Source organism: Bolinopsis microptera, chromosome 12 (assembly GCF_026151205.1).
Source record: "Bolinopsis microptera isolate Bmic1 chromosome 12, MBARI_Bmic_1.0, whole genome shotgun sequence".
Classification (NCBI taxonomy): Eukaryota; Metazoa; Ctenophora; class Tentaculata; order Lobata; family Bolinopsidae; genus Bolinopsis; species Bolinopsis microptera.
This window is the reverse complement of record NC_087083.1, coordinates 5,574,857-5,814,824: the sequence shown is the minus strand read 5'-3', so window position 1 is coordinate 5,814,824 and position 239,968 is coordinate 5,574,857. Positions and strand designations below refer to the sequence as shown.

Here is a 239,968-nt window from a genome sequence, read left to right as displayed (position 1 = left end):
AAAATGAACTGATAGCGAGTGGAGCATCGTCAAAGGGTCACTTCTGGGATCTCAGCGAAACCTTGATGTCAAAAATAAATACATGTGAGCATGATTCATATGCACATTTCATGTCTAATAACCCATTGATTGCTAAATACCGAGGAATCAATGTTTCCTGATTGTTAAATTCAGAACTACATGTTAACGTCCTAAAAATAATTAATCATTAAATGTTCCGGATAGGAACATTTTTCTTTTTGATAATATTGTGCGAACTGCAATAGCGTAGAGTGCAGTTGGGTTTCAAGTTTTTGTCGAGATGGCCATGTGGCCATAATCCTATTATTATTATTAGAGCCAATTAAATTCCATTTTCAACAAATGAATCAATGGATTGAAGTGAAAAATAATACGCGTGTTTGTTGAGCAAGTCAATTTTCGGCAATTAAAACCTGCCAACCAAAATTCGAATAGGAACGAGGTAATTTCCATAATGTAAATGTTTGTGATGTCACGTCCCGACTGTACAACTAACGCTAGTACTGGTTGTTCATGATAGCTACTTCATACTAGCACGTATAATAGCTTAACCCCTGCTGACGATCAAAATTTTTGTAAGATAATGTACCAGTCAACCAGTTGACCGGAAGAGCAGAATGGTTGGCCAGAATTAAAACAGAACAACTAACGCCACCCGTTTTCGAAACAATGAGAGCTTTGTATTACACAACATCCTCCTCGCTGGAAAAATAGGCACAGTTCACCTTTATGTTTTATAATCACACAAATTCTGTCTATAAAATATTCATAAATCTAGTTAAGCAATGAAATCATTAAATGGAAATAAAATATTATCATGTATATTGTAGGTATACATCTCAATAGTCAATATTGAAAATAATTGTGAATTCGTTCACTCATTTTCACTTTTTCAGACAGCGAAGTCAAGAAGTACATTCCTAATGGTAGTACAGTACAGTACAGTAGCGTACACAGTACAGTACAGTAGCGTACACAGTACAGTACAGTAGCGTATACAGTACAGTACAGTAGCGTACACAGTATAGTACAGTAGCGTACACAGTACAGTACAGTACAGTACAGTACAGTACAGTACAGTACAGTACAGTACAGTACAGTACAGTACAGTACAGTACAGTACAGTACAGTACAGTACAGTACAGTACAGTACAGTACAGTACAGTACAGTACAGTACAGTACAGTACAGTACAGTACAGTACAGTACAGTACAGTACAGTCAGTGTAGTCTGGTTATCGTAAACTCATCTTAACACAAGTAAAATGTCTGGTTCTGGATGTTTTCTCACGTCTATGTTGAATGGACTACCCTTGATATGTTGGTCCTCCAACTTGATGTTGATAGTGTACTTTCCGGCTGCTTCAGGGTTGTAAGTACAGTTTACTGTCCGTCTCCCTCCTTTCCATGTTTTTACTCGGAATTTGTTTTTTGGTCCATTCACTCGCACAGTTAGTGAACCCTGTAAGGCATCTTTAGTGAAAACTTTGAAGTCGCCCTGATCACCCACAAAACAGTCCATCAAGCCCGGACCCTCTGCCCATATCGCTTCCGGCAGTTCACTTGTAACGGAGGGTATGTCGACGTTCAGTGGCTCAACTGCAACAGCTGGTGCTTCCATTTCCACAGATCGTCTTTCAACTTCAACAGCTGGTCTTTTGAGTTCACTTACTGGACGTTCCCTGACTTTTATCTTGAATGGACTGCCTATGATATGTTCATCCTCCCACTTGATATTGATGGTGTACTTTCCCGCTACTTCTGGGTTGTATCTACAGGTAACTGTCTCTTTCGCTTCCTTCCATTCAGTTACTTGAGATTTGGCTTTGGATCCCTTTACTTCCACACTCAGTGTACCGTGTCCAGCATGTTTGTTTAATATTTGAAAGTCGCCCTGATCACCCTCAAAACAATCCATCAATCCCGGACCCTCTGCCCATACATCTTGCGTCTTTCCAATTTTACCATTTGGGGACTTGTTTTTGAAAGCTTTAAATATTTGACGTTTCAACATGGTTACCTGGAATTTGTTGGTTGTTTTGACTTTAACTCCTACTTCAGAGCCAGTCGGCGATTCGATTGGTGCCTCTATTTTGACAGCTGGTGATTCTGCATACATGACTAATTTTTCGACTGCTGCCTTTTCGGCTGGTGTTTCAATTTCAGTATTTGTCGTGTGAACTTGGACAATTGGTGTTTTCATTTGGACAGCTGGTTTTTCGATTTCGAAAACTGGCGCTTCGATTTCGACAACTGGTGCTTCAATCTCTACAGCCGGAGACTCAATTTCGACAAGTGGTGCTTCAATCTTTACAGCTTGTGATTCGATGTCGACAACAGGTCCTTCAATCTCTACAGTTGGTGATTCGATTTTGACAACTGGTGCTTCAATCTCTACAGCTGGTGGTTCAATTTTGACAACAGGGCCTTCAATCTCTACAGTTGGTGATTCAATTTCGACAACTGGTGCTACAATATCTACAGCTTGTGATTCGATTTCGACACCAGGTGTTTCAATATCTACAGCTTGTGATTCAATTTCGACAACTGGTGCTTCAATATCCAGTGATTCGATTTCGACAACTGGTGCTTCAATCTTTACAGTTGGTGATTCGATTTCGACAACAGGTGCTTCAATTTCTACAGGTGGTGTTTCAATTTCGACAACAGGTCCTTCAATCTTTACAGTTGATGTTTTGATTTCGACAACTGGTGCTTCAATCTCTAAAGCTGGTGCTTCAATCTCTACAGCTGGTGATTCAATTTCGAAAACTGGTACTTCAACCTCTACAGCTTGTGATTCAATTTCGACAACTGGTACTTCAATCTCTACAGTTGGTGATTCAATTTCGACAACAGGTTCTTCAATCTCTTCAGCTGGTGATTCGATTTCGACAACTGGTACTTCGATCTCTACAGTTGGTGTTTCAATTTCGACAACAGGTTCTTCAATCTCTACAGCTGGTGATTCGATTTCGACAACTGGTACTTCGATCTCTACAGTTGGTGATTCGGTTTCGACAACTGGTGCTTCAATCTCTACAGTTGATGTTTCGATTTCGACAACTGGTGCTTCAATCTCTAAAGCTGGTGCTTCAATCTCTACAGCTGGTGATTCAATTTCGACAACTTGTGCTTCAATCTTTACAGTTGGTGATTCGATTTCGACAACTGGTACTTCAATCTCTACAGTTGGTGATTCAATTTCGACAACAGGTTCTTCAATCTCTACAGCTGGTGATTCGATTTCGACAACTGGTACTTCGATCTCTACAGTTGGTGTTTCAATTTCGACAACTTGTGCTTCAATCTTTACAGTTGGTGATTCGATTTCGACAACTGGTGCTTCAATCTCTACAGCTGGTGATTCGAGTTCGACAACTTGTGCTTCAATCTCTACAGTTGGTGATTCGATTTCGACAACTGGTGCTCCAATCTCTACAGATGGTGATTCGATTTCGACAACTGGTACTTTGATCTCTACAGTTGGTGTTTCAATTTCGACAACAGGTCCTTCAATCTTTACAGTTGGTGATTCGATTTCGACAACTGGTGCTTCAATCTCTACAGCTGGTGATTCGAGTTCGATAACTGGTACTTCGATCTCTACAGTTGGTGATTCAATTTCGACAACAGGTCCTTCAATCTCTACAGCTGGTGATTCGATTTCGACAACTGGTACTTCAATGTCTACAGCTTGTGATTCAATTTCGACAACTGATGCTTCAATCTCTACAGCTGGTGTTTCAATTTCGACAACTGGTCCTTCAATCTCTACAGTTGGTGTATCAATTTCGACAACTGGTGCTTCAATCTCTACAGTTGGTGTTTCAATTTCGACAACTGGTCCTTCAATCTCTACAGTTAGTGTTCCAATTTCGACAACTGGTACTTCAATCTCTACAGCTGGTGTTCCAATTTGGACAACAGGTCCTTCAATCTCTACAGCTGGTGATTTGATATCGACAACTGGTGCTTCAATTTCTACAGTTGGTGATTCGATTTCGACAATAGCTGGGGCTTCAATTTCATCAGCTGGTGATAACGCTTCGTTATCGACAAATGCTGCTAGTGCTTCTATTTCCAAAGGTGTTATGTCCACTTCAACAGCTGGAGGTTCAATTTCATCGGCTAGTGATTTGATTTCGACAGTTAATGCTTCCACAAATGATATATCAACTTTGACAATTGGTGTTTCGTTTTCGACAGCTGGTGTTTCGATTTCGACATCTGGTTCTTCGATTGCCAAGGCCGTTATTCCCACTTCAACAACAGCTGGTCTTTCGACTGTTTCAATTTCAGCATCTGGTGTGTCAATTTGGCCACATGGTGTTACCATTTCGACGGATGGTGATTCGATTTCGACATCTGGTTCTTCGATTGCCAAGGCCGTTATTTCCACTTCAACAACAGCTGGTCTTTCGACTGTTTCAATTTTAGCATCTGGTGTGTCAATTTGGCCACATGGTGTTACCATTTCGACGGATGGTGATTCGATTTCGACAGCTAACGCTTCGATTTCCAAAGTTGTTTCTTCTTCGATAGTTGTTGCTTCGATTTTAACATTTGGTGTTTCCACTTCCTCAATCGGCGTTCCGAATTCGATTGCTGGTGCTATCATTTCAACCTGGTTAGCTGTTGGTTTGGTTTCATCGTCACCAGTTGGCACAACAGATTCAGTTTCAAAATTTCGTTTTAACGTTTTAACATTTGGCGTTTCAACCTGGTCTTGAGAGATCTGAATCCCGCCTGCTGGTTTGTCTTCATCAGTAATAGGTGCTGCCATACACATCAGTTGTTGAAAAGCCTCTTTAAAAATACTTGAGACATCTGAAATATACGATGGGTTTAAAACATATCAGGCGCAAATTGAAAACTAGCACACGTTTGTTAATTATAGTTGAACTCCGATTGTATCAATATTTAATCCTTAAAAGAATCATAATTCAGAGTTACCTCTTTTATATAATTATTTAATTTATGGACCTCATACCTGTTTCTGGTTCTGACGATAGTAGGGAGGCCTCCAAGCTCACTTTATTTTCTTCATCCTCGCTCATTTCTCCTGACTCTGAGATGCATGGTGTTTTAATCAAAATTGTTATTGTAGCTTATATAAAAGTAGAAATGAGTTGGAATAAAATCAAAACTTACATTTCAAGAATTCACTGTGCCTTGCGTAGCACAAATGTAGAGATTGTTCAAAATATAAAACCAAAATCCTAGCTCTCACAAGTTCCCGATATAACGAGGAATAATGACCATACAATTTTTAGAATGGCATAGTGGCCTTTGTTTTCATGATCGCTGGTATAAGGTAGGGAAGTTAGCATCGGGTTTGCTTTCCACAAAGGAATCCTCTCCTTGCAATGCTCATGAAAAAGCATGGTTTTGTCATTGGTCTGGGTACCTGCTTTGACTCCTTTCTTTGTTTTATACCGAAAATCTTATATAAACGGTCTTTAACATTTGCTGACAGATTATAAGCTACCATGAATTCACTGCCACCCAAATTTATTGTCTACCAAATTGTTGGGAACTAAGGTATACCCTGACTATAAATTTGCACTAGGTACCTGAGTAGTAAATACGGGAATATATTTAATTTCTATTTTTGACGGCCCTTGCTATGTGTTGGTTCAGCCGAATTAATTATTATGTAATCAAGTTTATTTTTCTCGTTAGTTGTCAATGTCATCCGGCCAAACATTAAGCAACTTATATTGCAGTACCATTTATCAATTAGTATATCAAAATATGTCATTGTAATTTTGCATGGCTGAAATGTAACGCTTGATTTATATATATAATGATTAATTGAATTTTCAAATAAAAAAAATTTGATTGATAGTTTAAAACTATTTTCACTATATTGCAAACTTGGACAAAATTTTGTCTATTACACTAAGTGGAGACTCTCACTTCGTCCCCAGCAATCAAATATGATCGACCCACTCATAAGAGCGAAAAAAGATAACTAATATTTAATTTTTGTGTAATCGCTTTAGTAAAAGAGAAACCAACCGTCCTCATCCGTGTCAGGGTCAGAATCTTCATCCTCCGAGGAAAAACTGTAACACTGCCCCATGTGCGACTCTTTAAAGTTTCATTCTTGAAAGTAAGGTAAAATTATACATTCAGAATACTTGAAACAGAATAGCTCTGCTCAATAACTGAATAACTATACTTAATTTTTGATGCAAACAAAGAACAGTTATCACAACCAAAAAACAAATGTACATTGTACAAACACTACTATACCATGACAAAAAGGTTCGTCAATAAAGTATTAAACACTATAATGCGCACAGAGAGCGGGGACTAGCTACTATATAACTTATGATGTATTTAAAAGAATCATAATGTATATTTATCAGCACAAAAGTAAAAATGGATTGAGAAATATTTACATAGTTTTGTAAGCTGAACGTTGTAATTATAATAATGTCCGACCGATAGTAAAACAATCAATGATTAAAGTTTGATGAGGCGAAGGTTTGTATTAAACTAGAGACTCTAGTTTAATACACACCTCCTACTCTAGTAGAGTACAAACTAATGACGTAACCTTTCATTTAGAGATGTATGCTCCAGGCGCCAAGCTAACCAGCTTTTGGTATTTGATTGTCGGGGCCACAAGCAGGCTAGATTGAAACTAACTCTTCCCAGTTCCGTGTAGTGTATGTTGATGATGAGGTTGGAATGTGAATGGCATGACAGCAATCCAGACTCGGAGAAGTAGCAACTTAAATAAACCTCATAAAATGGTAAATTTCTGAGGTGCTAATTACTTAATTAGTAGGTAGGAGTGGAACTGGTTTTGTGAATGAGTTAATGAAAACAAATACAAATATTTAAATTTATATGATGTAGCATATCATTCACCAGTCACCACCAAACAAAGGCAACACATAAAATGAAGTGCGGTGGGTGCGGAATCGCACTATTGACCTTATACCGCACCTTTTCGAACAATCGGCCGTTATTCGTTTAATCAAATTTGTGCACTTCGCATCGTTGTAAAAAACGAAATTAAAAGAGAGTAAATCTTGGCAAACGAATAACTGATCGCCAAGCTATAGATCGCAATCCTTCAAGAAATTAAATTGAGTCACTTATTAGTCGCATTGGCAGTTGACACCTCACAGCAAGTAGACCAAAGTAGCTCTTGCCTGTGAAAGGTGCATCAACTACCCGCTGAAGCAGTGGGTTGGGAGTCCTACTGGGATCATTTGTCCGTAAAATATTTTACATTTTAGTTGCATTTGTCACGATTAGATGTATTATGGCTATCATAATTAAAGTTAGATAACATTATAGTCTGTAGGCATAGACTCAGTATAACACACTTTCTTCATGTTAGCAAATCATTTGGTGACCGTATTATACTCTACACAAAGAATTACAAAAAAAATTAGCTCACGAAAAATTCCATCATGTTTATCAATATGACAGTTTTTGGGAGTTCCAAATAATTTCTGATTATTCTGATTTCTTGCGACAAATGATACTGCACTGTTATTTATCAATATGTGTTTAAATAATTTAATAGGGTTTTTGTTTACAGGATATATTTATAGACTCCGTGATTTGGAAATTTGGTTTCAGTTTATCATGTACTTTGACTTTTATTCCGTTTTATTTCATTCACTACTTTCCTAGAGTATTTCGGCCAACTACTTAGCTATCATTGCTCAATAATCGGTTTGGTATCGACCTCACATACTTTTCATTCGCGACTTTCAAGCAGAATAAAGCAATCAGTGAATTTCTTAAAATTACAACACTGATTTTATGTTTTGAGTTTCGATAATATAATGAACACATAATTTTTTGTTACTATGTGCACAAAATTAGGAAATTTTCATTTTGGAAGTGCGGGGTCGAGATCTGATATCGACCGAAAATTACTAAAATAATCTAGCTGAAGAACTCTGAATGCTTAATGAATACCCTTGCAGGTACCACCCGTATTCACACTCAGTATTGAGTTTAATCATTTTCCAATACGAGATTGGGGACGGGTTCTATAATACACAAACAAACAAACAAATAATTTAATAATCGGTACCTAGCGTATAGCAATGAAATTAAAATAAACAATTTACAAATAATAATACGTCTCACTACTGGGCAACACTGGGCAACGCTTATGATACAACCAAATTGCAGAGCCACACTTCTCTCCTTTTCTGTGTTTGATATCGGGACACACTTCCCGATCGTTTGATACAACTGAGTGTAGACTGTCATAAGTTAGGAACGCCCACTATCTCGCCACGTAGACCACGTATAGTTATGCTAGTTAGTTTACTAAGACCAGTTTACAACACACATAACCCCGGCATGCGCAGGGATTATATTTCAATTTTTCCCGCGACGCGCGGGAAAAATTGATAATAATTTCGAGTGCGAAGCACGAGGAATTATTATGAAAATAACCCCGACGTGCTTTAGCACGAGGGGTTATTTTAATATAACTTAAGCTTGCCGGTGTTATGTGTTATAAACCCCTCCGGGTTAGTGCTAGGACCAACAAATTTTATATTTTACTCTTAATTCTTGTTATTGGAGGTAATCATCATGATTATTCGTAATGGAATTGAAGAAGTAATAGCCGTATATTGAAATTCATTAGAATTAGTCAGATAGAAGTATATAAAATTAGATAAATAGAATTTATAGAACCAATAAGGTAATCGATTTAATTCACAAAATCTGGATTCTGTAGTCCGAAAAAGGCTACTTTCATTAGCAAACAAGTTAATAGTAAAACTCAAAATAAACAATTATTTGAATTTAGGATTGTCCAAGATCTCGGTTCATCGATATGTAAAATTAAAACCAAAAAGGTAGCAGATTTAATACATCAAATCCGGAGTCTGTTATCAGAAAAAGGCTACTTTTAATAGCAAACAAGTAATTAGCAGGAGGAAACAAGTTTGCATGCTGGGTTTTGGAATATCTCGACGATTGGGTAGTCGGAATCCAAACACCTTCAGTCTGCACGGTGGGGATGCGAGAATGGTTGAAATTTCTTCTGCTGATAGCTCTTGTTCGAATCTGAAATTCAAAAAAATTAATTGAGCTCAATCATACTCATAGTATAAAGTTAAACTTAAGCATTGTAAATAATTGACATTTTAAGGTTGAAATTAACTAGCTGAAATTTCAAAAACTTAGTTAAACTGGGTTAATTATAATATTTTTATTTTTACCGTGTGTACTGGTTCAGGGCAGAGATGGAAGAGTGACCGGTTCTTTTCCTCATCTTTTCGGGGTGAACGTTATTCTTTGCCATCCTGTGTATTGAGGAGGGTCTGATAGATCGCAGAGAGAGGTTCCTGCCTTTGTGATCTATTTTAGCTTCTTCCATCGCTCTTTCGAATAGTTCTTTTGGGTAATTCTTCCCCACTACTCTCCGGTTACAGAACCACACTTTAGCTTCCTGTAAGTTCTTACATTTTTTCAAAGTTAAACAATGTTGAAGGAGTTGCAGTTTCGACTCAGGATCGGACACTTTGGGGTGAGATTTACTCAGAAACACTTGATAAACAAAGGAAAACGATCTCGAGTATGACTCGTTGATTGGATCATGAAAATGCTGCACCTGTTTCCGTTCTTTGTTAATGCTCTTCAAACCCGGTTGTTTATTCTTTGACCTGCGTTCTCTGTACCAAACTTCACACCTGTCTTTAAGCTTTGTGATCGTGATATCACCGGATTTAAGTTGTTTCAACTCATCTCCACCACGGAGCGTGAATATTTTGCACAACAGAAACATTACTGTGGTTAGCAGCTGAATGGGTGTGCTGATCCCGAATACTCCACTATCCCACAATCTTTCTTCCTCGGCCTCTGTGATGTAACCAGCCTTATTAGTTGGAGAACTGACATCAGACGCCTGTTTTTCTTTTAGCCACCCATCATACACTCGCCTGAACCGCTCGTACCGTTTGGTCACAAAAAGGTCTTGGTCGACGGACCTTTCCTTGAGCTTCCTATTCAAGGCAGTTATAACGGAATGCATTGAGCGGTATTTCAATTTCTCCCCCACGTCGCAAAGAAAGCGCTCCATTATGTAATTCAATCTGTCGTAGTCAACATCTTCAAAGGATAGATAGGGAAAGCTCGTGGTTTCCAGCCAGGTATCAAATTTGTTTTCTGCCCAATTGTTCACTTTGATGGTTGAAGCTGGTGTACGGTTTTGGAGAAGTTCCTCCACTCTAACATCAAACAAGGGGTTATCCTCCTCTGAGGCTGAACTAAGATCCATGCGCAATAACGGTCAAACGAAACTAATGAACAGGTTTTGGAACTGGTCCAAGATATTCAATAACAAGGAGCGTGCTGGAACTTTGCCAACTCCGGGCACGTGCCAAGCTGATCTATATTTCTTACTTTAGGTTATAGGTCACGTGTTATTTTTGACGAATGCGCGTCGCACTGGGAGGTCACGTGATACGTGTCATCAGGACACGTGACATTAATTATGCGCCGAACAGATATTCTCGTGGGAAGATTAAAACTAGCCTTATTCATGAAACACAAATTAATATCTGTTAAATAAATGAACCGGGTCGAACCAAATAGCGGGGCGGGATTATAGAAATTATGCCGGGGTTATTCATTCAGCGGGTAAAAACTAACAGCGGGAGCCGGGATTATCAAAATCTATTTAGCGGGAGCCGGGATTATCAGAATCTTATTCTATCCCGGAGGGGTTTATAACATCTGAAGGCCAGGGTGGCATGTAACACTTGTTTCCCAATGCCGTACAGTCTCTCAAGTCTGGTAATCGTAAAGTCATCCATGTCAGTATCAACATCTGTTGTTCTGATCTTGAATTTTACGTTTCAGATCATGATTCGACAGCAGGCATTTCAAATTTAATAGATTTAGCTGGACGTTCCCTGACTTTTATGCTAAATGGACTGCCCATTATGTGTTCCTTCTCCCACTTTATTACGATAATGTACTTTCCAGCTACTTCTGGGTTGTATCTACAAGAAATGGTCCGTTTCGCTCCCTCCCATTCACTAACTTGAGATTTGGCTTTTGGTGTTTTTACTTGCACACTAAGTGTACCGTGTCCAGCATGTTTTTTAAATATTTGGAAGTAGGTTAGATCACCCACCAAACAGTCCATTAAGCCCGGACCTTCTGCTCGTATCTTTTTCAGCGTTTCACGTTTCTCTTTTACAGTTGGTAACTTGACTTCAACCGCTTCAATTGCTAGTACTTGGACTTCAACAGTAGGTGTTTCGATTTTGATTGCTGGACGTTTTCTGATTTGTATTTTAAATGGACTGCCCATAATGTGCTCATCCTCCCACTTGATTTTTATAATGTACTTTCCAGCTACTTCTGAGTTGTAGCAACAGGTTACAGTCCGTTTGGCTCCCCTCCATTCACTAACTTTTACTCCCTTCCACTTTCTCAGTCGAGGTATGGCTAAGGGTTTCTTCAATTGCACACTTAGTGTACCTTGTCCGGCATCTCCGGTGAAGATTTGAAAGTAACTCTGATCACCGACAAAGCAGTCCATCAAGCCCGGACCCTCTGCCCATACTGGCCACGGCGTTTCAATTTCAAGAGCTGGCCACCGTCTTTCTATGTCCATAGCTATCGTTTCAACTTCGACAACCGGAGCTTCAGTTTTGGCAATTGGTGCTTCTTCTTCAATAACTGATCTTTCGTCAATTTCAACATCTGATACTTCATCTTCAACATTTGCTGTTTCGTATTCCATGGCTGCTGTTTCAACTTCAACAGCCGGTGCTTCGATTTCGACAGCTGGTGTTTCGATTTCAATTGCTGAACGTTTAATTCTGACTTGTATCGTGAATGGACTGCCTATTATATGTTCGTCATCCCACTTGATTTTGATAATGTACTTTCCAGCTACTTCTGGGTTGTATCTACAGGTAACGGTCTCTTTCACTCCCTTCCACTTTCTTACTCGAGCTTTGGTTTTAGGTTTCTTCAATTGCACACTAAGTGTACCTTGTCCGGCATCTCCGGTGAAGACTTTAAAGAAGCCCTGATCACCGACAAAGCAGTCCATCAAGCCCGGACCCTCTGCCCATATTGGCCACGGCGTTTCGATTTCGACATCTGATGCTAATTCTTCTTCAATAACTGATCCTTCTTTAATTTCAACATCTGATGTTAGAACTTCAACATCTGGTGATTCGCATTCCATGGCTACTGTTTCCAGTACAGCTTCTTCAATAACTGATCTTTCTTCAATTTCATCATCTGATGTTTCAACTTCAAAATCTGCTGTTTCGCATCCCATGGCTCCTGTTTCCAATTTGACTGCTGGTGCTTCGATTTCGACAGAAAGAGTTTCGGTTTGAACAGCTGGTGTTTCCACTTCGATAACTGATGTTTTAATATCGACACCTCGTGTTTCAGTTAAAGGTGTTTCATTATCAGTCAATGGAGCTCCGGTACATTTCAGCTCTTGATAAGTCTCTTGTAAATATTTCCTCGCTTGTTCTAAAAAGTCTTGTTCATCTGTCGAGTCATCTTCAACTGCTGCTTCGTTTGACATATCTCCGCCTTCAATCATTTTTCTTGTAAGTGAAATAAAGTCAAATACTTAACAAAAGTACCAAAGAGTTGAATTATTTTATTATTGAATGAAATTGAAAGCAATGTTGAAGCTTTGAAACAATTTATCAGAAAAGTCGAAATATTTATTCCTTTTTAGCTATTTGCTTTGAATAAGCTTCCCAGAAAATGATCCTGGAGGGGGTTTGCTTAAAACATATAAGTGATGCGAAAACTTTATTAAGCTTTCAAACTACTTTTGTGAATCGTCTTCAGAAAATGATGTATTACTCTGCACAAATAACAAATTTTAAATTTAATTTCTTCTTCTGTAGTTGCGATCGACAAATGAAACGCCAAATTTATTTAAACGAAATATTTCGGATGTTCGGCATCTTCTTCAGTCTGACATTACAAACAAATTTAATTCGTACTAGATGAAAAACAAAAATTGACATAAATTCAGTGGCGTAACGTTGCCTGTTGGTGCCCCCATCCCCCCTCTCTAAAAAAGTGTGTTTCTAGAGCAAAACGCGCAGTTTTGCTAGTACCGTAGTCAAGTTTTTCCAAATTGTCCCACATTCAAACGACGATTTGATGCCTCCCCCCCCCCCCCCCACACAGCGGGGTCGGTGAGAACCTTCGTTACGCCACTGCATAGATTTAAACTAAAATCTTTTTAAAAAACGAACGAAATTGAATGTTACAAACACAACAATTCACTTAATTCACTGATCATAAAATCATAAACACTAGTTAAAACGGCAAAAAGCGGGCTATGGAAGGCTAATGTTCTTAAAATTGGAATTTGTTGGTATTTCAGGAATTTATGTAAACATTGTGTAAACATTGTGTGCTTTCCCTCCAGTCTCCTCACAACAATAGCGGTTACCAATTAACATACTGTTTGTTAATGTTAAGTCCTGGTCCACATAGTTTCTATTGAGTTTCTCGAACAAAGTGGTAAACAAAGCATTTTAAAGCTTTGTGAGCAAGTGCTGCTATAACGTTAAGGAGGAAAACTATTTTGAAATGGAATCGCTAAACAAAATGATCAATTAATCAATATCTGATCTCTGTGGGAGTCAGATTATAAGTGTTTCTATTGGTTATTACCTAAAACTAAAAGCCAGTTACATAATACAATATTTCATAATCGAAATCAATTTAAAATCATAAACATAATTAACATGGACATTTATTTATCGTTATTTTATACGTATTAATTTTAAAATAGCCAAACGTTGTTGTTGTTAATTTGAGATTTTATTTTCATATTTAAAAAACGTCAAAAACAGAAACATTAATTTAAACTGATCAGAGCTCGTTGCAAGGTTATTAAGTTATTAATTCACTAACCCGGGCGGATATTGAAGTTAAACCAAAATGAATCAACTACTAATATGTTTCATTATAAATTAATATCCCATGCCAATTCAAAATGAGACGTTGTGCAAAATTGCGAAATGTGCTATGTGTGGACACGGGTAATGTAAAATTGTGCTTCCACGGCTATTGTTTCAAATTCAACATTTGTTCTTTCAACCTGGTCAGCTGGTGACTCAATTTCGACAACTGGCGTTTCTATTTCCAAAGTCTTTGTTTCCACTTCGACAGCTGGTCTTTTCTGTTCAAAAATATGTGGTGTTTGATTTCCAACAATTGGTGTGTCAGATTGGATTTCAACTAATTTTGGTGTTTTAACCTCAACAATCGGAGTTTCTTTTTCCAATGCCGTTATTTCCACTTCGACAGCTGATCTTTCGAATTCAACACTTGGTGCTTCAACTTCAACAGTTTCATGTTCGTCAGCGGTCATATAAACTTTTGCTGGTCGAAACAATCGTAAGAATCGTGCAAAAGTCTTAATTTTAACAGCTTGTGGCTCCACTTCAAGTTTAAGTTCTGCTTCAACATTTGGCGATTCTATTTCGACGGCTGACCTTTCATATTCAATTGCTGGCATTTCGATTGCAACGATTGGCGTTTCTATTTGCAAAGTCCTTATTTCCAATTCGACAGCTGGTTTTCCAAGATCAATATTTGTTGTTTCGATTTCGACATAATATGGTAATTCGAGTTTGACGGCTGGCGTTTCATAATCAATTGTTGGCGTTTCAATTTTAACAACTGTCGTTTCTATTTCCAAAGTCTTAATTTCCACTTCAACAACTGGTCTTCCGAATTCAACATCTGGTATTTCAACTTCAGCAATTGGTGTATTAACTTGGACATTTGGTTTTTCCACTTCAACAGCTGCTGTTTCAAATTCGATAACTGGCCTTTCTTTTTTCAATGCCGTTATTTCCACTTCGACAGCTGATCTGAACAGTTCAACATTTCTTTTTTCAACTTCAACAGTTTCATGTTCGTGAGCTGGCTTATCAACTTTTGCTGGTCGAAACAATCGTAAAAATCGTGTGAAAGGTTTTATTTTAACAGCTTGTGGTTCCTCCTCGGTGAGTTCGAGTTCAACTGCAACATCTGATAAGTCGATTTCGACAGCTGGTGTTTCAACTTCTTCAGCTGGCCTTTCGATTTCCATGGTTGGTGTTTCTGATTCGACAACCGGTGCTTCGATTTCGTTATCTAGTACCTCGTTTTGGACATTTAGTGCTTCAGCTTCGACTTCTGGTGTTTCATCTTTGACAGTTGGCATTTCAATTTCGACATTTGGTGTTTCATCTTCGTCAGCTGGTCTTTCGATTTCCATAGTTGGTGTTTCTGATTCGACAACCGGTGCTTCGATTTCGTTATCTTGTCCCTCGTTTCGGACATTTAGTGCTTCAGCTTCTACTTCTGGTGTTTCATCTTTGTCACTGTCAGCTGGCATTTCAATTTTGGCGGCTGGTCGGAACAATCGAAAAAATAGTCCCGGTTTCTTTCTTTTGAGAGCTGTTTTTTTGGTCCCGGAAGCGGGTGGCTCCACTTCGACGGCTGATGTTTCGAGTTCAACATCAGGAAATTCGATTTTGATGGCTGGAATTTCAGTCTGGTCAACTGGTACTTCATCGATTTCAATATATGGAACTGTTTCGTCCTCGTCAGCTAAACTTTCGATTTCTAACGTCCAATCAAAAATTTCGATTGGACGATCAACTTTGATTTTGAATGGACTGCCTTTTATGTGTTCCTTCTCCCACTTGATGTTGATTATGTACTTTCCAGCTACTTCTGGGTTGTATATACAGGTAACGATCCGTTTCGCTCCCTTCCATTCACTAACTTGAGATTTGGCTTTTGGTGCTTTTATTTGGACACTAAGTGTACCGTGTCCAGCATGTTTTTTAAATATTTGGAAGTAGGTTAGATCACCCACAAAACAGTCCATTAAGCCCGGACCTTCTGCTCGTATCTTTTTCAGCGTTTCACGTTTCTCTTTTGCAGTTGGTGACTTGATTTCGACCGCTTCTTCTCCAATATTCACCACTTCCGCTACAACTTCAGATATAATGTCTTCAACTTCTAGTGGTTCTTCTTCGACCTCTGTAGTGTCGTCTTCCAGGGCTAGAATTTCAATTCCAGCCGCTACTGTTTCAATTCCAGCAGCTACTGTTTCACTGAAACTTTCAATTCCTGCTTCTGCAGTTTTAACCAGGTCAAACAACCAGCTGACACCCGCTGTTTCAACTACCACTACTGGATCTTCGATTTCCGTGGCTTTAGTTTCCAATTCAACAGCTGTTGCTTCGGTTTCAACAGCTGTTGCTTCTATTTCAACATTTGATGTTTCAACTTCAACATCTGGCGTTGTGAATTTCATGGCTGGTGTTTCCGATTCGACTGCTGGTGCTTCGATTTCGACATCTGATGCTTCTTCTTCAATAACTGATCTTTCTTCATCTGGTGTCGGAGTATTAGTCATTGGAGCTCCGATACAATTCAGCTCTTGATAAGTCTCTAGAAAAAACTTCCTCGTTTGTTCTAGAAACTCTTCCTCGACTGTCGATTTGTGGCCATATTCTGCCCCTGCGTCTAAAATCATCAATAATTCTGCATCCATCTTTTATTCTTCTGAGTAAAATAATATTAGATAGTTTGTTGAAGTACCAATTAAAAGCACGTAAATTATTCTTATACGTATCTATCACAAGTAGAAAAGGTTAATGGGCACGTGCCACGTACCTGGTACCTATCATCAATTATTATCAATTATGGTCAAACCGGTTTAGAGTTAGGGACCGGAAACGGTAAGATATCAATAAATTTTCCTGTTAGCCAGATTTTTCCCGACTGGAAACGCGCATTTAGAGGATGTCAAAACTTACAGGAAGTGAATATAAAATCTTATTTTGGCAGCCCACAGAAATTATTATTTCTTTTTTTTTTCTTCAAGAAAGTGTCCTGTACTAGTTTCATATGAAATTTACAACATCGAAAACATTATCAAAAAAAGATGAAACAAAATGGCTATTGTTCTTTAATTTTAAAGTTGGGATCTGCTGGAATTTCAGGAATTTATGTTAAAATTGTGTAAGACTGCTCTCCCTCCAGTCTCCTTTGATTTGGCATCAATAACATAAAAACTGTTCCTTTATTTGCCACCGTAATTTTACGGCCTATGTTGTATAATGCCATTATACAACATAGGCCGTAAAATTACGGTGGCCAATAAAGGAACAGTTTTTATGTTATTAATGTTCAAAAAAGAGTAACGATTGAACTTCTCAAAACAAAAACGAATCTCTGTGGGAGCCAGATTACAATAATTGTAATAGTTTTCAGGCATTTAAGCTTGTACACACTTAGAATTAGCCAATACAAATTTCAATGAAACAGTAGCAGCTGAAATTGAAATGCTAGCCCTGGATTGAGACAAAGAAAAAACTTAAGTCGTCATCAGCGGACTCATACCATCCCGACCCTGTCCTGGAATATGCTAGAAATCCCGAAAACAACTCCAGGAGATTTTAACAAAATGTTAACCAATTTGTTACACGCGCATGGTACTTACACAATTACACACTTACACAGCTACACTCGTTTACTATGACCTTGTTACCACACCATCGTGGTAACATGTTTTACCATGGTAACACTAGGTGTTGACTTTGTAACAGGTAACATGTGTTACCATGGTAACAGGTGTTGACTTGGTAACAGGTGTTGACTTGGTAACAGGTGTTGAATTGGTAACAAGTGTTGACTTGGTAACATGACGTGTTGCTATTGTTTGGAACGCATATGATAGTACCGCACCTGAGTGAGAAGCGAAACTCATACTCATGTGAGATATATTGTTATCTAACATAATTAATTATTATTATCGCAATTGTATCATTACATGTCTAGATGTCTAGTTAGATGTTTATCATGTGTGCTGTGTAGCAGGAAAACCTCAGGTCTCTTAGTATAGCCCCCGACTCCTAGTCTTGCTATTGGTTGGCGAAGGACATTCTCGACCAATAGGCATAGCAGCATGACAGTCAGGTGCATGTATAATCCGTCTCACGTGGTCAAATGTATACATTGAATGTTCCTACAGTTCAAGCCAAAAATCAAACTTGCTTAACCATCAGATGACTCATACCAGTGCAAAACCGTACAAATGCTCTGAATGTTTTACAATACTGTATGGAAATCAAACTTTTTTAACCATCAGAGGACGAATACCGGCGAAAACCCAAATCAGCGGAACGATATTGAAGAGAAATTTCATTTTTTATATGAAAGCGGTCAGGCTTCGAATTACTTCCAAAACGGTATCGTTGGAGGACCCATTTTTGTTAAGCCTTTACCTTTTGTGAAGCCTCTCAACCAGCATATCACGAGTCTCACCCTGCAGCTCCTCTCACCTTCTCACCTGGTGAATCTGTCTTCACATCTGCTCTGTTTCACCCTGCAGCTCCTCTCACCTTCTCGCCTGGCGAATCTGTCTTCACATCTGCTTTGTCTCACTCTGCAGCTCCTCTCGCCTTCTCACCTGGTGAATCTGTCTTCACATCTGCTTTGTCTCACCCTGCAGCTCCTCTCACCTTCTCGCCTGGCGAATCTGTCTTCACATCTGCTCTGTCTCACCCTGCAGCTCCTCTCGCCTTCTCACCTGGTGAATCTGTCTTCACATCTGCTTTGTCTCACCCTGCAGCTCCTTTCACCTTCTCACCTGGTCAATCTGTCTTCACACCAGCTGCTCGCACTGTTTCACTTGCTTACTCTACAACGTTCTATTTCCCCTTTCATATTTCCTGCCAGTACAGCGACTATAGAGCGTAAATAACTAGAGTAAATTGCTATCGAAATGTATGTTATATCCTATGATGGAAAGTGGATGAAATTTCTGGTTCAAATCAAGTATCAATTATATTATTAGCATAATTATTAGCATTATTAGCATTAGCAGAAACCCGTATAACCCTAAAGTGGTATTTTTTAGGTATTTTAGGTTGGTTTGGCAGGGATTGCTTCTGGACAACAGTAACCAGTATGTCCTCCGATCATTCCTGGTTCAAATCTTTCTGTAGATTGCATTCCAAGAGTGAGTTGTTGGTGATGGCGGTCTATCCTTTGGTTGGCGGGGTATCGGGAACCATCTCCAAAAATCATGCAGGTGATACCTTGAAGGGTCCTAGCAGCAGTTAGGCTTCACTTGTCGTGGAAGGAGGTTCCATAGTGTCAAGATATAACAATATTTATTTATTTCGATTGCGCAAGACTATTAGTTCGATTTAAAAATTAAATCCTGTATTACAGGATTTAGTAGTCGCTACAACAAGACCTGGAGTGACAACTGGCAGCTGGCCGAAAGACCCTGCCCAGTTTAACCCTGATGAACAGCTGAACGTTGGGCCCTTAAAACGTCGTTGAAAGCTACATCTGGGGTCGTAAGTCCCAGACATCAGAAGAAGTCAGAGAGTGTAGAAGATTCTGCGTCTGAAAAGACTAGAGAATTGAGGTAAATATAGTTGGTTTGGTCTCAAACATGGACATGGATTTGCTCTGCAAGGAGGGAAAGCCTTGACGACGGCTAGGAAAGACTAGTTGACGACTGCCAAAGGCAGATGACGGCATGGAAAGACTGCTGACGGCCTGGAAAGACTGCTGACCACAGGGGAAAGACCCGAAGCTGATAGCCTTAGTAGGGCGATTAGCCGGAATACACGGCAGAGCTGTGTATAACAATCAACACTCCAGCAAACAATAAGAAAAATGCCCACATGATCACTGGACGGGGTGGGAGAATAAATGATCTGACCTCAGGGGAACAGACCCGACAACCTGGTAATGAAACCTCTGAGGCTGAACCACCTAAGGATAAACCTCAAGTATGTGAGTGGTGTGGGAAGGGGTTCAAACAAGTCGCCAAACACCAGTGGAGATGCAAACTGAGACCGCAAGACGAGCTTCGTGCTGCTGAGAATACAGAAACGGAAGTGGATGTTGGACCAGCTGAGGGAGATCGCTACTGTAAGTCGGAGCTGAAGTCAAGCCCGGAATCAAACCACAGTGCTACAATGACAGAAGCCTGCTCAGCTAGTTTCTCTGCGAAAGACAAACCCCCAGAACAGATAGAACTGAAGGATACTCTAAAGTTATCCTTACCACAGGCAAACAAGATGAATGAATGGAAAGGAATTGATGAAGACCTTAGCATTGCCATCGGGAACATAGTGAAGGGTAAAGACCCAGAGAAAGAGCTAAAGACTATGGAACTTACTATCTACGAGTACTTGGCTGACAGATATGGACAGGAAGAACGGAAACCATACCTTGACAAGCCCAATAAGGAAGGACCAGTCACCAAGACCCTCAGGAAAAAGAAGAAGGATACAGCACGCGAGTATAGAGAGGCTGTGAGAGAGGGCGGAGTCACTTCTGGTGGTGCCAAAGCAGTAAGAGCGCAGTACTGGAGACTAGTGAGAATCCACAACAAGTCTAGGCGTGAACAGTTGAAGAAGAGGAAAAAGAAAGAAAAGAAGAAGGAGACCCAACGCTTCAGGAGGAACCCCTATGACTACAGTAAAAGACTCCTTGATGAGAAGATCTCGGGAGAGCCTACCTTCGGCAAGGAAGAAGCTGACAGATACTACCCCAAGGAATACATGGACCGAGATAGATGTTATGTCTTCGAAAAGATGGCAGGAATACCAGATGCCAAAAACCCAGTGTACCCCTTTGTGTGCACAGTACCTTCTTACGAAGAGTTTGAAAAGAAGATCAAACACGACGCAATGGATCTTCACCAGGGCCCAACGGAGTGCCATACATAGTTTACAAAAGGTGTGCCAGGCTGAGAGAACTATTGTATGCGTGTATTAGTAAACTCTGGTTATCAAACAGTGTCCCCCTGCAGTGGAAAATTGGAGAAAGCATCCTACTTCCCAAGACCACGGACCTTAGTGACCCTGGCAAGTTTAGGAACATCACTATGACTAACACCAGCGGGAAAGTGGCAATGGGTATGCTAGCTGATAAAATGCTCGACTACATGACCACCAATAAGTACATCGATACCTCTGTGCAAAAAGGCTTCCTGCGCAAGATGCCAGGATGCATAGAACACACACAAGCGCTCATGGAGGAACTGCGGGATGCAAAGAGTAAGAGAAGACAGGTGTATGCAGTATGGGTGGATCTTATGAATGCTTATGGGAGAGTACCCCATGAGCTGATAGTGTTTGCGCTTCGGCACTACAAGTTCCCGGAAGAAGTGGTCCAATATATTGTCAAGTACTACGACGAACTGGTAGTACGGGTGAAGACGAAGAAGTGGAAGAGTGAGTGGTTCTACTACCTAATCGGGTTGTTTCAAGGGGACCCGCTTTCTGTCGTGCTTTTCTTAATAGCATTCAACCTACTCTTGGATTTACTTCAGGTCGACAGAACACTGGGATACAAGCCGTCGTTCAGCTCTGAGCCAACTACAAACAGAGCTTTTGCAGATGATCTCACCCTGCTGTCTGACAGACTCGACAAAATGAAGAGGCTGGTCGGGCAAATGGAGGAATTCTTAGCATGGACAAGGACGATGAGAGCTAAACCCAGCAAGTGTATTGCTCTCGGAATGAAGGTAGTGGACAATACCTACAGATCGTTTGACCCTGAGATCATCATTGCAAACGAGAAAGTAGCGTACCTTGGTGACACACCGATAAAGTTCCTTGGTCACTGGATTTACGTCAACCTGGGCCAAGATGAGACGAGAGAGCTAATCACCACTCAACTTTCAGGCCAGCTGGAAAAAGTAGACATGGCGGAGCTCTCTGGACCAAGCAAGTGCTGGATCTACAACCACATGCTAACTAGCAAAGTACAGTGGAATATTATGATATACAACCTCCCAGTATCATTCATCCAGACACTAGAGGCTCTTTGTACCAGATACTTGAAGAAATGGCTTGGAGTTACTACTTCCATATCGAATAGTGTGCTGTACAGATCAAAAGACCACTTTGGACTATCGTTAAAGTAGATCTCCAACCTGTACAAATGTCTACAGGTGTCCAAGGCCTATATGCTGAAGACATCAGTTGACCCCAAAGTGAGGGAGGTTTTCGAGTACAGAGAAAACACCAACAGAGACAAGAAGAGATGGGACTACACCAAGGAGCTGACTAATAGGGAGAGAGACCTCTACTTCAAAGAACTGATTGGCTACGTGCAGACCAGGGAAGGAGCCGGTATTGGATTCGGTGATCAGAGGAGGAAGAAGAACAAAAAGGAGCAACTGGTGGAGATACTTAAGTCTCTGAAAGAAGAGGAGCTCCTTCAAACTCTATACGATAAGAGAGTCCAAGGAAAGTTTCTAACCTGGGAGAACACCATGCAGCTAGACACTGGCTGGCAAAGCCTGCTGTATACCTTGAGCCCCGAGCTGACAAAGTTCCACCTAAATGCCATCCACGACGTTGCAAGTACACCTAGCAACCTCCAGCTTTGGAACTACAGCTCCACGAACAACTGTCCCCTTTGTGGGCGTCAGCAGTGCAACCTAAAGCACATTCTAACGTGTTGCCCAGTGTCGCTTAAACAAGGAAGATACAATTGGAGACATGATCAGGTGCTCAGGGTAATCGTGCAACCAATTGCAGAGAAGCTGAGGGAGATAAACAGTGCTACCCCAAAGACAGAAGTAAAGAGAGAGTGGAGGAAGTTCGTATCCGGAAAAGGAACCTACAGGAAACCCGAAGTACGGCTTACAGAAGAACCCCATCTTCTAGAGGAAGGTAACGACTGGAAACTAGTGTTTGATGAGGACGAAAGGACAAGACAATTCCCCCAACATATCGTCAACACAGCTCTCAGACCTGATGTGGTAATATACTCTAACACACTCAGGAAAGTCATCCTGATAGAGCTGACCTGTGGAAACGAGGAGAACTTTGAGGACCAGAGATCCCGGAAAGAGAAGAGATACGAAGAGCTAATGGTGGAGATCGAGACCGCAGGCTGGGAAGGATATCTCCTTACAGTAGAAGTTGGATGTCGTGGATTCTACCACCACACATTACCCCGAATTTTCAACTTCCTTAACATCACCCGGGCAAAGAAGAAGAGGGCACTTAACACAACAGCGGTGGTGTCCCTGAAAGGTTCCTACACTATCTGGCTTAGTCGCTACAACAAGACCTGGAGTGACAACTGGCAGCTGGCCGAAAGACCCTGCCCAGTTTAACCCTGATGAACAGCTGAACGTTGGGCCCTTAAAACGTCGTTGAAAGCTACATCTGGGGTCGTAAGTCCCAGACATCAGAAGAAGTCAGAGAGTGTAGAAGATTCTGCGTCTGAAAAGACTAGAGAATTGAGGTAAATATAGTTGGTTTGGTCTCACTATAAGTAACTCGACATTTTCCCAACACGACACTATATTTCTTTAAATAATCCCAAATTGGAAATCTGATTATCGACGATTTTTGTGTGAATCATTACTTGGTATGCTCTCATTTCCATAAATTCTTAAATTGGACAGAGGGAAGAATTTCCATTTGGGCTGCTCAGTGCTCAGTGTTGATTTCACATTTGGGGAGTGAAATAATTCGCGGTTAAATTATTGATCCAGGTGTTTCCGTTATAAACCCCTCCGGGATAGAATAAGATTCTGATAATCCCGGCTCCCGCTAAATAGATTCTCATAATCCCGGCTCACGCTGTTAGTTTTTTCCCGCTGAATAAATAACCCCGGCACAGCTTTTATAATCCCGCCCCGCTAATTTGGCTCAACAAGATTTGTTTTGTTTTGAGATTCCATGAGAATTTCAACCGCGCACTGTCACGTGTTTTGATGACGTGCATCACGTGACTAACTACTGCGACGCGCATTGGTAAAAAATGTCACGTGACCTATGGCTTAACGTAAGAACTATAAATACACTCGATCTACTTATCGGTCTAATTGCAGGCGCTGGCAAAACTCCAGCACACTGCTTACATTACTTAAACCCTTACATTAATTGGACCAGTTCCAAAACTTGTCTCGACGGTTACATTTGATTTTGTCCGGTTCGGTTAATTTTGTCGTGTTTGATATAAGCCATGTATTATAGTCGTCTACTTTGATGAACTTCATGACACGATATCATTATTAGCTTTTATTGCTTGCCAGGCTTAACTCGACGCCCCTTATCGATATTCATATTCATTCAACGTTCTGACTGAGGAATAATGTTTAGATATAACCCCAATTTCAAAAGTCATAGTACCTTAGTTGTATTTATTTGGTAGTCCCCAATTCCATTTCATATTTTCCATAATGATCTCATATAGCTAGAATTAAGAGTAAAATGTCAAATTTGTTGGTCCTAGCACTAACCCGGAGGGGTTTATAACACATAACACCGGCACGCTTAAGTTATATTAAAATAACCCCTCGTGCTAAAGCACGTCGGGGTTATTTTCATAATAATCCCTCGTGCTTCACACTCGAAATTATTATAAATTTTTCCCGCGCGTCGCGGGAAAAATTGAAATATAATCCCTGCGCATGCCGGGGTTATGTGTGTTATAATAGTTAAACTGAGCCAAGACGACAGAAAGAAAAAATGTGTTTTTAGTCTTGACTCTTGAGGGACGTTAATTTCGAAACTTGTGATAAAAATAAAATCATAATCCCAAATTTTGCCAACTCTAACTGCAAGTGTTTCACTTTTTAATTATTTTCGAATAAAAATATGAGATTTTGTTTCTAAATACAATTATTATTAACAATAACATTTTGAGTTTCTAAAAAAAGAAGATAGTAAGAGATTTTAAATGATTTGACAATTTTCACCACAAACAACCAAGATTGCGTTAACAATAAAAGCTTCATGCAATAAATAATATAATATTTAGTAATATTACTAAAATTTAATCTAGACATTACTTTAAAGATTATTGTTATTTTTAGCCTCATATTTCACTAATCACAAAAATTCCGTCCATAATTCATTCACTAATTTGGTATTGCGTAGAGAAATAAATCATTATTCAAACTAATTGTGTGTTCGCTTAATTGTTTTTTACGACCACAATCGTGAGTCGTCACTAATCAGATAAGAACAAAAGAGGGTTTTATATCGAAATTTTTTATATTTGACACTTTCTCACTGCATGTCTCAGGTCTGGTCTATTGTCAGACATTATATCAACTTCTCCATTTCAACATCTGGCGTTTCAAACTAGTGAACTGAAATTTAAATTTCTGCAGCTGGTACTTCAGCTTTAACAATTGGTGATTCCAATTCGATTTCTGGTGCTTCGATTTCAACAGCTGGTGATCCATCTTTGTCAGCTGACACTTCAATTTTAGCGGCTGGTCGAAACAATCGTGAAAATCGTCCCGATTTATTTTTTTTAAGGGATGTTCTTTTGTTTCCAGAAGATGGTGGTTCCACTTCGACGACTGGGGTTTCGAGTTCAACAACCTGCTCAGCTGAAATTACGATTTCTGCAGCTGGTGCTTCAGCTTCAACAATTGCAGATTCCAATTCGATTGCTGGTGCTTCGAGTTCAACGGTTGGTGTTTCAAGTTTGTCAGCTGGTTTGTTAGTTTTAGCAGCTGGTCGAAACAATTTTGACATTCTTGCAGAAGCTTTTCTTTTGAGAGATGTTTTCTTGATTCCGGAGACTGTTGGCTCTACTTCGACGGCTGGGGTTTCTAGTTCAACATCTGAAATGGCGACTTCAACCTTTGCAGTTTTAATCTGGTCAGCTGAAATTTCAATTTCTGCAGCTGGTCCATTAGCTTCAACAGTTGGTGATTCCAATTCGATTACTGGTGAATCGATTTCGAGAGCTGGTGTTTCAAGTTCGTCAGCTGGCAATTCAATTTTGGCGGCTGGTCGAAATAATCGTGAAAATCGTCCCGATTTCTTTCTTTTGAGAGATGTTTTCTTGATTCCGGAGACTGTTGGCTCTACTTCGACGGCTGGGGTTTCTAGTTCAACATTTGAAATGGCGACTTCAACCTTTGCAGTTTTAATCTGGTCAGCTGAAATTTCAATTTCTGCAGCTGGTCCATTAGCTTCAACAGTTGGTGATCCAATTACTGGTGAATCGATTTCCAAAGCTGGTGTTTCAACTTCGTCAGCTGGCAGTTCAATTTTGGCGGCTGGTCGAAACAATCGTGAGAATCTTCCTGATTTCTTTCTTTTGATAGGTGTCGTTTCGATTTCAGGAGCTGAAGACTCCACTTCGACTGTAACATTTGGTGTTTCGAGTTCAACATCTGGTGATTCAATTTCAACATCCGGCGTCTCGATCTTCTCAGCTGAAATGTCCATTTTTGGTTCTTCGATTTGTCCATCTACAGAAGCTTCAACTTCAAAAGTTGGAGATTCCAATTCAATTTCAGGGGCTTCCACTTCAACAGCTGGTGTTCCATCTTCGTCAGCTGGCAGCTCAATTTTGGCAGCTGGTCGAAACAATCGTGAAATTCGTGCAGAGGCCTTTCTTTTAAGAGACGTTTTTTTGATCCCGGACGCTGGAGGTTCCACTTCAACGGGTGGTGTTTTGAGTTCACCATCGAGTGTATCGATTTCGACAGCTGGCGTTTTGAATTCAATTGCTGGTTTTTCGATTTCAACATCTTGGGTTTCAATCTGGTCCGTTGGAATTTCGATTTCTTCAGGTGATGTATCAGCTTCAACTGTTGGCGATTGGAATTCCATTGCTGGAGCTTCGATTTCGGCAACTGTTGTTCCGCTGTCTATTGCTGGGTGTTTTCTGACTTTTATGTTGAATGGACTGCCCATGATGTGTTCGTCCTTCCACTTGATGTTGATGGTGTACTTTCCAGCTACTTCTGGGCTGTATCTACAGGTGACGGTCCGTTTCGGTCCCTTCCATATATTTACTTGAGATTTGGCATTGGGTCCCTTAATTCTCACACTTAGTGTGCCGCGTCCAGCTTGTTCTTTGAAGACTTGGAAGTCAACCAGATCACCCACAAAACAGTCCATCAAGCCCGGACCCTCTGCCCATGGCCATACTGGCCACGGCGTTTCGATTAGAGATTCGATTTCAACATCTGATGTTTTAACTTGGTCAGCGGAAATGTCGCTTTCTACAGCTGGTTCTTCAGCCTCAACAGTTGGCGATCCGAATTCTATTGCTGGTGCTTCAATTTCAACAGTTGTTGTTTCGATTTCTGGACGATTTCTAACTTGTAACGTGAATGGACTGCCCTTGATATGGTGATAGTCCCACTTGATTATGATAATGTACTTTCCAGCTACTTCTGGGTTGTATCTACAGTTTACAGTCCGTTTTCCTCCCTTCCATTTACCTACTTGAGATTTGGCTTTGGGTCTCTTCACCCGTACACTAAGTGTCCCGCGTATAGCATTTCTGTTGAAGACTTGAAAGTCGCCCTGATCACCAACAAAACAGTCTATCAACCCCGGACCCTCTGCTCTTATCGCTTCGGTTTCAGCATATGGTGTTTCAGCCTGGTCAGATGGACTTTCGATTTGTATGACTGACTCTTCGAATTCGACTACTGGTGCTTCTATTTCGACAGCTGGTGCTTCGATTTCGAGAGCTGGTTCTTCTATTTCGACAACTGGTGCTTCCGCTTCAATAAAAGCATTTTCTTCGATTTCGACAGCTGGTGCTTCGATTTCAAGAGCTGGTTCTTCTATTTCGACAGCTGGTGCTTCCGCTTCAATAAAAGCATTTTCTTCGATTTCGCCAGCTGGTTCTTCAATTTCGACATCTGGTTCTTCGAAATCCAGTAGCTCTTGGAAGAACGTTCTAACCTGTGGAAGAAACTCTTTATTTGCTGATATTTCGACTTCTGCTTCCGTTTCAATGACTTCATTTTCTTCGGTTTTTTGTTTTTCAACTTCTAGTTCTACAGCTGGTGCGTCGATTTCAAAAGCTGGTGTTTCAACTTCTAGTTCTACAGCTGGTGATTCGATTTCGATTTCTGGTGTTTCAACTTCCAAAGCTGGTGCTTCGATTTCAAAAGCTGGTGTTTCGACTTCTACAGAGGGTGCTTCGATTTCGATGGCTGGTGTTTCAATTTTCATAGCTGGAGCTTCAATTTCGAAAGCTGGTGCTTCTACTTCCACAGCTGGTCCTTCGAATCCAATGGAAGGTGTTTCCAATTCGACTACCGGTGCCTCTATTTGAAAAGCTGGTGCTTCGATTTCGACACCTGGTCCTTCGATTTCGACAGCTAGTGCTACGATTTCGACTTCTGGGGCTTCGATTTCAAAAGCTGGTTCCTCGATTTCGACACCTGGTTCTTCGATTTCGACAGCTGGTGCTTCGATTTCGACTTCTGGGGCTTCGATTTCAACAGAAATAACTTTGATCGGAATAGGTAATGTTTTCAATTGGACATCTTCGTCTTCCACTTCGATAACTGAATTTTCAAATTCGTAAGATGGTGTTTCTCCTTCCTCTGATGATATTTCCACATCGATAACTGAATTTTCAAATTCGTGAGTCGGTGTTTCAGCTTTCCCTGATGACACTTCCACTTTGATAACCGAATTTTCAAATTTTTCAAAAGCTGTAGGCGATTCCATACCAGACGAGTCCGTATCACTCATCAGTAATCCGATACAGTTCAGTTCATCATAAGCCTCAATAAAATACTTCGATGCCTGTTCTAAGAACTCCTCCTCGTCACTACTACTACTACTACTACTACTACTGCTACTACTACTGCTACTTCCATCTTCTGATGATTGTATCAGTGATTCAAAAGCCTCTTGAATTCCCGCCATAAATTCTTCCAGAGCTGAGATTTCTTCTTCATAATCATTCGATTTATAGCTGTCTTCATCTTTAGATGCTTGTGCTTTAACATCCACCGTCACTTCTGCGTCTTCAGTGTAAGTTTGACGCCCCATATTTGACAGTTTATAGTTTCATTCTTCTGGGCGAAATTGAATCAAATAAAAGTATAATTACCAAAAAGCACGTAAGTAAAAGTACCAAAACGCACATACATTCTTTTGTGTGTGTGTTACCTGTTAACAGGTATAATAGGCCAACTAGAGGGCGTGTGTGGTGAATTGCTATTTAAGTATCTAGTGCTACTGATGCTGATATTAGTACCACTACTACAATATACAGTACAATATACACTGCTACAATATACAACAATGTTGAGCGTTATTCGCGGATTTCAAATAAAAGCTCACAAAAATAAAAAGAATTTTGTTTGAAAGTTTTTCAAGAAAATCATATCTTAAACTGCATTTTTCACATATAAAATTTACTACATTGAAAACGATATCACGCCACTGCCACTGAGAGGATTAATCTTCAAGAAAGGGTACTGTTAATGGGGGCCTATTGTTCTTATAGCTGGAATCTGTTGTCAGGAATTCTTGTAAAAGTTGTGTTACATTTCTTTCTCTCTCTGCAATTCCTCAAGTCTCCTCTGATCTGTAATTGTTTGTTCAGGAGAAGAAGTAACAATAGCGATTACCAATTAACATACAGTTTGTTAATGTTGACTCATGGTCCACATAGTTTCTATTGAGTTTCTCAAACAAAGTATTTGAAGCTCTGTCAGAAAGTTAATGAGGTCTGTGTGAAGGGAAAGTGTTGTTTTAAATGAGGTTTTTCGCTCGAGTGAGGGAGTCAATTAACAGAAATCCATGGATCACACTATCAATTTATGGTCACTGATATGTTCAACCTAATATATCCAATCCTTAAAATAGTAAGTAGCCTTTATACTTTTATAGACTACTGTTTACTGTAGGTTACCCGTGTGTTACCCGTTTGTTATCCGTGCAAAAACTTAAAGTGTCCGTTATGTCGTTAAAATTACCGACTCAACAGCACCCCTAACCACCGGTAAATTGTTTGACCTCTTTATTATCTAAGGACGTCTCCAGGAGGCTGAACAACATTATCCTGTTTCATGATGACTTCGAAAGGACGGATTATTTGAAATGTGATCCATGGTTGCTTGTTGACTTTGAATATTATTTATATTATGTACAGTTTATATTAACATCTTGATAATATCAAACTTTATTATCATAATAATTGTTGAAAATCTGTCATGAAAAGTTATGAAATAAGTTGAAAGCTGATTTAAATTAGAATATTCATCTTATCTACCCAATCGCAGTTCTCTCGTCGAACTTTAGTACAACCTGTTCAGGTAGCGTACTGAGATTCGACAGCCTTGTCGATCTTCAGTGCGTGTCGAACTATAGTCCAAGTAGCGCACCAAAGTTCGAAAAAGTCGAACTTTAGGGTTTGTCGAACTTCCGTACGTGTCGAACTTCCGTATGTGTACCGTTAAGAGCAGCCTGTTGGAGACTGCATTATTGATTAAGGGGATCATCATGAATAATAATTGATACTTTGATAAAGAATTGTTATAGCTGACAGACCCTGTAATGGGCAAATCAGAACATTCTGTGTATAAACTCAAAGTATCCATTATCATTTTGTAATTATGTATATTACCCCTATTCCTAACCACTGATAAATTGACCAGACCTCTTTAAGGACGTCTTCAAGCAGTTATAACTATAAGCAGCCTGTATCATTAATTATGGGTAGAATCATGAATAGTAATTGACACTTACAATCGTTGATAAATTGCGAACCATCCCTCACAGTACGTCACCTTCAAGCCTTCTGGGTTGCTCTTAGTGGGTAAACATGGTTATCGCTTATACCTTGCAGCACATAATAATCGTAACCTTTTATAACTTTGAGTCCTACATTAAGTTCCATAATTGCCGAGTGCCGTCTCATCCATCTAGTAGTAATTTACTCAGTTATACACCTTCCTGTTCACACAGACGCACAAACAAAGATTCTCGGCTTCCTCCTTTAATCACATAATCCTTTCGGCTGTTAGAGGCTTATTGCGCCGCAATCCTTTAAAAACAATGATATACACCTTCCTGTTCACACAGACGCACAAATAAAGATTCTCGGCTTCCTCCTTTAATCACATAATCCTTTCGGCTGTTAGAGGCTTATTACGCCGAAAACACTAAACTAGGTCCAACTCCAAAGAAATGGAATAAAAATAGAACAACAGTGCAGCAAGACTCTTTTATCATTTCTACTGTCTCGTAGCACGCTATCACATGAGAATGCAATTAATTTCGCTAACGAGAAAAAAATTGCTTGATATAGATAACTTCGTCATTTAAAATCCTTTTAGCGTTATCTTTTTTTAAATCATATTCCGCATTTAATGACCTATCGAAAATGTCAACTGTTGCTTTAGAGTATAGGCTATAGATCCTAACTAAACTATCCAACAGTTTTGTTTTGCATGCTCTCGAACAGCTAAGGTAACATTGAACAACCGAATGATTCCACCTACAAAATTGAGGGATCGCCGCCTTTCTCCGCGCACGCGTGCCAAAGTGAAGAAAAAGCTTCTCAACAACTTCATCCATCCGTGCAATGCTATGATGGTCGTGATTATTCTTCTCAATGATGTCGACATGTGTCAAGGTAAGAATCTAGGCCTAATAATTAAGGTATAATTTCTTAATGATTGATAACAATCAGAAATTTTATAAGATGGTTATAATTATCACACTTAGTTCTAATCTCTGAATTTTCTGGGTGCAGCTGTGTTACCTTAATTACGATCAATGGATGACATAGAAAAACCTTTAAAGATTTCTAATTGTAATGTTTAGCATTTGTAGGTTTAATTTACTGTTTGTTTATGTTTCTGTTTACTGGAACGTTTTGTCCCACGATAATTAAATCGGAAAATGTTCATCAGTACATATACCTACTGTATTTTAATTGTCCCCTTCGTTGTCTCTTACTGCATTTTAGTGTGGGACAATTTTGAAAAACTTAACTGAGGTACTAGCAAAACTGAGCGTTTTGTTCTAGAAACACACTTTTTCAGAGATTTTACTAGCTAAGCGTATCGTCTAAAATCACCTAATTTGTTCAATTTTAGGGAGGGGCGCCAAAAGGGGAAGGAGCGCCAACATGGGGGCGAATTTTCGGCGGGTGGGGGGGGGGGGCAACAGGTAACGTTACACCACTGCGTAAGAGAAGCGAGCAATAGACTTTCAACCTAATCACCTTCTACAACATTCATAAGACTCATCGATAAAACCCGAGTAAAGACGAAAGGCTGTGATCAGGGCTTTACTAAAGCAACTCTGCTGCTCCCTCTCATCTCTGTTAATCAAAACGTGCCCTGATCCCTGATCACAGCCTTTCGTCTTTACCCGGGTTTTATCGATGAGTCTTTAGAGTGTAAGAGTGTGTAACACTCAGTGTGTTGCTTTAGATTATAATAGCTCTGTGTAACACGGAGTTCAACATAATTCAACATACGTATTGCATATAAACTATAAAGTGCATTTAATATAATGCAATAATATAATGGTATACCGTATAGGTATATTTTATCGTGCGTGGATTAAATGCGGCGAAATTCTTGTTTTTTCAAAACTCTGATTACAGGAGAAAAGATGTGGAGAGATGACATTAAATGCGGACCTGATAACCCTCTCCCTGACGGAACTCCAGCTCAGTGCAATCCTGACCAACCAGAAGGTTCTTCTTGCTGTAATCCAGGGGGATGGTGCGGGAATACAGCAGGACATTGCTCATGTGACACCTGCATTGACTACAGCAGTGAGTAATTTTAATCGTATTGACAACCAACCTTTTTGACTTCCAAAAAAGAAAATATTCTCAATTTTGTTCGATAATCATAATATAAGGATATGAATGATCGGGAAAAAATGGATAGAAACTGGCTAGTTCATCATTGATAGTCGATAGATGATGAACCTAAGGCTAAATCCTTTGCACGATGTACTGCAAGCTACTTTATAGTTAGTGCAGTAGATGTTTTCTTCTCAGAATTGTAAGCGAATGTCGCCCCAGTTCAAATACAAAATGGTGCAAAAGTTAGGTCCGTGCGCAAATGTTACAATTTCGCGACATTTGCTTACAATTCTTAGAAATAAATCGGGGCGACTTTTGCTTACGATTCTGAGAAATAAACCGGAGCGACATTTTTACAATTTTGCTAGAACACCTCCTCAATTAGTGCAACTTAAATTAATTTAAGCGCAAATTAAGATACACTTCTGAAGGCACCTAAAAAGTTTTACCAGGTGTAAGCTGGATTTCAATATAAATAATTGTCAATTTTCAGATCGTATTGTTATAAAGAGCATTGAAATGACAACCGAAGACGCTAGCTATCCGGTCACCAACCTCTACGATGGAAACTACGATAGTTTTGCACAGGGGATAGGTCATCCTAATGGATTCAGCATAACGATCTTCCTACCTTTCACAACCAGAATATCCGCTATCAGACTGATCAATAGGTTGGACTGCTGTAAAGAAAGAATTGTGGGATTTTATGTTTTCATTGTGAATAAGGACGGACCAAAGATTAGCGTTGGAAAAATAGTGGAAGAAAAATCATACTACGAATTTTTCAAAGAAGGAGATGGTGATAAGATTGAGATAAGAAAAGAGGGGTATGTAGGAGAGGTCAATCTGGCAGAGGTTGAAGTGTACGGTGTCTACCGACCAGGTAAAACCCGCTGATTTTCACTATGAACCACCTCTTTATAAAGAACTTTGCAACTGTTATACCACAGACAATCCATTTCGTGACAGTGACATCCTAACCCTACTAGTGGATGTTACAGTGACATCCTAACCCTACTAGTGGATGTTTCACGAATATTTATCTTCTTACCCTACCGGAGTTTTCCATTTTTCAAAATATTACGATAAAATTTGAGAGCATATGCCCACTTAATAAACAGACAAAAAAGTGCCCCTCCCCAACTCAATACCATTTCTGTCAATATAAGCCCTAATATAAATTTCCCTTCACAACAGATGTCGCAATAAAGAGCATTGAAATGACAACCGAAAACCCTAGCTATCCAAGCACCAACCTCTACGATGGAAAGTACAATACTTTTACAGAGGGAAAAGGTCATCCTAATGGATTCAGCATAACGATCTTCCTACCTTTCACAACCAGAATATCCGCTATCAGACTGATCAATAGGTTGGACTGCTGTAAAGAAAGAATTGTGGGATTTTATGTTTTCATTGTGAATAAGGACGGACCAAAGATTAGCGTTGGAAAAATAGTGGAAGAAAAACCATGCTACGAATTTTTCAAAGAAGGAGTTGGTGATAAGATTGAAATAAGAAAAGAGGGGTATGTAGGAGAGGTCAATCTGGCAGAGGTTGAAGTGTATGGTGTCTACCGACCAGGTAAAAACCGCTGATTTTCACTATGAACCACCTCTTTATAAAGAACTTTTCTATCCTTACCTAGTACCTACTTTTTTCTACCATATTCAAAATATTACGATAAAGTTTGAGAGTATGTGCCTACTTAATAAACAAACAAAAAAGTCCCCTCCTTCCTCCCTGCCACACCCCCAAATCAATATCCCTTCGTTTATAAACTCTAATATAAGCGACCCTTAACGACAGATATGATACAAAGAAAACTCCATTTACGGACGTGAGGAGAGTTAGGACTCCTCCATAATTACATTAAATACATTCCTTCTGTAACGTCCTCAATAAATCTATTTAATTGTAGTTGTGAAATTAGTTTAAAACTTGATAGAATGAGTTGCCGTTTCACTGAATAGCTAATGAGCTAATAGAACTACTTTTTGTGAGACCTGCGTGATGGAGAGAACGCAATAGTGACCTATTTTGAAGGCCACGTTAAAATAATTTCAGCTGTTGTGAAGTGACGTGAAAAGGTGTTTTACTTTTTCTTTTCAAACAATAATACAATATTTTTATCTAAATGCAATAAACAATAAACTTTCTCAAAAATAAGAAGACGATAAACAATTAAGGTAAATAATCTGACATTAAGAGAAATTTCACCTAATTTCACCACTCACTTTCACTAAGATTGCAATCATTACGAAAAACCTTTGGAGTAATAAAGTGTAAATCGCATAAAATAATTAAGCATCAAGAAAAACGGAAGAAATTATAAACGAACTAAAAATACCAGTCTGTTTATCAATATTTGTACTTGTTATTTTCACCCTCAAGGTCCACTATTCACAAACATTTAATGTAAATAACGTATTCACAAAATCTGGTTTCCCGCGAAGCAATTAAATTAAGATCAAGTATCATACAAATTATTCAATAAGTTCAGTCCTAAAATCCTAATGCTCTAATGGCACAATTATGTACTGTAACAGCTGTAAAGACTAATCGTAAGCCTGGTCAGCCAAAATTTTGATTTCTACAGCTAGTGCCTCGATTTCGATAGCTGGAGCTTCGATTTCTGCAGAGGGTGCTTCAATTTCTACAACTGGTGTTTCAACTTCAACAACTGGTGCTTCGAGTTCAATAGCTGCTGCTTTGATTTCGAAAGCTGGTGTTTCAACTTCTACAGCTGGTGCCTCGATTTCGATAGCTGGTGTTTCAACTTCCACAGCTGGAGTTGCAATTTTGAAAGCTGGTGTTTCAACTTCAGCAGCTGGTGCTTCGATTTCGATAGCTGGTGTTTCAATCTCAACAGCTGGTGCATCGATTTCTATAGCTGGTGTTTCAACTTCAACAGCTGGTGCTTCGAGTTCGATAGCTACTGCTTCGATATCTAAAGCTGGTGTTTGAACTTCTGCAGCTGGTGCTTCGATTTCTATAGCTGTTGTTTCAATCTCAACAGCTAGTGCCCCGATTTCGATAGCTGGTGTTTCAACTTCCACAGCTGGTGCTTCGATTTCTACAGCTGGTGTTTCAATTTCCATAGCTGCTGCTTCAATTTCGATGACTGTTGTTTCAATCTCAACAGCTGGTGCCACGATTTCGATAGCTGGTGCTTCGATCTCAACAGCTGGTGCATCGATTTCGAATGCTGGTGTTTCAACTTCAACAGCTGGTGCCTCTATTTCGATTGCCGGTGTTTCAACTTCAGCAGCTGGTGCTTCGAGTTCGATAGCTGCTGCTTTGATATCGAAAGCTGGCGTTTCAACTTCTACAGCTGGTGCTTCGATTTCGATAGCTGGTGTTTCAATCTCAACAGCTAGTGCCCCGATTTCGATAGCTGGTGTTTCAACTTCCACAGCTGGTGCTTCGATTTCTACAGCTGGTGTTTCAATTTCCATAGCTGCTGCTTTGATTTCTATGACTGGTGTTTCAATCTCAACAGCTGGTGCCTCGATTTCGATAGCTGGCGTTTCAACTTCTACAGCTGGTGCCTCGATTTCGATAGCTGGCGTTTCAACTTTTACAGCTGGTGCTTCGATTTCTACATCTAGCGTTTCAATGTCTACAGAAGGTGCTTCGATTTCGATGGCTGGTGTTTCAATCTCAACCACTGGTGCCTCGATTTCGATAGCTGGTGTTTCAACTTCTACAGATAGTGCTTCGATTTCGATGGCTGGTGTTTCAATCTCAACAGCTGCTGCTTCGATTTCGATAGCTGATGTTTCAACTTCCACAGCAGGTGTTTCGATTTCGATAGCTGGTGTTTCAATCTCAACAGCTGTTGCTTCGATTTCGATGGCTGGTGTTTCAATCTCAACAGCTGGTGCCTCGATTTCGATAGCTGGCGTTTCAACTTCTACAGCTAGTGCCTCGATTTCGATAGCTGGCGTTTCAACTTCTACAGCTGGTGCTTCGATTTCTACATCTGGTGTTTCAACGTCTACAGAAGGTGCTTCGATTTCGAGGGCTGGTGTTTCAATCTCAACCGCTGGTGCCTCGATTTCGATAGCTGGTGTTTCAACTTCTACAGCTAGTGCTTCGATTTCGATGGCTGGTGTTTCAATCTGAACCGCTGGTGCCTCGATTTCGATAGCTGGTGTTTTAACTTCTACAGCTAGTGCTTCGATTTCGATAGCTGGTGTTTCAATTTCCTCAGCTGCTGCTTCGATTTCGATAGCTGGTGTTTCAACTTCCACAGCTGGTGCCTCGATTTCTACAGCTTGTGTTTCAATCTCAACAGCTGGTCCTTCGATTTCGATAGCTGATTTTTCAATTTCAAAAGCTGGTATTTCAACTTCCACAACTGCTGCTTCGAGTTCGATAGCTGGTGTTTCAACTTCAAAAGCTGGTGTTTCAACTTCCAAAGCTGGTGCTTCGATTTCAAAAGCTGGTGTTTCAACTTCTACAGAGGGTGCTTCGATTTCGATGGCTGGTGTTTCAACTTTCACAGCTGAAGCTTCAATTTCGAAAGCTGGTGTTTCAACTTCTACAGAGGGTGCTTCAACTTCCACAGCTGGTGCCTCGATTTCCACAGCTGGTGCCTCAATTTCGACAGCTGGCGTTTCAACTTCCACAGCTGGTGTTTCAACTTCCACAGCTGGTGTTTCAACTTCAACAGCTGGTGTTTCGATTTCGTTTGCTGAACGTTTCCTGACTTTTATCTTGAATGGACTGCCTATGATATGTTCTTCTTCCCACTTGATATTGATGTCGTACTTTCCCGCTACTTTTGGACTGTATTTGCAGGTAATGGTCTGTTTCGCTTCCTTCCACTTAATTACTTGAGGTCTGGCTCTGGGTCCCTTCACTCGCACACTTATTGTACCTTGTCCAGGTTGTCTGTTAAAGATCTTTAAGTCACCTGGATCACCCACAAAACAGTCCATTAAGCCCGAACCTTCTGCCCATATCAAGTTTTGTGTTTCGGTGGTTTTTATTGATAAACGTTTCCTGACTTTTACCTTAAATGGACTGCCTACGATATGTTCTTCCTCCCACTTGATGTTAATAGTGTACTTTCCAGCTACTTCTGGGTTGTATCTATAGGTTACTGTCCGTTTTGCTCCTCTCCACTTTATTACTTGATATTTACCTCTGGGTCCATTCACTTGCACAGTTAATGTACCATGTCCTGCATCTTTGGTGATAACTTCGAAGTCGCCCTTATCTCCCACAAAACAGTCTATCAAGCCCGGACCCTTTGCCGTTATCGCCTCCAACGTTTCGATTTCGGCAGCTGGTGTTTCAACTTCCACAGCTGGTTTTTCAGTTTCCATAGTTGCTCTTTCTGATTCAACAACTGATCCATCGATTTCGACAGCCGGTTTTTCTAATTCAATTGCTGGTGCTTCGATTTCAAGTACTGGTGTTTCTGTTTTGATTGCTGGACCTTTTCTGGCTTTTATCCTGAATGGACTACCCTTGATATGTTCTTCCTCCCACTTGATGTTGATAGTGTACTTTCCGGCCGCCTCTGGGTTGTATCTATAAGTTACGGTTTGTTTAGCTCCCTTCCACTTACTTACTTGATATTTACCCCTGGGTCCCTTCACTTCCACACTTAGAATACCGTGTCCTGCATTTTGCGTGAAAACTTTGAAGTCACCCTTATCTCCCACAAAACAGTTTATCAAGCCTGGACCTTTTGCCCATATCGCTTCTTGCATTTCGTTTTCGGCAGCTGGTGTTTCAATTCCAACAACTGATGTTTCAACTTCTTCAGCCGGTGTTTCAACTTCCTCAGCTGGTCTTTCTGATTCGACAACCGGGGCTTCGATCGCAATATCAGGTGTTTCAACTTGCTCAGCTGGTGTTTCAACTTCTTCAGCCGGTGTTTCAACTTCATCAGCTGGTCTTTCTGATTCGACAACCGAGGCTTCGATCGCAATATCAGGTGTTTCAACTTCCTCAGCTGGTGTTTCAACTTTCTCAGCCGGTGTTTCAACTTCCTCAGCTGGTGTTTCTGATTCGACAACCGAGGCTTCGATCGCAATATCAGGTGTTTCAACTTCCTCAGCTGGTGTTTCAACTTCTTCAGTCGGTGTTTCAACTTCCTCAGCTGGTCTTTCTGATTCGACAACCGAGGCTTCGATCGCAATATCAGGTGTTTCAACTTCCTCAGTCGGTGTTTCAACTTCTTCAGCCGGTGTTTTAACTTCCTCAGCTGGTGTTTCAACTTCCTCAGCTGGTGTTTCAACTTCCTCAGCTGGTCTTTCTGATTCGACAACCGGGGCTTCAATTGCAACATCTGGTGCTTCGATTTCGATTTCTGGACGTTTATTGACTTGTATTATGAATGGACTGCCCTTGATATGTTCGTGCTTCCACTTAATTTGGATAGTGTATTCTCCAGCTATTTTTGGGTTATAATCACAGGAAATCACCCGTTTCGCGCCCTTCCACTTCCCGGAGTCGGATTTGGCATTGGGTCTTTTAACTCGCATACTCAGTGTACCTTTTCCAGCATCTTCGTTGAAGACTTGGAAGTAGCCTCGATCACCCACAAAGCAGCCCATCAATCCCGGACCCTCTGCCCAAATCGCTTTCGCCGTTTCACTTTCAACTTTTGCAACCTGATCAGCTGGAATCTCTATCTCTAAAGCTGGTGCTTCGACTTCAACAGCTGATGTTTCAACTTCTTCTGCTGATCTTTCGAATTCGACAAACGGTGCTCCGATTTCGGAATCTGGTGTTAAAACTTCATCATCTGGCGATTTAACCTGACCAGCTGGAATCTCTATCTCTAAAGCTGGTGCTTCGATTTCGACAGCTGGTGTTTCAACTTCTTCAGCTTGTCTTTCAAATTCGACAAACGGTGCTCCGATTTCGGAATCTGGTGTTAAAACTTCATCATCTGGCGATTCAACCTGGTCAGCTGGAATCTCTATCTCTAAAGCTGGTGCTTCGATTTCGACAGCTGGTGTTTCAACTTCTTCAGCTGATCTTTCGAATTCGACAAACGGTGCTCCGATTTCGGAATCTGATGTTAAAACTTCATCATCTGGCGATTCAACCTGGTCAGCTGGAATCTCTATCTCTAAAGCTGGTGCTTCGATTTCGACAGCTGATGTTTCAACTTCTTCAGCTGATCTTTCGAATTCGACAAACGGTGCTCCGATTTCGGAATCTGGTGTTAAAACTTCATCATCTGGCGATTCAACCTGGTCAGCTGGAATCTCTATCTCTAAAGCTGGTGCTTCGATTTCGACAGCTGATGTTTCAACTTCTTCAGCTGATCTTTCAAATTCGACAAACGGTGCTCCGATTTCGGAATCTGATGTTAAAACTTCATCATCTGGCGATTCAACCTGGTCAGCTGGAATTTCTATCTCTAAAGCTGGTGCTTCGATTTCGACAGCTGGTGTTTCAACTTCTTCAGCTTGTCTTTCAAATTCGACAAACGGTGCTCCGATTTCGGAATCTGATGTTAAAACTTCATCATCTGGCGATTCAACCTGACCAGCTGGAATCTCTATCTCTAAAGCTGGTGCTTCGATTTCGACAGCTGGTGTTTCAACTTCTTCAGCTGATCTTTCGAATTCGACAAACGGTGCTCCGATTTCGGAATCTGATGTTAAAACTTCATCATCTGGCGATTCAACCTGGTCAGCTGGAATCTCTATCTCTAAAGCTGGTGCTTCGATTTCGACAGCTGGTGTTTCAACTTCTTCAGCTGATCTTTCGAATTCGACAAACGGTGCTCCGATTTCGGAATCTGATGTTAAAACTTCATCATCTGGCGATTCAACCTGGTCAGCTGGAATCTCTATCTCTAAAGCTGGTGCTTCGATTTCGACAGCTGATGTTTCAACTTCTTCAGCTGATCTTTCGAATTCGACAAACGGTGCTCCGATTTCGGAATCTGGTGTTAAAACTTCATCATCTGGCGATTCAACCTGGTCAGCTGGAATCTCTATCTCTAAAGCTGGTGCTTCGATTTCGACAGCTGATGTTTCAACTTCTTCAGCTGATCTTTCGAATTCGACAAACGGTGCTCCGATTTCGGAATCTGGTGTTAAAACTTCATAATCTGGCGATCCAACCTGACATATTGGAATCTTTATCTCTAAAGCTCGTGCTTCGATTTCGATAGCTGGTGTTTCAACTTCTTCTGTTGGTCTTTCGATTTCCATGGTCGGTGTTTCTGATTCGACAACCGGTGCTTCGATTTTCATATCTGGTGCTTCGTTTTGGACATTTTGTGCCTCAACTTCGACAGTTAGTGTTTTGAATTCTACTGGTCTCCTCATATTTATAAATGCCTCTTGGTCTTGATAGAAATTCTTTGCCTGTTCTAGAAACTGTTCACAAGCTTGTTTTCCTGTTTCAACAGCTGGTGTTTTCATTTCGACTAACATCAGGTCTTGATATGCCTCTTCAAAAAAATTTCTTGCCTGTTTTAAAAACTCTTCGACAGCTGGAACTGCAATTTCAACATTTGGTTCAGCTAACATCAGCTGCTTGTTAGCTTTTTCAAAAAACTTCTTCGCCTGTTCTAAAAACTCTTCATCTTCCATTTCTGGTTTTTCAACTTGTATTTCTGGTTCTCCGATATCCAACATCATTTCTTTGACTTCAGCTTTGAGCGTCTCTACTTTAGACTTCATATCTGTCAGCTGGCTTTTCAATTTTGGAGGTTGGTCAACACAATCGTAGATATCCTCACGGAGTGATTTGTTTGGTTGTTTCGATTTTACCATCTGGTGTTTCGATATCAACATTAGGTGCTTTAACCTGATCAACTGGAATTTCAGTTTCAACAATTTTAGTGTCTCGACTTTAGCCTCAGAAGTTGCGTCTTCCAGAGCTTTTGTTTCATTTTCTGTTGCTTTGTCTACTCCAAAATTAGCTGGTGTTTTGTCTTGTAATTTGGCAGATGATTCTTCAAATTCCATGCAAAGCTTGTCTATGGCTGCTACTTTCTCACTGTTGATATCCGTGGCTGCATGCAATACAAAGTCCACAATTTCAACGTGTATGTCATCTACTGTTTTGACAAAATTCTCTTCGGCAGCCTGGAGTTGTTCCCTGAGGACATCATCAGCTGAAATGTATCGTTTAAATCGGGCACAAATTGAAAACTAGCACAGGTTTTTATCAAATTCTGACTGAACTTCGATCTAATCAATATTTTAATTGAAATCTTAACAACCCCTATTTTATATCTCAAGGGTACCTCTATAATTATATCAATATTTACTTTATAGACCTCATACCTGTCGGGGTTTCTGGTTCATGAGTTTCAAAGGTATGGTTAAGTTCCACTGATGGCAGAGACGCCTCCAGGCTCACTTCTACTTCCATATCCGCACTCATTTCCACTGACTCGAGCTCTGGAATGGGCAATATTTCGGTTAATACTTTAATACATATTATGTAGTTTGCTCCAAAATTTGAGGGCTTAAATTGTCAAGCAGATTAACACTATTACTATCGTCAGCTTATAAATGGGGATGAATAACTCTAAGTCGGCAGATTGTACAGACAAGCAAATTTATCTTTTAGATCAGTGTAACTGTAATCCCTGCTGTGAAGGAACTAACCTTCTACATCAGTATCGGCTTCAGAGACGTCCTCTAATGTTGTGAACGAATTATTGTAACCTCGCCGCCTCATATGTGACGTTTTAAAGTTTCATTCCTCTAGTTAAAAGTGGAATAAAATTAACAGTTTTGTAAAATTACCACGAGCACGTACATTATTTTTAATTCTTTATGTCGTAATCACAAAGTGAATAAAGGGGCAGTGTACAGTGTATCAACCACAGGGTTTTAAAACACATATCAACGGCATATCAATCCCAACCCAGAAGGCCGGTTCGACTTACCAAATGGAAGCAATGTTTGAACTTTGAGCAATGTTTGAGCAATGTTTGAGCAATGTTTGAGCTTCGGAAAAATTATTTGAAATTAATCTTCCATTTGTAACGCAGTTGTTTCAAAAACTGCTTAATATTAGCTGTTGGAAAGTTGATCGCAAAACTGGTATTCTAAGTGACTTTCTAATTTTAGTAGCTCGCAGAAAAAGGATTTGCTTTGAAAGGTTTTTAAAAAAGGTGTTACTATGCACTGAGCACTCTGCCCATATACAATTTGCAATATCGGAAACGTTATCAAGAAATGCTAACTGGCGAGGGGGATTGATCCTCCAGTTGTAAGAAACATTAACAATGGAAGTCCATTGTTCTTAAAGTTGGAATTTGTTGTTATGTCAGGAATTTTTGTTAAAACTGTGTTAGAGAACTGTGTGAGAGTGCTTTGCCTTAATTCCTCAAGTCTCCTCTGATCTGCAATTATTTAACCTAGGGGCATTTAGAAACAATAACGGCTACCGATTACCATACAGTTTGTTAATGTTGACTAATGGTCCACAGCGTATCAATTAAGCTTCTTAAAAACAAAAGAGAACAATAGAACTGTTACATTTGAACGCTTTTCCAGTATATACGAAGTTAAGAGCTGTTATAAGTAGGCTCTAATTCGTTGAACCACTCCAAGGACTTTGTAGTTTCTATCTCAATCATCTGAAATCTATGGATCACAATATTAATTAATCGGCGCCTATTGGGAGAGGTGATCTGTTCAATAATAATGATAATTAAATCTGGAGGAATGTTATCTGATACACGCAGTGTGTTGGAATGAAGTGTAACATTACATTTTACCTTAATTGTTAACAATTCTATTGTTACAACTTCTAACTTTCTAAGGGTGTAATTTTTGAATTTTAAATCTGGAATTGTCCCTAAATGGGAGTTGAGACCCTGTTACTGGTCACATACATGAATGTGAACCAATATTGATACAAAGTTACCCGTACATTATGGTCGACCAAATAATTTAATTAGCTGAAAAAATCAATCGAAAATGTCTCGCATGTTTTAAACTTGTTGACAACTTGAACACTGAACAAAATACGTTTTCTTTTTAAGGATAACAGAGCTGGACACTGTATACAGCTGTAGCAGATATATATTTTAAGATCAAGGTACTGGAACCAGTATATCCGGAGACAATTTTGATGCAATGAAAATTTTGAATATGTCCTACTAGTAGGCCATATTCGAATTTTAGTTTTCCGCGACCCAAATTTCACTGTTTTGATGATTTTTTTTCCTAGAATAGTAGAATGACCATCTTACAGCTTAACACTTTACGGGGTCCTGGTCACTGAGGATAGCACAAGATTGAGGTACTCAAAGTTCTATTCCCAAAGAAAATAATCAAAATACAAGAAACGATTGTGGCGCCGACATTAAAGTTTGAGGTCAAAATCAAAATTTTACATTTAAACGCTAAAACGATTAATATTTAAGCAATTCAAATTTGTACCAAAACGCACGCCGAGTTGAACTTGTTGACGGTCTTGAAACAAATATTTTAAGAGTATAACAGATTACGCGTTAATACTCTAGATTTTTGAGCGATATTTTGATCGACTTTGTACTTTTGTAGTAATTACGTTGTTTTGATCAGTGCGAGCTACATTTTAATTGGCTGTATCTGTACTGTGACCACGGGCATTTTATATCTTACTTATTAGTCAGTGTAATAAGCGCCAAGCGCGAGCACAGAATTTTTTTGTCCGAATATCGTTTGTATGCTTTTTAAAGTGTGCGGGGGATACGGAAGCATCGAAAACCACCGGGTAGCAATTTTCACTCGCTTAATTTGACACTGATATTATTTTTTTTTGTTTTTGACTGTCAATGTGTAAAAACGTTTTCTTACCATCATCCGATGAGTTTTTTGGTAAAATTTTGATACCAATATTTATCTCATCAATATGTTATGATGTGATATGAGTCCTACACCTTCATATTATGAATTCCTGCATTGGTATGCGAGTTATTTCAAAATGAAAATTCCAGTGATCCGCGCTACGAAGAGTTCACGTTCAGATTTAAGTGTTACCGCATCAACTTTTTACATACAACTAATAAATTTGGCGCGCGCGCCAGCGCTAATTCGTCCAAAAAGCATATGGTTCTTATTCTCAGCAAACAACAAAATGGCGAACCTTTTCTTTTTGCAGTACGGCCACGATCCTTTCGGTCAGATTTTCTTGCAACATATTCGAAAAGCTCTCTTGTTATTTTCGCAACTCTTATGAGATCCAATACTATTTGCACCATGATTTGGTGAGTGACGACTGCCCTTCAGTAATTTCTTATTCTGACAGAGCGATATCTTTCGGAACGTTGTGGCATGAGCGCGTTTAATAACGGTTAAATGCCTAAATTATACATGAGCTGGTGCTCGGTGATTTTCTGAAATGGGCACTCGGTGCAATATAAGTTTATATCCAAATTTAATTCTAATTCTAATATCCAAGTCCGGTATTTCACCAGAATTTTATTATCAGACTTTAAGGACTTTAAGCTACAGGTTTCATGCTTATTTTTTCAGCTACTAGCTTAATTATCTACTTAAACCATGCTAAACTATAGTGAGGCCGGTGAGTAAAAGTTCAGAGCCATAAGTTGAGGTCTAACATTGTATCCAGTATGTATATTATACATACTGGATAAAATCTTAGATATACTACATCCGTAAAATAAGCAATTATTTATAGCTTGTATGTAAAATAAAAAGAATGCCTTCCTAGCAGTAACAGCAGCACAGAAGTCAAACTGAAGTTTAAGTTACATGTCTAATGGAAGAGGGAATTTCTCTGCTATTTTTGTGTTTTCAAAAATAAACGGCGCATTTGATTGCATTTGATTGAACTTAATTTCAGTTAAAACAATATGTACAGTCATTAACAGTCATATATGAAGCTCAAATCGAATATGAAGCTATATAATCAGACCCTAAATCGAATCGAATCGAGAGATGCTTTTACAGTTTAAAATTTAAAAGTTGAAATGTCTATTTTACTAGCAGTCAATATAATATTTGTTTCATACAACAAGACTTGCTGAATAGCGAGGTTGCGGCTGCTTTTTTTAATCATTCCATATATTTAAGTTTTATTCAACGGTGAAAAATGTACAGTCTTTAAGTCCTCTTCATTTTTACGCCTCAAAACTGGTTTCTTTCTCATAAACAATTTTATCACATCATCAGATAAGAAATATTTTAAAAACCATTACTCATAATATTATATACTATGATTCGAATAAATTTATAACAAAAATACAGCAGATTTCCTTCTCAGTTAGATATCAGCAATAAAGTTTTTAAGTTAAAATACGTTCCCTAATCCTTTCACAAGACCTTGCGAGTTATGATATTAAGAATAATTCAGGTTAATGCCGGACTTATTAATATTCAAATAACTTATTAATATTCAAATAAAATGGGTAGGCATTTTTTGTCCTGTGAAATGTGACCTCGAAGGACGTATTTAAGATTTTTAATCCGTTCAGTACATAAAATTACGGTAGTTCGGGAGGTATCCACTTTAACTACATAAATTACCTTGGTATGTGCAAGCTTTTAAAATGTTAAGGAAAAGTGACCTTTATTCCCTTTATCCAGTGCAGTTATCCTGGATTATCATAACTGGCAACATGATGTACAATTACTATCCGTTTATTTGCTTATGTAATGGAACAAATCTAATAAATCAAAAACGATGTTTAAGATATATAATCATGTAAGATGTATGATCCGTTGAAATGGAGTTGGTCCTCCCCAAATTGGTGCCATGTCGTCTGCTGTTTTTTATACTGTCGTCTGCTCACTCTTAAATGAGTTAGGCAAATATAGAATAGAGCTGCGAGACCGATTAAAACTTTAAACTAATTACAACACTAAAAATCTATTACATTTATTGAGAATTATGTAATGTAACGTGATGGAAATATTTTAAACGGCCATATCCTGTTCAAACCCAGGATGCACGACATGAAGAATTCGTTGTAACTTTGTTTGAAAAGCATTAATAGAATATAACGGCCCGTTGCCGATAAGCGCAGATAACTGATATATCAGCAAGTGATTGCAGTAAGATAAATTCGGATTTCCGACAGATTTATTAATAATAATAATAATAGGATTATGGCCACATGGCCATCTCGACAAAACTTGAAACCCAACTGCACTCTACGCTATTGCAGTTCGCACAATATTATCAAAAAGAAAAATGTTCCTATCCGGAACATTTAATGATTAATTATTTTTAGGACGTTAACATGTAGTTCTGAATTTAACAATCAAGAAACATTGATTCCTCGGTATTTAGCAATCAATGGGTTATTAGACATGAAATGTGCATATGAATCATGCTCACATGTATTTATTTTTGACATCAAGGTTTCGCTGAGATCCCAGAAGTGACCCTTTGACGATGCTCCACTCGCTATCAGTTCATTTTTATAACATTGAAGTCGAGCTTTGAATGCATCTACTGAACTGGCTTCTTTAACCGAACTTGGTACTTTGTTCCAGTAATTGGCAACACGGTTACTGAGGACCTGATTTCCTCTTTTATCTTTTAGGATCTTGGTACCGCTACGTGATATCCTGAAAAGATCTTGTCCATAGTCCACTTTACCCGTCGTTATTTTTAAGGTTTCAATAAGATCACCCCTCATACGGCGCTCCAGTAGTGTTGTTAACTGGAGGATTCTCAGTCTCTCATCGTATGGTAGGATACCAATCCCGTCGATTATTCGTGTAAATTCTCTCTGAACATCTTTTATCTTCTTAATAGTCCTCCAGTTTCCTTGCTCTGCTGGTAGATTCCACACTTGCACAGCGTATTCGTTGTGAGGTCGAACTAGAGTTCTGTAGACATTTAGCATAACAAATTTGTTACGGCAGATCAAACTTCGTTTGATCCAGCCTATAACAGACTTTGCTTTTTTCACGGACTTATCTATATGATCACTCCAGTCCAGGTTTCTGGTAGTTAGAACTCCAAGATCCTTTTCTGCCTTCACTTGGGGGAGGCATTCCCCATTCATGAAGTACTCGTGCATTGGATTGTTACGCCCAATATGTAGTACCTTACACTTGCCATCCTTCACATTGAATCTTAGGAACCATTCCTTCTCCCACGCATTGAGTTTCAGTATATCATCTTGTGCAACACTGTGCTTAGCTGTGCTCGTTACTAGCTTAAGATCGTCAGCAAAGAGTGATACGAAGCTCTCAATTCCATCAGGGAGATCATTTATGAAGAGCAGGAAGAGCAGGGGGCCCAGCACGGTTCCTTGAGGGACCCCAGATGTTACAGCAAACACTCTAGAAAATGATGATCCAACCCTGACGCGAAATGTTCTTCCTGTTAGAAAGTCTTCCACGACTGCAAGGGTGTTGCCAGATATTCCAAAGGATTGTAATTTTCTCAGCAATCGTTTGTGTGGTACAGAATCGAAAGCCTTCTGAAAATCGAGATACAGTATATCAGCTGACCCGTCCTTCTCTAGTATCTCACTGACAATGTCCATACATTCCAGTAGGTTCGAGACGCAGGATCTTTTTGGTAGGAAACCGTGTTGTTCATTCACAATCATGGGGGATACGTGAGTTAGAATATGGTTCCTTAAAAACCTCTCAAAGATCTTGGAAAGAACGCATGTTAGGCTAATAGGGCGATAATTGCTGGCTTGGGATTTATCCCCCTTTTTATGCAATGCAGTGACATTTGCCTGCTTCCAGATTTCGGGAATCTTTCCCTCGTTGTAGCATTTTTGGAACAGTGCTGTGACTGAATCAGCAAACTGTTTGTTTTCGGCTAGTGTTTTCAAAAGCTTGGGGTGTATATCATCAGGTCCAACGGACTTCCAGATGTTAACTTTACGAAGTTGATCTTGAACTTCACTTGTATTGAATTTCAGGTCAGGAATCGTCTCCTTTGCGCTGTCTCCGGGTAGTGGGTCAGGTATTGAGGCCTGATCCTCCTTTACAAACGTGCTCTCAAAGAAAATCCCAAGTTGGTTAGCCATATCATGTGCTGAGTGGAGTTCATCCCCACTAGCATCTCTGATTCCAGATATTGCAGCCCTAATCTTGCGCTTGGAGTTCATATAGCTGTAGAAAGCTTTTGGATTTATTTTTAGCTGGGCTGCTGCTTTATTCTCATAGCATATCATGAGCTGCTGTTGCTTCTTCTCGTAAGCACTCTGCTGATGTAGTGCATGATTCAGGTTTTTTGATGTCGGGTCGTTTTCAAAAATAGACCACAGTTTTTCTTTTAGCTTCCGTGCCTTGATTAGACATGGTTTGTCCCAGACCGATCGTGATTTTATTGCACCCGCACGATTTATCCTCAATTTGACGACTGGAACAGCTTCAGCAATGGTGTTGGCATTGGCCTGAATCAGATTCCAGTGCTCTTCAATAGTCAAGTCATGATTGGCACTCCATTGCAGCGGCCCTGCTGTATCAATGATTAGATCTTTGTTTGCTTTTGACCAATTCTTCTTCTGTTGAGTCACATACTCATCATGGTTAGCAATTGACCACTTACTGATAATTCCCACATGGTCTGATTTTCCCAGCGGTGCAGTTATTTGAACTTCCTGAAATATGGCGGGGTCTGAAGTCATAACATTGTCAAGAGTTGACGATTGCACTGTTGTTAAAACCTTCCTTCTGCGAGTTTTAACATCGTCTCCGATAACCCAACTGAGATCATGTTTTGCGAAAAAATCAAGATAGCACTGTTGAATCAGGAATTTTTGATTAATTGAATTATTCGGACATTTAACTACACCTAAATCCCACACAACATCAGGAAGATTGAAATCTCCCATCATGATTAGTTCGGTATTAGGGGCTAGATTTTCAATCGCTACGGACAGATTAGATAACATTGATTGACACTTATCGATTGTTAATGAAGGGGATCGGTATATAACAAATAATGCAATATCAATACAATCAGAATTTAGCATGACACATATGCAATCAGGTACATTTATTGTTACATTGTGAGATTGGATAGAATCATGCACATATATACAAGAACCACCACCTTTCCCCGTTAATCGATCTACTCTATACAGCCTAAAGTTCGCTAATGCTACCTCTGCATCATACACATCTGCACTGAACATTGTTTCTGTAATTCCCAAAACCTTGCAGTCGCTGGATTCGGCTACAATTTGCAGTTCACTGATTTTATTCTTCAAGTCATTTGCATTTGAATAAAAAACTTTCAGAAAATGACTAGCATTGTTTCTTAGTTTAGAGTTATAACTAGAGACAGCTAATAGGTCGCAACGTTGCCGGAGTTTTCCGATTCCGTACCACCTGTCAATAGTCCCTTGGAACCACTGTCCTTCGTCCGCTCCCGTCTTTTTTGCCGCGCCTCGTAGTTCGCCCTTCTTTCAGCCTGGGATAAGTCTGGATTTATCCAGTAGTCCTCACCATCCTTGAGAACCTTGCAGCCATTTCCGTACTTGTGCTTGCTACGGGCAAGATCTGGTGTCGCAAGCACAACAACAAGGGGTCGTGGCTTTGTTCTTTCCTTATTAGAGCCAGACCCGAGAGGGGGACCAGCTCTGTAGCAGCGTTCTATCTGGTCGGTTGTGACATCTAGAACCGTGGCAGCTATCAGCTTATCGGCTGCGATCCTGTCCTTTATCTCTGTTAGTGAGCTCTCGGGAACAGTAGTGATCACGACGTTCCTGATACGCTTCTCTTTGTCGAACACATCAGCTTCCTGTCGAGCTGTGGTCTGAGATACAATCTCAGACTGGCTTTCCTTAAGCGCAGAGGCTAAACTGTTCTCGAAACATTTCTTCGTCTCGCGGCCAATGATACTTTCTGTATTCTTCACAACGTCAGCAAATGTTTTTGTCATTTTGTCTGTTTTGACTATCGTGGAGACAGTTTCGGTCATAATCTCTTTCAGGTGTTCTTTAACGACCTGCTTCACTTCTTTCTTCATATCTATACCTGATACATCAAGATCTTGCTTCCAGTTTTCCAAAACAGTCTTGACTTCACCAACAACGTCACTATAGGTCCCAATTAGCGTATCTGCTCGGGCATTCAAGCTCTTGTTTTCCGTTTGCAACTCTCTGATTATGAGCTGCAAATCTTTGATCTCAGCCGATACTCGCACATTCTCCTTTACAATGTAAGTGTATGATGTAGCACCCTTATCAGTGATAACAGGCAGAATGCTTGACTTCATGAGGTTGAAAATCTTCAGCTTTGAATTATCAAACGCCTTTTGACTGTCTTCCTTCGATCTGTTGCTTTTATTTATAGTCGGGAAACTATCCAATATATCGGAAATTTCAGTGTAGGCCGTTTGAGCCTTGGCTATATGGTCGGGCATCAAGTTACAAGTACAAGGGGTGCAGTACTGTTAGTGTTAAAACGAAGAGAGAGAAATTTGACGCAAAACAAAAACAGATTTTCAGAACTATTGAATGTGGAAAAGGCCGTTACATCTCAAAATGCGAATAAATATAAAACCTAACCTTACACGTCCTAGATACTGATTTTGAAGATATTGATATGTATGGTTATCGTTTCGGTTGCAAAAACTGTCTGTGCTGGCTGTACTTTTTGTGGGAGAGCTGTCTAAGAGCTCTTGCAGTCTTGCAGTTCTTTCATCGTTTCTTCCTCGTCAATAAGATCAATGATATCTCGTTTGGGTTTTGAGTACGGTGTGGTACTTCTTTCTCCAGTTCTAACAAGTATTGGAGTTGAACTTGTGCTTCTTAATCTTCTTATCCTGATTGAATTAAAATAATCATTGTTAGTTTATGAGATATAAGCCAATTCTTTCCAAGAACTAAATGCTTGTTAACATACAGTTTTAATACTTTCAACACTACTATATAACAAATAATTTGAGATCATGAATACGATGTTGTAACATTGAAACGTTGAGTAAATTCCTTTCCTGGTAAGAGCATTTTACCTTGTCGCATCAAACGGGATCAATACAATTTTACACAAGAATACATTAAAATACAGAGTTAAAGCGAGATTGGGAAGGTAATAAATTTAAATTTCTCTAAAGGATGGCGTCCACTTTAATTCAATGTTTTTAGAACTACTTTATTACACAGCATATTTCCAAAACAATTAACTTCTAGGTAAATGCAACAAAACATTATGATCTGAGTATTAAATTACCTTTTCATCTTGAGCTTTGTCAACTCAATCCGACCCTGGCATCTATTCACCTTCATAAATCTTCTTTTTCTCCAATAATAAATTGACATCAAGTCTTGAAAATTATTCGAGAAGAATCTCGAATAATTAAGTTGCAGCGTGCCACATGGCTATCTAAACTGCAAACCCTACCCATTGCTGAGCAAGGCCTTTATCTTCTCCGATGAGCGGGATCATCAATCTGTAGTAATCCCGATAACACTCGACCTCTGCCTGATCCAGAGGATGTCACCATTTTACCTTCACACAGACATCGAACACTGTAAGAAGATGACGATTAGACTTCGTTATAGAATCAGTACCTGAAAATATTTCATATGAGATTTAAACCGATTGCCTTCGTTTTACGTTTGGTCAGATTGATCCAAGAGAGGACAGTTGATATTAACATTGTCAAAAAAAAATGATGTGACGAAGTCAACCTTTCTTGTGCCTATTTTGAAGAACTATACCTCTATTAGAATTCAATATTCTTTTAAAAATAAGTGGTAGATTATTGTCCAGCACATCAAACCTCAAGTTTAACAATGCTACCTTAAATTTTGCTTAGTCACAAAAAATGTGACAGAATTACCATTTTGTGCCTCAACAATATAAATTTAATGCAGAAAACTGGTATGGGCTACTATATTTCTTGTATTAATCAATTCCAACAATAATAAGGATGTGGATGTGAACGAAAAATTAACAAACTTTCACAACAAATTATGTGACGAAATTAACAATGCATGCCCTATTTTGTAGTTCACCATACCTCTATTAGAATTCAATTTAACTTTATCATCATACAAATTTGGACAAACTAATTATCTTCCAGCAAGGAGTAAACAGAGTTATAATATTTTTGGTGACATAATTAATCTATTTTTTACCATGTATTCAGTATTGCGATGTTTCAATTGTGGCACTGTAAACGTATTACAACCACATAATAATTTATGTGACTGGTGCGTGGTTGTAATAGTGTTAATTAATTAAGCATTAACAGGGGACTGTAAACTAAATAAACTCGTTCCAGATTTCATCTGGACCGACCTAGGCAAGGTAGGCAGGTAAACTAAATATTTATTTTCAAAATCTTTCTTTTTCTTTTCAGTAAATTATATTAATATTATAAATCAAAACCTTATAATATTGTTATCATCTTAACAGTTACTGTTGTAACTTAAGATTTTAAATTTATATTCCTCGTATTCCTTGTATTCCTTGTATTCCAGTACGTAATATAGGGTGTTTAAGCCATGGTATTTCAATATTTGCTCAATTTTGGTTTTAAAATCTTCAGACTTTATACTGTTGCATTTAAGAAAATATATGAGGAATGTTTAGGACACCCTGACAAGGAATGCTGAGTAGTGCAGTAGGATTACTTGATGATCTGGAAGTACTGGGAATTATGATAATATCATACAGTCGCACAAATAAGTTTACTTTGTCACAATACTCAATTGATGATATCTGTGAAACTTGAGCAAATATTGAAATACCAGCTTTAACACCCTATATTACGTACTGGAATACAAGGAATACAAGGAATACAAGGAATATAAATTTAAAATTGTAAGTTACAACAGTAACTGTTAAGATAATAACAATATCATAAGACTTTGTTTTATAATATTAATATAATTATCTAAAACATTATTTGCCTTATGATGAGTTATAATACTTTTGTTCACTTTTACACATTTGCTCACATCACTCACAGTCAGCCGCTCTGACATGGTTAACCACCTTACTTGTGTTGTCGGGATATAAATACCACATTTCAATATATATATTTTCTTAAATGCAACAGCATAAAGTCTGAAGATTTTAATACCATGTTCTACGACACTCAATGTGATGATCCGTAAAATAGGATATGGACTAATAACTCAACAATCTAAAGCATGTTGACTTTAAAACCATGCTCTACCCCACTTAATGTGATAATTTTGAACAATTTCATGTCCAAGATGAACAGTTAGTATGAAGTGCGTCAATTGCTACTCGCAAGAGCGTAAGAATAGTTTTTGGGCTATTATAGCTCAATAACCTGATGTCTGAGATTTTTAAATAACATTCTACCTACTCAATGTGATAATTTAGAACACTTCAATGCCCAAGTTTAGCTCCTTACTCTAATCAGAAACTGAGTTATTTTGATTGTAAGTGCTGTTATTGTTACTCACGAGAGCTCAAAAGGGTGTGGTCATATAACAGTAGTAACTGATTAACCTGAAGTCTGAGGAGTTAATTACGCTCTACTTAATATGATGATTTTATGCCCAAATTTAGCTCTTTTATACTCCAAAGTCCAATCAGAAACCGAGTTAATTTGATTTTAGCTGTTGTAATTGCTACTCGCGAGAGCGTAAAAATATGTCTTGGGCTAATAACTCAACAGCCTGATGCCCAAAATTAGCTCCTTACTCCAAACAGAAACCGAGTTATATCAGAAGTGGAGATGAGTGTGTGTGTTTAGATATTCAGAAAGTCTGCCAAAGCCAGATTTGTTTCTGGTGGATCCCTTGAACCGTTCCAGGTCTCCAACCCCGGCCAGAAGTTGTTTCGAATTTTCTCATTCCATCGAAGCCAAATTATTTTCTGATGGTTCCCTTTATCTATTCTGAGACAAGGTGAGAATCTCAACTCAGTGTTTTCAAAACACTGAGTGGAGATTCTCACTTCGTCAACAATATCATCAAAACAAAGGATTGACCCACTCATAAGAGCGAAGAAAGATTATCAAAACAACAAATACATTGGAAATAATGTACTTACTTGACAGAGTCAGAGGAAGCATTTCTCCCGATTCATTTGCTCATTCTGATGTGCCAAAAACATTCATTATGAAAAGTAACGAAGTGAGAATTAATTAAAGTGAGAATAAGAAATGAATTAGAATTAGAATTAAATTTACACAGCAATACGATAAGAATAAAAATAATTTAAAGAAGCTTCAAACTGCTGTGCAGGACATTCAAGTCAGTCAAAAACTGTTAGAAGAATACCCTTCTAGTATAGGGACATAAAATCAAAACATATAATATGTTATAAGCTATAAGTTAATGAATATGGTACAGTGAGATTTAACATTAAACTTTGGGTATGAAGGTAACCATTAAATTCAAAATGATACGAAAATTACATAGATACCCACTTGGCACTTTTATATTTGCTGTCAGAATTATGTATAGAGAAGTATATAACCATAGAGTGAAAAATGGCAACCGGTCAGACGTGGTAAACGGATAAAGTAAGAGAGACATACGTCATACAGTTCTATACTTCTTTAATTAAGTTAAAATGAGGTAGGCAGTCATAGACTTGCGGCTTAATTTGGTCAGTAAAACACAGGGGACCCTGCTACTTAACAAAAACTCCGAAACACAGAATAAAATCAAAGATCAAGTGAATAACAATATACTTCTAAGTTCTAGGATATTCTATGTGCTGTACTTACTTACTTTACTTGCTTTAAAATGTCTTTGAATGAATTCTTTGCAAAAATGATATTTGTGCCCAGCTTTAATTTAACCAAGCAGTTGAACTTTAAGATAGGTCATAACCTGAGCGATAAATTTGGAAACTTAAGTGATCTGTAATTGCCAATTTACATTAGCAAGGCCCTATCATGTAATTACAGTGTATAATCAAGCACAGAAAATATTCCACTTTAAACTGTTTGATAAAACAAAAGAAACTTCAAGTAGATAATTGCAGTAAAATAGTGGACAATCCTTGGTTTCGAGAGTTTCAAACAAAATTAAAACGTTTATGAAATCAACCAGAAAATAACAGTGAAAAAGCGAATAATATGCGCATAGCGCTCGATTTCTATCGTCAATTCGATTTTTTCATGCGTTTTACGAGTGCGCGGCGTAAAAATCGCGATCTTGATGAACGCTGAGCTAACATTGCTACCCGGTGGATAAAAATTATTTACATCTTGACTAAAACATTGGTATAAAATTTTGTAGAATCGGAGAAAAAAAATTCTGTGCTCGCGCTTGGCGCTTATTACACTGACTATGAGGTAATTACGTTGTGTTGAGAAAAGACAATTTTTTTTTGAGAAAAGACAATTTTATTATTTATCACCAATTCAATAGTTGTCATACGTTGTATGACCCGTCGCGCACGAGTGCGCGGCTCCCCCTGTATCGTCAGGACGATAAAAGTAAAACCTAGTGAAACGACCGTGAGGGTCACGACGTGATACAATTCAATACATAATCAATAAATATATTTCCGAATAAATTTGATTTAAAATTAAATGATACAAGTATGCTAGCAGCTAGCGCGCTTGTATTTGATCAATATACACGCTGTTAAAATGGGTCTTACCACATCGCCACTCACATTAGCACAGTTGGTGAACGGACCCAGGCGCCGCGTTAAGCTTTTATGAGCCATGGTTGACTGCTGAGAGTGGCGACGGGTCTGTTCAGTGCGAGCTACATTTTAATCGGCTGTATCTTCAGTTGTGACGGATATTTTTTGATGCGATAAAAACTGACTGCCAAAGAAATAAAAAACTACTATACTAGCTTCATCCCTTTTTTACCACGGGCTTAATCTATGATCTTACTTATAATTCAGAGAATTTGTTTGTTTGCACGACCACCCACGTGCAAATTAGATGAGAATAAGAAGTTACATAGTAACCATATAAGTAACGGTGTTGGAACGCGCACGTGCACGTACAATGATTGTTTTAACGACATTTTGATGATCAGTTTTGTGGTAATTACTTTGTGTTGAAAGTGTTTTAACATTTAAATTTAAATCGACTGTATCTTCGGTTGGGATGGATGTTTTTTTCATGGATAAAAACTTACTTTCAAAAAAAGCTTTTTATAGTTTCCTCCCTATGACCACGGGTTTTTTAGTATATTATAATTTGAAAGATTATGTTTAATTTTCGTTAGTACGACCGCCCACGTACAAATTAAATAAAAATAGGGGGTTGAACGCGCGTTGTCAGTTGTGCACGTGCACGTGCAAACTGCAAAGATTTGTGAGCGAAATTTTTATCGGTTATTGAGGTAACAACGTAATTACGTTGTGTTCAGTGCGAGCTACATTTTACTATTTTAATCGGCTGTATCTGCAGTTGTGACGGATATTTTTTGATGCGATAAAAGCTGACTACCAAATAATAATATTACTTTCCTCTCAGTGACCACGGGCTCGCCCAAAAAAAGAAAATTCTTAAGTGAAAAGGCCCTTTGGGTATGAAATTGCTCTGAATCGGTGTATTTTTGGACGCTGATCCCGAATCACCCGCCATGACGTAGGGACAGGGTAAAAATGCTTCCCTGGAGAGTTTTAGTAGGAGCGATTTAGTAGGAGCAAAATGGGCTCTTACTAATTCGCTCCTACTAATTCTATTCTATTCGCTCAAAAAACCGTTTTGGTCACGTGACAGGCTAGTGAAACATGAATTCGATTGTTTAGGGCTCAGGTTAGGGTTAGGGTTGTGGTACGGGTTATGGATAGCTTCGGGGTTATGGTTAGGGTTAGGGTTGGGATTAGGGTTTATGTAAAACCGTTTTGTACGGCTGCAAAACCATAAAAACCAAAGTCAGGTGAAATTTTTGGGCGAGCGAATTAGTAAGAGCCGTCACATTTACTAAGCCTGCTGTGGGCATTAGGACATTTAATGTTATTGCAGTCCTCCCATGCACACTGCATGCAAAAACTTTAAATCATCATAACTCAACAAGCTTAGCTCGAGCTCCGTTCTAGCACAACTGTATTTTAAAGTGGATTGTGGATCTATGTACATTATATTTATACTATTGTGGCTGATGATTTGTACTGCCAAACCTAGGTAAGTAGGTAGCAGACAATTGACATTTTTGCCCGTTAAGCCTACTATTTAGCCGCTGATGTTTTGATTTCAACTGCTTCATGCGATGCTTCAATATGTTTTTACTGTGTAAAGAGCTTGTTTTTCAAATGCAGAAGTTTCACTTTTTGTTTCTTTTTAAACAATCATACAATATTTGTATCTAAATGTAATTCACAATAAAATTTATAGCTTCTAAAAATAAAAAGAAAGTTTTAAAAAGTCAATTAGAAGATGCCCGTTAGTTTCACTTTCATGTTTAACTGATCACAAACATTCTGTACATAATTTATTCACAAATATGATATAGTATTATAGAGCAACGAAATTGATATCAAATACCATTAAATTAATTCACAATGTACAGTTCAAACGGTACTACTGTACCGTACAGCCATGAATATAGTCTGGATATCTTAAACTCATCTCACTATGTCTGATCTGTTGTCAAGACGTTGTCAAGACGTTGTCAAGACATTATCAAGACGTTGTCAAGACATTGTCAAGACGTTGTCAAGACGTTATCAAGACAATGTCAAGACATTGTCAAGACGTTGTCAAGACGTTATCAAGACGTTGTCAAGACGTTGTCAAGACGTTGTCAAGACGTTGTCAAGACATTGTCAAGACGTTGTCAAGACGTTGTCAAGACGTTGTCAAGACGTTGTCAAGACGTTGTCAAGACGTTGTCAAGACGTTGTCAAGACGTTGTCAAGACGTTGTCAAGACGTTGTCAAGACGTTGTCAAGACGTTGTCAAGACGTTGTCAAGACGTTGTCAAGACGTTGTCAAGACGTTGTCAAGACGTTGTCAAGACGTTGTCAAGACGTTGTCAAGACGTTGTCAAGACGTTGTCAAGACGTTGTCAAGACGTTGTCAAGACGTTGTCAAGACGTTGTCAAGACGTTGTCAAGACGTTGTCTGACTTTTAACTTAAATTAGCTACTCAGCATTATAAGTCTCTAAAACTTGTTTCGAGTTCAACATCTGGACCTTCAATTTCAATTTCTACAGCTAATTCTTCGATTTCAACAGTTGTGTGTTCCATCTTCGTCAGCTGGAATTTAAATTTTGACAACTGCTCAAAACAATCGTGAAAATCGTCCTGATTTCTTTCTTTTGATAGGAGTTGTTTCGATTTCAGGAGCTGAAGACTCCACTTCGACAGTAGGTGTTTCGAGTTCAACATCTGGTGTTTCGATCTCAACATCTGGTGTTTGAATCTTCTTAGCTGAAATTTCGATTTCTACAGCTGGTGCTTCTATTTGGCCATCTACAGAAGCTTTAGCTTCAGAACTTGGAGAGTCCAATTCTATTTCTGGGGCTTCTATTCCAACAGCTGGTGTTCATCTTCGTCAGCTGGCAGCTCAATTTTGGCGGCTGGTCGAAACAATCGTGAAAATCGTCCCGATTTCTTTCTTTTGATAGGAGTTGTTTTGATTTCAGGACCTGAAGACTCCACTACGACAGTAGGTGTTTCGATTTCAACATCTGGTGTTTCAATCTTATTAGCTGAAATTTCGATTTCTACAGCTGGTGCTTCTATTTGGCCATCTACAGAAGCTTTAGCTTCAGAACTTGGAGAGTCCAATTCTATTTCTGGGGCTTCCATTCCAACCGCTGGTGATCCATCTTCGTCAGCTGGCAGCTCAATTTTGGCGGCTGGTCGAAACAATCGTGAAAATCGTCCCGATTTCTTTCTTTTGATAGGAGTTGTTTTGATTTCAGGACCTGAAGACTCCACTACGACAGTAGGTGTTTCGATTTCAACATCTGGTGTTTCGATTTCAACATCTGGTGTTTCAATCTTATTAGCTGGAATTTCGATTTCTACAGCTGGTGCTTCTATTTGACCATCTACAGAAGCTTTAACTTCAGAACTTGGAGAGTCCAATTCTATTTCTGGGGCTTCCATTCCAACAACTGATGTCCCATCTTCGTCAGCTGGCAGCTCAATTTTGGCGGCTGGTCGAAACAATCGTGAAAATCGTCCCGATTTCTTTCTTTTGATAGGAGTTGTTTTGATTTCAGGACCTGAAGACTCCACTACGACAGTAGGTGTTTCGATTTCAACATCTGGTGTTTCAATCTTATTAGCTGAAATTTCGATTTCTACAGCTGGTGCTTCTATTTGGCCATCTACAGAAGCTTTAGCTTCAGAACTTGGAGAGTCCAATTCTATTTCTGGGGCTTCCATTCCAACCGCTGGTGATCCATCTTCGTCAGCTGGCAGCTCAATTTTGGCGGCTGGTCGAAACAATCGTGAAAATCGTCCCGATTTCTTTCTTTTGATAGGAGTTGTTTCGATTTCAGGACCTGAAGACTCCACTACGACAGTAGGTGTTTCGATTTCAACATCTGGTGTTTCGATTTCAACATCTGGTGTTTCAATCTTATTAGCTGAAATTTCGATTTCTACAGCTGGTGCTTCTATTTGGCCATCTACAGAAGCTTTAGCTTCAGAACTTGGAGAGTTCAATTCTATTTCTGAAGCTTCCATTCCAACAGCTGGTGTTTCATCTTCGTCAGCTGGCAGCTCAATTTTGGTGGCTGGTTGAAACAATCGTGAAAATCGTCCCGATTTTTTTCTTTTGATAGGAGTTGTTTCGATTTCAGGAGCTGAAGACTCCACTTCGACAGTAGGTGTTTCAAGTTCAACATCTGGTGATTCGATTTCAACATCTGGTGATTCGATTTCAACATCTGGTGTTTCAATCTTCTCAGCTGAAATTTCGAGTTCAACATCTGGTGTTTCGAGTTCAACATCTGGTGTTTCAATCTTATTAGCTTGAATTTCGATTTCTACAGCTGGTGCTTCTATTTGACCATCTACAGAAGCTTTAACTTCAGCACTTGGAGAGTCCAATTCTATTTCTGGGGCTTCCATTCCAACAACTGATGTCCCATCTTCGTCAGCTGACAGCTCAATTTTGGCGGCTGGTCGAAACAATCGTGAAAATCGTCCCGATTTCTTTCTTTTGATAGGAGTTGTTTTGATTTCAGGAGCTGAAGACTCCACTTCGACGGTAGGTGTTTCGAGTTCAACATCTGGTGATTCGATTTCAACATCTGGTGATTCGATTTCAACATCTGGTGTTTCAATCTTATTAGCTGGAATTTCGATTTCTACAGCTGGTGCTTCTATTTGACCATCTACAGAAGCTTTAACTTCAGAACTTGGAGAGTCCAATTCTATTTCTGGGGCTTCCATTCCAACAACTGATGTCCCATCTTCGTCAGCTGACAGCTCAATTTTGGCGGTTGGTTGAAACAATCGTGAAAATCGTCCAGATTTTTTTCTTTTGGTAAGAGTTGATTCGATTTCAGGACCTGAAGACTCCACTACGACGGTAGGTGTTTCGAGTTCAACATCTGGTGTTTCAATCTTATTAGCTGGAATTTCGATTTCTACAGCTGGTGCTTCTATTTGGCCATCTACTGAAGGTTTAACTTCAGAACTTGGAGAGTCCAATTCTATTTCTGGGGCTTCCATTCCAACCGCTGGTGATCCATCTTCGTCAGCTGGCAGCTCAATTTTGGCAGCTGGTCGAAACAATCGTGAAAATCGTCCCGATTTCTTTCTTTTGATAGGAGTTGTTTTGATTTCAGGAGCTGAAGACTCCACTTCGACGGTAGTTGTTTCAAGTTCAACATCTGGTGATTCGATTTCAACATCTGGTGTTTCGAGTTCAACATCTGGTGTTTCAATCTTATTAGCTGGAATTTCGATTTCTACAGCTGGTGCTTCTATTTGGCCATCTACTGAACGTTTAACTTCAGAACTTGGAGAGTCCAATTCTATTTCTGGGGCTTCCATTCCAACAGCTGGTGTTTCATCTTCGTCAGCTGGCAGCTCAATTTTGGCGGCTGGTTGAAACAATCGTGAAAATCGTCCCGATTTTTTTCTTTTGATAGGAGTTGATTCGATTTCAGGAGCTGAAGACTCCACTTCGACAGTAGGTGTTTCGAGTTCAACATCTGGTGTTTCGATTGCAACATCTGGTGTTTCAATCTTCTCAGCTGAAATTTCGATTTCTACAGCTGGTGCTTCTATTTGGTTATCTACAGAAGCTTTAGCTTCAGAACTTGGAGAGTCCAATTCTATTTCTGGGGCTTCTATTCCAACAGCTGGTGTTTCATCTTCGTCAGCTGGCAGCTCAATTTTGGTGGCTGGTCGAAACAATCGTGAAAATCGTCCTGATTTCTTTCTTTTGATAGGAGTTGTTTCGATTTCAGGAGCTGAAGACTCCACTTCGACGGTAGGTGTTTCGATTTCAACATCTGGTGTTTCAATCTTCTCAGCTGAAATTTCGATTTCTACAGCTGGTGCTTCTATTTGGCCATCTACTGAAGCTTCAACTTCAAAAGTTGGAGATTCAAATTCGTTTGCAGGGGCTTCCACTTTAAGAGACATTGATTCCTGTTCATCAACTGGTTTTTCAATTTTGGCAGCTGGTCGAAATAATTTTGAAATCTGTTTAGAAGCCTTTCTTTTGAGTGATGTTTTCTTGATTTCGGGAGCTGGTGGTTCCACTTCAAAGACTGACGTTTCGAGATCAACATCTGGTGTATCGATTTCAACGTCTGGTGTATCGATTTCAACGTCTGGTGTATCGATTTCAAGGTCTGGTGTATCGTCCTGTTTTGCTGAAATTTGTATTTTTACAGATGGTACTTCATCTTCAACAGTTAGTGACTCCAATTCAATTGATGGTGCATCCAATTCAAGAGACATTGATTCATGTTCATCAACTGGTTTTTCAATTTTGGCGGTTGGTCGAAACAGTCTTGAAATTCGTTTAGAAGCCCTTCTTTTGAGAGACGTTTTCTTGATTTCGGGAGCTAGAGACTCCACTTCGACGGTAGGTGTTTCGATTTCAACATCTGGTGTTTCAATTATAACATCTGGCGTTTCAACTTGCTCCGCTGAAACATTGTCTACGGCTGGTGCCTCGATTTGGCCATCTACAGAAGCTTTAACTTCAAAAGTTTGAGAGTCCAATTCGATTTTTGGTGCATCCATTTCAAAAGACAGTGGTTTTTCAATTTTGACGGCTGGTCGAAATAATTTTGAAATCCGTTTAGAAGCCCTTCTTTTGAGAGATGTTTTCTTGATTTCGGGAGCTGGAGGTTCCACTTCAACGATTGGTGCTTCGAAATCAAAATCTGGTGTTTCGATTTCAACATCTGTCAATTCAACCTGGTCAGCTGAAATTTTCATTTCCGCAGCTGTTACTTCATCTTCTTCAACATTTGGTGATTCCAATTCATTTGCTGGTGTATCTACTTCAAAAGATAGTGATTCATGTTCATCAGCTGGCATTTCAATTTTGGCAGCTGGTCGAAACAATCTTGAAATCCGTTTAGAAGCCCTTCTTTTGAAGGATTTTATCTTGATTCCGGGAGCAAGAGGTTCCACTTTGACGACTGGTGCTTCGAAATCAACATCTGGTGTATCGATTTCAACATTTGGCAATTCAACCTGGTCAGCTGAAATTTCGATTTTGACTGCTGTTGCTTCGTCGATTTGGCCAACTGCATGTGCTTCAACTTCAATAGTTGGTGATTCCAATTCGATTCCTAATGTTTCAATTTCAACAGGTGTTTCATCTTTGTCAGCTAGCTTTTCAATTTTGGTCGTTGGTTTAAACAATTTTGAAATCCGTTTAGAAGCCCTTCTTTTAAAAGATTTTCTCTCGATTCCGGGAGCTAGAGGTTCCACTTCAACAACTGCAGGCGTTTCGATATTAACATTTGGCAATTCAACCTGGTCAGCTGAAATTTCGATTTTTACTGCTGTTGTTTCGTCGATTTGGCCAACAGCGTGTGCTTCAACTTCAACAGTAATTGGTGATTCCAATTCAATTGCTGGTTCATCCATTTCAAGAGACATTGATTCATGTTCATCAGCTGGCATCTCAACTTTGGCGGCTGGTCGAAACAATTTCGATAATCGTTTAGATGCCCTTCTTTTGAGAGACGTTCTTTTGATTTCAGGAGCTGAAGGTTCCACTTCGACGACTGGTGTTTCGAGATCAACATTTGGTGTATCGATGTCAACGTCTGGAGTTTCAACCTGGTTTGTTGAAATTTCGATTTCTACTGCTAGTGCTTCGTCGATTTGGCCAGCTGCAGCTGCTTCAACTTCAACAGTTGGTGATTCCAATTCAATTGCTGGTTCATTCATTTCAAGAGACATTGATTCATGTTCATCAGCTGGCATCTCAACTTTGGCGGCTGGTCGAAACAATTTCGATAATCGTTTAGATGCCCTTCTTTTAAGAGACGTTCTTTCGATTTCAGGACCTGAAGGTTCCACTTCAATGACCGATGTTTCGAGATCAACATTTGGTGTATCGATGTCAATGTCTGGAGTTTCAACCTGGTTTGTTGAAATTTCGATTTCTACTGCTGGTGCTTCATCGATTTGACCAATTGCAGCTGCTTCTACTTCAACAGTTGGTGATTCCAATTCAATTGCTGGTTCATTCATTTCAAGAGACATTGATTCATGTTCATCAGCTGGCATCTCAATTTTGGCGGCTGGTCGAAATAATTTCGATAATCGTTTAGATGCCCTTCTTTTGAGAGACGTTCTCTTGATTTCGGGAGCTGAAGGTTCCACTTCGACGATCGATGTTTCGAGATCAACATCTGGTGTATCGATGTCAACGTCTGGAGTTTCAACCTGGTTTGTTGAAATTTTGATTTCTACAGCTGATGCGTCGTCGATTTGGCCAATTGCAGCTGTTTCAACTATAACGGTTGGTGATTTCAATTCAATTGCTGGTTCATCCATTTCAAAAGACATTGATTCATGTTCATCAGCTGGCATCTCAATTTTGGCGGCTGGTCGAAACAATTTCGATAATTTTTTAGAAGCCGTCCTTTTGAGAGACGTCCTTTTGATTTCAGGAGCTGATGGCTCCACTTCGACGACTGGTATTTCGAGATCAACATCTGATGTATCGATTTGGCCAGATGCAGCTTCGGATTCAATGATTGGTATTTCAATTTCTACAGTTGGTCCTTCGATTTGACCAGATGCAGCTTCGGCTTCAATAGTTGGTGATTCCAATTCGATTGCTGGTTCATCCATTTCAAGAGACAGTGATTCATGTTCATTAGCTGGCATCTCAATTTTGGCGGCTGGTCGAAACAATTTCGATAATTTTTTAGAAGCCTTTCTTTTGAGAGACGTCCTTTTGATTTCAGGAGCTGATGGCTCCACTTCGACGACTGGTATTTCGAGATCAACATCTGATGTATCGATTTGGCCAGATGCAGCTTCGGATTTAATAGTTGGTGATTCCAATTCGATTGCTGGTTCATCCATTTCAAGAGACAGTGATTCATCTTTGTCAGCTGGCATCTCAACTTTGGCGGCTGGTCGAAACAATTTCGATAATCGTTTAGAGGCCCTTCTTTTGAGGGACGACGTTCTTTTGATTTCAGGAGCTGGTTGTTCTACCTCAACGATTGGTGTTTGAACTTCCATATCTGGTGTATCTATTTCAACCTGAACAGCTGGATATTCGATGTCAACAGCTGGCGTTTCGAAGTCAATTGCTGGTGCTTCGAATTCAACAGCTTGTGTTTCTTTTTGGTTCACTGGACATTTCCTGACTTTTATTTTGAATGGACTGCCCTTGATGTGCTCGTCCTCCCACTTGATGTTGATAGTGTATTTTCCAGCTACTTCTGGGTTGTATCTACAGGTAACTGTCTCCTTCGCTTCCTTCCATTCAGTTACTTGAGATTTGGCTTTGGATCCCTTCACTTCCACACTCAGTATACCGTGTCCAGCATGTTTGTTAAATATTTGAAAGTCACCCTGATCACCCTCAAAACAGTCCATCAATCCCGGACCCTCTGCCCAAATCGCTTTCGCCGTTTCAATTTTAACTGTTGCAGTTGACCTGACCACATTTTCTTCAATTTCCACAGCTGGTGCTTCGATTTCTACAGCTGGTGTTTCAACTTCCACAGTTGGTTCTTCGATTTTGATAGCTGGTGTTTCAATTTCCACAGCTGGTGCTTCGATTTCTACAGCTGGTGTTTCAACTTCCACAGTTGGTTCTTCGATTTTGATAGCTGGTGTTTCAACTTCTACAGAGGGTGCTTCAATTTCGATGGCTGGTGTTTCAATCTCAACAGCTAGTGCTTCGATTTCGATAGCTGGTGTTTCAATCTCAACAGCTGGTGCTTCGATTTCGAAAGCTGGTGTTTCAATCTCAACAGCTGGTGCTTCGATTTCGATAGCTGGTGTTTCAACTTCCACAGCTGGTGCTTCGATTTCTACAGCTGGTGTTTTAACTTCTACAGAGGGTGCTTCGATTTCGATTGCAGGTGCTTCAAATTCGACAAAAGGTGCTTCGATTTCGTAATCTGGTGTTAAAACGTCAACATTTTGTGTTTCAACCAGATCAGCTGGAATCTCGACTTCTACAGATGGTGCTTTGATTTCAACTACTGGTGTTTCAGTTTCTTCAACCGGGTTTTCGATTTCAATGGCAGGTGACTCCAATTCGACAACTGGCTCTCTGATTTCGGCTTCGATTGGTAGCTTTTCAATTTCAAATACTGGTGCTGTAGCATTTAACAAAATGTCTTCGATTTCGAACTTTAGTGTTTCGACTTTAGACTTCATGTCCGTCAGATGGGATGATAATTTTGTTGGCTGGTCGACATCATCGATAGCTGGTATTTTCATACCACCAGCTGGTCTTTCGAATTCAGCAAACGATGTTTCGATTTCGAAATCTGGTGTTAAATCTTCAATATTTGATGTTTCAACCTGGTCAGCTGGAATCTCTATCTCTAAAGCTAGTGCTCCGATTTCGACAGCTGGTGTTTCAAATTCTTCAGCTTGTCTTTCAAATTCAGCAAACGATGCTTCAATTTTGGAATCTGGTGTTGAATCTTCAACATTTGATGTTTCAACCTGGTCAACTGGAATCTCTATCTCTAAATCTGGTGCTTCGATTTCGACAGCTGGTGTTTCAAATTCTTCAGCTTGTCTTTCAAATTCGACAAACGGTGCTTCGATTTCCAAACCTGGTGTTAAATCTTCAACATTTGGTGGTTCAACCTGATCAGCTGGAATCTCTATCTCTAAAGCTGGTGCTTTGATTTCAACAGTTGGTGTTTCAAATTCTTCAGCTTGTCTTTCGAATTCGACAAACGGTGCTTCGATTTCCAAACCTGGTGTTAAATCTTCAACATTTGATGTTTCAACCTGGTCAGCTGGAATCTCTATCTCTAAAGCTGGTGCTTCGATTTCGACAGCTGGTGTTTCAAATTCTTCAGATTGTCTTTCAAATTCGACAAACGGTGCTTCGATTTCCAAATCTGGTGTTAAATCTTCAACATTTGGTGGTTCAACCTGATCAGCTGGAATCTCTATCTCTAAAGCTGGTGCTTCGATTTCAACAGTTGGTGTTTCAAATTCTTCAGCTTGTCTTTCGAATTCGACACACCGTGCTTCGATTTCCAGATTTGGTGTTGTATCTTTAACATTTGATGTTTCAACCTGATCAGCTGGAATCTCTATCTCTAAAGCTGTTGCTTTGATTTCGACATCTGGTATTTTGATTTGAATATCTGGCGTTTCTTTATCCAAAGTCTTTGTTTCCACCTCAGCCTCTGGTCTTTCAGGTTCAAAATCTGGAATTTCGATTTCAAAATCAGCTGTTTTTAATTCGATTGCTGGTGTTTCGATTTCAACATTTGGTGTTTCGATATAAATCGCTGGGGCTTCAAAATCGATTGCTGGTTCTTCGATTTCATTACTTGATGATTCTAATTCGATTGTTGGTTCTTCTATTTCAACATTTGGTGTTTCGATATCAATCGTTGGTGTTTCAAAATCGATTGCTGGTTCTTCGATTTCAACACTTGGTGATTCTAATTCGATTGCTGGTTCTTCGATTTCAACATCTGGTGTTTCGATATCGATTGCTGGATTTTCAAAATCGATTGCTAGTTCTTCGATTTCAACACATGATGATTCTAATTCGATGGCTCGTTCTTTGGTTTCAACATTTGGTGTTTCGATTTCAATAGTTGGTCTTTCGATATTAATAATTGGTGTTTCGAAATCTAATCCTGGTGTTTCTATTCCAAATTCTGGCGTTGCAACTAGGTCAGCTGCAATTTCCATTTCAAAGGTTGGTTCTTTAAATTCGTCGAACGTCATTGCCTTGTAAGCTTCTTCAAAGAAAATCCTGGACTGTTCTAAAAGTTCTTCAAAAACTGGAATTTCGATTTCTGCAGCTGGTGTTCCAAATTCGATTCCTGATGTTCTGAGGTCATCATCTGGTGTTTCTATTTCGAATTCTGGCATTTGAACCTGGTCAGTTGCAATTTCGATTTTATCGGTTCGTGCTTTCATTTCGTCTTCCTTCATTTCCTCATAGGCTTTATCAAAGAAAATCTTGGACTGTTCTAAGAATTCTTCGAAAGCTGGAATTTCGATTTCTACAGCGGGTGTTTCAATTTCAATTGACATCAACTCTTGGTAGGCCTCTCCAAAAAATACTTTTGCCTGTTCTAAGAACTCATCAACATCTGGAAGTTCGATTCCAACATCTGGTGTTTTCATTTCGACTAACATCAGTTCATCATAAGCCTCTTCAAAAAACTTCCTTGCTTTTTCTAAAAACTCTTCATCTTCCTTTGCTGGTTTTTCACTACAATCGTAGATATCATTAAAAATTGGTTTGTCTGACAGTTTGTTTGATTTTAATGACTGTCGTTTGGAAGTCAAGTTCTGGTGCTTCGATTTCACTGTCTGATGTTTCGCTTTCAACATTAAATGTTTCAATCTGATCAGCTGAAATTTAAGTTTCAGCACTTTCAGTGTCTCGAATTTAACTTCTGAAATGGCTTCCTCCAAAGCCTTCACTCCAACATCAGCTGGTGTTTCGTTTTGGAATTTGGAAGATGATGCTTCAAACTTGACCCGCATGTTGTCTATCATAGCCTGAATGTCTATAGATGTTGTACCTCTACCTAACAGTTCTAAATCATTAGCTAATAACTGCTGAGCTGGTGGATGGCTTTCTCAACAGAGGAATTCCGCAATAAATCTTCAAAATGTTCGCTTATCATGTTGATGTCGGTGGCTGCAGGCACCACAAAGTTTGATATCTCCAGGTTTACCTCCTCGATTGTTTTAGCAAAATGTTCTTTGGCTGTTTGGAGCTGGTCTCTGAGTACGTCTACCATTTCAGCTGAAATATAACATGCGTTCAAATTATGTAAGGAAAAAAATTGAAAACTAGTCTGTATTAAATTCTGTTTGAAATCCGATTATTCAATATCCCAACATGAATAGAAATTCAGAGGTATCACGTTAATTTAAGTATTTACTTTATCATTATTTTATTTATCAACGTCATACCTGCAAGAGACGTCTTCAAGCTCAGATTTAATTTCACATTCTTACTCATTTGTGCTGCTGACTCAGGCTCTGAAATGAAAGATGGATAACTCGCATGAAAAAAAATATCCTCGGGGCTAATTTGCCATTTGCTTCCAGTCCCTGGCATAGTTCAATTAACATAGAGCAATGTCAATTTACTCTAGAAGAACTTATTCTAGTAGAGCAAAGAAGAATATTGAAGAAGGCAAAGCTTAAACTCTTAAAGTCATGAAGATATGTCACCTGAGGTTATGATGGATGACGGGTACAGATGAAGTAACACTCGAATGAGTTACAGTATACCATCTGCAAAGCTACAGGTCTGAACTATAATACGTGGCTATTTTATAAGACCCAACGTTTGTGTACTGACCCCCCCCCCCCCCCCCCCCCCTCTGTTAAGAGAACTCTAATTAGAGCTCTGAGTAAGATGCTGCTAAACAGAATTTAGCTTAGTCTTGTACAATATAAGTGCAATCGTAATGCCAATGGCTTTAGACTAGGGTGCTCTACAACCTTACAACATCAAACATTTTTGCCTTACAAAAGCTCAAAGGCACTTTAAAAGCCTAGAAACTCAAAGAAATCAAGACCACAATGGTGTTTATTGATTGTGAAACACTGCCTGACTGTGTATAGAGTTCGCCAGACTCTACAAGTATTTTCTATACTATTGTATCCTGAATATCCATTCCCCAGTCACCTACTTGAGATGATAGAAGAGTCATTAAATGCGTCACGAGGATAATGACAAAATTATTCTCCAAATTGCGGCATAATTATAGAAAGAGTCAAATCCAGGGTCAATAAAAAAGAGGCCATAGTAAGAAGTTCAGCTAGACGGCACGTAACGCGTAATACATTACGGTATGGAGTCCTCGTTTTAGTTAGACGGAACGTGCTGCGGATAGATCACAGAACGCAGTACGTATGAGTCATACTATGTAACTATCACGTAGTTAGTATCACTGAAACTGATCCGGCCTTTTGTTCTAGCTAGAAGTAGCCGGCACTTACTGCAGATAGCCCGCAGGACGAGATGGAGTTTTTCATCTTAGCTAGAAGGCATGTAACGCGTTACACGTATAGTAACACTTTACGTAACGCGTTACACGTATAGTAACGTATAGTAACGCGTTACACGTATAGTAACGCGTTACACGTATAGTAACGCGTTACGTGATCTTATTCTTAAAGTTAAACATTGATGAACTGGTCAATACATGTTGAGTTCTTCCGGAATGTAAAATTTTAGATGCAACACAAGTTTGGTTAATAAACTAATAAACCAGCACTTACATAATATATAACACTTGTCTATAAAACACTTTGATCAAGGAAGGAGGAAACAAAACAAGCACACTGAACAAAACTTACGTTCCAAGAACAAATAAACAATTATCCTCACACTAATCATAGCTGGCTCTTTCAATGACGAGCAATGGAGAAATGTATTCCGTGTAAAATTTTTCCATATGTTTTTTACGTTTTGAATTTTTAACACTTGTTTTTAGATCATGAATACGATGTAGTTACATTGAAACGTCGAGTAAACTCCTTTCCCTAATAAGAGCATTTTTACTTGTCGCAACAACCGGGATAAAGATAATTTTACACGGAATACATTACAACAATGCGACTCATAAATAATACTCTAATCCGGATTTTACAATGGAGAAATCATTGGATCTCATTGATGCTGGACTTGTCAATGACGAGTCGTGAAGAAATCTTATCCAATGTTTCGATCACGTAACTCGTTACATTTCGTTTAGCTATGATCTCTTCACGTGACACGGTCTGAGGTGCTAACTAGACGGCACGTACTGCAGTACGAGATGGAGTATTTGGTCCTAACAAGAGATGGTTTAATATTATAATAAAGTGATAAGATTACGTTGCCCTCATCACTGTTGCATATTATTAGGGGCAAAACTACTCCTGGGTATACTGGAAAAGCAGCACTATAATGTATGGTGAGCCAAAGATTAGTTTGTTCAGTACTCAGTAGTAGTAGTACTGTAGTAGTACTGAAACCAACTGGTAAAGTTGAAAGAAGGAAAGTAGGATGAGATTAGCGAATAGCGGGCCACTGTCCAGCGCCATCAACACATAGCATGTTACTATGGAAGCCCAATCGTGGAATAAGAAATAAGGAAGACAAAGGAGTAGCCATGACTCATGTGGACGGCTTTGTAACTGTTACCGGACAAAATGACACTGGGGAAATCAAAGAAAATTCACTTTGGTAAAGGATTTTATAGGGTTTTTTGGAAACAACTAATGCAACTCTACCATTAGTTACTGAGAGCCTGCTCTTACTACATAATGTGTATAATTATACACTGTACATATGTTTTATGGAGACAACTAACAACTGAGAGCCTGTTCTTACTACACAATCAAAGTAAAACAAAATGTGTATATAACTGTATATACTGTATATAACCTTACTTTATATACCCTAGCTCTATATATATATATATACTAAGTCTGTAGGTTGTACCTGACAAGCAAAGATGTGAACCTATTTACGTTAATGTATAACTATATTCTGTGTAAAAAGTACCAACCGTCATTATTAATGCTGTCTAGCGACGACGATGAATTACTGTAACTTCGCCCCCTCATCTGTAAAGTTTCATTCCTTTTAGTTTTCTTTAGTTTCTTCCTCTAAGTGAGATACTAAGTTTAAAGTCACATTTTTGTAAAAATACCAAATAATGTGTAAATTCCATTTAATCACAAGTTGGAAAATGTAAAAGTTTGAGATGCCGAACCGAACACGGCTGCATATTAATCACGTTTATTTCTTCCGATATATAGAATATTGCAAATGTGAAACATCGTGATGTCTGATTATTGAACCGAAGGGATAATGATCTGAAACCGCTGCAAAACAAACAAACAAAAAACAGAAACAAAGTTAAACAGCGTCAGATAAAGAAATAAACAGGAAAGAGCAAAAACAGGGTGAGAAAAATAGGAGGAAGACATGACCTCATACCACGAGTGCATCTTAAACTACTATAAGTACTCTAGTACTATGAGTCATAGTACTAGTCGTTTATGATGCGTTTTCAACAAGCCATTTTGAAGAAAAGTGATGTATAACATACAGGTGATGAAAGTCAGCGTATTACGGGTTGTAACTGGCGGTATCCTTGTATTGTAATTAGTATGATATCATGTTCCAGGTTTAAGCCATTAAATAATGGAGGGATTTGATTATTACGCCATGTTCATTGTTCATGATTGCGTTCCGATCTTGCCAGATTAGAGTGGGTTAATGTGGAGGAATAATGTAAGCAGCACGCTATCGTATAGACTATAATAGATAATGGATTACTAGAGAAACCCATTTAATTGTTTCGTAGTGAAATTAATTACACCATCTGTCAGTACAATATAATATATAACACACAGTACAATGAATATAACACACAAAACGCCAGCACATACACGGGTTGTATTTCAGCTTAAAGTGCGTAGCACGAGGGGTTTTGTGTTAAAAACTCCTCCCGGGATACTGCTGGGAGTAATTCATTCTGCAATTCACCTTTCATTCTTTGGGTTCAGTATGGACAGTGAAATTGGAGAAGTAAGAGAATATTCGAGCTTTTTCTGCATTTAGAATTTTTAAAAGTCCTTCTTGGCTGGCTACACCTGTTTAAAGCACTTCCATCCCATTGCATAATACTAAATAAATGTAATAGATTCGCAAAATTCTCTGTGAGTCGCGATTACGATTATGCTACTGAGAATAAGTTTCAAGCAGCCAACGAATTCTCAACAGATGATCTGGATATAATGATTTACAGGATCAAGTTACAGATGCATTTAAATAGATGCTGTACAAATGAAAGCGGATTTCCTTCAATTGACTGTCGATGAACTATATGCAGACTTGTTAGGAACACGAATGCGGAAATGAAACATAACGATAGCGGATGGTGCTGCAGTTTTCTGAAAAAAAGTGCTTAAAAGCCTAAAGACCACTAAAATCCAAGGTTTTCAAACGCTTTTGGCATATTTAAGACAAATTTTGGCATTTTAAGCGGTTTCTTTAAAAAATGATATAGGAGAACTGACCGCAGACGGCAGATATTTCTAAACTCTGCAATGTCAATGAAAATTTCAATTATCTCGTGAACATTTTTAACCGAATGAAAGCTGATGATGAAATCCGAAAATGAAGAAGGGAAATTAGATATCGATGAAAATGACTCTAAAGATTATTCAGAATCAAAAAGGGCACCGGACAGCGGGACAGCCAGAATTAGAAAGCACACCAAAACAGGAAAAAAGCGTGTTGGCAAAAAGTCTACTCGGTGTGGTGAGTATGGTGAGACAAATAAGCCTTGTGACCTGGGATAAACAATAAACATGTGCCTAGAAATAGACCTACAAACATATATAAGCCTTGTGACCACGTGACCACGAGCCTTGTGACCTGGGATAAACACGTGACCTTGGATAAACACGTGACCAGAACTAGAACTGATGGGCGTTATGAATTGCCGTGACTATGAGGGATTTTTCATCCACTTTATAATAGGGAAGAGTGTAGATACTGATAGTTACAGAACACCACTGGTGACTGGAAATCCTTCTGGTGTTGAAAGTTGTAACTGATTGCTACTGCTATAATATATTGAGTAGCTGCACGTAATGTAGCGGCTCTTTAGTTTATGTCAATACGCTTTGTTATAAAGCGGGTGACACTGGTTACAAAAAGTAATAGGGCAATCAATATAAATATTGCCGGGATATTTGATGCCAGTATACCTCAATATTATTAGTTATGGACCGTTCCAGACTGGACAATATCAGGAGTTGGAGCACTATTAAAACAAGTGTGAAACAAGGTCGGTTAAAAGATGTTTACTATTTCCTTGTACACTGGTCACTGATAATACTGAAGAAGCTGAAGAAGTTGTTGCAAAATACAACGAGAAGTTCAAAGTCAATGTGGCGTTTGGATTTATTCTCAAGGACAGGACTATAACAGATGAACTAAAGTTCTTTCATCCATTAAACAACACCATGCTGTTCACACTCCCTCGGTTATTGGTAACTCTGTCAGATTACAGACAATTTGTTAGTTTGTTAGGATACTGAGCAACAAGATGCTTTTCAGTATGCTCGACTACACAGACGAACAACAAAATTGACAGTGGGAATAATTGTATGCGTTAGATTTTATATTTACAGACTTAATTTTATTAAACTAAGACCGTAATTCAATTCTGTCAAGGGTTATTTTGTTTTTGTTCTATGTGTATCGTGTAGATAATGTTTAGCTAATAGTTAATACTATCCTTAGTAAATATATTTATTCGTTTCCTTTTTATTTTCCAAAGAATTACGAATCATTAGTTTTACTTCCTTAATAACGTCAACAAGTTATATTATTATTATATTGACAGATGGTGTAAATTAATCACTATACAAATTTAAATGAGTTACTCTAGTGATATAATATAATCTAGGTAATTATAGGCATACGATAGCGTGCTGTTAGTGGCACATTATTACTTCACGTTGACCCACTATAATCTGATAAGATCGGGACATGATAAGGCGTGAACAAAAAACATGACATAATAATCAAGTACCCTCCAATATAGCTTCAACATGAAAGTAATATTACACTAATTACAAGGATTCTGCTACGTAACACTAGCTACGTAACTATGTAAACTATGTAAAATGTTGACTTAACCTGTACAGGATTTATCTTCAAAATATCTATCGAAATATACCACTGCTCAGTTCTCCCTCATATTTCTCGCACAGAAGGCAGGAGCCAACAGAACAGGATCCCAAAAACTAAACAACCAGGGTCGGATTCTACGAATGATGACAAAGTCAAACTGAACACATGAAACAAGAAGCCGGCAGCCAAGAGCGTAGTTCAAATATCCTAGCAAAACTTGGAAGGGTTTGTTTAAAACATATAGGTGATACAAAATGTTTATCAAGCAGGAGCTTTCGAAATACATTTGAGATCCTAGCAAGAGCCTGGATCACAATTCTGGTCAATAAAATAAAGCTGTGAGTAACAAGTAGCAACCCGATATATACTGATGAAAAGCACAGGGTGGGAAGCACAGGGTGGGAAGCACAGGGTGGGAAGCACAGGGTGGGAAGCACAGGGTGGGAAGCACAGGGTGGGAAGCACAGGGTGGGAAGCACAGGGTGGGAAGCACAGGGTGGGAAGCACAGGGTGGGAAGCACAGGGTGGGAAGCACAGGGTGGGCAGCACAGGGTGGGCAGCACAGGGTGGGCAGCACAGGGTGGGCAGCACAGGGTGGGCAGCACAGGGTGGGCAGCACAGGGTGGGCAGCACAGGGTGGGCAGCACAGGGTGGGCAGCACAGGGTGGGAAGCACAGGGTGGGAAGCACAGGGTGGGAAGCACAGGGTGGGAAGCACAGGGTGGGAAGCACAGGGTGGGAAGCACAGGGTGGGAAGCACAGGGTGGGAAGCACAGGGTGGGCAGCACAGGGTGGGCAGCACAGGGTGGGCAGCACAGGGTGGGCAGCACAGGGTGGGCAGCACAGGGTGGGCAGCACAGGGTGGGAAGCACAGGGTGGGCAGCACAGGGTGGGAAGCACAGGGTGGGAAGTACAGGGTGGGAAGCACAGGGTGGGCAGCACAGGGTGGGAAGCACAGGGTGGGAAGGGGTGGGAAGCACAGGGTGGGAAGCACAGGGGTGAGCATAAACTCATACCACTTGACTAAAGAACAAAGCTTTAGGCTACCAGGTTATTTATAAACCTGACCAATGTACATTGTACTATTGTATACCTCATCAAGTAATAATCGTGTTATAATGCCAACTTGAAGTCCTGTGAGAAATTGGAGTAGATCCAACATCAAAGAAACAATTACAGGCTGAATTACTGAATTAATACGAGCTATACAGACTAATAACCAACTGAGCAGTAACCTGATTTATAGATGGCTCGAAAAACTTATTGGTCTAACGGTGATATAACTATTTTAAGAGTGTTCAGATTTTCAAAGGAATTTTGGGTTTTACTAACTTTTTACAATTTTTAGGGCTTATGTCACTGAAGATGACGCCTTGCAACATGTTTGACGATAGCCTGTAAATTGATAGTTTTATCTCAGTATTTAGAACAAACCATCTAGCTTGATTGATTCAAATGGAGAAAAAAATCCTCTAACGGTGATATTATATATTATGTTGATATTGATAAGAGCATTTTTACTTCATACAAACTTTAACCAGATGGCCGGTTCAAGCTAAGGACAAAAAGAATTTAAAGAATTTGCATTAAAATTAATTGTTAAAAATGAGTTTATACACTGAACTCGTTCAATATGAAATTTACAACATCGGAAATATTATCAAGAACTGTTAAAGTATTAACCAGTGGTGAAGGGATTGAGCCTCAAGATACTACGGTCTATGAGAGTCTATTGTTCTTAAAGTTGACATCTGTTGCTATTAAAGGAATTTTTCAGACCATTGTTTGTCCACAGTGTAAGTTTTGAGGACAACTATTTGTGTAAGCTCTCTTTCAATTCCTCAAGTCTCCTCTTATCTGCAATTATTCAACAAGGGCAAATAAAGACAATGGCGATCGCCAGTAAATCTACAGTTTGTTAATGTTCACTCATAGTCCACACTCCATAGGTTACCTATCCATTAAAACTTTAAAATTCTCAAACAAAAATATTATACATTATAATCACGTGACTTATTGCTGACCACAAGCACATACAAACTATCATCGGATCAAGGTTTGTCACAGTGAACCGAATACAAAAAATTGTCCACCAGCAACATTTATTGTTTTAGGTAAACTAGCAGAAACCCTTACTGGGCCGCGCTCAGCCTGTCATTCCGCCAAATCTTTATTGTTTATGAACATAATCGCCTGGGGTCCCCAGGTTACAGAAACCCGTGTAACCCTAAAGTGGTGTCAAGAGACAGCAATATTTATTTACTTACCTTATCGGACCTTATTTGGACGGACATTACATGAACGGACATAATTATGAACGGACATTAATATGAACGCTTGAAGGCATTCAAAACCATCAAAAATCCGAATTTTTTCAATTTTTGACGTTTTTTAAATTTCAGCAAATGCAAATGATTTTTAAATCCATTTTTTATACAGTAAGTAAGAAAAGCAGTCATTAAGCAGTAAAAATGTTAAAATATGTGTACATGATCAGTGTCTAATATCACATATCATCTTCATCAAATGAGTTTTCGTGCATGAAATAGTCCATGCTTAAACAAGCATCAGTGATTTCTAGCTTTATGGAAACCTTTTTTATCAAACTACCCAGGTCCTGCATTTCAGTGTTAACTTTTACAAGCCATTCGGCGTGAAGTGGTTTTATCTTAGACAACTTTAGGTTAACCTTAACAGTTAACATCACGTGGAGCTTTCCTAGCACTGTTTCATTACCTCCCCTTATATTAGTAATATGAACTATAACAACGTCGGACAATGTCCTTGGCAACACGATTTACCGTAATATCTAGAGGCTGGAACAAGTTTGTAATGTTGGCGGGGACTAGCTCATGAACTATGTTGTTAAGTGCCATAATTTCGTTGACTTTTTCCGCCAAGTGACCCTTGAAAACATCATATACTAGTAGAGTTTTCTGTGCCTCCGGCAGACCAAGGAGAACCTTTCCGTCGTTAACTTACGGCCCAATAAAGTTCTCATAGTTGTCATATTTTGGACAAAAAGTTCGAAATGGAAAAATTTTGAAAAAATTTCAACGGACTTTAACTTGGACGGACCTTATTTGAACGGACATTAAGATGAACGCTAGGGCCTCCAGCGTTCAAGTAATGTCCGTCCAAATAAGGTCCGATAAGGTATTTAGTGATTTTGACACCACTTGGGGCCCAAATTGCAGGACCTAAAATTATTATTTCTGGGCCGATTTTTAATTTCTTCATACCGGTCAAAAGGTTATAAAAGCATTCGACCCTGTCAAAAAAGTTTTAATGGCGTATTTTGTATCTATCAAGTCTTTCGCGGAAAGTTTTGTTAAAGTTGATGACGTGGTGTCAGTAAAATGGCAACAGATATATATAGTCTCGCTTTATATATAGTAAGATATGATTGCAAATCCAATTTGAAATCCCTACTTGTGTCTCTACATTGAAAACTGAACTAATAGCGATATTTTGCGAAAGATATCTGCAGAGATATTTATTATTTAAGTATTTACGAGTTGGCGCAAAAGTGAAACAATCGAAATTCCACAATTACTGTAAACTGTTGACAGTTCACAGTTCAAATGCAGGTGAACAAAAAATGTTTCCACGAAGTAAGAATGAAAATTGAAGAGTTGAAGTAGATGTAAGGGTATATATTGGACATTTGCATATCTAGCCGTGATAGAGAAAACACTAAAAATAAATGAAATTGTTAACGAATATAAATTAAGCCAAATTTTTAAATGTAAAACAAAAACGTTCACACATTATTCTGGACTGTTTTCGTTATTTTTGTCCGTCTGTCCGTCTGTCCTTCTGTCCACCTGTACGTCTGTCCGTCTGTCCGTCTGTCCGTCTGTCCGTCTAACTATTTTGATATCTGTTAAGCAAATACATAATTTTACGTAAGGGATCAAATGAAAATCAAATCCTATGTTTAGCATGCTCGAATCAGCATCCAAAAAAATCGATAAATTAATAAAATTGGATTTTAGGGTAGTGGCCCTAAGTTGTAAACATACAACCACGCCAAAATTGACTGATAATCGTTAAAATCACTAAAAATTGCTATCACAAAATAATTTGTTTGTCCGAATTTATGAGCTGATCATTCCCAAAAATTCAAAAGCTAGACTAACTAAGCCGATAAAGTATATTTTTAGTAGTACTAAAGAATACTAAAGTACTAAAAGTACCCTCGAATGAAAAAGCAGCTAATACTTTGACTGATGATCCCACTTCCATCCTGGTAGCCGGTGTATTTTTTGATACTTTATGTTTTCAACAGCAAATACTGCCGCCGTTGTAAACTTTAACTGATTTGACTGCTAGTATTCTCATATCCAAAATGCGTGTTATGACGACAGTTGTCAAAAATTAAGAAAGACACAAGAAAAAATAAACGCATTATGTTTATCAAAATTACTATTATAACTATACACATTCATTAATTTAGAGTAAATTAGTAAATCTTCAGGTTTTACTAGTCACAAACATCAAGCTAGTCCATAAAAAGTTCCCAAATCCAGTATAGCATAAGCATTTATCAAACACATACTATTCTTCATATTTGTTTTCAAAACTTTAATTAAACCGCGACTATGTATTTATTTAAACCTTCAACCGATGCTTTTCATGAAAACTCCCATAAAAGGGGCAATTAAGAAATGTTCACAGAATCCTGCAAGACCACCAATCATTACCATATATTTTTCCAAATCAGCACGAAACATTACGAGTACAACTGTTAATATCACAACTAATGGTAATAATAGTATAAGCACGAATAAGATCCCTACTCCTTTTGCAGCTGTCTTTATTTCCAAAGCCTTTGTGTCCGTTTCGACAGTTGTCGCTTCAAATTCGATTGTTGGTGTTTCAATTTCAACGTCTGATGTTTCAATTTCAACATCTGATGTTTCAATTTCAACGTCTGATGTTTCAATTTCAACGTCTGATGTTTCAATTTCAACATCTGATGCTTCGATTTCAAAATCTGTTGTTTCGATTTCAAAAGCTGGTGTTTCGATTTCAAAAGCTGGTGTATCGATTTCAACATCTGGTGTTTCAATTCCAACATCTGATATTGCAATTTCAATATCTGATGTTTCGATTTCGACTTCTGGCGTCTCGATTTCAACATTTGGAGTTTCAATTCCAAGATCTGGTGTTTCGATTTTAACATTTGATGTTTTGATTACAACATCTGGTGTTTCGATTTCAAAATCTGGTGTTTCGATTTCAAAATCTGGTGTTTCGATTTCAACATTTGGTGTTTCAACCTGGTCACCTGGTGTTTCGATGTCAACATCTGATGTTTCGAATCCAACATATGATGGTTCGATTTCAAAAGCTGGTGTTTCAATTTCAACATCTGGCGTTTCGATTTCAACATCTGGTGTATCGATTTCAACATTTGGCGTTTCAACGTGGACAGCTGGTGTTTCGATGTCAACATCTGGTGTTTCGATTTCAATATTTGGTGTATCGATTTCAACATCTGGCGTTTCAACGTGGACAGCTGGTGTTTCGATGTCAACATCTGGTGTTTCGATTTCAACATCTGGTGTATCGATTTCAACATCTGGCGTTTCAATTTCAACATCTGGTGTATCGATTTCAACATCTGGCATTTCAACGTAGACAGCTGGTGTTTCGATTTCAACATCTGGCGTTTCAACGTGGACAGCTGGTGTTTCGATGTCAACATCTGGTGTTTCGATTTCAACATTTGGTATTTCAACCTGGACAGCTGGAGTTTCGATTGCAACATCTGGTGTTACGATTTCTTCATCTGGTGTTTCGATTTCAACATCTGGCGTTTCAATTTCAACATCTGGTGTATCGATTTCTACATCTGGCGTTTCAACGTGGACAGCTGGTGTTTCGATTTCAACATCAGGTGTTTCGATTTCAACATCTGGTGTTTCGATTTCAATAGCTGGACGTTTTGTGGCTTTTATCTTGAATGGACTGCCTTTGATATGTCTATTCTCCCACTTGATTTTAATCGTGTACTTTCCAGCTATTTTACGGTTAAATTTGCCGCTAACAGCCCGTTTGGCTCCCTTCCACTTAACTACACGAGAGTTTTCTTTAGGTCCCATCACCCTTACACTAAGTGTACCTTGTCCTGCATCTCTGGTGAAGACTTGGAAGTAGCCTTTATCTCCCACAAAACAGTCCACCAAGCCCGGTCCCTCTGCCCATATCGATTCAGGCGTTTCACGTTTGGGAGCAGATCGAAACAATTGTAAAAATCGAAATGAAGTCTTCCTTTTGACAGCTGTTTTTGCTGGCTCCATTTCGACGGCTGGTGTTTCGAATTTAACAGTTGGTGTTTTGATTTCTGCATTTAGTGTTTCAACCTGGTCAACTGGAATTTCGGTTTCAAGTGTCTCGACTTTGACTTTTGAAGATACGTCTTCAGGAGCTTGTACTTCATTTTCTGGTGCATCTGATGTTTCGTCTTGATACTGGACTGATGATGTTTCAAAATCCATGCTATATAGACTTGATAGTTCTATTTCATTGGATATTCTTTGCTCAGCACGTAAAAACTCTTCCTCAGAAGAAATGCTTCGGATTGAATCTCCTTTGAAACCTTCGTTTTCCCTGTTAATGTCTGTGGCTGCAGAGTCCGACATTTTCACATTTACCCCCTCGATTGCTTCAGCAGAATTCTCTTCAGTTGTCTGGAATGGTGTCCGGGAGACATCTGCCACTTCAACTGAAATATACCAGGGTTTAAACATATCAGGCGCAAATTGAAAACTAGCACAAGTACATGTATGTATCTAACAAGAATCCTAACAAGAATTATAACTCAGAGTAACCTGTTTTATATCAGTATTTACTTTATACTTATAGACCTCATACCTGTCAGGGTTTCTGGTTCATGACTCTCAAAGGTGTGGTTAAGTTCCACTGATGGCAGAGACGCCTCCAAGCTCACTTCTACTTCCATATCCGCACTCATTTCCACTGACTTGGGCTCTGAAATGGGCGATATTTCAGTTCAGAATTATTTGTGCCTATATGTTGGGTTTCATTTGTCAAGCAGAATCATACTACTGAATTTGCAGATTGAACCTGAAAGCAAATATTTGAAGCAAATATGTGAATCTATTTTACGTTCGTGTAATCCCTTGCAAATTTTTTTTAAACAAAAACCAACCGTCATCACCAGTACCGGCTTCAGAAACGTCAGTTAAAGTCATGTAGGACTTTTTACAGTTTCATTCTTCTAAGGGAAATAAAATCAAATGTGTTGAGGAATACCTAAAAGCACGTTCACTAGTTCTAACTCTATAACTCTGTATAAGTGTCAATCATAAATTGAAATTATTAAGGGGTAACGAATAGACCACCGGTCAAGGATGCGAAATGCCGAACCGGAAACAGCAGCATATCGATCATACTGTGGTTCGCCCAATTTTGCTAAATTTTCGCAGTTCATTAAAATAATTGCTCAAATGATTTTCAAGAAAATCATGTCTCAATCTGCAATAGAATTTACAACATCAAAAACATTATCAAGAAATACTAACTAAAGCTAGAAGATACGGTCTATCATGGAAGTCGATTGTTCTTAAAGTTGACAACTGTAGATATTTCAAGAATTTGACAGATCATTGTTTGTCCATTAGCTGTAAGTTTTAAGCACATCCATTTGTGTAAGAATGTTCTCCTTCAATTCCTCAAGTCTCCTCTTTGCTGCAAATAATCAACTAAGGCAATTCATGGTCCACACTCCACATAGTATCAAAACTGACCTTCTCAAACGAAGGGGGCAACAAAGCAGTGGCATTTACAGATGATATTTGCTAAGTTATCATGTAAAATCTACACATAACATTAACTCAAGCCCATTTTTTGATAAATCAACTGAAATCAATTGATCAGGTCATCAATTAATCGTAACTGTTGGGTGACGTGATCTCATCTCTGTGGGATCCAGATTAGAAGGCCGAAAGGTTTTTAATTTCCCTCTGTCCCTCTGTCCCTCTGTCCCTCTGTCCCTCTGTCCCTCTGTCCCTCTGTCCCTCTGTCCCTCTGTCCCTCTGTCCCTCTGTCCCTCTGTCCCTCTGTCCCTCTGTCCCTCTGTCCCTCTGTCCCTCTGTCCCTCTGTCCCTCTGTCCCTCTGTCCCTCTGTCCCTCTGTCCCTCTGTCCCTCTGTCCCTCTGTCCCTCTGTCCCTCTGTCCCTCTGTCCCTCTGTCCCTCTGTCCCTCTGTCCCTCTGTCCCTCTGTCCCTCTGTCCCTCTGTCCCTCTGTCCCTCTGTCCCTCTGTCCCTCTGTCCCTCTGTCCCTCTGTCCCTCTGTCCCTCTGTCCCTCTGTCCCTCTGTCCCTCTGTCCCTCTGTCCCTCTGTCCCTCTGTCCCTCTGTCCCTCTGTCCCTCTGTCCCTCTGTCCCTCTGTCCCTCTGTCCCTCTGTCCCTCTGTCCCTCTGTCCCTCTGTCCCTCTGTCCCTCTGTCCCTCTGTCCCTCTGTCCCTCTGTCCCTCTGTCCCTCTGTCCCTCTGTCCCTCTGTCCCTCTGTCCCTCTGTCCCTCTGTCCCTCTGTCCCTCTGTCCCTCTGTCCCTCTGTCCCTCTGTCCCTCTGTCCCTCTGTCCCTCTGTCCCTCTGTCCCTCTGTCCCTCTGTCCCTCTGTCCCTCTGTCCCTCTGTCCCTCTGTCCCTCTGTCCCTCTGTCCCTCTGTCCCTCTGTCCCTCTGTCCCTCTGTCCCTCTGTCCCTCTGTCCCTCTGTCCCTCTGTCCCTCTGTCCCTCTGTCCCTCTGTCCCTCTGTCCCTCTGTCCCTCTGTCCCTCTGTCCCTCTGTCCCTCTGTCCCTCTGTCCCTCTGTCCCTCTGTCCCTCTGTCCCTCTGTCCCTCTGTCCCTCTGTCCCTCTGTCCCTCTGTCCCTCTGTCCCTCTGTCCCTCTGTCCCTCTGTCCCTCTGTCCCTCTGTCCCTCTGTCCCTCTGTCCCTCTGTCCCTCTGTCCCTCTGTCCCTCTGTCCCTCTGTCCCTCTGTCCCTCTGTCCCTCTGTCCCTCTGTCCCTCTGTCCCTCTGTCCCTCTGTCCCTCTGTCCCTCTGTCCCTCTGTCCCTCTGTCCCTCTGTCCCTCTGTCCCTCTGTCCCTCTGTCCCTCTGTCCCTCTGTCCCTCTGTCCCTCTGTCCCTCTGTCCCTCTGTCCCTCTGTCCCTCTGTCCCTCTGTCCCTCTGTCCCTCTGTCCCTCTGTCCCTCTGTCCCTCTGTCCCTCTGTCCCTCTGTCCCTCTGTCCCTCTGTCCCTCTGTCCCTCTGTCCCTCTGTCCCTCTGTCCCTCTGTCCCTCTGTCCCTCTGTCCATCTGTCCATCTGTCCCTCTGTCCCTTGTCCCCCTTTGTTTGAGAAGCTCAGTTTTGATACTGTCAACGAAGCAGTGGCATTTACAGATGATATTTGCTAAGTTATCATGTAAAATCTACACATAACATTAACTCAAGCCCATTTTTTGATAAATCAACTGAAATCAATTGATCAGGTCATCAATTAATCGTAACTGTTGGGTGACGTGATCTCATCTCTGTGGGATCCAGATTAGAAGGCCGAAAGGTTTTTAATTTCCCTCTGTCCCTCTGTCCCTCTGTCCCTCTGTCCCTCTGTCCCTCTGTCCCTCTGTCCCTCTGTCCCTCTGTCCCTCTGTCCCTCTGTCCCTCTGTTCCTCTGTCCCTCTGTCCATCTGTCCCTCTGTCCCTCTTTCCCTCTGTCCCTCTGTCCCTCTGTCCCTCTGTCCCTCTGTCCCTCTGTCCCTCTGTCCCTCTGTCCCTCTGTCCCTCTGTCCCTCTGTCCCTCTGTCCCTCTGTCCCTCTGTTCCTCTGTCCATCTGTCCCTCTGTCCCTCTGTCCCTCTGTCCCTCTGTCCCTCTGTCCCTCTGTCCCTCTTTCCCTCTGTCCCTCTGTCCCTCTGTCCCTCTGTCCCTCTGTCCCTCTGTCCCTCTGTCCCTCTGTCCCTCTGTCCCTCTGTCCCTCTGTCCCTCTGTCCCTCTGTCCCTCTGTCCCTCTGTCCCTCTGTCCCTCTGTCCCTCTGTCCCTCTGTCCCTCTGTCCCTCTGTCCCTCTGTCCCTCTGTCCCTCTGTCCCTCTGTCCCTCTGTCCCTCTGTCCCTCTGTCCCTCTGTCCCTCTGTCCCTCTGTCCCTCTGTCCCTCTGTCCCTCTGTCCCTCTGTCCCTCTGTCCCTCTGTCCCTCTGTCCCTCTGTCCCTCTGTCCCTCTGTCCCTCTGTCCCTCTGTCCCTCTGTTCCTCTGTCCATCTGTCCCTCTGTCCCTCTGTCCCTCTGTCCCTCTGTCCCTCTGTCCCTCTGTCCCTCTTTCCCTCTGTCCCTCTGTCCCTCTGTCCCTCTGTCCCTCTGTCCCTTGTCCCTCTGTCCCTCTGTCCCTCTGTCCCTCTGTCCCTCTGTCCCTCTGTCCCTCTGTCCCTCTGTCCCTCCGTTTTGTCGTCCCCCTTTGTTTGAGAAGCTTAGTTTTGATACTGTCTGGAGTGTGGACCACGAATGCACATTAACCGCCATTGTTTTTACATCCCCTAGTTGATTATTTGCAGATATTAGAAGAGACTTGAGGAATTGAAGGAGAACATTCTTACACAAAGGGACAGAGGAGGGGCGAAGCAACTCTTTGACACGTAACAGTCATTAACCAATCAGCATAAACCTATAAACTATTGACTAATCAAACTTCAGAATCACAGTCACCACTTATTTTGTGAAGCTAAAGATCATATTTACTGATTGGCAAGAACTCACTGTACTCATTTTTCACTTTTCTTTGTTGAAATTTAGTGATCTAGATCGATTGGTTTTAGTAGGCACTTTTCTCTCCGTTTTTATCTATTTCTAACCAGACTGCGTTCCGTTACGACTAGACATCTGCATACGAATTAAGTATACTACACATTACAAAATAAAACCATTATGTTATTGTTAATCAATATAACTTTAAATTTTTCACTGATTACAAACATTGTGTCCACACTATATAAGTTACAAATCCGGTATAACATAGGTGATTCGAATTCAACAGCAGTTGCTTCAACTTCCAATGTTGATTTTCGACTTCAATAACTGATTTTCGATTTCAACAGCTCTAGATTTCAACATTTTTTGTTTTCATTTTAACATTTGGTGTTTCGAATTTGATCGCTGATGTTTCAATTCCAACATTTGATGTCCAAGCCATACTAATTCTCATATATTTTTAACTATCAATCTAATTAAACTTTTTAATCTATGCTATACATGTCACATTAATCATTTTTTAAATGTTCACAAAATCCTGCAATATGTTCCTTCCTCCACTGCTACTTCCTCATCTGATTCTTCCTCATCTGATTCGAGGCTAAGATCAACACTTGACGTTTCAACCGCTGGCGATTCCAATTCTATTGCTGGTGTTTCGATTTCTTCAGCTGGACGATCTGTGACTTGTACTGTGAATGGACTTCCTTTGACGTGGTTTTTACAATTTTTGCCCCATTTGATTGTGATAATGTACTTTCCGGCTACTTTTGGGTTGTATCTACAACTGACCGGCCGTTTCGTTCCCTTCCACTTATTTAATTTAGATTTGGGTTTGGGTCCCTTTACGTTCACACTTAATGAACCGAGTCCATCATCTTTGGTGAAGACTTGGAAGTCACCCAGATCACCGACAAAACAGTCCATCAAGCCCGGACCCTTTGCCCATATCGCTTCTTCTTTTTCTTCTTCATTTGTCGCTGCTTCTGCCCCAACATCAACGGTCAGGTCTTCGACTTCAACTATTAGTGTCTCGACTTTAGCCTTTGTCGTGACCTCTTCCAGAGGTTGCTCTTCATTATCTGCTACTTCTGCTGTTGTTTCATCTTCAACTCCACCATTAGGTGTGTCAGTCTCTTCCAAAGCTTGTGTTTTATTTTCTTCTACTGCTGCTGTTTCGTCTTTCACTTCACTATTAGATGTTTCATGTTCTTCAGCTGGTGTTTCAACTTTGGCGACTGGTCGAAATACTCGAAAAAATGGTGACGAAGTCTTCTTTTTGAGAGATTTTTTCTTGATAGCTGGTGGCTCGACGGTTGGTGGCTCGACTTCGACGGTTGTTGGCTCGACTTCGACGGTTGGTGTTTCGAGTTCATTATCTGAAATATATCATGTGTTTTATTCTTGAAAACAAGCACATTTTGTATAACATTTTCGCTGAATCAATATTGTAACCAGAATTATATTTCAGAGGTACCTCTTTTATCATTATATACTTTATCTCGTACCTGCCGGGGTTTGATCAAGATCCAGCGATGGCATCACGATGACTTCTTCAACTTCAGACTCAGACTCTGAAATGGACGATATTTAGGATAATAAGTTTTTTGTGTCCTAAATAAAATGTTTGGCTTAGATTTTCAAGCAGAATTATACAAGTAGTCAACATATAACTGGGGAGGGAATGAATAAAATGTAATTCTACGAATCTGTTACAGTGTAACAGAGATGAGAGATCGTAATATGTTACAATCGTCATGGAATTAAATAATGACACTTGACAATCCACCTCGAGTCACTGACATCTCATCAGCACCATTGAAACTCCACTCAACATAAAGGAAGAGCTTCCAAAGGCTACGAGGGTGTTAATAGTGCCGTTGATAGTGTACACAGAGTTCTGTTTATGGAGTTATTTAAAGCATTGGCATTATGGTTACGCTCACAAAAGGTATATGCTGATGCACTGGAATGATCATCCTGGTTGGAGTCCTACAAGGAAACACTTTGGCCCCTTCCTTGCTCATCATTGTCATTGACTACAGTTTTACTTTGGCTATAGCCGTGAACGACTCTGACGTTGACTCTGAATAGCCAGCAGAAAAGATAAGTTTTGCCAATAGTACTGAAAACCATTTGGAAACCGTGACAGTCTTCTTTTACCTTGGAGCCTGGATAACAGCAACTGAGAGGGACATGCGTTTAACATTACCTTATATGGTAATGTCACCATAGTAACAAGACCTCATATGATATTAAGTGTCAGGAAAGCAAAAGCTTGAACAGCTCAGGAGGAAATTCAGAATTCCTTGTATCGTCACTACTACATACTGTTGTATAGCTTTAAAACCTGACACGCTGACTGAGTCATTATAAAAGAGCACATAGAGCTGGTAGAATGGTAAGAGCACATAGAGCTGGTAGAATGGTAAGAGCACATAGAGCTGGTAGAATGGTAAGAGCACATAGAGCTGGTAGAATGGTAAGAGCACATAGAGCTGGTAGAATGGTAAGAGCACATAGAGCTGGTAGAATGGTAAGAGCACATAGAGCTGGTAGAATGGTAAGAGCACATAGAGCTGGTAGAATGGTAAGAGCACATAGAGCTGGTAGAATGGTAAGGGCACATAGAGCTGGTAGAATGGTAAGAGCACATAGAGCTGGTAGAATGGTTAGAGCACATAGAGCTGGTAGAATGGTAAGAGCACATAGAGCTGGTAGAATGGTAAGGATACAATAAACATGGACTGGAAGTTCCACCGGTACAACAAAGAATGTTGTGAACTGGAAGTACCACTGATCCAACAAAGAATTTTGCAATCAATTGGAAAGGGAATCCATGAAGGAAGATGCGATTAGCAGTCACAGCTAGTTGTAAACCGCTTATTGCTTTGGTCGAGCTGAATCATGGCGTGAACTTGAAGAGTCCAAAAGAGACCCATAACTGATGTAGATTCTACATTGTAGACACAGTTTAGACTTTTAACCGTAAAATTTTAACCATCAGATACTGAGTAGTAAGATCTTCTTTTTTGTAGAATACTCAGAATAAAGCGAACGTTTTAACAAAATAAATATGTGAAATTATTTTAAGTGGGGTTATTATTTCTTTGAAGAAAAAACGAACCGTCATCATCAGTACCGGATTCAGAGACGTCCTCTACCACCGCCGACGTATAATAACTGTACGTTTGCCCCATTTGTGACTTTTTATAATTCCATTCTTCTGAGTGAAATAAAATCAAACATTTTACAAGAGTACCAAGAAGAACCTAGATTAGTTTTATTTCTATGAGTATAAGTCTCAATCACAAAGTATAGTGAAAAATAGTTATGGGAGAGCCAGGAGCCAATAAAACAGGCGATAATATGTTCTTTTTCGCTGAAATCGTCCCACATAAAGTTTACAACATCGAAAAAATTATCAAGAAATGCTAACTAGCGTTAAAAGGAGTAAACTTCCATAGGGTACGGCTTATGAAAGTCTATTGTTCTTAAAGTTGACAACTAGTGTAGGTATTTCAAGAATTTGACTGATCATTGTTTGTCCACAGTGTAAGTTTTGAGGACAACTATTTGTGTAAGCCTGTTCTCTTTCAATTCCTCAAGTCTCCTCTTATCTGCAATTATTCAACAAGAGCAGCAGAACAATGACGGTTGCTAGTAAATCTACAGCTGTTCAGAGTTCACTCATAGGTCAGGGAGTATCGATTTAGCTTTTCAAACAAAGAAGGAAAGCGAAGCTATTACATTTTGAAACTATGACTATTGTATGAATATCTCATTACATCGATAAAGGAATTAGGGATTGAAGGGCATACGACGCTGTACTCGTATTGCAACTTCCATGTCACAGTTCACCACATGCCAATTGAAATACACATTCCATTCATGTGTGGTTTCATGTCCTTCAGCTGGCATTTCAACTTCTGCGACTGGTCATGGTCGAAATAATTGAAAAAATGGGGACAAAGTCTTCTTTTTGAAAGGTTTTTTCATGGTTTCGGAAGCTGGTGGCTCGAATTCGACGGTTGGTGTTTCAAGGTCAACATCTGAAATATATCATGTGTTCATATCATATTAGGCACAAATTGAAAACAAGCACATTTTGTATAACATTCTCTAATCATTATTTACTCTATCATTATTTACTTTCTCATTATTGACTTTTTCATTATTTACATTTCATTATTTACTTTATAATCATTATTTACTTTATTAGTGTAACCCGTGCCTACGGCCGGAACTTCATTATCGCAGTTGAATTGCAAAAGTATTATAAACGATGCAAAAGTTTAAACGGCGCAAAAGCATGAACTCGCCCAATCGAAACGGCCGCATTATACTATTATAGTCAATTTAATTCTGAGCGCCCAACACGTATCCAATAGTAATGCTTAATAACCAATCGACTTGCGGCTCCTGTCTCTACTGCCACAAAATGATCAATTAAACACTTACCATCGACCGATTTAAAATACCTAGATGGACCTCATACCTGCCGGGGTTTCTGGTTCATGATTCTTAAAGGCGTGGTTAAGGTTTGGGGATAACGGAGACTCCTCTATTTTCGCCTTTTCTACGCGACGAAATCCTCGCTCATGTCTATTGACTCAGGCTTTGGAATAAACAATTTGTGGATAAGTTGTTTGAGCCCTAAAATTGTTGGCTTTAATTGTTAAGCAGAATTAGACTAGTACGTAGTGTCCATAGGACTGAGGAGGAAATGAATGATATAGTGATTTATGAATTACACAGTGTTCCACAGGTCGAAATAGGTTGGAATCGCGATGGAATTGCTCTGCTGCAGATGGGTTCAAGAATGTGGCTTGACGAGGTCAGTTGTGAAGGGTTCTGGCTGGTGAAAGTTTTTGTGTGGAATGGAACCGGGTTGTTAACTGAGTCGAGATTATTTTAAGTAGCAGCGCCGATAGAAAAACCAGCCTTATTTATCCACGAACTGTCACCATCAGTTTCGATGGTTTATAACTTTTTACAGTTGTATTCTTGTAAGAAAAATTAAATAGATTATTTTGTAAGAGTACCAAGGAGTACGCACATCGCATGTCTAATTTTATTAGACATGATGTGTCAATCACAAAGTGAAACGATTAAGGGGCAGTTAGAAACCAACCGATCTGCGGTAATATTATAAGCTATTAGAATATTGATTGTACAATGTATAACAGCTGGTAATATTAGCTATTAGAATATTTATTGTACAATGTATAACAGCTGGTATAGTGACTTTCGAATTTTCGTAGCTCATAAAAAAAATGCTTTGAGTGTTTTTTTCAAGAAAATGATGTTTTACTCAGCAATCGTCCCATATAAATTTTACAACATCGAAAAAATTATCAAAGTATCAAGAAATTTTAACTGTTGATGAGGGGACTGATCCTCAAGAGCATAGTTGGTCAGTACGCACTGTACGAACTTTTAAAAGGTGCCGAACTGTACGAATTTTAAAAAGCTGTCAAGGAATTTTTACCGAATTTTAATAAAAAATTATAAAAAAAAGTATAAGAAAAATTGATTTGCCATTAATATTTTTTATTTCTGACACATACCAATTAAAAAATGTAACTTTCGCCATTTATTTAAAAAAATATTGATAACATTTCACATATATTCACAAAATTTACAATATCGTGCAATTGACCCAGGATTAAAATCTCAAACCATAAACTACTACAACTAATAAAAGTAGTAGTGATAGTAGCGTGAAAAAATTCCCTATTCTCTCTATTTCCAAAGCCATTCTGTCTTCTTCGACATGTGATGTTTTTAATTCAATTGCTGATGTTTCGTTATCAACATTTTCAACATTCAACATTTCAACATTCGATGCTTTCATTTCATCAGCTGGTGTTGTTACTTGATCAACTAATTTGACAGTTGATGCTTCCAGTTCTACTCCGGCAGTTATTGTTTCCACTTCAACAACTGGTTCGTCAGCTACAATTTCAACTTTGGTGGTAGGTCGGAACAATCGTAAAAATCGCGACGAAGTTTTTCTTTTAACAACTGTTGTTTTGATTTCGGAAGCTGGTGACTCCAATTCGACGGCTGGTGTTTCAAGTTCAACATCTGGAGTATCAATTTGGACAGGTGTTTCATGTTCGTTAGCTACAATTTCAACTGTTGCGGCAGGTCGATAAAATTTTAAAAATCTCGACAAATCCTTTCTTTTGTCAGGTGTATTGTTGATTTCAGGAGCTGAAGGCTCCACTTCGACGGCAGGTTCATTGAGTTCTACAACCGGTTTCTCGGTTTCGAAATTTGGCGTTTTAACCTGATCCACTGAAATTTCTTTAGCAGATGTTTCTATTTGGACTGGTGCTTCAGAGTCAACAGTTGGTGATTCAAATTCAACTGCTGTTGCTTTAATTTCAGCAGCAGATGTTTCATCTTCGTCAGCTAAAATTTCAATTTTGGCAGCTGGTCGAAACAATCGTAAAATTCGTGCAAATGATTTTCTTTTGGCAGCTGTTGATTTGATTTCGGGAGTTGAAGGTTCCACTTCGACAGCCGGTGTTTTCAGTTCAACATCTGGAATTCCGATTTCGATGGCTGGCGTTTCAACCTGGTCAGCTGGTCCTTCGATTTGAAATGGTTTCTCATGTTCATTAGCTGGCATTTCAACCTTGGCGGCTGGTCGAAACAACTTTAAGAATCGTGCAGAAGTCTTTTGTTTGAAGGCTGTTGTTCTGATTTCAGGAGCTGGTGACTCCACTTTTACGGCTGGTGTTTCAAGTTCAACAGCTGGTGCTTTGATTTCAACAGCTGGCATTTCCAATTCGACAATTGGTGCTTTGATTTCAACAGCTGCCATTTCCAATTCGACAGCTGGTGCTTTGAGTTCAACAGCTGGCATTTCCAATTCGACAGCTGGTGCTTTGATTTCAACTGCAGCTGGTGTTTCCAATTCGACAGCTGGTGCTTTGAGTTCAACAGCTGGCATTTCCAATTCGACAGCTGGTGCTTTGATTTTAACTGCAGCTGGTGTTTCCAATTCGACAGCTGGTGCTTTGATTTCAACAGCTGGCATTTCCAATTCGACAGCTGGTGCTTTGAGTTCAACAGCTGACATTTCCAATTCGACAGCTGGTGTTTTGATTTCAACAGCTGGTGTATCCAATTCGACAGCTGGTGCTTTGATTTCAACAGCTGGCATTTCCAATTCGACAGCTGGTGCTTTGATTTCAACAGCTAGTGTTTCCAATTCGACAGCTGGTGCTTTGATTTCAACAGCTGGTGCTTCCAATTCGATGGCTGGCTTTTCGAATTCAACAATTATTGGTGTTTTTATTTCGTTAGGTGGTCTTTTAACTTCCACAGCTAATTTTTCAATTTCGATAGCTTTTGTTTCTACCTGTTCAACTGCAATTTCGATTTCAACAGCTGGTGCCATTATTTGGACAGTTGGTTCTTCGATTCCTACAGAAAGAGTTTTTGTATCGACAGCTGGTGACTCGCTTTCCACAGCTGGTGTCTTGATTTCGCTGACTGGTGATTCTAATTTGACAGTCGGTGCCTCAATTTTAACTGTTGAGGATTTCACTTCCACAGCTATTGTTTCCACTTCGATAAGTGGTCTTTCGAATTCGATAGTTGGTTTATTGAATTCGATCGGTGGAGTTTTGATTTCAACTGCTGGTGTTTCCAATTCGACTGCCGGTGGTTTGATTTCATCAACTGATGTGTTTATTTCCACAGCTAAAGTTTCGATTACTGATGGCTGATTTTCAAATTCGATTGCTTGTGTTTCGACCTCAAAATTTGGAAGTTTGACGTCTACTATTTGCATTTCAACTTGGTCTGCTAGTGATTTGATTTCAACAGCTTGTGTTTCTTTTTCTAGAACCGGCGTCTCTAAAAGCTTGTTGAATTCAAAATCTTGAGTTTCGATTTCAACAACCAGAGTTTCGATTTTGGCTAATGGTGCCTCTATTTCAACAGCTGGATCGTTTGCTTCAATAACCGATTTTTCGAATTCGACAGCTAGAGCTGTAATTTCCATAGTTAGTGTTTCCAATTCAACAGCTCGTGCTTCGATTTCGACAGAAATAGTTTCGATTTGAACAGTTGAAGTTTCCACTTGGATGGGTGATGTTTCCAATCCGTTAGCTGCAGGTATTTCAATTCCGACTGCTCTTGTTTCAATTCCAAATGCTGGTGTTTCCAATCCGTTAGCTGCAGGTATTTCAATTCCGACTGCTCTTGTTTCAATTTCAAATGCTGGTGTTTCCAATCCGTTAGCTACAGGTATTTCAATTCCGACTGCTCTTGTTTCAATTTCAAATGCTGGTGTTTCCAATCCGTTAGCTGCAGGTATTTCAATTCCGACTGCGCTTGTTTCAATTTCAAATGCTGGTGTTTCCAATCCGTTAGCTGCAGGTGTTTCAATTCCGACTGCTCTTGTTTCAATTTCAAATGCTGGTATTTCCAATCCGTTAGCTGCTGGTGTTTCCAATTCGTTAGCTGCAATTCCGATTGCTCTTGTTTCAATTCCGATTGCTGGTGTTTTCTTTTTGTCTAATATCAGTTCTTTAAAAGCAACTTGAAAAACCGACCTCACTTGGTCCAGAAACCCTTCATCAGCTAGTTCTTCCAATTCGACATCTGGGGATTCAATTTCGACTGCTGGTGTTTCTTTTTCAATCGACTTCAGCTCTTCAAAAGCATCTTGAAAAAAATTCCTCGCCTGTTGTAAAAAGTCATTAGCTGACGATTTGTTTTCAACTTCACATGCTGCAGGTGCTCCATCTAGCATAATTTCATCAACTTCAACTTTTAGGGTCTCAACTTTATCATTCATAATCGTTTGCTGGCATTTAAAATTCGGACGAAGTCGTTTTTTGACTTTAGCTGCTTTGAGTCGTACCATAAAGACATCTGCTGCTTCAGCTGAAATGTTTTATGTGCTAAAATCATATTTTGCATTAATTGGAAGCAAATTCTGGCCTGCACATTTATTATGTAATTAATTTCTTAATTAGAATTCTAACAAGAATTCTAACTCTTTTAAATCAGTATTTACTTTATAGACCTTATCTCATACCTGTCAGGGTTTGTCGTTCCTCAGTGACGTCTGGCGATGTCAGAGACGCCTCCATACTCATATCCCAACTCATTTCTGCTGAATCAGCTTCGATGGCTGCTATAGCGGCTTCGATTTCTGCTATATTGGCTTCAATTGCGAGTTTTTCATCATCAAGTGCTGCTGTTTTAGCATCCATGATCGTCAGCTGGTTTTTCAGTTTTAGGGACTGGCCGTAAAACTCGTGAAAAAGCAAGGTTCTAGCTGTTTTGTGTCGTTTCATAAAGACATCTGCATATTCAGCTGAGATGTAATGATGTGTTCATATCAAATCAGGAACAAATTGAAAACGAGCACATTTTTCTGGCCGAACTCTTATTCAATCTATATTTTAATAAGAATCTTAAAAAGAATCATAATGCAGAGGTATCAATCACAAAGTTAAAAGATTAAGATTGTACTACATCGAAAACATTATCAAGAAATTCTAACTGAAGATGAGGAGATTGATCTTCTGTTGGTATTTCAGGAATTTGTAAGATCATTGTTCTCCATTAACTTGCGTGGACTAAGTTTTGAGCACATACATTTGTGTAAAACAACCCTTCTTGATCAATACCTCAAGTCTCCTATTATCTTATTATCTGGAATCATTCAACAAGTACAAGGGCATGTAGAAACAATATTGGTTGTCAATACATCTACAGTTTGTTGATGTTCACTCACGGTTCACATTCCACAGATTGTCAATTTAGATGTACAATGGGGGGGGGGGGGGGGACAATGTCATTACATTATGCAGCTTTGCCAGCAGTGACATCTGCACATATTATGTAAAGAATTATCGTGTGAACTGTGAACTTTATTCTAGCTTTTAGCCTATTTGTATCTCATTCAATTGAAATCCATGGGTCACGTTATCAATTAATCGTCTCTCATTGGGAGAGGAGATCAAAGTAGTCATCACAGCTTTATTCTTTTATTGTTGTCTTTGGGGTATCCACTCTACCTTGGGTCCGGACTCTACCTTGGGTCCGGACTCTATCCGGGGTCCGGACTGTACCTGGGGTCCGGACTCTACGGCGTGAGACTCTACTTGGTGTCCGAACTCTACGGCCGCGCCGTACAAACCAGGACTCTACGGCGTGGGGTGTCTCACGCCCTAGAGTCTCACACCCTAGAGTCCTGGTCCCATTAAGGTTACCTTAATACCTGAATAAGAAAGCTAAGACCACCTAATGGGCCAACATTGCATCTCTCTGGTGCAAGGATTGAGCTTAAAAATACATTTTTTACACTCTCAGCCCACTAAGAACGTTTCATTTTGTTTTTACTTATTGCAGCCTCAAAATTAAATTGCAATTTTTTTTTCAGAGTGGGCTTGAGTGTTAAAACTCGATTTACAGACTGCTTGGATATCGGGGATCAAATGAAAACAAACGGAATCGTTTCAAGTGGATAATCGTTTTAAAAAACGACGACATTTTTTGAAGTGATTATTTGGAGAACAAGTTGACATTTTACCACCACAACTGCAGTGTCAATAGCAGGGGGTGCAGGGTGCAGGGTGCAGGGTGCAGGGTGCAGGGTGCAGGGTGCAGGGTGCAGGGTGCAGGGTGCAGGGTGCAGGGTGCAGGGTGCAGGGTGCAGGGTGCAGGGTGCAGGGTGCAGGGTGCAGGGTGCAGGGTGCAGGGTGCAGGGTGCAGGGTGCAGGGTGCAGGGTGCAGGGTGCAGGGTGCAGGGTGCAGGGTGCAGGGTGCAGGGTGCAGGGTGCAGGGTGCAGGGTGCAGGGTGCAGGGTGCAGGGTGCAGGGTGCAGGGTGCAGGGTGCAGGGTGCAGGGTGCAGGGTGCAGGGTGCAGGGTGCAGGGTGCAGGGTGCAGGGTGCAGGGTGCAGGGTGCAGGGTGCAGGGTGCAGGGTGCAGGGTGCAGGGTGCAGGGTGCAGGGTGCAGGGTGCAGGGTGCAGGGTGCAGGGTGCAGGGTGCAGGGTGCAGGGTGCAGGGTGCAGGGTGCAGGGTGCAGGGTGCAGGGTGCAGGGTGCAGGGTGCAGGGTGCAGGGTGCAGGGTGCAGGGTGCAGGGTGCAGGGTGCAGGGTGCAGGGTGCAGGGTGCAGGGTGCAGGGTGCAGGGTGCAGGGTGCAGGGTGCAGGGTGCAGGGTGCAGGGTGCAGGGTGCAGGGTGCAGGGTGCAGGGTGCAGGGTGCAGGGTGCAGGGTGCAGGGTGCAGGGTGCAGGGTGCAGGGTGCAGGGTGCAGGGTGCAGGGTGCAGCCGTACTCTATTATTAATTTGTCGTCCATATTGCCCCTGACTGACGCTAACTGTTTTCATATGGTTAATTAGCAGCAATAATTAAGTAAAATGTACCTAATGATAACTGAGCTTGGCAGGGGTGAGTGATAAAACTCAATGTTATCACCATCTGAAAATTAAATTGCAACTTTTGAGCGTTTCAAATTAGAGACTAAGATTGACTGTTTAAACTTAATTTATGGCCTGTTGGGACTTGGGGTATCTGAAACAAAGTTAGTTGAACTGATATCTTGTAGTAGAGAAAAGTTATCGTAAGATCAATTAGTGATTGAAATTTCTCCTAGTATAGTAGTATGCCTCTATACATTTTTATTTTTCAAATGGATCATCGATTGGAATTCATGAAGAGGAGACAATGAGGAAACGTATTATTAAATCATTATGACATGATCATTGATCATAATTCATAGTATAATTCATAGTTGTTTTTACTATCTACATTTCAAGGTGGTAACGTGTAACTGGAAATAAATGAAATGATAAAATTGCAAATAAAGGAGTGGAAAGTCAAAATTTAAACATAAATTCAAGAGTTCAGATGTTTACTAATTTATAAAGTACTTATTTTTACTGAGTTACGTGCTCTACAACTAGCTAACTAGCTGAGCTAAAACTATTTTATTACACCGAATAAGAATTATAAAGTGCTGTTGTGGGTCTATAATACTCTATCTAAAAGTAAAGAACGCGATTAACAACTCGCCGAATGAAGCCGGAAGAAGACCCTGATCCTAAGCTTCAGAGGATTAACAACTCTCCGAATGAAGCCGGAAGAAGACCCTGATCCTATATTTCAGAGTTAACAACTCTCCGAATGAAGCCGGAAGAAGACCCTGATCCTAAACTTCAGATTAACAACTCTCCGAATGAAGCCGGAAGAAGACCCTGATCCTATATTTCAGAGTTAATTGCAGGGTGCAGGGTGCAGGGTGCAGGGTGCAGGGTGCAGGGTGCAGGGTGCAGGGTGCAGGGTGCAGCCGTACTCTATTATTAATTTGTCGTCCATATTGCCCCTGACTGACGCTAACTGTTTTCATATGGTTAATTAGCAGCAATAATTAAGTAAAATGTACCTAATGATAACTGAGCTTGGCAGGGGGTGAGTGATAAAACTCAATGTTATCACCATCTGAAAATTAAATTGCAACTTTTGAGCGTTTCAAATTAGAGACTAAGATTGACTGTTTAAACTTAATTTATCGCCTGTTGGGACTTGGGGTATCTGAAACAAAGTTAGTTGAACTGATATCTTGTAGTAGAGAAAAGTTATCGTAAGATCAATTAGTGATTGAAATTTCTCCTAGTATAGTAGTATGCCTCTATACATTTTTATTTTTCAAATGGATCATCGATTGGAATTCATGAAGAGGAGACAATGAGGAAACGTATTATTAAATCATTATGACATGATCATTGATCATAATTCATAGTATAATTCATAGTTTTTTTTACTATCTACATTTCAAGTTGGTAACGTGTAACTGGAAATAAATGAAATGATAAAATTGCAAATAAAGGAGTGGAAAGTCAAAATTTAAACATAAATTCAAGAGTTCAGATGTTTACTAATTTATAAAGTACTTATTTTTACTGAGTTACGTGCACTACAACTAGCTAACTAGCTGAGCTAAAACAATTTTATTACAGCGAATAAGAATTATAAAGTGCTGTTGTGGGTCTATAATACTCTATCTAAAAGTATAGAACGCAATTAACAACTCGCCGAATGAAGCCGGAAGAAGACCCTGATCCTAAACTTCAGAGGAGGGTGGTGTTTTGAATTCAGGATTTTGATTTGGTGTTTCTAATTGGACAGTCGATGCTTTAATTTCAACAGTTGGTGATTCATATTCATCGGATGGCATTTCGTTTCCAATTGCCGAACGTTTTCTAACTTTGATTGTGAATGGACTGCCATTGATATGCTTGTTGTCCCACTTGATTTTTATTATGTACTTCCCAGGTACTTTTGGGTTGTGTTTACAAGTAACATTATCTTTTACTCCCTTCCACTTTCTTAGTCGAGGTATGGCTAAGGGTTTCTTCAATTGCACACTTAGTGTACCTTGTCCGGCATCTCCGGTGAAGATTTGAAAGTAACCCTGATCACCGACAAAGCAGTCCATCAAGCCCGGACCCTCTGCCCATATTGTTCCCAGCGTTTCGATTTCAACAGCTGGCCACTGTTTTTCGATTTCCACAGCTGGCGTCTCAACTTCGACAACCGGAGCTTTAGTTTTGGCAATTGGTGCTTTCAAAACAATAACTGTACCTTTGATTTCACCAGCCGGCCTTTCGATTTCCACAGCTGGTAATTCGATTCCTATAGCTGATGTTTCAAATTCGACAGCTTGTTCTTTTATTTCGACAGCTGGTGCTTCAACTTCCACAACTGGAAATTCGATTTCCATAGCTGGCGTTTCAAATTCGACAGCTGGTTCTTCTATTTCGATATCTGGTGCTTCAACTTCCCCAGCTGGTAATTCAATTCCTATGGCTATAGCTGATGTTTCAAATTCGACAGCTGGTTCTTCTATTTCGACAGCTGGTGCTTCAACTTTCACAGGTGGTAATTCGATTTCCATAGCTGGCGTTTCAAATTCGACAGCTGGTTCATCTATTTCGATATCTGGTGCTTCAACTTCCACAGCTGGTAATTCGATTTTCATAGCTGGCGTTTCAAATTCGACAGCTGGTTCTTCTATTTCGATATCTGGTGCTTCAATTTCCCCAGCTGGTAATTCGATTCTTATAGTTGATGTTTCAAATTCGACAGCTGGTTCTTCTATTTCGACAGCTGGTGCTTCAACTTCCACAGCTGGTAATTTGATTCCTATAGCTGATGTTTCAAATTCGACAGCTGGTTCTTCTATTTCGATATCTGTTGCTTCAACTTTCACAGGTGGAAATTCGATTTCCATAGCTGGCGTTTCAAATTCGACAGCTGGTTTTTCTATTTCGATATCTGGTGCTTCAGCTTCCACAGCTGGTAATTTGATTCCTATAGCTGATGTTTCAAATTCGACAGCTGATTCTTCTATTTCGACAGCTGGTACTTTAACTTCCACAGCTGGTAATTCGATTCCTATAGCTGATTTTTCAAATTCGACAGCTGGCTCTTCAATTCCGACAGCTGGTGCTTCAACTTCCACAGCTGGAAATTCGATTTCCATTGCTGGCGTTACAAAATCGACAGCTGGTTCATCTATTTCGATATCTGTTGCTTCAACTTCCACAGCTGGTAATTCGATTCCTATAGCTGGTGTTTCAAATTCGACAACTGGTTCTTCTATTTCGACAGCTGGTGCTTCAGCTTCCACAGCTGGAAATTCGATTCCTATAGCTGGTGTTTCAAATTCGACAACTGGTTCTTCTATTTCGACAGCTGGTGTTTCAATTTCCCCAGCTGGATTCGATTGTTATAGTTGGTGTTCCCAATTTTACTGCAGGTGTTTCTATTCCGATAACTGGTCTTTCAAATTCGCCCGCTAATGTTTCCATGTATTGTCATATCGCTCTACTCTTGAATGAGAAGAAATATATTAGGAACTTTATCACAAAATCATTTAGCGATTATAGGTTGAAATTTCTCGCAATATGTATTTCTAAAATTATTCTCAAATGGATCATCGATTTGGATTCATAACATGGAAAAAATAAACACACGTATTATTAAATCATTATAACATCTACCCAATATAAGTTTATACTAAAAGGTTATTATCAATTCATTCAAATTTTTGACCATCTACATTAAAAGTGCAGTTAAAATTAAGAAATAGTTCAGGAGCTGATCACGTGAAATTGGAAATAGAGGAGTTAATAGTCTAATTAATTTAAATATCAAATCGAAAGTTAAGACGTGATCACCAATTTATAAATTTACAATGTGCTTATCATTAGAGAGTAACAGGCACTTAAACTATTTGTCCTTTGACTATTGCGATTGCCGAATCTTAACTATGATATTACAGAGAATAAGAATTTCCATCAGAAATATTCATCAGAAACATCACAATAATGCGACTAATAAACAGTTTTCGTGTCCGGATATAACATCTAAAAGTAAAACCAGCGGGTCATCACTTGCCGAATGAAGCCGAAAAAGGACCCCGATCCCTCTTCCGCAGCTGGTGTCCCTACTTCCGAAGAAGGTGGTGTTTCGAATTCAGGATCTTCAGGTTCAGTAGCTGGTGTTTCCGATTCAAAAGTCGGTGCTTCAACTTCAACAGCTGATCTTTCCATAACTGATGTTTCCAATTCGATAGTCGGTGCCTTGATTTCAACAGTTGGTGATTCGAATTCAATTGCTGGTACTTCGGATTTTATCAGCTGGTGTTTCGATTTCGATTACTTGACGGTTTCTAACTTGTATCTTGAATGGACTGCCCTTGATATGCTCGTTCTCCCACTTGATTTTTATAATGTACTTCCCAGCTACTTGTGGTTTGTGTCTACAATCAATAGTCTCTTTCGCTCCCTTCCACTTACCTTTACGTGGTTTGCCTTTGGGTCCCTTCACTCGCATGGTTAGTGTACCGTTTCCAGCAGCTCTGTTAAAGACTTTGAAATGACCCTCGTCGCCCACAAAACAATCCATCAAGCCTGGACCATCTGCCCATATCGCGTCCGGCTTTTCACTTTGAACGTATGCAGTTGGTGACTTGACTTCGAATGCTCGACAGCTCTTTCTTCAATTTTTTCTGCTTCCGCTCCAACATCAAAAAACACGTCTTCGACTTTGACTTTTGCAGTAGTGGTGTCTTCCATTGCTTGCATTGAAATCGCTGCTGCTGCTGCCGTTTCATTTTTCATTCCAACATCGGCTGGAATTAGGATTTCTGCATCAATTTGGACAGCTGGTGCTTCAACTTTAACACTATTAACAGTTGGCGATTCGAGTTTCATTTCTGAAACTTCCACTTCAACAGCTGGTGCTTTATTCCCGTTTAATTGACATTTCTTGACTTTTATCTTGAATGGACTGCCCTTGATATGCTCGTCCTCCCACTTGATTTTTATAATATACTTTCCAGCTACTTTTGGGTTATATTTACAGTTAACGGGCCCTTTCGCTCCGTACGACGTAGTTACTCGAGATTTGCCTTTGGGTCCGTTCACTCGCACAGTAAGTTTATCATGCTCATTATCTTTGGTGAAGACTTGGAAGTCGCCCTGATCACCCATAAAACAGTCCACCAAGCCCGGACCCTCTGCCCATATCGCTTCCGACGTTTCACTTTCAACGTTTGCAGTTGATGACTTGAATTCAAATGCTTTCAACATTTGACGTTTCAACTTGGTCACCTGGGATTTCTTTGTTGATTTGACTTTAACTCCTACTTCAGAGCCAGCCGGCGTTTCGATTTCAACTACTGGTGCCTCTATTTCGACGGCTCGTTCGATTTTAACAGAAAGAATTTTGGTGTGAACTGCCGGTGATTCCAACTCAATAGCCGATGTTTCAACCTGGTGAACTGGAATTTCGATTTCCACAGCTGGTGTTTCCAATGACGGTTCTTCAAGTTCGTGATCCGGTGTTTCAATTACCACAGCTTGTTTTTCGATTTCCATAGTTGGTGTTTCAAATTCGACAGCAGGTGCTTCGATTTCGACATCCAGTGTTTCAACTTCCACAGCTGGTATTACTAATTCGACAACTGGAGCCTTGATCTCGACAATTGGTGCTTTCACATCAATATCTGTACTTTCGATTTCGACATCTAGCCTTTCGCATTTGATGGTTGGTGCTTCGATTTCGACATCTGGTGCTTTAGCTTCCACTGCTTTCCTTTCAAATTCAACAACCGGTTCTTCTACTTGGATATCTGGCGTTTTAAATTCTACGACCGGTTCCTTTATTTCGACATCCGGTGTTTCTAATTCGATAGCAGGTGCTTCGATTTCGACAGATGGTGCCACTTCCACAGCTTGCCTTTCAAATTCTAGCGTTTCAACTTCCACAGCTGGTATTTCGATTTTTACAGTTGGTGTTTCCAATTCAACAACCGGAGCATCGATTTCGACAATTGGTGCTTTCACATCAATATCTGTACTTTCAATTTCGACATCTAGCCTTTCGCATTTGATAGTTGGTGCTTCGATTTCGACATCCGGTGCTTCAACTTCCACTGCTTGCCTTTCAAATTCAACAACCGGTTCTTCTACTTGGATATCTGGCATTTTAAATTCGACAAGCGGTTCCTTTATTTCGACATCCGGTTTTTCTAATTCGACAGCAGGTGCTTCGATTTCGACATCCAGTGCTTTTAGTTCCACAGCTTGCCTTTCAAATTCGAAAAATGGCTCTCTTATTGCGACATCCGGTGTTTCAACTTCCGCAGCTGGTATTTCAAATTCGACAGCCGGTTCTTCAAGTTCGTGATCCGGTGTTTCAATTACCACAGCTTGTTTTTCGATTTCCATAGTTGGTGTTTCAAATTGTGTCTCTATTTGTGCCTCTATTTCGACATCTGGTGCTTCAACTTCCACTGCTCGCCTTTCAAATTCGACAACCGGTTCTTCTACTTGAATATCTGGCATTTTAAATTCGACAACCGGTTCCTTTATTTCGACATTTGGTGTTTCTAATTCGACAGCAGGCGCTTCGATTTCGACATCCAGTGCTTTTAGTTCCACAGCTTGCCTTTCAAATTCGAAAAATGGCTCTCTTATTGCGACATCCGGTGTTTCAACTTCCACAGCTGGTATTTCAAATTCGACAGCCGGTTCTTCAAGTTCGTGATCCGGTGTTTCAATTACCACAGCTTGTTTTTCGATTTCCATAGTTGGTGTTTCAAATTGTGTCTCTATTTGTGCCTCTATTTCGACACCCGGTGCTTCAACTTCCACTGCTTGCCTTTCAAATTCGACAACCGGTTCTTCTACTTGAATATCTGGCATTTTAAATTCGACAACCGGTTCCTTTATTTCGACATTCGGTGTTTCTAATTCGACAGCAGGCGCTTCGATTTCGACATCCAGTGCTTCTAGTTCCACAGCTTGCCTTTCAAATTCGACAACTGGCTCTCTTATTGCGACATTCACTGTTTCAACTTCCACAGCTGGTATTTCAAATTCGATAGCCGGTTCTTTTATTTCGATATCCGGTGTTCCAAATTCAACAACAGGGCTTTCCAATTCGACAACCGGTTCTTCTATTGCGACATCTGGCGTTTCAAATTCAACAACTGGTCCTTCCATTTCGATATCCGGTGTACTAAGTTCCACACTTTGTCTTTCAAACTTGACAGTCAGTTCTTCTATCTCGACACCCAGTGTGTCAATTTTCACAGCTGGTTTTTCCATTTCGATAACTGGTGTTTTAAATTCGACAGCCGGTTCTTCTATTTCGATATCCGGTGTTCCAAATTCAACAACAGGGCTTTCAAATTTGAAAACCGGTTCTTTTATTCCGACATCCGGTGTCTCAACTTCAACAGCTGGTATTTCAAATTCGAGAACCGGTTCTTCTATTGCGACATCCGGTGTTTCAACTTTCACAGCTGGTACTTCAAATTCGACACCCGGATCTTTTATTGCGACATTTGGTGTTTCAACTTCTACAGCTGGTCTTTCGATGCATATAGCTGGTGTTTCCAATTCGATAGCAGGTGCTTCGATTTCGACATCCAGTGCTTTTAGTTCCACAGCTTGCCTTTCAAATTCGAAAAACGGCTCTCTTATTTCGACATTTGGTGTTTCAACTTCTACAGCTGGTTTTTCGATTTCTATAGCTGGCTTTTCCAATTTGACAGCAGCTGCTTCGATTTCGACATCTGGCGTTTCAAATTCGACAACTGATCCTTCCATTTCGATATCCGGTGTACTAAGTTCCACACTTTGTCTTTCAAACTCGACAGTCGGTTCTTTTATCTTGAAACCCAGTGTGTCAATTTTCACAGCTGGTTTTTCCATTTCGATAACTGGTGTTTCAAATTCGACAGCCGGTTCTTCTATTGCGACATTCGATGATGCAACTTCCACAGCTGGTCTTTCGATTTCTATAGCTGGTATTTCAAATTCGACAGCCGGCTCACCGATTTCGACATTCGGTGTTTCAACTTCCACAGCTGATATTTCGATTTGCACTGCTGGTGTTCCAATTTCGACAACCGGTTCTTCTATTGCGACATCCGGTATCTCTACTTCCACAGCTGGTCTTTCAAATTGTACACCCGGATCTTTTATTTCGACATCTGGTGTTTCAACTTCCATAGCTGGTGTTTCGATTTCTATAGCTGGTGTTTCCAATTCGATAGCAGGTGCTTCGATTTCGACATCTGGCGTTTCAAATTCGACAACCGGTCCTTCCATTTCGATTTCCGGTTTACTAAGTTCCACTCTTTGTCTTTCAAACTCGACAGTCGGTTCTTCTATCTCGACAACCAGTTTGCCAAATTGGACAACAGGTTCTTCGCGTTCGATTTCGACATCCGGTGTTTCAACTTCCACAGCGGGGCTTTCAAATTCGACAACCGGCTCTTTTATTTCGACATCTGGTGTTTCAACTTCCATAGCTGGTGTTTCGAATTTGTCAGCTAATGTTTCTACTTCGATAACTGGTATTTCAAATTCTTCAGCTATGGTTTCCACTTCGATAACTGGTATTTCAAATTCATTAGCTAATGTTTCCACTTCGACAGTTGGTGCTTCAATTTCAAGGGCTTCAATTTCAATTTCAAAAGCTTGGTTTTCAATTTCAACAGCTGAAGTTTCAATTTCAAAAGCTGGTGTTTTCATTTCTTGATACAACTTCCTCGACTGTTCTAGCATCAGTTCTTGAAAAGCCTTTTGAAAAACCTGCTTCGCTTGTCCTAAGAAGTTTTCAGTAGCTGGAGTTACCATTCCTGGTTTAATCATTTCGACTAAAATCAGCTGTTGAAAAGCTTCCTGAAAAAGTCTCCTCGCCTGTTGTAATACCTCTTCCTCAGCTGTCGATTTATATTCAAATGCTGCCATATCAGCTTCAATTGCTGTTATATCTGCTTCGATTGCTATTTTTTCAACTTCAATTGCAGGTGCTTCATCATCCAGCATCATTTCCTTGACTTCAACTTTTAGTGTCTTGAGTTTAGCCTTCATAATCGTTAACTGGAATTTCATTTTTTGCGAGTGGTCGTCACAATTGTAAAAATCGTAGCAATATTCTTTGTCCCTGAAGTCATCTGCCACTTCATCTGAAATATATCATGTGTTTAGAACATATCAGGCACAAATTGAAAACAAACACATGTTTATACCAAATTCTGATCCTAAAAATTATGTTAATTCAGAGGTACCTCTTTTATATCAGTATTTACTCTAGTTTATATAGATATATACTCTTACCTGTTGGGGTTTCCGGTCCATGGATCTGAACGGTAGGGTTAAGGTTTGGTGGTGGACGAGACTCCTCCATAATAATATCATCGCTCATTTCTGCTGACTCATAAACCACGAAGCATGTAAGCTTGCCTCATGTGTGAATTTTTACAGTTGCATCCTTTTAATGGAAATGAATTAAATATTTTGTAAAAGTACGCATATTATTTCTTATTCTTTATAATCAAAAAGCGAATGATGAAGAGTTAACAAAGTCAATTACGATGTAACAGGGTCGATGTATTTTAATGTTCCCATGGGATGGCAAGTCCCCATTCATCGTAGTCCGATAGTGTCACTGCATCCTAATATCAAATCGAATACAAACTAAAAAACAACTGCACGCTATTACCAAGTAAAGAATTTTGGGCATTATGAAAATGAATCTGAATATTAAAATATATCTTTTTCTTTATAACGTGGTTTGGCTAAGAACTTCGTAATATTAATGTTGATTTTACAAATGGTATTCGAAGTTTAAAATGTTTGCAGCTCATTAAAAACGAATTCGCCCGGAACGATTTTCGAAAAAACGATTTCTTACTCTGCACTTATCCCATATAAAATGTACAACAGCAAAAACAGCAAAACATCACCAAAAGAATGCTAACTGGCGGTAAGGGGATTGATCCTCAAGAGTGTACCGTCTATTGAAGGTCTATTGTTTTTAAAGTTGACAACTGTAGGTATTTCAAGAATTCGTAAGATCATTGTTTATCCATTAGTTTGCGTGAGGTACATTTTGAACAAACATACTTGTGTAAAACTGCTCTCCTTCAATTCCTCAAGTCTCCTCTTATCTGCAATCATGACAACTAAACAGTCAAACAGAACACAGGTTTATTTTGAAATAAATTTTAGAATTAAAAAGTAAAATTTCTTTTAAAACCAGTATGCCAATAAATCTACCGCTTGAAAATTGAAATGTCGAATCAAAAATTAACTGTAAAGATGTTCGCTAATCAATAGACAATATTATAACAGTAACTTAAACCATCTCCAATAATTGTCGTATTAAACTATTCGTATTGAAATATTATGATTATAGGTATTACAATGATTAGATAAGATAATAATGGTTAGATAAAACTTAAAAGTGCTTGATCAATAATAACAGTAACTGAGCTAGTGTGTGCCCAAAATTAAAACTAACAATCAACCGCGTGACTTAAGAAGTATTCACAAAATATTGCATCCAGACCATGACGTTTGCAAAATAAGCGCGAACGAAGTTCCCGCTCCCTTTGCTTCTGGCGTGTCCATTTCCAAAGCAGTTGTTTCCGCCTCGGAAGCCGGTCTTTCGAGTTTTAGATATGGAAGCTCGATTTCGACAGCTGCTGTTTCAAATCTGAAATCAATTCGAATTGATTTCAACATTTAATGTTTCAACCATACTAAGGCATTTTGCGCTTTTTAAACTTCTGGTACCAAATTTATCAAAATAGGATAAAACAATATATATGTTTTAATAGCTATCAGAAACTGACAATCTTTTGTGGTTCGTATAAAAATAATTTGCCTTGAATGTTTTTCAAGAAAATAATGTCTGACTCTGCAGTCGTCCCATAAAAATTGTACAACAGCAAATACTTTATCAAGAAATCTAGCTGGTGACGAGAGGATGCATATTGAAAGCGGTACAGTCTTTGAAAGTATGAGGTTTATTGTTCTTAAAGTTGACTACTGTTGCTATTTCAGGAATTTGTTTGGTCAATATTTGTTCATTAAGATTAACTGTGAACCAACGTGCGTTTTGAGCTCATACATTTATGTAAGACTGCTTTACCTAAATTCCTCAAGTCTCCTCGATTATCTGCACTTTTTTTTTATTTGAAAATTCAATTAATCATTATATATATAAATCAAGCGTTACATTTCAGCCATGCAAAATTACAATGACATATTTTGATGTACTAAATGATAAATGGTACTGCAATATAAGTTGCTTAATGTTTGGCCGGATGACAACTAACGAGAAAAATAAACTTGATTATATAATAATTAATTCGGCTGAACCAACACATAGCAAGAGCCACATTAACGTTGGGGCCGTCTACCAAATTTGAATGACAAACATTAACAAGTAATCAAACATATCATAAATAATTATAAGGATTTTGTTCATTACAATTCCGTCACAACTGATAAGAAAAAAGAAAAGGACAAGCAGATAGGAAATTGGACGGACAGAATTGTAACCAACAAAAACAAATTTCTTAGACTCATAAGACTGCAACTGATGAGCTAATCTGGCCAGACTGTATCGGCAGCCCAGAGGTACTTGATCAGTTTGGCCTTAAAAGTAGAAATCCGCTCTGACTGCCGGATACATACTGGTAGACTATTCCATTTCAGCATAGATCTATGAAAAAAGCTATTTCGGAAGGCATCCGAGCAGGGCACAGTGGTACTCATGTAAGTTGAAGTATCCGACCTATCAATTATTTGAGCATTATGTCTAGTGTATCGGGTGCCCTCTGGACGGCATAGGACTATATATGTAGGGAGCGAAACTGGAATTATGCTATTCACTATTTTATAGAAGGTCATAAGATCGTTATAAATAAACTTCTGTTCAACAGGGAGAATATTTAGTTTCTTTTGCTCTGTAGCAAGTTTATCGTCATTATAACTGGAGTAAGGTTCACCATTGATCCATTTAATAGCCCTCTTTTGGATAGCAACAAACTGTTGAAGATGAGTTGCAGATTGAGGGGACCATATGACAGAACAATGTTCAAATATAGACCTAATTAACGCTAAATAGAACGATCTTTTCTGCCTTTTATCAGTAGTGAAATGACATGTTCTCTTAAGTAGTCCAAGTCTAGAGGTAGCTTTGGAAACAAGCGCTTTACATTGTGCACCCCAATTAAACCTGGAGTTTATTGCGACTCCTAAATCTGACTGAGAGGGCACAAAGTCAATATCACTTCCAGAAAGTTTATAAAAGAAGGTATTGAATGGCAAGTTATCCAGCACGTTTCTTTGCAGGGACACAGAGAGGGCTTTGCACTTTTGTGGGTGGAACTTCATTCGATTTCTCACTGACCAATCATATAATCTATTGATGTCATTTTGGATTATGTGATGGTCAGGGTAACCAAGAATCTCCCTCCAAATTTTAGTGTCATCTGCATAAAGGGCAATATTGGTGCCTTCAGAGACACAGGAGAACATGTCATTTATAAATATTACAAACAATAAAGGGCCAAGTATAGAACCTTGAGGGACACCAGACCGAACTGGTAGAGAAGAAGACGTTTGGCCTCCTATCACTACTTGTTGTTGTCGCCCCTCAAGATAGGACTTAATAAATTTAAGCATTAGTCCATCGACATTAAAAATATTCTTTAATTTACTTAAAATAAGGTCATGCGAAACGCTATCAAAAGCTTTCGCAAAATCAAAATATATTATATCAGTCCTGGACCTGTTATTCAATGCAAGTGCAAGATTGTCCGTGAAAGGTATCATTTGGGTTGTGCATGAACGTTCATTAACAAAACCGTGTTGTCGGTCATCCAACAGATCAGAGCATGCAGCGTATAATGCAGTCTTTATGCACCTTTCAAAGACTTTCATTACAAGAGATGTTAACGAGATAGGCCTGTAGTTCTCAACCGAAGACTTATCGCCCTTTTTGTGCACTGGTACTACAAGTGCCAGCTTCCAATCAGGGGGTATGCATCCGCTCGAGAAAGACAGGTTAAATAAAACACTAAGTGGGTATGCAAGGCTTTGGGCACAGTTTTTGAGGACTCTCCCATGAATCCCATCAGGGCCAGGGGCCTTGTTAGGATTTAACTTTTTAAGAATCAACAGAACATCTTCTCTACTAAACACAAGACTTGAAAAACAATCATCACGAAAATCTATGTCAATGCCATAATCGCTCTCTTGAGAAAACTGCTCATAAAAATATTCGTTAAAAAGGGCAGCTTGATCAGATGGATTGTTTCGAAAGCGATTATGATATTTGACAGTTTCAGGGATCCTGGTTGACTTTGATTTAGATTTAACGTAGGTCCAGAATTTCTTGGAGATAAGAGCATCATCGGAGTCATCCTCAACACTGAGTCTCATTCTTTCGTCCATCAAATTTTTAAATTTTGTGCGAAATGCACGAAACTTTTGTTTATGAGACTCAGAGTTGCTCCCCTTATGCCTTATTCTCCATTTCTCCTTATTTCGTAGGAGACGATCACATTCGGAGTCATACCATGGGGGCTGGAACTGAGACTTAATGGTCTTTTTAGGGATCCATCGGTCACAGGCTGCACCGAGAACTCCTCTGAATCGACTCCAGGCAAGGACAAGTAGAAACAATGGCGGTATACACTATACATTTAATGTAAGTTTATGGTACACATTGTATTGTTTTAGCTTCTCAAGTCTCAAAAAAAGGGTGACAACAAAGCTATTACATTTTGAGACTTTTTCAGCGGTAATAACTACAAATACTTTTTGAAGAGAATCTTTTGTGCCGTCCCCTTGACCAAAATTTCGCGGTTTTTACTGAAATTTTGATCAGTGACCAATCAGTGAGGTCGGTGAGAATGATACAGGTGACAGGTCGCCATCAAGGTACTGGAAGCAGTTTATCCGGAAACTGAGAAAACTTTGATGCAATTAAAATTTTGAATAGGAATTAAACAGGAATTAAACAGGAATTAAACAAAATTGGGTCAAACGGCAGATGCCGTGTCTGACCAATATAGGAATAGAAGGTTTAATATTCAAAACTACCCCAATGTAACAAATAACCAAACAAGGTGGTAAATGTAGATAGCCATGTGAAAGAATATAGCACAGATAGCACAGTCGTATGCAGAAAAAACTCAGCCAAGAGCACTCAACAATGACAAAGAAAGTATCATACAATGTCCACACACTTATCAAAATATACAAAACACGACATTCATTCAGTATTTTTCTTCGGGAACCTCCGTTCATCGACCTTATTTAAAAACCGTCCAATGTCTCTAATAGTTGTTGAGTCGTCGAAGATTTCTCCCGGTTCTTCTCTCATTACTAACAGGTCCCTCGTTCGTTGATGCAGGTTTTTGCGTAGGTCTTCGTATAGGGGGCATTCGTAGAGGATGTGATGCTCATCTTCTATCACTGGATAGGCCCCTGGTAGCTCATAGAGAAGATCTAACAAGTCATCGTCACTTGAGCAGCAATGTCTGCAGGCCCGATGTTTTATGTTAAACCGCTTTTTGCCGTAGCGACCAGTTTCAACGTTAAAGCGGTGGGAGCTGCTTCTGAATTGCGCGATCTTCTTTGAGCAGTTAGGTTTAAGATCAAGGGCTAGATACGTCTCTTGAGCAAACTTTCTCTTCACTAAGTTGTAGAATGATAGTTTTCTGTTAGATGTCCTTTCTGTTTCCCATGAGTTTATAAACCACTTTTGCAAACTCTTTCTAATCTGGCTTGGTCTTAATCCTTGGTTTCTCTCTGATGCCTCGATGGTTTCTTGCATCTGCTCGAGAGTGGAGAACCAGCTCAGGTTTAGGGTCGCCTGCTCTTCGAAAGCGTGTCTAGCAAAGCAGTCACGACCGTCTACAACCATTTGTTCAAGTCTTTCTTTGTAGTTAAACACTTGCTTTGATAGCGTGATGCCTAGTGGATGCCTGCCTGTGTCACCCCATATCGCAGCATTGGATGTTGACTTCCTCACCCCTAAGGTCCATTTCAAAAGAGACAGATGAAAGTTCTCTAGAGGGTCCCTGGCAATGAGTGTACACACGTTTCCTGTTTCTGGTGTGGTGCTTGTGTTTGTGGGGAAGTTGCGGAACAGAGCTGTGCTTGGCAGCCACACTTGGCAACCATACGACACCACAGGTACAATAAGTGTATCATATAGCTTGAACAGTATAGATTTCCTGATGTGGCGGGTATCAATGTAGCTTTTCAAAGAGAAATAACTTCTTAATGCTTTTTGCCTCAGCTTTTGTTGTGTTAGCTTAAGTGATCCGCTCAGAGTAAATGTAATGCCAAGGTAACAGTACTCTCTCCCGGAGGGGATCTGTTGTTCTCCCAGTTTGAACTCATGACTTTCCTTCAGATGCCTTCCTGTTGGGTTAAACACAAGGACTGAAGTTTTTCCAATGTTTACTGTCAGGCCCCATTCTGAGCAGTAATTGTTTAGGACATCAAGCATTTGTTGAAGACTGTGTTTGTTGAGGGCTAGAAGGACAAGGTCGTCTGCCCATAGCAGATGAGTTATATCTGTATCATTTAGGACAGGGACTTTCACTCCTTCGATGTTGTTGAGATCATGTGAAAGCTGGTGGACAAAGCATTTAAACAGTTCAGGGGACATGGGGTGTCCTTGCTCAGTACCACATATTATGTCGATCTTCTGTGACAGCTTGTCTAGTAGCTTCACTTTGGCTGAGGAGTTTGAGTACATGAACTTAATGCACTCAAAGAATCTCCCTTGAATACCCATTTTCCACAACTTGTATAGGAGTGCCTCACGACAGATGGAATCAAACGCTTTGGCATAATCGACAAAGCATGTGTATAGCCTTTGGCGTTTCTTGGTGACATACTTTTCCACGCAGGTCGAAAGTGTGAAAATGTGGTCTGCTGTCTGTGCGTCTTTACAGAAACCTAGTTGGTTGGCTGTATCAGGATCACATTGATCACGGAATGATATCAATCTTTTCAGCAATATGCTTGCAAAGAGCTTTCCGAGATTGCTCGCTACAGCGATGGCTCTGTAGTTGTTTGGATCATAGATATCACCTTTTTTGTGTAGTGGTGTAACTACTGATGAAGTCCATGGGTAAATTGATAGGCTTAGGCAGTGGTTGAAGAGGTTGAGGACTGCTTTGAGCATGGATCGTGTTGAGGCTTTGAAGAATTCATTAGAAATTAGATCTTCGGAAACTGCCTTTCCTTTTTTAGTGGCCTTAATGCAAGCACACAGCTCTTCCATCTTTATATCTTGATCCAAAAGCTTGGTCAGGTCGTCACAAATGTTGTTTTTCTGCATCTTTGACTGTAGCTCTGCGATCTTAGAATCTTTGATGTTCTTTTTGCCGTAAAGTTCACTGAAGAACTTGCAAAAGTTGATCATATCGAAGGCATCAAGACTGGTTGCAGGCGATTTTGTATTTTTAAGAGCTTTGAAGGATTTCCAGCAGATGTTGTTCCCTGTTTCTATGTCCTTGCAAAGCTTCTCAAAGAATTCTGATCGCTTATGTCTGATCATCTTTCTATATTGTCGCCGAGTGTCGTAATAAGAGTCCCTGAGGAGCTTGTCCAATGGGGATCTTCCATACTTTTTTGCTAGAATGTTGAGTGTCCTCTTAAGACGGATACATTCACTGTCAAACCATGCCATTTTTGGCTTCATTCGACTCTTCTTTTTGGTGCTACCATATTTGTTATGTCTCGGCCCTTTCTGACGACTTGAGGCGTTTTTTCGGGGCATCACTTGTTCAGCAACCTGATGATACAGCTCAACAATTTGGTTGTTAAGGTTAAGAACGTCTTGAGGGGTTTTGCATGAACTTGTAGCCAGAGTTTCCGTCTTTTCCTTTATACTAGGGTCACCCATAGCTAGCAAGAATTTGAGCTCAGCATTATCCTCACATGGCCATTTGTACTTCCTGGGCGCGTCCTCGAGGTCACGCAGTATTTCTTCTGAAAGGGTTATGTTGTGTCTCAGGCTAAGTGTTGTGACAGAGGGTTTGTGATCGGAGAATTTGTTCAAATCAAGGACTCTAAAACTCTTAACGATCGCTTTTATGTCAGCTCCTACAGCAACATAGTCTACAACGCTAGCTCCGCCATAATTCACCGATGTGAATTCCCCTAAGGAATCGCCAAGTACGCTGCCGTTTAGGATGGTTAGATTTGCACAGGCCAGAAAGTCAAGGAGTAACTTTCCTCTAGGATTAACCATCTGGTCCTTGCTAGAACGATCATTGAGACAGGGGTGGCTGCGTTGGCTAAATGGGTTTGCAGCAGATAATGCTTCAGTATCTTCCTCGATGGTGTTGTTCAAGGTTGCGGTCCTTGCATTGAAATCACCTGCTAGTATCACCTTCCTGCCGTTTCGAATACTATTCATGGTGAAGTCAAGTAAGTTGTCTAGAGTTGAAGCATCGTCATCGTATGTACTTTTGCTTGATTTCAATCTCTTCTTGTAGGAAGAGTGCTCAGGGGAGTCGTATAAGTTGATGATAACTAGTTCATCGACAGCACTCTCACTTCCTAGTTTTATCCTTACTGATTGGATGTCACTACAATTGGATGTTATTTCTTTGATATCCTTGGCAATAGACCTGTGGACACCAATGCAAAGTCCTCCTGAGCGACTGTTTGGTCTGTTAGCATTAAAACATTTGTAGTCTGGAACAAATATTTTACTCTTGGTTTCCTGAAGACAGAAAATGGGACAAGAAGTGACAATGGCAGCAAATTCAGTATCATCAATTTTCCTGCCTTCTTTCCCGTTTGAAGCATCGTGTATGTTCCACGAAAGGATTTTCAATGTCTCCCTGTTGTGGGAAGGCAATCTGATCAGGACACCAGTTGTTTTGGGACTATCCATTATGGTTTTTCTTCTGTTGAGGTTTAATTGAGTTTTTAGTCCCTCTTGGTAGCTCAATGTCGAGAGATCTAAATAGCCCGTCACGGAGATGAAGCCACAATTTCCGAGCCCCTCGTTCATCGAGACCCAACAAGACTCCATGTGGTCCTACGCTGCGCTGGATGAATCCTCCGAGATTGTCATTGTTTTGCGTGCATATTTTTATGTCTAGGCTAGCATTATTCTTGGATTTGACGTATTCGCTTAGTTCAGAGTTTATCTGTCTTATGGTACTGCTGACTTGTGGATAGCCGGGGAGTGGAATAATCTGCGAAACACATATCTTTGCTGAGGTTGCTTTTGTTAGGTCATCCAAGATTTTCTTCATACCATCTAGTATCGTGTTTCCTGGCGTATTCATCAGAACATCAAGTTGCCCTAGATGGATATAAATGGCTTCAGGTTTGATTTCTGAGACTTTTTTGACTAAGTTTTGGTCCCTGCTAGCTGATACGGCAGTATCATATTCTATCCTCTTGACATCAAAACGTTTCGTGAATCTTGATTCGTCGAATGTACTGAAGTGTGCGTCGTGAATGACTACACAATTCCGGGTGTGCCAATGTTGAGGATTGAAGTTGTCACGACGGTACGTTTCACGGTTAACAGGGGTGCCATCACTGTTATTTTTGCTTTGTTTATTGTCACCAGCAGTTGTCGTGCTTTTAGTGGTTCCCTCGGACAAAAAGGTGACTGGGTCTTCAGCCTTTTGACTCGGCATATTCTCTTTCTTTCCTTTGTGTGGTGCCGTGCGTTTTTTGTCGTTTGGTCTTGTAAGGGGGTCCTCGGGGGTTTTGTTGGCGGCATCGTTTTGGTGTTTCTGTTCAAAACTATTAGCGCGAGGTTTGTTAGCAGACTGGATGTTACCTTCTTGACCTGCTGTGTTGATTTTAGGCAGATCTTTGAGACACGCTGTAATCTCTCGGCTGATAAGTTCAAACCCTTCTCGTTGTCCTTGGAGAATCTTGTCTCCTAAATTATTCGTAGCGCGTCTATTGAAACTTTCCAGATGACTTAGGATCGCACATTTTTCGTCAACTCCATCATATTGGTTGGGATAATTGACCCCGTTCGAATGACTTCCGGGTACACTCTTCATCCCCATGATATCGGATTTGAGTTTGCTGAGTTCTTCGCTGTGTCTAGCCTGTATTATGCGTATCTCATTGGATTGGTTCGGCTCGTTGTTTTTCATTCTTGCGTGTTCGCTTTTTAAGTAGTTAACCTCCTTGGCTGAATCAGCTATCTGTTTTTCAAGTTCAAGGGTCTTGGATCGAAAAACCTTCTCTGCCGTTGCTCTGTGAGCTTGGTCTTGGATACGTTTCCGTTCTATTTCTCCTTCTATCATTCTGTCTATGATATTGTCGATAGAGTTTTGCTGAATATTTAGGGTATCAAATATTGTTTTGTTTTTGTTGACCAGCGTGGCTAGAGATTTCGAGCTGGTTAGTGGGGCGCTGGAGTTGAGTTGACTGGCTAAGGAGGACAGAACTGAATCTTGGTTTGCTAGCTTTTCTTGGAATTCTAGTAAGTTCTGCTCAAGGAGTCGTATTGAGTTTTCTATCGATTCGTGAGTGCTGCAAGGGACCTTAATTTTGCCGGGGGTTAAGATCTGTCTTGCTTTCCTCGTCTTCTTAACTTTGACCTTTACTTTCTTTTCTGTATTCTGCGTCTTGCCCTGTGCACTGTTACTGGAGCTGTTGTTCGAGTTACAGCTTTTGTAGCCCTTTCTGCTAGAGGCATTGCTGAGTTCAGAAGATATTGACTCAGAGTCAGTCTCAGAGTTAATGAGATCTGGAGGATTTGCCTTTCTAGCTTCGCGCCCAATAGTGTTGACGTGGTCACGCAGCAGTTTCTTTTTATTGTCAACAGGAGTTTGCGGGTTGAAGTTTATTTCAAACCTTTTGAGTTCTCGATCTAGCGAATCAACTGCCATTTTCTCGACCAGACTAGTTATGAGAGGTGCTGACGGATACGTGCTGTATTTGTTGTCAATCACAAGGTTAAAAAACGCTTTAATTGCAGTTTGACTTCGCTCGTTTGTTTTCTGACTGGTTAGGCCACAAAGGTCCATCCACTTGTTGAGATTCTTAGACGAGGCACTGTTAAGAATCTTGTCGCAGGTATCTCTCGAGAAAAATCGCAGTTGTTTTTCAACAATGGTGGTGTCGTCTTGTTTATCTTGTGAGTCGGGCAGACTTCCGTTGTCACCCTCACAATGAAGTTGTTCAGGGGCGGGGACGTTGCTTGCTAGACCAGTTATCCCTTGTACTGCGTCAGTTAGGGGACTACAGTGGGTGTTTTCAGGAGCTGGTTGGAGAACAATTGGCGTCCTGTGTCGTTTGCGTTGCAGTTGTACTAGTAAGTGAACATCTAGTTCATCCTCGAGGGGTTTTTCTGTAGCCAGGCTAATGCTCATATCCCTTCTGGTCTTTTCTAGGACGGATAAGGCTGTAAGGTTGCCTAGGCATAGGTCAAAGACATCCATCAGGTCGTTGTTGAATCTCTTTGGTATGATGTTAACTGCACGCTCTCGGCCTAAATGGAGTAACACTAGTGCATCAGTGACTTCTTCGTCTCCCTGTAGTGTGATAGGAACCTTGTCGCTCCTTCCAAGTAGACTAGTAACTCTGAGCGAGTTAAAGGCAGTGGAGGGCGATTCCAGGTTTGTGTCGTGGTAATGACGATTGAGTTTAACCAGCAATTTTGACAGAATATCTGCCTTATCATCATTTTTAATAGCCTCTATGTCTGACAGGTTCCAGGTTAAGCTGATGCATTTGCTGTGGGCTTGTTGCTCAAGGAGGTGTACTTCAGACGCGAATAATCTGGTTGATTGGTATTTCTCATTGAGAGCATTTTCAAGAGCAGCGACAAGATTGACTGGCGTGACGATCTCATCATCTTTAAGGAAATCTTGTTTAATATGGATCAGCGTGTTCCTACCTGGAGAGCAGTCATGGTACCCTTCGTCGTCAATTCTGATACACTCGAGTTTGCGGGGTGACTCAAAGAGGTCCTGTGAGTCAGCTGCGGATTCAGAGAGGTACCGTCTTTTAACGGGCGTGTCACTTGCAAACTCATACTCAGTCTGTGCTCTGAGCTTCCTTTTCAAAATCGCAGAAGGTTGCTCATGTTGAAAGATACTCCCTACAGACTTGCTCCTTGAACGAATTTGAAGAGTTCGTGAACGAGGTGAGAGCAAGTGTTCATGATTAGGGCTGTGTAAAAGAACAGGAGTAATCGTTGGTTTTCCTGTTCCTGTATAGTATTCACCGTCTGTATTCGGGTCGTTTTGTTTCTTGACGGGGGTAATCTCGATCGTTGGTAGTGGTCTGGATGGCTTGCTTCTGGATTTCGGGGTTATAACGAGATCTCCTCCTTTACCTAGGGATATACTCACGCTAAGATCGATTGTATCGTCTAGATCTAAATCCGAGCTGATTGAGTGGTTGCCGAATAAGGACAGATTTCCCAGAGTTTCAAATAACTGTTGCGATATTCTTCCTAAAATGGTCTTGTCCAGCATTTCGACTTTCCCTGTTGGGGGGATCGGACTCACACACAACGGTGGGTTGATCGGTTCGGAGTCTGATTCACATCTACTGAGGATCTTCGTTTTGCTTCGCTCCTCACCGTCCTCGCCGTCTTCGTCATCATCATTGTTTGATTGGGAGCTTCCTGGGTTTGACTTTCTAACAAGGCCAACTCGTGCTGTAGCACGATTGGTTCTGTCATTAGACGTAGATTTCGAAGCTTGGCTGCCGGATGAAGAGGAGGACTTGTCATCATCGCCTTTAGAGGTCCTCTCTGAATCTGACAGGGATGTCGAGGGATATTGGGTTAGTGATTGCTCCCGGCTAGCAGCTGTCGTGTGAAACTCTGACTCAGTGTCAGGTATTGGTACAACACACACATGCGAGTAGTGGTGTATACATGTTTTGACGTTGTTTGGCGAAAGAGCGGTCAAAAGCAAATGAGGACGCAATACAGGCAAGAAAGGACAATCTCTTGACAAATGAGTATTCGGTTTCGGACAGACTAGTAGGTAGCAGTGCGACTGATTGTGTTCGCGAACTGATATTACGTATCTGCACTGGTTTACACTGACAGTTGAACTGCAGATAGCGCGATTAGTTAGCATATCACGTGACGTGCTGGTATCGGTGTTGATTTGCATGTCACGTGACATACTGGTTGCATCGCGCTCAGAAGTTGGGTTCAAGTTTCTGATGATGGGGAGATAGCGTGCCGCTGTACCGACAGGCAGCACACTTCTCACATAGCATGTAGGACATATTTGAATTTCAGCTCTCTGCGACCCAAATTTCACTGTTTTGAGCTGAATTTTTTTCTTGAATGACCATTAGGCCGGTTTATTTTACCAAACGTTGTTCAAATAATAAGAGACCATATCTTATTAGTTGCTCTATATGGTCAGGAACAACCAAACAATTTGTTTTGACTCTAGTGTTTCGGAATTCGGATAATGTTGACTTGGGCCACGCCCATTTTTATTGCGTTTCTTATACAGGTAAAATAGGTCATTGACCATTTTACAATGTACATGTAACTGAGAATGGCACAAGATACGATTGAGGTACTCAAAGTTCTATTCCCAGAGAAAGCTTTGATTGACGGAAAATCATCAGAATATAAAAAGTACTAAGCTAACATGTGAACTGTTCCCTAACTCTAGCCCAAGTCAGTCATATGAATTTCATCATCCAGGGATCACGTCACATTGTAACGCAGTTAAATTTTTTAAAGATTTTATTTTTTTAGCTTTCTCTCGATTTTTAGAGTTCTGATAGTCTTTATGAATTGCTGTATTTCCAAAACGAGTTCGTTAGTGTTCTCCTTGATCATTTCATGTTTAATTCCTGTTTAATTCCATCGTCAATTAATCGTCACGGGTTGGGTTGACGTGATCTGATCTCGGTGGAAGCAAGATTAACAAGAAAGGTGGCAGGTCTCTCCCGGTGTTGGAATGGGTTCAGGTGCCTATCTCCTTCTCATAACCGTAAGCTACTCTGTGTCAAGGCATTATACTAGCTGTAGGGGGGTTAGTCCTACGAGGCAGGGAGTGTGTATTAACAGCCGAAGCTGTGCCAATTCGCAGCTTGGTGACTGATTGATTAGCATCACCCAGCCGAAAAGGCAACATTAAAGGGGGTCTTAATGATCCGTCTCCACAGCTTTGTAACACTAACACTGAATCATCATATTAGCATTTTAGTAAATTTAGTAAATTTCTAATAACATTGATATAAAAATGAAGGATTGAAGATGAAGGATCAAGGACTTACGAGGTTGTTTTTGTATTACAATTCGCGCAGCCTACCTCATTATTAAATTAATAGCACATTCAAATCATGTGACTGCAGACCCCAAGTAATATACCGTATTTGGCCATTATACTTATAGTCCCATTACCGCAATCCGCAGTAGTCCCATTACCTTAGTATTGCTGTACAACTACTACAGAAGTAATCCCGGTAACCCTCGACCTCTGCCTGATCCAGAGGATGTCACCATTTTACCTTCACACAAACATCGAACGCTGTAAGAAGATGACGATCAGTCCTCATTATTAAATACACATATTTATCTGAACTCGCCACATATTCGGTGGCGATACGAGCACATATCAAGCTGTATTTCATCGTAAACTAACACGACACAATACGCGCATACGAGGCACCTATTATTGAGGTATATAAATACCTCAATCTTACTATATATAAAGCCAGACGATATATATGGATATATCCGTGCCATTTTACTGACACCAGGGCATCAACTTTAACGAGACTTTCCGCAAAAACCGTAAAAGATATACAACTGAAACTTTTTTGACTGGGTCAAATGCTTTAATGGCCTTCAAATCAGCATGAAAAAATTAAAAATTGGCCAAGGAATAAGAATCTTAGTGCCCAAAATTTGGACTCCCAAGTGGTGTCAAAAGCGCGAATTCTCTCGAGTCTTGACACCACTTTAGGGTAGACGGGTTCCTGCTAGTATATTTAATTGTGGGTGGCGTCGTCTGCTTACAGTGCTCAGTCGGCAAGCAGAGAGCTAGATACAAAATGAAACGACCGGTTGAGTTACAAAGCTACAAATTAACATAATATACATAATATACACATAAACATTCACTCGAGTGAATGTTTATGTTAATTTTTATCTTTGTAATTTTAATTTTAGTTCCTATACCTCAGTTGTCACTGATGATATTATGGTTTTGTATCATGATTGAAACATTTGTCTGACTCAACCGGTCGTTTCATTTTGTATACCTCAATAAATATATGAGAAACTTGACATCAATTTTTGTTTAAAACTGAAATAGTCGCTATATTGATACCACTTATTTTGCGGAAAAACTGAGATATTTATTATAAATTGATGAAACCTGGTAAAACAGTCGAACGAAATTCAAACTTACTACGTAACGTTTTAAAAATTCCTCGTCCAATATCCTAAAGTCCTAATATCTTTTCTCGTGTATTAGACACAATACAAATTTGAAATTCATTGGTAGAAACTGAAATAATTATTTAACTGTAAGTATCAAAATATTGTAACGAATTTGATAGTTTAGATAACATTGCTTCTTAATCACTCGGCAAGGGAGGATACGAAAGTAGCTTCATTAAATATATATTTTTATGTATTTTTCAAGATATCATCTTTATGACAAATACCATTTTACGTATATCTTACTATATATAAAGCGAGACGATATATATATATATGTGTATATATCCGTGCCATTTTACTGACACCACGGCATCAACTTTAACGCGACTTTCCGCAAAAACCGTAAAAGATATACAACTGAAACTTTTTTGACTGGGTCAAATGCTTTAATGGCCTTCGAATCAGCATGAAAAAATAAAAAATTGGCCAAGGAATAATAATTTTAGTGCCCAAAATTTGGACTCTCAAGTGGTGTCAAAAACGCGAATTAAATAGGTAATAATTATTTTAGTCTCTCGAGTCTTGACACCACTTTAGGGTAAGACGGGTTCCTGCTAGTTTTACTAATTTTCACAAACTTTAACTATTTGCTTAATAAAACGTTTTAATCTACGCAATACATGTCACTTGTCTTTGTTAAAGAATTTCTGAAATGTCTACAAAATCGTGCAATTACTGATCCTAGCCCACGAATCTTGCCAAATCAGCAATAAAAAGGTCCTTACTGCATCATTTGCTGGTGTATCTATTTCCAAAGCCGGTGATTGGATATGATCGGGTGTTTCAAATTCACTTGCGGGTGCTTCGATTTTAATTTCTGGTTCTTCGACTTCAATTGCTGGTTCTTCGACTTCAATTGCTGGTTCTTCGATTTCAATTGCTGGTTCTTCGATTTCAATTGCTGGTTCTTCGACTTCAATTGCTGGTTCTTCGATTTGAATTGCTGGTTCTTCGATTTGGACAACCGATGCTTCAACTGCAACAAATGGTGATTCGAATTTAACAGCTGATGTTTTAACCAGGTCAGCTGGTTTTTCAATTACAACAGTTGGCAATTTCAGTTCAATTGCTGGTGTTTCGACTTTAACAGCTGTTTCGATTTGAATTTCTGGACGATGTCTGACTTGTATTATAAATGGACTGCCTATTATATGTTTCTCCTCCCACTTGATTTTAATGATGTACTTTCCAGCTACTACTGGGTTGTATCTACAAGAAATGGTCCGTTTCACTCCCTCCCACTGACCTATACGAGGTTTGGCGTTGGGTATCTTCACTCGAACACTCAGTGTACCGTGTCCCGCATCTCTGGTTATGATTTGGAAATAGCCCTCGTCACCCACGAAGCAATTCATCAAGCCCGGACCCTCTGCCCATACTACAGCTGATGACTTGACTTGGACTGCTTTCAGGACCTGGCGTTTCAACTTGGTCACCTGGAATTTTGAGGTGGCGCGAACCTTTTGCCATTTATTTGCTGTTTTCTCTTTATTTGCTGCTTCATTCTCAAGTGAAATAAGTGAAATCACAGCGGATTGTCTGTCAAAGTCAATTGCTGGTTTTCCGATTTCAACATCCGATGTTTCGATTTCAACATTTGGAGTTTCTATTCCGACATCTGGTGTGTCGATTTTAACATTTGGCGTTTCAATCTGTTCAGCTGCTGTTTCAATTTCAAAATCCGGTCTTTCGATTTCAAAATCTGGTGCTTCGATTTCAACATCTGGTGTTTCGATTCCGACATCTGGCGTTTTGAGTTCAATATTTTGTGTTTCGATTTCAAAATCTGGTACTTCGATTTCAAAATCTGGTGCTTCGATTTTAACTTCTGGTGTTTCGATTCCGACTGCATCTGGCGTTTTGATTTCAACATTTTGTGTTTCGATTTCAACATTTGGCGTTTCAATCTGTTCAGCTGGTGTTTCGATTTCAGAATCTGGTGCTCCGATTTCAAAATCTGGTGCTTCGATTTCAACATCTGGTGTTTCGATTCCGACATCTGGCGTTTTGATTTCAACATTTTGTGTTTCGATTTCAACATTTGGCGTTTCAATCTGTTCAGCTGGTGTTTCGATTTCAAAATCTGGTGCTCCGATTTCAAAATCTGGTGCTTCGATTTCAACATTTGGTGTTTCGATTCCGACATCTGGCGTTTTGATTTCAACATTTTGTGTTTCGATTTCAAAATCTGGTACTTCGATTTCAAAATCTGGTGCTTCGATTTCAACATCTGGTGTTTCAATTTCAATATCTGGCGTTTCAATCTGTTCAGCTGGTGTTTCAATTTCAAAATCCGGTGTTTCGATTTCAAAATCTGGTGCTTCGCGTTCGATTTCAAAATCTGGTTCTTCGATTTCAACATCTGGTGTTTCAATTTCAACATCTGGCGTTTCAATCTGTTCAGCTGGTGTTTCAATTTCAAAATCCGGTGTTTCGATTTCAAAATCTGGTGCTTCGATTTCAAAATCTGGTGCTTCAATTTCAAAATCTAGTGCTTCGATTTCAAAATCTGGTGTTTCGATTCCGACATCTGGCGTTTTGATTTCAACATTTGGTGTTTCAATTTCAACGCTTGGTGTTTCGAATTCGATAGCTCGTGTTTCCATTTCAATATCAGGTGTTTCAGTCTGGACAGATGATCTTTCATCACCTGATGTGTCCACTATTATCAGTTCTAGATGAGCCTCTAGGAAAAACTTCCTCGCCTGATCCAAAAATTCGTCAGAATCTGGAATTTCATCGATTTCAGAAAACATTTTCATCTCTTCGTGAGCCTCTTGAAAAAACACTCTCGCCAGTTCTAAAAACTCTTCAGAATCTGGAAGTTCAGCAGCAAATGTTTGCATTTCTTGAATCACCATCATCTCTTGGAAAGCCTCTTCAAAAAACTGCCTTGTCTGTTGTAAAAAATCTTCAAAGGCGGTCATACCGTTTTCTTCAGCTGTCGATTTCTCTTCAATGAGTTTTGATGAACGATCACTGAAACTAAAAGAAGTATATTCAACTTCCTGTTCTGAAAACTCTTCCTCAGATGTTAAATCATATTCAAATGCTGTCATATCTGCTTCGATTGCTGTTATATCTGCTTCTATTGCTAGTTTTTCGACTTCAAGTGCTGCTAATGCTGCTACAACATCCGAAATCATTTCATCGACTTCAACTTTTATTTCTTCGTCTGTAACGTTCATGATCGTCGGCTGGTATTTCAGTTTTAGGGACTGGTCGAAACAATCGTAAAAATCGTGAAAAAGTAGTTTGTCGATTTTAGTTGTCTGGATAGGTTCCGTGAAGATATGTGCCACCTCAACTGAAATATATCATGCGTTTAGATTATATCAAGATATCAGACACAAATTGAAAACTAGCACGTATGTTTATGTCTGTCGATTGTATCTGCAAACAAATGTGTGGGTATATTTGTTATATCATAATCAACCAAATACCGTGATCGTCAGAACTGGCTTCAGACGAGTCCTCGAACTCCGAATTACTACAACCTCTCCCCTTCATGTGTGACATTCATTCTTCTGAATAAAAATAAAATCAAACATTTCACTAAAGAAACTTAGGTCGTTAATCCAACATTTTGAAGTCTTGAAACAAAATAGCTCAAAATGCTCAATATAACTATGCATATTTTCAGTAATCTATCTTGAGTAGTGTCAAAAACGCGAATTAAATAGGTAATAACTATTTTAGTCTCTTGAGTCTTGACACTATTTTAGGGTTATACGGATTCCTGCTCGAAAACTTAATAAAACAAAAATATTAACGTATAAAGTATTATACTAACTTCTAATAACATTAATATAAATTTTGTAATATTCCCTGACTAATGATTATAATTACTTAACTTTATAGAACCAGACAGTTTTAATTTATACTTTGGCACATATCCCCCCAATGTACATTGTAATAGTAAAACTACTAGGATTTATTAGACCCTTTAAGTCAGCATTGTCCTAATTGATATTCGATTTGAACCAGAGACTTCGTCCCCATCATAACATATCACATAAATTTTGATATACGCCCCATGGTCGCTGAACTGGCAGGAAATATGAGAGGGGAAGGAAATATTGTAGAGTATAAGGTAGGTGGGACAGTGGGAGCAGGTGTGAAAACAGATTCACCAGGTGAGAAGGTGAGAGGAGCTGCAGGGTGAGACTTGTGAGATTCTGGTTGGTTACTGGAGAAGGAACTGGGAGGTAAGCTGGAACTGGAAAGAAAAGGGTTATCGAAGTACAGAGGCTTTACAAATGTGAGAGGCTTTACAAATGTGAGAGGCTTCACGAAAGGTAGAGGCTTAACAAAAATGGGTCCTCCAACACTATCCTTTTGAAATAAAGTCGAAGCCTGACCGCTTTCATGAAAAAAATTTGAGTTATTCCGCTGATACGGTTTTTCGCCAGTATGAGTCATATGATGGCGAACCAGGGTTGATTTCCAGCAAGTACTAAAAGAACATTCAGAGCATTTATACGGTTTTTTACCGGTATGAGTCATCCGATGGTCAACAAGGTTTGATTTTTGGATTGAACTGTAGGAACATTCGGAGCATTTATACGGTTTTTCACCGGTATGAGTCATATGATGGCGAACCAGGGTTGATTTCCAGCAAGTACTAAAGGAACATTCAGAGCATTTATACGGTTTTTCACCGGTATGAGTCATCCGATGGTTAACTAGGTTTGATTTTTGGATTGAACTGTAGGAACATTCGGAGCATTTATACGGTTTTTCACCGGTATGAGTCATATGATGGCGAACCAGGGTTAATTTCCAGCAAGTACTAAAGGAACATTTAGAGCATTTATACGGTTTTTCACCGGTATGAGTCATCCGATGGTTAACTAGGTCTGATTTTTTGATTGAACTGTAGGAACATTCAGAGCATTTGTACGGTTTTTCACCGGTATGAGTCATCTGATGACTAAGCAGGTTTGATTTTCGGCTTGAACTGTAGGAACATTCAGAGCATTTATACGGTTTTTCACCGGTATGAGTCATCTGATGGCGAACTAAGTTTCGTTTTCGGCTTGAATTGTAGGAACATTCAGAGCATATGTAAGGTTTTTCACCGGTATGAGTCATCCGATGGTTTACTAGGTTTGATCGTTGGATTGAACTGTAGGAACATTCGGAGCATTTATACGGTTTTTCGCCGGTATGAGTCATATGATGGCGAACCAGGGTTAATTTCCAGCAAGTACTAAAGGAACATTCAGAGCATTTATACGGTTTTTCACCGGTATGAGTCATCCGATGGTTAACTAGGTCTGATTTTTGGATTGAACTGTAGGAACATTCAGAGCATTTATACGGTTTTTCACCGGTATGAGTCATCTGATGACTAAGCAGGTTTGATTTTCGGCTTGAACTGTAGGAACATTCAGAGCATTTATACGGTTTTTCACTGGTATGAGTTATCTGATGGCGAACTAAGTTTTGTTTTATGCTTGTACTGTAGGAACATTTAGAGCATATGTAAGGTTTTTCACCGGTATGAGTCATCCGATGGTTAACTAGATCTGATTTTTGGTTTGCATTGTAGGAAAATTCGGAGCGAATGTAAGCATTTTCACTGGTATTCACCCACTGGTTGCGAGCTATTACTGACTCCTGGTTGGGACAATCCAACTGAGAAACTGCATTCGAATACACTCCTGATTTAATAAGAAAATTATCTTCCTCCTTCTTAATCTCTGTCTTGATCAATTCCGGTGAAATACTTTCTTCTTCTATCTTCATCTCATCTTTAAAGTCTTGAACATTTTGCTGCTCCATTTCACTAATAAGTCAAGGACTGTACAAAAATAAATCTCAGTGTTTATTTGAGGAGCTTTTCGCTTTGTTTACATCTGACATCAGGCAGAAACAAGCTTTTAAAAAGTGATGGTAGTAACCCATAAAATAGAGAACAAGCGAATGTGGTGACCAAATTTGAAACAGGTTCAACTTAATGTTAACAAGGTATTCGGATAATGCTAATTCTTATAAAGCGACGTAAAGCTATTAAACTACGAAACTTATTAATCTTCTAACCATTTACTAGAAGTGATATCCAAACTAAAGCTGTTACTGTTAGTTTCAACTTCGCTTCGCACCATAGTTTTTAAATAACAGCAGCTCGATTAGAAACAAGAAACAGAACAACAGAAACAAGAAATGGAGCTAAAAGGCAACGTACTACGCAATTGAGTAAAACATTATTAAACCTTAATCTAATTCTATTATGGATCAAAAATATTATCAAGAAGTGCCATCTACGATCCATCTTGATCTATTTAAAACAATTTTTGAGCATCAAGAAAATCTACCTAAAAAGTAAAATATCAATTATGAATTATTTTCTTAGTAACGCGGTTTTGCTAAGAAATGCCAAGTATTAGCTAATACCAATGTCTTACTCTACATTCGTCCCATATTGTATAATTTGTACAATATTGAAAACATTACCAAGAAATGCAAACAGGTGACGAGGGGATTGATCCTCAGGAGTAAACGTTCAATATGGTATAAACGTTTATTGTTTTAAAATTGACCACTGTTAATATTTCAGGAATTTTTAAGATCATTGTTTCATGTCCACTAGCTTGCGTGGAGTACGTTTTGAGCACATACATTTGTGTAAGAATGTTCTCCCTAAATTCCCAAAGTCTCCTTTTATCTGCACAAAGGCAAGTTGAAACAATAGTGGGTGCCAGCAAATCTACAGTTTCACAAAATACCAATTAAGCTTCTCAAACAATGGGCCAGGGGCAACAAAGCTATTACATTTTAAAGCTTTGCGCCAGAAGACATGTCATATATTAATATCATGCATGAAGTTTTTATTTAAACTTTACCCTAGCTATACTTATAGCCCATTTTCAAATCAATCAACTGAAATCCTTGAATCAAATTATCAATTAAAGTTCAATCTCTCATTCCTAAATCGATGTTATAAGACCTTTACACGATGGTTATTATAGTTATACTTATAGGGTAGTACGACTGCTCATTGCTCATAAGCTGGAACAATGATTCAGTATTATAAAGCTGTGGCGACCGACCACTATAAGTATAAGAACCGCTTAAATTTGACATGACTCCGCAACAGATAATATCGTACAATTACCAATATCACAATTCACATCAACCCGAATCAGAATAGAAAGTGTTAACTGATCTCCTTCGAAGAAATTTAACGAGCGTGCTAAATCACTTTACACACGAACTTCGAAATAATTATGCATTCTGAAAGGGCCCCTGACAGTTGAATTTGAAACCATAACCAGCTGCATCTTGAATAGATGTATTTTCAAACACAGATTCCGATTTACCCCCAAGAGAAAATGATTAAAAAGATATCTTTAAAAAGATAACGACGGATAACTAGCTGTCTCAATCACGTAATGTTATTAGGCCCAATATTTGTCCCATTTTCAGTTTTTGAAGATCAAATTTCCAGGAACGAAATTGTACAGTTTTGGCTGATTTTTCACCCACAACCAATTAGTGAGTCAACTATATCAATATCAAATATGTGGCATATGACACGATTTAGGAGCTGGAAGTTTGATTTGGGTCGGATGAAGTCCACAGCAAAAAGCTCGACAAATCGAAAGGATGTATTTTCAAAAGTCAGCAATGTACCATAATTTTCAAACATGAAATTTTTTGAACATACACCATACACACATTCGACATATCCCGAATAAAATTGCAAAATCATATTGTCCATTGTTGATGGACTAGCCCGGCGCGCGCTACTTCGAAGAAATTCAGTTGACGGATGTTACTCGTCTAAATTTCTTCGAAGTAGCGCGCCGCTTTCTTCTCGACAGCAAGTGCTACGAAGTAGCGCGCGCCGGGCCAGACCATTAACGGTCAAAAATTTAGACGATCCATGCAGCCATCCGTCAAAAAATTATATTGTCACATGAATAAGGGAAAAAAGTGCACAATAAAATTAAATTTTAAACCTGGTCGGATTTTAAAATTTGTTGTACATTACTTTGCATTGTACAATTGTTGGTTTTTTTGTTTTTGAGAATGTAAGCTTTTTCTCAATACCCAATTTGTCAAAAATTTTTGGGATAATTAATGAAATTTGCCATAGCGCCAAAGTTAATGACTCGCGAATTTTGTATGAAGCGTAAAAGTCGCGTAATTTTACGAAATTCTTTGATTTTCGTTAAAATATTCCAAACGTTCAATATCATTTTATATTAATTGACGGATGTTACTCGTCTAAATTCTTCCAATTAGCGCGCTGCATTCTTTTCGAAATGCTTACCTGGGGACCCCAGGCTATTATGTTCATAAATTGCTCTAACCCGAGCCCTCTCGCTTGCAGTAGCGCGCGAAACAAGCGCGTCACGCAGTACGCGTAGACACGTGGCTATGTGAAACACATGGCTATGTGAATTCATAAACATACCGAATAAAGATTCGGCAGAATGACAGGCTGAGCGCCGCCCAGTAACGAAATGCCCAAAGCAATAGTGCTACGAAGGTTTGGCCCACCAGTGTATTTAACGCCAATTTAACGAAGGGTTAGATCGTGGTTGCAGGAAACATTATTCGATGTGCGGCGCAGCCCAGTAGTGCATCGCGCTACAATTTAAAGTGGAATAGATCAACATGTAATGGGCTCATTATAGTGGCGCCTGATTTTTTTCAGATTCACTCCACAAAACGAACATCGTCAAAAATTTGTTTGTTGTCAAAGATCACGGCTGTGGAATATTCACAGCCCTGATAATCAATAATGTAGGAATTTAACAAGGTATGATCGTCATCTTCTTACAGTGTTCGATGTCTGTTGGCATTCTCTGAATCAGGCAGTAGTCCCATTACTTTAGTATTGCTGTACAACTACTACAAATGTAATAGTTATTAAAAGAGTTTGATTTAAAAGTCACTGCATATGGTTGTGCTGTTAAAAATTTCGATTTATATATATATATACAGGGTGGGCCAAAAGTCAGTACCCATACGTTGGCCTTTATAGCTCAGTCACTGAGTGCCCAATTTAAATACTTCTTTCTGATATGACTTAGTACCACCACTGGTTCGAGGAATTTGTCAACTCGAAAAATATTCGCGTTCATTTTTTTCAAATGGAGGTTCATTTTCACATTTATTTGATAGTTTGGATAGTCGGATCAAGCTAAATGTTATTGAATTGTGTTTGGCCATTCGAGTTACGTTTGTCCTGAAAGAATTAGAACTGTAGCTTCTCAGATGACCGAGATATGAAGCATAACGAGTTTATTCATAACATGTGATCAGGTGATTGGTTTACCTAATCACGTGATAAGGTGCCCCCGTTAACTACCCCGTTAAACATTATGGGAATTGTTAAGGGTGCCCAATTAAGGTGTCGTGTCACGGTGTCACATAATCACCCAGTCAATATTGTTAACGAGATACAGAAAATGGTTGATAACTTCGTCATTTCTAATCCGTTTTGCCTCATGTTTTCAGATCATATGCAACATTTGATAATCTACCGTCTCTGAAAAAATTAGGCGTTCAGCATGTTCAGAGAAAACAATATAGGTGTTTTAATATTGAATGGGCGTGGTCTAAAATATTCGAATTTTCAAATTTTGACGACGGAATCCTCGAACCAGTAAGTACAGTATGCCATCTGCAGAGCAACAGCTCTCAAATATAAAACACGGCGGAGCTATTAAGGCCAACGTATGGGTACTGACTTTTGGCCCACCCTGTATATATATAAATATATATATGAAGTACAATTAATGAAACCGAAAAGAATATTTTCATCGTTATATAAAGGCAAACCATCCCATTTTAAAATTATAAATTTAACTATAGACCAATATCCCTTTACTTTTTGTATTGTTTATCAATGATATTCCTCTTGGCCTTTCGGATAATACTGATACTATCCTTGGTCCTTTACTTTTTGTATTGTTTATCAATGATATTCCTCTTGGCCTTTGTATGCCGATGATACAAAAATCTGGCGTAAAATACATTCATCTTCTGATAATACTAATTTGCAAATGGGTATAGACTATCTCTCTGACTGGGCACTAAGAAACAAAATGCGATTCCATCCAGCAAAATGTAAAGTGCTTATTGTTTCAGTAAAACCATCTTTATCTCCTCCATTCGCATATAATCTTGATGGCTCTCCTCATGTGTATGTAGAGTTAGAAAAAGATCTTGGAGTCGATGTTACTCCTAAGCTAAGTTGGAATAGTCAGAGCGACAGAATTTATACTAAGGCCTGCCAACAACTTGGTATGGTCAGAAGAAATGGCCATATTGTCATTGATCAGAAACGTCGCTGGGCGCTTTACCTCTCCCTGGTTCGTAGCCAATTCGAAAATTGCTCCATAATCTGGCGCCCTTGTAATAAATCACTTAGTGATAAATTAGAAAGTCTCCAAAAGAGAGCTATTAAATGGATTCTGTCTGAAGAGGGCCGCAGTTATCCACCTGAGCAATATGTCAAAAAGTGCAACCTTGTCGTCATTCTCCCTTTGTCTCAAAAGTTTGACTTGAATGATCTTATTTTTTTCCATAAAGTTCTGAACAATTTAATTCCTGTATCGCTGCCTCACTATCTCTCTTTATATCAGGGGACTTCTCGACTAAGACGTTGCCACCTCGACAGTCAGTCTATTGTGTCATCAATTTTACCTAAGTTAAGTCAGAATTCACACACCTTATGTACCTCAAATAGCCCACTGGCAAAATAATTTTTCTACACAACTCATATACTGTGGAATGGACTCCCTTTACAGGTAAGACAGATTGTGTCTACTAGTCTTTTCAAAGCTGAGGTCACTAAGTATCTATGGAAATGTTTGTTGGACAGTGAAACAACAGCCTAGCCTAGTCTCTTTGCTCCCCATATTATTATGGTTTTAAAGTTTTAATACTTTCAACACTACTATATAACAAATAATTTGAGGACCCCTAAACTGCCACTTACTCAAATTTTGTCACTACCCCCGTGACTACAGTTTAAGACCTGCTCCCCAACAGGATCTTCTTGTGATGCCCCCAAAGATAGATCATATGGAAATTAAAGTGGCCGGGTCGGTGTCTTCGAATTATGTACCATTACAGGATAATGACAATGTATTAAAAGATCCTCGACAGCTTGAGGAAAATGGCACTTGTTCAAACTGTGCAGTTGAAAAAGCCCAAGTTAAAGATGAAACGGTATGTTGTATCAATTGTAAAAAGTTGTTTCATGCCCTCTGTGTGGCTCCTGTTTCAAATGACTCAAATAGTGCTAGGCCCAAGTCTAAGTCAATGCCCAATAATCCCTGTACCAAGTCTTTCTACACAGCTTTTGTACAAAACAGTTCGAACAAAAGTAAAGAACAACATATGGGAAACTTTCTCTTTATGTGTGATCCTTGCTTTACACATCATCAAGTGAAGCAGACTAGCACAACTAATGATCATGTTCAGGTACTTGACAACAGAGTAACACACTTAGCTAGTGATGTCACAGAGATTAAGAAATTATTGGAGAATGTAATTGCTGGGAAATCTATTAACCATTCCCCTGTTGATAATCTCATCTCGACAGCCAAAGCACAGTGTACCTTGAAACCAGCTACTGATCAGGGTGAGAACGTGTGGCTCGATGAAATAAGAACAAAATCCTTGCTGGTTGTTACAAAAGGTGCTAATGTTCCATGTAAAGATCTAGAAAAGACAGTGGTTGATAATGGAATCCAGGTTCATAAGCAATATGTTGATAGTAATGGTGATCAAGTACTCATATTACCAACCCAAGCTTCACGAGATAATCTGAAGACAGAGCTGATATCATCAGGTATAGCTGCTAATCAACTGAAAGAACCAAAGCAAAGATATCCCACTATCTCAGTTGTTGGTCTACCTAAGGATTTTAGTAGAGATCACAAAGAAGAGATAAGGAACACCATCCTGAAGCAAAATCCTTACATTTCTCACTGCCTCAAAGCAGACTCTTCACTGTTTGATGTTCTGTCTGTGAAACCTCTCCGTGCAAACCAAAATATCAAACAAGCCATCATAAGGTTGAGTGATAATATTAGAATTGCTATACGAGATAATAATAACAGGTTGTTCTTCGGTTTACTGTCTTGCCAAGTGTATGACCAACTTTACATAAAGAGATGTAACAAGTGTCAAGGCTTTGGTCACTATTCTAAGACTTGTAAAAACGAAGTGTATTGTGGTTTCTGCGCCGCCCCTGGACATGAAACTCAACAATGTGATAATAAGGACAACAATTCAGAGGAGAAAAATGATCTAATGCCCACATACTGTTGTATCAACTGCAAAAAGTCTGGCTCACCTGATGATTTATGTAAACATGCTGCATTTTCTACTGAGTGTCCTTCTTACCGGGTTCAGCAAGAGAAACTTAAAGCCTCCCTATCTTATTATTCAAAAAACTAGTTTCCTCCAAACCAAAGAAATTGCATCAACTTCGATATATGATCTGGAATGCTAGAAGTCTTAATAATAAGTGTGACGACATTATGTGCTTACTTCAAGATCATGATGTAGACGTTGCTATTGTAACTGAAACATGGTTATCTGACCAAGCCAATACTACAACAGCAGTTATAAAATCATATGGCTACAGTATTGTTCATGATTTCAGAGCAAACAACAGAGGTGGTGGCACTGCTCTGATTTACAACATGGCATTACATTTCTCTGTTGTTAATTTGAAAGTTCCGAACCTGACAACCTTTGAATTCATCGCTGGATCTATAAAGTGCACTCCTGACATGAAGATCCTTGTCCTATGCATCTATCGAACTGGCCCTGTCTCAAAGAAGTTCTTTGAGGAACTTGATGACTTATTGGGTTCTGCAAGTCTGAAAAGTGACTATATAATAATTGGAGGAGATTTCAATATTCACACAGAGTCAATTACTGTAAACTCAACTGAACTGCTGCAGACCACCTCATCTTATGGTTTCAAGCAACTTATTGAAAATCCGACCCACATGAGTGGAGGAACTATTGACCTGCTCTTTGACCAGAGTAACTTGATTGAAACGTCTACAATTGAAATCCTGAAAAACTGTACCCTGAGTGATCACTTCCCCATCATATTTGCCACCAAGAAGTTTCAAACTAACCTCAAAGCTCCTAAAACAACCAATACTAGACAGCTTAAAACCGTGGATTGTGATCAGTTGGCGATTGATTTACTGATGTGTTCCTCTGACTATGAATTGGCAGACTGCTTTGTTGAATCTTGTGAACAATTTTTCCAATGCATTGGTAGTGTCCTCGATGAACATGCACCTTTGGTCCAAAAGACTATAAGCTTTGTTCCCCATGCTCCCTGGTTTGATTCTGAGTACAAAGATCAAAGGAAACTTAGAAGGAAAGCCGAGAGAACTAAACATAAAAGTGAGGAGAACAGGATACTCTTTGAAGAGATCCGAGATGAAACAACAAACATGGCTAATCTTAAAAAACAACAGTATTATAAAGGTTTACTTGACAAAAATCAACATGATGTTAAAGCTATATATAGCATTGTCAATCGTGAGCTTGACAGACATCAGAATACTCCTCTCCCAGAATCAGAAGATGTTTCAAAACTTTGCAGTGATTTTAATCACTATTTCAATGAAAAGATCAAGAACATTAGGAAAGATTTCCCCAGCATAGAAGATTTTGATGTTGATAAACACATTATGAATCAACAGAACAATTCCAACTGTGAAGGTCAGTTATATGAATTCGAACCATGCACAGAGGATGAGCTGTCTGAAATAATCAAAGAAAGTGGAATCAAGTGTGCACCATCTGATTTTCTTCCAACAACTGTCCTCAAAGACAATATCACAAGTTTCATTCCTGTCTTGTGCAAACTGGTGAACCAGTCTCTAGCTAAGGGCACATTCGACGGTTTGAAGACTGCTGACATTATTCCTACCATCAAGGACCACAAACTTGATCCAAATGACTTCAAGAGCTATCGACCTATATCTAACCTCTCTTTTCTGGGTAAACTCATTGAGAGAGTTGTGCTGAAAAGGTTAAATGAACATCTGGCTAAAAATGATCTCAATGTTCCACAGCAATCTGCCTATAAGAAGTTCCATTCTACTGAGACCATCTTGTTAAAAGTAACAAATGACCTACTGCTGGCATGTGATAGCAAATCCTCCACTGTTCTCATGATGCTCGATTTATCTGCAGCCTTTGACACAGTGGAACACAGAAAATTACTCAAAATTCTTTCTGAAGAGATCCATATCGGAGGTACTGCTCTTAAATGGTTCAAGAGTTTCCTGGTAGGCCGCACTCAAAGAACCAGAATAGGCTCTTCTACTAGTGATACGATCATTCTAGAATTTGGTGTACCTCAAGGTTCTGTGTTAGGACCGGTGCTATTCAACATATACATCAGATCTCTGTATAGGACCATCGAGAAAACTGGATTCAATGTGCAAGGATATGCAGATGACCACCAGGTATATAAAACTTTCAAACCTTGTGATCAGGTAAATGTTCTGGGCATCCAAATTGTGAATTGCGCTAGGACCATACAGCGCTGGATGGTTGAATATTGCCTTCAACTTAATCCTGGAAAAACACAAATACTTATCATCGCCTCACCTCAAGTTCTAAACCAGGTCAGTATAGGGGGAGTTAAGCTATCAAATGATACCTGTATCAGATTTGTCAGCACAACAAAGAACCTTGGTGTTCAAATTGACCATCATCTTACTTTTGAGCCTCAAATCATGTCCCTCAAAAAGCATTGTTTCAGACTCCTTAGGAATGTAATAAGGAGAAAATATCTCTTTAGTAAAGCTCAGCTCAAGCTTATAATTAACAGCATCATTGTCTGCAAATTGGACTACTGCAATGCTCTTTATTATGGAATTAGTGACAACCTCATCCACCAACTCCAACTCGTTCAGAATGCAGCTGCTAAAGCTATAGTAGGACTATATAAATATGATCATCTAGGAGACACTCTGAAAGACCTTCATTGGCTGCCTATTAGTTACAGAATTCAATATAAGTTATTGCTTCTTGTCTATAAATGTCTTAATGGTATGGGACCAGATTATTTAAGTGATATGTTTAAATATGCCAATTATAATCATCTTATCTATTTGACTGAACCAAGAGTATATTCACAGTATGGAGAAAGATCGTTTCAGAAGGTTGGCCCTAAATTATGGAATGAGCTGCCTCTTGAAATTAAGAATTGCATGTCACTGGAATCTTTTAAAGTGTATCTGAAAACGTTTCTTTTTAAACGTGCTTTTGATATTAATTAATTTACTACTTTTTCAACGTTTCTACTGTTAAGTGCATACCCTTAACCTTGTAATTTAGTGTATCAAGTCTTTACAATTTTCTATGGTTTGGAACCTAAATGTGGATTGCTTTTCAGGTTTTCTTGTATCCTGACTTGTTTTCGTGGCACACCTGTGCATTTTAAGTTGTTGTGCCACTATAATCTATAAGTTTAAATTATTATTATTATTATTATTATTTTTGTTTTATTAATTCTTTTATCTACCTTCCTATACTTTCAACATCATATCACACTTCACCCGCACACCTTCTCACACATTAATGACCATATCAGACCTGTATCTAATGTATCTGGAATTTTACGTATTGAAATACCAATTTTGACTATATATCCACAGTTATTCACCATGGATTTGTTTGTTATTAAATAGTTTTTCATAAATTTTTGGATTTAGATTGATTTGATGTAATGGGTCCAAGTTACTGCGGACATAGTTCACTATGTGTTTACTGTGTTTGGGTGCCCATCATATTTTACAGATGGGGGCGATATTTTGAACGATTCTATTTTATATTCATCTATTGCTGTACTCTGTAAAATTTGAAAAGTATTTAATAATAAAAACTATGGTTTTTTACCCACTAATAAATGGAAAGTCCCTAGTAGGCCGGACGACCAGTGCTTGACACTGTTTACTAGGAATCGTCTTCAAATTGTTATGGGGAAAATTATTAGTTTATTTTTATATTATTGATTATACTTATTACAGATCTATCATGCTATTTGTTATTAAAATACTTGTAGCCTAAAGATAGGAATTACATTTATATTATCATAATGTTATTGCTAGTCCAAAAACAAGGGTGAAGCAGACTGAAATAGCAGTCACTGTGGTTAACCAGATGTGTCAGTCAAGCATCTGTAGTTTGGATAAAAAATGGAACACCCAAGTGAATTTCTCACTGGTGCAGTGACGTAACGTTGCCTGTTGCCCCCCCCCCCCCCCCCCCTAGCCTGTTGGCGCCCCCTCCCCTTAGGGTGCCTCTCCCTAAAATTGAACAAATTAGATGATTTTAGAGAATATATATCTTGTAAAATCTGTAAAAAAGTGTGTTTCTAGAGCATAACACACAGTTTTGCTAGTTGTCCCATATTCAAACGATGATTTGGTGCCCCCTAAGATGGATCCCGCCCCCCCCCCCCCCCCCCCCCACCCCATTTGGCAGTGTTTTACGGAATATAGAAAAATTGGAACTCTATATGTTCAGTTGACCAAAATACCAAGCGTAATGGGTTTGTTCATCATGTGGGACCAGGTGATTGGGTTGACACTAGATCAGCACTATGGGAATCATGCAGAAAGCCCAATTAGGGTCTTGTAGCAAACTATCACATGATTACTCAATCAATTTCGCTAACAAGATAAAAATATTGCTTGATAACTTCAAATCCGTTTTGCGCCATTTTCAAATTATGGCCACAGAATCCTCGATTGAGTAGTACAGGGTGTTTCAAAAGTCTTGCTGTGTTATAAGACCCAGAATACATAATGTACTGGCAAACTTTAAAGAACTGTGTCATTTAAAGGTTACAAAACCCAAGTTTCCTGTAGACTGAGATAATTAAGTTTGTGTCAGAAGCCTTGTCTCCAGTAATGTTGGTATTATTATTAAATCTAAAATAGCTAATAATTTAATAAATTATTAACAGGCCCCTTAACGTGGGCAATAATATACGCTTTATGATGTTGGTAAACAATAATTTGATGTGAATTGAATTTTAGAAACATTATAATACTAATTCATTTTTATCAAATTTCTTACCAAAATTTCTTTAATTGATATCACTATAATCAGTCTGTTATAATAGGTGTTATTATCTAACTATAAGAAAAATACAATATAACCTGGAATAAATTTCAATCTCCAACTAGGTAAACTGTATTGTCAGGAATAATGGTAAATATATCTAAAGCCTATTGGTTGATTTCTTATTGATCTTTTGATTAACTTTCAATCATGATTTTGTTCAAATGCTTCAGACTTTTTGAATTTATGAAATAGATAGTATATGTTATTTTCTTGTGGCAGGTACTGCAAATTTATTGACCAATAGTATTTATTTAAATCCTAAATTGTGAACAAATTGTCCAATTTTGTCTATTCAGGGAAACGAACACTCATTACCTCAAAACCTTGCCTTGACTACTCAGTGTGAGATATATTATCATATAATCTTTAACAATAACTGTTTTTTATTCTTACTGCATTACCCCAGTGACATAAAGTGAGGAATCTAAGAATCTAATTCCTAGCCATATTAATTTCCATAGCCACGCCGACTAATTTTTGTCAACAAAATTATTAAATCAACTTTAAAATAGTCGCTCTCGGTTGTTACACACTGTAACGCCGCGCACTGTACTTTAATTCTATATTTATCCGAGAAGATGTTCGAATCAAGCGCAAATGCCAGATTCCCAGCAGATTCCTAGTTCTTGCGCTTAACTTGCGTGTTACCAAATAATCCAAGATATTCCTGTCAGGATCCAAGATTTTCCTACTACCAGTATGGTAGTATGGACTGTTTGGTAGTATGGTAGTATGGTAGTTGCAGGAACGCGCGAAGATCTATATGTAAATATTACAAAAGAGTACATGGAATCGTAGCCTAGTCGGTTAAACCGTCGGTACTACATTAGCAGATCGCGAGTTCGAGACCCGGAAAGGAATTTTTCACAATCTTTTGGCAATTATGAATAACTATACTAATGAATTAATAACTATACTAATGAATAACTAAACCTCTGTAATATAACTAGCAAAGTAAAATGAAATCGTTATCCGGCCGCGGAGCGGCCGAAAAATTTATGGTAGTCGTTTTAAAAATATATGGTAGCCGTTTTTTCTTTCCAGACTGGATTCCTAGTCCCTTTTTAAATTTATGTCACTGGGTGCATTACATAATGGTTTAGTCAATCACAATATGCTGTCTTAAACTTAAAGTATCATGAAATATATTTCAATAATGATATGAGAGTACATACTACAAGGAAGATCAGAATTAGCTACAAATTATTGTTGCTTTTTCAGTTTTATCTGTATTAAATTGTAGCTTCAGGCATCATACCTTGACACAATCTATGATATCACAGTCAGTGAAGAAGAGTTGAGACGGTTAGGAAAGCGTTTTAAGAAGCTAGATATTGATAAGAACGGCACGATATCTATTGAGGAGTTTATGTCCCTACCTGAATTGCAGCAGAACCCGCTAGTACGCAGAGTCATTGACTTGTTTGATACTGATCGTAATGGTGAAATCGATTTTAAAGGTAAATATGATCATGATAATACTGTTAAATAAGTTGTTTAATTACAGTTATCAAATACTTTACTTTTTATTCTTTGCTCTGTTAAGTGGGGTTGTTCATAATTTCGCTAAATACCTAATAATGTTAATTTATTCGAAATTGTGTGTGGTATGATTTTCAAACTTTCAATTTTTTTCAACTGATCATGTTATCCCTAATGTTTATTTCTTCTTTCAGAATTTGTCCAAGGTTTATCTCAATTTACAGTGAAGGGTGCAGATAAGGAATCAAAGCTTAAATGTAAGTTTTCTCTCTTTTAGCCTCACCGTTGTCAGATAACATCAGCCTCTAACATGTGCACACTTCACATGATATCTGTTCACACATTTAATTGGTCGTTGTTGTAAAGCTGATGGCAACTTCACGGAGCAACACTTTGCTATATATTACTAGCTTGAAGTTGTGGTTTTCATGAAGTACAGCGTATATCAGGTTACAGCTAATGTGTTACATAAGTCAATATAGTCTAATACAATATGTGTTGCTGAGTCACCAGGTGTCCATATGGGACAATTAATTTGATATATTTTAAATTTTGATATCATTTAATTTAGCCTTTAAATAATTTGAGGCAGACGGAATTATTGGATTTTTATTTCAGTTGCATTTAAAGTATATGATATCGACCAAGATGGTTACATCAGCAACGGGGAATTATTCCAGGTATTTAATGAATTTTATATTTTATCTTTACGACTAGCCGATTTAAACAATAGAAATTATCCATCCGTTACAAGTAGGAAAGCAGTGGAAAATTAAAAACTATATTCGTCTGCAAATTTAAAATACAACAAAGAGGACAACTGATTAATATAGATTTTGGTTCTGAATTGTTTCGAAATATCAACATCTAATTGAACAGATATGAATCATAAGTTATAGTTAGAATAGCAAATTAATAGTATCAATCTAAAGTTGAAAATACACACAGTTCAAAAGATAAAATGTCCCTCTAATAACACAACATCATAATTATAATAATTACAGTAATTAATTACAATTATGGAGCAGGTCTATTTTCTACAGCAGATCTCCAGATATCTCAGAGACTAGTTCAGTGAATATCTCACTTCCCTGACTAGTAGCCTGATCCTCATTACACTTTACAGTGTCTCTCTGTGTTATCATGTTACCTGTATAACAGTCCAGTCCCACCAGCCCGGGTGTGTTGTAGTTATATGCTGTGTTGTAAGTTGGTATTGTTGTAGTGTTGTTGGTTGGTATTGTTGTTGTGTTGTTGGTCGGTATTGTTGTAGTGTTGTTGGTCGGTAGTGTTGTAGTGTTGTTGCAGTTGGTTGGTAGTGTTGCTGTGCTGTACAATGCTGTACTGTAGTTATTCACTGTGGTGTGTTGCCATTAGTGGGTCATTACACTAAAGTTACTGCTTCATAAATCATAATGGAGTAAAAGTGTAAAACCTGGAATTACAGGTTCAAGGTTAACCTAATATTAATAGATTTTAATTATTCAAATTGATGTAGAAAGTGAAACTTAAACGCTAAGGTGTGTCTTTCTGCTTCCAATATGTACGTTGAGCAACTATCTACAATATACATATATCATAGTATATAATACTAATTACTAATAGTAACAGCGTTTTGGAGTCATTAGTAGCCTATTACCCAGTAAGTAGTTTTCACTGTCTGAGCTAAAGAGGGAAAAGTTAACTACGTTTCAAAACGCTTTATGTTAAGCAATTATCCAGCCTTTGTACACTCACTACCCTCTGGAAAACCTATTTTTATGAAAGTGCACGTAGTTACTATATATGATGTAACCACTTCCTGCTACCATGTTATATAGAGTTTAATTGAGTCTCATTTCTTGGATCTAATTGAAATACACTTATTGAATGAAATGGTTATCAAATTGTTCATAATACACATTCATATCACAATTGTCTCATATTTGTATCAAGTCCCTTCTAAGTCGTTCTTATTCCTTTAGAGAGTCTTTAGTCGTGAGAAAACTCTTGAGCAGTGACATATCATAAACGTCGTAAGCCATCCCTCCCTAGGGATTATAATAATATTAAGATATGACCATCTTATAAAATCAAACCGGTATATGGCCCCCAGAATATAGGTCGTTTTTTGAGCACTTAGAAACAGGTGTTAAAACTACTTCTAAGCATGTTTAGGGCTGTAAATATGTACATAATAACCCTTTAAATGTTTCTTGGGTAGTTGAAAATAATTATTAGGTTTTTAAGTGTACTTTTTTTTCACCTGTAAAAATACCATTTTTTAACAGGGCCCCCAGAATATAGGTCCAAACATCTGTTCCTAAGTTGTTCTAAAATTGTCACAGACAGTTATATGCAGTCAGAATATGTTGCTGAGACTGTATTGATGATGCCAATGGCTCCAGATACTAAATTGAAATGGTTTAGAGTATACTTAATAGCAAAAAATCAAAAACTACGGCCCCCAGAATATAGGTATGCAAAAATCGTCCTCAAATACTCCACCTTCATACATTTTGATGATGCCATCTCTTCAGCATATGTTCTTTAACTGTTTCTCATCACTACCCCACATTCCTTAATGCTCAGGGTGACAGAGAAAATGCAGAATCTTGGTCGCTATTTTTTTTTTAAAACCTATATTCTGGGGGCCATATACCCGTAATGAGTAAAATCTTTAATTTTACTAGTTAAAAAGCTTTCATGCACTCATTTAGTAGGGATCTTAACTAAATACTTAAATAAGATTGAAGGAGTGTCCCTAGATATGATTGAGGGGGCTGTTTTTATCTGTATCAATACAATGTGCACCTCAATGACTGTAAATCAGACATTTTTGGCCGCCAAATTTTTTTAAAGGCCTAACTCAAAATTCTGTCCCAAAACTTAAGGTCATGAGACAATTCTACGTTGATTCTGAAAATTTCATGTGAAAATATTGGAACCCTATTGAGTTCTATTGTTTTGAGCGAAGTCAGTTTGAGATATGGGCGATTTTGTTCATTTTTTGCGATTATTTGAACACAGAATCCACAGTTAGGTAGATATTGAGCTGATAATCATAGAGAATGTGTAATATATGCTTACCTTCCATATAAAGTTGGTTTCATTCAAAAATATTGATATTTGACCAATTTATGGACCAAAATCGATCAAATTTGGTGCGTATGCCCAAATATGGGCATATGGTTTTTGTTTTTATCCCATAACTCGGCCAATTTTTATCCAATTTTGATAAAACTTGATATGTGGGTTCAGGAGACTAGTAGCTACAAGTAGAGCATCCCAAAGCATGGTTTTGGGCATGTTCAGGGTTTTTGACCAACCTATATTCTGGGGGTCGTATAGACCTATATTCTGGGGGCCCGTAAAATTGTGGTGGCCATAACTTTTTTCCAAATTGTCAGTTTGCAGATGTCTCGATGAAAAGATAGCTTAAAATAATACTTATACTCATACCAGTAGTCTTAATGGCATGTGTTGGACAGATTTTTGTCATGACAATTTTTCGCCATATTTACCCCTCTAGAAAATGACAACATCGTTTAAATCTTTCGCTGTCATGACCAAATATACCAAAATACCTCATGTAGGTCCAAAATTTTTATCCAGAAACATTAGTTACATGTTTTACTCCAACATAGCAGTAACAGATCCCATTAGTATCGCTTATCTTGGTTAGAACTGTATCCACTAACATGACCTATATTTTGGGGGCCACCTATATTCTGGGGGCCATATACCCGTATATCATAAAATATCAGTCAAGTCATATTTTCAAATTTCATTACCGTCATTATCTATCCAGGTGTTTTACTTTTTAAAAGAGAAAAGGGGGAGTGTTGATTTGATAATATAACTTGACTGATATTTTATGATATATGTTTTATATTTCGGTTTGATTTTATAAGATGGTCATATCTTAATATTATTATAATCCCTAGGGAGGGATGGCTTACGACGTTTATGATATGTCACTCTTCAAGAGTTTTCTCACGACTAAAGACTCTCTAAAGGAATATTGAAATAAATTTTCGTGCACATACAGAATGAATGGTTAATAATTTAATATATATGTAGACCAAGGTCTGTGCACGGGATGCTTCCTGGAAGAATCCAGTTCTTTTAGCGGGGCACCCTACCTAAAGCCAAATTGAGATATAATAATCATATTCCTAAGAAATAATCAGAAATCGAATACCAATCAAATAATATGATATATATGAGTAGTAACCATATTTACTATGCAAAATGCCCCAACCACATAGTGTAAATTTATATAGAATTCAAATTCCATATCATCATTAAACCTCAATACCTAGTCAATATAATAGCCCAAGCAAAATTAAATAACTTCTTATATACCTTACTGTCATACTACAAATTAATTAAACATTTGAATAAGAACGACTTAGAAGGGACTTGATACAAATATGAGACAATTGTGATATGAATGTGTATTATGAACAATTTGATAACCATTTCATTCAATAAGTGTATTTCAATTAGATCCAAGAAATGAGACTCAATTAAACTCTATATAACATAGTATACCTGACACCTGTATAGTGTATACTGACCATTGGTTAGACTGCCCCTCCCCCCCCCCCTCTATATTGTACCATGGCTGGTTGTGTTTATTATGATATTTTCATAATTCCCTGAACGTAACATCAAACGATCCTTAAAGTTGTGCTTATCCAACGGTAGTCAAAAGAAATTATGCTGCGTATCTACGACTACTCAACTATTACGATAGGATAAATAATTAAATGTATTCAATTGAGACTTACAACGGTTGACACATGTACATTGTACATGTGTGACGGTAAAAACAAGTAAAGTGTACAGATTCTAACACAGGGGTACATTCTTACAGTAAAATGCACATTTTTACAGTAAAATGCACATTTTTACTGTGAAATTCATGAATAACAGTAGATCCAATTTTTTGTTAGGAGATTAATTGGAAAATGAAGTTGATACGATAGATTTTTAACAACGTGTGTTACTAGATTTCAGGGTTGAAGACTTTCATTCCTATAACTTTAATGTATATTAGATTATTAAACTTAAAATACTTTGTAGTCAAACTCAGAACACTTCATGAGCTAAATAACAGCCTTTTTTCATCACTACATGAAAAAAAGGGTTTTATTGGAAAGTTCTGGAAGGATTGCAGAAAACGTTAAATGTTTTAAGCGTCTACATAGTTCAATATATTAGATTACAAAACTTACACAACTTTAGTTTTCTAATCTAATTTAATTTCAACTACAAGTTTCCAGAACCTGCCTCTTGACGTTATTTATACCTCCTATTTTATGTAAGAATATCTCTATCTGTCTAACTGTGTCGTCATTTCCTTCTCTACCCGCCAACCACACAAAACATTTCCTTGTGTTTATGTAGCAGGACATCATGGAGTATTTTAGTGCTTTCAGCTCTTTTACAATCTTCCGCTTGTCAGATGATAATCTCAGGCCTATCCCTATACCGAGGCCTCCGTTACTGTATTCTGAAACATTTGATTTGTTAAGTATAAAACTGTGAAAATTCGTGTTAAAGCCGTCAGTTCTTAACTGAATGAGTTGAAAATAACAAGTTTTGTTGGTATATTAGCTTGTTTATTACTTATAGTTACCTGTATATTATCCTAAATGTAGCCTGTAGCCTGTATAATATTACCTCTAATTAATGTAGCATGTATATTATTACCTGTATATTTAGCGTGTATAGTGTATAATGTAGATTACCTGTATATTTAGCGTGTATAGTGTATAGTGTATAGTGTATAATGTAGAATGTATATTACCTGTATATTTAGCGTGTGTGTTACAACTGATACTCCACACAAACAAGAAGACAGCATCAGTAGCACCCCATAACACCCTGTCAGTAGCACCCCATAACACTCTGTCTGTTGTGGAGATCTTAACTTCTCCACTCTCTGTCAAACAACCTAGTGTATTATTATGGTTATTTAAGGTATAATTAATATTAATTAATATTAATTATTATTTTAGGTTATTTAAGGTATGATGGTTCAAAATGGTTGAAAATAATATACAGGTTTAAATTAAAATTAAAAGTTTGTTGTTTTAAGCGCATAGTCCACTAACCGTTAGGACACCTTTCAAACATGTCTCTAATCAGCCACGGAGTGGGTGGAATTTCAGGTATTTCCCTCCCGTTAACACAATCGCTCAGCACGAAACTGTCTGCAGCAAAGAAGTCATGGAATCTACTGGGGTTGTTGTTCACGTGACCCTGAAATCCACTGGTGGTGTTAATCACGTCACTGTGAAATCTATTGCTGTTTTTAATCATGTGACCATCGGTAACAGATGTTTCTGATATCTCTTTCACGCCAACATTCGCTGCAAATGAGACCCTCCTGTCTCGCTCCTTATCTCGCTCCTTATCTCGCTCCTTATCTCGCTCCTTATCTTCAGCTCTTCTGTTAGATGGGGGTATGGATATAGTGAACAAGTTGTAGTCCGTCTGAAACTGAATCTCTGTTACACAGTTACCAGGAGTAACTATCTTGGTTGTGTTGTAGGTTTCAACTGCTGACAGTGTCCTATCTCTGTCTCCTAAGTTGGTAAAGTGGTGTAACATTAGTTGTAGAGACAGGACCAGTTTTTTTACAATTTTACTACATTTTCTGGAGGAACAAACTGTCCACCTGTAACAAGAGCTGCTCTACGGATTATCGTATTAATAACAATGGCCTTGCATTCAACCTGTTACAATGGTGTATTTACCTGAAACTATGGTGTGTTCACTTCTCACAGACTCTAAGTCCTGTATTGAAGGTGATTTTAGTGGGGTGTCGTCCAGAACTGTGTATTGTGTAGCTTTCCCGAATGTGTCTGAGTGAATATTAATTAGTTAATTAGATAATTAGATAATTATTAAATCAGCTAGTTATTATTGAGTGATTGGGCAGTTGTTTAGAAGGAAATAAAGTCGGAGGCAGTCGTTTTGAAACACAGTATCTTAAATCATTGACCTACAACAGTGCATACTTAGATTTAGAATTAGGCTAAACTCCAAAGCTCCAAAGGTGGTATAATAAAAAACATACTTTTAAAAATATGTAAACTAGAACTGAAAGGAATGATCTCAATAAGCAGTTCCTACTACACTTGGTGTGTTTCATGCTAACCTACAGCCTGCTGTACCACTGCCATACTCTCTGTACACTGTCTGTGAAGATTCCTGAACTGTGTGACCATTCCTCCCAGATCTGAGTCCGGTACAAACTTGGAACAGAGGGTGATAGCTGTGTTGCAGTGGTATTTAGCCGCAGCGAACTGTCCTTTTTGTGTGCTGATTCTGGGAAAATGTTTGGGTGTGAGGGTCGTTAAATGTTTAAATTCGAATTTGTTACATCACTTTCATGATTGCCGAGCTACTTTCGTGATTACATTCGCTTTCGTGATAACGGTCAATTTCACTTTCTTTTGTACACTTTCACAAACCTGGCTAACTGAAAGTAGCCCAGCGCTCTCAACACAGAGCTCCTGCTATTTCTAACTATTCCCGTCAGGGCAACCTCCACTCTCTCCAGACTTCTTATCATCTCATCACGTGATCTTATCACCCTATCACGTGACCTTATTGTCATATCACGTGATCTTACGTTTGCTGAGGATTTCTTCATTCTCTTCTTCACGTTAGCCTTAAAGTGGGACATGATAAGATGTTATCATGATATCCGGTAGCTAACTGGTTGATTTTCAGGTCGGTGTTCTGTTCTATTCCCTACTTAAAATTTTCAGATTTTCGTCGAAGCGTTCATTGTTCGTGGTCTCTTTGAAACGAGAGGTGCTTGAAATATCTATTACAAGTATATATTACAAGTATCTATTACAAGTATCTATTACAAGTATCTATATTAATTATTAACCTGATGGTTGTTTAAACCCTCGGCCTCTTCCATCAGTTCCACAGCAGTTTCATAGCTTGCCCGTAGTTGAAACTCCGAGTTGAGTTTAACTGTGGTTTTCTCAACTTGATCTCTATATTGAGGGTTGATAGATGTTGATACTGATGTTGATACTGATGTTGATATTGATGTTGATATGTGGTTGAACTGGTGTGGAAGGTCTATGAGGAGGTCGGATACTACCTTCAATTCGTTCTCTGCATCACGTAGACTCAGTCTATCTGTTAATGGGAAGTTTATTTGATCATGGCCACAAAGTGCCAGACATAGTTTCCTGAATATTAATAAGGTTTGGGGTTTTTCTAGAGATTCACTTACAAATTACTCACCTATAAATGATTCTGCGAGGGTAAGGCTAGCCTGTATTCTCTCCCAGCAACCCATAATCTCGCCGGTTCTAGTTAACCTGAACATTAAATAATATTACTACGTTATTATTACATTATTATCAGCGAATTATTCAAATTTTAGTTAAATATCATGGTATTAGGCATTAGTGTAGTGTTTTAAATCAGATTAAATCCGCGTCTAGTAAATAATATTTGTGTATAATAACACAATTAACAATCTGAAGGTCGCATTATATGACTTGGGGATTGTTCAAATTGTACAGAGAAATCTCTATACCGGGCCTCTCGGGGGAAATGAAAATAGATATGATAATGTAAATTTCTTGCACAAAACAACTTAATTAACTTAAAGTTTGTAGAAAGGAGGCACGGTATAGAGATACACGGAATATGGAGGTTTTACTGTATTAATACAGTAAAATTAAGAAAGCCAGATTTTCAGATTTTGGCGATTTTAGAACCTCCTCCGTAAGCTACTTTGCACAAATTATTGTTTAAAATTACACTATTGTTAATAACTTCTCCTAGGCCGACTTACTCAATATTATGTGAACGTCCCTTGTTTTAAAAAAATCATGTATGAGAATGAGAAGCCAGCTCAAAAACTAGATACAGTAAACACCACACCGGCCTGTTGAACTAAAACCATAAAACTGCCACCCAGTACATCTTGATAATTATATAATTAGATAATTGCTTCCCAATTTGAGTAACAGCTCAGTTTGGTTACAAATAATACATTAAGATATTACATGTGAGACAGTGTGGGGTTTTACACGTTTACACAAACTTGTTTTTTAGTCATGTGTTCCTATCAGAGGGTTGTTTTTTAGTCACGTGTTCCTATAAGCCAATCAGAGGGCTGTGTTTTAGTCACGTGTTCCTATAAGCCAATCAGAGGGCTGTGTTTTAGTCATGTGTTCCTATAAGTCAATCAGAGGGCTGTTTTTAAGTCACGTGTTCCTATAAGCCAATCAGAGGGCTGTGTTTTAGTCACGTGTTCCTATAAGCCAATCAGAGGGCTGTGTTTTAGTCACGTGTTCCTATAAGCCAATCAGAGGGCTGTGTTTTAGTCACGTGTTCCTATAAGCCAATCAGAGGTGTTATTTTGTCGGCAAAAAGTCTCTGTTTAAGCGAGTAGCGACATGAATTGTTATTGAAAGCACTGATTTAACCTTAAATGTTGGGGGTTTCTTAGGGTAGGGATAATTGCAAGACACTTAAATCTAATGTGACTGCAAATGGAACAATACCCCTGAAGCATTGAATACAAATATAAACATACTTTTTATTATTATTATATACCTGAGGTACACTAATTGTTCAAGTTGAGGAGTTAATGAACCTTAGGTGTATAATAATATTGATACGCAACCATAGTCCAAATATGGTGGATTTTGGACTATTCCACTATACTTATGTTTAAAAAATTTAAGATTTGGGCCGCTATAAATACCACACCCCCCCCCCCCCCCGCTAAGTTTATACTTCAACATCCACACGTGCAGCTATACCCTACCTTTCACTGTCAAGATAAACATCCACACGTGCAGCTGCGCGCTGCCCCACTTCTCTTAGCTGTGTCTTTATAACGTCACTAATACGTGTCTGTATCTTCTGCTTCGTATGTTCTATCTCTTTATGGTAGCTGTGGGATAGTGTGTGTTTGCGATATTCGTGATTGTTTTGAATTTTTATTTGGTTTCTTTGCAAGTCGTGAATTTCATTAAAATTGAAGTGCACAAAACAACGGAAATAAGAATGCATCTTGGGCCATGGAATTCGTGGTCGTCTACCAAAAATTCCCAGAAAAAATGTGATGAAAATATTTAAATAGGTTGATCCCATTCATTATGGATAAATTAGAGAGATGATGACGTTATTTCGATAATTTCTAGTTTAATATGTGCATTCCATGCTGCACCGGTCATTATGTCCACTAATGATCGCCATGAAATTATATATAATTTTGATAATAAGATATATTTTATGATTATGTGTTAGATCCTGATCTGTTAACGATAAATTAGAATCCAATATAATCCAATAAATCAATAAACGCCCATTCCGTCCACATCCGTCGAATTTCCATCTCACATTTGCAAAAATATGTAAGAGTGATTCTCCTGTCCGTACTGAGCCAATGAGTAAAACATATTATTTAATATGTTTACGGCATTATATTATCGAGGAAATAAAACCATTTACAACATAATATAATATGTTTGCGGTATATTATTGAATAAATAAAACTATTTACATCATATAATATTATAATATGTTTACAGTATATTATTGAATAAATAAAACCATTTACAACATAGTATAATATGTTTAAAGTATATTATTGAATAAATAAACCAGTTACAACACACAATATGTTTAAGTTGGTAGTGTGGTACCCATAATATTAAATAAAGAAAAACACCACACACACAATATGACGTTTAAGGTACATATATTTTCAAATTAATAAAACCATTTACGTACCACCCATATAAAACGTTTAAGACATATTGTTGAAGCTTATTGTATCCATGGTGAGAAACAGCATTACTTTCCAATCTCACTAAGAAATGGAAATGTGAGTTGAGCCAAAAGGACTTTTAATCACATAAACACACTATAAAGATGCACATTGCACATGTACATATTACACATATTTAATATACATATGGTGGACCTTGTTAACGAGCTGATGAGGTTGATTGCATCATCTGGACCTCCCTTTACTCTGATCTACTCCCGTATAATCTAATACTGTAATAATGTAATAGTGGATTTGGAGTTACCACACAGAGAGGCTACTTTTTGTGCTCCTTGATCAGTCAAGCTTAATGTAACGCGCTACATAGCATGAAATCAGATGACCCGAACTCACGTACCACGTGACCCAAACTCACGTACCACGTGACCCAAACTCACGTACCACGTGACCCAAACTCACGTACCTCGTGACCCACCTTTGTGAAAGTGAAGTGTTTGCTACCACAATATCGTAACTGTATAGCGACACATCTGACTGTAAGACAGACAGTGCTTTCTCTAGAAACTGTGTTGAGAGAGAGTACTGGAATAAGCTCCTGTAACACCTGAAATACATCACGTGACACACACTAGCCAATAAGACAGCTTCATTCTTGTCACGTGACACAACATAGCCACTGTCATACGCCGCCACACCGATAAATGTTTACACGCTGCGTGCAAATTTCGAAATTTTCAATTTGAATTCTTAATTGCCAGATCACTAGTGCACGTATGTACATCTCCAAAATTGAATTATCAAATTTAGAGAATTGCCCATCATAAATATATAGTATAGAAATTTATCACATATTTTATCTGCTAAATACTGGACTCAGTCTAGTTTCACGCTGCCGTTCTGCGCCGGTGCAGCATTACTATTATACGCCGCCAGTTGACGCAAAGTGGACCGGCGTGCACCCCTGACTGTGAAAGTAAGAAATGATAAAAACTTTAATATTTATATTATATATTATATTAAAGTTTAGTTTATAAACTAGAGTTTACCTGGAGATGAGAAGGAGCAGATGTAGGATATCATATCTAGTTAAAATAACGTTACACTGCTGTAAATCTGATAGTTTAGCTAGATACACGTGCGTTGCCGCTTTGTGTTCCCCACTCTTCGTGTACTCCAACCCTGTTAATAGCAGCCAATCATAGAGCTGTATTTAGTCACGTGATTCTAATGAATGATTCAGAGAGCTGTAGTTCAGATGTGTCAGAATCCAGATAGCTAAATCATAGTAGTTAACTTGATTCAAAGTTTGCGCAAATGTTCTCTGGTTAGCTATTTTGTGCCACGTTACAAAAATAAAACTCCCTGATTGGCTACTTTGTGCCACGTGATAAGAATATAGCTTTATGATTGGCTAGTTTGTGTCACGTGACAAGAATAAGGCTCCCTGATTGGCTAGTTTGTGTCACGTGACAAGAATAAAGCTCCCTGATTGGCTAGTTTGTGTCACGTAGATAAGACTAAAGCTCCCTGATTTGCTAGTTTGTGTCACGTGACAAGAATAAAGCTCCCTGATTGGCTAGTTTGTGTCACGTGACAAGAATAAAGCTCCCTGATTGGCTAGTTTGTGTCACGTGATAAGCTCAGTAATGGTACATCTACTTAAGCTGTTCTCTAACAGAACACTGTAATCTCTTGTAAGCGAGTGTAGGATCACTTAGTGGTGGCTATGAGATTAGATAATCACCATAATTTGTCATTCTGAATAAATGTGATTTTAATTCCATTCCGAGTCATGATGGTTTATTCAAGGAGGGAACGCAATTTGGCTATTTGATGAGCCGGGCCTATATTTATGAAGCGGTATGATTATTGGACTGGTGGTGGGGTCTGGATTCTGGATTATTGGAATGTAAGAGTGGACCTCTTGCAATGTTATTAGAGTTTGGAGGAGTTTTGTTCGCTAAAATTTGTAGAATTGTTCGAGGATCAGAAATATCATTTTCTGAGGCACTACAGAATAGCTTGGTTACATCTTCTTCATAGTCAACATTGTCATGACGTAATACAAACCACGTAACATTATACACCACGTGACACAAGACACACACCACGTTACATATCACACCACGTGACATATCACACACCACGTGACATATCACACCACGTGACATATCACACCACGTGACATGATACACCACGTGACATTATACACACCACGTGACATATCACACCACGTGACATGATACACCACGTGGTACTGACCTCTACTCAGAGTCTGAGCCAGGCCCCCTCCAGCTGTCTCCTCCAGATCCTCTACAGTTACTGTAGTGCTCTGCTCCTCCATGTTCCAGTTATCAAACCCTTCCCCCACTTCTAGCTTACCTGTAGTTCATTGATTGGTTAAGTAATTAGTTGATTAATTGATTATGTGGGAGAGTAATAGTTAATTCGAATTATTATATAGTAATCAAGCAATGATTCATATTACATTGACACCATAAATGTTATTTTCTATCGATTCTAACTGTGCAGAAATTCCCTCTAAGAACACCAGTTGTGACTAATGTGATTATTTACTGTTCTAGTGTTCTTACCTGATAGGTTATCTGATAGATTAGTAAGTCTGTCCAGACAATACTTTACTTTCTGACATAGCGGACCTGTAGTTGGTTGGTTTGTGTCACATGACTTAAATAAACCATTCCGATTGGTTGGTTTGTGTCACGTGACTTAAATAAACCATTCCGATTGGTTGGTTTGTGTCACATGACTTGAATTGACCAATCTAGAAGGTTTCTTTCAAGTGCTTTAAATTTTGATTGAATATTACACTGTTTGGAATCTGAATCTGAGGCAGTACATTGAAAAGTACCTTTCACACGTATTATACATATCACACTATCACACAAACTTATCACACATTATGCATCACACCTGATAATACAGTCAAGTGTTAACTCTTAATTATCTCTCTACTACTTGGTATGGTTGTCAATTGTCATGTATATTCATTATATTGGTACATTATAATTGAAACTATAGTCCAATTTATCGACATCAAATTAAAATAAACTGTCGTAGTAAACTATGGCTCAGATCATATCTCAAATTGGACATGTTACGTATACAATTTAGCAAGTAACAGTTTAGATCATGTCTCTAATTGGAAATGTGTCGTATTGAAATCAGGTCACAATTTCGGACAGATGTCGTTTTTTTCTGGTACCCTGATTCGGACAGATGTCGCTTTCGGACAGATGTCGCTGTCGGACAGGAGTCGTGTTACCGAAACTATAGTATTATATGTTAGTACTAGTGTAACCCGTGCCTACGCTATCGCAGTTGAAATGCAAAAGTAAAAACCCGCCTTTTATATTAGAAAACATTACATTTTCAGTAGTAAGAACGGTTCGAAATTATGAACTCGCTCTGTCCAAACACACCGCAATTTAATTCTGAGTGCCCCTCATATATATCTTATAGTAATATTTGATAGCCAATCTTGAAGTCCACTGCCAAATTACATAATTATAAGATTATATCGCAAATCTGTTGTGGGGGGAGAGAGAGCGGGAGTGGGAGAGAGAGAGAGTACGTGAGACGCTTTTGTATCACATTTGGGTCACAAAATGATCAATTAAACCACCTACCACCGGCGCGGCCGATTTAAAAATCCTTAATCATTTGATTTGGGCAGAGTTTTGTCCGCACTATACCGAAAAAACCAGCCCCGTAACTCTTACCGTTTTCTTGATTAAGCCGTTTGGAAATTACACGCGAACAGACAAACACACATCGTGAGATTATCAGTATAGATAATACAGTATAATGATAATGATAATAATACACGTAATATGCACTGTAACTTGTATACGTGATATAGTAGTAACTAGTAATTATACAGTATCATGTAAGTATGATGGTCGTGTGGTAAGCCACAGCACTATCATGGTCTTGTGACAGCGTTACGGTGCTTTTATCACATATTCAGATGGGTGTTGTGTGATTGTACGAATTCTTATCTACTCGATTCTATTCTATCTCGGTCAGATGGTTTGTGAAGAAAAAGAATATTATTCATTTGTACCGTATATTTTATATAATTAAAGTAAGTATTAGAATATATTTGTGTTTAAAATATATTTTAAAACCGTAACGTCTAGCCACTGCCAGCACCTTATGCTTGATTTATTTTCGTTTTGTGGAAATCGTGTAAAGCCACAGTCACATGATTTTCTGCCGCTAAAGCGCTTATGTTCACGTGTTCACGTGTTATTATATAATATTCTGAATTGGCACAGTCTCAGAAATTATCAGTAAAATTACCACAATATCTACGATATTGTAGTTGTGGATAAAAGTAGAAAGCACTCCGATTTTTGCAGCTCTCTTATAGGCTAATCTGTGTCACGTGCCGACCAGAGACAGTAGCTGTCAGATACTGATGCTAATAGTATTAATACTAGAAAGTACTGGAATTACTGTTATCTTTAGAAGAAGTCACAGTAAAAAAATCGCCAACCAGAAAATCCCAGACAAATTAATAACCGTTGAATTTCGGATTTTTATTCCAAAATTAGCCCTGCCTCAGTATACTCATAAGAGCTTAAGAGTAAGTGTGGAGACATATTTATGTTACACATAATTCTGGGGATCGGAATTTTCTTGATCCTAAAATATGGGGGTTTTATTTTGATAAAATCGTTACAATTTGGATAAAAATCATTCACCACTTGCACTTTTCACCATTTGAACCCCGTTTCACCCCCCCCCCCCCCCCCCCCCCCATTACTGACCTACAGTGACCGAATACAGACAGTCAGTAACGACTGTAGTGTCGCCCTTGTGTCTGTAGTAAAGTGTCTGCCAATTGTAAACACTTAGCAGCACGGCTCCTGTCGTCAAACCTGTAACAATGTCTAGTGTGATATTAGCTGTAATTTAGGGCGTGATTGTGAGTGATTATAGGAGATTATGACGCGTGATTAGCTGTAATGTTAGGTGTGAATATGTGTGATTAGGTGTGTGATTAGGTGTAATATTGAGTGTGATTAGGTTGATGGAGATACTCACGCCCTATTGCTATTGCTCAATTACTAAAATGTTGGTATTATGGGTTTAGACACGTAGTTAAATGTAGCATTGGGTAGCTTCGAACGTATATTATATATTTTGTGTCTTGAAGAGTTGAAGCTGATGTACTACATCAGCTTCAACTAGAGCGTAAAACGAATGCTTCCCGGAATCAGCACAATGAAGAGAACAAGATCCTGTTGGATTCTCAATTATTCATCACCCACCGGTACTCCCTACTGATGTAGGGTTAAGGACGTTATTAAATACCTGAATATTCGGGTTAAAAAATTTGTTAATTAATTCAATGGTAATTATCTGACTATATTATATTATAAAGCTATCGACGATATATATAATTATATTATATTATGTATATTAAATATATATCTGTTTACTGTTGCCATTTTGCTGACACCAAGAAATTAACTTTTACAAGACTATCCGCGAAAATCGCGAGAGATATCATAACTGTGAAACTTTTCCAGCTCAGTCGAATGCTTTTATGGCCTTTTGAGCATTATGAAAAAATAAAAATAGGCAAAGGAATAAAAACTTTAGGTCCCAAAATGTGGACCAACAAGTGGTGTACAAATAAATTAATCAGGAGGTGACCGGGACATGATTTCAGGCCTGACCGGGACTGGGACCGGGACCGGGATACAAAATGTGACTTGACCGGGACCGGGACTGAGATTCAAAGAGATTATCAATTTACCGGGACCGGGACCAGGACCGGGATGAAAAATGTGACTTGACCGGGACCGGGACCGGGATAGCTCAAAATTGCCAATCCCGGTACCGGGATTCCCGGTACCGGGAATTCCGGTCGATTACTGGTTAATTCATGATCATAATTTATTACTCAAAGACTCTGCAAACATCTCAGAGAAATATTACCACCATAAAGAACAAAGAGGGAGTATCCTGGACCCCGAAATCCACCACTTTTCTGTACTTTCAGAGGTACCAATGTGGCAGGAAACCAGGGCTCATGCTGCCGCTGAGCTAAAGCAGTAGAGGGGATGGCGGCTTCTCTAGGATCTAACACGTCCTGAAGCAGACCAACACTATGTCCCAACGCACTGGTGTTGGGATGTCTGCCCCCGGTGCCTGTCCGGGTCAATAAAGCAGTCAAGCATCATGTATGTTATGTTGAGCATTCTCAACCAACAAATGTGGGAACTCCCACGAAAAGACCAAAACAGATCTAAAGAGACACTTAACAACATTGGAAAAATAGACTTCAATTTGTTTATATAATTTAAAAAGCGTATATTATTGCCCACGTTAAGGGGCCTGTTAATAATTTAATAAATTATTAGCTATTTTAGATTTGATAATAATAATATTACTCAAACTTGTTTAGCAATTTTAAACATTGTTGTATTTGGCTCAGAGTATGTTTAAAGATGAAATTCACAATGAATAAAAGGAAAAACTTAAAATCACAGTGAATGAAATTATGTAAAAGATCCCGGTCAAAATCCCAGCAAATTTGAGTGATTGACCGGGACCGGGACCGGGACCGGGACCAAGAATCCCGAATTAACCGGGACCGGGACCATAAATAAATAAATCAGCATTTGACCGGGACCGGGACCGGGACCGGGATAGCTCAAAATTGCCAATCCCGGTCACCTCCTGAAATTAATAAATAGCTATTGTTGTACACATAACCAGGATTCCCGTTCTCTCTGGGGAATTCCCTGATAGATAAAAACAAACAATAAATAATATCAATATTGATTATTTAATTAAATTTGAAATCACTGACCCATCAAGGTATAGACTCCCCAAAACGTAAAGAGCTATAGCTCTTACATGTGTGCTGTGTGAACTACTGTATAAACCGTGTAGCGTCTCCAGTCCTGATAGTTTGGTTATTTAAATAATAAATAGTTTGGTTATATAAATAATAAATAGTTTGGTTATAGAAAAAATAAATAGTTTGGTTATATAAATACATAATTAAATAAAATCAAGTTTTGTATCTTCCTCCAGATATGATGATGGATTTTTTAAGGGGCAGAAAGTTCAAGATTATGATGATAAATCAGGGTACGGTAAGGTTTTTTTTTAAAGGGTGCCAAGGGTGCCAGCACCCTTGCCTCAAATTTTTTCATCGAAAAATTAAAATTGTCTGAAACGAAAAAAAAAACATATTTTCTTGGGGGGGGGGGGGGGGGGGGGGGGGAGTAAGGTTAGGATTGAATTGACCATGGTTAATGAGGGTCTGTACATGCTCAAATAGTGGGCCTGTTGATAGCTTGGATGTGTTTTATTACAGTGTAGACTTACTTACATGGGTCTATAAGGTGGAATTTAGTGGGTCTGTTGATATTGATAGTGGGTCTGTTGTTATTAAGTGTGTGTCTACTCGCTTAATAGTGGGTCTTTGTGGAATAGTGGGTCTGTTGATATTGATAGTGGGTCTGTTGTTATTAAGTGTGTGTCTACTCGCTTAATAGTGGGTCTTTGCTACTCTGAAATGGGTCTGTAGATAGACTTGTGGGTCTGTAAGATGAAATAGTGGGCCTGTTGATATTTGCTACTCTGAAATGGGTCTGTAGATTTATTTGTGGGTCTGTAAGGTTACAAAGTGGGTCTGTTGTTATTGGCAGTGGGTCTGTAAGGTCAAATAGTGTAGACTTACTTACATGGGTCTATAAGGTTGAATAGTGGGTCTGTTGATATTGATAGTGGGTCTGTTGTTATTAAGTGTGTGTCTACTCGCTTAATAGTGGGTCTTTGTGGAATAGTGGGTCTGTTGATATTGATAGTGGGTCTGTTGTTATTAAGTGTGTGTCTACTCACTTAATAGTGGGTCTTTGCTACTCTGAAATGGGTCTGTAGATAGACTTGTGGGTCTGTATTAAGATGAAATAGTGGGCCTGTTGATATTGATAGTGGGTCTGTTGTTATTAAGTGTGTGTCTACTCGCTTAATAGTGGGTCTTTGCTACTCTGAAATGGGTCTGTAGATTGACTTGTGGGTCTGTAAGATTGAATAGTGGGTCTGTTGATATTGATAGTGGGTCTGTTGTTATTAAGTGTGTGTCTACTCGCTTGATAGTGGGTCTTTGCTACTCTGAAATGGGTCTGTAGATAGACTTGTGGGTCTGTAAGATGAAATAGTGGGCCTGTTGATATTGATAGTGGTAAGTGTGTGTCTACTCGCTTAATAGTGGGTCTTTGCTACTCTGAAATGGGTCTGTAGATTGACTTGTGGGTCTGTAAGATTGAATAGTGGGTCTGTTGATATTGATAGTGGGTCTGTTGTTATTAAGTGTGTGTCTACTCGCTTGATAGTGGGTCTTTGCTACTCTGAAATGGGTCTGTAGATTGACTTGTGGGTCTGTAAGATGAAATAGTGGGTCTGTTGATATTGATAGTGGGTCTGTTGTTATTAAGTGTGTGTCTACTCGCTTGATAGTGGGTCTTTGCTACTCTGAAATGGGTCTGTAGATTGACTTGTGGGTCTGTAAGATGAAATAGTGGGCCTGTTGATATTGATAGTGGGTCTGTTGTTATTAAGTGTATGTCTACTCGCTTAATAGTGGGTCTTTGCTACTCTGAAATGGGTCTGTAAATTGACTTGTGGGTCTGTAAGATGAAATAGTGGGCCTGTTGATATCGATAGTGGGTCTGTTGTTATTAAGTGTGTGTCTACTCGCTTAATAGTGGGCCTTTGCTACTCTGAAATGGGTCTGTAGATTTATTTGTGGGTCTGTAAGGTTACAAAGTGGGTCTGTTGTTATTGGCAGTGGGTCTGTAAGGTCAAATAGTGGGCCTATTGTTATTAAGTGTGTGTCTACTCGCTTAATAGTGGGTCTTTGCTACTCTGAAATGGGTCTGTGGATTGACTTGTGGGTCTTTAAGATGAAATAGTGGGTCTGTTGATATTGATAGTGGGTCTGTTACATTATCAACTGTGTGTCTACTCCCCCATGGTCGCCTGGTAACTGGGCTGTGTTTATGACTGCAGTCAGTCAAAGATTTGAACTGTGGATTAGTAAGTATCTGTCATAACATCCAAGCAAACATTCTAGAAGACTTCTATAAATAGTCAATAGTGTCCCCTAGACCGTAGGAAATGTAAAAATCTTAAGACGATGAGGCCTGAGTAAGTCGTAAATTCTGATTGGAGAATGCAGATTGCTGTTGTGAGGTAACCAAATTTACGTGAGTACTTGATTCTTTTCAATCCTAGTTTATTGCTGTCCTACAAATTTCTTTAATGCCAAATGTCGTCTAAAACCCTCTGTTTCGCAAAAATTTTCCGGGGGCCGCGCCCCCCTAGACCCCGCCAAGGGGCTCCGCCCCTGGACCCCGCTTGGGGCTGCGCCCCCAGACCCCTGCCACAGATTGCTCGCTTTGCTCGCTGCGCAGCTGGATTGGACACATCTGCTCGCTTCGCTCGCTGACAGCCCCCATCAAAGAAAAAATTCTGGCTACGTCCCTGTACATGAGTACTTGATTCTTTTCAATCCCAGTTTATTGCTATCCTACAAATTTCTTTAATGCCAAATGTCGTCTAAAACACCATGTTTCGCAAAAAATTTCCGGGGGCTGCGCCCCCCGACCCCTGCCACAGCTTACTCGCTTGGCTCGCTGCGCAGCTGGATTGGACGCGTCGGCTCGCTTCGCTCACCGACAGCCCCCCTCAAATAAAAATCCTGGCTATGTCCCTGACCGATACCTACATCTTTATACTATAAGTATAAAGCCAGTATTTTAAGGGGTATTTGTAAGTTTTCCACATATGTATGAGTGGACATTGGAAATCAAATTATCAACCAAAATGTGGTGGAATATCGCATATATGAATAGTACATATAATTATTCTGACGGAAGAAGGTCATCAACTTCAAGTCCTAAATTATGGAATGTAATATTTAGTCCAATCTCTAAGATTGTTGATAGGGAAAGTTCAAAAAATTTGGTGGTGAACTGTTACTGCGAGCGCAGCTCAGCCAGCAAGCCACATTCAATGGAAAAGTGGGTCTTTAACCCAAAAAAGTCAGCACCATTGGGTGGGTCTGTGGCACCCAGAAAAAAAAACCTTAGGGTACGGAGGCAATTTTATCTAATATTGATTCCGAAAACTAGCTACCTACACTGCACTGGAGATGTGTTACTGAGTTGGACAACCAGCTACCTACACTGGAATAATGTTAAACGTGTTCCAGAACCTGTCCTAGATCAGTTAAACAATAAACATACACTCTGTGTCACAATACGTGTAACACATGCCACAAACCAACCAATCAGAACAGTTGATTTAAGTCACATGCCACAAACCAACCAATCAGAATGGTCAATTACCAGTTACCACACAATGTAATATAGTCTACTCATAGTCCAGTTCATTTCAGCCGATGTTTCGGTTTCATTGATACATCTTATTTCTACTACACTGTAATGTGATACTGTATATATGCGCATATGTTGTATACATACATGTTACATGTTACATGGCGAGATCTCCATCCAAAAGGATTAGTCTGCGTCGACTGCGTCATTACTTTGTATTATACAACTTCGGCGGGTAATATTTCTCCATCCTTTTCGATCTGCAGCCAATCTTCTCATACAATCAATCGTGAGTCCATTACGATCCAATCTCTGCCCAGCATCTTCAATAAATACATCATTTAAGCTCTTCCTAGGCCTGCCTCTTGATCGTTTCCCATGCTTGGGTTTCCATTCAAGTAGATAGTTAGGTAACCGATCTTCAGGCATTCTACTGACATGTCCAAACCAACGTAGCCGTTTTGTTGCTATTATGTCAGTAAGAGCAGTTATTGAAGCCCTTCTTAAAACATCTTCATTTCTTACTCGATGGAACCACCTCACTTTCAGGATTCTGCGTAAGCAGTACTGATGGAAAGACTCTAATCTTCTTGTCTGCACTTGAGTCGTGTTCCATATCTCACTTCCATAGGTCAGAATGGTAAGAACAGCTGCGATGTAGATTCGCACTTTGTTGTTAATGCTTATGTTCTTATTCTTCCAAATGTTATTGAGTTGGTTAAAAGCTCCGGTTGCTTTTCCAATCCTGACACTTATTTCTTTATCGATCTTGCCATCCGATGTAATTTTGGCACCCAGATAAGTGAATTGAGTGACCTGCTTTGCAGGGTTTCCATCGACAGTAATATCTATGGTCCTATTCTCTGGGAGTGGGTGCTGCGACGTATCTTTCCCAATTACCATGATCTCTGTTTTCTTTGCGTTCATCTTTAAACCCCCAAGCCCACAGTATTTCGCAATATTGTCCGTTGTTTCTTGCAGTCCCTCGACAGTGTCATCCATGCCTGCTATGTCATCAGCATAGTCCAAATCAATGACACATTTTTCCGGTTGTCTGGAACTTTGTCTGTACTGAAGAGTAAAACCACGCGATATATTTTTAAACTTCTCGGCAAGTTCTAATCCCCAGTTAAGTACAAGGTTGAAAATGGGGGGCCCTTGCACATCACCTTGTCCAGTCCCCGAATCGACATCAAACCATCTTGTCAATTCCCCATTGACACGAACTGCACTTTCAGTTGCTCTAAAGAACGCTTTGAAAACATTGATGTATTTTGTTGGAAGACCATAATGTTCAAAAGCTTTCCAAATAAAGTCACGATTGATTGAATCAAAAGCAGCTTTAAAATCAATAAAGTTTATATACAAAGGGACGTTGAATTCTATACAATTGTGTATTATACAATGAAGGGAGTATAGCTGATCTATACAAGAACGGTTTCTCCTGAAACCACACTGATTTTCTCTAAGTAACTTTTCAAGCCCATTACTTAGTCTTTTTAACAACACGATTTGAAATAACTTCGATACTGTGGAGCGTAGAGTTATCCCTCTGTTGTTGTTGCAATATGTGAGGTCCCCTTTCTTTGGGATGATGGTGATGATTCCTTTCCTACAATCACTAGGAATATCCTCACCTTTCCATACAGTTTCAAACAAATCTTTTAACCAAGGCAGAAGTCCAGGAGATGTTGTATAGTATACAATATCCATATTATACAATATACCAAAATATATTTGGCTCAGTTTGATAGGCTAGTTTCTATAACACGGAAATGTAGTGCACAGTGAAGTGTAACGATGTAAAGTAGATAAGGTAGATTATAGATAAGGTAGATATGGTAGATGTGGTAGATAAAATAGATAAGGTAGATGTGGTAGGATAAGGTAGATGTGGTAGATAAGGTAGATAATGTAGATGTGGTAGATAAGGTATATAATGTAGATGTGGTAGATAAGGTATATGTGGCCATTTTCATAACCACGCCAGTCTGTCTGAGGGAAATGTAAGACATTTTTAAAAGGCCTGACTTTTTTTATGGCATAATATAATTTAAGGCTTCAAACATTGGACTGGGAGAAAATTTAAAACTTTCTGCCTCTGGATGTGAGTAGATGTGGTGTAAGGTGTAAGAGTCCCCCCCCCCCCCCCCCCCCCCTCCCCCGGCCCCGGCCCCGGCCCCGGCCCCCATCTGTAGCAGGTAGCACTGTGTGGCAATATAAGTGGGTTTGCAAGATTCCTTCACTGTAACATTGGGACACATTCTGCTGTACGGTGGGTTACTCTTACACAATAATACAGTGTATTGTACATGATGCCAGCCAACCAGAGAGCTCTATCATTGTCACGTGACACAAAGTGACCTTTCATACTGCATTCTGTTATGTTACAAAGTACATGGCGCCCTGCTCTGAATTTGTCCATTTCAATGGTATTACAATGTACACTGTGTTACCTGTAAACAATACGAGTCCTACAATAAATTATTATACAGGATAATTTGGGAGTCTTTATTAGTAAGTACTCTACGCTACTTTATATGGCTAGAATACAGGTCTCTGATTGGCCGGTTTTCATCACGTGATCAGAATACAGGTCTCTGATTGGCCGGTCTTCATCACGTGATCAGAATACAGGTCTCTGATTGGCCGGTTTTCATCACGTGACCAGAATACAGCCGCCTGGTTGGCTGTTTTGTGTCACGTTACTAAGTTACTAGATAACAGCCGCCTGGTTGGCTGTTTTGTGTCACGTTACTAAGTTACTAGATAACAGCCGCCTGGTTGGCTGTTTTGTGTCACGTTACTAGATAACAGCTGTCTGATAGGCTACGCTAGTATAATCAGTCCAGTGTGTGGAATATTAAGATGGTGGTGTGACTACTCGTGTACACTACGATACAGCTCTCTGATTGGTCAGCAAGAGTCACGTGACTGGAATACAGCTCTCTGACTAGTCAGTTGTGTGCATTATACAATTAATGTTCCACGAATTATAAGTATGAGACTCAGTGTATCGTCACGGTTTAGGGTAATCACAGATTCGAGCCAGATTGCTGGTCTCCAGTTGGACCAGTTAGAGAGATACAGCTCTCTGATTGGTTAGTTTCGGTTATGTGATTCGAATACAGCTCTCTGATTGGTTAGTTTCGGTCAGATGACTGAAATAATTTCTTAACGTCGGTTCAGACAATAAATAGCAATCAAAATGTGATTGCTATTTATTGTCTGAACCAACTTGAAGAAAGTATTACACTATAACAGTCACATTAAATGTTTGTACACATTTATTTTTAATGTACATTGTACATTGTACATCAATTTAGTGTACTGTGACACACGTATATTTTGGATCATATCTTTAATAAGAGTTGTTCAATCTTCCTGGATCTTATTGTATGTGTCACATGATAAGTATACAGCTCTCTGATTGGTTAGTTTGTGTCACGTGACTAGAATACAGCTCACTGATTGGTTACAATTGATTAGCCAGCCAGACCGGCTTAATTGACTGTAAACAAATAAATATTCTCGTAAAAGAAATCATAATGATCCGGAAATCATATCCTAACTAAACCACGTAAATGTATCATGTGCGCTACCAAATGATATCCCTATTTTTCTCGTCCGGATTTAGCTTCTCCGGAATATATCTGGTCCTGATTTAGCTTCTTCTGAATATATCTGGTCCGATTTAGCTTCTCTGGAATATAATATATAATCTGGTCCGGATTTAGCTTCTCCGGAACATAATATTTTCACTTTATCCGATAACATGAACTTTGTGTAGTGTAGTAACTTATGTATTGGTATGTATTGGTATGTATTGGTATGTAGCCGTATGTAGTAGTATGTATTGGTATGTAGTGGTATGTAGCCGTATGTAGCCGTATGTAGCCGTATGTAGCCGTTTTAGATTAGTAACTTGTAAAATATGTACACTGTTAATCAACAATATTATAAGCACCAATATAACTGTGTGACGAGAATTAGAAGCATATCGTACATTATACAATATACTATACATATAATTATAATGTACAGTATTTGCCATTCGAGATCTTTGATTGGCACGCCAGGTGACCAAAATGCAGTTCTCTGGTTGGCTATTGAAAATGTACTCCCATGTTCATTGTTCAAGCTAGCACAGAACAATAATTGCAGTAATGTTCCATGTAAGTATGGATAATTGACGGAACAAACCGGCGAACTGGCATGGCACCCAGTTTCTTATTTACTTTGGCTTTATAGCAAATTTTGTTGGGGATTCCTTCTGTAGGGGGGAGGGGTGTGCTCCTTATCGATTTGATATTTGACTCTAGGCAGTGTCCTCAAGGAAGCTTACCCTTAGTGAGTTTGTTGTGTTTGATACAGTCTGTACTGAAGTTGATAGTCTGGTAGATATTTCTGTGTGCTCCCAATATCACCACCTTGTCCGACACACTCTTACCCATCACCTGATGTTAGCCAATTGATGAATTAGTGTAAATTGTAACCAGATGTAAACCTGTGTAACAGTCGTCAAGCACCAAAAACTGGTTGCTATGCCTGTAATCAATTAACACACATAACTGGCGTCGCGCGCAAAATAGGCTCCTTTTATACACATAATCATGGGGGAGTGGTCTATATTGCGAAGGATCAGACTTTTGTCGTCAACGTAGCGCCGTCGGGCCACCTCATATATCCAAATCCGATTACTTATTCCCTAAAATCTTTTTGCCTTCGGCAATAGTAGGGAACATAAATTAGTAATAGGGTTATGCCAATAAACTTATTTTCTCAATAAAGCCCTAGTGGACAAGCTTGTGAATTATCAAAAGCGGTAAAATACAGATAAGCCCCAGACTGCCCCCTTAATTATGTGTAACAAATTCACATACACAGCATACCCCTCCCATGGCAAGTTACAAAGTCACATACACAGAAATAGTTTAAAAACAAGTTCACGGTTATTCAACACTAGGTTACACTCACACAAAGGGTGCCAACAATTCTAGTTAAAAATACCAAGTTTTTGTAATGGTAAGACGCTGTGATGTAAGCCAATTGCCACATGTATCACTGATAACATGTGTAATATATACTACGGTATATTGATTTTTTGATGTGTAATATTTATTGCTCATATTTAGTATGTTAATTGTGTTGTTAGGTTGGTATCAACTATCAAGGATACAATGTATTAGACTGTACCAGATGGACCTAGTATTCACAAACAAGATGTACTTTCTGACCGAACCTTCCCATTATTATCCATGCTATGTCAATTTTTCTTTTTATTGCCAGAGCACTTGTTTATAATTGATTAGACATAATTTTGGGTAATCATTTTAAATCAAAAAATATTCACAAATAATAAAATGGTTCACTAAAACAAGCAGACTTCAGAAGTAAGCTAGTGTCTCCATGAGCTCGTCTCCACCATCTCTTCCACCACTTGTAGGTGTACCAGCACAATCAGTAGATTCCATGCTATCCAAGGAAACTCTCGTCAGTATCGGCAGCACATGGTCCTCTGCAAGCGTTCTCTGTGATGACCCTGCCCCAAAAGGGTGGTTCTCCATGAAGTCTTCAGCTGGTGTTCTGAAATGGTAGTTATCCGAGGCGAGGATAGGAAGGACGTGATTCTCTGCTACAGTTCTGGGAGAACTAGGATTATCATCAGACATGACCGTGATAAATGTGGTGCAGTTAGGGATAGAGTTGGTCCGCTCCGTGATGTCGAATACAAGTTTTTTAGGTATCGTATTATCAGTCCTTAGTCTAAAGTGAGGATTGCAGGTTGATTCAGTTGACACTGTGTAGGCGAATGTAGCAGAGACAACATGTTGGTTGCGTGTACTGGTGTCTGTTCTGTTTGAGATCTGTTCTTCAGAAATGTTAGAAGGTTCTGGGTTGAAGGGAGAGTAAATGTAGTCGTCCTCCACAAAGCCACTGTTGAGGAACAGTTGCTTGTTTACAATCTGGCTCCTCTTGTACATGGTTTGGAAGTTATGCGGAGGGTGAGAGTGGTGAGGACGTCTGGTGGAGGACTTCTTTGGAGCTGTGAGGATCACAGAACGGTGGTGAGCAGGATGATCGGAGAAGGTGGATTTAGGGTTTAGTTTTTTTTGGAAGGATAGCATTGTCCCATGTTGAATTGTAGTAAAGCTGTTTTGTCGTTTAGTTGAAGTGTAAACGTAATAGTTGACAGTAGATATGACGTATGTGGAGCTGGGTGGCTTATATACTAGGGGGAATTAACTTGGTAAGCATGGTGTGAGAACATTAACAAGCACTGAACCCCCCCCCCCCCCCCCCCCCCCCCCCCCCCCCGCCCCCCCCCCCCCCCTGATCCCTGACACCATGGTTATCGGACACCTTCGTGTAGATCACATCGCAAGTTTTTCCAATGAACGCCATGAAATCAGGTTACATGTTAATGACCCTAATGATGAGGATCACATCGCATGCACTCTAAATGAGGTAGCTGATTTTATCAGCTCTACTTATCAGAAAATCAGAATAAACATGAAATTTTAAAGAAATAGAAATTAAAATAAGGTTTCCCATAACCCGAATTTTAGTTAATTTTTTCACAAAAAAGGATCTCAATTCTCAGTGTATAATTTTGGCAAATTAACTCTCATTTTGGTAGTCGTTTAAAGTCAATTAGTCAACTAGTTAATTAGAGAATTATTTGTTATAGTCATTCATATTCCAGGTGTTAAAGATGATGGTGGGTACGAACCTAAAGGACGTTCAGCTACAACAGATAGTTGACAAGACTATATTGATAGCAGATACCGATGGGGACGGCAATAGAAATAACCTTCGAAGGAGTTTCAGCGGTACATAATGGTGTAATTAAGCTAATTAGTTAGTAAGTTAAGAGATAAGTTATCAGTTAAGTTATCAATCATCTTATGACCTAGGTTATACGTTAAGTTTTAGATAAGGTCATCCAATGGTGTAACAGCTTAACAGGCAGTTCATATCTGGTTAATCATTGGTATTAGTATTAGTATTTCATTATAATGTCTTTTTGTAATGTCGTATCACACGTTGTGTGACGTCACATCACGTGGTGTGACGTCACATCACGTCGTTGAGACTCATGTTCGTTCCTGTATATAACTAGGCTAACCAGCGAATTGCAGTGTAGTAACCGGCTTCATAAATGTATATTATCGATCACAAAATTATATTTAATATTTATGTTTGATGTTGAATAAAAATATAAACTAAGCCGCATTCAAACGCACTCACAGCTGTTTGGCGCCAACAATATAATCGTTATTATGTCCTTATTCGTTTACTGTACAATTAATGATTAGTATGAGGCTAATAGTAATTACCATAATTCTTTATTAAACACGTGACATGACGTCATACCACGTGTTGTGACGTCACAACACGTGGTATGAAATCATACAACGTGTATTGACGTTAATTAACAATTGAAGTGTAAGGAAAGTATTAATTGCCGTTATGCTTTATAAAACATACAAGTGTAATTGTAATATATAATATACTAATAGTAATTTAAGAACAGACATCGTCAAGCAGTTCAAAATAAAATGTATCAACAGGACTGGCGTACTCACTTTTCTATAATATTGCAGTATGTTTACTGTTTACTGTTTACTGTTCAGCTGTATATAATATATATATATATAAATTCACTTAGTGTTACGTCATGTCACGTGGAGTGACGTCTATGTCACGTGTGTGACGTCTTGTCACGTGGTGTGACGCCATGTCACGTAGTGGAACCTCATGTCACGAGGTAGACGTCATGTTCCACGTACGTACGTCGTGTACGTGGCGTGACTTCATGTCACGTGGTTTGACGTCATGTCACGAGGAGTGGAATACCGTTCAAAAAATAATAGGGTCCCCAACCGGGTTGGTGTGACGTCATGTCACGTTGTATTTTGTTCACTGTTACGCTGCATTCACAGTTCTACTTTTCTCGCATCTTTTCACAATTACCCGCACATTACCTATATAGTACATACATTATGTTTCACAACTTCTCAGTGAAACTTCACAAAATGGACCAGTTTAAATGGTATTCAAATTTAAATTTGTCAAGAAACTCTTTTTAAATTTGTATACATATACTACTGTGGAAGGGAAATCCCGGAAACAAAGTCTGGAATTCAAAGTCTGACTGGCACAAACCCTCATTGACATATTTTGAGATTTTGAACATGTCTGAAATAAACTGACACTCGCACTACTGTTGTTTAATACATAATAACATGTTACGTGATTTTACGGCGTTTCTAGTAGTGTGACTTGGTACATGACGTCATTTAGCACCAACAACACAGGTACTGTATCACCCACATTACAATGTTTACCCGTTGGAGCTCACACATTTTTCGTCAGGTTTTTTCTTCGTTAAGTAATTTAGACCGGGCGTCAAGTCTCACATACCTAAGCTGGCTTCACCTACTATCACACCTTTTAGTACACGTTCCTTGACTGTCGTTAACGACACATATTTTACCGTCCGTTAGCTCGTGCTACCAGATCACATGATGATACCAAAGCTATATTATAGCACATGATGCTACCAGAGCTATAATATAGCACATGATGCTACCAGAGCTATAATATAGCACATGATGCTTCCGCCTTCCAGAGCTATGATATAGCACATAATGCTACCAGAGCTATAATACAGCACATGATGCTATTTTTTGCCTTAGAAAAAGTAAACATTTTGAGATGTGCGTGGAGTTCTAAAATCTTGAGATTCTTTAGAGGTGAAGCTTTTGGCTGCTGTATTTTAATCGTTCTCAGATCACTAACCTGAAATGAAGTAAAATAAACATACATAAATTGAGGCAAAATATATTGTAATATCTGAAATTTCAAATTATTAGAATTTAAATAACTGTTCATAGTTTTTCTATTTCGTTGATACCGCATATCCTCGTGTACATTAATTTGCATAATCAACTTAATCTCAACCAAGCTCTTTCGATTGTTGTTGTTGACCCGGACGGTGCCGGTGTTTCTAACGACCATTTACAAAAAATATGTATATAACATAATATATATATTATGCTATATATCATAATATTATAATATATAATGAACTGCACTGAACATTGGACAAATAAATTGGTTATTGACTAGACGTATAAAGATTGACCGTGTCAAACTAAGATCCTGAAATCAATTCAGTTTTGTGTAAACAATGTGTAAACTACGCTTCCCCACAGCCCTTGTGTTTCTGTGACTGAGATAAAGGGCACAGCTTTCCAGTGACACAAATTAGGACATTTTTTATAAGTATTGGCGATGATATGCCAGGAATCTACCTGCTCTTGACACATTCCATGACACATATCCCGATTCCCGATATCAGAAATGCTTGCCTGATAGACTCATAGACTACCTTACATACTGCATAGCTTAGTGTTGAAATGTTTGGTGAGAAATTGATGTAATTCACTCTGGTGAGAAACGAGAGCTTTAAAAAATTGTCATTGCATCCCCACTCACTATTTTGATAACGTCATATCACATGTTTTCTAAAGGTTTGCCACATAGTATGCCGTCATATCACGTGGTTTGACGTCGTGTCACGTGTTATGACGTCATACCACATGACATCCCGTCATTTTCCGTCACACGGTTTATCCCCACTTCACGTGGTATAAAATATACCATGACATTTTTCCCTTCTCCCCAGGCTACGGAAGATTCAGATTTTCACATGAAATTAACAATAGACATCAATAATTACCCGTGAATGAAGGACACAGTTGGTGGAACAGGTGTACTGGATGGAAAGAAAGAGATGTAAATATTGATCATACCAAATGACATTGCTAGCATATTTTCCCGGGGGCACGTGTGTGACCACGCCCTACCTGTGTAGATAGATGAGAATATTACTGACATTATGAAGAGTTAGCAGCCCCTAGATTTATAATAAGTGCGCGTGTGTGTGTGTGTGTGTGTGTGTGTGTGTATGTGTGTAAATCAATCAAACCATGTGTAGTGTGTGTGCAACTCGCACAAGATAAGGCTCGGGATTATGATGCACCTGCATGTTGTTTACATCCAATTTTCCCTGCATGTTTTTGTCTCACATTTTCGTTTGATTTGTGTTCGTATGCACAATTAAATATCGTACGGTATTTTCTCTTTTCTGGGAAAAAACACGTAAATTCTTTGATTCCTTGTAAACCATCAGCATATTTCACATGTTATCTAACTGGAGATATTTGATGGAATCATTAGTGTGGTATTATCACTCCAAATGTATACAAAAGCAAATTATATTTTCACTCGCAATCAATTGATTAAACTATGCAGACATTTAAACTATGTAGACATTTGCATAGCCTTCACTCTCCACAGATACAATTCAAATATTTTCAAGAAATAATCCATTTTTCGTACAAATATCGTAAATGTTCAAAAGAACAAATACGAGATACGTATCCGTGTCAGCAATCTCAGCATCGTTAACATATTTTGGTTTTGGTTTTCTTTGGGCATGTTTTTTGGGGATTTTGGGTTTGGTGTTCCGTTTCGCTGTATTTTTGGTTCATTGTGGTTTTTTGGCATGCCGAGGCGGGTTTATTTTAATGTAAAATATTTTAACAAAATATTTTTATTTCCCCAAAAAGGGTTTTTTGCTTTATTGAATTCTCTGCCTTTGAAAAAAAAGGTAGGCTAAAAGTGTGGGGAAAAAAAAAATGGGGGAAATTTGAGTCGCTGGCTTGTTACTGTTAATTTTTGGGCGTGTTATTTCCCAATCGCGGGGTTTTTTCGTTTGCGTCCCTTCTTATTTTTTCTTTGGAAACAAAAAGGGCGGGGGGCCCCGGGGGGGCCACTTTTTTTTTAAGGAGGGTTTTTTTAGTAAAAAATTTTTTAAAAAAATGGGGCCCCCCCATTGGTTTTAGGGGCTTTTTTAGTCTTTGAGTTGCAAGGGTCCCCCCCCCATTTTAAATATACCTGGCAATCGCCGAGGGAGGGGGGTTTTGGGGGTTTTTAAGTAGGGAAAAACTAATTTCAAAAAATTTTACCTTGTTTTTTCGAAAATTCTTTTGCCTGGCCTAGGGGTTTTTTTTTTCCCCCCCAATTTTGGTTTGCTGGTTTAAAAATTTTTTTTTTAGAAATATCTCAGAAAGGTTTACAAACCCAAAAAAAAAAACAAAAAAAACCAATTAGGCATTCCCCAAATTAGCAGGTTTCCAAAACCCCATTAATAGGCCCAATTAGCAGGTCTCCAAACCAATTTTTCGGTGTTTTCCGTGTAACCATGAAAACCGATTTGCCACTAGGGCCAGTTTTGGCCCTTTGCAAAAAAAAAAATACAGACTTTTTTCCCCCGATCTCTTTCCCTTTTTCCACGTGGAAAATTTTTTTTCAAAACTGCCCCAAAATCCGGGCCCTGGGGGGGGCCCCCAAATTTCTCCCAAAAGTTAAAAAAATTATCGTGGGGTTTTTTTTCCCGCGGTTTTTTTTTTTCCTTAATTTAAAAAAGGGGAAAAAAAATTTTTTCCACTAGGTGCATCTTTTAAAATTCGGGGGGGGGAAATCCCCCCCACAAATTTTAAACTAGAAAAAGTCTGGGGTACTTTTTTTTTTGGCCATCGGTGACTTTTTTGTGGGGCCCGGGGAAGGGAAAAAGTTTCTGTATTTATCCTTTTAAAAAGTTTTGGGGGGGCCCAAAATTGGCCCAACGGGGAGGTTTTTGGTTTTTTTTGGGCGGGGGGGGTTTGGGTTTTGCCGGGAAAAAAAATTTCCTTTTTTGGGCCCCTTGGCCTTTTTTTTGCCTTTTTTTCCCCTTTTATTTTTTTTTACTTCCCAAGGGGCCCCTTGGCCCCTTTTTTTTTCCTTTTTTCCCCACCTCCCCCATTTTTTAAAAAAAAAACCACCCTTGGGTTTTTTTCTAGTTTAAATGGAAAAAAGGGCCTTTTTAAAAAAGGGGTTTTTTTTAAAAACCCCTTAAGGGGGCCCCTTCCCTTTAAAAAAATTTTTGTCCCCCTTTTTTTTACCATTTTGGGGATTTTCGGAAAATTTTCCCCGTTTTCCAAAAGGTTTTTCCTTTTTTTAAAAGCGCCCCTTTTTTCCCTTCCCCCCGGGGGGATGGGTTTTTTAAGGGGGGGGTGTTTTTATTCCCTTTTGGGGTTTTTTTTGCTTTTTGAGTTTCCCTTTTCCCTAAATTATATTCCCCCATTTTTTTTGGGCCCCTTTTTATAAAACCCCCCCTCCTTCCGGGGATCATTTTTTTAAAAGTTAAAAACTGGAAAAAAATTTTAAAACAAGGGGTAACCATTTCCCCAAAAACTTTCCCCCCCCCTATGGGGAAAACAATTTATTTAAAAATTTTTCCCTAAAAACCCCCCCTTTATTTTTGAACAGCATTATTTTTTACCGAACCCGGGGGTTTTTAAAAGGTTTTAAAGGGTTTTTTTTTTGGGGTTTTTGGGGGGGGAGGGGATTTTGTTTGTTTTTCCCTTTAGGCAAACCCCCCCCCAAGGGGTTTTGGGGGTGGAAAATTTTCCTTTTAAGGGTTTTGGTTTGTTTTTTTTTGTTTTTTGGGGTTTTAAAAATCCCCCCCCCCGGGGGGAAGGAGTAAAAAGGGTTTTTGGGGGTTAAGGGTTTATTTGTTTTAAAAGTCCCCAATTTTAGTTTCGGGAAAAACCCCCAATTTTAAAAAGGGGGATTTTTTGGGGATTTGGAAACCCCCCTTTCCCCCCCCCAGGGTTTTTTTTCAGCCGGGCGGGCCCCCCCTCAAAAACCCCCTTGCGGGGGAAAAATTTTGGAATTTATTTTTTTAAAAAAACTTCCCCCCGATTCAAATTTTAAATTTAAAAATTTTTTCAAAAAAACTTAAAAATTTTCCCAAAAGGGGGGCGTTTTTTACATTTTTTTGAGGGAAAAGACGCCCAAAAAAAGGGGGAAATTTTTGGGGATTGCCCCTTTTTCCCAAATTTTAAATTGGGGCCCCCCGGCCTTTTTTAAACCCACTGGAAAAAAATTTTTCGCCCCGGGAAGAAGGTTTTTTCCCCGGGCCAAAAAAGTGGGGGGAAAAAAAAGGTTTTTTTTTAAAAAGTTAAAAAATTTTCCCTTTGTTAAAAGAAAATTTTTTTCCCTTTTTTTGGGGCCATGGTTTAAAAAAAGTTTTAAAAAAAAAAGAAACCCTTGGGGGTTTTGGGGGCTTTTTTGGGGTAAAAATTTTTCGATGGGGAACCCTGGCCCCCCCCCCTTTGGGTTTTAAAGAATTTAAAAAGTATCCCCTTAGGTTACCGGTTTTTTTTTTTGGGGAAAAAGGAAAAAATTTTTTTGGGAACAATTTTAAAATTTTAAATTTAAAAAGAAAAAAATTTTCAAATTTTTTAAAAAGTTTCTGAAAAAAGGGAAAGCGTAGTTCAAAGGGGGCCCTTTAAAATTTTAAAAGGGGGAATTTCCAAAAAAATTTTGAAAATTTAACCAAAAAAACCCCCCTTTTTCTTTTTTTGGAAGCGTAAAAAAAAAAATTTTTAGAATGCCTTTTTGGGAAAAAAAAACCCAAAGGGGGGTTGTTTCGTTGTAAAAACCCTTTTAGTTAAAAAATAAAAGGGGTTGGGGGGGTTAAAAAAATTTAAAATAGGCCCGGGGGGGCCTTTAATTTTTCCCCGGGGCCCCAAAAGGGAAAAAACCCCCAATTTTTTAAAATAAAGGGAAAGAAATTTTTTGTCTAAGCTTTTCCTTTTTATTCCCGGGAAATAAAATTTTTTTGGTTTTTTTGGGGGGGCCGACCAAAAAAAGTTGGGAAAGGGGGGAAAACTTTTAAAAATTTTAAATTTTCGACCTTTACGCAAATTTTTTGCTCTTTTGGGGGGGAAAGGGGAAAAATTTTTCCCGTTTGCGGTTTTTTTTTTGCATTTTAAATTCCCCCCCCTTTCAAAAGTTATTCCAAATTTATTTCCCTTTTAACAAGTTTTTCCCCCTATAAATTTTTTTTTGGATAAATTTTATTTTTCGATTCCTTTAAACCCGGGGGGGCCTTTAAAAAACCCATTCCAAAGTTCCCTTTAAAAAAAAAAAAAAGGGGATTTTTGGGGGGAAAATTGGGCAGGGGTGAGGGGGGCCCCCCCCCCAGTTAAAAACCATTTCATAAAATTTTTTTTAAAAAAGGGGAAAAAAATTTTTTGCCAAAAGGCCCCCCCGGGCAAAAAATTGGGGGGGGTTGGGAAATTTTCCCGGGGGAAGGGGAAATAAAAACCCCCCGGCCCCCCCCAACAAGGTTTTTTTAGGTTTAACCCTTTTTTTAATTTTTAAAAAAAATTTAGATAGGGGGAAACCTTTAAAACCCCTTTTTTAAAATTTTTTTTTTTCCCACCCCAAACTAAACCAAAAACCTTTCCAAAGGGGTCCCCTTTAAAAATTTCCCCCTTTCTTGGGAAATTTCTAAAAACCCCTTTTGAAAAAACCTTTTTCCCGGGGTTGCCCCCCGTGTTTCCCCCCAAAGTTTTTCTTGAGGGATTTGGGGTTAAATCAAAAAAAAGGGTTGGGGATCAAAACCCCCTTTTTTTAAAAATTCCCAAAAAAAAACCCCCCCGAAAAAGAAATTTGGGGTCGGGGCCCCCCGGGAAAAAATTTGGGATTTTTTTTTTAGTCCCCCTTTTTAAAAGGGGTAAAGAAAATTTTACCCCTTTTTCCAAACCCCCCCCCCCCCCAAAAAAAACCCGAATTTTTTGTAGTTATTACTACAAAGGGTTTTTTCCCCCCTTTTCCCAAAATTGGGGGGGTTAAAATTTTCCTTGGGGGGGGGGTTGGAAAGGGGGGGCCCTTTTTGCCTCGTGGTTGGGAAATTGGTTTTTTCCAAAGTACGGGGGGGGCCCCAAAAGGGGGGCCCCCGTAAAAAAACCCTTTCGTTTGGGGGGCCCTTTTTAAACCCCCCGCCCGGGCCCTTTTTTTTATAAAAGGGAAAATTTGTTGGGGTTTGCAGGGGGGGGCAAAAAACCCGTTTCCTACTTTTTTTTTTTGGAGGAAAATTTCCGTCACCAAAAAAAAATTTTTTAAAATTCCCGGGGTAAATTTTGGGCCCCCGCCCCTTTTAAAAAAATTTAAAAAACCCTAAATTGTTTTTTCTTTGGGGAAAAAAAGGTTTTTGGGGCCCCCAAAAATTTTTTCTGAAGATGGGGAGGGATTTTTGTTTATTTTGGCCCCTTTTGGGGTTTTGGAAAAAAAAAAAATTTATTTTTTGGGAAAACCGATTAGAAAAATTTTTCCCAAAATTTTTTTCCAAAAACATTTTTTTGGGGTTTTCAAATTAAAACCCAAAATTGATTGGGGGGGGATTTTATGGGGAACCCCCCGTTTGGGGCCGGGGCCAAACCTTTTTTAAATTTGGTTTAGGGCCTTTAAAAAAAAGAAATTTCCCCTAAAGGGGGGGCAAAAAAAGGGGGGTTTGGGGTTTTAAAACCCGGGGGCCCCCCTTTTCAAGTGGGGTTTAAAGGGAAAGCCCAACCCTTGGGTTTTAAAAACCCAAAATTAAAAAACTTGGGTTTTTTCTTTTTGGGAACCCCCGGGGCCCCCATCTAAAGGGGGGGCCCATAACTTTTAATTTTTTTCCCGGGGGCCAAAAAGTAATTCGGAAAAAAGGGGCCCCAAAAAAACCAAATTTCAATTTAAAAAATTTAAAGGGTTTTTATTTCCGGGGCCCATTTCCCAAAAATTTTCAAAAAAATTTCCCGGAAAAAAGAAAATTTAATTTGGGGGAAAAAAAAACGTGGTGGGTTTCTAAAATTATCCAGAAAAAAAAATTATTTTTAATTTTTTGGGGAGTTTAGTGGGCTGAGTATAAAGGCCAAAAGTATGGGTATTGGGGCTTTTGGCCCACCCTGTACATTGTAGGTTTATGGGCCTACCCAAGGGCGGCGCCAAGGTTTGGACCGTTTGATGGTCTAATATTTGAAACCCAAAAATTTTACGGGGTATCACATGTTAAAGGGAAAACAGAGAGGGGGTAGGCTGATACTTCCCCGGGGGTGGTTAGCTTTGGGGGCCCTGTGAAATTCCCTGTTTTACGTTGAAGGTCAAAAATTTGAGTTTAAATAAAGGGGTTTTTTTTTTTTTCGTGGTTGTTTTTAATTTTCCAAAAAGCCTGTTGAATTTTTAAAATTTTTAAAAATCCAGGGTAAAAACAACCCAGGGGTTTATTTCCCAATTCCCAGATCCCCCGAACTCGAAAAAATTTCCCCAAAGAAATTTTTACAACAAAACTACCTGACTGCATTGATTTTTGTATCACGCGGTGCCCCCACTGGGCCCCTTCACTTCGGACGTAACCCGGGGGAGCCGCGCAAATTTGTGCGCGGCGGGGATACAACCCTTTTGACAAAAATTTATTGGTTAAATAAATTTCATTTTTAAAATTTTTTTAGCTCTGATTTGAATTGAATTGTCACATTCCTGCGATGTTTGTAATTAAAATTTATTGTTAAAACATTTTGCTTTGGTATTTAAAATTTTCTTAAAGTATAAACCTTTCCTTTTTTCGGCCCGTTAAAAAAAATTTAACAATTTTAGATGGTCGGAAACGAACAAAGATTTCCATTAAAAAGGTGGTGGTTGGGCCTTTTAAAGCAGGATGGGGGTTTTTTCCCGGGTTTTTAGGGCTTTTAAAAACGTGACTTTTTCGTGGTCAAAGTGGGGCTTAGGAAATTTGTTTCGGGGAAAATTAGAGCGGGTAAGATTTCCGGGGGGGTTTTTAAACGCGCGGCGGGTTTCCCCGTTTTCTTAAAACTCCCGGGCGCCGCGCGCCCCAGAATGTACCAAATCTGAATCAGTGTTCTAGGTTTTTCTCTCAACGTATGAATTGTGTTTTTTGCTGTTATTTTGGCTATCATTTCTTGTTGAAGCTGCTGATCCCTTGTGCAGGGCCGAATTAGGGATTTTAAAGTCAACAGTTAAAATTTGCCAGATAAAAAAGGGGGGGGCTTTGTCTGTGCGGAAAACAGGGGCAGTTATTGTAAAATGAAAACACCAAAAGCAAATTTAAACTTAATTTTTTAAAGGCATTGTCAAGTGTTAAAATAGGCCGGGGGAGCATCCCCCGGGTTTAAAGGGCAAGTTTGTTTAAAGAATTTAAATTTTCAAAAATTTTATCATCATTTTGGGCTTTATTAACAAAATTTAAATTCGATAGAACCGTCAAATTCATTTTCGCACATCTTTTTTTTTAAGCCGATTTTTTTTTGGGAAAGTTTAAAAAATTTTAATATGATCACACCCAAATTTGGTTAAATTTGGGTTTCCCAAAAATTTGAAAATAGGTTTTTTGAAAGGGAAAAAACTGTAATTTAATTTATTTTTGAAAAGACCCAATTTTTGTTTTTAATGTCTAAATTTGGGGTCTTAATTTTTTATGGGGTTTTAGTGTTTCTTTAAATTTTTGAAATTTATATCCTTTTGTGCCTTGTTAATTAAACCTAATTTTTAATTTCCCCCATTAGGTAAATTAAGGTTGGTTTGCTCCCCTGCCCCGGGGTTGGAATTTTTAAAAAAACTTTTTGTTTCGTGTTTATTTTAAATTTTATTTTTTTTAAGGAAATTCTGTTAAAAATTTTGAAAATCCAAATTTTTTCCCTTTGGGGTTTATCATGATCAGACGGAAAATTATTAGGGGTCCCCCAATTTCCTTGTAGAGGGCCTTATTCGGGCAAAAAAGACCGTGTTTTCTGCTACGCGTTTAGGAAACCCAACCGCTTTTTGGACACCCTAGTATGATGTTCTAAGGATCGAATTTGTTAAGAAGTTAAATTTGGCCCCATTAGTCCAAATGCTAACAATCGCGTTTTTAAAAATTTTTCAAATCTATTACTTCCCAAAAGGGAAATTTGAGTAATTATTTTCATATTTTGTCAGCAATAAAATCACATTATTTTCTATTTTGTGTGAAAATATGGGGCTTTGAACGGAATAATCTCGTTTAGTTATAGCTGTTTGGGAAATTTTATGATGGGAAAGCGGGGTGCCCAAATTGGTTTAAAAAACCTAAATGGTTTTTCGCGTAGTTGGGGCTCGGAAATTTTTGGGGAAAAAAAAAAACGTTGCGGGAAAAAATGACAATTTTTCAAACTTCGATAAAGTATATGAAAGTGGGGGTTTCTTTTGGGTAAGGAAAAAATTTTGGGAAAACCCCGTGTGAATAATTTTTTGGGGTTTTTTTTAATTCAAATGGGGAAAAAAATTATTCAAAAACCAAAGAAAAAAAGGGCAAAAAATTTTTTCCACTTTTTTGGGGTTTTTTTCCCGCCCAAAAAAAAAGAGGGGGATTTTTAAAAAATTTTTAAAACCCTCTTGTGGGCTGTGTTTTTTGCTATTTCCATGCAAATTTTGCCGACCTGTCAAAAAAATTTTTAAAAATTTTTTTAAAAAATATCAAAAAAAAAAGGTTTTTTTTGGGCCCATTTTTTTTCCCCAAAAAAACGGGTTTTTTTTCGATTTTTTCCCCGGGTTAAAAATCAGGCCCCAACATCTCGGAAAACCCTTTTTTAAACGTTTTCTACGGTCCAAAAAATACGTTGAAAAGGGGTAATTGGGGGCCCTGCGTAAACGGAGCAGGGCATTCCCGTAAAAAGCCTCTAATAACACGGTTTTAACCCCTTTTTCCCTTTTTTTTGGACCTTTCGTTTCATGCCCCTTTTGCGCGGAAGCGGCGCCGCCGAAGGCGCCCCCGGGGAAAAAATTTTTACTTGTTTTCTGGTTTTTTTTTGAAAGGGGGAGGCCTAAATATTTAAATTTTTTGGACCCCAAATAGTATGATGTGTAACCGTTAAGGATTTTTCTATACCTCTTCGTGCACGCCCAAAGGGGGCCCCCAAACCGGCCCCGCCGCGGGAAAAAAAGGGGTTTTCAACGGGTCCAGTAAGGATCAAGAATATTTTTTAGAAATTTTAATTGGACCTATTAGTCACGTTTCTATAGTTATACCCAAATTTCGTTTTAAACTTTGACAATCTATAACTGATAGTCCAATGAAGTAATTTATTAATAGGCCCTTCCCTTTTTTATTTTATTTTAGCTGTTTGAAATTTTGGGTGAAAAGCGCGGGCCCCGGGGGCCCATTGATAACAAATAAATTAAAGAAGGGTTTTTGCGCGAAGGGTTTTACAATATTATTTTTAAACTTCAATTTAAAAAATTAAAATTATTTTAAGTGGTTAATTGACGATGTAATTCATGGCAGTCGGCGGCCGGGGGCAGTAGCGCTCGCCGATCCCCAGCTGTGAGAAGTTATTTAAATGCGCGGCGCGGCCAGTAACGCCCTCCCCGCTACAAAAAACAAGTGGGGTTAAAAATTTTCGGAAAAAGGAAAAAAAAGGGGGTAGTCAAAAACGAATGCTTTTTCGACTATTTTTAGTTGATTTGATACAAATGCAGAAAATTGTTTCCCAAAGGGCCCAAAATTTTAAACATTAAGCCCAAAAAAAAGCACCCTTTTTACCAGTTTTTTGAAATTTTACCCGGGGGAAATTAAGGGTTAAGGATTTTTTTGCCGATGTCAAAAATTTTCCCGATCGTTGCTTTGTAATTTCCCGAGCAGCGGGAAATAAGGGAATTTTTTAATTTGCGCGGCGAAGCGGCGAAAATCCTCCAAGGGTTTTAAAAATTTTGTTTTTTTTTGTTTCTATTGTCCTTTTTGCGGCTTGGTTGGGTTTTAGTATCTAGTCTTCAAAGATAGGCCCAACAAAAAAAAAAATTTTCTTTAAAAAATTTTTAAAAAATGGTTTTTTTGGCCCAAAAATCGGCAAATTTTTTTTTTATGGCATCGCAAATTAAAGCAAACAGCTTAGGGGGAAAAACTTTCAGTTACTAATATCATAATTGGGGCGGATGTTACTCGTCTAAAAACCTTTGAAGTAGGGCGCGGGCCCCATTTCTTCTCCCCGAAATTTTTGGGGCCCCAGGAAAATGCTACAAAAGTGGGAAAATAGGGCCCCCGGCCCCGCCGGGCTTGTCCCTAACCCAAAGGACAAGATTTAAAGGAACGTTATTTTCTATTTTTAAAAAAAAATGAACCAAAAAGTGAAAGGGTCCTCTTTGTGCCCTTTTTGAAATTTTTAAAAAAAATTTTTGAAAAAAATTTTTTTTTTTCAAATATTATTTTTTAAAATTTTTCCTAAAAAAAAAGGTTTGCGGGGTTTTGGGAATAAGTTTATTACAAATTTTTTTAAAATTTTAAGGGCGTAGGGTAAAAAATGTTCCCGGGCCCCGGGAAGTTATGGGGCCAAAAAAAATGTTTTGGTCAGTGGCAGGTAGGGAAAATAATTTTTCTTCGTTTCCGTAAATTTTTAGATTGACCTGCCCCCGCACGAAGTGCGCGGCTGTTTCGTTACCTGGGGACCCCAGGGGAGAAGGCTTTTTTGTTTAAAAATGTAAAATATATATTGCCGGTAGAGATTCGGCCCCGGAAAAAAGACAGGCTTTAAAACCCTTTGGGCCCAAAAACTGTATCTTTGGGCCCCGATATTGGGGAAAAGGGCCCAAAACTAATTTGTATGGGGGGGAAAGAACGTTTTACACTTAAATTTTCAAATTTTTATTGTTCAGGGTTGGGGTCGTTAGGGTTGTGGTTGGGGTTTTGGTTTGGCTTAAAAAAAATAAAAAAACCCAAAAAAAAATTGTGATTAAATTTTTTGGGGCGAGCGAATTGTTTAAAAATAAAAGCCCCTTAAAAAACCCATTTCAAATTTTTTGGAAAATCTTACCCGTCCCCCAAAAAGGGAAATTGTTTGAAAGGAAATTAGGGTTTGAACCGGGGAAAATTTGGGTCGAACGAGGGGGTTAGATCGAACGGCGTCCAAATTTGAAACCGTTTTTCATCCCCTTGGGGACAGTTAAAAACTGTCACCAAAGTTTTCCCAAGATGGTAAATCAGATGAATTTTTGACGCCCCCCGGGGGGGATTTTAATTTTCGTTCGACTAATTTCTCGTTCGATTTTAATTTCCCCCGGGGCGATCTGGGTTTTCTTTGGGGCCCCCCCCCCCCCCCCCCCCCCCCCCCCCCAGGGGGAAAGGGTTTAATTCAAAATTTGGCATTTTTTTTAAACAAGAAATTTTTATTTTTCCCTTTTTAAAATCTTGCCAAAGGACAAAGGGGCCCCCAATTTTTTGCTGACGTTATGGGCTAAACCCGGGAAATTTGAAATTTTTTACACTTTTTTGAAGCATGTTTTGGTACCAAAAAATTTTTTAAAATTTAGAAAAAAAAAAATTCTGTGCCATGCCAAATTTATGGCCCCGGTTATTAAAATTAATTACAAAATTTTTTAAAAAATTTTAAGGTTGCTTGTGATAGGGGTACAATATAAAAAATTTTTTTGTATGTATTGTTTTTTTAATTTTACAATTTTTTGTTATATGGATGATGGTTAATCACTTACTGTCGACTTTCCCCGTGACCTTTTTTTAAATTTCCCCTAGGTGGGGAGGGGGCTCTGGGAAAGGCTATTTGGAATTAACCCCTTTGGGCGGTTTTTACTCGTCTAATTTTTTGCGAAGTTGCGCGCGCCCCTTTTTTCTCGAAAAATTAGGGGCCCCCGGGCGGCACCCCGGGTACGAAAATAGAAGCCGGGGCCGAGGGCCCCGTTAAAATTTTTAATTGGGGAACCTAACCCTTAATTGATTCCCCAACCCCAAAAACCCCTTTCCCCAAACTTTGGGGCCAATTTGATTGGGTTTTTAATAAACCCCAACGGTTTTTTTTTCCCCTTTCCCCTTTTAAGGGGGCTTGCAAGTGTTGAGACAGGTTTTTACCCTTTTCTGTAGGGGGCTTTTTTTCCTTTGGGCATTTTGGGGTTTCGGAAACAGCGTTCGAAAATAAAAACGAATCAGGTTTTTTCAACTGTAGGGGGCCCCCCGTTTAGAAAAACCCAAAGCGGTGTGGGTTTTTGCTCCCCCGGGTGTTTTTAGGTTTTTCGGTGGGAATTTTTTCTTTGGGGGGTTTTTTTTAATTAAAATTAAAAACCTGGAAAAAAAAAACCCAAAAGATTTTTGGTTTTTCTTTTAAAAGAATTTTTTTTAAAAGTATTTAAAGTTTATGCCCCGCGCCGGGTTTTTTATTTTTTTGGGTAAAGGAAACCTTACTTTTTATTTTACTAAGAGTTAGGGCTAGTCAAAGGTTTATATTTAAAACAAAAATTTTTAAAAGTTTTGGTTTTTGTTTTTGTGTTTTTACATCAAAATTCCAGCAAATAAAAATAAAATAGAATTTTTTTTTGGAAAAAAAAAAAAGTGCATTTAGTTTTAATTTTTTTAAACCCAAAATTTTGTTACGCGACGATCTGGGAAATTTTTTAAACTCCCAAATTGGGCTATTAACATATGCAAACCGCGTACATTCAACAAAATCAGCTTTTGGAGGGTTTCCAAAATTTTAAAAAAAATGACAGCCCGGGAAATTTTAAGTCATTAAGGGTTTTTTGCGAAAAACAATTTGGGTTTAAAAAAAGGTTAAATTGGCACCCGGAAAAACCCAAAAAACCCTAACCCGAACTTAGCCAGCAAGTTTGGGTTTTCTGATCTTTGGGTTTTGGAAATCTTTGGGGGGGCTGCAAAGCTGGTTTTGATAGGTTTTTTTTTTTTGGTATGGTGTTTGGGGTTAGCCCAGTTTCTGGGGTAAAACCAAAGTGGTTGGGGTTTGGGGGGTGGAAAACTGGTTTGATTTAAAAAAACTCATGGGGTGCCGGAAAAAATAATTTTTTAGTTTGGGGGAAAAAAACCTATTTAAAAGGATTTTTCCCTATCGGGCCCCCAGGGAACCTTTAAAATTGGTTTAAAATACCGGGGTTTTAAAAATTTTTTAAGGGATGTTTTTTTCACTCTAATTGGGTGTCCGTGGAAATTTTTTAACCCGGTTTCTAGCTGGGCCCTGAAAAGAATTTTAAAAATAAACCCTTTTATTGGCCCCAAAAACCCCAACCCACCCAAATCCCTTTAAAAAAAAAATTTTTGTTTTTAAATCCCAAAACCCAAAAGGAAAATTTTGGGGGAACCCCTTTACGGTCCCATTATCACCCTGATCGAGAAAAGGGTTTTGCTATATCCCCGTCAGGGGACCTTTTTACCCTTTTTTATTGGGGTGATTCGGAAACAGCGTTCCCAAAAAAACATCGTTTTAAGTTGGGTTTTTAACTGTCGGGGGCCCCTTTTTAGAAACAAATCTCGAAAAATAGGGTGTTGGGATTTAGTTAAAGCTTCGATTTTAAGTATAACCCCTGTTGGTGTTGAAACCCCAACAAAAATAAAAGGGGTTCACCCTTTAGGGAATTTGTGTTTTTTTTTCTTTCAGGCTTGGGAAGTCCCCTGAAAAGGGGGGGTTTAGGCTTTTTCTTTTAGGAAAATTTGGGGAAAATTTTTTAAACGCACCCTTTAAAAATCTCCGGGTTATCGCAAATAAATTTTTAAAAATTTTTTGGGCGAATTTTTGGGAATATTTTAAATTTGAAAAACATTGTCAATTTCAAAAAGGATCCCTTGATTGTAGATTAAAAAAAAATTTTTTTTATTTTTTCAAAAAAATTTTTTTTTAAATAATTTTTGTAAAAGGGAAGGGGGGAAAAAGGAGTTTTAATTTCAGAGGATTCATTTTAAAGTTTTTTAAAATGGGCGGGGTTTAAATGTCGGTTTTCCCCCAAAAAGAGGGGGTTAAAAAGGGGGTTTTTTCTTTTGTTTTTTAAGGATAAGCTGGGGAAAAACCCCCCGGGGGGGGGGAAAAATTTTAAAAAGGGGGTTCAAATTTTTATTTTGTTAAAAACTAGGGGTTTTGTTCGGGCCCTTTTCACCCGTTTTCCTTGTTTGGCAATTTTTTTCCAAAGGTTTAAAATTTTAATTTTTTTTATATCTTGTCCTTTCCAAAGTGATTTATTTTTAAAAAGATTTTTGAACCCAAAAAATAACCCCCGCACTGTTTCGGTTTAAAAGGGGCCCGGTTGTGGGGGTTTTAGGTTGGGCTCTTCATATTTTCCAAGTGACGAGAATTTCTTCCCCGCCGCCGGGCCAAAGGGACATTGGTAACGGAAAAGCTCTCCTGAATAAATTTGTAAAAAAGTGGTGGGGGGGGGGGGGGGGGGGGGGGGGGGGGGGTTTAGGCCGGGTTAGAGGAGTTTTTCAAATTTTTAAATTTCCTAAGGAGGGGGTTACAATTTTTAAAAACCCAAAAAATGTACCCCTCGAAGTTAATCCCGGAAGAAAGTTTAAAAATTCAAAAATATGCTTTGCGTGGCCCCCCCAGCCTTACAATTGTTTGCCCAAAAAATCAAAAACCCCTTCCCCCGTGTGCAACCGAAAGGCCCCCTTTAGAGTCCCCGTCTGTTGGACCTTTTCCAAAAACCGGGAAATGTACAGGAAAAAACTTTTTGTTCGTAAAGGGGCCCGGGCCCAGTCTCGCCCAAAAAGTTTGCCCTTTTTATAGTGTGTGGGCGGGTTAGTTCCCGTATTTTACTAGTGTGGGGCGAGGGTTTGGGTTTACCCAAATTTTTTTTAAACGAAACCAAAATTTTGGCTTTCGTTTTTTTGGGGGAAGAACAATTTTTAAATATTATTTTGGTTTAAAAAGGTTTTAAAAGAGTTAAAAATTTATTTTGGGGTACTTTTGTTATTTTTAATCTGTGGCTTGTTAAAGGGATTGCGAGACCCGTGTTTCCCCCCGAATATTGGGGGAATTTTGCAGCTTAAATTGGGAAAATTCAAACATCATAAATCTCAATAAAATTTTGGACAAATTTATTTTCCCGGCCCGCTTGGGTTTTGGAGGAAAAATTTGGGAAGGGGAAAAAAGGGGCCAAAATTTAAGGGCAGCTGTTTTTAAAAAATTTCTCCGGGGGGGGAAATTTTTGCGGGGGTTTTAAATTTTTAAATTCTTGAGTTTGGTTCTATTTGGGGAAACTTTTAAATTTTGGTGTATTTTTTAACATATTAAATTTTAATTTAAACTTTATCTTTTTTTTGGAAAGGGCGGCAAACAGGCCTTTTTTGTTTTTAAAAAATATTAGGGGGTTTTTTTTCTTTTCTTTTTTGTTTTTTAATGTAATAACTTTTCCTTAAATGGGGTTTAAAACGGTTTAGAATTTCTTTTAAAACAAATAATTTTGGGTTTACAGATTTAATTTTGGGGGTTTGGCCCCGGGAAATTTTTTTAGTTATTATTAAAAAAGTTCGATTTTTTTTCAAAAACCTTTAGTTTTTTTCTGCTTTCACGGGTTCCCCCCACTCCGGAAAAACAAAAATTTTTAAAATAAATTTCGGGGGAACCCCAAAGGAAAAGACGAGTGAGAAGTCTGGGGGCTTTTTGGGGGGACTTTTTTTAAAGGGCGCCCTTTTTAGGGGGCGCGTCAGAACGAAGGCGGGCCTTTTAAAAAAGGTTCCCCCAGGGGTCGTTTTTAAAAATTTAAAAGATTTTTTGAGCATGGGGTTTTTATTTTTGCAAGTTTTGGCGGCAAGCCAATTTTTTCTTAAAGAAAAAAAAAATTTCCCGTAAAAGGGGATGAAGTTAATTCTTTAAAAACCGGGGCAAAAAAAAGTGAATATACGTATGAATCTAAATGAAATTTTGGGGGGGAAAAAAATAGCGGGGCGAAAGGTAAAACAGTATTACAAAAGGGCTTTGCCCTTTTTGGGGGTTTTAGAGTGTTCTATATAATATTAAAGAAGTGACCCACGAAAAAAAAAAACCCTTCTTGTTGGATTTTTTAAAAGGGGCTTTTCTGGGGGTCAAAAAATTTCGTATCACTTTTAAACCGGTCGATTTTAAATTTAAAAATATTTTGGGGAATTTTGTTGTCCCCTTTACCCGGGACGTCTCGGACGGCCCTTTGGCACGGGGACGGGCGCTTGTAAAACCTTTTGGGGCGCCAGGGGGGTCAAGTGCACCGGCTCAAACCGTTTAACGCTCGTTTGACCCCCAGTGGGGTTGGGGTTTACTTTTAATTTGGGCTCAACGCACTTAAGGCCGTCTCCGGGGGGAGAGCGCGAAGGGGTTTCTTTGTCCTTTTCCCATTTTTACTAAAAATTTTCAGGGGTTTAATTGGGGGTTGGCGGAAAAATTTAGAAAAAAACAAGGTTTGCCCTTTCCCCCGTGGGGGGGCGGTTTTGGAGCCCCGTGGGCCCCGTTTGTCACCAGCCATTAAAGCGGGGCTGGTGCAAACCCCCCGGGGACCCCCCCCGGTTAAGTTGTCCCAGGAAAGAAAAAATTAAAAAGGTAGGGGTTTTCCGGGGTCCCCTCTTCCCTTTTTTAAGGGGGGGGTATAATTTTGACCCCCTGTTGAGAGGGTTGACCCTTTTAAAAACCCCCGGCCCCCCCTGGTCATTGAAAAAGTGCCCAAAAACCCTTTTAAACCGGGCCCTTTTGGCGATCGTACCCTTTATGCAAAAGATGGTTGGGGAGAAGAATGGTGGGTGTTTTTTATTCAACGAATTTTACCCGGGGAATTTAAATTTAACGTGTGGTTTTTAGAACCCGATCAGCTTAGCTTAAGCTGAGGTATGATCTTCTTGTTGGACAAAAAAGCATTGTAAAACATTGAGTGCAGATCGCAGGTGTATATAATGGTATTATAAATTATTCTGATTGAGTGGTGGTATTATTCTGATTGAGTTATAGTGGTATTATTCTGATTGAGTGCAGTTTTGGTGATAATATTATTCTGATTGAGTGGTGGTATTATTCTGATTGAGTGGTGGTATTATTCTGATTGAGTGGTGGTATTATTCTGATTGAGTGGTGGTATTATTCTGATTGAGTGGTGGTATTATTCTGATTGAGTGGTGGTATTATTCTGATTGAGTGGTGGTATTATTCTGATTGAGTGGTGGTATTATTCTGATTGAGTGGTGGTATTATTCTGATTGATCAGTGGCCGTGGTATTATTCTGATTGAGTGGTACAATATTATATATATAACTGATATTATTTTCGCGGTTGGATATTTTTTTGAAAACGTCTCATCTTTATTAGTCTATATGGAATGAATTTAGTTCTAATTCTATCTTCAAAGAATGCTCAATTATCAAAATCCTTGCCTAATTCTGTTAGAGTTATTTCAAAACTTATTACAACAATACAAATCTATTAAATTTATTGAGGAAGCGGTGTAACAGAGTCGATATATTTTAATGTTGCCATGGGGTGGCAAGTCTCCATTCATCGCAGTCCGGTAGTTTCACTGCATCTAAATATATTATTCCAACTTATAATATAGAAATGTAAAATTGCTTCTATATAAAAGTATAAACGGATTAAATCGTGAGTAAAACAATAATATCTCATAAGTGTATAATAAAGCATCAAAAATGCACCACGGCACTCTTACAAAATCAGAATAAAGAAAATGAGAAATCAGTATTCTTTACGACTCAAATACCCTCTATAATCATCTGAGCTGTAATAAGTAGTACTTTTGTGATGATCATAAGCTGCCCCTCAATTTTTACTCCCGTAATTTTGAAAGCTTCATTAGTATGAGCCATAATACGGTAAACTTTGTCATTATTTGAATTTCCTCCACTGACCAATGGACATCTTTGCTTTCTGCGTTAATTTTGGAGCTCGAGAACAGATCATAACCGGTAAAATACGCAATTTAACGATTTTTCTTAGCCAACAGGTGGGTTTCTTGACGATTTTTTGAAGCTTATTAGCGATGAGTACTCATTACAAACCTCCCGGACAATGATCTGAAGGGCTAGAGTGGATGATTTTTCGACAAATTACATAGATTAAATCACGTGTTCAGTTCTAGGTTACCCACGTGATAATTCCTACCGATTATTGCGCGGCTGCTGTTCCTTCTCTCCGCAAAGTTATTGAAAACCAGAAGGTGATCCAGAAGATGGGAGGCAGGTGGGGGACTATTATATAATGTCCAGTCCTTGATCGTATTTTCTGTGGGGGGAATCAACAACCTTTTGTATTTTGTTAAGATTCGAGACCAATTATAAAACAGGTGTGAGTTATTCAGTCATAGGCAGAGAGAGAGAGAGAAAAGGGGAGAGAGAGAGAGAGAGAGAGAGAGAGAGAGAGAGAGAGAGAGAGAGAAAAAAGGGGAGAGAGAGAGAGAGAGTAAGAGAGAGAGAGAGAGTAAGAGAGAGAGAGAGAGAGAGAGAGAGAGAGAGAGAGAGAGAGAGAGAGAGAGAGAGAGAGAGAGAGAGAGAGAGAGAGAGAGAGAGAGAGAGAGAGAGAGAGAGAGAGAGAGAGAGAGAGAGAGAGAGAGAGAGAGAGAGAGAGAGAGAGAGAGAGAGAGAGAGAGAGAGAGAGAGAGAGAGAGAGAGAGAGAGAGAGAGAGAGAGAGAGAGAGAGAGAGAGAGAGAGAGAGAGAGAGAGAGAGAGAGAGAGAGAGAGAGAGAGAGAGAGAGAGAGAGAGAGAGAGAGGGAGAGAGAGATAAGCTGTTGGAGCTCCTATAGTTATATAGTTAAAACTGCAGAGCTGATGAATGTATTGCCAGAAATTACAGAAGATCAAAGATGTACAAAGAGAAAACGTGATTCTCAAGATTGCACAACTAATAAGGACCATTTGCACTGAAACATGATTGAATAGGTTACATGTCCGATATGTGTATTTATTTAAATTTGTGTAAACTTTTACATTACGATTGAATCTAATTGTAGGGGTATCAAGAAAAAAATGCTACTTATTTCACTTGTCAACTAACCTTGAAGATCTTGCGATAGCTTTGGCAGATGTTATTGTATTTTTTTAGTTGATGAAAATTATGGTTTCAAGTTTACAAATTGTTGTTTAATGTTAAAAAATTGTGGTTTCAAGTTTATAAATTGAGGTTTCAAGTTTACAATTGCGCGCATTATTATGGAAAAGTGTTAATATCAACCATAATAATCTAAAAGTTGTCATGAGTTTTAATTGGACTCCTGAATATTCAATATCACATTAGTAAACTTAAGTTCTTTAACGAGTACCTGGTGCATATGAATATGCATAATGTAAGTGCTGATGCCAATACTGTATCGTTTCAATGATTGTCATGCAAAGACTCAAAGAGTTTAAAATATCTTTTGCTCCTATACTCTAGTACTGTCTTATCAAAGAGCTCGTTTAACTTTAAAGTAGTAACTTTTAACTCAATTCCAATCAAATTAAAAAGTTTTAAGTTTAATTTTCATCGCATTTCTTCGACGTACTGCACTTTGTCCGTGGTTCAATCACCCGCAACCCGAGATTAATTGGACAGTTATAAAACTCACGTGTTTATACGATCCGCTTGGCCTCTTCTGGGTGAGCTGCACGTGACCGCACACCACATGACCAGCTCCGCCCACACGTGCTGTTTTCACACCAGAACTCTGCAACATTAATATTGATTTTAATCCACTTATATCACTTGAAAAATCAGAGCGCCCCGCGCGCACGAGTAAAATCTACAGCTCTTTAATAAACATGCTCTATCTAGGTGACACGTGCATGATGCATCACTGCTAATAAAGCTGATGAAGCACGTGTTGGGGGAGATTGAAGAGATTTCACGAGGCCGTGAAAATAACAAATATATGTGCTTCATAGAACGAGCGTTACGAAAACATGGATCATGAAAATGGTGACGATCAGAGGACCCTTGGTTAATGATAATTGCACATGACATAGGCAGGTTGATCTTATTATAGTCGTACTTATAGAGTTACAGTACGTGTCCATCAAATTATAGTAAAAATAAGATCCTGTTTGGGTTTATACAAGATGTTTTAATGACATCAGATATGCTTAAAGTTAAAGCTTCAAAGAAACTGCATTGACGACTTACAGAGGTGAGCACTATATCCGAAGTAAACAACGCTCACGAATCGTGCGAGGAGAGGTCAGGTTGCGTTATTACGTAGGAATTATTGTCCTGAAAGTTAAGAACTCTCTCAAAAGCTGAACTGAGCTTTGAAATTTTTTTTTTATTGAAATCTTTCAAATCAATCAATTACATACAAATTTACACAATGAATGAACAACATTAAATCTTCTCAAAAGTATAAGACTCCGATAAAATCAGATTTTCTAGGACAAAATGTATGTAATCAAAGGACCTGAGGGTCACCAATACACAGATGTTGAGAGCAAAATGCACCTCCTGCACAAGTATGGGCCCACTACACGGAAATCGAAAATTTCAAATAGAATTTCAAATAGAATCACACAAAAATATCAAAAGCAATCAAATCATATAATAAAATGAAATCCATGATGTGATGATATGCACTAAAATGAGAAATGTGAAATACAGACAACAGGGATTTAAGCTCTTATGAACATATTATTAGCTTTAGGTAGACTGCCTCTCACATCTCTGTCTCGAGGGAATAATCTAAATCATAATCAAAGTCCTCCGGCAGAATTTTATCCCACATGTAGGAGGTCAATTTGCTTTTGAACTCAGAAATAATCTCTATCTCACGTATAGCTAGAGGAATATGATTCCATTTGGATTAAAGACTGGTAGTGGTGTTTATATGTATAAACTAATAAACAATTATGACCCTCTTTTCCCATGTCCAAGTTTTTCTTTTTAGGAAGTGTTCAGTTTTAAAATTAACTTGTTCTCGAAATCGTTCATATTTTTTCTCCTTATACAAATACTAAAGGTTTAATGACCATATTATGCAAAGCAGAAAAAACACACACACACACACACACACACACACACACACACACACACACACACACACACACACACACACACACACACACACACACACACACACACACACACACGCACACACACACACACACACACACACACACATATATATATATGCACTAAATAACCCTCATGAGGGAGCCACCTATAAATGGTACACGTAGACCTTTGCACATATTCTCGAGTTGAATGTACGGTGATGATGGTTTACAGTAGCCAAGTTTTACAGTAAGGTATTTGCTTTCCTTGTTACCCCTTGTTATATGGTGAACATTGTGTTATCTTTGTTTCTGAGATAACTTTTTTTTCCTGTGATAGTCCGCTCTTCCATATAGATTTCGCTTACTTTTGTTCGCCATGAACGAGTTAAGACAAAGGTCGACAACAGCAGAGGACCTCGAGGAGTTGGTTGAAAAGGACAGTTTCACCGCAGTTCAAATCTTACTCCGCAAAGTTATCGAAAAGAAATACAACAACCTCCATTTTAGACGGAGAGCTGGGTTGTACCTGGGTCTGTTCATCCTGCTCTCTGTTTACCTCGTTTACTCTCTACTCCTTGCTTTGCAGTGTCAGGACACTGGAACAACACCAGCTTTTGCTGAGACGTTTGGGCATCAACCTGTGTACTTTTTAGAGTCAGGGAAACGGGGGTTAGCGGCGGTGGAGAAGTCCGGGGAACGAGATTTGTACTTGAAAAAATACAGAGTGGACAAAATGAGGAGTGATTCCCTTCCCTTGAACAGACAGCTAGCGGACTATAGACCAGAGGTCTGTAAGGTTAAACCTTACAAAAAAACGACACTGACAATCTCGATAGTTATAGTTTTAGATATTGCTCCCCCGAGTGTAGTCCTGAGAGGTATTTTCAGTGCAATCAGAAGGACAAAACCTGAAAATCTGGCGAACATTGTGGTGTACGCCCAAAAAGGTTCCACTGATATGACTGATTACGTGTACGCTCACCAGCTGTCTCATTTGGTCCGAATAATAACTTCCCCAACAAAGAAAACACTTTCAGCCGCGAGGAACGAGGCAGCCACGTTTGCTATCGGAGACATTTTGGTTTTTATTCCAGAAGCATCTGAGATTCTACCAGGCTGGGCGGAGCCGTTACTGGAAGCATTTTCAGATAACCCCGCTCTTTTGGCGGGCCTATCAATGGATGAGATCAATGGAGAGACTTTCGTTCAGGTAGAGCACGTTCCGTGGCATTTGATATCAATACCGCGGTGGGATCTCGTAACGGCAGCTTCTATTGAGATACCTGAGTACGAACAGAAACGGAGACAACTCCTCCCCTACCCTGACGCTTCCCCAGTCAAAACCCCGATACTACAATTCCTGCCCTGGGCTGCTAGCAGAGAACACTTTCTCAAACTGGGCGGGCTTGACGAGGGGATGTTGGGGACCGCTGCTGAAGTTCCGGGCGATGTTCTAGAACTTTCCATCCGGTGGTGGACATGTCACGGGGAGGTAGCGTATCTGCCCTGCAGTAAGGTAGCCTTTGTAAGCTTGCTGGGGAATCCACCTCTGTCCAGTCACCAGCAAGCTGAGAACCGGCTCTATAACTCACGACGTACCGCAACCAGGTGGGGCTCCCAGTACATTGAGTATTACCACGAGGCTGTACCTAAATCTAAATACCAGTCCGCTTCCCACTCCACCAGACTAGAGCAAACGATATCCTCTCTCTCCTGCCGCTCCATGCACTGGTTCATCACAAATATTGCAGTAGATTGGAATTACGGAGACAAGCTAATGAGACAAGGAACCATTAAATCAACCCAGGGGGACGCTTGTGTGGACACCATGGGACACGAGGGACGGTTCAGTCCAGGAAGACCCGAGTTTTATACCTGTCACGGGGGGCATTCTCAACGGTGGCTCTACCTCAACCGTGGTAAACAACTTCAGACCGAGACTGGAAAGTGTCTGATGAGTGACCAGTATTGGCATGATGTGCTTACCTTGGATTACTGCTCAGAGGGCCACGAGTGGAGGTGGGAGCCTGTTTCGCAGGGTTCAAATGTTGGGTATCTCATATACAAGGACCTGTGTTTGGAGTACAGACATGGGAATAATTTGTTGTTTTATGTGTTGTGTAAGCAGACTGTTAGTCAACAGTTTACCTTCCAGATTATTCCTCCGTGAAGGTTTCTCTGATGTTACATTTTATGAACAGTTCATGATCAAACACGGAACTCTTCAACAGATTAATTTCAATTGATCCTCTTTTTATGGTGCTAGTTAACTAGTCGAGTCAAGAATTATTTCATAATTTCGTCTGAAATCTTTACACTGCGGTGTATTATATAAAATAATAAGTCAAACAGAAAATTTCGTGTAAATCGAGTCGAGTCCAAATGTTAAATGGAGTTAAATGTGCTTCAGAATTTTCACCTGGTCTTTAAGGTCGATTTGTTAATGGAATTATCCCTGATGGTGCTAAATTCGATGGCTAGCCATCTGCTGATGCTGAATTAAAGCCACGCCAATTCCATGTACATTATTTAGTAACTGTTGTGTTGAAGATCGCAATTTTAATATTTGTCAGATCAGCCAACGTACTGATATAATTCGAGGGAGCGCTAGACAGCAATTTTTTATTTTTTGATAACACAAAACGTTATGGTATACGCTTGTGGATTTTGAAAATGCAATGTTCCTGTTTAATATTTATTTGCAAACACATAAGACAACTTATGGATTTATTAGCTCACAGTTTCAAGATCCAAGCGTTTTCGAAATTACATCTTTACTGAATACTGCTCATTTGCATCCACAGGTCTTGAACTTCCTCGTCAATTCAAAATTTAATAATTTTGTCCACTGTTCACATTTTGTTTATTGTTATTAAGTTATGTAATAGTTTATAGTTATACAATTCAAATCTCAAATTTCGTTTGGTGATTCAATATCGTTACGGTTTATTTTGTTTGTTATTTATATTGCCGCATACGGCGAAATTTTTCACTTGCACAGCTTATAAAGTTATAAACTATAGCAAAGTAAGAAATGATTATTCGTATGCTAACTATAATTTTTTTAAAAAGATCTGGCTTCTTTATTTCAAGCTCTACCAGTTTGACATCTATGACCACAATTAGGGTTCAACATTAAACTTTCCCTTGGTAAGTGCTCCAAACATGTCTCACTAGCACTTATACAAGGTGTGCAAATCAGCAGTTTCGCACAAGAAGCTGCAGATTCAAAATATGTGATAGTGACGGAGATCTTGATCCCACACAGCACTTGGTGACATTTAATTGGATTTTTGTACGAGTGCATTAGGAGGAGGAGGGAGAAGGGTGAGGGTCACAAGTATGTCACGTGACCTCAAGGTGCGCTCGCCGTGTTCTAACTGAGATTCCCAATATCAACTGTACGAGAACGAAATTAAATGAGTGGGAAGATGAGCAAGATGTGTATGAAGTCAAATTATTTTATTACAGCATGCAGACTTACTTTATGGGACGTTATTTGACCGAATATTACGTAAACGGACATAATTTTCGCGAGCGTGCTAAATCACTTTACAGTCGATCTTCGAGATTGTTCTAAAACGACAGTTGAAACCAACTTCATTCGATGTATTTTCGGGTGCTGATTCCGAATCACCCCATGACATAAAGTTAAAATGCGCCCCTGACGAGATATTGGCGAAAAACTGTCTCGATCACGTGATATGACCGTATAAGAAAATTAATCTAATTTCTCGTTAGGGTTAGGTTTTCAGCATATGCTTTTGTTAAGGATTGGGTAAGGGTTAGGGTTGGGATCAGATTAGAGGGTTAGGGTTTCCAATAGTCGTTCAGGACCAGCTAAAGAATGGGTTATGAAAAAGTCACGTGACAGTTGAGTGTAGAGTGATTAATGATCATATTAATTTTCGTGTCCGTTCGTTAAAATGCCTTCATTAAAATCAAAATATTCAAAACCATTAAAAATCCGAACGTTTGTTTTCCTTCAAATTGTAGCAAATAATTTTTTAATCGATTTGTAATACAATAAGCAAGAAAATCAGTTGTTAAGCACTAAAAATGTTGATATAATTTAGTCCAATAGGATAGATATAGACCGAAATTAAAAAGTAGTCATACCCTGGACAATAAGTTCGTAGTGGAATACTTTTGGGAACAATTTCGACAGAGAAAACGGAGAAAATCTATTTGAACGGTCATTAAAATGAACGGTAAGGCCTCCGCAAGCGTTCAAGTAAAGTCAGGTCAGGTAAATCAAGTAGATTCGAGCGGATTTTAACAGACTTTAACGGACCTTAATGGACAATTTACTGGACTGAATCGGAATTCGGACTTAAATGGATTTAATTTTAACCATTTTACTGTCCTTAATCGAACTTTACCGGACTTCGCTGGCCCTTACTGGACTCGCTCATACTTTACCGAAATTTACCGGACTTACCGAAATTTACCGGACTTAACTAAACTGCCATTTACCAAATTGAACTGGATCTAACTAGACTTTACCAGACTTTTTCAAGACTCGAGTGGCTAAAACAGTGAAGATATTCGTAAATATTGTCTTCGTGTTCACTATTCTGTAGGATCAGTAGCGAGCACGGCGAGTATTAAGCCCCTGGTATTGCAGCCCGGGCTATTTGGAATGCTTGTTATCATCCTCGATAATCGCGGAAGGAATTGGGAACACGTACGCAACCTGATCAAAATCAATTTTATGTTGGGAGGTGCATAGTCTCCGAAACACAAATTACGCTGCCCATGTCAAAAGCCTACAGCTATACAGTTAGCGTGGCCGCGAGAGTTTATCGATATGAATTATAGTGTAATATATAGAATATGATAGGTTCAATATTAAGACAAAGTAACCTATCATATTCTATATATAATATTACACTATAATTAGTATTGATAAACTGTTGCGGCCACGCTAACTGTAGTATTTTTAAATAATTGTGCGGTTACCGTTTAGGATGATCGATTGTTTAAAAATTTGGCAATTAAAGTTTAATTAAAAATACAAATTTCGCATCATATAGATTAAAATAGAAAAGTTACCTTTAAGATTATCTTCTTACAACCAATTCTCAAGCGACTCAACTGATCAGCAAGCTTGGTAGACGGTATAAAACCCATGTTGCGAAAGCGGCCACACCTTCGTTTCAGTATGTATTTGCTAACAGGTGCAATTTGTACGAACGTGTGATAAACGAACCGAACCTTAAAAGTTAAAACTGAACAAATGATCGTTCTCTTTATCGGATCTCAATTGTTAATTTGTGCCTGTAGTCCACTTCTAGATTTTGTGGTTTATATATCAATAGACCATGTTTTGTAATTGTAACTGTGGGGTTATTTCACAGTGGATTTTATCAATCTCAGTTTTGCATCTGTTTGAACATTAGTATTCATTAGTTACTGAAGATGTACGGAGTGCCCGGAGAAGCTGAAAGTTAGCCGCCTCCCTAGTATCACATCACGTGATCAAATTCACATCACGTGATCAAACCATTGTCAGGAAAATTGAGCATCGTCTAGCGGAGTGTCTGACACCTGAACAAAAACAAATGCTGGTGGAAAGTGACAGTTATTTACAGCCAATTAATTTTCAGTAGCGACTAATCAAAACCCGGAATGACTATCACGTGCCATAAACAGTGTCCATGATTAGAATCCGATAATCAATAATCACCAACCGGTGTCCTAAATGGACACAATGATCTCAAAAGACTCGTTGAGTCTGTATCAACTCAAATACTATTGTCAACCCCTAATTAAACAGGCACATCTAGTGATTAAGCTAGGAGTAAGTGCTCAGAAATCAACGTGACTTGACAGTCACGTGGCAGTCAAATAACGTGACCCGGTTACTAGTTCATCGATAAATGATGGTATTCGAGGTTGCCAGGTGTTTTCCTTGATTTAAGCTGATAAAAGGTTGAAAAAAGGAACAGTTCAACATTCTAGATACCTGGAAAATAACTTAATGTTCTGCGGTGTTCAATAATTTCATGTCGAAATTTGGATTAAGTTGCTATTTCAAATCTGTTGCGTACTTTACTATTTTTTAACTAGTTTGGAAATTGGCCGTAAAAAATTTCATATACGGACTGGTTGTCACAAATTTTGTAACCGTTCACAAAGAAAATAAGAGCTTAAACCGTACCTTAATGTTTCGTGATCATCCTGTATTATCAATATATTTCGGAAATGTTTTGTTTTGTATGGAGTCATAACTAGTAAGCTAATTGTATTCCTTCACAAAATATATTGATCTCATGAAACTTATACACTCTACACTCTATAACAGACTGAACAAAGTCATACCAGGCTGAATACGTTTATATTCTCGTACATTGTTATTGAGTCTCATTTGATGCAGGTTCTTTTGATAAAAGTTCTGCTTTTTTCTTAATTCATTCAGTGTATATAACCTTATTATAAAGGTAAATAAATCACGTTACTTAGCAGTATTATATCCCTCCCTCTCCCTGCCTACTTTACAAATATTTATGTGTAGAAATTAAAGTTCTACACATAAAACTTCAAACTCCTTCTCATCCACTACGTAATGTGTAAACGACCTCTAAAGTTATAGCCTAAGCGTAATAAATCACTCTACAATGGAACTTCGAAATTTTTTAAAAGGCTCATCCGTTTTAAGCTTTGTAGTCATGTCTTGACATACGTTGCATGCCACTTTTCGCGCCGTCGAAGGCGATTTGTGATACGCAACGACGTATCAAGTCGAACTAGGTTTTTTTTAACTGATAAGAATAGAAACATAAAGTTCATATTGTGTCATTGTCTTTACTCGAGTTACGGTTATTACTACTTTTGGTAGTAATGGGCCAGGTCGCCTCCACAGCGTTGATCAGGGCTCTCTCTCTCGTAGTCACAGACAGATTTATGGCTGACTGCGAAGGCAAAGATCTCATCCAGGAGGGCTTCGTAATTAGCTTGCGTCTTTCTGGGGAGTAAGCCGGATACGAGGGATTTCTCCATTCGTCAGATATGGCCCAAGCATATGAATTTGTTATCGCAACTTGATATGTCTTTATCTGCTGCTTAATACGACTGACTCAGTGGATCACTTCGACATACGTGGCTTGAACCGACCGGAAGGACTTAATGGATCACTTCGCACTTCGAAATATGTGACGTGAACTTACCCGACGAATCACAAATATGACAGGATCCGGTGTCGCACTACAGTACGCTATCTGGACTGTAGTGCGATATGAACTCAAGTGCGAAAGATGGAGGTCTTGTCGAACTTCAGGTTTCGCACCACAGTTATACGTGTCGAACTACAGCACGTTTACCGTAGACTGTTCCTCATCACGTCGAGACCAATGGAATGGATATAATTAGTTGGCGCACAATAATATTAATATGGTGTGTCAACTATAATATTACTAATTATAGTGTCCTATCATAATTATATTATATACTCTGACTAGGTGGTATTAGGACATGATGCGATGAGGGAAAGTATCGACTGCGACTCCGAAAAACAAAGACGTGAAGTTATTAAGAGTTTACGGGAACAAAACCAACAGCTTTTAAGGAGAACCGAGTTTGAGCTAGAATATGAAACAATTGCCCTGACGCACGTGAAATTTGTATCTGATGAGGGCGATAGTAAACTGACCTCAGTTATACTTAATAAACCATATCATTTCCAATTTGTTACTAAACTTTGAACTCATTTTCAATTTCTACGTTTTGAGTACGCCTTGACTTAGAGAGTTGATCAGTACGAGTCGTACTGATCAACTCTCTAAGTCAAGGCGTACTCAAAACGTAGAAATTGAAAATTTCTACGACTAGTAAGTTTTTCGTATAAAAATGTTGACGGGTGTAGGCAGGGAAAGTTATTATGCGACTGATTTAAGCAGTTTGTCAACAGAGCTTAGTTCACCGAAGTACTAATATTAAGGAAATTAGCAAAGTTTTATTATTAATAAAATTGATTTGAAACAAAAATGTTTGCCAAAATTCACGTTACATTTCTGCTGACGTTAGCAAGGTTTTGGCTTCGCTTTGCCAATTTTATATAAGGGGTCAAAGTCTTTTCAATTTTGAAAATATACTTACAGCTGTAATAGGTCTCAAAAAGGGTGCAAAGAGGGAGAATCTGCAATTTTGTTGGACAATTTGCTTAAAAAAGAAGGAATTTTAGCATGAGGAATGTAAATTTGGACTACACTTTGTCTTTAGCAGTAACGCAATTTGGATAATGCAATGGCGAATTGGCCAAATGAGTCTAAAAATGTTGGCCCCTTTCCGCCCCTTGACAAGATTTTGTGAGGGGGCGGTTTTGACCTTGGTATAGAAACATGGACATACATAAGTCCTTATAATGGTGATATGTGGTATAAACAGACCACGTAAACGTGACATTAGTTCCATGTAATGGAACTATAATGATGTGAATACATCTTCATTCTTCACAAATAGGCACTGGAGGCTTTCCGTTCGGTTTCAAACTGTACATTTTCTTTCATTTTTATTTGATTGTTATTCGTATATTAGGATCAATATCAAAATCTTAGAACGCAAACGATTTGCACAGAAGTTTAGCCTCTGATTTAGTACAGACTACAGTGAATAGTGTTCAGTTAAGCTTTTCTGTATGTTTTTTTATGAGTCATTTTTTTCTGACAATAAAGCTATAATATAATAACACATCAATTAACTTCGGTCAAGCCCCCAGTAAACTGCGTGGTCACTGGAAGATCGTCACGAATTTTTGACACAGATTTCATTATTCGTTCGAACGGATTTCATTATTCGTTCGAACGTTTTTACCGACGCCCAAAATCTGACCAATTCATAATTTGATCTCCAGGGTAACAATGGTCACAGCTGGGGTTTCTGTTTTTGTTCTCTGTTTGACATTCATTACGGTAAAGATCCTTAACTACTTCCACTTTTCTCTTAATAAGCTTTATTTTATTTCCTCAATTTCATCAATAGTTACTTCTTAATACCACAATTTAATATGATTGAACTCCAAACTTCTGGATAATTTAAAACAGTATACAGTAAAACCCCGATTTACTGCACCCCGATTCACCGCGGCTTTTTATTTCCCCAAACTCCGCGGTAAATCAGGGTTTAACTGTATTCATTTTCAACGCTAATCTTTAATGGTGTTCTATCACTTTAGTTACAGGCCTTTGAGAAATAATAATAAAAACTTCAATCGAGAATATTCCAGGTGTCACAAACAGGGCCCGCTCTTGAGGCCTGCCAGATCTTAGAGGTCAGTCCCACGGCTGCGGACGGAAAGCTCATTCGAGTCGGATGCGGTGGTAAGTGTTTTCTTTTGGAGCTGTTAGTTTTCTTTTGGAGCTGTTAGTTCTCTTTTTGAGCTGTCAGTTCTCTTTTGGAGCTGTTAGTTCTCTTTTTGAGCTGTCAGTTCTCTTTTGGAGCTGTTAGTTCTCTTTTGGAGCTGTCAGTTCTCTTTTGGAGCTGTTAGTTCTCTTTTTGAGCTGTCTGCAGTTCTCTTTTGGAGCTGTCAGTTCTCTTTTGGAGCTGCTAGTTCTCTTTTGGAGCTGTTAGTTCTCTTTTGGAGCTGTTAGATCATGGTCGTGACCAGTATGAAGTGTGGGCGTAGTTACTTTATTTTCAAAGATAGATCACATGATTTGTCTCAGAATCGTATTTGTAGTCTGGTGGGATTTGTTCGTTTTCTTTACCCTCTATAATTATAGTCCCTGTATAAATTAGGAATAATTGCGAAAGACCATTACTCTTTCATGAAGGGTTCTAACACTGTGACCAACATAACAAAAATTGTAAGGACATACAAAGGTTAGCTATATAAAACAACTGACATCGAAGAAAATGTGGTGTCATATTCCAAACACAAGGAATGTTCAGATTAACTTTAAGACACCGCATAGTCATTAATGGAGCTGAACCTATCCGATTATATAGGATTTTGCTCTGCAGGTGCTGAGGTGCTCCGATTCACGAAAATGGAAAAAGTTTCCAAATTCCATGCGTTAAAATTAATGGGAAGGCACGTAAAAATCTACCAAATGATTTTTCTTCAGAAAAGACTGTTTCAATCGACCTACTGGAGGGAGGATCATATTCCACACTAAAAGTAATCGGCGAACAGGGCAGAAACCTTCTGACAGTGGACTACTTCAAGAACTCGAGGGAAATGTTCCTCGTTATCGAGGGTAAGCCAAATTGCTTTTATTCGATGTAACTAAGTTAGAATCACGCTGGGTTCCCATTTTTTGTTATTGACCAGCTTAATAAAAACAATAAATAAAAAGATTTTTCCATTTCGAACAGAACAGAGACCGTTCTTTTTCAGGAGAACAATTCGATGCAAAAGATGAAAAGAGTAAGGCAAAGGAAGGAGAAAAATTCAAAGAGTTGTTGGACGATCCCGATTTCGAGTAAGTTTCCCCAAGCTTTACTTGGAACAATGGAGATTGGACACCCTCTCGTCAGAAATCTATAAATTAGCTTATTTTTATGATTATAAATCAAATTACATTACCGAGAGGACTGAGAATTCTTCTTGAATGAATAACACCATTAATGAATAAATATTTTGCAGGTTTTTCCCCGAGGCTGTTCGACTTATTCATGACCAGCTTCAGTTGAAAGGTTGGGAATCTCCAGCTGTCATGTTTCTTTACAGAATGGGTATCGCAGCTGAGAACTACCACACCAAAATAGTAAGTTGAGTGGTATCCTCCCAATGCTTAACCACCTATCAATTTATTTTAAATTCTAGTTCTGCTCATACTATGGACTGGAAGACTTTGTTTGACAGTTTGCTCTATCTTCGCGCAAACACTGCGCCACATAACATGATATTATGCCTAGTGCCTACTACTCCAGTAGCAGGGAGGGGTTGGGTGTGCACTTCGATGTATAGAGTTTTTTGCTACTGAATCGGGTTAAATAGGTCATTGGTAACTCAAATCACCGAGGGGCGCATTTTGTATCGCTAGTCCCAGTCCTACAGGGCGAAATTTCTAAATTGCCCTCAGGCGAAAATTTGGGATTTTTGTATCTCGGCTTCTAAAAGACTTAGAGATTTGAACATTGGCTTAAAATAACCGCAATAGCCTTATTTATATACAAGTTATGAAGCAATCTAAGGTCTCAAGTGCCTAGTTTTAAAGATATTCACGAAAAACCGTTTTTTGGCTCATCGCAGCCTGAAATACCGGATTATTTTTTATCTCGAGCTAGAAAGGTCGTAGAAACTTCTCCTATATTGAAAAATATGCGCAATGAGCACATTTATATAAGACTTATGAATCATTATATGCTCTAAAATGCTTATTTGTAGAGATATTAGCAAAAATCAGTCATTTATGGTTACACCGATACAAATTTGGTAATTAATTTTGTCTTTTTGTTGCAAATATTCACGTTGCAATTTTCAAGATGCAGTTTGTTGCTATCGATAGGACTTTATATGCTATTGCATGGTTTTGATACAATCCTTCAGCACCTGACATAGGCAATAGGGGTCACAAACCCTGAAATTTCAGGAACTGGGCAGTGGCCGAGATAAATATTTGATAATTACTTGGACTCTTGACTGACATACATCTTTTCAACGGTTAGTTAGACATCTTAAACCAGTATTGAACGTTGAGTAAAACTTTTGATCCATTTGTAGCTCAGGTGATGTGCCCCAAAACCTCACGCCTGAGTGACAGTGGGCCTTATCGATCATGAGCAGCAAATCACAATGACTTTGGGCCTCAGAGACAAGGGCATTCGTACTCTTGGCTTAAATTGGCTCTTCGTTAGTATCATCGATCAGGTTTCTAACTTCTATATCATCTGCCTGTCCAGTGTCCATCCGTCTCTTTGAGATTCATTATTACTTCAAGTTCAGCCATTTCGCTTCTGTTCAACTGTAGGCGTAATGAGGGACTTCAGTCCAGCAATAAAGTCAATATCTCTAGATTTAGCAATATCTGGTTTCGCTACTTTTAAGGTAATTGTGTTCAGCAAGCAAGTTTGTAAGTTTTCAGTCGTACTGCCCCAAAGTATTGGCCCCCAGGGCACCAGTAATGCTGGAGCACTGGTAATGCACATGGTAATTATGCTAACATAGCTCATTTTTAAGTTCCTTTTTCAGCAGTCTTCCCTATCATACTGGCAATAAAAACAGATTCACCTCCTTTATCTCTAAATATAATCTTGAACCTGAGCTCTACAGGTTATCGAATGTCCATCTTAGCATTTAAAATTTACATTGAGTCATAAATTAGAATTATGTGGGGCACAGAGTCACTGAAGGACAGGTATCGTTGGGCCCGAAGTTCTTCAAGTTTTGGGACCCAAAGTTGCAGGTGCCAGAGGTCCTGGGGCTGACAATAATTGGGGCACGAGGTTGGAGGACATTCGATAACCTGTATAGCCCAGGTTCAAGATTATATTAAAGAGGGGGGGGTGTCACGTCCGTCTATGTCCGCTTGTCTTATAGAATCCAAAAAGGACAGGACATAGGCGGACATAGGCGGACATAGGCGGACATAGGCGGACATAGACGGACATAGGCGGACATAGGCGGACATAGACGGACATAGGGGGACATAGGCGGACATAGGCGGACATTAATGGACACCTAAATTGCTAAATAAAATGTTCAATTTTTGCTGTTATAGGGGGATCATGTTTTTTGTCCGTTCGGTACCCTATATTTTCAAAACGGACAAAAAATAGAGCGGACAAAAATGGACAAAAACGGACAAAAATGGAAATAACATTTAGATGCTTCCTCCTCCTACTCTTCCTCCTCCTCCTGGGTCTTCCTGATCTTCCTCAGTCCTCTTCCTCCTCCCCTCCTCAGTCCTCCTCCTACTCCTCCTCCTCGTCCTCAGTCCTCCTCATCAGTCCTCAACAGTCCTCCTCCTCCCCAGTCCTCCTCCTCCTCCTGAGTCCTCCTCCTGGGTCCTCCTCCTGGGTCCTCCTCCTCCTCTTCCTCCTCAGTCCTCCTCAGTCCTCCTCCTCATCCTTCTCCTCAGTCCTCCATCCTCCTCCTCAGTCCTCTCCCAGTCCCCATCCTCCTCCTATTCAGTCCTCCTCCTCCTCCTCAGTCCTCCTTCTTCTCAGTCCTCCTCAGTCCTCCTCCTCCTCCTCCTCCTGAGTCCTCCTCCTCCTCCTCTTCCCTCTCAGTCATCCTCCTCAGCCATCCTCCTCAGTCCTCCTCCTGAGTCCTCCTCCTCCTGGGTCCTCCTCTTCATCCTTCTCATCAGTCCTCCTCCTCCCCAGTCCTCTCCCAGTCCCCCTCCTTCTCCTCCTCCTATTCAGTCCTCCTCCTTCTCCTCCTCCTCCTCAGTTCTCCTCAGTCCTCCTTCTCATTTCTCCTAAGTCCTCCTCCTGGGTCCTCCTCCTGGGTCCTCCTCCTCCTCTTCCTCCTCAGTCCTCAGTCCTCCTTCTCCTCAGTCCTCCATCCTCCTCCTCAGTCCTCTCCCAGTCCCCATCCTCCTCCTCCTATTCAGTCCTCCTCCTCCTCCTCCTCAGTCCTTCTTCTCAGTCCTCCTCAGTCCTCCTCCTCCTCCTCCTGAGTCCTCCTCCTCCTCCTCCTCCTCCTCTTCCCTCTCAGTCATCCTCCTCAGCCATCCTCCTCAGTCCTCCTCCTCCTGGGTCCTCCTCCTCCTCTTCATCCTCCTCCTCTTCCTCCTCAGTCCTCAGTCCTCCTCCTCCTGGGTCCTCCTCTTCATCCTTCTCATCAGTCCTCCTCCTCCCAAGTCCTCTCCCAGTCCCCCTCCTTCTCCTCCTCCTATTCAGTCCTCCTCCTCCTCCTCCTCCTCCTTCTCATTTCTCCTAAGTCCTCCTCCTGAGTCCTCCTCCTCCTCTTCCTCCTGAGTCCTCCTCCTGAGTCCTCCTCCTCCTCCCTCTCAGTCATCCTCCTCAGTCATCCTCCTCAGCCATCCTCCCCAGCCATCCTCCTCAGCCATCCTCCTCAGTCCTCCTCCTTCTCAGTCCTCCTCAGTCCTCCTCCTCCTCCTCCTCCTGAGTCCTCCTCCTCCTCCTCCTCTTCCCTCTCAGTCATCCTCCTCAGCCATCCTCCTCAGTCCTCCTCCTCCTGGGTCCTCCTCCTCCTCTTCCTCCTCGGTCCTCAGTCCTCCTCCTCTTGGGTCCTCCTCCTGAGTCCTCCTCCCGTCCTCCTCCTCCTCTTCCTCCTGAGTCCTCCTCCAGAGTCCTCCTCCTCCCTCTCAGTCATCCTCCTCAGTCATCCTCCTCAGCCATCCTCCCCAGCCATCCTCCTCATCCATCCTCCTCAGTCCTCCTCCTCCTCCTGGGTTCTCCTCCTGGGTCCTCCTGGGTCTTCCTGATCCTCCCCAGTCCTCTTCCTCCTCCCCTCCTCAGTCCTCCTCCTACTCCTCCTCCTCGTCCTCAGTCCTCCTCATCAGTCCTCAACAGTTCTCCTCCTCCCCAGTCCTCCTCCTCCTCCTGGGGCCTTTTCCTGGGTCCTCCTCCTGGGTCTTCCTCCTCCTGGGTCCTCCTCCTCCTGGGTCCTCCTTCTCCTCCTCAGTCCTTCTCCTCCTCCTCCTCAGTCCTCTTCCTCCTCCTCCTCCCTCTCAGTCATCCTCCTCAGCCATCCTCCTCAGTCCTCCTCTTTCTCAGTCCTCCTCAGTCCTCCTCCTGAGTCCTCCTCCTCCTCAGTTATCCTCCTCCTCCTCCTATGTCCTCCTTCTGGGTCCTCCTCCTCCTCCTCCTCCTGGCTCCTGGGTCTTCCTGATCCTTCTTCTCCCTCTCAGTCATCCTCCTCAGCCATCCTCCTCAGCCATCCTCCTCAGCCATCCTCCTCAGTACTCTTCAGTCCTCAAAATGTTTGTCCGCTAATGTCCACCAATGTCCGCTAATGTCCACCAATGTCCGTCCAAGTCCGCCAATGTCCGTCCGGGTCCGCCAATGTCCGTCCGAGTCCGCCAATGTCCGTCCGAGTCCGCCAATGTCCGTCCGTGTCCGCCAATGTCCCAAAAAACACGTCCGTTGTCTCATAGAATCCAAAAAGGACAGGACATAGGCGGACATAGACGGACATGACACCCCCCCCTAAAGATAAAGGAGGTGAATCTGTTTTTTGCCAGTATGATAGGGAAGACTGCTGAAAAAGGAACTTAAAAATGAGCTATGTTAAGCAAAAAATCAGCATAATTACCATGTGCATTACCAGTGCTCCAGCATTACTGGTGCCCTGGGGGCCAATACTTTGGGGCAGTACGACTGAAAACTTACAAACTTGCTTGCTGAACACAATTACCTTAAAAGTAGCGAAACCAGATATTGCTAAATCTAGAGATATTGACTTTATTGCTGGACTGAAGTCCCTCATTACGCCTACAGTTGAACAGAAGCGAAATGGCTGAACTTGAAGTAATAATGAATCCCAAAGAGACGGATGGACACTGGACAGGCAGATGATATAGAAGTTAGAAACCTGATCGATGATACTAACGAAGAACCAATTTAAGCCAAGAGTACGAATGCCCTTGTCTCTGAGGCCCAAAGTCATTGTGATTTGCTGCTCATGATCGATAAGGCCCACTGTCACTCAGGCGTGAGGTTTTGGGGCACATCACCTGAGCTACAAATGGATCAGAAGTTTTACTCAACGTTCAATACTGGTTTAAGATGTCTAACTAACCGTTGAAAAGATGTATGTGAGTCAAGAGTCCAAGTAATTATCAAATATTTATCTCGGCCACTGCCCAGTTCCTGACATTTCAGGGTTTGTGACCCCTATTGCCTATGTCAGGTGCTGAAGGATTGTATCAAAACCATGCAATAGCATATAAAGCCCTATCGATAGCAACAAACCGCATCTTGAAAATTGCAACGTGAATATTTGCAACAAAAAGACAAAATTAATTACCAAATTTGTATTGGTGTAACCAAAATGACTGATTTTTGCTAATATCTCTACAAATAAGCATTTTAGAGCATATAATGATTCATAAGTCTTATATAAATGTGCTCATTGCGCATATTTTTCAATATAGGAGAAGTTTCTACGACCTTTCTAGCTCGAGATAAAAAATAATCCGGTATTTCAGGCTGCGATGAGCCAAAAAACGGTTTTTCGTGAATATCTTTAAAACTAGGCACTTGAGACCTTAGATTGCTTCATAACTTGTATATAAATAAGGCTATTGCGGTTATTTTAAGCCAATGTTCAAATCTCTAAGTCTTTTAGAAGCCGAGATACAAAAATCCCAAATTTTCGCCTGAGGGCAATTTAGAAATTTCGCCCTGTAGGACTGGGACTAGCGATACAAAATGCGCCCCTCGGTGATTTGAGTTACCAATGACCTATTTAACCCGATTCAGTAGCAAAAAACTCTATACATCGAAGTGCACACTCAACCCCTCCCTGCTACTGGAGTATACCTAATTGAACTTTATTTGAGTGGACTTTGCGTTTGCGGACATTGCACGGACGGTCACATTATTTGGCACTGAGCCCTCCAGCGCCCACGTGTGATATCCCACCAAACAAACTCCGGCAAGGTGTGCATTATACAAACATGTAAAGTTAGCGCAGATAAATTACATTGTTAACGTAGTTAACGTAGTTAACATCCCCAAGAACAAAAAAGGTGATACGGTGCTCAAGAAAAGACTTTTTGGTTGGGGAAAAGAACAAATTGCAGTTGACCCCAACACATATAAGTATCACGGCAGTAATCCAACTAAGAAGTGCACGTAAGTCAAATTATATCTTTCCTCACAATGGTTAAAAATCTGAAGAATTCCAATAATTAGGGAGTTTGCAAAGACCTGCTATTATTAGCTATTAGCAAAAGAGTTGTTTTACTTTTACTAAAACTTTTGGAATTGGTTTACTGTACAGGGTGCACATATCTGTTTTAGTATTATTCGTTACCACCTGAAAATATAATTTACCCGTCTTAATCGATTAATCATTTAGTTAATCTAATTAACTAATTAACTTTTAATTAATTTCAGATATAACGGATGGTCGGACCCAAGCATGGACAATCTCATAAGTAACGAGTGTAGAGGTGTCTGCGGACAGGTAATCGGTTCTTCACATTGCATAATCAACATATCAACATTCAACATATTAACATCTAACATAATATGTTCAATATATCAAAATTTATTTAACATATCTTCATTTTTTTATTATAACTATGGGCACGATGCATAAGTAAACAATTTTAAATTCTAAAATATCAAACTACGGCAAAGGTTCGATCATATTCATAAGTAACAAAAATGTCACGTAATACTAATCTCTTTATCATTATCACGTGATTACTCATTATCGTTACGTTTAAAAAGATCTCATTATTCATTTCATTTTAAAAGATCGCACAAATTCAGTCAGATTAGTCAAATGTCTTCAAAATGAAGTCATTTATTTAAACACAAACTAGAAGGTCATGAGTGTAGTTATTCACTTTTTCAAAATATGAAATAAAACTAAACTAAGTAAAATTAAATACAATTCTGGACGATCACTGATTCGATATAAAATAAACATTTGTACCCTGCAAAACCGTCTACGACAAGATAGTAAAAGAAACAGCCTCTATTAAGACAGTAAACTAAGTTAATACTAATAAAATTAAATTGTAGTCGAATAAAAATTTGATACACATTATCTTAATCAGAGAGAAATCTTATCATACATTTTTCTAATAAACTTAATAAATTTAAGGATCAAGCAACTTAAAGAAATGTTTAAAAAGCAACATTTATTCTAATCATACCACCGTCATTCCTTGAGGCTAGAACAAAGTAGGTTAATTATCATCATTTACTAAATCTTACTATATATAAAGCGAGACGATATATATATATATATATATCTGTGCCATTTTACTGACACCACGGCATCAACTTTAACGCAACTTTCCGCAAAAACCGTAAAAGATATACAACTGAAACTTTTTTGACTGGGTTAAATGCTTTAATGGCCTTCAAATCAGCATGAAAAAATAAAAAATTGGCCAAGGAATAATAATTTTAGTGCCCAAAATTTGGACTCCCAAGTGGTGTCAAAAACGCGAATTAAATAGGTAATAATTATTTTAGTCTCTCGAGTCTTGACACCACTTTAGGGTTAGACGGGTTCCTGCTAGTAGTAATAATAAACATACCGTGCTCTTACATCAAGGAAGCATAATATATTTGAAATAATTAATTTAATTGAGATAATTAATATAATTGATATAATATCAAGGTATGTTCTGCATGTTGGTTGTGGGTATGTGGAGACTGCTGCATGCACACAGGCTGCAAACGACACGACGACTTCTGCTCCAATTACTTCTCGTCGTATGTTATTATCAATTACTTACTCAAACTTAATGGCGTGATTTTATTCGAAATTTAATTTTACCCCTTCTTTGATACTTCTTTGAGGCCAGCAAAACTTTAACCTGATAAATTTGTCATATTTGATGTCACCAAAGCTCTAAAACATGTACGACAAACAAATTAATTAATTCTTCTCATCAACAATTTGAATTATTAAATATTAATTACAAAATTTGATTATTTCTTTTTCAGGGACTGTTTAACTGCTCGAGGAGTGCTTTGGGATACCATAACGGACACTCCTATGGATTGCTAGATCAATTTCACTCATCTTTGACGAATCAGATGGCGGATGATTAGATTCTCGCCGATTAATTCGATCACCATCAAATAGTTTTTAAACCCATATGTTATTAGTGAACAGTTGTTTAGATAGTGTTAGATTTTATCCTAGGGTAATCTCAAATGCCAGACCTACGATATACAATTTTAAACCTTTAAAGTTCAGCAATTTCAATCATATTTATTTTTATGCTTAATAAATTAGATATTTATTTATTGAATCATTACGTCTTGTCAAATACAATTTAACTTCATTATCTTTATCATCTTTCCAGCAACTCAATTGTTTTAATATCTCAAACTAAATGAACCGGTAACAACACAATAATCAAACAGCAAGTGTTGTTGACACTAGGATATCTGCAGATATCAGTGTGATAAACTTTAAAGGTCCTGATAAGTGACGAGGTCTAGCTGATTTCTGGGTTGTTAACACTTTAACAGAGATATCGATCTCAGCAGCTCCAGAATGCTCTATATTAATAACGGTTTGGCGGCAAAAATCTGCAACATTCAATTCCTCTCAGCATTTGCTCGGCAGGAATATTAACTTATCAAAAGTCAAATTACAATGGTAATTTCTGACCCAATATAAAAATTAAGTTTACCCAAAAGTCAAAAAGTATATATTGTACACAAAAAAGTAAGATTAAAATTGGAAAATAAGATTAAAATTAAAATAAAGATTAAAATTGGAAACTTTTTATGATAGGGAGCAAAAAATTACCAGATCAGAGGGCTGAAACAGCAGAAAGAGCAAAAATGCCCAATATATATAATAAGGCCATTATATATAATAAGGCTTGTATGGAACAATGTGGGGATAAGCTGAGACAAAACATCATAACAGCTCCTCATCCCACGGAGGAGGACGACGATCAAGTTTCTTTTACTGACATCTGAACCATCTTCTCTCCAGTGCTTTATTTCTGGACCTCCGGCCAATAATTTATAAACTTTTGCGGCCCTCAAAGACCAAAAGTTAACGATTTAGGAAATACTTAATATACAATTCAAAATAAAATCCAACATAATCATAGTGCATATTACTATAGATCTACACCTTGAACTGGTCTATGATGTCATGATGATTGATCAACTAAAAAAATAAGGCGGCGTACAAAATTGCAGCATGTGTAGATTACCGCCCAAGATCTAGTATTTGTAGGATACATTTTAAACCCGAATTGCATGAGGCTAATCTGACTGTATGAAATGTTATGTAATTCTATTAAACCATGTATAGTGACCGTCACCCACCTCAAAACGTGCTCACCTCAAAACGTGCTCACCTCAAAACGTGCTCACCTCAAAACGTGTTCACCTCAAAACTTGCTCACCTCAAAACTTGCTCACCTTAAAACTTGCTCACCTCAAAACTTGCTCACCTCAAAACTTGCTCACCTCAAAACTTGCTCACCTTAAAACTTGCTCACCTCAAAACGTGCTCACCTCAAAACTTGCTCACCTCAAAACTTGCTCACCTTAAAACGTGCTCACCTCAAAACTTGCTCACCTCAAAACTTGCTCACCTTAAAACTTGCTCACTTCAAAACGTGTTCACCTCAAAACTTGCTCACCTTAAAACTTGCTCACCTCAAAATGTGCTCACCTAAAAACTTGCTCACCTCAAAACTTGCTCACCTAAAAACTTGCTCACCTTAAACTCCTGTTGTGTTGTATTCAGTCCTAATTCTAACTGCATAATACGAAGGATTGTGTCTCGTTCTTCAATTAAATGCACTAATTACTAATGGAGTTGTGGGTATTCATAGGGTTTGAGCTAAGATTAAGGTTGGAGTTTAGGGAATAAAAATACTTAACGAAAAAAATAAATAAACAAATACTGGGACTGAACGACATAAACCATATCATTAGAACCACATCACCACAAACTAGTACTCAGGGTCATCCGATCATCCAATAACCGCTTTTTCAAGAGTTTTAATTGTGGTACAAAGTATTTCAAACTTTTAAATTCAAAATATATCAAGACTTGACCAAAATTCAATATACGTCTGCTAAAACCGCATCGCCTCTACTTAATTGTGAATATGACTTTAAAATAGCACAAATTTAAAAATATTTCCCTCAGGTGTGCACCTCGTGCTGGGAATGGGTATGTAACGACTGCTGTCTGCACAACGGGTGTTACAGACACGATCTTTTCTGTGACATCGGTGGATACATGGGACCGTGAGTTCTGCTTTGATTATTTCTTTTTGGTTTTTAAAACCATTAATAAAATTTTATTAATTGATTGCAATCATGTCAGGCTTAAGGTTTGAGTTGAATTATCGGCTAAAAATAAATTGTTATGTAGGATGGGGATATCATTTTGTAAATTTGATTGAAAATTATAACCGAAGTTTCAAAAAAACATCTCGGCTCTTTTTCATTATTGCACAACTTCAGAGATTGTCTGTCCTGTAGAGGTGTGCTGTGGGATATGCAGACGGAAATGCCATACGACTGCTAGATCATTCACTGTGACACTTTGGCACTAGTGTGACACTGTGACACTGTGACACTGTGACACTGTCACACTGTGACACTAGTGTGACACTGTCACACTGTCACACTGTCACACTGTCACACTGTCACACTGTCACACTGTCACACTGTCACACTGTCACACTGTCACACTGTGACACTGTGACACTGTGACACTGTGACACTGTGACACTGTGACACTGTCACACTGTCACACTGTGGCACTGTCACACTGTGACACTGTGACACTGTGACACTGTGACACTTATATTTGAATCTGATCGGTTTATTGCTGTCACATGTCCACCACAGAATCCAAATGTATACTTCACGTTTAGACTGCGAATGTTTTTTAATTTTCAATTAAAGAAAGGGATTTAGATTATTATTGTCAGCAAAAATGTAAGGAGTTAAGAATCAACCCCATTGGTTTAAAAACCATTAATAAATGTTTACTAATTGATTGCAATTGTCAGGTTTAAGGTTTGAGTTGAATTATCGGCTTAAAATAAATTGTTATGTAGGATGGGGATATCATTTTGTAAATTTGATTGATAATTATAACCGGAGTTTCACAAAAACATCTTGCATCTTTTACATTATTCCTCAACTTCAGAGATTGTCTATCCTGTAGAGGTGTGTTGTGGGATAGGCAGACGGGAATGCCGCACGACTGCTGATCATTCACTGAAACAATTCAAAATATATTTATTCATTTTTAGAGATAAAGGGTTGGTTTTATTTGTTTTTTTGCATATCGGAGTTCCAATTTGCCTGACAACCCTCATTATTCTCATAAAAAACGAGAAAACTGATCTGTTGTAGTTGTCCAAAAGGCATCAATGCTGACATCATTACTCAAATCTATTAGTTATACATTGCATTTACAGAGGAACAGACCATTTTACGTTAAAGAACGTGTTTAAAGCTTCTACAAGCTATTTAATTGAAGGAGAAGGAAACATAAATCAAATAAATTGTGAGCCATCAGTGTAAATTACTTTGTAAACTTTGGCATAACAATGACTGTAAGAGTGCAGTTAGATTACTCATGTTATAAGGCAATATTTTGGCCAATTTCTCGTGTGTTTCAACAATATCCAAAATTTGGACTAAAAAAGTTTAATTTGAACAACAGTATACAATGAAATGTAAGCGTAGCAGTAAGTCATGATAACTACAAAATCGTATATTGCACTCGTATGTTTGGTATGAGGATTCTATCGGTTAAATTTATAACTTTTAATTTATCTTTACACAGGTTCTGAATAATTAAAATAGACATTTTTTCGTTAGGAAGGACTTACATCACAGCAAGTTCTCTTGTCCATCCCATTTTTAACATATCTCTACAGCTGTTATCATACTCGCGGTAGATATTCGAAAAATATGATTTATTCTGAATGTATCACCTCACAGCTTTCACAGAGAATTGCTCTCTGTAATGTCGGAGGAGGAAGAGCTGTTCTTTCAAATCAATAAAGTTCCTGATGAAGATTCAAAGGGCTCCAGGGTTTGAAATCTAACAAAGCTTTCCGTACCGTTACATAATTTATTTAGGGGGAGAATAGCTTCCCCTATTTAGAATGTCCTCTGTCTTTGTCAATCATTTTCGCCACCCGAATTGTTATAAATCGAGATAGTTATAAACTGAATAATAATATTTACAGGTGTTTGTAAAGAGTGATGGAACACGGTTTACTGATGGTCGAACATTGAAGCTTGAAGTGAACACTTCATACGTGATACACATAGAGGTTAGATGTAAGTTGGTGACAAAAACGGAGTTACTAAGTTGGTTACTCAATAAGTTACTGAGTTGGTTACTCAGCAAGTTACTAAGTAGGTTACTCAGTAAATTACTAAGTTGGTTACTCATTGAGTTACTAAGTTGTTTACTCTGTAAGTTACTTAGTTCGTTACTCAGCGAGTTACTAAGTAGGTTACTCAGTAAATTACTAAGTTGGTTATTCAGTGAGTTACTAAGTTACTTAGTAAATTACTAAGTTGGTTACTCAGTAAGTTACTAAGTTGGTTACTCAGTGAGTTACTAAGTTCGTTACTCAGTGAGTTACTAAGTTGGTTACTCAGTGAGTTACTAAGTTGGTTACTCAGTGAGTTACACGGGCACCTACATTCACGCTTTTCATTTAAATGTTGTTTAAGTACGAACATCCTTCAGCTTAGTACTTCAGTAACATTAATAGTTACAAATAAATTACAACATGCTTATCAGATAGCTAATGGTTTGTACTTATCATTGTTACCACCCTTGCACCCTTATAGGTTGGTCAGAGGTCGAGAACGTTGACTACCCTGCTCGTTAACTCAATACCATTATCAGTGCTTGATGTCGGGGAGAATATTAAAAGTAACGTAAGTTTTATATTATGTATTATATTATCTGACTAATCTTGGGATCACCTTTGATTCGAGAATAAACTCCTACAAATTATTTAAATTTAGGTCATCAATGGTTTCGAGTTTTTAAGACGTTTCGTGGCACCCAGAAAGTTAGCAATAAAAGTTTCGGCACTTTTTGCAAAAATCGGAAACTTTGATGGTCCGAGTTTCATTTCGTCCAGAGTATAACGCTTTTGAAACAACACCATGATATAGTGTCAATTATATAATTATATGTTTCCAGACCCACCCCCCCCCCCCCCCCCCCCCCCCCCCCACCAACTGAACACTGGTTATAACATTTATTCTGAAACCTTTTTTCTTCGCAGAGTAACGTTTACAAAGCTATATTTGACACGAACACGGTGCGACTTACTCAGAATTCGGAACGAGACACTTTAATAATCTGTGCTCACCTAGAGGGAGTTGGTGCTCTCATGGTGCCAATCCAGACTAAATACTATTCGTAGGTTACAGTTTATTTAGACAAACTTGAAACTGTTTTTTAGATTGTGTATAACTGAGGATTTGTGGTTGATAATCGAAAAATATGTTGGACATCGTTTTTTGAATTCCAAATAAATCCTAAACAAATTGGCATCCAAATTTGTTTTTACAATCGTAATCGGGCATTACCTCAGAAAAGAGTTGTCAAAGAAAGTACGCATGGGTATCCCCCTGGACAGCATTCTTGTACAATACCGCTCTGGGACTTCACGGAACGGTGCAAAAACATTTCAGGTTAAAATCTTTGACAATTCACTGTAAAATTAAGCAAAGATAAACGATTAATGTTTGTTAAAAATCACATGAACGATTGATGTTTATTTTATATTATGCTTATCTTGCTAACACCTTCTACCCCAGCTAAAGAAGGCGGTCCTCTTGACAGTAACAAGACAACAAGATGAAAAACAAAATCTTCCGTCAAGACATCCTGAGAAAAACTTAGGATTGTTATAGGAAGAAGTGACTGGGAACATGTGTAGAAATAATATATTGGGAACATTTGTAGGAAAAGGTTTTTGGGAACATGTGTAGAACTAATATATTGGGAACATGTGTTGGAAAAGGTTTTTGGGAACATGTGTAGAAATGATATATTGGGAACATGTGTTGGAAAAAGTTTTTGGGAACATGTGTAGGAAGAAGTTATTGGGAACATGTGTAGGAAGAAGTGACTGGGAACATGCGTAGAAATAATATACTGGGAACATGTGTAGGAAAAGGTTTTTTGGAACATGTGTAGAAATAATATATTGGGAACATGTGTTGGAAGAAGTTATTTGGAACATGTGTTGAAAGAAGTTATTGGGAACATGTGCTGGAAGAATTTTTTGGAACATGTGTAGGAAGAATTTATTGGGAACATTTGTAGGAAGAAGTTATTGGGAACATGTGTAGGAAGAAGTTATTGGGAACATGTGTAGGAAGAAGGTATTGGGAACATATGAAGAAAGAAGTTATCGGGAACATTTGTAGGAAGAAGTTATTGGGAACATGTGTAGGAAGAAGTTATTGGGAACATGTGTAGGAAGAAGTTATTGGGAACATGTGTAGGAAGAAGGTATTGGGAACATGTGAAGGAAGAAGTTATTGGGAACATTTGTAGGAAGAAGTTATTGGGAACATGTGTAGGATGTTCAGCTAAATAAAAATCTATTTATACCATTTGGAATGAGTATAGTTTATACTGATTACTGTATAAATCTGATTTTGCTGCTAAGACTTCCTTTTATGATTGCTCGAAGCAATGTTTCATTTTTTCACAAAGTTAAAAGACTCAAATCGCTGAGACTGAAAAAAATAAAATTGACATTTTTCAACTATTCACATATCGGTAACAATGCTATTTAAAAAAAGTATAAAACAACATTAAAATGATTCTAAATCAAAATAACTTATTAAAAAATCACTTACTGCAACTAAAAACTGAGATCTACAAACTATTATTACTACATTCTAAAAGGTTGTACCCAAATTACAAAAAACACAAATCTACATTTTTTCTTAGTTTCTGAAATTAAATTAATCAAAATATTGTGATCAAAAAATCGTAATCACCCGATCAATATTAAAATTCCCATTCATTGTCATTTGATGTTAACGCTCACTCGCACGTAATTAAACGGTCTCTGGCTAGTACCATCCATCATCAATCTTTTGTCATCTGTTAACTAATTACTTAATCGAAAGCTAATTAATCATTTAATCAATAACTGTGAAGTCCTTGTCGGCTCAAACGAGCTGTGGCACGTGTGGATAGGAGTTTTGAGCGATGTCCAGGTCGTTTGCGGCGTTGTTTTCGTAGGTTTCGCCCTGTTCGACTGCTGGAACTGGAGTTATGTTGTCGTTCTTGTCTCTGAAATATAATGCGTAAAGATAAAACCTATCTCGTGATTGGTAAGATGAACAAAAATGGATCACATCAGCAATTCAATAGGCGTTAGAGTTAAACAAATTAAAACTTACATTTTATCCGATATCAGAAAGAAAAAAAGATGTCTTTGTGGATAAGATCTCACATCGAATATTTAGGCATAAGTATTAAGTGTTTTTAAGAGCAATTACAGAATATTATCGAATGATTACTAAGTACTGACCCGTGTTGGGTAAAGGAAGTAGCTTCGTACATGTGCTTGCTGCTCACACTACCACGACTTATCGTGTCGTCTTTCACGGCTGGAGCCTCCTCGTCACTGCGGGGGGAGGATATTAGAATTATACGACTGTGAGTAAATTCAGAGCAGTTATTTATGTAACAAGGGCAGTGCCAACAGTGAATAATGTGCTTTTATTCTCAAATATTGATTGATTGTGGTGGAAAAGAGATCGTCCAGGTCTTATCATAGTGAAGAGTAATTTTGATCAGATAACAGTTTATTAAACAGATTGATTGGTCTAAGTTTCTAGAGATCAGATCTATAGAATAGAATCACGGAACAGCAGGGTGTTTGATCACATTGTGCAGGGTGTTTGATCACATTGTGCAAGGTGTTTGATCACATTGTGCAAGGTGTTTGATCACATTGTGACGTACAGCCCTAATCGCTTACACAGAGTATAATAGTTCTAACGCGCGTCTCTGAGAGAAACTCTCTATTTGAAGTACCCTGAAAATTGGGGGACTGTATTGTAGCTACAATCATATCCTGCATTATGTATCTTGCTATTGGATTTAATACACCTAAACTCTGTTGCTACGATGGCTTATGACTTATTCAAATAGTGGCTTATCGAGATTCTTGTCAGTGCGCTTCCTTTGTCAAGTAACACTGCCTACACGCCAATAGACAAAAGCAGTCAGTGAATAATGTATATTGTCTATACTTGGCATGCCTCGAACTATTGAATACACTGCTGAGGTGTGCTCCACACACCACAGATATCAAGTTCTTACCACTGATCCCCAGAGGGTTTAACAAGTTGAACTTTAATTATTATATTTAATTATTATGTTTGGGTTCTTACACTTTGCTGTAAATGTTTTCCTCAGACTGGCGGTTCTCTTCCTCCTGAGCTGGGTCGTTATACTCCGGGTTCTTGACATGCACGATGTCGCTCTTCTCCTCCTGAACAGTAAGGGTGTTAGCAGGGAATTATTGGAAATCATCTAAATTACATCGAAACCTCGTGAAGCTAAAGTATTCCCAAAAAAATTCCCAAAATTCCCAAAAAAATGACATTATTGAATATCAGACTTGTCAGCTTGATTTTAAACTTTAAAAAGTGCTGAAATCTTGAAAAGTAAAACTAAAATCCAAACCTTTTTGACAGCAGCAGTTGTTGGCTTGACGCTGCTGATTTCTGAGGCGGCAGACTTGCTGGCCTTGCTAGACTTGGGAGCCAAGAGAACTTGTGGGGGTTCCTTTCCGAACAGCGAGAACAGATTGGTCAGCACATCCTCCTGGAAGATGACGAAACAGATGAACATGGTAGGTCCTTGTGATGCGGTCACGATGATGAAGACCCACTGGAAGATCTGGGCCATGGCTGGAGGTCCGGCCATGAGGAGAGCAACCAGCCAGGGTAGGCAAACAGTTGTGGCAATGGACATGATTGCTTTTATCTCGCGCTGAAAAGTCGGGAGGTGTCAACAACTAGCATCAAAATTCAAAGTGATTTAAAGACAAAAATGAATGTTTTAAAAGCTGTTCTTATATTCATGGACTGAGAAAAACATCCATAAATTAATGCAATGAGCGATTTCATTCATTTATTTTACTTTAATTAACAATTTAGTTTCAATGAACTCACAGCATGGCTAGTGTTAGAACCGCTCTTCCCGGCTCTGATGATGATTCTGGCGATCATGACGAAGAGGATGACGTTTATTCCCAGACAGAGATAGACAGGGATGATGAAGCCGACCCACTTCCACGGGCTGGCAACCCAGCACGTCTCCGTCTTGTCATCGTCCAGTTCTCCTAGTGTTAATTATACCCGTTATTTTGTGTTAAACTCAATTATCTTATGTCAATTTCGACAGAAATACGAGACAATATATATTCAGAATGTCAGGTTCCTTTTTAGTTGCTCCATACGAAGGCACTAATCAATTTATTTTAAATAATATTAATTATATATAGTATAATTAAAAGGAACTAACCAGTGGCAGTGACATAGGGCAGGTTGGCGTCCAGGGAGATGGAAGTAATGTAGGCAGCCAGAACCATGAACAAGGGCGCTGACCAGCATCCTGCCAGACACTTCACAAAGTAGTGTTTGTCCTGCTTTCCGAACGACTTCAGGGCATTCACGATCTGAGAGACAGTTTTTTAACTTCGAAACATTGCAAAATTGGAAATTGTCAGCCAGATATTCATCTTTTACAGGTTCATTTCAGTATTTACTATTTATCTTTTTAAATCATACAATCAAAATGTCCACCTTTTCGTAGAGAGTAACGGAAGCACAAACGGACCAAGCTACCGCTACCAGGAACAGATACTGCACAATTATGACACCCGGAACACAGGCCTTGTTGGAGGCGTTTGTTGTCCCCAGGATAAGGAAGGAGATGTGTCCGACGAAGAGGGCGATGCACAGTTGGGTCTGAAGGGTTTGTGCAGTTTTAGAGATCGGTATGTTACTATTAGAGAATGTCAGTGCTTAATAACTATTGCGTGAATTGCAGTAATTGCGTTAGGTAAGTATTAAGATTTGTGAAATTTCTGTACTCGATGACGCAATGATATTAATTGCGTAAATATTTATTCATACTTGTAATTATTTAATATTCAATTTAACTTAAAATTTACCTGGATTTGAATGAGACGTCTGGCCTGGAACTGCTTGAAGGGAGCGATGCACAGGAAGGTTAAGCCGAGGAAAACGAGGTTTATCACGTTCAGCACTGAAGAAACTGTCGATTGGACTGTATCTGCTATTTCAGCTGAACTCTGAAAAGTATTTGGTTAAGAAAACCGAAAGTTACATATTTTACAAAAGTGCTGTATTTTCGATGCTTGCATAAATACAGAAAAGTTTTCATTCCATCTCGATTCCTAATTCTCCTCATTTGATTGAATTAAAAGTTAGCCCTCTCACCAGGATAATAGCAAAACTGGTGTTATGCTGACAGGCACAGAGATAATGCTTCTCATCTCCGCTGATAGTTTCTCCTTCTTTTGTCTCGCATCCTTTCGTGCTCCATTCCTTTGCAGTTTCATTGTAGAACTTACAGGTTCTGATTCGTTCAACGTTCCTGGGATGTTAGTGTTATTATGGGGTTTTCAAACCTATTTCATGGAGAGATTTTATTAAGTTAATATTATCAAGTTGAGCATGTGGGATTTGATGTTTATTGTTTAGAAAGCTGATAAACATTTAGACATTAGAACTGGAAAGATTTGTATTTACCTTGAAGATTGTTCGACGTCTTTTGATGTGTCAACAGCTATTTCTATTTCTATATCTAGTTCAGTAGTACCAGCAAACTGAAATAAAGGATACATTAAGTGCACATGTAACATCTCACTAGTAGAGTATGAAGGGTAAAGAACAAATATCATTTTATAAAAGTCAAATATGAATCTAACTATTAAAAGTCAAAATTTACTTACTTCCAATGAGACGATGGATGAATCGATGGCGTAGGTGATGTTCTTTGATTTTGTCGATCCTCCATCAGAGTTGGTCTCTTCATCTGAAGGAGTAGATGGCATCGGGAAGATAGCTGCGGCAGTCTTTTTGTTGAATACGGCAACCGTTGGAGCAACTGTCAGTCCATCTGCCTTTGGTGTGCCTTTCATCTTTAGTGTGGGAGCAGATACGGTGTCATTTTTTGGTTTTGGAAGAGTGAGTGGAGTTTCTGAGTCCATGTCCGCAACGGAGAACTTTTGCATTCCGATAGAATCAGTTTGACGGGAACTGACTCTTTAAGCTGCTTAGCGATGGTGGTGACGCAACCCCGCATTTCTGTTTTCTCTGTTTCGGAGACAGAGGCCATCTTTTCTTCCCCAGCTCCAGCAACAGAGCCAATCGTGGAGGCCAACCCTGATGCCTGAAAGATGTTTTCACTTAAATGATCAGGATTTTCTAAAATCTAAGTTCAATATAATTATAATGCATCCTGTTTCAAAGAAAAAATAAAACAAAGCGAGTTCTTTTACCTAATTTTTTGTTTAATGGTCTATTAAAACATTTATTAAACATTTATTAAAAATATATTTACTTTTGAACATTCATTTAAATATTATTTGAAATTTTTTTACCTCCTCTTCGTCCACTTCGACGCCTTGTTCTGCAAGGTTATCGGTAAAGGTGCTCAAACTTGTAGCGATGTTGGACAGATCTTTGGGAGCCATCGCATTAGCATTAGTTGCTAAGTCTTGCATGCCCTTCACAGCTGCCTTCGTCGCTGATGGATCCTGAAAAGTGACTTGTAGACAAAAAGTTTGATAAAAGTTCAGTACACAAATTACTCTCACAAGACGGAACTCGACTACACAGAACGGTATACAAATAATAATTACATAATAATTACATGATAATTACATAATAATTACATAATAATTACCTTTACATTAACATCATTCATCTTGTTGACTTTATCTTTGACGTCCTCCGTGAACTTGCTGCTGCACGCTGAGGAGTCTGCACTGGCCCACTCCACCTCCTTAGTCAGAGCATTATACCGGCAGTATCTCGTTATCATCTCGCCGTCCGCTCCCTCATTTGATTCGTCGCATTTAACGCTCGCCGTGCCACCAGCACTGGTATCCGGGAAGGTGAAGTTGCCTGATCCAATGCCTTCCAGCTCTATCTTGTTCCCCTTGCAGCTTATTGCTGCGAAATATGAAGCAATGTCAATTGAGAAACAAAATATGTGAAATTAGTTTTATAGCTGAAAGTGTGTAGCTAACTACTTATAAAACTTTGATTTGATGGCTGTCAACTTTTCATTGTTTAACAGTAACTTTTCATTGTTTAACAGTAACTTAAGAAACTTACTTCCGCAATTGCCAGCACTGTCGAGGTTGAACTGACAGACGTTGCAGTAGGTAGAGCCGGTACTGTCCGTATACTCCCCCTTACCAGACTCACACTTGCTGCACTTACTAGCTCCTCCAGTCGAATAAGAGTTCTTCTCGCACGGTACTTCGTCCTCTGAGGTGTGATTATTATTATTGATATTGTTAATTGTTACCTTAATGCATTACTACAGAGGACTTACAAATCATGGGTTTTCATATAAAATAAAAGCATTTTTTTAACAAATGGGCTGACCAAATATTAGGTCGATAGGTTTATACTTTATAAATATCCATACCTGTATTGCTCTCCAGATTTAGCTGGTGCCCAGGTGTGGTGGTCTTACAGTAGGTTGAACCCTCTTGTGTTTGAAACTCTCCTCTTTGGACGTCACATAGGATACACTCCTCCTGACCGCCAACAGGTTGTTTTTTTCCCTTTGGACATAGCTTGCACGTGGATACACTGTCTGGAAGTTTTCTTCGATTAGTTTTTTAAAGTTTCATTTTACTTAAGAAGACAAATTGCTATTGGAAATATATGAATAGTTGAACGCTCAGAGTTAATTACCTTTGAATCTTCCGGGAGGACAGAGATTACAGGTTGCACTGCCAGCTTCGGAAACTTCTCCTTTTTCACACGTGACACAGTTGCCTTCATAATACTTCGTTCCTGCTTCACACACTTCACAGCTGTCTTGTTCGTTAGAAATTTCCCTGAAGTATTGTTGACTTATTAGTAAGTGCCTGTAGTAAAATCATTATCAAGACCTCAACAGTTGGTCAGACAACCATACATGAATATTAGATATAGATGGTCAAATGTCAACAAAAATTCCCGCCTCAACATGTTTAATTTCGGACAAATTAATGAATTATACATTTTCAATAGGCATGATATTTCCTGAACCCACAAGTGAATGAAAATGTGTGTTATTACTAACCCTTGACACGTAAGGCAGAATGTTGAGCCCTCAAAAGCCGAGTAAGAGCCACTTCCACATTGATCACATTCTCCGCCGTTACTGTTGAACTTGCCTTTTGGACACTTCGTGCATATTCCCCCAGCAACAGAGGTAGTTCCGGCAGGACAATCAGAGCACTCAGATGAGCCCGGAACAGAATATTTACCAGCATCACAAGTCTCACAAGCAGTCCGATCTTCGTTAGATTTCTCTCCTGCTCCACAGGGAGTGCAAATTATCTTCGCACCCTCTGTCGGGATAGTTCCGGAAGGACACAGAGTGCAGGTTTTGGAGCCTGGGACAGTAGAGTATTCTCCTGCAGGACACGCGTCACACTTGGTCTGCCCTGAATTAACTTGGTGCTCTCCAGCAGGACAGGGCTCGCAGGTGGTACCGACGAGAATTGTTCCGGCATCACATGCAATGCATCTGGTGTCTGAGGTGGATTTGAACTGAAAAAAAAATGAGTTTATTGATTTGAAATACACTTAGATTTTCATATGTTAATCAGTTTTCAAAATAACTCCTCCGATACACGTAAAATGTCATTTAATACAAATATTTGGAAACATAGTTAGAAAGGATCTCAACAAGTTTTACTTACTCCTGATCCACAAGTTTTACAACCATTTTTAGTATCATTTGGTTCCTCTCCTGATGGGCACATCCGGCAATTTCCAAACTGTGACATAGTTAGAGCCCTATATCCGTTGTTACTGCTGCAATCTACACATCCCTGTAACTGTTCGAATTGTCCCGCACCACACACCGCTGAAACAATTCGTTTCAAAATCTCGACGCTTGCATATAGTCATGCATAATTTAAATTAACATATAACCATATACGATTAGCACATAATGAGAGCCCGATATCATTCCATGGCGAGATTATCATTCCATGTCACTTAATTTTAGCAACACACAATTCACTAGTTGTGACAATATATCAAATCTGGCTTTTAACTTTTTAGAACATACTGCTGATACTCTGAAAAGATAAAACCTGCTATATACAGATATAAATAACTTACCAGTGACTGTTAAGGTAGTGTCTTTAGGTAATTCATAAGTGACTACTCCGCCATCAGTAACCTCGCTGTCCTTAAACCGTAGATCACAAACCAGTTTCAAATCTTTACCCGTAATTGTGAGCGTCTGGATCTGAATAAAGTCAGTCTGTGAGTGACCATAGCCTTTTACTAAAGACCAATTATCGTGTAACACATATCGTATGTAACTGTAAGTGCAATTAAAAAGCTCAAAATAAACAAATTAGCATTTGGAAGTTAAGTGTAAATTCATCTTTCTGTTCCAGTTCATTCAACTTACTGTGCATTTTGAAGAAATGAAAACCCCAGTGCCTGCATCTACATTGTTCTGTTTTAGTTTACAGTTGGAGACTGCAGGTTGCAGAGCATAGGCGTCATCTCCGTAGACTGATACTTCTAACTCGTCATCCGTAGTCATCTTTTGGTATTCGTCTAGGTTGTCATTCCGATATTTTACACCTGTAGAATTATGTAATCAATCATCTCTTCTAAGATGTCCTTAACGATCCATCATGTTTAAACACTAGTAATATTCTTTTTTAAGTAATTTAAAAGAAATTATTAAAGTAATTTCCTACATGCATCTTAGTTTTAACCAGCCATTTAATTGACATCCACATTAATCATTTCATAATAACGCGCTGATAAAAAAAGAGATTGTTTTAGCTGCGAAACTTACGTATTTTCTGGACATAGATCAGTTTGGTGTCGGTTGCTTTCTCGTCTTCGTTTTCCCCGACTTCAACGGAGCAACGGTAGGCGACAGTAGAGGTAAGCACAGTGTCATCCAGAGTGGCAGTCATCGAAACACCATCCGTACTTTCAGTAACGGATGCAATTCCTGCTGCTTTGCCGATGCAGCTGAATCCGTCATCCGGATCCGTCTTGCAAATAGTCTTTTCAGTGGAATCGTTAACTTTTTCGAGAGTGAGTTCGACTGTCTGAGTTATCCATTCTCCGGGACTAGTCAGGCCGCAGGATATCTTTTTATCAGCTGCGTTGCTCTCGAGAAAGACGGTTCCTTTTGCCTCAAGCTCTGTGATATCGCAGTTTTTAATCATCAAAGTTTCTATTTCTTAGTAAATATCAAGTATTCAAACCTAGCCCTAATTTAGATTTTGAGACATGATTTTGTCAACGGGGGAGCACCCAGCAAACCTCCCAGACACTTTCAACCCCTAGGGCAAAAGTTGGAGCGTCCCGGTCTGTGTACGTGCACAAATCTATGTGCACGTGCACAAGCAGGTGGCGCCGCGCAGTCCCTCATTGCTTCCACCCAAGGGTGAGCTGGTTCTCAGCTTCGGACCCAACATGTCTTGCAACAAGTCCTACTCTCTCAGCTTACTATATAACGGCAAAGCAGTTTCAATTACGATATGGATTATTTACGAACAAGATTATATGTTAACTGTCTTTAAAGGAGACTGCGACAGATAAAGTTAAGCTGAAAGAGTTAAATTTGGGACATGTTGCAAATGGGCATCTTCTTTTGATGTAGCCTGCCCGTTACCACATGCAATATCCTTAGAGATGAGTATAGTTCGAGCTTATAGTTGCAGCTTATCTGTGTATCTGAAAACGAGAGGGTTTGTAATATATTTATAGCTGCAGGGCGTATAGCTTTCAGTTGACCGAATTGAAGACGTTCGGTATTAATAGAAAAGGTGAATTATGAAACGATAAATCTTAGTTTTGGAGTGAAAATCTAGTCGTTAAGAAGACATTTATTTACTTTTATCTGTAACTGCTAGGAAGAATTCCTGACTGAATTTCCCATCAGAACTGCACAGCTATACCCCGTGAATTAAGCTTATAGGATATATCTGAAAAAATCATTTGTTGGATTTCCTTGTACGCCCATTATTTGTATCAAAGTCAAGCGTTCAAATTTAAAACCAATTATAGTGCTAATACATGTAAATTTTAGACATGTATTGGCCTGAAACAGAAGTTGACCCCAGAAACCCAGACTACTTTGATCTTAGGGCACGATCAAAGGTTTCCATATCAACATACCTCTATACTTGTCACCCACAACTGATTCTAACTGTTGGAGTCGGTGTCCAGTCTTACATCGCACACTTTGAGTGCTAAATTAGATGATGTTATGAGCTCTTTCTCATTGTGCAACGGTATAATTGATCGTGATTATAGTTTTTGATGATTTCAGGTTTTGCAACGCTTTCAAAGGATCACACATGAACTTAGGGAATTAATGCAAAGAACTGCTAAAGCCTCAGACAGTAGACACCAACTCAACAACAGAGAGCCAACAGTGTTTGACAATAGAGCTGTCAGCAGGCCGGGGTCGAGACTTTATGTTCCAGTTACCGCTCGAGGGTGGACTGCTCTTAGAGTCAGTACGGGCCCTACATGTCTTGCAAAAAGTCCAACCACCCAAACGATACGCCGGTATTTTCGAGGTGTAATTTTAGGAATTAAGAGGCCTCATCAAACTTTCTCTTTTAATTGCTGTTAACTCAACAATAAAGAACTTAAGTTTGATAAATCAAAATAGTAAGTTCATTGTTTGTGAAAATTGGAAGCGAAACAGACCGGTCGTAGTTTGCGTTGGGGTGATTTGTTGTGGACACAATGCAGGCGAGCATCTTTTTTTACGACTTATTTTTTAATGCGATTATTAGTTTGAATTATAATCGGGTTGCTTGTAGCAAAAGAAGAACAATATCATGCGAAATTTATAAGGAGCACACTGCTAGAAGTAGATTGAAAACTAGGAGCCTTCATATTTTTATGGAGAGTTATATTATAGATCTGACAGCCTTACTTTAACTTAAAATAGAGATGGGTCTCGTAGAAGAAAATAGCTGGTTCAGCGTACTTACAGATACCTCGTCTTTAATCGATTTCTGAAATAATAATCATTAGTTTGAGGTTGTTGTTGGGGTATTATTTATATTTGTTGTACGGTTTATCAGTTAAATATTCGGAGTTTTAGACGAAAAGCTGGCGAAGTGTTATCACCTGAGCTGGACGATTGAGATCCCCGCTGCTGATCATCTCCACCAGCTTGTCCGTCTCTTCAGCTCCAGAGATCCTCAAACCACAACTGCTCACTGAGAACTGAGGTAACCCCTCTTACCCCTCTCTGCCTGTCCCAGATGCTTGCTGCATGAATCTAGCCAATGACAGTCGTGCATCTCCTTGCTCTTTGTTCCCATTGGCTGCGCAGCTACACGTGCAACTCAGTGCAGCATCGAATGAGCTGAACACGTGGCCCGGGACTGGCCAATGAGCGGTCAGAACTCGGATGCGCAGCCAATAGAAATCGAGGAACGGTGCATGAGCATACAGCAGTGAGCTGCTTGCTTCCTTGAGCACAGTTGGACCAATGGCAGCGCATGTAGATAACGGACTGACCAATCGGATCGCTTAGAACACCTCGAGCTCTAATGGGCTGACCAATGGTCACTCAGTATTCGTGATCTATTGACTCTCATTGGTTGCCTAGCCAAATCCATGTTGCCCGGCAACCAATGAGCAGTGATCGAGGACGATTAGATGCTACTTTTAGAATTTGCTGGGGCGCCTTCCCTGTTTTACATCACAAACGAGATAACGAGGTGTGTGGGAGGGAAGGATTATCTAAGAGAGAGAGGGAGATGGAGAGAGCAAGAGAACTAGCGAGAAAGAGCAGGTGAGAGAGAGAGCTCCCTCTGCTGGCTAATGTCATTTCTAACTCTGGTTAGCAGGGACTTCGTGAGGTCACGTGTCGCTTAGTTGAAGTCACGTGAGCCTGGGCCCAGCACCTGGATAGGCTGAGAACATGTGCTTTGACAGCATAGCTATCCAGCTCAGTCCAGGTAGACGAGAGCTGCATTGTATTACATCAGCCTCGGTACACAATAACGGGGGTAAACCCGGGCCAGCTTGCCTTGTCTTGAATAAACCAACGATTTGAGCTCCAACTCATCTTAAATCGCCTGGATTATTCAAGAGGGGTAGTTAAGAGGGTTGTTGCTAATCGACAGCTCGGCGCTGCACAGCTTCCTTCAACCCTGCTACAGCATGGTGAGGCACGTGCCTACTCAATGAGGCTGTTGTCAACTTATAGAGTTAGAGCTGTCAGCACGAGCCTTATCTTATCTTGTTATAGTACGGGTCACGGGGTGCGAGGAACTAAGAAATAAAGTAGATCCGAGTATGAAGTATGTCTCACTGGTTGTGAATAGTTCAACTAGAAAATTAGCAACGAAAGCTGAATATATTCGCAAACTATAACGTCGGGCGTCGGTTTGACTTTAAAACAAGAAACAAATCACTAAACAAATCACTAATTTTAAAAGAGATAGTTTAATGTTGTACCCTCCTTCCAGCCACCCTCACACTCGTTTAGTAACTGCCTTAACAAAATTACAAATCATACGAATTGTACTTCTATTGAGGACACGATCATATACGCGTATATAATATACAACACAAATCAGTTTACCTACATAATATTAATATATTGCTACCGGCGAAATGGTCGTCTGCAGTCTGGTTCCTCAGCGGTAACTAATCCATATTATTCTTACACCACTAGTTGCCGAGCATTGAACTGCGCTAGAACCCACGTAAATATAACGGATGTGATTTATAACGCTACATTATGGACTGGGAAGGAAACGAAAGTAAAGTGCATATTGGGCCGCAGAGTATGAGAGCATCGTCACTCGTGCGTTTCAGTAATAAAATTGTGGGTTTATTAGCTGAACCTAGTGGGCTCCCTGAATTAACTGCCCGGTTATATAAATGTAGTCGCGTATTATCTACATATACTAACTATCATGGAATGTAGCCAAGTTTATTTTTTAAATATTCCCGTGCTATTTCGTCATTCTCACAGAATTAACCCAATAATAACACGTGAGTCTGTGACCATAGTATTAATAACAAATAACACGTTCCAACTGGGCAAAACAGATAAAATGATGTCGATGTCATACAAACAGTGTGCCTAAGATTGAGTAATGTAACAATGAAGCATTGCAGTTGCAATGATTGTAAAACTAAAGCAGTGTCCATTAATTGTAGAAATTTGTGAAAACTTGTTGAGTCGATGACAATTTACCAAAATTTTGCAAGGACAACTTGGCAAATCGCCAAATGGATCAAAAAAGGGATTATCCTAATTCAAATTGACGTCACTTATTGGCGGAGGGACACGGGGCTTGACGACAGCAAGGAGATGAACAAACTCATGCTGGATAGACAGATTTGGAAAAAGCCGCCCTAAGTCGAGTAAGTCGAGTTATTGGCAAAACTTTTTTATTATGACTCTTATTTTCCTAAAACGTATGACACCTCTAGCAAAATATCACCGTTTTGCCATAAAGCGGTCATGAATACATCAAACATGCAACAGTACCATCCTAAGATGAGAAGTACGAATGAGTCGAACTTTTCAATTTACTCGTATCGTACGTACTTTTCAATTCTACTGAAAAGTTCTCCTTCTGGAAATCGATGGAAGAGTTCTAAATCGCATGTTACGGACTAATATTGAGCGTTTTCAAAAACTTGCGTTTCTATATATTCCAATCGTCGATTAACTTAAAGTTTTACTTTAAGAGAAACAAGCTGTTTAAATAAGTAAATTGTCTAGTAATTTTTTAGAATTTTTGTTTTACTTTTAAATGCTTGCCTGACCTAAGAATTGTGTGTTTAATTTGTTCGCGAACGGTATATTTTCTCTAACATCGGCAAACAATTACATTTTACGACGGCCCCGATGATAATAATTCAAAAACAAAAAAATTCTATCTGTATCGTACGTCGTATGAGTCGAACTTTTCAAAGTTGGGTACAAGTACGTACTTTTCCCCCTAAACGAGTCCGTACTTCTCATCTTAGGTACCATCAGCATCATACTGGGTTTATTAGTGCCACCAATGCAACAGTACCATCAGCATCATACTGGATCTATTATATAAGTGTCACCTATGCTAATTATGCCACTGAAAGGACCTTGTCAATGATGAAAAACGAGGAACAGGTACATTGTAAAACTTAACCCATGGCTTAATTGAAATGTCTCAATGAAGTGCAGTGGTGAGTTGTGTAGTGACATTGTTGCACACCGCCATGGTAATTATTTCACAGCTGCGCCGAAAATTTTTGGTCGGCGCACATTAAAAACCGATAAATCACATTTTATCGTTTTAGATTTGCTGCATCCACTTGCTATCGACTGAAATCGTATTTTAAAATGACCGTCCCTAATATTGAAATGCTGTATTAAGACTGATCATTGGCTCTGCTCATTCGCCAGCTGACCACTGACCATTCCGCTAATATATTTACCACCAAGTGAACGCCGATTGCTTCAAAAGCAGTAAACTGTCTTTGTCCCTATGCAGTAAGATTTACTTCAATTGGACAAAATGGGCGTTCCGTTTCAGAACTCATAATTATCCGCATTTTTGAAGATCTCATAATAATCAGTATTTTAGGAAGTTTTTAATGGGGAATACAGCGATTTCCAATTATTATTGAAGTAATAAAGTTATAATAAGCTCCTATTGGTACTCCTAACTCTGACAATTAGTGAAGGCTTAGGTACCTTTAACGTAGGGACAAGACAATGCTAACACACATCAAAACATACCTTGTATAATAGTGTATACGGGTCTCCCAATTCTCTGAATCTTCCTGATAGATAAGTCCGGATCCCCCAGATCTTCTAACCACCGTCAGATGAGAAAACCAAACAACCAAACTTAACCGCGATCAACAAATGAGCGTAAAGAGGACGCCCCAACAATATAAATAACAACATCTCCTTACGTCCGTGAGGGACAGGTGGAAACAACGACCTCGCAATTTAATGAGGCGCACGTGGGACGACGTTCGGTCACGTGACTCCTGGTACTATGGTCACGTGACCCGTTACTATGACCACGTGACCCGTTCAATTGCACCTGGCATTGAGCTTCGAGGACTCTGTCGCTTTATTTAGCTACAGATATTTTATATATTAGCTGTATAACGGTACGACAGGGGTCCAGTAATTGTTTATTATACGTTAGTCTGAGAATGTAAGGTAACTAGTAAGACAAAAGGTTCGAACACAACAACAGACAAAAAAACATGAGTTTGAAGTGCAGCTTGAGGTATATAAGTACATTTTGTAAATACAAATATGTTTTTCTGCGGGTTTAGTCGACGAAGGATAAATTACCAATATGTTTTGTCTTTCGCTCGGCTGAAATTAAGATGCTACAACAAAAGGTTCTCGGTAATATTTTAATGTCAAAGGTCTATTTCTCCGACGAACGAAGCTAGTTGAACACACTCTGATAACTATGAAGTAACACATTTTGAAGTACTTTAACGTATAATACGCCAGAGAACGAACAATGAACCTGCCACCAGCTCATGTGGCTAGAGCGAGGGAGGCTGATATCTGTGACGTCACACGTTAAAACCAGTTGCAAAATAATAGATGTCACAGCCTGACAATTGAGCGTGACGTTATTGATATTCAAGTATTGTGTCTCAGCTGGATTAGCTCGTCTGGCTCCTGACACGTTTGTTTCTCAATAACAATAACTACATGATAAGCCTGTAAGACAAATACTGAAATTTCTCGAGAACAGCTACTGTGGAGCACGGCAACTTTCTGGCAAGTCACTACTAGTGACACTAGTTAGCAAGTCACTAGTCCTCTACGTCAACAAACTAACGAGTTTGAGAATTTAGTTACTCTTAAAGAATTAGAAGCGGTCAAATGATCCGTAGAAGTAAAAACACATCCTCTACCGAAGATCAAACATTCGAAAGAAAAATATAAAATTTGAATACTAATAGTCGATAATACGGACCTTTATTAAAAAGCATTTTCTTCGGGAAATTTTCCCTCTAGAATATCATACACATACGTTAATGAATAACACCTCAAATTGTCATTTATAGTCTTATTCGAGGTTTTAATTTGATAAACCTTACTTGGAAATCGCTCTCAGATCCTTTATCCTTTCCGTTGAATATAAAATCGTTAGTGACCGTTACTTTTGGTTTTGCTTAAATTTATTCTGCGTTAAGATCTAAAAGTTATTAATAATATTATTACACTGACCCTTTACCGTAACATATTCCTACATAAACCCTAAACCTCATTAAGTTCTTATTGGATTTAGAACAGTGACAATATTATATGTATTGTTTACGGAGTAAGATAATTTGTAGTTGGCCTTTGAAACTATTTTCAGTCGCTGAACTCTGAAGCATGATGATGATCTAACATTTTAAACCTCAGTATAAGTTATTCACATTATTTGTTTGCAAGTTTATGATACCATGGAATTGAAAGTTGTAACTTTCATCCTCTCAGAGAGTGTAAGAGTGTTATTATAAACTGCTGATCCTCCCCAAGCTACAGAATGTTCTAGAAGGTTGTATTGTTGTGCAGATAAGCTGTCACTTCCTTAGTCGTTTGTAACATGTCGTCGGAGCTTAATACAATAGTATTAACCTCTGAGATTTGCACAGTATTATAGTATTATGGATAGTGTGCTAGCCTAAGGGTTGAAGCGGTTTTCCTGGTAAAGGCGTTGCAATTCAAAACTTTGGATAGCATAACCTTTTCTATAGGTATAATTTATAAAAGAACACAATTACAAGGCAAGCCTATCACAATCCAACTGATCAAGAAGTGTTCAAGAAAGTGCAAATACAAAATATTGTTGAAACAGTCGTTCTATTCAAACATATGCACTAGCCGTCTGTGAGCTAAGCTTGTTTGTTTATTCATAAGTACAAACATCATACATCACAGGTGATAAATATTGAGTCTTCTCACACTCTTGTTACACATTATTTCCTGTAAGATCTGAATAGTATTGAAATACTAATAATATCCCATTATATTTTATGATAAAGCCGCGAAATCGCTGAGTTTTAGAACGAATTATATCGTTATTCGTTTAATACTGTTTAATATAATGACTATCAAATGACAAATGTAGACCTGCAAAGCTTGCGTCATTAAACACACAGAATATAGAAGTAGCGGGTACATTGAAAGCTAATAGCTTAATTGACCAAGATCAGACTTAGACTTAGAGTCTTCCATTGACGATTATAGCAGCTTTTAGGCGTTAATTTACGGTCATAATGGCTATTAACTCAATAACATTTGCTAAAATAGCAGATACTTATTTGACAACTCCATGGCCATAGAACTTGAAGTATAGAATAAAGAAAGCTTATCTGCCACGTCATGATGTACTCTAATAAAAGGTTTATTGTACCAAACACTGAAATCCTCGAAACGCTTAATTTGTTTGATAATTAGTAATATAAAGGTAAAGAGTATAAAGGGGTCGACTAGTTTATAAATTAAGAGAATAGTCACAGAAACGCTGCTATAATTACATTAGTCTCAATATTTCACTGCCAAGATGAACACTGACTAAAAGGTTTAGTAAATTCTGTTTTAGTAATTATATATTTTATTCAGGACGTTACAGAAGGAATTGATTTAATGTAGTTGGAGGAGTCCTAACGTCCGTAAATGGAGTTTTCTTTGTAAACTAATTACATCACTATTACATTTATTGAGAATAATGTAATGTAACGCGATGGAAGTATTTTAAGCGGGTATATCCTGTCCAAATCCAGGATGCACGACATAAAGAATTTGTTTTAACTTGTTTGTATGAAAAGCATCAATATAATAATTATTACTTAAAATCTCACACAAAGTCATCATAATATTTCTGCTTAAGCAGCAACATCGTGTCCAGAGCACTTAACGATGACAAAAAGATAATACAAAACTGTCAAACTTAGTACATATATCATATAGCTCAAGGTTCGAGCTCGTTTTCCTCCGTCTCTTGGACGAGGATTTGGAGGTTGGCAGATCCGGACTTTGTTGCTCGTGATCTTTGGACAATTCTCGCGAGGGACTCTAGTTTTGGTAGTTCCACGTTGATTTCGGGTGGGCATGTAGATAGGGCTTCGGCGAGGAGGTTTTGTGTTGCTGAGAGGTGTTGGTCGGCAGCTTTACGCTTCAATTCTGCTCTGAACTCTGCTTTCTCAGCTACTAAGTTGTCAGGGTCGTGGGAATGAGGTTTGGCACCGCTGGCCAAGGACTGATCTCCATGGTCAAGGATTACATGAGCAGGACATTTCTTGATTCTGTACTTCTGGCATCTCCAGGTAGAGGTAGAAGGGGTATCTCGATCCTTTCTCCGGGTGTAGAGGAAACCGTCTGTGTCCAGAAGTAGTTGAGCTCCTCTTTGTCCGTTGACGTACTTGCTGAAGACAACCATGATTCGATACTGTGACCACCATCGGCATCTCTCTTCCTTATGTATTGATCCGATCTGTATAACAAGCGTACTAATAGATGACAAGGTCACAGGTGCCTTTCGATCGCGAGATCTGATCTATCAAGCTTACGTGTTCACGACTATCACGAAGCGTGCAAAAAAGGATACGATCCACTGCTCCTCAAGCATCAAAATCCGACCCAAGGCTCGGGATCTGAACCATCAACCATGGCAGGCCCCCCCCCCCCCCCCCCCCAAAGCATCAGAAGACACGAGATCTGAGCCAAGTAACCTGACAGGTAACGAAAATGCAGACTTTCTTACCGAAAAAGGCTCTCACAATAAGGGAAAGATGGACAACGTTGCCCAACACTCATTTTAAACGAGTATGGAAACATGGAAGAGGAGACAATGAACCACTTTATTGGCCAGTTCCAGAAGTGGTCTTACCAACGAGGAGGATACTTTGACTCCTTCTACCTTAGTGTGACAGACATAGTGGATAATTTCTCACTACCAAGGATGATCGCCTTTATACAAGCAACACAAAACGATTCGCCAAATGCGGAGAAAACGAATTTTAACTTTTTTGTCCACTTATTAATATTTTACCGGGGTAAGCACAGGGCTCCAATGCTCTAAATTACAGTGGTCATGATCATTCCTATAATGATAATGATAAATGACCACAGACCCCTGCGAAGAAAGAGAACCTGAAAATCCGATCGTTGGGTTCAGTTATCGTATTTACGATTTCGGTGCAGTTGTGATATGACCTGGATTCAGTTGTCGTTTTGGGATTCAAGCTGGTTGGTCACCCAATTTGCAATTAAGCTGACTGGGTGCCTGTTAACTGCGTGGGAACTAGGTTCAATTGGGTTCAGTTGTCGGTCACCCGAACGGGCCGATTCTTGGTCCATCCCATCGTAGTGGCCAATAGCAATCGATGAGTCATGACATCTGACTCAGATCTGACCAATCACATAACAGGAGAAATTAGCATTGGATCCGATGCTCATTTCTCCTGTTATGTTATTGGTCGGATCGGACGGTTATCCTATGTTTATTTTTCTTATCTGTATTTGACTCTCTGTTGAGATGGTTATCAGACATTTTTATGGAACTACTACTACTAGATTGTACAAATCAACTGAGAGATAGTCGGCGGATGACGTCACTTCGTTTCTCGGAGAATGTTTCAGATTGAAGTGCGCTGTTCTTTGAGTTGCTTAGTGCTATCAAAACAGTTCGATTAGTGTATAATCTCACTGTTTTTAGAGCAACTAACAACACAATCCGTGCGATTATAAACTAACCGCACTAGCTGAATACTGATTATAAGTATAACACTGCACCAGAAGCGTGGAGCGTTACGCGAATCTAACTGCATTACGCCAGTTATTGCACTCGGCTGCACCTCGTGAAATAACTGCAATAATCGAACTCGGCTTTGCCTCGTGCGTTTATTGTATCAATTTGCACTTGCTGCGCCTCGTGAAATTAATAGTGTAATCGCATTACACGCAGTTAGATTAGCGTATAATATTAATATTTCACTGCCATTAAGATGAACACAAATTACATGATGGCAACTTTGCCATGTTTCTTTTAACTACAGGGTGGGTCAAAAGTCAGTGGGCATACGTTGGCCTTAATAGCTCAGTCACTGAGTGCCCAATTGTAATAATTATTTCTGGTATGACTTACTACTACCACTGGTTCGAGGAATTTGTCAAATCGATAAATATTCGAGTTAATTTTTTTCGGATGAAGGTTCATTTTTGCATTTATTTGATAGTTTGGATAGTCGAATCGAGCTAAATTTGATTAAATTGTGTTTGGCCATTCGAATTACGTTTGTCCTGAAAAAAATTAGAACTGTAGCTTCTCAGATGACAGAGATATGAAGCAAAACGAGTTTATTCATTACGTGTGATCAGGTGATTGGTTTACCTAATCACGTGATTAGGTGACCCCGTTAACCACTCCGTTAAACATTAAGGAAATTTTTAAGGGTGCCCAATTAATGTGTCGTGTCACGGTGTCACATAATCACCCAGTCAATGTTGTTAACGAGATACAGAAAATGCTTGATAACTTCGTCATTTCTAATCCGTTTTTTCCTCATGTTTTCAGATCATATGCAACATTTAATAATCTACCGTCTCTGAAAAAAATAGGCGTTCAGCATGTTCAGAGAAAACAATATAGGTGTTTTAATATCGAATGGGTGTGGTCTAAAATATTCGAATTTTCAAATTTTGACGACGGAATCCTCGAACCAGTAAGTACAGTATGCCATCTGCAAAGCAACAGCTCTCAAATGTAAAACACATCGGAGCTATAATTAAGGCCAACGTATGCCCACTGACTTTTGCCCACCCTGTATAACTATAATAAAAATATATACAACACTGTCGTTTTCATATCCATTTGTAGTTTGTTTGTTTGTTTATACTTATAGAACCCGACACCTGTCTCCAATTTTTAGTTACTTACTTCGCCGTATAAATATAGAATGAATAAATTTTTAACACTGGTTGAATTTACACTTTGTGAACGTATGAAATTTTAAAAACTATTGATGGATATTATGTAACTTTTGGTTACCTTTGATTTAGTACTTTGACTTTGAAACGGCCCGGCCGTGTCAAGGTATAACTACGTTTAGTAGTAGTAGTACCAAGTAACAATTTAATCACTGGGCCGCGCTAGCAGCCTGTCATTCCGCCTAATCTCTATTAATATGTTTATGAACATGATAGCCTGAGGTCCCCAGGTAAAGTAACAATTGAATTATTAAACTTTCGCGTTACGTTAACAATTGATTTGTTGGCCAGCCACTTGTAGCGCGATGCACTACTAGTACTGGGTCGCGCGCGCGCATCCAATAATGCTTCTCGCAACCACAGATCGGCGAGATGCGAAGGATTGACATCGTGAATCAAGCCAGCCACTGATAAAAATATAATTTTTTCAATGGACAGTCCAAGTCCAACTCCAACAAACTATTTAATGATTGTGGATTATGTCTCAAGACATACAACATATTACTTGGGGACCTCAGGCTATCATATTCATAGAATAGAGATTAGGCGGAATAGAATAGAAATTAGGCGGAATGACAGGCTGAGCGCGGCCCAGTAAAGAACATATTAATATAATCATAACATGAACATCAGAAAGTTTCGAAAAATTTAATCGAAACGTGATATAAATTGATGATCATGATCGTACGCGTAATACTAATAAAGAACTAGGAGCTTTGCAAAATAATAATGTTCATAAACATAAAGATTTGCGGTGGAATCTAGAATGACAGTGCAGTCTGAGCGCCGCGCCCAGTTGACGGATGTTACACTTACTCGTCTAAATTTCTTCGAAGTAGCGCCGCGCGCACGGCTAAGCCGCTTTCTTCTTGGGCCATACCATTAACAATGGTCAAAAGCAGCCAATTTGAGCTGTAACGCGTTATAACGCGGTATTTGCGTTATAACGCGGTATTCGACAATTTGATATAATTTAATTTTCCTGTGCCGTGAGTTTTAACCTTTGGTAAATATTAAAGAAGGAGCAAGTTATATTATATCTCCACCGAAAGCACATCCAATTCTATACGTAGAATGTATAAACTATAAAATATGTTTATAATTTTTTTGATTCTGCACAAATTTGGCGTTCAACGACCAAAATTTTGAACGGAGAATCGTTTACAATCACAAATCACTTTCGAGGCACCTCGACAGAAGCTACCGTACCCACGCTATTGTGCCGTTCACAGATTATTATTATTATTATTAAATCTAAAATAGCTAATAATTTAGTAAATTATTGACAGGCCCCTTAACGTGGGCAATAATATAATAATAATAATAATAAATACAACATTTATAAACCGCCTTATAGCTAAATCATATAACTCGATATAATTTAATCCTGGAGATAAACTCCAGTGCTTTCTAAAGCGGCTCTTACATTAACTGAGCTTAGTTTAATTGAAAATTAGACATGACAAGTTCATTTTACCTATGTAAATGCAAAATCAATCAAATGCTAGAGAAAAGAAGTATGTTTTAAGTTTGGTCTTGAAAGATGTAACTGACTCAGCTGATCTTATGTCGTATGGCAAGGAATTAAATACTTTAACTGCACAGTGACTAAAAGCTTTCTCTGTGTTTACATAGTTAGGAGAGGGCGGAAAACTAAGGTAAAAATAATCATTATCAAGACGTACATTTTTAAAACTTTGCTGCCTAGGAGATATCAACTCTTTTAAGTAAGGAGGAGCTATATTATTTAAACACTTGTAGGCTATATTATTTAAACACCTGTAGGCAACCTTAAGTCCGTTAATTATTGGCAGCAGACCCATAACCTATACGCATCAATCAACTGTTCTCGGATTAACAATCGACAACAAGCTCACATTCAAGGGTCACGCAAAATTCAAACTCAAGCAATGCTGGTTTGCCTGGCACAGGATCACCCAAAACTCCACCCGCCACAGAGGTCTGAATACAAGCTCACTCAGAATGCTCTTCAGAACAGTGGTACTCACAAAACTTCTATATGCTGCTCCTATATGGCTAAAAGATAACCTCGACACTTTCAAAGACTTTTATGCCAGGGTCCTCTTGAAGATAAGCGGGGCCACTCACCATCCTCCCAAAGATTTGACCTCTGTTGCGCTTGGGATTCCACCCCTTGAGATATCCTACAAGATGGTCACTATAAAATTTATAATAAAAGCACTTACAAGTGACCCATTTATGCAAGGGCTCATCTTGCAGCTAGAGGAGGCAAAGGCCCACCGATACCAGCACCATATTGACGAGATACGTAAGTTTCTAACGTGGAAAACTGGGTCCAAAGAACTAAACAGAAGCAAAATAGACCTTCTGACTAGTGTCCAGAACGA

General features: G+C 39.0%; 15 protein-coding genes across 20 annotated transcripts; 5 read left to right on the top strand and 10 right to left on the bottom strand.

Annotated features, from left to right (window-relative positions):
- Nucleotides 1-1,266: 1,266 nt before the first annotated feature.
- On the bottom strand, nucleotides 1,267-6,108 carry LOC134823838 (neuroblast differentiation-associated protein AHNAK-like). Its single transcript, XM_063835436.1, has 3 exons — nucleotides 6,045-6,108; nucleotides 5,014-5,091; nucleotides 1,267-4,850 (listed from the first exon to the last, which is right to left on the bottom strand). Exons 1-3 carry the CDS (start codon nucleotides 6,106-6,108, stop codon nucleotides 1,267-1,269), a joined length of 3,726 nt encoding a protein of 1,241 aa, XP_063691506.1.
- A 4,456-nt stretch (nucleotides 6,109-10,564) lies between these two features.
- LOC134824613 (filamin-B-like) lies at nucleotides 10,565-12,649 on the bottom strand. Its single transcript, XM_063836539.1, has one exon. The coding sequence runs from the start codon at nucleotides 12,595-12,597 to the stop codon at nucleotides 10,882-10,884; it is 1,716 nt and encodes a 571-aa protein (XP_063692609.1). The 5' UTR covers nucleotides 12,598-12,649; the 3' UTR covers nucleotides 10,565-10,881.
- An 8,294-nt stretch (nucleotides 12,650-20,943) lies between these two features.
- Nucleotides 20,944-23,190, top strand: LOC134823837 (uncharacterized). Its single transcript, XM_063835435.1, has 2 exons — nucleotides 20,944-21,825; nucleotides 22,015-23,190. The coding sequence occupies exons 1-2, from the start codon at nucleotides 20,944-20,946 to the stop codon at nucleotides 23,188-23,190; spliced, it is 2,058 nt and encodes a 685-aa protein (XP_063691505.1).
- Nucleotides 23,191-25,186: 1,996 nt separating this feature from the next.
- Nucleotides 25,187-28,855, bottom strand: LOC134824545 (neuroblast differentiation-associated protein AHNAK-like). The gene has a single exon (XM_063836454.1). It carries the CDS (start codon nucleotides 28,853-28,855, stop codon nucleotides 25,187-25,189), a length of 3,669 nt encoding a protein of 1,222 aa, XP_063692524.1.
- Nucleotides 28,856-35,197: 6,342 nt separating this feature from the next.
- Nucleotides 35,198-42,342, bottom strand: LOC134824544 (neuroblast differentiation-associated protein AHNAK-like). Its single transcript, XM_063836453.1, has 4 exons — nucleotides 42,242-42,342; nucleotides 41,915-42,031; nucleotides 40,301-41,742; nucleotides 35,198-40,006 (listed from the first exon to the last, which is right to left on the bottom strand). The coding sequence occupies exons 1-4, from the start codon at nucleotides 42,312-42,314 to the stop codon at nucleotides 35,198-35,200; spliced, it is 6,441 nt and encodes a 2,146-aa protein (XP_063692523.1). The 5' UTR covers nucleotides 42,315-42,342.
- Nucleotides 42,343-46,459: 4,117 nt separating this feature from the next.
- LOC134824618 (calcineurin subunit B type 1-like) lies at nucleotides 46,460-178,625 on the top strand. The gene is made up of 8 exons (XM_063836547.1): nucleotides 46,460-46,480; nucleotides 138,538-138,562; nucleotides 138,772-138,817; nucleotides 139,759-139,935; nucleotides 140,152-140,214; nucleotides 140,576-140,637; nucleotides 167,826-167,952; nucleotides 177,656-178,625. The coding sequence occupies exons 2-8, from the start codon at nucleotides 138,560-138,562 to the stop codon at nucleotides 177,757-177,759; spliced, it is 582 nt and encodes a 193-aa protein (XP_063692617.1). The 5' UTR covers nucleotides 46,460-46,480; nucleotides 138,538-138,559; the 3' UTR covers nucleotides 177,760-178,625.
- LOC134824543 (neuroblast differentiation-associated protein AHNAK-like) lies at nucleotides 58,954-68,595 on the bottom strand. Its single transcript, XM_063836452.1, has one exon. The coding sequence runs from the start codon at nucleotides 68,593-68,595 to the stop codon at nucleotides 58,954-58,956; it is 9,642 nt and encodes a 3,213-aa protein (XP_063692522.1).
- On the bottom strand, nucleotides 79,188-82,020 carry LOC134824612 (neuroblast differentiation-associated protein AHNAK-like). The gene is made up of 3 exons (XM_063836538.1): nucleotides 81,950-82,020; nucleotides 81,652-81,768; nucleotides 79,188-81,502 (listed from the first exon to the last, which is right to left on the bottom strand). Exons 1-3 carry the CDS (start codon nucleotides 81,990-81,992, stop codon nucleotides 79,392-79,394), a joined length of 2,271 nt encoding a protein of 756 aa, XP_063692608.1. The 5' UTR covers nucleotides 81,993-82,020; the 3' UTR covers nucleotides 79,188-79,391.
- LOC134824616 (filamin-B-like) lies at nucleotides 85,711-88,744 on the bottom strand. Its single transcript, XM_063836543.1, has 3 exons — nucleotides 88,650-88,744; nucleotides 87,031-87,096; nucleotides 85,711-86,901 (listed from the first exon to the last, which is right to left on the bottom strand). Exons 1-3 carry the CDS (start codon nucleotides 88,720-88,722, stop codon nucleotides 86,051-86,053), a joined length of 990 nt encoding a protein of 329 aa, XP_063692613.1. The 5' UTR covers nucleotides 88,723-88,744; the 3' UTR covers nucleotides 85,711-86,050.
- On the bottom strand, nucleotides 90,818-95,044 carry LOC134824611 (protein AHNAK2-like). The gene is made up of 2 exons (XM_063836537.1): nucleotides 94,587-95,044; nucleotides 90,818-94,432 (listed from the first exon to the last, which is right to left on the bottom strand). Exons 1-2 carry the CDS (start codon nucleotides 94,846-94,848, stop codon nucleotides 91,191-91,193), a joined length of 3,504 nt encoding a protein of 1,167 aa, XP_063692607.1. The 5' UTR covers nucleotides 94,849-95,044; the 3' UTR covers nucleotides 90,818-91,190.
- On the bottom strand, nucleotides 98,274-100,350 carry LOC134824614 (neuroblast differentiation-associated protein AHNAK-like). The gene has a single exon (XM_063836541.1). The coding sequence runs from the start codon at nucleotides 100,044-100,046 to the stop codon at nucleotides 98,625-98,627; it is 1,422 nt and encodes a 473-aa protein (XP_063692611.1). The 5' UTR covers nucleotides 100,047-100,350; the 3' UTR covers nucleotides 98,274-98,624.
- On the top strand, nucleotides 132,244-212,891 carry LOC134824617 (uncharacterized). Of its 3 annotated transcripts, none has more exons than XM_063836544.1 (10): nucleotides 132,244-132,270; nucleotides 200,602-200,658; nucleotides 200,973-201,066; nucleotides 201,814-201,945; nucleotides 202,086-202,170; nucleotides 202,335-202,455; nucleotides 208,344-208,459; nucleotides 208,724-208,793; nucleotides 212,481-212,581; nucleotides 212,801-212,891. In XM_063836544.1, the coding sequence occupies exons 2-10, from the start codon at nucleotides 200,608-200,610 to the stop codon at nucleotides 212,862-212,864; spliced, it is 834 nt and encodes a 277-aa protein (XP_063692614.1). In that variant the 5' UTR covers nucleotides 132,244-132,270; nucleotides 200,602-200,607; the 3' UTR covers nucleotides 212,865-212,891. The 3 variants fall into 3 exon arrangements, with proteins under 3 accessions (XP_063692614.1, XP_063692616.1, XP_063692615.1); XM_063836546.1 differs by lacking the exons at nucleotides 212,481-212,581; nucleotides 212,801-212,891 and adding exons at nucleotides 209,967-210,061; nucleotides 210,296-210,663; XM_063836545.1 differs by lacking the exon at nucleotides 132,244-132,270 and adding an exon at nucleotides 140,540-140,545 and having other exon boundaries at nucleotides 200,601-200,658.
- On the top strand, nucleotides 132,278-134,460 carry LOC134824615 (uncharacterized). Its single transcript, XM_063836542.1, has 2 exons — nucleotides 132,278-132,523; nucleotides 132,779-134,460. The coding sequence occupies exons 1-2, from the start codon at nucleotides 132,356-132,358 to the stop codon at nucleotides 133,757-133,759; spliced, it is 1,149 nt and encodes a 382-aa protein (XP_063692612.1). The 5' UTR covers nucleotides 132,278-132,355; the 3' UTR covers nucleotides 133,760-134,460.
- Nucleotides 192,126-193,919, top strand: LOC134824542 (polypeptide N-acetylgalactosaminyltransferase 2-like). Its single transcript, XM_063836451.1, has one exon. The coding sequence runs from the start codon at nucleotides 192,126-192,128 to the stop codon at nucleotides 193,917-193,919; it is 1,794 nt and encodes a 597-aa protein (XP_063692521.1).
- Nucleotides 212,892-217,069: 4,178 nt separating the features above from the next.
- Nucleotides 217,070-231,753, bottom strand: LOC134824201 (adhesion G-protein coupled receptor G7-like). 4 transcript variants are annotated; one of them, XM_063835975.1, is made up of 24 exons: nucleotides 231,381-231,753; nucleotides 227,617-227,640; nucleotides 226,503-226,593; nucleotides 225,450-226,342; nucleotides 225,051-225,229; nucleotides 224,753-224,882; nucleotides 224,326-224,492; nucleotides 223,701-224,173; nucleotides 223,328-223,473; nucleotides 223,056-223,226; nucleotides 222,737-222,892; nucleotides 222,303-222,571; nucleotides 221,998-222,153; nucleotides 221,347-221,786; nucleotides 221,144-221,220; nucleotides 220,832-220,988; nucleotides 220,543-220,683; nucleotides 220,172-220,336; nucleotides 219,891-220,044; nucleotides 219,539-219,708; nucleotides 219,048-219,356; nucleotides 218,753-218,853; nucleotides 217,885-217,980; nucleotides 217,070-217,643 (listed from the first exon to the last, which is right to left on the bottom strand). In XM_063835975.1, exons 14-24 carry the CDS (start codon nucleotides 221,626-221,628, stop codon nucleotides 217,520-217,522), a joined length of 1,776 nt encoding a protein of 591 aa, XP_063692045.1. In that variant the 5' UTR covers nucleotides 221,629-221,786; nucleotides 221,998-222,153; nucleotides 222,303-222,571; nucleotides 222,737-222,892; nucleotides 223,056-223,226; nucleotides 223,328-223,473; nucleotides 223,701-224,173; nucleotides 224,326-224,492; nucleotides 224,753-224,882; nucleotides 225,051-225,229; nucleotides 225,450-226,342; nucleotides 226,503-226,593; nucleotides 227,617-227,640; nucleotides 231,381-231,753; the 3' UTR covers nucleotides 217,070-217,519. The 4 variants fall into 4 exon arrangements, 3 of the variants coding, with proteins under 3 accessions (XP_063692045.1, XP_063692046.1, XP_063692047.1); XM_063835976.1 differs by lacking the exon at nucleotides 231,381-231,753 and adding an exon at nucleotides 227,756-228,419; XM_063835977.1 differs by lacking the exons at nucleotides 227,617-227,640; nucleotides 231,381-231,753 and having other exon boundaries at nucleotides 226,503-227,377.
- Nucleotides 231,754-239,968: the final 8,215 nt, after the last annotated feature.

Excerpts from the sequence above, each read along its gene's own strand:
- LOC134823838 (XM_063835436.1), bottom strand. The coding sequence starts at position 6,108 with ATGGGGCAGTGTTACAGTTTTTCCTCGGAGGATGAAGATTCTGACCCT. Across the intron at positions 5,092-6,044 it reads CCCTGACACGGATGAGGACG|AGTCAGGAGAAATGAGCGAG; the intron begins GTTGGTTTCTCT and ends CATGCATCTCAG. Across the intron at positions 4,851-5,013 it reads ATCGTCAGAACCAGAAACAG|ATGTCTCAAGTATTTTTAAA; the intron begins GTATGAGGTCCA and ends CGTATATTTCAG.
- LOC134824613 (XM_063836539.1), bottom strand. The coding sequence starts at position 12,597 with ATGATTGAAGGCGGAGATATGTCAAACGAAGCAGCAGTTGAAGATGAC.
- LOC134823837 (XM_063835435.1), top strand. The coding sequence starts at position 20,944 with ATGACTAACACCAGCGGGAAAGTGGCAATGGGTATGCTAGCTGATAAA. Across the intron at positions 21,826-22,014 it reads ACCACATGCTAACTAGCAAA|GTGTCCAAGGCCTATATGCT; the intron begins GTACAGTGGAAT and ends AAATGTCTACAG.
- LOC134824545 (XM_063836454.1), bottom strand. The coding sequence starts at position 28,855 with ATGGGGCGTCAAACTTACACTGAAGACGCAGAAGTGACGGTGGATGTT.
- LOC134824544 (XM_063836453.1), bottom strand. The coding sequence starts at position 42,314 with ATGAGGCGGCGAGGTTACAATAATTCGTTCACAACATTAGAGGACGTC. Across the intron at positions 41,743-41,914 it reads TGAACCAGAAACCCCGACAG|CTGATGATGTCCTCAGGGAA; the intron begins GTATGAGGTCTA and ends GATACATTTCAG. Across the intron at positions 40,007-40,300 it reads TAGAGATTCCAGCTGACCAG|GTTGAATCGCCAGATGATGA; the intron begins GTTGAATCGCCA and ends CCAGCTGACCAG.
- LOC134824543 (XM_063836452.1), bottom strand. The coding sequence starts at position 68,595 with ATGCGGGTCAAGTTTGAAGCATCATCTTCCAAATTCCAAAACGAAACA.
- LOC134824612 (XM_063836538.1), bottom strand. The coding sequence starts at position 81,992 with ATGACTTTAACTGACGTTTCTGAAGCCGGTACTGGTGATGACG. Across the intron at positions 81,769-81,949 it reads AGCCGGTACTGGTGATGACG|AGCCCAAGTCAGTGGAAATG; the intron begins GTTGGTTTTTGT and ends CGCCCATTTCAG. Across the intron at positions 81,503-81,651 it reads TGAACCAGAAACCCTGACAG|TTGAAGTGGCAGATGTCTCC; the intron begins GTATGAGGTCTA and ends GGTATATTTCAG.
- LOC134824616 (XM_063836543.1), bottom strand. The coding sequence starts at position 88,722 with ATGGGGCAAACGTACAGTTATTATACGTCGGCGGTGGTAGAGGACGTC. Across the intron at positions 87,097-88,649 it reads ATCCGGTACTGATGATGACG|AGTCTGAGTCTGAAGTTGAA; the intron begins GTTCGTTTTTTC and ends CGTCCATTTCAG. Across the intron at positions 86,902-87,030 it reads TCTTGATCAAACCCCGGCAG|ATAATGAACTCGAAACACCA; the intron begins GTACGAGATAAA and ends GATATATTTCAG.
- LOC134824611 (XM_063836537.1), bottom strand. The coding sequence starts at position 94,848 with ATGAAACGACACAAAACAGCTAGAACCTTGCTTTTTCACGAGTTTTAC. Across the intron at positions 94,433-94,586 it reads GGAACGACAAACCCTGACAG|CTGAAGCAGCAGATGTCTTT; the intron begins GTATGAGATAAG and ends AAAACATTTCAG.
- LOC134824614 (XM_063836541.1), bottom strand. The coding sequence starts at position 100,046 with ATGGAAATCGAATTTCCAGCTGTGGAAGTTGAAGCACCAGCTGTCGGA.
- LOC134824615 (XM_063836542.1), top strand. The coding sequence starts at position 132,356 with ATGCCCCCAAAGATAGATCATATGGAAATTAAAGTGGCCGGGTCGGTG. Across the intron at positions 132,524-132,778 it reads CCCAAGTTAAAGATGAAACG|GTACTTGACAACAGAGTAAC; the intron begins GTATGTTGTATC and ends GATCATGTTCAG.
- LOC134824618 (XM_063836547.1), top strand. Across the intron at positions 138,818-139,758 it reads CCTTGCCTTGACTACTCAGT|TCAGTGAAGAAGAGTTGAGA; the intron begins GTGAGATATATT and ends ATGATATCACAG. Across the intron at positions 140,638-167,825 it reads GCAACGGGGAATTATTCCAG|GTGTTAAAGATGATGGTGGG; the intron begins GTATTTAATGAA and ends TTCATATTCCAG.
- LOC134824542 (XM_063836451.1), top strand. The coding sequence starts at position 192,126 with ATGAACGAGTTAAGACAAAGGTCGACAACAGCAGAGGACCTCGAGGAG.
- LOC134824617 (XM_063836544.1), top strand. The coding sequence starts at position 200,608 with ATGGTCACAGCTGGGGTTTCTGTTTTTGTTCTCTGTTTGACATTCATT. Across the intron at positions 201,946-202,085 it reads AATGTTCCTCGTTATCGAGG|GAGAACAATTCGATGCAAAA; the intron begins GTAAGCCAAATT and ends GTTCTTTTTCAG. Across the intron at positions 202,456-208,343 it reads AGAACTACCACACCAAAATA|AACAAAAAAGGTGATACGGT; the intron begins GTAAGTTGAGTG and ends AACATCCCCAAG.
- LOC134824201 (XM_063835975.1), bottom strand. The coding sequence starts at position 221,628 with ATGCAAAAGTTCTCCGTTGCGGACATGGACTCAGAAACTCCACTCACT. Across the intron at positions 220,337-220,542 it reads GACGTCTCATTCAAATCCAG|ACCCAACTGTGCATCGCCCT; the intron begins GTAAATTTTAAG and ends CAAACCCTTCAG. Across the intron at positions 217,981-218,752 it reads GAAAACATTTACAGCAAAGT|TGACGAGGAGGCTCCAGCCG; the intron begins GTAAGAACCCAA and ends CTCCCCCCGCAG.